The sequence below is a fragment of the Chrysemys picta genome, chromosome 2, assembly GCF_011386835.1.
Source record: "Chrysemys picta bellii isolate R12L10 chromosome 2, ASM1138683v2, whole genome shotgun sequence".
Classification (NCBI taxonomy): Eukaryota; Metazoa; Chordata; order Testudines; family Emydidae; genus Chrysemys; species Chrysemys picta.
The window spans coordinates 209,316,617-209,530,159 of NC_088792.1; the positions used below are offsets into that span (position 1 = coordinate 209,316,617).

At 41.8% G+C, this 213,543-nt stretch overlaps 1 protein-coding gene and 1 long non-coding RNA gene across 4 annotated transcripts; one reads left to right on the forward strand and one right to left on the reverse strand.

Annotated features, from left to right (window-relative positions):
• Positions 1-10,729: 10,729 nt before the first annotated feature.
• ROCK1 (Rho associated coiled-coil containing protein kinase 1) lies at positions 10,730-195,775 on the reverse strand. 3 transcript variants are annotated; one of them, XM_005309498.5, is made up of 34 exons: positions 194,764-195,775; positions 124,391-124,472; positions 113,288-113,388; positions 112,298-112,435; positions 110,535-110,710; positions 107,642-107,726; positions 105,565-105,709; positions 97,737-97,875; positions 95,117-95,208; positions 86,899-87,058; positions 82,136-82,202; positions 76,563-76,651; positions 73,059-73,107; positions 71,337-71,472; positions 70,885-70,976; positions 70,505-70,751; positions 68,563-68,669; positions 62,325-62,475; positions 60,566-60,726; positions 59,675-59,859; positions 58,906-58,975; positions 52,791-52,885; positions 50,065-50,230; positions 48,022-48,115; positions 44,106-44,194; positions 41,679-41,867; positions 40,755-40,920; positions 36,468-36,538; positions 28,414-28,502; positions 26,783-26,861; positions 26,412-26,673; positions 25,419-25,626; positions 15,123-15,179; positions 10,730-12,255 (listed from the first exon to the last, which is right to left on the reverse strand). In XM_005309498.5, the coding sequence occupies exons 1-34, from the start codon at positions 194,854-194,856 to the stop codon at positions 12,252-12,254; spliced, it is 4,134 nt and encodes a 1,377-aa protein (XP_005309555.2). In that variant the 5' UTR covers positions 194,857-195,775; the 3' UTR covers positions 10,730-12,251. The 3 variants fall into 3 exon arrangements, with proteins under 3 accessions (XP_005309555.2, XP_005309556.2, XP_065438135.1); XM_005309499.5 differs by lacking the exon at positions 15,123-15,179; XM_065582063.1 differs by lacking the exons at positions 107,642-107,726; positions 194,764-195,775 and having other exon boundaries at positions 124,391-124,412.
• An 82-nt stretch (positions 195,776-195,857) lies between these two features.
• Positions 195,858-212,445, forward strand: LOC135981038 (uncharacterized). Its single transcript, XR_010597994.1, has 2 exons — positions 195,858-196,114; positions 211,878-212,445. It is a non-coding gene; the product is annotated as an uncharacterized LOC135981038 (long non-coding RNA).
• Positions 212,446-213,543: the final 1,098 nt, after the last annotated feature.

The window sequence follows — 213,543 nt, forward strand, 5'->3', positions numbered from 1 at the left end:
ACAATTACAGAGAAAAGCTTGAAAATTTAAAGCATCAGAAAGCAGAGAAAAAGAACCCCCCCCTTTATTATTTTAAGGAAGCCTCGTGAGTTTGAGGTAACTCTATCTCATGATAGGGGGGCTGAACTCACATTGAAGGGTAGATTCGGCAGTATTGGTACAATTGTCATTTTGTGATATGAATACTTGGCAGCACGGAACTGTATTGAAAACACCAAGTCACCCAATAACCATTAGTATAGTGACAATTTTTACTCATTAGTAATTGGGTTTATTGCAAATTAACATGCTAGCTTTTGAGGTTCCATAGCCAATGAGAAAGCCAGCCATCCCCATCAAAGCACCTGCTTAATCTTTTCTCTATCTTTTGTGCCAAAGTTCGTATAAAACTGGTTTGCTGAAGTCTGAAGAGACTTAATAGTAAATGGGAATAAAAAAATACACAGAACTGACTATTCTCCATGGTTTTGTGCAGTTTCTCTGATTGGTGAAAGTAAATTAGCTTTTTCAGTATCTGTCAATCGTTTTTACCAGTAATTCTGGAATATAGATTAGAGCACAGCTACATCTTGCTGTCTGACTGGACATGTCATCTTTCAACTGTAATCATTATAAAAGTACAATGAAGCTGCTTATGTGTTTTTCTGAGAGTATAGCCCAGGGATAGGCAACCTGCAACACGTGAGCTGATTTTCAGTGGCCCTCACAGTGCCCGGGGCCTGGCCACCGGACCGGGGGGCTCTGCATTTTAATTAATTTTAAATGAAGCTTCTTAAACATTTTAAAAACCTTATTTACTTTACATACAACAATAGTTTAGTTATATATTATAGACTTATAGAAAGAGACCGTATAAAAACATTAAAATGTATTACTGGCACACGAAAACTTAAATCAGAGTGAATAAATGAAGACTTGATACAGCACTTCTGAAAGGTTGCCGACCCCTGGCATAGCCTAAAGCTTTTTTACTTTCAGTAATTTAACAATCGCAGAAGAGCTGGAAGAAAAAAAGTGTGAAAATAAAATTTCAATAACTCCTCTTTGTTCCCCCCACCCCATTTTTTTCTATTGTCCAAGCAGCTCTGCAACTCAGCCATCAGTAAATCCATGCAACATTGTCTCTAAAGCAGAGGTGGGCAAACTATGGCCCGCGGGCCACATCCGGCTCGCGGGACCGTCCTGCCCAGCCCCCAACCTCCTGCCCTGGGAGGCTCCCCCTCACCCGCAGCCTCAACTCGCTTGCTATGCTGCTCTGGGCGGTGGGGCTGTGAGCTCCTGGGGCAGCACAGCTGCAGAGCCCTGCCTGACCCAGTGCTCTGTGCTGTGTGGTGGCATGGCCCGGCTCCAGCTGGGCAACGCGGCTGTAGCGCTGCCAGCCACCGGTGCTTCAGGGAACACGGTAAGGGGTCAGGGAGGGATTGGACAGAGGGCAGGGGAGTTCGGAGTGGTGGTGTGGATGGTGGTCGGGGGGAACGGGGTTGAATGGGGGCAGGGGTCCCGGGGGGCAGTCAGGAAGGGAGGGGGTTGGATGGGGCGGCAGGGGGAAGTCAGGGGACAGGGAGAAGGGGTGGTTGGATGGGGCAGGAGTCCCAGGGGGGCCATCAGGAATGAGAGGAGGGATTGGATGGGGCGGTAGGGGCCGGGGGCAGTCAGGGGACAGGGAGCAGGGTGTGTGTGGATGGGGCAGGAGTCCCAGAGGGGCAGATAAGAGGTGGGGGCCGGGCCACGACCCCCTCCCCTAACCAGCCTTCCATACAATTTACGAAATCCAATGTGGCCCTCAGGCCAAAAGTTTGCCCGCCCCTGCTCCAAATAATGTGTGCTTGCAGGTCTCCATTCCACTCATCTTGCCCATTCCATCCGGTCTGGAGGATAATGTTACTACTGTTTTCTCCCGTGTGGATCATTCTGAACTCTTGTCAGTTTTATAATTTAGCGTTTCTAACAACTCATGGATAGCATCATTGATAGTGGCATATGAATGGGAAGCACAAAGAGCAGGATGGTGTGTGTCAGTGTAAAATGGTTGTTTGAGATAAGACATTTTAGTAGTGATCTTATTTTCAGGATCCAATTTTATGACTATAAAGAAAAAGTTACTATGAGCAAAGCTAGCATAACACCTCATGTTTCTCTCCTGCAAATAAACCACTAAACAAATCAATCACTTCTCTATTCTAGGGTTCAATCCAATCCTTACAATTTGGATATGGAGCCTTGCCTTCCAGCCACACTCATGCTTCTGGCTTCCAGCTGCCTTCCTTTTAGCTCCTCTCTTAAGAGCATAACATAAGAACGGCCGTACCGGGTCAGACCAAAGGTCCATCTAGCCCAGTATCCTATCTACAGACAGTGGCGAATGCCAGGTGCCCCAGAGGGAGTGGACCAACAGGCAATGATCAAGTGATCTCTCTCCTGCCATCCATCTCCCTCCTCTGACAGAGGCTAGGGACACCATTCCTTACCCATCCTGGCTAATAGCCATTAATGGACTAACCCCCATGAATTTATCCAGTTCTCTTTTAAACGCTGTTATAGTCCTAGCCTTCACAACCACCTCAGGTAAGGAGTTCCACAAGTTGACTGTGCGCTGCGTGAAGAAGAACTTCCTTGTATTTGTTTTAAACCTGCTGCCTATTAATTTCATTTGGTGACCCCTACTTCTTGTATTATGGGAATAAGTAAATAACTTTTCCTTAACCACTTTCTCCACATCACTCATGATTTTATATACTCTATCGTATCCCCCCTTAGTCTCCTCTTTTCCAAGCTGAAAAGTCCTAGCCTCTTTAATCTCTCCTCATATGGGACCCGTTCCAAACCCCTAATCATTTTAGTTTCCCTTTTCTGAACCTTTTCTAGTGCCAGTATATTGTTTTTTAAGATGATACTAAACTGCTCAAGATAGTTAAGACCAAAGCAGACTGTGACGAACTTCGAAAAATCTCACAAAACTAAGTGATTGGGCAACAAAATGGCAAATGAAATTTAATGTGGATAAATGTAAAGTAATGCACATTGGAAAAAATAACCCCAACTATACATACAATATGATGGGGGGTAATTTAGCTACAACAAGTCAGGAAAAAGATCTTGGAGTCATTGTGGATAGGTCTCTGAAGATGTCCATGCAGTGTGCAGAGGCGGTCAAAAAAGCAAACAGGATGTTGGGGATCATTAAAAAGGAGAATATATTATTGCCCTTATATATATATGGTTCTTTTACAGTGTTTCTTAATTTGGGTTATATATTGAAGTTGGGCCTCTATTATGGTGTCTTTAAAAAGTGCCCATGCAGCTTTCAGGGATTTCACTTTAGTCACTGTACTTTTTAACTTCTGTTTAACTAAACCCCTCATTTTTGCATAGTTCCCCTTTTTGAAATTAAATGCCACAGTGTTGGGCTGTTGAGATGTTCTTCCCACCACAGGGATGTTGAACGCTATGATATTATGGTCACTATTTCCAAGCGGTCCTGTTATAGTTACCTCTTGGACCAGCTCCTGCGCTCCACTCAGGACTAAATCTAGAGTTACCTCTCCCCTTGTGGGTTCCCGTACCAGCTGGTCCATGAAGCAATCATTTAAAGTATTGAGAAATTTTATCTCTGCATTTCGTCCTGAAGTGAAATGTTCCCAGTCAATATGGGGATAATTGAAATCCCCCACTATTATTGGGTTCTTAATTTTGATAGCCTCTCCCATTTCCCTTAGCATTTCATCATCACTATCACTGTCCTGGTCAAGTGGTCTATAATAGATCCCTAATGTTGTATTCTTATTAGAGCATGAAATTTCTATCTATAGAGATTCTATGGAACATGTGGATTCACTTAAGATTTTTTACTTCATTTGATTCTACATTTTCTTTCACATATAGGGCTACTCTCCCCCCTCCCCCCGCACGACCTGTTCTGTCCTTCCGATATATTTTGTACCCCGGAATGATTGTGTCCCATTGATTGCTCTCAGTCCACCAGGTTTCTGTGATGCCTATTATATCAATATCCTTCTTTATCATGAGGCACTCTAGTTCACCCATCTTATTATTTAGACTTCTAGCATTTGTGTACAATCACTTTAAAAACTTGTCACTGTTTATTTGTCTGCCCTTTTCTGATGGGTTAAACATTCACATAAAAAAGAATCTATTATCTGATCTGGCCCTTACATTATCCTCCTCCATCCTCTGACTATAACCTGGAGATTCTCTATCATTAGATATCAGAGGGGTAGCCGTGTTAGTCTGAATCTGTAAAAAGCAACAGAGGGTCCTGTGGCACCTTTGAGACTAACAGAAGTATTGGGAGCATAAGCTTTCGTGGGTAAGAACCTCACTTCTTCAGATGCAAGTAATGGATCCTCTGTTGCTTTCTATCATTAGACTCTCCCCTAAGAGAAGTCTCTGTCTGATCCACATGTTCCTCTGCAGCAGTTGGCTTTCCCCCATCTCCTAGTTTAAAAAGTGCTCTACAGCCTTTTTAATGTTTAGTGCCAGCAGTCTGGTTCCACTTTGGTTTAGGTGGAGCCTCTCTCTCCTGTATAGGCTCCCCCCATCCCAAAAGTTTCCCCAGTTCCTAATGAAAGTAAACCCCTCCTCTCTACACCATCGTCTCATCCACGCATTGAGACTCTGAAGCTCTGCCTGCCTACCTGGCCCTGCGCGTGGAACTGGGAGCATTTCTGAGAATGCCACCATAGAGGTCCTGGATTTCAGTCTCTTCCCTAGCAGCCTAAATTTGGCCTCTAGGACATCTCTCCTACCCTTCCCTATGTCATTGGTACCTACATGTACCACGACCACCGGCTCCTCCCCAGCACTACAGATGAGTCTGTCTAGATGCCTCGAGAGATCTGCAACCTTTGCAGCAGGCAGGCAAGTCACCATGCGGTTCTCCCGATCATCACAAACCCAGCTATCTACGTTTCTAATGATCAAATCTCCCATTACTAACACCTGCCTTTTCCTAGCAACTGGAGTTCCCTCCCCCGGAGAGGCAACCTCAGTGCGAGAGGTAACCCCAGCACTGTCTGGAAGGAGGGTCCCAACTATGGGAAGGTTTCCCTCTGCTCCCGTTGACTGCTCTGCTTCCCTGGGCCTTTCATCCTCCTCAACAGCACAGGGGCTGTCTGACCGGAGGTGGGACAATTCTACAGTGTCCCGGAAAGCCTCATCAATATACCTCTCTGCCTCCCTTGGCTCCTCCAGTTCCGCTACCCTGGCCTCCAAAGTCTGTACGTGGTCTCTGAGGGCCAGGAGCTCCTTGCACCGAATGCACACATACGCCACCCGCCCACAGGGCAGGTAATCATACATGCTGCACTCCGTGCAATAAACTGGATAGCCCCCACTCTGCAGCTGGGCTTCTGCTTGCATTGTCTCCTAGTTAATGAAAGGGTTGTTTAAGCAAAAGGTTTTGAATCTAGTTTGGTTTATAGGTTTTAAGGGGAATAAAGGGACACTTGAACACTTCTGCACAGGGAGAAAAGAGTTAATCCCTTGCTTACTGGGGATATGGCATTGAACCTGCACTTAGTCACAATCAGTGTTCTCTCTGAGAGTCACTTTCCTCTAACCACTGAAATAACATGTATCTGAATATTTCCTGAGTGTTGAGGGAACCAAATGGCCTTTTTCCTTGCCATGGAGGGATGCTGAAGACCATAGATTCCACTGGTCTACAATTTTTGAGAAGTCGTCTGCTTCAGAGATAAAATGTGCTATTTATTACGTATTTTGATGTGCTGAATTCAAATATGACAATTAAAACAACTGATTGGCTACTGTTCTAAGATATTTAAGTTTTTACATTTTATGTCTATGTATATTGTGTAGATAGTAGAGTTTTAATCAAATTGTAAACCTAGGTCTTTTCATGTGTTAATGGTTGCGTTACATGATAATATTTCACCTGTCCTGTTTATGTAACACTTTAAAAATCAGCAAAAGGGTTATATAAAAATTTATTATGAAACAAAAGGCAAAAAACTATTATGTACATAGTTTAGTCCTATTCAGTGTCTACTCAGCGCTTCTTGGCCTGTCTCTTGTATTCATTAAATGGAGCATCTCTTGTCACTGTCCAGCAATAGTCTGCAAGCATTGATGGGCTCCATTTGCCCTGATAGCGTTTCTCCATTGTTGCAATGTCCTGGTGAAATCGCTCGCCATGCTCGTCGCTCACTGCTCTGCAGTTCGGTGGAAAAAAATCTAGATGAGTGCGCAAAAACTGTATCTTTAGTGACATGTTGCAACCAAGGCTTTTGTATGACTTGAGGAGGTTTTCCACCAACAACCTGTAGTTGTCTGCCTTGTTGTTTCTGAGAAAATGTATTGCCACTAACTGGAAGGCTTTCCATGCCATCTTTTCCTTGCCACGCAGTGCATGGTCAAATGCATCATCTCGAAGAAGTTCACGAATCTGAGGACCAACAAAGACACCTTCCTTTATCTTAGCTTCACTTAACCTTGGAAATTTTCCACGGAGGTACTTGAAAGCTGCTTGTGTTTTGTCAATGGCCTTGACAAAGTTCTTCATCAGACCCAGCTTGATGTGTAAGGGTGGTAACAAAATCTTCCTTGATTCAACAAGTGGTGGATGCTGAACACTTTTCCTCCCAGGCTCCAATGACTGTCGGAGTGGCCAATCTTTCTTGATGTAGTGGGAATCTCTTGCACGACTATCCCATTCGCAAAGAAAACAGCAGTACTTTGTGTATCCAGTCTGCAGACCAAGCAAGAGAGCAACAACCTTCAAATCGCCACAAAGCTGCCACTGATGTTGGTCATAGTTTATGCACCTCAAAAGTTGTTTCATGTTGTCATAGGGTTCCTTCATATGGACTGCATGACCAACTGGAATTGATGGCAAAACATTGCCATTATGCAGTAAAACAGCTTTAAGACTCGTCTTCGATGAATCAATGAACAGTCTCCACTCATCTGGATCGTGAACGATGTTGAGGGCTGCCATCACACCATTGATGTTGTTGCAGGCTACAAGATCACCTTCCATGAAGAAGAATGGGACAAGATCCTTTTGACGGTCACAGAACATGGAAAGCCTAACATCACCTGCCAGGAGATTCCACTGCTGTAGTCTGGAGCCCAACAGCTCTGCCTTACTCTTGGGTAGTTCCAAATCCCTGACAAGGTCATTCAGTTCACCTTGTGTTATGAGGTGTGGTTCAGAGGAGGAGGATGGGAGAAAATGTGGGTCCTGTGACATTAATGCTTCAGGACCAGAAGTTTCATCCTCTTCCTCATCTGACTCAAGTGAGAATGATTCTGGTGCATCAGGAACCGGCAGTCCTTCTCCGTGGGGTACTGGGCGTATAGCTGAGGGAATGTTTGGATAATGCACAGTCTACTTTTTCTTCTTTGACACACCTTTCCCAACTGGAGGCACCATGCAGAAGTAACAATTGCTGGTATGATCTGTTGGCTCTCTCCAAATCATTGGCACTGCAAAAGGCATAGATTTCCTTTTCCTGTTCAACCACTGGCGAAGATTTGTTGCACAAGTGTTGCAGTATATGTGTGGGGCCCACCTCTTGTCCTGATCTCCAATTTTGCAGCCAAAATAAAGGTGATAGGCTCTCTTAACCATAGTGGTTATACTGCGCTTTTGTGATGCAGAAGTCACTTCACCACAAACATAGCAGAAGTTATCTGCACTGTTCACACAAGTACGAGGCATCTCTGCTCACTTTGGCTACACAGAAATGTGTCCCTTTTCAAAATCAAACACTGACAAATAAGAGAGCACGACACTGTATGATTTCTAGAGCTGATATAGAGCAATTTGTTCAGCAGAGTGATGTAAGCTTCGTTATGATTGCATCATCCATAACTTCTAGGAATAACATGATGCAATTCATATCATGTATGATGCAATACCAGCTTCAGATTGCATCATTCATTGTTTTGCCTAAAAAGCAAGTACTGTCCAAACCTAGTCATAGATTTATTCATAGATCCAGTCAAAGATGTATTTTAGTCATTTCTGGTTTAAATTGAGATCCCTTCCCTTTATAACTCACTTATCCTCCGCCATTCCCAAGTCAAGGGTCGTATATACTGACCCAATAACATATCTTGAAAACTAGAGCCAATCAACAATTTTAAGCATAATTTTCATTCTCAGTGACCCAGAATTAGTAAAGTTTGACTACATTTATTTCAGAAGCATTTTGGCTGTAGAGCAGTGTTCTTCGACGGGGATTCTTGTAAAAACTTCTCTTCTGCCATTCACTTATCCTTCTGGATGGCAGAGACCACCAGGGCCAAGTGGTTTTTTGAGGCACTTGCTTCTACATCTTAGTTTGTTGCCGTTAGGTCCATAGGAATTTCTTTAACGTTCCTCGGAGATATCTGTCCTTCCATTTAGGTGGTTTTGCTCCAGTTTACCCATAAATGAGGTTTCTTTTTCTGCTTCCTTCATTAGGGACCAGGATGACTTGAAGAGGGAGAGGTTCATGAAGACAGAGAACTGGTCTTGGCATGCTACTCCTGCTAAGCCAACACATGCTGCCTCCTGCAGCAAGAGGACATACGATGAAGGGAGAAAGGAGATGGAGGCTGCAACAAAAACTGGACCATTATTGGTCAGAATGAGTATGGTAACTGGTCTCTTCAGACTCTCAACAAGTATCAACAGCTGATTTATACCATCCCCTAACTGTAGTTCTGGAATGTTCAGATCTCATATTTACTCCTTGCACTGTATTAAAATTCATATGGATAAAATATCCCTATGAGATAATGGAACTTGAACGGTATAGAAAATATTTGAGCTGCCTTAAGATGGTATGAGCAGGTAAAAAGATACAGCAATAATAAAGAGTTCATGCCTTCTTCCAGAATGGTACAGTTGATGTTTAGTAAAATATTTAATGATAGTTTTTCCACCCCAAGAGGGCTGTTCACACATTGTAGAGTCAAAGTCAAGATTTTCTGAGTGTGAAAGTATTTGTCTGGGTACGTCATTCAAAATACTTCTGCCCCTGCATATATACAGCACACTCACAGTAAACAATTATCAGTGTCTACATACCAGCACACAAATTGTCATTTGCATGTCTAGACTTTATTATATTTGGTTGCAACATACCCCAGACATACAAATCAATGTAAATTTACACTTCATTAGATCTTTTTCTTCTTCTCCAAGTAAAACCAGAATTTAAAAAGAAATGTAGAATTTTAGTGCAGGCATATATTAACATTTTTATAGTGGTTAAGCATTCTGTGAAGCCTATCCGTTGCTTCATAATCATACCCTATTTTACAAGTCATTGTCTACCTTTAATATTTTGTATGCATCTTTTTCAGGCCTTCAACACTTGTACTCTGAGTGAGGTATGACATCGTTCTTGCAATGAGGTACGATTCAGCTGCAGGGTTCTAACTCTCAACTACAAAAATTCAGTTCTACACAATGGAATTGGGAAACCAACACAAAAAATAACCCAGCTCTTGAGAATTATCTGACCCCATAGACCCCAAAGAGGGAGGAAACACCTGTCCTGTCAAATCTTTTATCAAGTACCTTTTATAATGTGCATTTCTGAAGCAAGATAATCTAAATTTGATCAGTTTACTTTACTTTGTGAAGGTGGGGGTTGAGTGGGAGAAAAGGAGTAGGTTTGAATTTTGTTTGTGCGTATGTGCATGCAAGCTCTAACCAAATAAACCCCTTATTTAAAAAAAGTTTCAAGTGTATTTTTCTGATTTAAGCCAATTATAGACATGGATAAATCTATTTCAGGGGAGAATTGAATGACAGTGTCTTGTGTTAGACAGGGTGAGTGATGTAATATCTACATTTCCATCTGTTTGATCTTTTTCCAATTTTCTTCCCACTGCTCCCTTAGTCTCATCTCATTCTCAGCTTCAATATCATCCCCTCTTTACTCTTGAAGCATTATCTCACTTCTCATCTGTTAATCACAGATCACTAGTTAAAACACATTCTTTTTGTGAAATTTCCCAGTGCTAAGCTTCCACACCAACTTCTTACCACCACCTTCTAAATTGTTTCTCATGCCTTGTATCTAGGAGGTTGAATTAGACGGTAAACTACTTGGGGTAGGGATGCTGTGTCGTTAATTATTGTATGGCACTTCAAAATAAAAAAGGCATCAGAGGTATGTAAGATTAATTATAGAGTCCAGTCCACCCACTGAGTTGCCATAACCTCATCTGTAGCTCTTTAAGGCAGGGACTAGCTTTTTCTGAATGTCTGTATAGTGGCTAGCACAATGGTGACCTTGATTGGTGACCTAGATGCTACTGCAATACATACACACTAATAATAAAGTTTAGCAGAATTTTACTATTAGTCATGCTGCAATTATAACCGAAAACTTAAAGATTTTTTTTTTTTTAACAACAAAGTATTAAGTAATTCTATTAGGTTACCAATAACAGTTCCTGAAATCTATTTACCACTGTTACAACTCAGATTTCTTCAGCTGAAAATCAAGCATGTTTCACTATGGTATTTACTGGTTCATTTAGCAGAACAATAAATTCTTCAGTCCCATAAACACTGTTACAAATATATACTGTACCAACTTCTTGCATCAAATTAAACAGGTGCAACCATTTTTAAACTAAGAGAAACTGAAATCATGTTTTGACATACTTGTCATACTTCACAGCAAATTTTCTGGGCGCTCAAGGAAACGTACATTTTAGTCAGGCAAAAACACCATACCAGTCATTTTCAAAAGGGTCCTTCCATAAATTACTTTTATTTCTCATTGAATGAGCACAGAGTCATTACCATATTAATAACAGATATGTTTATTATTACATATCCATCAGTGCGACTTTCAATACCACTTGAAACATGCAAATCGTCCTGAGGACGAATCAGTTTTCCAGTGCTTCTTATTTAATACACAACTGCAAAGCCATTATAAATTACTGAGGAGGTATTTGGTTAAAAAAAAATAAAATAAAATAAAACCATACTGTCCCATACCATGAATGTATCCCTGCTACAAAGCAAGAGTTTAACAACATTTATACTTTAAAAACTCCAGATAATTCAGGAATTAAAGTTTCACAGGCATACTGTTTGTTGTTTCTCTATTACATGCGTTTTGCATTTTCTGGAAATCTCTTGTCTTATGAATAAGAATTCTTTCTTTGTAACAGGAGTTTTCATTCAAAGATTGTATTCAATTTAGGAAATGCATCTAGCATCTACAATACTTTAAACCAATTAAAGTTCAGTAAAAACTACTGATGCAGAATAGGTTTTTGAGATTTCTACGCTTATTGACATGGCAATAATACAATTATCTCAAAATAAGGCACTAAAAGGGCAATGCAACACCCATTAAAAGTGTTCTAAGAATAATTTATATTTCAAACAGTGCATACATTTCTTAAATGTCTATTAACTTAATGTACGTTATCACTTAAAACGGTAAGGCAATATGTTATACAATTACAGAAATCATGTACCCCCGAAATATGCTTCCAAACTTGGTTCTTTTGTAGTTAGTTTCTAATGCCTCTAACAGTAAAATAATTCAGTATGGCTTGGCAAATATGCATAGATTAAATGCTTGTTGTCCTTATCCCTTTACACACTTTCTGAATCAGTATTTTTTAAAGCATAATGCAAAGTATTTAACACTTCGATCCACTCTATTATGGGTGATTAGCATTAACGCTGTTAAGAGCTCTGCAGTGAAGGCACTGAAGTTCAAGTGAGTATACGGCTTCATTTTTAAGCTAGTTCTGCAGTGTTCAAGAGCGCAACTCAGAGTCTTCAAAGAAATTTCTGTTCTTCTCATTTTGAGATATCTTCCTTCTCTGCTCAAGTTTGCGTACTGATTTGGATATAAATATCCTCTCCAAAGGACAAACAGTCCTTTTCTCTCATTGATATGAGGAAAGTTGACTGCATTTCATCATGATTGACAGGCATTTTCTTATAAATCCAAAAAGGCAGCACCTTTTTCATACACCTAGCTAAGCGTTATTTGCTTTAACTTGCATTACATAGTAATAATTAATCTAATCTACCTTTAGGCAAACCCGCAATAAAACACCCTCAGTGCGCTTTTTGTGCCAAAGCAAGAAGGAGAGAATACAGCAATCTTAACCCTGAAGCCTGTGATAGTTGTGTTGAAAGGAACAACAGCCTGTCTGCACTGCTCTGTGTGGTTGAAGAAGCCCAGTTTCTCAGACTGCATCCCATGAGATTCCATAAAGTATTGTACATGTGGTTAGCTGGAAGAAAAATAAATACTGCAATTAATGAAGAAATCACAGGGACACTCTTAGTTCATGTTAACCAAGAGATTAAATGAAAAAATAAATGTGTTCTACATAGCAACATTTTATAACTTTTTTTTTTTCAATTTATAACACAGCAGGACACTAAAGGCACACTTACATAATTGTAAATTTAAACACAAAGCTCACATAAAATTCAAAGTAAATATATTTTCTGAGCCATTCAATGAAAATTCATTCACAGTATCATTTTATTTAAGAACAACGTAATGCTTAGTATAAAATTTTAAAAATCACAGTTAGATGATACATAAGATTAATGTATGCAATATTGTTGTAGCCATGTTGGTCCCAGGACATTTGAGAGAGAAGCTGCAAGAGGTAACAAACATAAGTTGGTCCAATAAAAGATATTACCTCACCCACCTTGTCTCTCATAAGGTTAATAACATATTAAATCAATGGGACTAAGTTATAGAAAATGAGAAAATCACAAAGCTTATATAAAGTTTTGAAGTGTAAATGACCAAAACAATGGACTATCCCTGACATAATCAAGCCTATTCTGTTTCAGTGTAAATGTTAATATTGCAAATACAATAATAATCTTACACACACTCCTTGTAATTTTAAACTATAGTGAAATAAATGCCAAAAATATTAAGAGCAAAAAATGACAACACCCCTGAAGATAAAAAGTTCCATAAAAATTAGTGTGGTAGAAGCCTAACATATCCTTTTGGATCTTCAGATAGCATTGCTATTGGTAGTAAACTCAATGAATTTTTGGTTTATATCTGTACCTGATGAATAGTTAAAATGAGGAAAACTCTCTACAAGAACTTAAGTATAATGAAGTGGGTATGATAAAAGACTCAGACTTCATGGACTTTCACTCAGTTTATTGGCACTGATTCAGGAAAGCACTTAAGCTTAACTTTAAAGCACATACCTATTCAGCAACACATCTGAATGAATGCTTAAATGCTTTGGGGCCTGACCCAAAGTTCATAGAAGTCAATAAAAGAACTCCAGATAGACTTACATGCTTGAAGTAAAGACTTAGGTGCTTTGCTGAATTGCGAATTACATAATTGTAAATTAAACAACACAAACACATAAAGCTCACATAAAATTCAAAATAAATTGCTAATTCCCCTTTGATCAGGTTCCGACATCCAAGAATGTAGCAATGGTCAAATACCAAGTAAATGCTAAATGTTATATTCCAAGGGGATTATCATCTGTCCCCATCTCCTCCTCCTCAGTTCTGGGAGAATACAGAATTATTATTACTACTACTCTTTTTTGGTAGTCGGGAGCTGTGAGAGGGAGGCCGGAAGAAGGGACAATAAGTCTTCAGTAAGTGGCTTGCATTGTATAATTTATGACAATTAAGCAACCAATCTTTTTCTTTCTAGTATGTAAAAGTGAATTTTTCAGCTGGCTTTGGTTATAAACCTGTGTTCATTAATTGCCGAAAATAAAATCCCCTTCCCCCACCTATCCCCTAAAAGATGAACCAAAGCCCATATAGAGAATATTTAGTGATGTTAGGAACATAGGAATGGCTGTATCATGTCAAAGTAGTAATCCATCTAATTTCCAACGACTAGTACCAAATGCTTCAAAGGAAGATACAAGAAAGTCCATACTAGAATAACTTGTCCATGGAGAAAAGTTCTTTCCAACCATTATCAGTTAGTTTCTATCTTATGCCCTGGCACATAAGCATTTATAGCCCCCATTTTTTCCTAATATAACTGGATCTTTTTATTATCCATTTAAATATCTAATCATTTTTGGAATCTTACTAAGCTCTTAGCCTTAATATCCTGTGTCAACTAGTTCCACAGGCTAACTATACTTCATGTAAAAAAGTATTCAGGGGGGCTGGGATAGCTCAGTGGTTTGAGCATTGGCCTGCTAAACCCAGGGTTGTGAGTTCAATCCTTGAGGGTGCCATTTAGGGATTTGAGAATTTAGTTGGGGATTGGTCCTGCTTTGAGCAGGGGGTTGGACTAGATGACCTCCTGAGGTCCCTTCCAACCCTGATATTCTATGATTTCCTTTTATAAAGTTTTAAGTGTGTTGACTTTAAATTTCATTGAATATCCTCTTGTTCTTGTATTATGCAAAAAGGTAAATAGGAGCACCAATTTACTTTCTGATATTTATTATTTTGCATTCTTTTATCATAGCTGCTCTTATTTGACATCTCTAAAATACATAGTTTCGCTCTTTTCAATCTCTTGCAATAAAGAAGCCTATGTATGCATGCCTCCAATAATTTGTCACCTGTCTCTGGACCCCTTCTATTTCTGCTAGAAATAGAGCAACACAAGTAATGCTCTTGCCCTACAGTATGTGACCGTTAAAATGCAGAATATGCTGGAAGTTATGTTCTGCAAATAAAATATGTCTGTATTAATCCTGAGTCACAATGAAATGAGATTGCTCAGGGCAGATTTCTTTGCTGATATTAAGTACACCTCCACCAAAAGATTCAGAGTAGGTCTGAGAAGAATATATATTGCCATTAAGGGTTTAACTCCCATCATCCTGGCACATATTGTATTAGTAAAATTCAGATCCTAAATTGTGAGAGCATGTATCTGATTACTGTTTCTTTACAACCGTAGTAGAGGGGCCAGAGAAGGTTTGGGCAAAAGATCTTCAATGAAGTAGAGAGAGAGAAAAACAGATACTTTAGAAAATTAGCTTGAGGGACAATTCTGTTTTCCTTTTTTTCTAATGAAATTCCTTGTTCAGTGTTGGAACACGACGACTCTTTATCAGATTTTTTACTACTGTTACATGACACAAAGGTGTCAATGGGATTAAAAGGGAAGGTTACTCACCAGTAACTTGAGTTTTCTGAAAGGGTACTTTCCCCCATAGATCCACAATCTTTTGACCTATTGAAATGTAGAAATGAACATTTCAAGAAAAATTTCAGATGCGCCGAGTGCTGTGTACACACTCTATATAAGCATCTAAAAAAGTATGCCTGTGCTGGTTAAAAAAAAAAAGACAAGACACAAGCCAAAATCTCTATTAAAAGAGAGTGAAAAGGATTCAGTGAGCTGGTCTTCCACTTCTCAGAAAATTTCGTCCCATTATTTTTAAAGAGTTTGAATGGAAAGTTTCTGTCTTCCCTAAATAATCTGTAAGAATGCCTGGGCAAAGTTCAGATCTTGAAATGAAAAACTCAGAAGCCAAGTAGCTAGATTCAAGGAGGCATGATCTGAGTGAAGAATCTGACAGTTCTTCCAATACAAGAGAATCCAACAAGGGGGCTGACCACTATAATAGAGCTGAGTAGTGGAACTGTTTTGTCTAATGTGACACTGTGGCAAAAAATGAAGCTCTTGTCTTAAGTGAGCCTTGAACTAAGTAGAACCAGAAATAGAGACAGAAGATTTTTTTTGTTGCATGAAGAGCCATATCTGTAGAGCCCATCTGCAGATTTCCATTGCTGTAATTTGAAGAATATACAATTTATAAGCTAATTGAATTAATATGCCATAAATTGAAGATGTGTTACTGGATTGTTCAAAATAATCACATAGTAACAGCTATCAGAAGCCTCTGCAGAGGGGAAAAGGAGAGCAGAGCGTAGTTAGGATAGAATTCCAGTAGCCCCCCAATAAGAGAAAATAAAGGATACAATTCTGTAAAAATACAATACAAAGGTAAAATAAGCAATTTTACAGACGCAAATGTGACAGTATGCAGGGAACACTGCATAATAGACAGGCAGATATGGGTTGGGGTACCCCAAAAATGTAGTTTTTAAATCAAGCAGTCAGAACGGTGACATTCCAATGGTTATTTTTGTTTTGTATATTTCAAATGATCAACAACAATACATTTTGTTATAAGATACATACATGCAGTATGTTAAATTATTCCCCTTTTTCCTTAATTCATCCTTTAGAAGAAATCTGGGATATGTTCCAGAGATGTATCGGACAATGCTCCTTCCTTTTTAGCGGTACCTTTCCTTATGTTTAGGTAATGCAAAAGCTCCCTTACAAATGTCTACAACCACAAGTGTGAATTCTCCAGAATTCACTATATGAAGATCATTTCAAAGATGGACATACAAAAGCTCTGAAAGCAACACACCAATTTAAAATAGAATCCCCACATTCTAAGGCAAAGTGAGTGGGAAAGCAAGAATCCTGTGTGAAGATATCTTAAAAGAAGCAGAATTACAAAGTAATGTTCAGAATCAGTTGAACAATCTTAAATCAGCAGTGGGTTCTTTTTTTGATGAGGAGAATTACAGGTTACCAGAAGTGGAATGTTCTATAGCAGACTGAAGGACACTTAAGGCCTAATCCAAACCTATTCAAGTCAATGGGAGTCTTTCCACTGACTTGTATGGGCTTTGGATCATGACTTTTGTTAGAATGGGTCCAAGGCAGGGTGTCTGGGTTGTCCTGGGAAAAAAGTAGTTGTTTCAGCAATTGGAGTGCTATTTAGGACCTATCAAGTGCTAGAGCCTTAATAGTTGAAGCACCTAGGGCTTGTTAAGGCATGCACTTTGCACGCTACTGAGTGAAGGGCAGCTCTCCAGACCTCATGAGGAGGCAATGATTATCCAAATGGTACAGGTAGGATCCCATTACATTCCCAGTGGTATGAGGAAGAGCTCGAATGGTTAATTTGGCAGGCAGGAGTTAGGAAGGTGTCAGATGGCTACTTGGCACTTGAAGTGAATAACCCTGACAATTCAAGTCTTTGATAGACTTGAGAAGAAAAACAGACATGATAGTCGAGGTGTAGAACCAACACAGCTCATATTCATGGTTGGAGTGTACAACGGGGATGGCAGAAGCCTGGCCAATCATATCAATCACTTTGAGTGGACTGCAAGAATAAATAGATGGAATGAGGCCACCGAGCTGGATTTTCTGGGTCTGCTATTCCAACATAAAATCAATAAGGTGTTTCAAGGGCTGGCGTCTGACAGGCAATGGGGATAAGCATCTACTAAGAATGACCTACACAGAGTAGTCCCTGGACCAAACCACAGATTCAAAGTATAAGCAAGCGGACTTCAATAACTGGAGACAAGAAAAGGGGAATTGGACAGTGATTTTGGCTATGTCCTCTAACATTCTGCCACCATGCATTCCCACATTTTAAGGAACAAATGCAGGGTTCATTGTACCAAGGCCAGTTTGTGACCTACATATATGAAAGGAAGACTGGGATAGCTCTTTGAAAGAGGAAGCCTGAAGTACTGGAAGGCACAATCACTGTTGCAAAATTGGAGCTAGCCATAGAGGCTGCAGAAGAAGTGGCTCAGCTCCTTGGGAAGAGGTGGCTAAGATCAAGTGCTTACGTAGGAGTGGTACACCTGGCATAAGCAGTGAACCACAGCACCCCTGGAACTTATGAGCAAGCCATGATTACAGTACAGTATTTCCAATCTTGACAATATGCCATATACATAGGATTCCTAGTAAAAGAGAACGATGTCAAGGAATGACTCATAATAAACAATTAAAAAGGTACTGCTAAGTAAGCTGAGGTTCAACAGAGCGCTTCTGCCTTGACAAAGCAGGAGCTGGATGATATTGCCACACTTAGTGGGGAAACACCTGCTCCACAGAGCCCTTGCTTCACAAACTGTATATCAGTAGGGATGGAGAAATCCCGCTGCTATGTTGTTTTTCAATGGAAGCTCAGTAGGCTGGCACTTCAGAGAAATGTCCATGCCCCATAACCTGGCAGGTGTGTTTGCTCCAAGGCAAATCTAATATGGATCCCACAACATCAATGAATCAGAACATGGGAAAAGGTAAGGCATTTTGCACTAGGAAGAAATTCAAACCATGAGTGCTTCAAAATAAATAAATTAAATTAAAAAACCCTCTAGAGTGAAACTGCCCTAAAATTTGGAGAGTAGAAAGAACACAGCCAACTTGGCTTGCTATATGGAACTGCTGAGGTCCACCTGGGAAAGAATTCTTGAGCTCCTCCTGCAAGTGAGTGCGCCTATGGTGTTCACTCCCCAAAGAAGTTCCTTCTGGGACAGCTCAACTGCTGTCAGAAAAGCAGAACAAAGCAATCTGAGACTCACAAAGGGAACTAAATGTCTTTGTTCAGGTGGTCAAATCCTAGACTACCAAGATCGTCAGTGAATTGTACTTGTATATGTTAACATAGTCAACAGTGATCCTCAAGACTACCTTATCTGGGGAAATGACTTTCAACACGAGCTAGCACTAATTCCAGGAATGTTGCACTAAAGCTCACAGCCACTGCCATGGCAGGAGGAGGAGGATACAAGCAGAAATCTGGGGCCAGTGAGTTAAGAACAATAAGGGTTTTTAAAGTATATGTGGGGGGAATATGTCTAACAATGGTATTGGTCCATTACTAGATGGTAGAATTGTCAATAGTGAAGAAAATGCAGAAGTTTTCAATAAGTATTTCTGTTCTATATTTGGGAAAAAGCCAGATGATCCATTCATATATGATGATGATGATAAAATACTTTCCATTCCAACGGTAACTAAGGAGAAGTAAAATAGCAGCTATGAAAGCTTAACATTTTAAAATCAGCAGGTCCAGATAACTTGCATTCAAAAAAGTTTTAAGAGGAGCTGTCTCTACCATTAATCTTGATTTTCAACAAGTCTTAGAACACTGGAGAAGTTCCAGAGATCTGGAAGAAAACTAAAATTGTGCTATTTTAAAAGGGTAAATGGTATGACATGGGTAATTATAGGCCTGTCCCAGCCTGACATCAGTCTTGAGCAATACAACAAAATGGGTGACACGGGATTCAATAAAGAATTAAAGGTGGGCAATTTATGCCAATCAACACTAGTTTATGGAAATTAAATCCTGTCAATCTAACTTGATATCTTTTTTAGATGAGATTACATATTTTATAGTTAAAGGTAATAGTGTTGATATAATATACTTAAGACTTCTATAAGGCATTTGACTTGGTATCATACAATATTTTGATTCAGAACTAGAATGATATGAAATCAACATGACATTAAATGGATTAAAAATTATCTAACTGATAGGTCTCAAAATGTGAATGGGCAGTCATTAAGTGGGTGTGTTTCTAGTGGGGTACTGCAGCGATTGGTTGTTGGCACTATGCTATATAACAATTTTTTTTTTTTTTTTTATAAATGTCCTTGAAGGAAACATACAACATAATCTGGATTGCTTGGTAAACTGAGTGCAAGCAAATAACGTGTATTTCAATATGGCTAAATGTAAGGTCATACATCTCAGAACACAGAACATAGGCCATGCTTACAAGATGAGACACTATTTTGGAAAGCAGCAAAGCTGAAAGAAAAAAAAAAAAGACTAGAGAGTCATGATGGATAGTCAGCTGAACATGCAATGCCTTGGCCAAAATGTTTAATGCAATACTTGGCCTCTTCTGGCCTTATACTCTATGAATAACCTAGCTGATGAAGTCCAGCGGCAGATCCTAAGCCACACACTGATGTGTTGAGCTGCTCAGCTCATGTTCCAACACAGGCCATTAGAGAAGGTACTGTCAGTGAGATTATTCAAGCCTCTCCTCCCAGGTGTTATGCCCGAGTGCTGATCAGTTCTTGATGTTGAATGGTAGAAAAGTTCTTTGTTCTGGATAGTGAGCTAACAGAAACATGATGCAGAATCAAAATTGGCCTGACAAGCATCATCATAACACTCTGCCTTATGAAGAGTTTGTACCTCAGGAGGCACAGGAAAAGTGAGAACAAAGTATAAATACTCCGAAGTGTCTCCCCACATCAGAACATTAAAGGACCCCAGTTACTGCTGATGCAACAAAGCAACTTCCCTTCTCTGAGTACCATGAGAACCTAGTCAGAAACTTGGCATCTAGAGATAAGAGGCATCAAACCTTTCATGCAGTGATGCCCAGCACTGCAGCACCTCCCTTTCATGGTGCTTGAATGCCAATGGCTAGGCACCAGGTCACCTCACTTCAAGGTGCTATGGCTATAGTGCTACAACTCCAGCATATCTCAACTCTACAGCACTGGTTCAACGAGACACTCCATCTCTGTGACAGCGGTACACATAGGCAACTCCATGTCCCCTAGGCAGCAAGGCACATCAGATTCATGGTGCCAACACAGAGGTCAAAGCACTAGTGTATCAAAATAGTTATGCAATGAGGTGGAGACAGATTCATCAAAATGCCTCATCATATCAGTGTGATTATTCTGAGGCAAATGCACCTCTTCATCTGAAACCAGTGAGCCAGGATGCCTCTCTTGTATGCCACCAGTATGAGGCAGAGATGACAAAGCACTGGAGTGCCTCTTCTGTGTGGTGCCAATGTGTTGAGGCAGATACGTCAATGTGCCCCTCCTGCCTGTTGCTGGGGTTTTGAGGCAGAGGTGGTATACTTAAGATTACTACCACTACATGGTGTTACTGAGTCTAGGCAGAGGTAGTTACTCACCAGAGTTCCTCTTTCCCCCCGGCGCTAATATATTTAGGCCAAGGCATTGATGCCTCTTCTGCTTTATGATGAGGTGCCAAGGTAGAAGTTCCAATTACCAGAGTGTCTCAGATACATTGAGACACTGGTGTTCTGGTGCACCTCTACTGTTTGGCACCAATGCATCAAAGCAGTGGTCCTAGAGTGCACTTACTGTAAGGCAACCTTCTGTCCCTCTCTGCTTCTGGGCTCAAGTGCTCTTCCACCTTAACATCCTGATAAAGTGGTCAAATACATAAAGCATCTAAACCCTACAGCAATCCTTGGCCCTTAAGTGGAAGAAATGCCTTAACTCTGGCTAGAGATAGATTTATAGACTTTAGGAATCTGGTGACAGAAGGTCCCTGGACCAAGCATATGCCATCCAGAAAATATTGCCAGATACACCTCAAGTGCTATGTGGTGAGGGAATGGTGGAAGTAGTCTTCACAGATAAACCCCTGAAAGAGAGCAATACAAAAGGAGAAACATGATCAACAAACTACCCATACTAACAAATTAATTGAGCTAAGGAGATGTCCTCATTCCTCATCAAGAGGTGAATATAGCTGGACCACTTGGTAATAGTGACCATAATATAATTACATTTCTCCAATGGAGAAAACTCCACAGCAGCCCAACACTGTAGCATTTCATTTCAGAAAGGGGAACTACACAAAAATGAGGAGGTTAGTGAAACAGAAATTAAAAGGTACAGTACCGAAAGTAAAATCCCTGCAAGCTGCGCGGAAACTTTTTAAAGACACCATAGTAGAGACTCAACTTAAATGTATACCCAAATTTAAAAAACATAGTAAAAGAATAAAAAAAGAGCCACCGTGGTTAAACAACAAAGTAAAAGAAGCAGTGAGAGGCAAAAAGGCATCCTTTAAAAAGTGGAAGATAAATCCTAATGAGGAAAATAGAAAAGAGCATAAACCCTGGCAAGTGAAGTGTAAAAATATAATTAGAAAGACCAAAAAAGAATTTGAAGAACAGCTAGCCAAAGACTCCAAAAGTAATAGCAAAAATTTTTTTAAACATATCAGAAGCAGCATGCCTGCTAAACAACCAGTGGGGCCACTGGACGATAGAGATGCTAAAGGAGCACTCAAAGATGATAAGGCCGTTGCGGAGAAACTAAATGAATTCTTTGCATCGGTCTTCACAGCTGAGGATGTGAGGGAGATTCCCAAACCTGAACCATTCTTTTTGGGTCACAGATCTGAGGAAATGTCCCAAATTGAGGTGTCAGAGGAGGTTTTGGAACAAATTGATAAACTATATAGTAATAAGTCTCCAGGACCTGATGGTATTCGCCCAAGAGTTCTGAATGAACTCAAATGTGAAATTGCAGAACTATTAACTGTCATCTGTAACCATTTAAATCAGCTTCTGTACCAAATGACTGGAGGATAGCTAATGTGATGCCAATTTTTAATAAGGGCTCCAGAGGTGACCCTGGCAAATACAGGCCAGTAAGCCTCACTTCAGTACCAGGCAAATTGCTTGAAACTATCGTAAAGAACAAAATTGTCACACATAGATGAATATAATTTGTTGAGAAATAGTTAACATGGTTTTTGTAAAGGGAAATCATGCCTCACCAATCTACTAGAATTCTTTGAGGGGGTCAACAAGCATGTGGACAAAGGAAATCCAGTGGATATAGTGTATTTAGATTTTCAGAAAGCCTTTCAGAAAGGTCCCTCACCAAAGGCTCTTAGGCAAAATAAGAAGTCATGGGATAAGAGGGAAGGCTCTCTCATGTATTGGTAACTGGTGAAAAGATAGGAAACAAAGGGTAGGAATAAATGGTCAGTTTTCAGAATGGAGAGAGGTAAATAGTGGTGTCCCCCAGGGATCTGTACTGGGCCCAGTCCTATTTAACATATTCATAAACGATCTGGAGAAAGGGGTAAACAGTGAGGTGGCAAAATTTGCAGATGATACAAAACTACTCAAGATAGTTAAGTCCCAGGCAGACTGCGAAGAGCTACAAAATGACTCTCAAAACTGGGTGACTGAGCAACAAAATGGCAGATTAAATTTAATGTTGATAAATGCAAAGTAATGCACATTGGAAAACATAATCCTAACTATACATATACAATGATGGGGTCTAAATTAGCTGTTACCACTCAAGAAAGAGATCTTGCAATCATTGTGGATAGTTCTCTGAAATCATCCACTCTGTGTGCAGCAGAAGTCAAAAAAGCAAACAGAGTGTTGGGAATCATCAAGAAAGGGATAGATAATAAGACAGAAAATATCATATTGCCTCTATATAAATCCATGGTACGCCCACATCTTGAATACTGCGTGAAGATGTGGTCGCCCCAACTCAAAAAAGATATATTGGAATTGGAAAAGATTCAGAAAAGGGCAACAAAAATTATTAGGGGGTATAGAACGGCTTCTGTAAGAGGAGAGATTAATAAGACTGGGACTTTTCAGCGTGGAAAAGAGGCAACTAAGGGGGGATATGATAGAGGTCTATAAAATCATGAGTGGTAATAGAGAAAGTAAATAAGGAAGTGTTATTTACTCCTTCTCGTAATACAAGAACAAGGGACCACCAAATGAAACGAATAGGTAGCAGGTTTAAAACAAACACAGGAAAGTATTTTTTCACGCAACGCACTGTCAACCTCTGGAACTCCTTGCCAGAGGGTGTTGTGAAGGCCAATATTAAGCGGGGTTCAAAAGGGAGCTAGATAGATTCCATGGAAGATAGCCATTGATGGACCTATTAGCCAGGATGGGCAGGAATGGTGTCCCTAGCCTCTGTTTGCCAGAAGCTGGGATTGGGTGACAGGCCATGGATCACTTGATGATAACCTGTCTGTTCATTCCCTTTGGGGCACCTGCCATTGGCCAATGCCAGAGGACAGGATACTGGGCTTGATGGACCTTTGGTCTGACCCACTATGGCCGTTCTTATGTTCTGACAGACAGATGTGCCAAAGATAAAGCTACTGTTCTAACGTGGCACAGGCAAATTAAGAATTCTTAGAAGACAATTGCTTTAAGCTTCGACAGACAGAAAGATGAAGTAGCAGCCTCAAACCCCAGATGTAAGTTATCTTGGAAACAACCAATGTTTCCAAGGAAGCTGCTATTCAAATTTGAGTCTAAAAGCTCAGCACCAACTAAAACTAATTAATTAGAATGAAAAGGGAAAGAACAATGAAGGATCCAGTGGAGTGTCTAAAATAAAGAATGTTCTAAAAAAGAGCTGGAGTAACAGTGGGTGAGGTCTGGCATGCAGCTTACACGAAGAGATCAATTGCTGACTGCATTCAGAAAGGAGCTGACTAAGAAGGTTCTGGAGGAAGCTGATCAATTGGAATTGTGCATGGGGAAGAGTTTGTGCTAACTGTGACTGCCTCAATGGGTAAAGAATCTAAGAGCTAAGGAAATCACAAAGAGCTCTCTTGTGCAGGGGCTTGAGATGCAAGCATAGGAATCGTGTATGTATGGTATCTTTAAAGAAGGTTCTTTTTAATTAAGTTTTGATACTGCATACAAAGGTGTTAATGAAGAATATATATACTACCGTCAATTAAAAAAAAATCCACACTTGCCAATACCAACATCTGTGATTAACTTGGCTAGAAAATAAGCTAAGGAACACAGGATGCAACTAGTGTTCCGCCAAAGTAGAAGAATGTAAATATACAGTCATATTACAAATGTGGTAAACTGTAGCTTTTTAAGGCAATAAATCAAGGATTGGTGGCATCCCTTGTTCGTGGGGATCTTGGCAGTGCCGACCGGAGAGATTCTTCAGGATTGAGACTCTTTGAGCTTCTACAGTTGCCATGTGCAGCTATGAAACTTGAGATAAAATTGTGCAGGGGAGGAGAGCTCCTCTTTGCACAACTCTTAGAGAGGGATCTGCCAGAGTTTCCTGTGCTCTGATTTTTTTCTTTGGCGGGCCTCTTTTCCATTTTTGTCGACTTATGGGTCATGGAGTATGACCATTTGAGGGGTAAGAAGCCCGCATGTGCACTCTTCGGAGCGGAGTGTACTGGGGGGTTGGTCAACCTGGATTTGATGTCAGCTCTATGGCTCTAGAACAGAAAAATCTGAAATATTGCCTCCCCGTTCTTACAGGCCTGGGATGTGAATAATTTGCAATTTTTATATTTTCCAGGACTGTGTGATTCCCTGAGACAGTAGAGGTCATACGAACACACTATTAAACTGGAATACAGAGGGATGGACAACAATTGCTCTGTCTTGATACCAAGAGGTGACAGAGAAACTGATGGCAGATGGTGTTCTCCACCTCTTATCCCCTCACTGAGGAACAGGAGGAGCTGCAGGGTGCATGTGCATGGTGCAGATATGCTGGCCAAAAGGCTCTCAACTCAAGTGCAGGTGGTACATGCACACCATTAGTGGAATATGCATATGGACCATCACTCAAAATAGAAAGATGAGATTCTCAGAGCTAAATTTCAAAATGGAATGATTTGAACCTGTTTTTCCTGAAGACTATTTTCAATCATGAAACTGTGAAACAAAGTCATTTTAATTCTGCTGTAAGTGAAAAGTTCAGCACAACTTTAATTGCAGAATTAGTAACAATGCTCCCATGTCTGATACACACAGACAGACATTTTTGCATTAAAAAGAACTAGAAATTTTACAGTTAATTTCTCACCTAGTTTTTCCAGAAGCATTTTTAACAACTTTTCGGAAAGACTGATTTGCAGAAGATCTTGCAGACAGGGTTCTAGGGGAAGCACGAATGAAACCGGATGGGGGTGTCTTGGGGATCTTCTTTACTAAATGCGTGACCCATTTCTTCTGTTCATCCTGACAGGATGCCAACAACAACATATCTCTTGCTGAAGTTACATCATAACTCACTATAAATAAGAGAAGAAAGAAGACTGTTCAGTGAAAAAACTAGGAATCATCCTCAATATAATCCTTATAGTGTTATGATAATCATGCTGCTAGGATAATGCTGGAATCTCCATGCATAACAAATTTTTACTGAAATGCATCAGATATTTGTAAAACACATAATAAATATCAGGGGAAATTACAGAAATTAAACATAAAACTTTGCAAGTCTGTCTATGTTAATATAATTAATATAATGGAGATTGACTAGTCTACTTTAATTTTAGTCTTAATAAAGCTGTGTTGGTGCTCCGTGGCCCAAATTCTGGAGAGAAAAACACACCCATAGTACAGGGATGTGTACTGCTCTGTGGGAGCACAAAGGAGGAATGCTCCCCTTCAGCGCAGGGGATAGATGAAGAGCCACTCCAAGGCTACTGCTCTAGTCTTAAGGCTGCAGTATCCTCTCTGGCCCCCATGTGTCCCTCTATGAAGGTCTGGAGAATGGTCGGAGGATCCATGTGGCAATGGGTGCTCCTTAGTATTCCCCTCCTAGGGCCTCTCTGCATATAATCCTCTAGAATCATGCTCTAACCTCCTGCAGCAGGTGGAGGCAGGGCACAGTTTGCCTCTTTAATGGCAATGTGTTAGCTGTCCCTTTATTTTAACACTATCCTTACCAGTAAAGATTTTTCTAAACCTACCATTAATTTATTTTTGTTTTCATCTGGTAATTTGAAGTATTTAGCTAGAAATGCAAAGAATGTTTCAAGCTACAAAAAACATAATAGGTACAGCTCCTTACCTTTACATGGAGCAATTAATTCCTCCTTTTTATCTAGGTGATCTTTATGGCACTTAACATGGCACTTTCGACACTCCAAGGCAGGGGGCGGCTTAAAGACATGCCAGAGGGGTTTGGCACAGGCCTCACAGTTGGCTGGAAAGTGGTATAATGTAGGAATAAATTCATGACCTTTGTGATTTAGAAAATTTGTTTTCTCCATTGTCTGTGCTGGTTCTCCTTCCAAATCTTTCCTGCATTCACCCTCATTAGCATACAGAATCTGAGCAAAAAAAATATATATATATATCTATATCTATATATATATATCGGAAAAACTTTTATAACAGACAAATTGTATTTATTTTTAAAATTATTTAGGTTCCTGTTACCTGGAATATTTTAGGGATTTCCTCAGTTTCTGCTCTATATACATCTCCTTGGGTTACAGGTCGGACATGGAATAGTTTACTGAAATTAGAGAAACAAGATTTGGAAAGTGTTAACAGAGTATACATCAAATCTCTTTATTAAACTGTTCTGGATATAGATTGGAGGTTCAATCTTATCACTCTAACTTCATGGGAAGAGTCCTTACTCATGCAAGTTGTCCCATTGATGTCAGAGCTGTAACATGGATTTAGTAATGTGTTTATACACGCTATTTGATCCTTCCTACACAAGGAATACCAAAATATGTTGTAACATGGGAAGAGGACCACCTTATTAGGCATGCATTATCCTGCATAGCAAATTTACTTGTGAAAACAGGAAGGGAGTTTTAGAGCCTCAAAGTAATATTATGAGGCCTAATTCATTAATGTTTGTAAAGCATTTTGATAACCTTGGATGGAAGGCTATCAGAAATGCAAAGCATTTATTGATATTGGGCTAGACCAGTGTTTCTCAATCGGTCAGCTGTGAATGCCAACATGGTCACGTAGAAAATCAAAACAGTTATGAGACACTGAAAATTTTATAACTATCCAAAGCAAAGAAAATCTCACTTGCCCCACTCCTCACGCCTCCTTACCCTTCAAGGCAGAGTATATTCTGTCAATATCTCAAAACACACACACACACACACACACACACACACACAATCACAGACTTATCTTATGTCTTTTATACATTTTTTACTCTTTTATATTAAATGTAAGGTGGCTGTGAAAATTTTTGACTTCAGATAAAGAGTGGACAACCTAAAAAGTTTGAGAAACACTGGGCTAGCTCAAACCTGATCCTTGCTCAGATATATACGAAAGGGGAAGTGGTGTGGTGACGATGGAACACAAGGCTCTGGAATCAAGGAGCCTTTCCCTCACCTGTGTGTCCCAGACAAGGGCCATGTACAATTGCAGTTCTTCTGTTTAGGGAACACAAGGACTGTTCCCTCAGTGCAGCTCAAGGAGCACAAGTCATCCCAAAAGGGTCATGGAGTCAGTGCCATGGCTTAATGTTCCCCTCCCCTACAGACATGGCTGGCCACAGAAAGGAGAGAATACTGCCATTATACAAACATGTGTGTAGTGCATGTGATCCCCTGTCCCTGTGCTCTTCATGGGATGATGTGGCTCTGCACCACCCTGAATACAGCCAATGGTTAAATCCCATTCTCATCATATTATCATGTAGTTAATTTGTTTCCTTTGTATTTTATCAAAATAAGACACTGGGATGGGGTAGTCTATTTTTTGTCAAGGTCCAAATTTCTTGGTCAAGGTATAGTCAAGGTCCATTCAAAAGCATCTGGCAGTCCAGATTTGGCCCGCAGTCCATCTATGGACTACCCCTGCACTAGAAATTGTCACTGAAGTCTAAATGTTGAAGATACTAGAAACAAAATACTTCTGTATATCTTGAAATAGGACAGATAAACATGCATCTCAAAAGGCCAAAGCAGACTCAAGGTTGTTTACTGTATCTTGATTCTGAGTTTTCAAATTTGTTGGTCACACTGTACATAAAATGCTTTTCAACTTTTTTTTTTTTTAAACTTCAAATTAACAGTAGCATCACTTACTCGATATCTAGTACCATGGATGGATTGGACAGGTCCTTGTCCTTTTCATCATTATAGAACAAAATCTTTTTACTGCTTACCACAACATACTGAAAGAAAAGGAATGGGAAAAAGGTTACACACACTCTCTCTCTCACCCACACACAGTTATGTATCAATAACTGGAGTTTTTCCAAGATGAACCTCTACACTACCTCACTACTGGGAGACGTGCTAGTAGTTCAACTGGGCAGGCTGAAACCTCTAGAAGCAGTGACCATTGGAAGCTCCAAGGCACTCCCCTCCTTGCAAACATTTTGAAGGTGAGGCAATAGAAAGGAGTAAGATGCTTTCAACTCTAACTGTCTGTACTGAGCTAGCTTGATTATCACTTCAAAAGTTTGTTTTCTCTTAATTAATTGGCCTCTCAGAGGTGGTAAGACAACTCCCACCTGTTTATGCTCTCTGTCTGTGTGTATATATATCTCCTCAATATATGTTCCATTCTATATGCATCCGAAGAAGTGGGCTGTAGTCCACGAAAGCTTATGCTCTAATAAATTTGTTAGTCTCTAAGGTGCCACAAGTCCTCCTGTTCTTTTTTTTGCGGATACAGACTAACACGGCTGCTACTCTGAAACTTTTCAACTACTTCTGTTACTTCCACATTTAATTCTACAGCCTAGTAGTAACAGGGCTCTGAGGAAGTGGGGAAGGTAGGAAGTAGCATGAATGTGCAAAGACTCATCTTTAAGAACTCCAGTTACTGGTAAGTATTTTCATGTCTTCTTGGAGTGGGAATCTGCATATTCCCACTACTGGGAGCCTAGTAAGCGGTGCTTACCCTCCCCAGAATGGTCAGGTGAGGAGTCCTATTTAAATGGGGACTGTAACATAACTCTCCCAAATTGAGCATCAGATCTCGATGCCACATCCACCAAATAATGTTTTGGGAATGTGCTGACCGACCTTTACACAGCAGCTTTGCAGATCTCAATTACTGGGATATACTTCAGACAAAGCATAGAAGTTGCCTTGGCCTTGGTTGAATAGACCCCGAGCTCCTCTGATAGGCACTCTAGGCAGTTTACAGCAATCCTTAATACAGAGTCTGGTCAACTTGGACACGTGCCAAATTGCTATGACCTGACCCTTGTGATTATCCTCATTGGAGAAAACCTAGGTGAATGCTTATATTCTTTTGACCTATTTAAATAAAATGCTAATACCCTCTTTGCCTCTAACAGATGCAATTTCACCTATCCTGGGTAAGAGTGAGGCTTTGGGAAGAATACTCACAGATTCAAGTTCTGATTGAGATGGAAAAGAGCTACCAGCTTATGAAGAAATTTTGGAAAGACGCGAAGGACCACTTTATTCTTATGGAAGACCATAAAAGGAAGGATTGTCTATAAGTAAGATTATGATTTTGACGTGGAAATTTTTAGCAAACGTCATGGCAGGAGTGCGGGGAAAAAAAACATTAAGTCACAGACAGTAAGGTGATTCCTTCCCACATTCACCCCGCACTGGAGGCTCCTGTCCCGCAGTGCTAGGTCCAGCTCCAGGCGTGGTGACCCGGTGCATGGGGTTGCAGCGCAATTCAGGTTTGGTCCATATGCCCCTTCATCTCCATCAGGATGGATGGGCCGTACATGAGTGATGCTGCTACCCAGTGTGCCAGGCCACAAACTCCTGGGGGCCATCTCAAATGTGTTTTTACTGCCATTTCCAAGATTCACTGACTTTATTCAAATTCACAATTTTTGTGACCACTATGACAAAATCGTATCCCTATCTACAAGAATATGGAGCTCATTAACTCTCCTATTATGGCTATAATGAAAGCTGTTTTAACAGAGAGAAAAAACAGGGAACATTCTTCCATGGGTTTGGAAAGACACTTCATAGGCCTTACAAGAAATAAATTGAGATTCTAGGTAGAGACAGGGTCTTTCTCTGGAAAGAAGATGTTTACTTGAATTCTGAGAAACCTCTTCACCAAAAGCAACTGAACAGAGACTTAGCTGATAAGAAGAAATGACTTCCAGATGTTCCTTGACTGAAGAAAGTGACAATCCCAGCAACTTGAGGTACAGTAAATATTCCAGAAAAAAAAGGAACAAGTGCCAAGGATGGAGCTACATTACTTGTCACAGCCCACAAAGAGACTCTTTCCCACTTGTGGGTAATAGAAGGAAAGGGCTGACAGCTTTCTGGAGATCCAGCACCTCACATGCTCTGGTTGAACAACAAAGCTTTGAAACAATTGGCATCAAACATCCAGGCTGCTAGATGGAGTACCTTTGAATCCAGATGGAGTGTCTTTGATGGATCTGCCCTTTCTATTGTGTCAAAAGATCTGGTGTAAATGGTAAAAAGAGGTGTGTAACCTGCAGTGTCTGAAGATCCAAATACCACTGGAGTCTGGCCTACACTGGGGCAATGAGAATAATCTTGGCCTTGTCCTCCCAGATGTCTTGTAGTTCTCCTGGTAGGTAAATAGAGTGAAAGGCATGGAGGAGACTCATCCCCTTAAATTTATTGGAAAAACATTCATAATGGACCAAGGGTCCATACCTGTGCTGGAGCAGAACCTCTGACATCTGGTGGCAAACAAATCTATTTCTGGATACCTCTACTGAAGGGATATTCATTGTGTCACTGGCTTCTTTGGGGTCCTACTGACTTCAGCTATGTTAATCTGCAAGGATACTGTCCTTCCCTGCCAGATGGAGAGCCACATTCCCAGAGGGTCACTATCTCCCTGCAAAGTTGTCAGGAGTCGATCTTTCCTTGCTCGTTGACACAGCACATGGCCATGAAGTTGTCAGTGGCTACTGTACTACATGTCCTTGAACCCACGGAAGAAACTACTTGAGAGTTCAGTAAGTCACCCACAGCTCCAGAGTTGAGCTCCTTCCCAGATTTCAGTAGCCATGGACTCTGAAGCACTGGCAGCGAGTGCCCCACGACTGTCAGTATCTGAAACATTCCCTATTGACGGAGCTAAAGGGTGAACAAATTGTTCATTGTCTCTGACTCCACTAATGGAGTAAGAAGCATGTCTTTGGGTAATGTCAGCAACAGGAACTCGTCTAGCATGTGGGATATTGTATCTTGCCAACTAATGTTAGAAAGGTGTCTCATTCTCAGCCATGCAAATTGAGCTCGGTAAATTGCTGAGACCATTAAGCCCATTAGCCCGAGGAAGAATATTACTGGTTGGGATGAGTTATCCTTCAGGTTCTCTATGTCATGTAGACCTTGAGGTACCTGTTGTAGGGAGCATAGGCCACATTGGGACTTAGACCTGAGTAACTTCAGTTGGCCAAATGTTAAATGAAAGTTAGCATTACTAAGAAATGCTCAAAGCAGCTTTCTGGCTTCTAGACAAAAAGTTGTTAGGGAAATGGATGACCTTACCCTAAATTCTGCACCCACTTTCCCAGTATCATAATTAACTTACTGTCATGAGGATGTATGGGAAAGAATGGATATGTGAATGCTGACAAGTCATAAATTATATTTAAATAATTAAGACATTTATGTCTTGGGCGTAAGTGGAAGTTTGCCTACCAGCTCCTTAGCACACGGCACCTTCTTGCAGCCATTTGCTATTATCAACTAATTGTTGCAAGATACATCCACACTAACCTGAAATCTTCAATGTGACTTCAAGATCAAGATACCAGGCCACTGACTCACATCAAATTATGGCTACCAGGCTGTAACACCTAATTGGCCTTAGAAAATATTTGGGTATCCCCTGAGGTGGCGTAAAGGGACACTGATCCCTAGAACAGATCCAAGCTATGCAGAAGGAAGGGGTTGGAGGTTCTCTCTCACAACAACGACCATATCCAAACTTGCATCCTGCTCTTTTCCTTGGACTGACCATCCAAAGAAGAGGTGAAAGACTCTGACCATCAGCTAAGCCAAATCTGAAGTCTACAACTGAGAGAGATAAAAGAGATCAAGTTTTCCTGCCTATATGTAACAAGCTTTAAGGTCTCCCCTAATATTGATGATAATACTGTCAAATATTAGCTTAGATCTGAATTAAGACCAATCCTGTGAGCTAAAAACTTTAAGATGGTGTGATAATCTTTCTGTAGAGCAATTTGAGGATGGTGGAATCACTCTAACACTCATTAGTGTGAGTGGCTGTATGTTGTATATCCCCCTCCCCCCCGTGTCATTAACTGTTCCCCAAAGGAGTCACTACACTCCTAAGTCTTATCTAAACAGTAAGATCTCTAAGTTAAACCAGTGTCATTTTAAAATTGCTATAAGCATGGGATTCTAGAAACCATTTTATATCTGTGCAAGATTGCCAGAAAGATGGAGACATTGCTACTTATTGTAGTAACTGGTGAGCCAGATAATTGAACCATTGATGTATTGATTATATTTCAATTATAACATAAATGTGATAATGGAAATCAAAGTAAATATACTATATTTGAATTTTCAGATGAAGGAATTCAACTTCTTGAGACCCAGAATAGGTCAAAGACCTCAGTCTTTCTTTGGGATCAGGAAATATCTGGAGTAAAACCCTTTCCCTTTGGACTCTGCCGGAACACATCACATTGAACTTCAGGAAGGCCACATTGCCAGGTCAACAGGAGCCTGTGTGAAGGATCCCTGAAGAAGGATGAGGATGGGGCTTGGGGAGGTAGCATGGAGTGAAACTGGTTTGCATAATTTGATCGCATGACTTCCAAAATCCAAATATCCATGGTGATTTTGCAGTTTGTTATGTGAAAGAATGCTAAGTGGTCTTCAAATGGGGAAGGGAATCAAAAAACATGGTTAAGATTGGTTCTAGGCTTTTGGGCACCCCATCAAATTTGAGGTCTCAGGGATGATGATGGAGAAAAGTAAATGGCAGAACACCTTTTCATCATTTTAAAGCTATAATTTTCTTCTGCTTCTCCTGTCCTACTGATATGATATCTCTTCAGAAGATAGATAATTTTGCCTCCCTTTGAATAGGAGAATTTCCAGCTGGGCTCAAACTCGGAGGATAAATCAGACTCTCTCAGCAATGTGTGCTGTTTGTACTAGCCATGGGGACTTCCCTGGAAGCACAGCTGACAAATCAAAGAACTCCCTCAGAGCATATCTGTAATTGATTAACCTTTGTGATTTGGGCCTTGGCTAAATTTCTCCAATCTTTGGGTGAAGACAGTCATCTTGTCCCACAAGAAGTATTGGTAGCAGGACATGACAGATTAGTAGTTTGCTACTGACTGCTTAATGTGGCCAATGAAAAGACCTTTCCAAACAATGCTGTCTAGCTTCTTGTCCTCTGTGTCTGATGGGGTGGAATGAACTCGGCTACCCATAGGTCGTTCCATAACTGTGGACACAAAGAGAATTTGGAGTGAGGTGGGTACTGGAGAACATGAAACATTCAAGAGTGGCTTGTTAAGTTATATCAGCCTTTTCAGAAACAGGCCCAGATGCTGGATTAATCCAAATACCCATGTCTGTTTGCAATTAACCATCCAACAGGGAAAAGGTCACTTTGGCACTTTCTCCAGATGTGCGATTTTCTGAAATGCCACTGCAGATATGTTGAGAGTGATAGCCATTCTCTCCACCAACTCCTGAAACTGACAAAGGTTCTCTGGAGAAGATGTGAAAGAGGCCCCAACATTCTTGTACAGGGAGGTTAAAGAAGTCTGAGCACTGCGATCCAAAGCTGGATTCATAGTGGTGATATCTATGGCTGCATCCAGCTCATATTAAGACAGCTATTTGTGATCCACATGAGAGACTGATCTAGTGGGTCCAGAAGTGGCAATGGGTATAAAGCTTTCAGCACTAATGCCCAGGAAGAGCTTTTTTAATACCTCCCCAAGAAGAAGGATCCTTGTAAAACACTAGAAAATTGTTACCTCCCCTGCCTCACCCCATATACAGATAGGTTGGAGGCTAGGGGAAGGGGGCCATCATCACAGGCCCCATTATTCACACTGGTACCTTGAAAACACGCCAGTATCCTCGATAAAAGGAGGGGACTGGGGAACCTGATCTGCGCAATCCTCTATCCTGATGGACCCAAGATATTGTTTCAGGCTCCAGCCCAAGCCCCACATCTCCCGGACACTTTTGAGGTCTCCCAAGGTGGGTGAAAGAGGAGAGCAGTAAACCCATAGATAAAGATCAGAGGGTGGAGTCAAAGGCAGATCCAAGAGTGCTTCCTTGGGGGAAGCTGCCCCCAGAGGTCAATTCCTGAATAGTGGTCTGGCTAGGCCTTTTTGCTCCTGGAGAAGGACTAGTAGCTGAAGGCCTCTGGGAGACCTGTAAAGAACACAGAGTTCCAGAAATCTTGAGTGTGCAAGACTTAGTTGTCACAACCGCTTGAATACGGATCACCTTGAGCAGTTCTAGTGCTCCTTTTTCGCCAAAAGGGTGAAGAGCTTGCGGATGGAGCATCTAGTGGGCTCATGACCTTCCCTCAAGCAAGCCAAATACCAAGTATGGGCCTCTGAAACCAGCTGGGCAAGCAGTACATCTCTTAAACCCCATTCTTTTTATGACAGGATCCATCATTACGTATCTGCAAATTTATGGCAGGCACGAAGAGCCATATAGGGTTTGAGAATTACCTAACATTTCTAACACAAAACTAAAACTACATTACCTTCTAACACTAAAAACTACTAACTTATGGCATTAAGAAATAAAATTTCTGTAATGCTGTTTAAAGACCCAGCTGAGGTTCCTGGTCTGCACACTACCGTGGCTGGAAGGAAATGATGTGGTTCAAGCACCCCACAGACCCCATTATAGACTTCACTCCAGAACGTTTGGACTGGGGGATGCAAAGGAGGCACAAACTCCTCTAAGAGATTTCCATTGGTCCAGCTGCACTATCAGCACATTTCCCAATAGTGGGAAATATATAGAGATTCACTCAAACAAGAAATGAGATTTTTGTGCACAGGATCTAGGACAGTTTTATTGAAGAACCCCCACTCAAGCTTGACAACTTAATATAGAATAGTCCCTGCATTAGTCTTAAATAGACTTGGCAGAATTAGATTTTTTTTAAATTATTTTGACAGATTATTTTTAAATTCTTAAAAATAAACTGATATCTTTATTTATTTTATCAATTTCATTTTTTGTTGCAGGAAATTATGGGGAGGTTAGACAATGTGGGGAGGAGTGAGACAATTATTTAATGACAGCAGACACTCAGACTGAAAAAGTTAAAGCATGATAACTGTTAAAAAAAAACAAACTGTAAACATCACGTGTCAAAATATACAAAGTAAATATCCTTAAATCAAACTTGAAAGTTCTCAATCAGAATTTTTAAATTTTTTTGCCTAAAGTATACATTTCTGTTATTATCGATGGAAATATTTTCTCGTGTTTGTGTGCGCACAGTGAAATCCATATTTATTGATATTTACCAATAAAAATATAATCCTTCCAAGCCCCCTTAAATAAAAAGTTTAGGCCTGGGTATCTGTATAATTTTGGATCAACTTGCTACTCTCCTAACCCTCTTTAATACTGCTATGGAGAGATGCAATGAGCAGTTAGACAATAATCAAAAGCCTACTTAAGTAAATGGAAAATTTCTAAGAGTATTAGATTAGGCTCTTAGTATGGACCCCTATGTAGCTTCTTTCACCTGTAAAGTGTCTTCTGTGAACTCAGAAAGGAGATGGGGAGCATTTAGTCCTTAATTTGTTTTATTGCCAATTATATAATCATACTTAGACCAAATATGTTATAAATATAAGTTATTCCTCTGCAGAATGCATTGTAAAACATCTTCACATTATAAAACATCTTCACACACACAGAAAATCCACAAACCAGACTTAGTCCTACTTGAAAAATCTTTTATTGCATAACTCTAGACATCAGATGGAACCCTGAATTTTGAAGTTGTCTGTGGTCTTCCTGCAATCATGTAATACGTATATACGAAATTACTCAATTTTTTCCTAATGTAAACTGCACAGTTAATATTAATATTGACATATGCTTAAAGAACTCTATTCGGGGATGGTGGGGTGGGGATGAGGGGAATCCTTTCATACCTGCTTTTTCCAGCCATGTCGTTTTATATTTCCTTTGTTTGGTATTGAAAGCCAACCCTCAATTCTTGACTCTGTTTTAAAACACATGGAAATTAAACAGTCTTAATATATTATAATAGAATAAAATAATATAACAAAGCGCACTTGACTTCATGCGGCAATAGGAGATTACCCAATAGATCAGCAAAGCAGGAATTAAAAGAATAGCTAAACAAAACAAGGATATAAGCATTTATATTTCATGCTTCATCACAAACTAACATTTTATGTCCACACAGCTATTGCAGAAAAAATATCAAGCTGTTTTCCATAAGGCTAATATCTAACACTGTATTTAAAAAAAGCCAGACAGGATGCTTTGGTTTGAAAAATGTGTTGCAGCTTAAATGGAAGATAATTAAAAGATTCTCAATGTAAATATCATTTAACTTTCAGAGTGGCTATATGAAAATATTTAGCAGAAAGATGCTGCAAGTGAAACAAACCAGAGCCACAATTTACAAAACACAGAGAAAGAGCGCACAAGAAAACAAGCAAAGGTACGCAAGTGTCCCATTACTCACAGAAGATAAGAATAGAAGAGAAATAAATAAGGAATGCAGGAAGAATCAACTAGATACAAAGAATAAGAGACAAGCATTTTATTTGTTTTTCAAAAGAACAATTTTCTGATGAGTATTTTGATAATGTATTTTCCTACAATATAGTTACTGAAATAACAAATCATTATTTTGAACACTGATAAAAAAACCTGAGCTTTCCCACACTGGCACTTAACATTTTGGCTATCACTACAGAAAACTCTAGCTATCTGATGTTCTAAATTTATTTGTATTGTTTGGGATGCATTTTTAAAAATATGTATGAAACTGATAGTAGTGAAACACTGTTTTGCTTTAAACTGAGTTAAAATGAAGATGGATATTCAACATGGAAAATCTATTTTATAGTCACTTAAGTATAGTTTTATAAAAGGAAAACAAGTAGCATAAAAAGTAGTTTGTTTTAAAAAAAGTTACCAGAGAACAGGAACATATATGTATAAATCAATCATTCAGCCATACCAATTAATTTGATTAAAATAAGGTTAACAGCATTTCAATATCCCAAGAACATCAACTAAACAAATTAGCTACAACTTTTTGTCTGTATATTTCTCCAACAAACACTACTGCTGTAGGGATAATTCTGGAAAGCAGTCGGTGAGATTTAGCCATGCAAGTATTAATGCACTGCTGTGAAAATACACCCAAATACTTTTCCAAACAAACAATGTCCATATATTTTGTTGACTAAAATCAGGAAGAGTTTTGCCACCCTAATCTTCCAAAAAGAAAAATTATACTGCATGCTTTATTCCAGTGAAATGGTAACATTTCTTGCATTAATGCCTACAATAAAGACAATGTTATACAATCACTTAAAACTGGGTTACTTATTAATCATTGGAATTCTCTTTGATTCTCTTCTCCACACTCTACAAACCACCTGGAAGAATGCAGAGTCACTAAAATCTTGAAATTCAGATAGGCAAAGTTCACGCCAGCATTACCCTTTTACAATCAGAAATTTATTTGCATGTAAAAGCCAAGGAAATGCCCAAATCTCTGCTTCTCACATCTTCAAATATATACACATATATTTTAAAAAACCTCCAAAAAAACCTCTTTGCTCTCTGACTCAACATTCAATAACTTCCTAGCAGGGAATATATTTTCCTCAATCTCTACAGCAGTCACACTTAAGAAGTTTCTTCTGTTTTGAAATATATTGTTCCTGTGGTATTCCCAATTAAGCAAGAATGAATATCACTAAAATTGGTGTAATTTCTGAAAATGTAAAAAAAGTTAGAGGTTCAATCCTCAGCTGCAAAATAGAGTAATAGCTGTCATGAAGATGAATTATAGTGACTGAAGTAGTTCAAAGAAAGGACTAGTAAAGTGCCTGAGGAAGTAAGCTAAGGCTCTTTAAGGGGAATTTGAAAAGTCTGAAAGATCTGTTATTTCCAACTAATTTGAAGAAGAGTGACACTGAGGTTGTTCCCATAAGGACACTGATTGTGAGCAAATTACACAGGCTTCTGTTTCAGCATGCGGCCTGAGTTCCTTGTCAAAGTAACTAGAGAAAGACTGGGATATTTACAACGTTGCTTTGAATTGGTTGATGTTCTTTTCTGTGCACCCTCTGACAGATCTGTTCCAGTGTGCAAAGTACATTTGTATAGGGAATGGTTTTCAAGCTACAAAGAAGCACCTTGCAATGAAGATATTTGCTCCTCAGTTCCAGCTTTTCTAGGAGGCTCAAGATTCCTCACTTTCTAATAGGCTCTTGAAGGAGTACACATTTCCTCTCAGTTAGAGACACTGATGGTGTTACATGGGTTTCTTTAGACTTTCATTTATTGTCCTGTTTTAATTTGATTTAACTGATTGCCAGTTAACTTAGCCAACACAATTGTTAAAGCAGGTCTAGTCACTCCACAAATATTTGATCCAGGACAGAAATATCTGGTGTTATCCTGAAGGAGTAGCTCAGAAAATATGGGATGGCTGGGTCAATGTGGAATAGTCATCTCATAGTTCTGCTAGACAGTCTGCCTTCATATTAAGGATACCCTACAGGTGGCTGGCTCTGAATGATAGAACATGTTTCTGCCAATCTGAACAGAAGCCTTCCTGGTGCAACCATGTCCCTAGTATGCATTAAGAAGTGCCATGAAGGAATAAGGCTCCTTGAAAAAGGCCTGGATATTACTGACAGTTTTGAAACAACAGGAGAGTTCCTAGAATCTGACACAAGGGGAGACATATTTCTACATGGATATGATGACTGTAGGAGTCACCACAAGTAGATTTGGGAAGGGTTTAACATCAAATATACCAATATCCTGAAGATGTTCCTGGAACAAATACAGCAGACATATACCCTTTAGGTTTCAAAAAGTCTGACTGTTTTACAGTCTGAATTGTGCTAGAAGCCAGAAGACTTATTACGCAGTGCAGCAGTTGTGACAATTTTGACACACCCTTATCTGACTAAAAACACATTCTAGAAAAGATATATAATTTAAAATCAACATTAAAATAAAAAACAAAAATTAACTAAGGGAAGACATGACACCAGTGCAGACAAAGGGGAAGGAGGCTACTCCCTAGAAGCATTCACTAATGATTGTTACATACCTGAAATTCAAGATTTCAACCATTTAAAGATGTTTGGAAAAACTGCAGTGTGAAGATCTAGGCAGCGGAAAGTGCATCAATAGGAAAAGAGACATGCCTAAAATGTTTCTTTTACATTACTCATCCATTGAAGTTGTATGGTCATGTGTAAACCAATATCCCTTGTCTAAAATGCTCTTGATGACATAGGTCCTAGTCTTATTTACAGATATTTGGATTTATTTTGCTGCTGTGTAGTCAGATTTTAAAGTCACATGACAAGCATATTTATTACTAATCTCATAAGGAAAATTATATCACTGTATATAGAAAATAAGCCTTATACCTTATAGGTATTTTGCAGCACAGCATATTATTTTTGAATGTTGTTCTGTAGCAAAATAAATCTTGTGTGCTCGCATAACAGAGATCAGATCTTGCAGCACCACAAAAAGTAATCAGTATCTGCAACAGCAGTTCTCAAACTGCAGTCCATGAACTACATGCTCATGGTCTGCAAAGAGATGATTAATAACATGATGTTATCTCTCTTTGTTTTCATCTACTGAATCACAACATATAGTTAAAAATGCATTAAATATTTTCCTAACATTAACTTTCCAGGAAGGCAATTTTTGTCATTGCCACAGTGATGCTATGTGAACTATAGGGGAGGTGGTCCATAAGGCAATTTTGCATCACAATATGGTCTACACTATGAAAAGTTTTGAGATTCCTCATTTACAACACATATCACATCCATTATATTCACACAGTGCAGCAACAATAATGACAGCTGTAAAGATGGTCTCTTCCACTAAATGGAAGTGATGGCTCTAACCTGGGAAGACTGATTTCAGATGAAATGAAGACAGTCCTCTATACAAAGCTAGCCAAGCTATGAAATCCCTACTTGGCCTCCAACATAAAAAGCTAACACTATTATCCTGCATTCAGGACTTTTAAAAAAAAAATTACTTATTCTTTTGTTGAACAATAGTTAAAATAATGGCGAGGGGATGCAGAAAGGGTAAGGAAGAAGCCATTTTAAAAGGTGATGGCCAACAATTTCTAAGACTAAGTGTATATACAAAAGACAAGTTGTCCAAATGAATAATTCTCTTACCTGTAAGGTTTCCATCAGTTTCGTCTGGCTGGAGGCTGGCAACACTGGTAGAGTCCATTCCTTGCTGAAGGTCCAAAAGTTTACTACGCAATTGTTCTATATCACTCTCTTTACTATCCAGCTGCATCTGAAGCTCATTCCTGTATGTTAACTCTTCTACTAGTTGCTGTATTTACATATATACAGTAAGCATATGATCCAAAGAGAACATGGAAACAAAATAATAAGGTATTTAAAAAAGGAAGAATGAATTATGATGGATTACAAGCTTTCAGTAAATCTATGGATTAATTTGGTAACATTACTATTCATTTGGAATCTTAATATTGTATTACAATAATAGAATTATCTGAATTGGTTTGGGCTTTTGTTTGAAATTAAAATATGCTAATTAAGAAATCAGCCCAGTTATCAAGGACTTGTGGGAATACATTAAATTAGGAAATAGTCTGATTAATTTCATTAATCAATGTTTTTCTTAAAAAGAATATCACCAAATATCAAATCAAGCCATTTAAAAACTAAATTAGAGCAATAATAATTCCTTTAATTTGTAATAAAGCAAGCTAAAGACCACATAAGGGGAATTTTATACTAGAAAATACCAATTTACATCTGTAAACTATTTCCAATTGTTTTGCAAAAAAACAAACTATATTATTTATATCATTTTTTCCCCATTGTTCAGTCAGTCAAATGCATGGCATCGGATTTGTTCCCTGGAAACTGTCACAATGAAATGGGTCTATAAAGTAAATTCTGCTGTATAAGAAAATGTAATCACAGTGTTTTGGACAGGAAAAAAATGTGTCTTCTAGTACATATATCTGGTTCATATCTGTTACTTTTAAGGAAGATAATGTCTGCACTATCTTTCCCTTTGGACTGGATCACAGACTACCACGAAAAAGGAAAAGGTTTTACCGCTTGCATTTCATTGAGCTCCTTCTGGTATTTCACTACCATCTGATTGTATTTCTCTTTTTCTTGATTAAGCTCCAGTTGTAGCTTTCGGTTTTCCTTTTCTTTTTTCCTCAAATCTTGTATATTAGCTTTCTTTCTGTCTATTTTAAAATCTTTCCGATTCATTATCTCAGCCAATTTGTTCACAGCCTGTACAAAAAAAGGACACGAATTAAGAGAGATGCTATATCAGGGGTCGGCAACCTTTCAGAAGTGGTGTGCCGAGTCTTCATTTATTCACTTTAATTTAAGGTTTTGCGTGCCGGTAATACATTTTAATACGTTTTTTTAGAAGGTCTCTCTCTACAAGTCTATATATTATATAACTAAACTAGTGTTGTATTGTAAAATAAACAAGGTTTTCAAAATGTTTAAGAAGCTTCATTTAAAATTAAATTAAAATGTTGATCTTACGCCACCGGCCTGCTCAGCCCGCTGCTGGTCTGGCGTTCTGTTCACCTAGGCCAGCAGCGGGCTGTGCGGGGCCGGTGGCCAGGATCCCAGACCGGCAGTGGGCTGAGCCACTCAGCCCACTGCCCCTCAGGGGTTCCATCCTTCAGTGGGTACCTACCTTCTCCCTGGTTCTGGCCCATTCTTTTCCTCTCCCTGCACTGAGCTGAGGGTGGAAGTGCACTGAGCACAGGGCTGGGGGTGAAGGGTCTGGCCAGGACCTAGAATGAGGGAGGAGGCTCAGGGTTGGGACAGGAGGTTTGGGTGTGGGGCACTTACCTGGGCAGCTCCCATTTGGTGCAAGGGGTGCAGGTGGGAATGTGTGTGTGTGGGTGCGGGTGAGCGCGTGCACGCAGGAACTCCCATTTGGTACTCAGAGTGGGGGTGGGGATGTGGGGGGTGCAAGAGTCAGGATGTGGGGGGGTACATGGGGTGTGGGGGGGCTGGGCATGTGGAGGGTGCAAGAGTCAGGGCAGAGGGCTGGGGGCATGTCAGGGGAAGTGCAGGTGTCAGGGTGGGGGGCGCTGGGTATGTGTGGGGGTGCCAGAGTCAGGGCTGGCGTCGTGGGGGGGTGAAGGAATCCAGCAGAGGACTGGGTGTGTATGGGGGGGGTACAGGGCTGAGGGCAGGGGCCTGGGATGTGTGCGGGGCTGAGGGCAGAGTGTATGTGAAAGGGGGTCAGGGCTCAGGGCAGAAGGCTGGGGTGTGTGCGGGGGGGTCAGGGCAGAAGGCTGGAGGGTGTGTGCCCCTATTCCATGCCCTTCCTTCCCCAAGGCCCTGCCCCCGCTTCTTCTCTTCAGACCCCGGGACTCCCATGCCCCATCCAACCCCTGCTACTCCCTGACTGCCCCCTCCAGAGACCCCCCCACCCAGGATCCCACCCCCTATCCAACCCACCCCGCTCCCTGTCCCCTGACTACCCCCCCATCCAACCCCCCCGGCCCTCTTACCATGAGGTTCCTAGCAGCATGTTCTGTTCCGCGCAAAGTCAGACATGCTGCCCCACGGGAGCAGACAGCCCTGCCCCTCAAAGCGCTGCGCACGCAGCAGCATGGCTCCAGGGGAGGGGGAAAGGCGGGGGAGGGGCCGGCGGCTTGCTGCGCTCGACCAAGTGCTCTTGCCCAGGAGCGCACACCCTGCAGCTTGCCGCGCCGGGAGAGTGGGGCCATTTGGCAGAGTGTGCCTGGGCACACCCCGTGCGCACGCCTATGATTCTGTCCCCCTGCCCCCGCAGGGGAGGGGGCGGCAGAGAAGAGCAGGCCAGGCCGGGCCGGATTTTTAATGGCACGCTGCTCCGGCAGGCATGCGTGTCATAGGTTGTTGATCCCTGTGCTATATACATAAGCTTTTGTAAAGAACATAGAAGTTTCTCTTAGGTTACAGAAGTCCACATTATTTTTCAGCACGACATCATACTGAAGACATGCATATAGAACTCCCTGCCTTTCTATCCCCTTGTTACTGCAGCTGTCAAACTGACTGCTAAAATACATACATTTCAGTAAGAAAAAGTAGAAATAAGAGAGCAGTAAAATGTAACATTTCCAATTTTGGAATAGATTTTTTTTAAATGAGCTGAGACCATGTTTAAAAAAGTGTAGATTTCCCAGAACATAATTAATTATAGAAGTGAATGCACTGGCTACAAAAAAGCTCCTATTAACATGTTGTTGTCTGTGGGTCTGATCCTGCAAACCCTTACTCTCTTGAACATTCCTTAATCAAGTGAAAAGTTTACAGGATCAGAACCTATGCTTTTAGCTATAAATTACACTAATACAAATTTAAGATTTATAGATCATCACTAATACAAATTTCATCTAGCTATAGTACTGAGAAGTAATCACACAAAGTAATTCATTAAAATTTGAAAGCTATTTTTCTGGTATGCCACAATGAAGTCAACATGCTCATATTAAAATGTCTAAAAATTAATACCTGTGTTTTAAGAGTTCTTTCAGTGTGAAGATTCTTCTCATAATGCATTCTAATACTGTTGATTTCATCTTCTTTCTTCAATTTAAATTCTGTTAAAAAATACCATTAAACTTTCTGAGATATATATTTTATGGCAAGAAAATTTTTAAAGGTCATTCATTTCTCCATAATATGTGGGTTTTTTCCATCTTACTGTTCTTTGACTTTGCATACAAATACAGACATTTTGTAACCATAAAGACCATTTATTTAAATGATACTGGAATATCATAAATATCTCACCACAGAATATTTTAGATAGATAGTGCAATGGTAAAAAGCATATATATATATCTAGCTCCTAACATACTGTTATAGCATTTTTGACAACTGCTGTACACTGAGCAGAAGTTTTCAGAGAACTGTCCACAGTGACTCCAAGAACTCTTTCTTGGGTGGTAACAATAAATTTAGAACCCATCAATGTATATGTATAGTTGGAATTATTTTTTCCAATATGCATTACTTTTCATTTATCAATGTTGAATTTCATCTGCCATTTTGTTGCCTAGTGATACCGTTTTGTGATATCCTTCCAAAGTCTGCTTTGGACTTAACTATCTTGAATAACTCTCCATCATTTGCAAACTTTGCCACTTCACTGTTCATCCCCTTTTCCAGATCATTTATGAATATGCTGAACAGCACAGATCCCAGTACATATACTTGTGGGGACACTGCTTTTCACCTCTCCCCATTGGGAAAACTGACCATTTAGCCATACCCTTTGTTTCCTATCTTTCAACCAGTTACTGATCCATGAAAGGACCTTCCAGCTGATCCCATGACTACTTAGTTTCCTTAAGAGCCTTTGGTGAGGAATCTTAAAGGCTATCTGAAAAGTCCAAATATACTATATCAACTGGATCACAATTCTCCACATGCTTGTTGATTCCCCTCAAAGAATTCGAATAGATTGGTGAGGCATGACTTCCTTACAAAAGCTGTGTTGACTCTTCCCCAGCAAATCATGTTTATCTACATGTCTGATACTTCTGTTCTTTACTATAGTTTGTACCAATGTGCCTGGTACTGAAGTTATGCTCACTGTCCTTTAAATGCCAGGATCTCCTCTGAAGCCCTTTTTAAAAATTGGTGTTACATTAGCTACCTTCCAGTCCTCTCATTCAAAGGCTGATTTCAGTGATAGCTTACGTACTACAGTTGTTAGTTCTGCAATTTCATACCTGAGTTCCTTCAGAACTCTTGGATGAATACCATCTGGTCCTGGTGACTTATTACTGTTTAGTTTTTCAATTTGGTCTAAAACCTCTTCTATTAACACCTCAATTTGAGACACTATTTCAGATCTGTCACCCAAAAAGAATAGCTCTGATGTGGATATCTCCCCCACATTCTCTGCAGTGAAGACGGATGCAAATAATTCATTAAGCATTTCTACAATGGCTCAGTCTTAGTTGAGTGCTTCTTTAACACCTTTAGTAAAATCCAATATACACCTCTACCCTGATATAATGCTGTCCTCAGGAGCCAAAAAATCTTACCGCGTTATACGGGAAACCATGTTATATTGAACTTGCTTTAATCCGCCGGAGCACACAGCTCTGCCCCCCTGGAGCACTGCTTTACCGCATTATATCCAAATTTGTGTTATATCGGGGTAGAGGTGTAGCTCCAATTAATTTTATCTTCTGCATAAGGATCAGTACTGGGATTTTTTTCCTAACAGTCCCAGAAAAGAGAACAACCAAAGGATCTAATGAATATTGTTCCTCTACTTCTGCCATAATCTCCCACAAACTAATCAATAGTCCAAGTATGGGCATACTTGGATCCCCATTTTTCTGAGGTAAGCTGCTACAACAACTAGACACTTTGCGAATTGTCTGGCAGTGGCTGATTGGCTGAATGGTAATTGCCAACCACAAACGTCAAATATCATCTGTGGAATGCGTGGATTGTGATAAGGGAATGTGTCCTGAAGATCAAGAGCAGTGTACCAGTCAGTCTAGGGATGCAATGATAGTGGCTAGGGATACCATTCTGAACTTGATCTTCCTGAGGTAAGTGTTTACTCTTCTAGTTCTAGAGCAGGCCAAAATCCTCCATGTATTCTGGGAGATGAGGAAGTACCTTAAGTAAAACACCCTCCCTTTGAGGTGAAGCAGGACCTCTATTGTGCCAAGAGCTAGAAGTGATTGAACATCTTGGTCTAACAAGCTCTTGTGAGGGGGTCCCTGAATAGGAACAGGGAAGTTGAGTATAGACTGAAATTAAATCTCATATCCCACTCCTATGATTTCCAATACCCATCCATCCCTTGTTATATTAGTCCAGAAATAGTGGAAATGAGACAGGTGATCCCCAAAGGGAGGAGATGGGATAGCTAGATCCATAATAACTTGTAAAATATTCCTGGGTGAGCCTCAATAATGAAGACCGGTGAGATGAAGTCCCTACTGATTATAAGAATTTTCTTCCACAAACTGCAGTTGTTTCCTCTGAGCATCCGTTTGTCAGTACTGATAGTGAGCAGGCTGCCTGTGGTAAACTTGTGGTCTCAAATGCTTATGTTTGGGAACTGGCGTGTATACTCTCAAAGACCTGAGGGTTGTTCTGAAATGGAAATATACATGACCTTGGATCAGAAGCAGAAAATGCACTGCTGAGGCTGCTGTTGGCGGTCAAACCACCTAAAGGACACAAGAGGCTCTGATGCATCTCCCTGCCAGTGTGAAGCTCACCTCTCAACCTTCAAATCTGCTAGTATGTGACACCAGCAAACAAAATGTGGGACAAATGACTGAAATACGAAACATTATTTTGGTGATTCAAAGTATAATGTACAGATTCTTGTGCTCTTGTCTGTGCCTGCAGTGACCCTGCATACCTCTCTGCTACTGTATTTTAAAAATGAGAGGGAGAGATGTGTGCGCAGCAACTCATACTTGATTGTATTCTAGGTTTAGAACCTTAGCCAACAATAAGTGTAGCGAAGAGCATGGGAATATAAACAACATACTAGAGGTATGATTTAAAGTCAAGGTATACTTTCCAGCTCAGGGAATTTGCAAACCTGCCAAAAGTAATGGTTTTGGAATGCTTATTATTCTCTCTGTAATAAATCTATTTTTCATCCAACCACCATGAAAAATTCAAACACTCAAAAGAGCTTACGTTTTAGGTTTTGATTTTTGCCATTTTTACAAAACAAAGGTTTAAAAGTCTTGTCAAAACAAAAATTCAAATGCAGCCTTCACTATGGTGTCATGACCAGCTCTGGCAAAACAAAACAAAAAATTCATACTATACTTTTCAAAGCTCCATGGAAATTTAAGTGCCATCATGAAGATTAGTAGACATGGAATATGAAGAAGAATGTGTGTTTATTTCTGGTCTGTGATTGATTGATTGATATTCTTTCCTCAGATCATGTTTAACAACAAATTCTGATATAATATTAAGCTAAATGCACTAAGCTTATTATTATTATGTATACTTTGTAATCATAAATTATTCTTTACATGAGAGGGTGGGATTTGCAATCTCTCTCTGCACAAATGAAATGGGCTGGGGATTTGGCCCACAAAACCAGCATATTCAGGCAAGCGTGATAACTTTTCACTAGCTCCAGGCTCCCCACAGTCTTCTCTCATCCTCATGGCAGTACAGGCTCCCTCAACAGCTGCACCCACCTAAAATCTCTAGGAGCAGAAAAGGGATCACATGTCCCCCATCACATGGGAGGGAGGAAGTAATTAATTTCATGCTGATAGCATGCAAAAGATTATAAGATCCTTAATACTGAAGGAAAAAATTGCCAAAACTGGTTTTCAAGTCTGCAACAGCAAACACATTTCTCTGTAATCAATTCTGCATCATCATAACATAATTTAAAACTCAAAACATGCCATACCTTCCTCCTGTTTCTTATTTTTTTCCATGAGCTCTGCATTTTCTTTTGTTAGAGACTCAACATCAGTGGTTAATGTTTTATTTGTTTCTTCCAGCTAAATGAAAACAAACAAATTTTAAAACAAAGCATTTGCTATACATCCTACTCATATTCAAAACTGCATTTAATCTTATATCAATACTAGTATTCCACACAGAATTACCATTCTTAGATTACATACTTACTCATCTGTTCATACTTCAAAACTGTACATAAAATTCTAGATATTTTACTTCTGATCCCTCTTTCTTTCACAAAGACACTGAGTATAAAACTATCTCTAAGAAAAGGACTAGATCTATTTTTATGATCCACGCAGTGTTGAGCACATTTTCAGTGAGCAATAAATAATAACCAACTGAATTTAAGGAATTAAGCAGAACTTCAGTGTTACTTAGTACAGCAGCTTTCAGTAAATTTTAAGAAACTTCTGTGTAAACGATAACATGTAGCTACCTACAATTGAATCCAGAGAATCAGTTGCTAGTTACGAAATTCCAAGATTTCAGGCTTTCCATAATTATTTAATATCACTCTCCATCAATGGAATTTACATTTGAGTAGTGTTATATATCATGGAAAAGAGACAGGCACATATGGGTAAAAAGAAAAGATTTGCTTTTTGTCAAATGGTGCTCACAGGATTTGTGAAATGAACTGTAGGGGGAAATTAATATCATTTGCCTATATTAGCTCCCTATCAGGATCATTTTGCTGGATGCTACACAAACATATTAAAAGACAAAAAGAATACAATTGCATTCAGTAAGCAAGTTTTGTTTGAAACCTACAGAAATACACTGAATGATTGTGTGTTGAGTTATGTAAACAACAATATCTGAAGTTGACAATTTATGGGTAGGAAGTCCCTACCCATAAATTAGATTCCACATCGATGCAGTTATTTAAAATAGTCTCAAATGAAAATAGGGCATTCTGGAAAGTGAAAGGTTATTTCATGGGGCTATTGCACATGTAACATTACTGCAACAAATGTTACTTATTACTAAAATAAATAATTTAATGTGGGGATGTAAAACGCATAATAGCATGCAAGAAAAACAATGCATTTTGGTCGTCATGCGCAAAGTTTTACTGCGGGCTTATGTTAGGCAGTATCTGAGTGCCTCTGCATGCAGGAGGCCAAAGTGGAAGAACACAGTTTAAAAGTATTATAAAATAGAAATATTACACTGCAAATTAATAGGGTTTGTGAGTAAAAACTCTTGGTTAACACATTACTGTAAATGTAATGCAAAAATTAAATGGTTGCTCTCTGAAGTTGAGACTTCCCAGCTTGTATATTTTGATTTAAAAATATTTGCCTGGGAAAAAACCCAGCATCTTTCAAATGCTTTCTGAATGAGGAAAGTGATTATGTAGTCAGATCCCTGAGTACACTATTAAAGAAATTGATGATTTTTAAAAAAAGATAGTGAGGGATGGTGGACAGATTGAAAGATATTGTGCTTGATTTTCAACTTGGCCTCAAACCAGACTCTTTTTGTGTCCACATTTATTTGGGAGCTCAAATAATGTAATCTATCAAATAAATGTCTAAGTACCTGAATGTGCCCTCAGATCAGATACTCAGATATCTAAGTGGCAGCAATTAAGTGCACAAATAACTGCAGATGCAAAATTGCCTCAATTTGCACGCACAAAGATGCTGGACTTTAAAGACCTGTCTCTAAACTTATATCAACACCTCTACCCCAATATAATGCTGTCCTCGGGAGCTAAAAAAAAAAATCTTACCGCGTTATAGGTGAAACCACGTTATATCGAACTTGCTTTGATCCGCTAGAACGTGCAGCCCCCCCACCCCGGAGCGCTGCTTTACCGCGTTATATCCAAATTCGTGTTATTTCGGGTCGCATTATATCGGGGTAGAGGTGTATATATATATACACACACACACACACTTTTAGTTATAGTTTTAATGTTTGTTGGTTTTTTTTACAATAAAGCCATTTTTTATACGTTTAAACAACAACAACTTACCCGGCGTACAATGTTGTCCTTATCAGTAATTTCTTGTCTATTTCTTGACGCTGCTTTCTTGCTCTCCTGAGTCAATTCAAAATACTGTTCTTCCAGGAGACCTCGGGCCAACTGCTCTGATTCAGCTTTGGTTTCAGCCAGATCCAACTGTGCAGCAAGAGTTTCTCTAGAACAGAACGTTAAGATCTTATGTTTCCTATGGAAAATACTTAACATTTGCAGGGAGAACAAACGAGCCCAGACTGTACTTTTCAGTGCATCATTTTTTAAAAATATTGCCTTTAAAGGATCGAGGGAAGCAACTAGTTCTACATTAAAAAGGTAGATGACTCCTATGTAATGCACTACAAAAAAGACATAGGTCCTGTCCATACTAGCACTTGATATGTTTGAAATCTTTTTCAGCCACGGTTATCACATAACAGTTGTTACATGTCTAGCATTCACAGTTAATGAAGTTAAAGCCTGCTTAGATATCATGCTCTATACTGTTTGTGTAGCACAATTTTTTGCAACAGTGTTGTGTCTAAGATCCACCTGCACTACAAATGCAGCCATACTGGGAGGTTAAAACACAGTTGGCCCCTGTAAGCTAGGGTCCCTTTGGTGCCAACTGGTAGAGGGCACAGTGGGTGCATATGATTTTACAGGGATCCCCTGAATCAGATATATGCATAATAGCTCACCGAAGAGTGGCATGCAAAATCTCTCCCAAGAGCTAGAAGCCCATTGGTTGCCATAATCACTGCGAAATGTATGTACACGTAGTACACTAAAAATTATGTTGTTAAGGTCTTGGAGTTATGGCAGGTCACCAGGAGATGACACACCATGAAGATGTTCCTTTCCGGTAGGAGGTAACTGACACCAATCTCCATGCCTGGCCATTTGTTTATTATATGCCTACTATACACATGGACCAAGTATGAATGGAAATGAAATCTACAGGAAGCAATGAACAGGATGGGGGGTGTCCTCTTTATGAATAAAGACAAAATATTTGTCTAATATACCTTGGGGTGCAAATGAATACATTGAATCCTTCATCTAGACGGCAAATTGACAGCGTGCGTGTCTCATGAAAGGTGCATCACAGCCAGGCTGGCTGTAAAGCACTGCTAGGATTTTGGGTGAGCAATACTCTAAAATTAAGGCGATACTCTAATGTCTTAAGTCTAGGCTCTTGAATGTGTGATGAATTTATTTTATATGTAACTATTTTGTTTCCAATACTTCTAATTGCTACTACTTGAATCTCTAGGCTTTGTTAAATAAACTTATTCTTGATTTCACTGTAAATATATCTAAGTGCTGAGCAGTGATCCAAGATGGAACTTGTAAGCTAGGGTGTACTACTTCTTTGGAAACAGTGAATCTGTGGAAACTGTGAGAGTGCCCAGCAGACAAGGGGCTGGATACTTCAGGGAGACATTTGGAGAGTTCAAGGGCTGAGGGTGTGCCAATCGGTAACCTAGAGAGTGATAGTGGGGCCTGCAGGGGCTAGAGAGCAGTTTTTGTGTTGCCAATGGCCAGTGGAGTTAGGGAGCTGACCCACAGCTGGCACAGTACAAGGATTTCTCATGTTAAGGGAAGGTAGGACAGAGAGCCCCTAGCGTAGACAGGCAACAATTAGACAGAATCAGTTTGGAATAGCTCACATATAGATCTAATTAAAAATGTATACAACATATATTATGCTGAAGGGGTGTGGGAATAAAAAGCCCCGTAAGACAACAAAAAAATAAATGGGAATGGGAAAGGGAGAGAGGAAACACCAAAAGAGCTAAAGGGAGTGTCTCTTCCCTTCTCCCCAACTTGGGGAATTGAGACTCGCCTACATTTTCTTGCTCAGGGCTGTGATTGGCTGATATTCTTTCCTTATATCATATTTAACAACATGGTGACTTCTCTCTCCTTCCATTCCTTCTTCCCAAATCCACAGTGAACATTGTTTTTAACATGCTCTCATTTACTCTTAAGACTTGTCTGCAATACTGATGCAGACCAATGACCATGCTTGTCAAGTACCACAAGTTCTGTACTATAGACAGGGGCAAAACCACCACTTTTTGAATAAAAATTATGAAATGGACAGGCCTAATTCTGCATACCTAGAAGAACAAATTACTGAATGGGAAACAGTTTTAAGTAATAGTCTTTCATAAGTTTTGAAATACTGTAAACTGTATATTCTTTAATTATTTGAAACGGTCCACAAAATTGGACAAACTTAATTGGTTTGGTTGTAGTTAGATCTACACATTTAAAATGAACTTTCAAATGAGTATTATCTTCATTAAAATTCTTTGTCTGAAAACCGTTTATTGGCTCAAAAACTACATGCAATTACCAGGCTAACAACATTTTTTGAGGCGGGGCGTGAGTCTTACAAATAAAATTATGGATACAACAAAATAAACAATTTTTCAAAATGTCAGACATTTCTAAACTCTCAGGATGGATAATCTCTCTCTCCAAAAACCCCAAACCTAGTCCAAGAAAATAAACATAAACCCTGACTCCATTCTTAATCATCCATCAATATAAGTAACATCCTATGTATTCACCATATTACAAGACCTGTTATACTTTTTATAAGTAGTCATTTCTCAGCATTACTGCAAGGAAAAAAAGTTTTTTTATCCTGGATTCAGGGCTTCAAGATTGATACCACACTACTGTATACAGTAAACATATTTCTGCTTGAAAATATAAAATGGACATACTTTTCATTTTGCAATTCCTGTATTTTTCTTTGAGTTTCTTTATTCTTCTCCTCAATTTCTTCTTTAAGCTCCTTAACCTGAGTTTTGTAAAGTGTCTGTAAGGGAAGTATTAGAAAGAAATCATAATTCAAATCCTTCCTTAAAACTCTCCTTTGCTGTGATTCCTATAAAAAAATTTCACAACCGTTAGACAGCTGGTACACTGATATCACTTCTGATCATGCTGACTGATAATATTGTCTCATTGTTTCCTTGTACTCCCCCGTCTGTCTGTATCCATCTGTTGTTTCTTGTTTTATACTTAGATGGCAAGCTCTTGGGAGCAGAGACTATAGTTTTGTTCTGTTTGTACATGGCATAATACAATGGAGTCCTGGTCCATGACTGGGACTCCTAGGTACCAGGGTAATAAAAATATTAAAAACAGTAATAATCCTCTAAGCTTAAAAGAAACATTTTACCCTGAAAAAATATGGCTACGAATTCAGATCATACTGATTAATATTCCTTCGTTTAATTACATGAGTTCATGAAACTGAGGAAAGAATCAGGGTAAAAACACTGTACTCTTGGTCTTCCCATTAGTAAAATGTTACACAACTCATGATATGTATGATAAAATTACAGTGAAGTTTAGTTAAACAAATGATTACAAAGTAATGGGTATTATGATAGATACTGCATTATCTTTGGGGACCACATTGTATTAATTGTATTGTATGGATGGTTTATGCATCGCTTTCTATGCAACTCCAGGGGGAGAGTTACTGCAACTCCTGGAATCAAAAACAGTGGGGGTTATTAAGTGAGTCACTCAGGTTGTAAACACCTCCAGAGGTACCACACCCTGGGGAGGCTTGCATATACCCGTCCAGAGACTTTCAGACAAAGAAAGGTCTGAGTTTAAACACAGGGCTTTTTTTCAGATCCAGTAAACAGACAGGACCCTCTGTCTAAGGGACAGGGTGGACACCAATCCTTGTGGAGAGGTTGAAAGACTTTGATCTACTAGGACCCAAAAAGACTGACAAGCAGCATCCTCGCTGGATGGTGAGAGTGAGGCGCGTCAACTGTATCAGACAAACAGAGATTACAGTACTACTACTCTTCCAAACTTGGCATCTGCCCTGGCATGCCAAGTGCCTAATATATAACAAGAGTTAGTGAACTGATCCACGTGGTTGCCTTACAGGTCTCAGAGATTAGTATATTTCTGAAGCAGGCCAAAGACATTGCCAGCACCTGGGTGGAGTATGCTTTGATGTTCAAAGGGAGAGGCTCACCAACTGATAGTAGTTGGAAATACATTGTGTGAAACACTGAGGTTCTCTGGGATGTGATGGTTTGGCCTTTCTGATGCAGCAGATAAGGCCACAAAGAGGCAGGAAGAAAAAGTCGGAAGGGCTTGGTCCCATCCCAGTAATAAAGCAGGACCTTGAAAGCATCCAGCGTATGCAGCTTCTTTTCTCCAGGCGATGAGGATGGCTTCAGGCAAAAGACTCATATGGTAACAGACAGGTTCAGATGGAATTCTGAAACCCCATTTAGGGTGCCATTTCATCATCACCATGTCCCTATGGAAGGCTATAAACAGCAGTTCAGCCATCAGGGCCTGAAGTTCACTGACTCACCAAGCTGACTTGATGGCTATGAGAAAAGCCATGTTGGTGAGGTGGCATACCAAGCATTGCAATAATGGCTCAGATACAGGCTCTATGAGCTGTAAGAGGAGGATGTTTCTAGTCCGAGGGCAGTTCTCTAACCTGATGGCAAATATGAAGAAAGCCTTGAAGAATCTGAACACCACAGGGTGTAAAAAGACTGAATGTGACTGTATTGGTGCATGGCACCCTGATATCACTGCCAGGTGGACTTTAAAAGAGTTAAAGGCTAATCCTGCTTGTAGGCCAGAATCTTTCTAACAGGGCTTTGTTTATGGGGAGATCAATCCTGGCAGGGCCAGCGGCTGACAAAATGTCAAATAGCTTGTGGAATTTTTCAGGGATGACTGAAGTCTCAATCTTCAAGGTGTCTGCAGTCTGCACCAAGAGCTCCTTAATTGCCTTGAAATTATCTAGCACCCAGGGACAGTGAGGAGAATTTCTTAAGAGGTGAGGGGGACTGCTGGCCCTCTGGATCTCGCTCCTCTCTGTATTCTAGTGACTGAGGTCTTATTAGGAAAGCTGCTAGAGAGAGAGAGACCTCCATATCTTCTACCACTGTAGGGACAAGCTTCTAAAGGCTGGGGGAAGGTAGGCTCCAATAGCCACAGTGGCATCCCATACACATATGGGTGACTGTCGGATTGCTGGCTGGACCAATGACAATCCTGGTGGACCAGTAGTTGAGGTCTGTACAGGTCCTTGGATCTACTAGTGGCACAACTTGTGGACTTTAGTGGAGACAGATCTCTGCTGGCTACCAGCAGAAAGATGTGCTTGGGAATGGTGGAAGAGGGGTACACCTCTTCCACAGGTGGTGCTGACTGGTAAGGTGATGTTGGTGTCAAGGTCTGTATCAGTGTCAATACATATCTTGGTGCCAATTGTGACTCCAGTGCACTCCTAGTCTGCCCTGCTGGTGCTGGAGTCAACATAGATGGGGACACTTCCACACAGATAGTCTGCTGCATCACAATCTGCTCCTTTCCATTGATCCTCAAAGCAATGCTGGACTTGACTGAACTATCTTCCGATGTCTTTCTGTCCCTTTCTTTACAAGAAGACACAGATATCCTTCTTGAGCTCCTGCCCCAATGTTCAGAGTGACCCCCTTTCAGCACTTTGCTTCAACCTCTGAGATGCTGACTTAAACATTGGGGCTGTTGGTGTATTCAGCACCAAGGGTAATACCAGTGCTGACATCAGATCTGGCTTCAATGCTGTTTTCTCTGAGGTGGTCTTTGGAGTCATCAGTCCACCTGATACGATGTAGAGACCACTAGAAGGGTCTTCAAACTCCATACATCTGGATCCAATGCCACTTTCATGAAAATGGCGCATCAATCTTGCTTCTCATGACTTCCCAGTCCTCACAAAGAAGGAGGCTGAGACCAAGAACCTGCTTCAGTTACAGAACTCTCCAAAGTAGAATAGGTATCTGTCGAGCCAGTCTTTCTGTAGAATTAGTCCACTGCAGGATGGACAGACTTTGAAGCCTACAGATTGAGAGTCTGACATTTCTAAAGTCAGTCTGCTCTAGTACAAGGCAACTAAATGAAAATGAATGAAATGAAAAGAACTAAATGAAAAGAACAGAGGTTGCTCAGAAGAGTTTCAGAATAACATTGAGAAGTTTAGTTCAAATTAAGGTCTAGTGGGTCAGACATCAGCTAGGTTCTGTATCACTGGCATGAGCAGTGAGACGGACGTGAGGGAGGATTAAGGCTGCCCCATCCACCCCACTCCTTACCTCATGTAGGAGCAGGAGGAGGCACAGGGCACATGCAGAGCCCCAACAAACACGACTAATCAAAAAAATCCAGTCTTGCAGGCTTGAGAGACATAAGCATCTAGAGAGGGATCCACCATGACAAACACTTAAAGAATTCATGGTTTTGAAAAGCTGTCTCTACTTAGGTTAGACTTGGGCTGCAGCAACATAAAGTTATAGTAGGACAGTGCCAAAACACACCCAGTGAATAATATAATTGTATGTTAAAAGGTTATTTTCTTTCTAGCCAAAATCCAAGGATTGTAAATCAAGTGCAATAAATACACTCAATGAAAGAAAAGTTACTGATTAATAGTAAAAAAAAAAAAAAAAAGATGGGGAAGGTGGAATCTGGGGCTCCAGTGCAGTTCTTTACTGTTTGGCTATTCAGTTTCTGTGACATATGGGTAGACCGGTATTAACCTACACCACAGAGTGCAACACTCTGAAAATTATCGGATAAAGAGTATTTAACTTAAAGATGGTTTGGTTAGATTGGCCCGATTGTGAATCAAGCAACCCACATATTAAAGGATGAGGTTTTGTGGGCATTAAGAGTCACTTGAGCAAACTGGGTATAATATTATATACTAAAAGGTATATTAAAAATTATTTAAGTTCCAAAGTCAAGTACTCAATAGTTAAGAAATGCCACATTTACAGTTGTCTATGCAACCTTAATTCAACCCCCGGGCATCCAGCTTGTACAGTGAAAGAAGCAGGTGTCCTACAGGAAAAAAAACACTGTATGTGATCACGTAATTAAAGACTGTCATAATGCACATACACAAATAGGCAGAAATAAGGTTGCAGAGAATAACTATAAATCTGGCTTCTTCCTGATTTTTGAGTGCTTGATTTTGCAACCTAAATAACATTTTAATGTAATGTAGTTTTTAATGTAATTTCTTTTTTTTTTTTTAAATAAAAACAAATTCTACTATGTACAACTGGAACAACCCCCCTCTTATGCATCATCATCAGCGTCTGAACCTTTACCTTCTGCAATGTAGCACAGATTTCTACCACGTGAGCTATAGAACTAACTACATTATTGCTGGCAGCAGCAAGCTATTATCTCAGAGGAACATATAAGACACTGGGGCCATAAATTGGGTTTTGGAGGTGATGCAGAAGCCCTGCCTGGCTCTCCACCCGTGGGTATGAATTTTTTAAATGTTCCTGTTTAGTTATTATTTTATCATGGTGCCAAAATTGTCCTGAGAAAATGCAAGTGAGATATAAACTGTTAAAAATCACTGTTTCATATATCTCAGCTAAACCTCAATGGAATCTCATGGAACAAAGGGCTTGCCCAAGGGCTTGCTCCCTGACAAATTTAAAAGGCATATGGCAAAGAATGGAAGTGTTAGAGCTTAAAAAGGTCACAAAATTATTTTTATCAAAAAGTATTAGACAACCAAAATATAGGGATCACTATCTGTCCCATCTGTAATATCCTACAAGGTTATAGCCTGGACTGAGTCTTCAGATGCCTAGACTAAGCCAAAATTTCCTCAAATGCTAAGGCTTTGCAAACAAAAAAGTTTATAAACCTTACTGACTTGGATAAATTGGATATTAAGTATTATTTAACATTGCCTTAGTAGATGGTGAGGCTGATATTGGACTACTGTATATATCTCTGTTGTCCACATTATAAAAAGAATGTTGAAAAATTGGAGAGGGTGCAAAAAAACACCCTCTAAAATTATTTGAGGCCAGATAAAATGCCTTACACTGAGAGATTTAAAAAGTTCAATATGTTTACCTGACTTAAAAAAAAAAAAAAAAAAAAAAGAGAGAGAGAGACACTGAAAGGTGACTTGAATACAGTGTATAAGTACCTTTATGAGGAGAAAATACTGGGCACTACAGGACTCTTTAACCTTGAGGAGAACGGCATAAGAAGAAACAATTTGTAGAAGCAGAAGCCAGATAAATTCAAATTAGAAATAAGGAATACATTTTGAAAAGTGAGAGTGATTAACCACTGAAAAAACTAGCAAGGGAAGGGGTTCCTTCTCCATCTCTCCATGTCTTAAAATCAAGATAAGATGCCTTTCTGGAAGACCTTTTTTAGCCAAACACAGGTTATTGGGCACCATCACACGGGTAACTGGGTAAAATTTAATGGCCTGTGATATACAGGAAGAGTGAGGCTAGAAGATCTAATGGGCTCTTCTGGCCTTAAACTGTATGAATCTATGAATTTTCTCTCTCTCTCAATTCATCCTAAAGTTCAATGCCAAATGCATTAGCTGAATCTTGTATAAATCTACCCAAATTAGGAGGGCTCTATAATCAAGTCTGCTAGATCATGAGCAAACTAATTTGGAACTAGTTTACACCTGAGGCACTTTTAGGAAGTTTTTGGGGGCAGTTAACTGCTATATGAATGTTTGCATATAAAGTGTTGTTACTTATGCAACATAAATGGAACACAGTACTTTGATGCCCACAAAATCATATAAACAAAATGGCAATAGGCCAAGTACAGTATTTATGATTGTTATGATACACATCACAATCTTTTCATGTTAGCTTGATTTTTGTGCATTATTTGTATATTTTTAGTAGTATTTTGTGTGTTACTCATTTATGTCTGAGCATTGGGGTACATAGTCATGAAGTTATTAAACAAAACAATCCTTTATTTTTGTAAGATTCTTCATGAACCTACCGAAAAATACTGTTCAGCTTCAAGCTGATCCTGAAGTTCCCGCATCTGACCTTCATTTCCTCTATACTGCCTTAAGGAGAGAAAACAAAACCTCATATAAAAGCCATCCATTACACTTGCACCTTTAAACTCAGCATTTTTCTTTCATATGCACCCACCTTCTCCTTCACACATTACCTGTAAACATGGTAATCATAAGCACCTATTCTAAGATTCTGGTTTAACAATATAATATACGCTACCATAATGGTAGCCCCCCACAGATAATTTAGATGGGAAGCAGTGCTCCGAAAGTGCTTGGTTTCTTTCTTCAACCTGCAGTCTATTGTGGCACAGATCCAATAAAGGAAGGATATTCTTGTTGGAAAAGTAATGCTGTCTGTCAAGCTAAAAAAATCGTAAGTGAGAGGAGGAGTGTTTTAAGGAGAAAAAATGTACCCAGTCATGAAGCTCAGTGGTCCTCCAACAGACGCTCCAAAGTTTAAATCTCAAATGGTGGTTCTTGGATAGGCACTTCAATTGCTCCAGAAAGGCCAGACAAGCCTGAGCATAGAAGTATCAGCCAAACAAGATTTTTATATTTCAAAATAAAAATATTCTAATACAATAAATACAGACATTTTCAGAAAAAAAAAACACCAAGTATTTTTGGTTTCTGGAAAAAGGTGACAGACAAAGTACATGAACATGCGCGCGGGGGGGGGGGGGGGGGGGGAAGGGGGGAGGGGAGGGGAAAGGATTTTCCATTTTATGTCAGGCCTCTACTTACTTAGTGAGTTGAGCCAACTCAAATTCCAATAATCTCTTCGCTTCCAACAATGTATTGATCTCCTGTTTCAGCTGCTTCTCAGAACCCTTCAAGTTGTCTGCCTCAAAAGCTTGTGTTTTCAGTTCATTCTGTGTCATTTGTCGCTTATTTATTTCTTGTTCCAGTTGAAATGTTAGACTCTTAACCTAATTATTTAATAAATCACTTTAATTTAGAATTTTTACCAAATATTTTCCTGTATTTTGTTAAAAGTAATAATGTTTCACATATGCATTATTTTATGTCAAACATCACTATTTCCTACATTTTACTCATGAAATAATGCATACAAATATTCAAAACAGCCTCCAATATTACTTGGGTGCAATATCATAGGAAATAGTTTCTCATATAGATTTTAGTCTATATTTCGGCCTCAGGAACCGCCCTGCTCCCAGCCATTAATTTTTTCTTTTGTAACAGACTCCGGGGGTAAATTCCTCTGGAATAGATAGTATATTCTTCAGTAATAAACTGATGGCTTTGATAATGCAGAAGAAAATATGCTAGCCACTTTGAAACCCATCATCTCTGCAAAACGTACTTCCTGCATAACTATATTGCATAGGACCCACGGACTTCATACCTGGAATCAGTTCACTATTAATCCATAGCTCTTATAAAGGAATACATCTTATCCAGGGTCTAAAAAAAGATATGGCATTTGACCTACTCAGACAAACCTTCACAGCATTTAGGTGAAACCTCTTAGTACAGTTATATTCAGTAACGTTATGCTACATAAACATCTTAACTTAAATAGATTCAGTTTTCTATTTCTTAATGCAACTCATTCTTTAATTTGTCTTTTACATAGAAAAAATGATAGGTAACAACGCAGGTTTTGCTTACTTCATCCTCAAACCTCTCCTTTTGCTCAGTGAGGTGCTCAAGCTTCTGCTGAGACTGCTTCAGGTCAAAGTCCAGCATGGAACATTGTTTTTCAATCTGAACTATTTGATTTTCTGCCCTGTCTCTTGCTGCCCTCTCCTCCTTCACTTTTTTTTCCATTTCTAAACAGGAAACAAAAGTAATTGACAGCACAATAAAAAGGTATATATGCAAAAATACAAATATGGCACTTCTAAGAATGTGTTTGCTTGACCATGCCTTTCTTAAATACACCTAATATTCCATCTTTGAGAGTTAAGCATAGGGTTTCTCTCCCCCACACACCATGGTTCGGGTGTTTGAAATTCTTTACAGTCAGATGAGTATGCATCTCTAGTCTACTATTGAACAAAATCATTATAGTATTGTTGCAACAGAGACACAGTGATAGTGATTTCCAGAGCATTAGGACCCTACTACAGGCAGCTACTTGTCACTCCACTAACTGTCATTATACCAGTGCTCAAAATGTTCCAGCCAGTTCATGTGTTGCTCAAAAACAGAGAGCTGCCAACAATAGCCATTTAGAAACGGAATTAAATACAATTTTTGATAGAACAAATAGCAAAAAACATCCTAAGGTGTGTGTGAACACACTAGGGTTGCCAACTTTCTAATCGCACAAAACCAAACACCCTTGCCACGCTCCTGCCCCAAGGCCCCACCCCTTCTCTGAGGCCCCGTCCCCCCGCTCACTACATCCCTCCTCCCTTCGTTGCTCTCTCTCTCCCACCCTGACTCACTTTCACCGGGCTGGGGGTTGGTTTATAAGAGGGGGTGAGGGCTCTGACTGAGGGTGTGGGCTCCGGGGTAGGGCCAGAAACAAGGGGTTCAGGGTGCAGGAGGGAGCTCTGGGCTGGGGCAGGGGTGCACGAGAGGGTGAAGGCTCCAGTTCGGGGAGGGGGGGGGCGGCGGGGATGAAGGGTTTGGGGTGCAGGAGAGGGTTCCAGGCTGGGGCCGAGAGGTTTGGGGTCTGGGCTCCGGCCAGGCAGAGCTTACCTCCGGTGACTCCCAGAAGCAGCCAACATGTCCAGCTCCTCGGCAGAGGGCCCAGGGGGTTCTGCGTGCTGCCTGCATCCGCAGGCGCCACCCCCGCAGCTCCCATTGACTGTGGTTCCCGGCCAATGGGTGCTATGGAGCTAGCACTTGGAACTCCCATGCCTCCTCCCCCATGCGCCTAGGAGCCAGACATGCCAGCCACTTCAGCGAGCTGCATCGAGCCAGGGCAGACAGGGAGCCTGCCTTAGCCCTGCTGCACCACCGACCAGACTTTTAGTGGCTCAGTCAGCAGTCGAAAACCGGACGCCTGGCAACCTTAGAACACACTAAAAAAACATGGGCCTCTAAATTATGAAGGGAAGTGGCTGAATGAGTACAAGTCATGTATGATACCTATAATTTTGCTGCTTTGAAGTTAACTAATTTTCCCTTAACTTGAAGATATAAACAGTACAGGATTTTCATATTTGTAGTACAGTGATGTTAACAGATCTATGCTGATTTATACCAGCTAAGGAAATAGCCTAGGATCTTTAAATTATATTTTACATTATGTATGTTTTCAAATTTTGATATGCATATACATTTTCTCTACACCAAGGATTAAAAACTAGTTTTATGAACACCGCATTAAAAAAATTCATTGCCATTGTAATGGAATTAGGAAAACGGACCTTATTAGTGCTCAATATTCTATTTGAAACTAAAAGGAAATACATACCACACATTGCAACTGATTTTGCCTCTTCAATTGATTGATGTTTGTCAGTTAACCGAGCTTTAGTCACTTTATGCTCATTTACCTCCTGTTCCAGCCGCTGTTGTAATGTTTTGAGTTTATAGTTTAAATCTATTTCTAAGTTATTCTTTTCCTGCAAATCAGGACCAAAAAAAAAAAGCACACTTTATTAAAGCAGAACTGTAAAAAAAAAAAAATCTGGAGTATTTTACCAAGCCATCGAATACATCCACATTTCCTTTTTTTTTTTTAAATAAAAGAAGGGTTACATTTCTGCTTATTCACAAGTCACAATACTAACAGAGTGCACTATACTATGCTTTCTTAGGTGTTTAAAAATGAGGCTTGAAAGAGAGGAAGGGGGTAATAAGACTTTGAAGAAAAACACTTGTTTTAGTCAGCAATCTATGAATTCATAAGGTAACAATCATTTCTCATGCTGTTTTTATGGATAGGTGTATGTAGGAGCAGGCTGCAATGGACTCAAACGGGGGACCGGTGAGACAGCGCAAAACTAGACTGGGATACCAAGGTGGCGTAGGGTCTTGTATTTGACGGTACACATTTTGAAGGCTCTTAAAGAATCTTTTTGTTAGTGCATAGGTAAATACGGAATGACCTATCTTGAGGTGGAATGCAGTGATGGCAGCCAGGCGTACACAAACCGAGCTTGTGGACACTCCTGCTCTTTTAAGTTATTCTAGAATGTAGTCTAGAATGAGTGACAAAGGAACATTCATTTCGAGGACGTTTGGTGTCGGACCAAGTTTGGAATCTTTTCAATTTATTGAGATAAGATAAGTAGCAGGCATGATAAAAAACTTAAAAGAATCTTTTTTACCTCTTTTGAACAGGTCATCTCCAAATCCCGGAACCAAATTGAGTTGGAGGATTTGGCCTGTGTCTTGAGAGAGGTGTGGAGTGAACTGTAGGATGATTAGTGGACAGACTGCCATTAACACAAGGTAAGGGTACCAAATCTGTTGTGGCCACGTCGGGGCTATGAGAATGACTGTGGCTCGTTCCACCTGTGTCTTGTGAAGCACTGTGAACAACAGGGGAAAGGGTGGGAAAGTGTAATGAGGAAGGCCTCCCACAGGGACATTTGGCAGTTTTGGGCATAGTGAGGATATCTACACTTAGGAATTCCCAGAAGCTGAATATATGCTGCAGGTCTCTTGTGTCTAACTCCCACACATGGTATTGTGAGAATCTCTTGCTCAGTGAGTCCGCCATTGTGCTCTGGTGTCCAGGTAAGTATGAGGCCAAGATGTTGATGTTGTGCTGGATACAATAGTTTGACAATTTTACTGCTTCCGAGCACAGGGATTGTGACTTTGCTCCCCCTTGTCTGTTGATATAGAACATGCAAGCGATCTTGTCCATCATTACTCTTACGGTCCTGTGTCTGACTAATGGTAGAATGTGTCAGCACATGTTGCGGACTGCACATAATTCTAGGAGGTTGATGTGCAACACAGATTCTGAAGACGACCACCTGCCTTGTACCGTCTTAGATGTGCTTGCCAAACGAGTCGGAAGGCCTCAGTTGTGAATATGGCTGGTTACCACAATGTTTCTGAAGCCAGCAGAAGACACTGCCTGTCCCCGATGGAGCATACCTTGACTTTTGGAAGGAAAGGCTCGCCAGCCAGCTGATAGCAGGTAGATACACATTCTGAGCCACTTCAGGATTTCCTGTGACAAGATAGCTTGGCTTTTTACTGTGCCATATATGGCCACAAAGAGGCAGGGAGAGAGTCTAAAGGACTCATTCCTTTTGGGACAATTGAACACAACTCTGGAGATGCCAGAGGATGGAGCATCTCTCCTCCCTGTGAGGATTGCGACTTTCTGAAGAAGACTGGCAGGAAAATTGATTGATTCAGGTGAAATTCCAAGACTACCTTAGTTATGAATTTGGGGTATAGTTTCATCACCTTCCTGTGGAAGGATATGCAAGGTGGTCTGCCCATAAGACCTGGGAGCTTGCTAACTCTCTCTGCTGATGTAATGGCCACAAGAAGAAACATCCTGATGGTAAGACAATATACTGAGCACTCCAACAGCAGTTCAAAAGAAGGCTTTATAAGCTTTGAAAGGAGGACACTGAGGTCCCGTGTGGAAGTCGGTACTCTTACTGGAAAGAAAGTATGAAGGACCTTGAGGAAATTAAACAGTAGGGGTGTGAGAAGACAGAGTGCAACTGTACTAAAGTGTGACACGCCAATGTTGCAGTGAGATTAACTTCAAGGGAGTTAAATATCAGTCCCACATGTGCAAGAGCAGGATACTGTACAACATCTTTGGTATCGGTAGCTCCATTGGGTCAGTATTATTCTGAGTTGCCCAAATGGAGAATTTTTCCCATTTGGAGAAGTCAGTCAACCTTACGGATTGTTTCCTGCTCTGCGTAAGGATTTTCTGAACCTGTAGGGAACACCGTCTGTCAGTGTTGTTCAGCAAGTCAACATCCAGGCTGTCAGGTGCAAAGACTGCGTCTGAATGCATTGTCTGACTGAGGTTTGGGATATCACATTAGGGTAGGAAGGAAGCTGTATGGGAAGCTGCTGGGACATCCAAAATGGTCTCAACCAATATAGGACTAGCACAATGATTGAGGCCCTATATTGTTGATCTTTGATATCCTGGGGACCAGGGGATACATTATGATACCATACAGGAGTCCTCAAGAAGACTGAAACAGCAAGGCAATCGGCAGTTGGTCTGGACTCCCACCTTCCCTGAAGCGGAAGTTCTAGCACTTGTGGCAAACAAATGTGTGGCTGGAGTCTCCTACTGACAGAATATTGAGTCTAGTATGGATTTTTACACACACCACTCATGGTTACCACATTTCTGCACTAAAAGTCTGCTAGGTCATTGCTGATCCCTGGAAAGTGTAGAGCTAGTGGAGTCAGACCCATGTTGATAAATACCATTTCCACCATTGGATGGCTCCAGCAGGAATGCTATACAGATAAGTCAGATGGCTTAGTTCCAAGGCACTCATGTGTAGGTTAAAATCATCATGAGACCAGGTATCTTACATTTGAACGTGGTTCAGGTGGGCACACCAACCCAGTTCCTATAGTGTCTGAGATAAGCATCACTGTCCCCTTTTCTCATGTTCATCAGGACAAGCCACCAACAAAACTGTTGCTTGGCTTGAGGCAGGACCCATTGCTCACATGAGGTTTGGATGGGAAGTTCATGGACCTCAGTTATCATTGTAAAGGTGACAGGTAAAGTTTGGCAAGCAGCATCACGTACATGTATGTGGACATATCATCAAAGAGTCCCAGACATATATGTCCTGTCATTGCTGGTGTTGACTGTAGTCCATGCACTATGACTGATGGGAATAGAAACTGTCCTCTGGCAGGAAAGACTTTGCCAAATTGAAGTCAACTAGACCTCCTAAGAACTCTATCGTCTGTGATGGTACACAAGATGACTTCTTCTAGTTCACCAGGTGTCCTAAGTGAGCGAACAGGAAGAGGACACAATCCAGGGACATTCTGGTCTCCTGCTGGGACCTGCTTCTGATCAGCCAGTCATCTTGATATAAACAGGTGTAAATTCCATGTTTTCTTAGGGTATGTCTACACTATTAGGTCAATTTAATAGAAGTCGATTTTTTAGAAATCAATTTGATGCAGTCGATTGTGTGTGACCCCACTAAGCGCATTAAGTTGGTGGTGTGCGTCCACAGTACCCGAGGCTAGCGTCGACTTTCGGAGCATTCCACTGTGGTAGCTATCCCACAGTTCCCACAGACTCCGTTGCCCACTGGAATTCTGGGTTGAGCTCCCAATGCCTGATGGGGCAAAAACATTGTTGTGGGTGGTTCTGGGTACATGTCGTCAGGCCCCCCATTCCTCCCTCCCTCCATGAAAGCAACAACAAAAAATCATTCCTCACCTTTTTTCTTGGGTTACCCGTGCAGATGACATACCACGGCAAGCATGGAGCCCGCTCAGCTCACTGTCACCGTATGTCTCCTGGGTGCTGCTGGCAGACGCGGTACTGCAGTGCTACACAGCAGCATCCCCTTGCCTTGCGGACGGCAGACGGTACAATACAACTGGTAGCCGGCATCATCATCCCATGGGTGCTCCTGGGCGACCTCTGTGAGGTCAGGCGGGAGCGCCTGGACAAAAATGGGAATGACTCCAGGTCATTCTCTTCTTTACGTTTCTTCTAATGGAGATTCAGTCCTGCCTGGAATATCATGCCAGCTGGAAGCTTCTGCCTCAGGCTGCTCTCCCAGTTGGCAGCACCGCGCAGTCGCACCTACCCCAGCCTACCCCGTGCTCCCATGGCGCATGAAGCCTGGACAGTAGTAAGGCGAAGTTCAACTACAGGCTGAGCAAATGCATAATGATGGTAGAATGTGCATTTGGAAGTTTAAAAGCTCGCTGGCGCAGTTTACTGACTCGGTTAGACCTCAGCGAAACCAATATTCCCATTGTTATTACTGCTTGCTGTGTGCTCCACAATATCTGTGAGAGTAAGGGGGAGACGTTTATGCCGGGGTGAGAGGTTCAGGCAAATCGCCTGGCTGCTGATTATGCGCAGCCAGACACCAGGGTGGTTAGAAGAGCACAGCAGGGTGCACTGTGCATCAGAGAAGCTTTGAAAACCAGTTTCATCACTGGCCAGGCTACGGTGTGAAAGTTCTGTTTGTTTCTCCTTGATGAAAACCCGCCCCCTTGGTTCACTCTACTTCCCTGTAAGCCAACCGCCCTCCCCTCCCACCTTTGATCTCCGCTTGCAGAGGCAATAAAGTCATTGTTGTTTCAAATTCATGCATTCTTTATTAATTCGTCCCACAAATGGGGGGATAACTGCCAAGGTAGCCCAGGAGGGGTGGGGGGCTGTAGGGGCACCCCCTAGAATGGTATGCAGCTCATCATAGAAGCGACATGTCTGGGGCTCTGACCTGGACCGGCCGTTTGCCTCTCTGGTTCTTTGGTAGGCTTCACGGGCCACTGCTCCAGTCCTTGTTATAACCTCTGTCCTTCATGCCCTTGGAGATTTTTTCAAATATTGCAGCATTTTGTCTTTTGGAATGGAGTTCAGATAGCACAGATTCGACTCCCCGTACAGTGATCAGATCCAGTTCCTCCCGTTGGGTCCATGCTGGAGCTCTTTTGCGATTCTGGGACTCCACGGTCACCTGTGCTGATGAGCTTTGCATGGACACCTGTGCTGATCAGCTCGCTATGCTGGCCAAACAGGAAATGAAATTTAAAAGTTTGCGGGACTTTTCCTGTCTACCTGGCCAGTGCATCCGAGTTGAGAGTGCTGTCCAGAGAGGTCACAATGGAGCACTCTGGGATAGCTCCTGGAGGCCAATACCGTCAAAATGCATCCACACTACCCCAAATTCGACCCAGCAGGGTCGATTTCAGCGATAATCCCCTCATCGGGGAGGAGTACAGAAATCGATTTTAAGAGCCTCGTAAGTCGACAAAAATGGTTCGTCGTGTGGACGGGTGCAGGGTTAAATCGATCTAACGCTGCTAAATCCGACCTAAACTCATAGCGTAGACCAGGGCTTAGACATGCTGCCATTACAGCTAGGAAGTTGGTGAAAACTCTCAGCGCCATGGTGAGTGTGAAGGCCAAAACCCTGAACTGGGAACAGTTGGCCCTCACTGCTAACCTTAGGCACTTCTGATGGGCCAGATGGATGGCAATACGTAAGTACATCATCCTGGAAGTTGAGAGCCACAAACCAATCTAGAGCTTGGAGCAATGCAGGCAGGCATTACCATCCTGAGACTGAGTATGTATTTGTTGAGTGTCCTCAGGTCTAGGATAAAAGTCCAGTCCCACCCAGGAGGCACATGCGTGCCTGCAGTGGGATCCACACTGACACATTTGAAGAAGCTGTGATTTATTTACACAATACAAAATAATTCAATACAGTGAAGTCACATTTAACTTAAGCGATTTTAACTATACGTGCTCGGCAAAACAAAACAAAAAGAGAGAAAAACAACCATCTAAATACTGTACCTATAGTGCGGGCGATTCCACCCGCCATTCCACTCAATGAGCGTTTGACAATACGCGATTTTCACCTTATGCGCTGACTTCAGAACCTAACCCCCGCGTAAGATGCGACTCCCCTGTACATGATCATATTCTGACCACAGCCAGCAAGCTAACATTAGCATTTTTTTGAATTATGTATTATTAATTACCTTACCTTTTCACAATGATTAAGTGAGTCTCGTGCCTGTTTTCTTTCCGCTTCCACTCTTTCAAGATTATTTTTAAGATTTTTTACTTCTTCTTGTAAAGATGTAATCCGAGCTAGCAAAAACAAGTTAAAAATAGTTCAATTTCAGCTACTATGCCTAGATGCAGAAACAGGACTTCGATTTTATTTTGTCCAACTGCTAATGTATAGATGTTTCCTTTCCATTAACATAAGTCCTGTTACAACATACAACAGCCACATTTTCTGATGACATTAACTCTGCTCAAGTCTTATCATGGGTAGATACAACATATAACACAATGGAGCCCCAATCTCAGTTGGGGCCTCGAGGTGCTATTGCAGTACATAAACAATTAAAATAACCTGCACAGGAGAGGTCCTCCATTGAAAGAGGAATTATTTTTACCCTACTGATCACTCCACAAAAGCAAAGGCTCTCCTCCAGCCTTGAGTTTGAAACAGCTTGCGCCACACCATATGCAGCTACTTTAGTGTACTATTAAACTGAAGACTTTGAAACAGAAATACTAAGACATTAAGTTAAGTTTCCAACTGCAACTGTAATTTGGTTTCTTGTATTACTCTAGGTGTTAAATGTTATACCTTATAAACAGAATGTATGCAACATAGCTCACAAGTATGTCAGACTATAACTCTGCACGCTTAACATAGTTTTTTTTTTAAAACCTAAAATGTCCTAGGAATTTCCAGATGATAAAATGATTTGAAAAAGAAAACACGTCTTCTTCCAGAATGCTTCCAAACACTTCAATGCTGTGCTTAGTTGTCAAACATTTTCTTATTAAAAATTGGCAATAGCGTGTGCAAATTTCACATGGAACTCTCTGGCTAGATACCAGCAGAGCATCCTGTTCTATACACTTTAGGAACTCTGAAGAAGATTATCCTTTCATGCACGCCTAAAGCGCTGTGTTGCTCTAACACTGCATCAGTTAGGTTTGCTCCATCACACCTTACAAACTGTAAGGGAGATCTTCCCTCTTGTCCCTTTGTACTCTGACTTCTTTAAATATATTTCTTTTTCTTCATATTGGATAAACTGCCCTCTCACACAGTTACCCCAGCGGCAATCTAGAGTAATTAATCTGAAATGGATTTATCCTATTAAGTTGTCTCAGTGGCTAAGCAAGTTGTCACTTGGCTGTCATGGTGGCTGTCACCTTGGGTTAGAGAATCTCATATTTCTCTTAAACACACAACTCTTTAAACTGCATGGAACTTTCTGATATTTTCACCTCTCAAACACCTGAAAAGAAAGGGTGGATTACAATGGAAACTATTCTGCATCTTAACTATAGTGGTTGTTACCACGCCTGCTAGAACATTGCTGCTGTAAAACCTTAATACATGCCAAAAAGAAAAACCTACTCCTTAACTCTAAGGATCAAGTAGAATACCCACGCTGCTTCAAAGTGAATGGTGCCTTTGGATAGGGTACAGTATTATCTCTGCTCTGTCAGTGTCCCAGAATCCATGAAAATTGCTCTAAAGGGGTTAATATCCACAGATGAAGAAAAATCATGTTGGAGGAGGGGCAGGGGAAATTGCTGTTATCCACAATACTGCTTTCCATCTCATCCCCAAAACTTAATCACACAGGAATTATGTACCTGAGTTAATACTGAATTGGTAAGACATTTGGTACCTTAAACTATATTTACTCCTGTTCTTCTTATATTTACAAATTTTCCCAAGTATTAGTCCTCTAGGGATACTCAATTAGTTTGTTGATTACTGCTCTACTACACTAAATGAATAGAATTAAACTCCTTGAAAACAGCTGGTACATCTTTTTCAAGCTTTACACATTGATACAGAGCAGCAAAGTGAAGTTATGAAAATAGATTTTTGTAAGAATAAATATTTACTGCAACATTAAAAAACTACATAAACATGGAATGGTTACCTTGTAAATCTCCAATCATTTCAGATCCATGACTTCTGTCCCTTCGTTCTGCTTCCAGTGCTGCTTGCAATTGATAATAGTCCTTTTCCACTTCCAATTTTGTGCTCTCTAGAACTCTGCATCTTTCCTGAAGTTCTCTATTTAGTGATTCTAACTGGCTTATGGACTTGCTCATTTCTGTATGACTCTTTCTCAATCTTGCTGCTGTATCTGATTCTGTCCTTAGTAAGTCATTGGCTTCTTCTAGCTGTTAGGGTAAGAAAAGTCGACTCCCATTCAACGTGCAATAATTAACAGATTCAGCTTTGTTACATTTATGTAATCAATACTATATGACAAATTTGAAGAAACAATGAAAACACTGAACAGCAATCACTTACTTGCTTTTGTAACTGTGTCATCTTCTCATTTGTAGTTTGTGAATGCTGGCTAATTTTTTTCAAGTCTTCTAACTGATCTTTTAAGGTGGACACTAGAGACAGAAATGAATATGGAATTCAATTTTCCTAGCAGATCAGAACAGAAAATCTGTGTGACATTACTAGATATTTCTACATGAGGCCAAATTTTGTTCTTGAATTATATACACCAGGCTCACTCAAATCACTAGGGGCTCCACATGCATACATCTAAGGGCAGAATTTGATACTTCAAATATCAAAAACAGAAATGGCTACTTTCCTGTGATAACTATGACAATCTTTTTGTTAATCAGTATTTCAAGAAAAAAATCTATTCTAAAACGCTTCAAATGCTAAAAAGGTAAATTATACATAAAACTGTATAGTAGCATACACGCCAACATTTCTAGCACATGGGTAACATTGCTTACCTTCATTTTCTACATTTCGTCTTCTTTCATTCTCCTGTTCAACTTTTCTTTGGTATTCATTTATTTTATGTTGCAGCAGCATCTTTTCCTTCTCAGTCTGAGATACTGTTGATTCTAAATGTTTTCTTTGATTTCCCTGAAATTATAATAAACACTGGTATTTTCCATTTACATTTTACAGAATGAGCCTACAAACTTTTTTTAATTCTCTTGTTCTGTAAGTAGTCTCATTGACTTCAACTGGTGAAATCTTGGCTCAACTGAAGCCAGTAGGGCCAGGATTTCACCCAGTGAGACTACCGATATGAACAGGAGGTTTGCAGAATAGAGCCTAATAATTCCCAACATCACTTTGAAGTTTGTCTCTAATTAAATCTTCCAAATCCCTGCAATAACTGTATTTAACACAAAAGCAAAAATTACCTGTTTACAGTAACTCCTCACTTAATGTTGTAGTTATGATCCTGAATTTTTTGTGTGTATATACATATACATACACACACACACACACACACATATATACACACACACACACACACATAAGTTTTAAACAAACAATTTAATACTGTACACAGCAATGATGATTGTGAAGCTTGGTTGAGGGGGTGAAGTTAGAGGGTGGAATATTTCCTGAGGAATGCCTTACTGCTAAATGATGAACTAGCATTCGGCTGAGCCCTCAAGGGTTAACAAGATGTTAATGTAGCCTCACACTCTACAAGGCAGCACAAATGGAGGGAGGGGAGACAGCATGGCAGATAGAGACACACACCCTGTGTGTGGGGGAGGGAGGGAGAGAGAGAGGAGCATTGCCCCTTTAAGTATGCTGACCCACTCTAAGTTCATTGCCTTAAAAAAAAAAATCAGGAAGTTAGCTCTCTCCATCCTGTCCCCATCCTGCTCTATATGGAGAAGGGGTAAGCAGGGGGGCAGGAGGACACTCTGACATTAGCCCCCCTCTTTCCCCCTCCCCTGCACAGCAAGCAGGAGGCTCCCGGGAGCAGCTCCAAGGCAGAGGACAGGAGCAGCACATGGCAGTGGGGGGAGGGACAACTGAACTGCTGACAACTGGTAACCTGCTGGGTGGCTGCAGCCCAGGGAACTTATGGGAGCGGGGAGCTGATAGGAGGGCTAACAATCCACCCTGGTTCCAAGCCCCCACCAGCTAGCTCCAACAGGCTGTTCTTCCTGAAAGCAGTGGACAAAGCAGGCGGCTGCCAAACAACGTTATAAGGCAGCATTGCACAACTTTAAACGAGCATGTTTCCTAACTGATCAGCAACGTAACAACAAAACAATGTTAACCAGGACGACGTTAAGTGAGGAGTTACTGTATTAGGTTTATGAATACTACAATATAATGATGTGCTAGAGGATTATCCGCACACAGATTTTTAGAAATCTAGCTAATTTTGAAAAATTATATTGAATATTCTGAAGAACAAGGCTAAATAGTGTTCAGCACAGGATTTGAAATGCAGGAAAGTAGTTTTGAATTGTAGAAGCAAAAAAAAGTATTTTAAAATGCTAAAATTACATTTTGCACTTTCATAACAAACATGGCCAAAATGATTTGTGTTTTGGAACGTGGAGATTTATTCTCAAATTTAAATTGGAGTGCAAATTTTTACAGGAAAATTATAAACCTCTAGCAGTATGAGGAGTACACTGATCGACTCAACGTAGTTAAAAATTCTGTGATTCAGAAAAGCACAAACTTACCTCTTCATCCAGTTCCTTCATTAGCTTGTCTAGTTTTATGTTTGAAGTCCTATAAATAATGAATTATTTTAATATGTAAATGATTAAGATCTTATTTTACATGCCTGGCATTTCAATATTTAAACTATTTAAGACCATTATTTAAAAAATGCTTACTATGTGCTTGCCACTTCATCCTAAAACCAACATTTTAAACTGAAGAATGCCACCAATCAACATAAAGTGGTTTATAATAACACAATCATCAAATGTATTGACTGGAGGCAATGTGTGTCAAAAATGGTAAGGGTCAAATTCTGTCCCTAAATCCACAAAAAGGTGCAGAGTAAGAGGTTTCTATAACTAGTAAATGTTGGTCAACACATATTCTGCCATTCTCTAGAAAGAATCTCCAGTTGTGCACATCCCACATCTCGAAGAATGTGGATCTCCAAAAGTGATCAATTACCCATACAAATATGTCCATATCATATATAAAGATATCTACATGCTATTACCACACAAAAAGTATCTCTAGAAGAAAACTGGGGAAAAAAAAAAAAAAAAAGTTACTGCAAAGAGAAGGTGAAATAAGTGCTGAGTAACACCCCACGGGGGAGAATAGCTCAGTGGTTTGAGCATTGGCCTGCTAAACCCAGGGTTGTGAGGTCAATCCGGGGGGGCACTTAGGGATCTGGGGAAAAATCAGTACTTGGTCTTGCTAGTGAAGGCAGGGGGCTGGACTCAATGACTTTTCAGGGTCCCTTCCAGCTCTATGAGATAAGTATATCGACAAAGGAAATATGAACTGGTCAGCCAGCAATACGGAACATCCATTGATCCGCAGCAAGATCTCTACCAGTTCTATACGTTTGGTATGGATGTCTGTCCCTAGTTTTGGCCTTTATAAAACAACAATAGGCCACATAAACGTTAATTTGTAGTTATTTACCTCTGTCCAAAAAAGTTATAGCATAAACAATTCAGACAGTATTAACTGACATGTAATAAATAGCAGTTTATACCAATATATGTAATCAATTAGGGCTGTTGATTAATCGCAGTTAACTCGTGATTAACTAAAAAATTAATCACGATTAATTGCAGTTTTAATTGCACTGTTAAACAATAAAATACCAATTGAAATGTATTAAATATTTTTGGATGTTTTCCTACTTTTTCAAATATATTGATTTCAATTCCAACACAGAATACAAAGTGTAGATTGCTCACTTTATATTATTTTTATTACAAATATTTGCACTGTAAAAATTATAAACAAAAGAAATAGTATTTTTCAATTCACCTCATAAGTACTGTAGTGCAATCTCTCAATCATGAAAGTGCAACTTACAAATGTCAATTTTTTTTTGTTACATAACTGCACTCAAAAACAAAACAATGTAAAACTTTAGAGCCTACAAGTCCACTCAGTCCTACTTCTTGTTCAGCCAATCACTAAGACAAACAAGTTTATTTGCATTTATGGGACATAGTGCTGCCTGCTTCTTACTTACAATATCACCAGAAAGTGAAAACAGGCATTTGCATGGCACTTTTGTAGCCAGCATATGCTAAACATTCGTATGCCCCTTCATGCTTTGGCCACCATTCCTGAGGACATGCTTGTTTAAATAAATAAATAAATAAATAAATAAATATTTAAATTCATTAAATTTGGGATAACTCCTTGGGGGAGAATTGTAGCTCTCCTGCTCTGTGTCTTACCTGCATTCTGCCATATATTTCATTTCATGTTATAGCAGTCTCAGATGATTATGTTCATTTTAAGAATAATTGCACTGCAGATATGACAAAACGCAAAGAAAGTACCAATGTGAGATTTCTAAAGATAGCTACAGCACTCAACACAAACGTTTAAGAATCTGAAGTGCCTTCAAAAATCTGAGAGGGATGAGGTGTGGAGAATGCTTTCAGAAATCCGAAAAGAGCAACACTCCAATGCAGAAACTAAAGAACCTGAACCACCAAAAAAGAAAATCAACCTTCTGCTGGTGGTATCTGACTCAGATGATGATAACAAACATGTGCGAGTCCGCACTGCTTTGGATCATTATCAAGCAGAATCCCTCATCGGCATGGACACATGTCCTCTGGAATGGTGGCTGAAGCATGAAGTGACATATGAATCTTTAGCGTATCTTGCAACACCGGCTACAACCGTGCCATGTGAACCCCTGTTATCACTTTCAGGTGACATTGTAAACAAGAAGCGGGCAGCATTATCTCCTGCAAACGTAAACAAACTTCTTTGTCTTAGTGATTGGCTCAACAAGAAGTAGAACTGAGTGGACTTTTAGGCTCTAAAGTTTTACATTGTTTTATTTTTGAATGCAGTTTTTTTTTTTTGGTTCCCAATTCTACATTTGTAAGCTCAACTTTCATGATAGAGATTACACTACCGTATTTGTATTAGGCGAAGAGAAAAATATTAATTTTGGATTTTACAGTGCAAATATTTGTAATAAATATAAAGTGAGCACTGTACACTTTGTATTCTGTGTTTTAATTGAAACCAATATATTTGAAAATGTAGAAAACATCCAAAAATATTTAAATAAATGGTATTCTGTTATTAACAGCGCGATTAATCACAATTAATTTTTTTTAATCGCTTGACAGCCCTAAATCAAATCTATTAACCCTGTGATAAAATGTGTTTAACTGTGAGACATCAGAAGACATGCTGATGTTACTGAATACATAGTCAGTGTGATTGTAGGGATACAATCGTTGAAAATATTTCTAGCATCCCACATGCTGCCATGTGGTAGGTAGTCAATATGTGGACAGTGAAACTCTGGATATGTGTAAAGAGCACACTATCTACTAAATACTACTATGTGGTCTGAATTCCCATATGACCATTTTTGGTAGCAATTCTTCTAAGATGACCAACAGCTATGTGTGCACATTAAGCTCCATGATTATCAGATTTTCCGCTATATGCCCATGTTGATGAAGGTGCAAGAATAGGCAGTAATTTGTCAGATATTTACTTTTTTCAAGAACATAACAGAAAACTGCTGCGTGTATCTGTCTTAATCGCAACAAAAGTCACAAGCTGGACCTTTCAATAGTACTGTGGCATTTAAGATACCAAGATGCTGGACAATCTTAAAACTCCAATATTCTAGTACATGTAGTGCCCATAGTATTTTACGTTCTTAAAAAAAAAAAAAAGTGTTCACTGTGTCCTGCAGGTATTTGAAACCTATCAGGGTAGTGGAAGGAAAAACAACATGGAGTTCAAATATTCAGGGGTAAGATATGTGTCTTTTTCACTGATGCGAACACAAACAATTCATCTTCCTCTTTAAATACAAAAGAAAAACATTCTGAGATATCATTTTAAAGTGATTTAATTTGTGGCTTAGAATCTCAGGCTACTGTATTACTATAGTAGCAATATTGATATCATGCTTGTAATCCTTAATATATTTTTTACAGAGCTGATTTTTATATTATTTAATTCTGAAAATGTATTTAAGTTCACAGTCTCACCTGCATTTTTGCTCCATTTCATCTTTCAATTGCATTTCATTTTGAAGCTGCTCTTCTAACTGATAGATAGTTTTCTGCATATTTTCCATCTTAAAGTATATAGACACACATTAAAAATGTATGCATTACATTCTATGAAACTTGTAAAAAAAATTCCAGCACTTGCCTGGACTAGCTAAATGTCATAATCAATCTATTTTATATCAAGCATTTAATGACAGAGGAATGGAAGAGACTAGTTTCCACTCTGTGCATGAGAAGAAAAATGTAAAGACTATGTTTTGTTGGTTATTAAAGTGTGATATTCTCTTTTTGAGTCTTTTAAAATAGATTAATTACAAAACAACAGCAATGCAATATAGCAGTTGAAAAATCAAGTGAAGTATTTCTCAAAGTTCAACTTATTCCTGCAGTGCTATCTCAGCTCACAGATTTCATTATACCAAATATGTAAAACTGAGTAAGGCCTGATCCTTCAAACATCTATAGTACTGCTGAAAACACATGAGTAAATTACTCATATGCTTAAGTGTTTACAGGATCAAGCCTAAGTTATTATTGCAAGGGATACAGGAAAAGTTATTTGTATTTACATTAAAATTTCCTTTTTTTCCCCTCTAGTAGGAAGATCCGCAGATCTTTTTCAGTCAATCTTCTGCCTGTCAACAGCTCTGGATCAGACCTGGAAGCCTCTGATAGGGAGGAAATGGCTCAGTCCCCAAAGACCTAGTCAATCTGAGAGAATTTCCACATCTTCTACTGTATGACCACTTTATAAACCTTTGAAACTACTAACAAGAACTTCAGATCCTCTTACAACAATAAAGTTACTACACAGGATCTCTTCTTTGCCATAAAAAGACCACCACCAAGATACATCCCAGATGTTCAATATTTTCAGTTTCTTCAGGAGCATGGCCTTAGCTGGTTCACCCAGTCTTCACTCAATATTTTAAGAGCTGCATAGAAAGGGATTTACAGTTCCAATTTATATCCTGAAAGGAAATGTATCCAAGTGGTCTTGCTATCTATGCCATCATCTTCCTCAAGTAACTCTTCCTAAGGTGTGTTGTCTAGAGGAAAGTGTAGGTGTGTTGCTACTCTGCTATACAACAGTATCTAAATATTCTGGGGCAAGAGCTTTGTTTTGATATCCCCCTTATTCTGAGGAGTCAGACAACTGTCAGTCATTTCAGGAAGAGGGATCAAAGGACTGCTCTTCCTAACTCTCTGAGATTCACCCCAACAATTCCCCTTCCTACCGAATTTGTGCTGAGAAATTAGGTTCTAAGGCTCCATAGTAGGATGATGGAAAAAGGAGGTTCCATGTGATGTGTGTCCCAGCTCCTTCTGAATACTTTCTACAGGAACTGTTCCGCTGCTCTGCTGGTATCTGATATTTGGGGAGAAACTCTAATGCTCTTTACCCGTCTTAAATGGGAGAGGTGTGAGAGATTTTTTTTTTCCTGCTTCTGAGCAGGATGTTTCCTCACTTCCTTCTTCTATTTTTTAGACTTTTCTTGCTACTCCAATGGAAAAAGGAAGACCGAGAATCCATACTCCTTAAGAGGCTGAGTTTGGCAAGTGACTGTCCCTGCTGGTTTTATCATTTTGCTTTCTTCCACACCATTGGGCTGCTCTGAGGTATCCAGAGGTAGAATGGAGAGGCTCTGTAACTGTCCTCCATCTAGACAAGACAGTATGCTTTATCAGTTTATTAGACTCTGCCACAAAGCTTTGAGATATGAAGGTGTTCCCCAATCTGTTCCAGAGGAAGTGGACTCCATCATGAGATCTTAGAGTAGCCCTGACAATGAAATCTAAAGGGAGAATCCCACCTACTGCTGTGCCATAGAAAGTGTGTAACCCTTGAAAGAGAATTCCTAAGTGGTACCCCTTTGACTTTATGGATGGTGTATAACCCCATAATTTGTAGGGACAAGGGGGGGACCAGGGGAAACCTGTACATGGAGCAGCCATTTTGCCTGAATGAGTCACACAGAAAATAAGGCTGGGTTATATAAGGACTCACCGACATTTTGATAAGAAAGGGCATGGGAGCTGGACAGAAGTAAATGAAGGGCTCCTACTTGCTTCTCGGTGTCTGGGTTGCTCTCCTTTTTTGTCTCTCCATGCTGACAACTCCAGGGTGGGTTTTTTTGTTTGTTTGTTTTTGTGGAGGGGAGAGGAATAGTTGTCTACACTGGCAGTTGGGGATGATAGCCCAGGAATTACTGTACTCAATCTTGCTGGCTTGTGTCTTTGGCTGCCTGTGTGGTGCAGTTCCCTAAGAAGCCTGCCCAGACATGCTGTGCTAGCAGCTGCTGCAGCCAATTACCTTAGTTATCAAAAGAAGTACTTTCAGAGAGGTTTCTGCTAAGTCTGAGGCTAAATAGCACCCCAGCGAAAGTCTGGAATTCAACAAACTGAGCAGTTAGAATAAAAACATTTCTTTGTGTTTGTTTCTTTTCAGTTTCTGTTCTGCATTCTGGGGTAGGGATAGGGTTACCATATTTGAACTTTCAAAAAAGAGGACACTCCATTTGGGGGGGGGGGGAAATAGCCCCGCCCCCATCCACTCCCTCCCACTTCCCACCCCCTGACTGCCCCCCACAGAACCCCCAACCCATCCAAATCCCCCTGCTCCTTGTCCCCGATCGCCCCCACCGGGACCCCTACCCCTAACTGCCCCCCTAGGACCTCAGCCCCTACCTATCACCTGACTGCCTCGACCCCTCTCCACACCTCAACCCACTGACAGCCCCCCCAGGTACCTCCGACCCATCCAACCCCCCCTGCTCCCTGTCCCCTGACTGCCCCGACCCCTCTCCACATCCCTGCCCCCCAGGAACTCCCGACCCATCCAACCCCCCCTGCTGCCTGTCCCCTGACTGCCCCGACCCCTCTCCACATCCCTGCCCCCCAGGAACTCCCGACCCATCCAACCCCCCCTGCTCCCTGTCCCCTGACTGCCCCGACCCCTCTCCACACCCCCCATCCCTTAACAGCCCCCCCGAACTCCTGACCCATCTAACCGCCCCCTGCTCCCTGACTGCCCCGACCCCTCTCCACACTCCCGCCCCCTGACAGGCCCCCCCCCGAACTCCCGACCCATCCAACAGCCCTTGCTCCCTATCCCCTGACTGCCCCCCTGGGACCCACTGCCCCTTCTCCAACCCCCAACCCCGTTACCGTGCCGCTCAGACTAGTGTGTCTGGCTCCACGTGGAGCCAGACACGTTGCTGCGCTCCCCCGCGGAGCACACAGCCCTGCCCCCCCAGAGCGCTGCCAGCACAGCGTGCTGAGGCTGCAGGGGAGGGGGGAGCAGGGATAGGGCTCTGGCTGCTGGAGGCCCCGATGCGAGCAGCTCAATCCTGCCCGGCCACTCTGTCAGCCGTGTCACGCTCTGCATTGAGAGGGAAATCTTGGACCTTTTTAGATTTTTACAAAGTCCTCCCAGACGACTGTTTAAAACCCAAAAATCCAGACATGTCCGGGATAATCCGGACGTATGGTAACCCTAGATAGGGAGAGTCTGGAGAAATTTGCCTACAGTAGAGAAGGCAAGAACAAAAAACTCTTGTTTTTTAAAGATCCTGGGATCTTTAGGGGCTGGCCACACCCTCCCTGACAATGACTTAACATGTCCGGTTCTACCTCCTGAGTTGTGAGAAGGCTGAAGACCCACTGCAAAAGAATTTGTGAATCTTTTTGAACTTAACTTTTAGACTCTGATGGGCATTGAATTTCAAGTGTTAAATCAAAATAAACGAGTAAAGTTAATTCATACTTCCAAATAGATTCAGAATTTCAATTAAAGGACTATGGATTTCTTCTCTCTCTAGAATCTTAGGTCCAATCCTATGAGGTCCTGAAGATCCTCTAAACCCAATGTGTTCCCTGGAAATTGCAGGCACTCAATTCCTCCCACAAGGCACTCAACACCTTGCAGAACTGTATACCTAGGCAGTATCTTGTGTTACATTTACTTAACTTTGTTTGCAGTGTTGTTATAGCGGTGTTTCTCCCAGGATATTAGCGAGACAAGGTGGGTAAGTTAAGATCTTTTATTGGACCAACTTCAGTTGGTGGAAGAGACAAGTTTTCAAGCTACAAAGAGCTCTTCTAGGGAATTTTCACAATGACTAAGCAACTCAGGTGCCTGCTCAGGCGCCTGCTCAGGCACTTTTGAAAATCTCTCTAGGTGCCTGTCTGCACCTTTCGGCACCTAAATACCTGAAAATCTGGCCTAAAATTCTTATTTTCTCACATCACCAACCAAAGGCAGGTGAAGTAACATACAAGAAAGAAGACACCAGTCAAAATGGGCACAAAGAATCAGCATCCTCCAAATCAAACACTTACTGAATTATGTTAAGCCAATACAAGATATACACTTGGTTCTTCTGCCCTTTAAAATATTTCTGTAGGTAATACAGTATTTAAGAACAAACTATATAGAGTCATCAAAAATAGGCATAAAACAGAGCAATTTCTGCAGTTGCACTTTTTTCCCCTTTCATTCAACTGTATAGCCTTCCTTTTCTTCCTCTGTTTAGAAAACACCTTGTATTACAAACTAATTAATAATAAATAGTAACAGAACAGTCATTGATATCTGCTTAATGGAATGGACAATAGAATCAAGTCATGGATACTGCTAGTTGCATCCAAGCCTAGCACAATAGCTATTAGAGCCAGCCAGAAAATTTTCAGATAAAACATTTTCCATCAGAAAACGCCAATTTTAAATCTTCAAATCTTTAAAATGGGTTGATTTTGCCAAAAAATTCAATGGGAACCTGCCTGATTTCCTTCTCCCACCAAACCATCTCTCTGGAACCTGGGGCTTCCGAGGTTCCTCAACAGGTCACCTGGCAGGGAGCTTGGGATCTGAGGATCCCTGTTCCTCAGCATCCTGTCTCATGGGGAGCTTGAGAACTGCAGCTCTCAGGCAAGCTGTCCTGGAGCTGGGGCTCCCAATGGTGTCCAGAGCATCCAGGCTCCCTGATTCTTCCAGTGCTGCCAGAAGTTTCAGGGTTTCTAAGCTCTCAGCTCCTCAGCAGGCTGTTGGGCTCCCAGAGATCCCTAGACCCCGCACTTGCTGGCTCTCTGGGGAGCTGAGCAGCCTCCTGTTCCCTGGCTGGCCTAGTCACAGGCTGCCTGTCTTCCTAGCTCTGTGGCGGTCTGCCTGGCATGCTACTGCAGATCTGGCTTTTAGGGAGCATATTTTATTTTGGAAAACCAAAACTTTTCTATTATGGAAATATTTTGGTGTTTCTTAAAACTAAATATTGTGGAATTTCAATTCAGTGAAAATACTGAGATTTCAGCATTTTTCATTCCTATTCAGGATAATTTTCTTCTAAAAATATCGATTTATTTTTCAGAATTGAAATTCTGTTTTCCTGCCAGATCTTATAGCTATGTCAGTCTAAACAATTAAAAAAATGTACTGATTTTCCATATTTCAAAGCACTAAAGCAGTTTCATGTCATTTAAAATTACTTCAGTATTTCAATGTGCAGTGTACCCACTGTCAGTTTACACAAAACTAATATTGAAATACATACCAGGCTTTTATCTATACTGGAACTTGTTCTGTTGTCATTTGAATTTTCTGCGGAGGCAGATAAATACCTATAACAAAATATTTAATTAAAAATGTTTAAAAAGCAAGGTTCTGAGAAAGAGAAAACAGAGTAAGCTAGTTTAAAAGGATCTCCAAAGATTCCAATCTCTGTGAGATCCAGCTAGCCAAGGCAGCTATCAGGACAGATTTTTAGTGCTTGCGTTTATTATATTATAAGATGTAAACACATTTAATAAAAAAACATACAGTTCATTGTATAATTTGTCTTACATTAAGTAGAAATCTGCAGTTTTTACCATTCTTCTTCTAGGAAAAAAGTACTTCCTTTTTTAATAATTTAAAAGTTTTGCTTTCCATGGTTCAACACTCTCTTGGGCCCTGATCTTGCACACATTTACTCATGTGCTTAATTTTTCTCACAGGAGTAGTACCATAGAAGTCAACTCTGCAGAGGTTATGGAAATGGAACCCCCCGTGAAGTCAACAGGAGTTCCATAGATGGAGGGACTTGCAGCACAGGGCTCTTTAACCGTACTCCTGTTTTATGTAATGGTATCTATTCGGCGTACCAAGTAGATACATATGTTTATTTGCCATGACTGCGTATGCGTATTTGTCATGGATTATGAAAGTCAGATAAATAAATGCAAATAATTTGCTGATTATCTTAAAAGCTTGGGATAAGATTCTGCTCCCAACTCCTACATTTTTATGCTTGAGTAAAGGAGACAGAATGGCATAAAGGGGTTCCACAAGCCCTGGATCCATTTAAGGAAGAAGCAGCTTAACATGCGAAAGACAGCCACAGACTCTCTTCGGAGGACTCCTTCCCACATCCTGATGTAAGGAGAGTGTCTGGGGCAGGACTAGGGGTGGGATGGATGTGCTGGAAGCAAGGCTGCAGCACAGAGTACTGAGGAGATTTTAGGGAACATTATTACTCATAGGCAGAAAATAACAGGCTCCCATAAGTCAGACAGCTCCCATAAATTAAGCTGCCTAACTTACACCTGGGGCCACTTTGGCCCCTCGAGGTAGTCCAGAATCAGGAGGGTGCAAAGGTGGCTTAAAGTAACCTTAGCCCTTCCTTCCACTGGACTTTGAGGTCTGTGAAACAACCCAAAATCTCATCCTTGAAGATTAAAAATATATTTATTGCCCTACTTTTTCCATTTGACAAATAATGATTTTTCCTGCAACTTCAAAGGTACAGGAGTTAATGTGGCTTTTTGGGTACATTGGATTCCAGTGTGATAACTACAGCCAAAGCCATGATAGGAAAGGGAGTACAGAGAAAGTAGCAGCTAAGCAATGGTGTCTATAAGTGCTATATACCTGTAAAAGGCAGAATGATTCCAGAAACTTTGGGGAAGCATGTTCAGAAGTCACACTTATTACATACTTAAGAGGTATAGTATGTGCTTTCCCCAATGCCAACATCTGGAGTACTATCAAGTATGTAAGATATAGGGCTATGACCCTGCCTAATCACACTCCCCTTGGGATGGTCAGTGCTAGCCATCTCAACCTCCCTGCACTTAGAGTGCTGCATGCAACACTGAGGCTGCGTCCTTCATAGGTGTGATGACAGGCTTTTGAGCACCTTCTCCCCCTTATACAAATGTGTGCAGAGACGGCCAAAATTTGTCCTTTTGTTTGTAATACTGTATTAGAAAACAAATGTAAGACATTCTTATTTTACAACAATATCATTGGTGCTTCTAGCAACAACGCAAAACAATGAACAGGGTATATATATGGTTTGTGTTCCCTTGGATGACTGGATGGCAATACTTCAATAGCAAAGCAGTGCTTCTTGTGTGTGTGTTTTTTATTCCACAGGAAGGGAGTTGTTGAATTAAAAACAGAACATTTAGAACCTGAAGGAATAGCTACAAGATTATTTTTAAAAGGAGTATAAAGTAGATTGTAGGGTACTATCCCTTAAAACTTACTGGATCAGACCAATGGTCCATTTAGTTGTCTATCCTACCGAAACAATGGCCAGAAACAGATGAGTCAAAGGAAGGTGTAAAATACCTATAATGAAATAACTTATTTGTGGCAGTGGGAGGTGCCCGCCATCAGTCAGTCAATGGTTGGCTTATACTCTGAAGCAAGTGGGTTTATACACCTGATACATTTTTATTCTATCTAGTATATCTAGGGATAGCATTATAATAAGAAATTATTAGCTTTTTCTGAATCCTATTTTTCTGACTCCTACACTAAGGATCTGATCCAAAGCCCACTACAGACAATGAAAAGATTCCCACGGACTTCAAAGGGCACTTGATCAAACCGAAGCTCTTGGCCTCAATAACATCTTGTAGCACTGAGTTATACAGGTTAATTGTGCGTTACGTAAAGTATTTCCTTTCTTCAGTTTTGAATTTGTTGCTTTTTAATTTCAGTTAATATTGTTTAGCGCTCAGCTCTTCTGAAATGTTAAACGAGAATGTCTGAAAACCACATTAAGGAGTTGCTGCAACTCAGGAATCCTGGGTTCTATTCCAGGTTCTCAACAAGTATGTGCTCTAGTGTTTACACATTATTCTGATCCCGTCCACCCTGTATTCCTCCACTCGGGCTTCCATCTTCTGTTCTCTTCGGTTGCTACCCACTCTACCCCATCCCCTCCTCTTCTCCCTATTACTCCCCATCTCGACTCCGATCCCTATTCCCATCTTCTACCATCCCCAGAACCTGTCTCAGTATTATCCTATCAACCCCAGCCTACTCCTGCCCCCACTTTACTCCTCACCCCTTTAAATTCAAGTCAGACAGTTTCCTCCAGAATGCTTGGGCACCAGCAAAGGGGCAGTGGGAGGACAGGAGAGACAGCCTCCCTATTTTTAATTTTTGTGCCTCACACTACAGTGGTCCCTGTCTGCCAGGAAGAACAACTGCAGGGAAAGTTGTTCTCAGCTCCTGCAGCCCCAGGAGTAAGCATGCTCAGTCACTGTGCAGATGACACATGAATAGCTTGGTTGGTACATACCCACGAGCGCTTTGTGGGGATAGAGCATGCTCAGCACAGATGGAATCTTTAGAGAATTTAGCTGCCAGCCTCTAACAAACCACTAGCGAGTATGTCCAAATTGTTATTTTCAGAGGCTTATAACTTATCCAAAATTTGGGCAGATTTCCACAGGGATAGCTAAAAGCACATATCTGACACATAGGCGAGTCACCTGCCAAATTTCAAGTCCCGGCTCCAAAGCACAGAAGCACTATAGCTTCTCCGTAATATAATTTAACAAGGGCAAAACAATTTATTTTTCCCTACCGTCATTCTCAAACAGCTAACCTGATTTTTTTTTTACTGAACCTGTCAAAAAAAAAAAAAAAAAAAAAGACAGATACCCAGCATGGAAAATATCAGTCTCAACAGCTAAGTTCAGCAAAGTTATAAGTAAGGTTACAATTTAATCATGGGTATTTTTAGTAAAAGTCACGGATAGGTCATGTGCAACAAACAAATATCACAGCCCGTGACCTGTTCATTACTTATACCATAATACCCCTGATTTAATCTGGGGGGGAAGGCTCTTGGGGAAGGGAGCCCTGGGATGCCAGCGGCTGCTCCAGCTACCACCAGAGGGGGGAGCCCCGGTGCCAGCCACCCCAGAACTGCTGCCAAGGGCTGCCAGAGCAGCAGCCGATGCAGCTGGCACCGGGGCCAGGGCTGCTCCAGCAGCGGCTGGTGTGGCTGTCCCCAGGGCTGCCTGAGCAGCTGGTCCCAGGGACAGCTGCTTGGGTGGCTCTGGGGTCAGTCACACTGGCCGCTAGAGAAGTCACAGAGATCACAGGAAGTCACGGAATCCGTGACTTCCACGACCTCCATGACAGACATGGAGCCCTAGTTATAAGCAACTGAAAACAGGAACTTATAACAGAAGGTGTTGGGCAACCTTTAACCATTGTTGCTACCAACACAATCTATGCTAATGAATAGTATTGACCATACAAATAGCAATACATGCTGTTTGAACTGATGTTATTTAAAACCTCATGGGCAGTAGTGCAAATTATAAAAATCATGTCAATTTCATGCTGCTGCTTGGAAGAACTTTAAAAGAAAAAAAAGAAAAAAAGAGACTAAGAGGCAGAATGGAGTAGTGGAGCCACTATCTTCACAACAGCCAAGTGAGATCGAGAAACTTCCTTATCCTTTCTAGAAGCCATGAGGAGACACTAAATTTATCAGATATCTATTAGCTAGAAACTGATCTAAAAGAAAGTCCCCAAGCAAAGTCAAGGAACATCATCCTGGGGATAAAGTGAGTTTCGGCTGCATTTGGCTTTTCATTGCCTTGGGATCACTGGTTTTGCCCTCATCCTTCTGGCCTTGCACAGACACTCAAACTACTCTTTAACTCTTTGTATGAGATTCCATTTAGTAGGTGCCTAGTACACTTTCTAAGACGAATTACTGTAATGTCATTATACATATGGTTAATTCGGAATCAGTAACGCTGACCCGACTACAAAATTCCTGTAACATTTTAAAACTCTAACGTCTAGCGGTGGAACCATTTTCATGTAGATGCCACAAATGATGACACTAGAATTTTTCACTTTTAAACAGCCTATTAGGTAAATATACAATGAGAGTGTGAGTGTCTGTGAGAGAGAGCGAGCGCACGCGCATGTGTACACACACAAAAATATGTAAATAAGAATCAAAAATACAAAACTTGGTGATAGTACATAACATTAGTTTGTTTTCTGCATACTTACCGATGGTTGCTGTAGTATGTAAATCCTACAAAAGGTAGCTGGTTGCCAACAAATGCTTTTGGTATAGGGAATGTTTCTTCCTCTCCCTTGTCTTCTTCCAAATCATCGAAGTTACTAGTGTCAATATCACTACTTAAATCAGGAACAACTGGTGCTACAGCTAAAATAAAATAAAATTATCATTCCACTCAAATGACAACCAGCCAAATGACAAATAAATGTAAATGTTATGATCAATATTAGAATTGTCCCTTCTGTTACAGTCAATTTTTGTGTTATTTTAAATAGTCATGACTTGACATTTAAGGATTTGTGTGTGTCAGTAGCTGGACAGATGTGACAGCGATCATCTGAACAAATTTAGGTCCTGATCCTATGTATATGGGGCAATGCAGATTCAGTAGAACACTGTGCAGGTACAGCAGTTCACTTTTGTGCTATGTAATACATAGATCTACATTGAGGCCATGATCCTATCAAGTTAACCATGCACTTCATGAAAAGTCAATAGAGGAGTTCAGAAACAAAAACTGAAGTGAAGACCAGTGTGTGTTCTGGCTCCTTTGTGCCACTCTGGCAGTGAAAGAGGCAGAAAGAAGCCAGATTTGACCAGCTGAGAATTCTGTTGGTGTTGATGAGTTCTCAGTTGGAACAGAGCAAGCATACTTGGTTCCTGCACTACCCATCCTTCGCTACTCAGCCATGGCTCAGAGGGCATACAGAGACAGAAGGGGGCTTGATCAGAGCACATCCTGCCCAATCCCCAACTGACAAAGTCTGGAGACTACAAGCAAGGAAAGTTTAGAGCATTCCCCACTGTCTGACTGGATCTAAATTCTGGGGCAGCAGAGAATCTGGCCCTCAATTCTCCAAGAGGTTAAGGTACAAACAAAAGCCCCATATTTTCAATAACTCTGAAGAACTTTTGTGCTGGCTTTCATCAGGCAATTTTTGCATTCAAATCTATTCATTTATCACATGCACTTACACTGTTCTTGTTCTTTCAAGAAAAAAAGTTTATTTTGGGTTCAAATCAAAGTTATAGGGTTTTTTTATTTGTTTTTAAAACTATTTGTACAACAAGGAGATATAGTTACTCTCATACCTTATAATCACGCATCCTTTGGTCTTGCCACAAGCCCCTCTGTGGGCAACTATTTGCACCAGCAGCAAAGAAAAGAATGGTTACTTATCCTTCAGTAACTCTGATTCTTCAAGAAGTTGTAAGTCATTGCAGATCCCACTGTAGGTGCGCATACGTGAGCAATTGGATTCTTCTGAATAGCAAAGTGGGGGAGGGGGTGTCTGTACTTATACCCCCATATGAGGGCATAAAGAGTGGGCCAGCCAACACCCTCCCTCAGTTCCCCCACAATTCAAAACCTGTGATAACTGAAGGCTCAAAAAAGCAGAAATGGGAAGGGAGCTCCCGCAGGTCATTGGATCCACGCTGCCAACAACATCTCAAAGAATCACAATTACTGGAGAGTAAATAACCTTGCTTTCTTTTTTGAGTACGTGTCAGCGTGGATTCTAGGTAAGCAACTGGCAAGCAGTATCCCCCTGGGAAGGTGGTAATGAGGAGTTCCAGCTAAATCACTTGAATAATGATTTTACTACTGCTCTACCACCTAAGTCCAAGCAAAAAATGTCTAACAGAAGTCAGTGGGTTACTCTACATCATTGCTTTGCAGATTTCTGATACTGGTAATTTTCTGATACAGGCAATGATGCAGCCTGACCTTTGGTGGAGTGAGTCTCATCTACGATGGAAGAGGTACACCACCAACTGGCAACATGATGAGATTCTTTGTGTATCCATTTTGAAAGTCATCTTGATGAGATGGCCTGACTTTTAGAGTGCCTGGCTATAATGCGAAATAGACTGGGTGACAGTCTGAACAGTTTGGTCCTGTCAACATAATAAAGCGAAATCCTGGACACAACTAGTACAGTAGAACCTCAGAGTTACGAACACCAGAGTTACAAACTAACCCATCAACCATACATCTCATTTGGAACTGGAAGTATACAATCAGGCAGCAGCAGAGAGAAAGGGAAATAAATAAATAAACAAAAAAGGCAAATACTGTGTTAAACCTAAACTACTAAAATAAAAAGGAAAGCAGTATTTTTCTTGTGCATGGTCAAGTTTCAAAGCTATATTAAGTCAATGTTCAGTTGTAAACTTTTGGAAAAAAACACACAATATTTTGTTCAAAGTTACGAACATTTTAGAGTTACGAATAACCTCCATTCCCGAGGAGTTTGTAACTCTGATGTTCTACTGTATAGGCAATTGCTTTTCTCCCAGTGCCTAGTATGGTTTCAGGAAGAAGAAAAGTAGGTTAATTGATTGGTTTAGATGAAAATCTGAGTCCACCTCGGGAATGAATTTCAGATGAGGTCTTGTATCATCTTGTCTCTGTGGGGTGTTGTATAGTGAAGCTCAGCATAAGTGCCAGAAGCTCACACACTCTTCTGGCCAAAGTAATAGCCACGAGGAAGATTAACTTAAGCGTATGTTGTTGTCAGGAGCATTCTGAGAGCTTCCATTAGGATGGGGAAAATGTGGTTGAGCTCCCAGGCAGGAATAAGTTCTTCAGCCGGTTGGTAAGTATTTATTAGCCCATGGAGGAACTCTGATACGGTCAGATGAGAAAAGAGAGAACTGTAGCAGTGAATGAAAAGTAAAATTGTTGCAAAGTGGATCTTAACAGAACTGAATGAAAGGCCAGCCTCCTTCAGAACAACAGATAGTCAAGGATCTCCAGTATCAAGACCTGAACTGAATCCAGACCATGTTGATGTGCCCATATTGAAAATGTTTTCCATTTAGAAGAGTAAGTCTTTCTGGTTGACATTTACCTGTTTTGTATCAGGATTTTCTGGACCTGCACAGAGCAGCCCTTGTCTGGGGGTATTCAACCAGCCAATAACCCACACAATCAGGTGCAGTGACTTTGGGTCTGGATAGAGTAGCTGTCACAACCAGGTCGTGGGCAGCCAGACCTAATGGTCAGAGACAGAGTCCACAGTCATGAGACAGCTGTCAAAAGTGAGGATACGGAGATCAAAAGCCAGAGACAAATTTGAGATCAGAACCATGAGTCAGGAACCAAAGTCAAGCCAGCTCAGGATACTAGGAGGTTAGAGGCTGGAGAAAAAATTGGAGATCAGGAACCACAAGTCAGATGCCAGGAGTCAAGCCGGGTCAGGATGCCAAAAAAAAAAAAAAAAAAAAAAAAAAATCAAGCCAAGGGAGCAGGAAGCACAAGGCAAACAGTCTGGGACAGGGTGGAGCTCAGTTGTTTAAACAGCTTCCTGTTCCTACTGTTGGCTTAAGTATGGCCAGCAGTTCTTGGACTCCGCCAATAGGACCTCGGGGCAGAGCCTCAAATTGGGGCTGGGTTTCATGGATCCTAGGTAAGCAGTTGTCAGTAGGCTACCAGGTGGAGGTTTGGAGCGTGACCATTCCTAGGAATCCTGCAGACCCAAGTTTGAGACAGTGGGTCAGGACAGTAGCTGTCCATAGTGTTGGAAGTTCAGGTGCAGGCAGTCCAGCAACTAAATGTATATCTGCAACAGATCTGTCATCCAAAACTGCCTCTGCCAGTGTGGAGCTTACATTAATAGATTCTAAGTACAGCAATTTTCACTCGCCTACCACAGCCAGATGGGGATTTGAACCCATGGCCTCTATCATTGGCAGCAGAATCCATGTTCTTACCCCACCAGGCCATCTATGAGAACAATAGTGACTTTTTCTCCTCATTTTGGAACTCACCCAGAAGATCAGAAAAAAAAAAATCAGTGGAAAGGCATATAGGAGGCCTTGGGACTACTGAAGGAGGAAGGCATCTGGTATCAAGACCAGACTAAGGCATGGTCTGGAATAGTTCTAATCATTGGTGGGGAAACAGATACTGTAACAAAGGAATATTAGATCTCTGATGTACATCTGCAGTGACCACTCAAGAGAAATTACAGATGGTCTAGTCAGGAAGTCTGCAAAGTTAACTCCTGGGAAGTGAAAAGCCATGGGGGTTAACTTGTGTGGGTGGAACCATTGATTGGGTTTCATATCTTCCAGACAGAGGAGAGAGAAACTTATGCTTCCTGGCTTGTTTATCCAGCGCATGGCAGAGGTGTCATCTGCCAGGATGTGCACTGTGGAATTGTGAAGAACAGATAAGACTGTCATGGAGCGTGACCATACCTAGGAATCCTGCAGACCCAAGTTTGAGACAGTGGGTCATGACAGTAGCTGTCCATAGTGTTGGAAGTTCAGGTGCAGGCAGTCCAGAAATATATGTGCTACCCTGATGGCTCTGAGCTTCAGAACGTTGATGTGGAGCTCCATGTTTTCTGGAGACTAGGACCTTTGCATTTGTAAGTGACCCAGGTTGGCTCCCCAACCTGTCCCTGAAGCATCCATGATTAAAGTCCTTGTCAGAGAGATGGCAGAAGAACAGTACCCTTCCACACGTTTGTGGATTCCTTCCACCACCCCAGTTCAGCAACCATGGGAGGTGGAACCATGACCTTCTTGCTCATTTGGTGCTCCCCAGGGAAACAGACCAATATGAGGCAAAGTCAGAGCAGTCACAGGTGAAATCTGGCAAGTGGCATCATATATGTGCACACCGACATATGACCTAGCAGTCCCAGACACATGTGGTCAGGTTTCATTCTTTCTTGAGCCCTAGCGATTGCACTGACAGGAAAGTACACTATCTTCAAGAAGGTACACCTTCATCAACCTGGAGTCAAAGGCTCCTATGAACTCGATCATCTACAGTGGCAAGAGAAATGATTTTTTGTAGTTCACCAGGATGCTCAATTGAGATAACAGGGAGATGGCAGCAAGCCTGGAATTATGCCATCTCCTGCTGGGATGTTCCCTTGATCAGCCAACTGTCCAGGTAAGGGAAAGAGTATATGCCCCTTTTTCTGAGACATGTCGCTATTACTGATAGGCACTTTGTGAAGACTTTCAGATTGTGGAGAGTCCAAATAGTAGTACCTTGTGCTGGTTATGTCTGGGACCCCAATGTGAACCGTAACTACTACATGTGGACCAGATGGAGGCTACACGGAAATCTGCATCTTGCCAGTCAAGAGTTGCACACCGTTCTTGAGCATGAAGTGATGGAATCAAAAAATGTTACCATCCTGAATCTGAGGCAGCCTTTGTATTTGTTCATTCTCCTCAGGTCTATGACAGAACATAAAAACCCTGTCTTCAGGATAAGAACATATCAGGAGTAGAAGCTTCTTCCCCTGTACTCTTGCAGTATGTCTCCTACAGCTCCTAGACACACCCTTTAACAGGCTCTCATGAGAAGAGTCCCTGAAGAGGAATGGGGAAAGGGGGTGGATAGGAGGCATGCATTGGAAATGTATAGGCTAGCCTTAGGCAATGTCTAATGTCCATTTATCAGCTGTGATGGCCGCCCTGGCATGGTGGAAAGGGGCAAGGCAGTTCCCAAAGTTGGGGACAAGTCCCAGATTGGCTCCAGTGTGACTCATGATGCTCCTGGGCTTGCTTCTTTGTTGGTAATTTGGTTGTCAACTGCAGGAACAGGGTGGGGCCTTCTGCTTTTGTTGTGGCTGGTATTTGTATGGCTTTCTATATGAAGCCAGTGCATAGATCCCCAGGAATCACATCACGGCCCTTGAGGAAATAGAGTGCTTCATCTGTTCTCGGGATGATGAGCTAACTTCCCTTGTAGGGCACATTCTCCATAGTAGCCTATACCGCATGTAATATGCCTGAAGCCATAAGGGCTGCTTCATGGAGAGACATACAGAGTATGTGGATGGATGGATGGCCTAACATGTAAGTAAATCAGGCTTACCCTCAAAGAGTTCTTCAACCATCCAAGGAAGACCGATTCTTGTTGGAGACTTAATACTCAGAAGAACTGAAAAAACATTCTGCAAGGGACAGGTGGACAACAGGATAGTGCACTGGGAAAGTCAAGTAGACAGGAAAGGATCCGTTAGTAATGGTTCATATCAGCATTAATTACACTACATTGCCAGGATATCTTGCAGACAGTAGATGACTTCAGGGAACTCAGAAGCATGCTGAAGAAGAATCCCCAAGCGATATTCTCCGAGACCACTCGTAGGAAAGGAACTAAGGAAGACCGAAGATCGTGGAAGTGAATCACTGATTAGGTAAGTGGTATAGGGTTGAGGGCTTTGGTTTTGTGTAACATTAGCCCACCTTCTGTGGCAGAGATTCCTGGCCGCGGCCCCACTGCCAGCCCAAGCCCACCTCCAACTGTGGCCCCAGCCTCGGCTCCCTTACCTCTGTCCGTGTTGTCGTTGTCTCCCCAAGCCGCGGCCCCACTCCTGGCCTCGGCAGGGAGGTGCGGATTGGTGGGGGGGGCCGCAACCCTCAAAAGTTTGGGGGTAAAAAGGGAGAAGATACGAGCACTTTGTTAGCACAAAATCAAGATGCTGAGAACAGATTTAATCAAGAGCCCAAAGGACATGAAGAGAAGAAATTCTTGAATTGCCTACACACTAACACTAGGCGCCTGGTAGCAAACAAGAGGAATTGTTTATGAGCATACATTTGATCTAGTTGGTATTACTTAAATCTGGTGTGATGATTCACATGACTGGATGTTAAAAATCAAAGGTTGTAATCTATTTAGGAAGTATAGAGTGGGCAAAGGGAGGTGCGGGGTGTCTCTCTACATCAAAAATGGCATTACTTGTTTCCAAGTCACTAACAACTTAGAAGAAAATGATCTTGAATGCTTATGGATCAATGTCCTAACAGATAAAGCATAAGATGAGCTATTAGTTTGTGTCTGCTACAGACCACCAAATCACACTAGGGAACAGTATATGACCACTTCCTTGAGCACCTGTCTATAATGTGGAAAGGGAAAAAAACCCTGGGTGATCACGTGGGTCCTTCAATTTGAGTGATATGTGCCAATACTAAAACATTATTGGAATTTCTAAACATTATAGATGACAATTTCCTAACTCAGAAAGCGTTGCACCCAACTTGGGGAAAACTGTGTTAGACCTTGTTCTAACAGAAGAACTGATCACAGAAGTAAAAGTTAATGGTAGTTTAGATACAAGCCAGAGATAGTAAGGCTCAAAACCGCTCCACCCTTTATGCCCTCACACCAGAGCATAAAGAGGCTCAGGCGCATGCACCGTTCCAATGGACATTGCTATTCAAAAGAATCCAATCTTGGGCACGAGATGCATGCACACCTACAATGGGATCCACACAGACATATACTCGAAGAACACCAACTACATCATTACCAGCCATTACCCTCTCTGTAAAAATCTGCCTCCTTAGGCTTGATGAGTATGACCAGATACCATCCACTCTGAAAAAGTGTGACTGCACAGTTCTTACCTTATACAAAAAGCTTTATCCTTGTTGAGTTCGGTTTATGAAAAAATTTAAATAGTCTTTATTTTTAATAAAGATGAAGAGATTCAACCCTGAATCAAGCTATAAAAATAAATAAGCCACAGCACTATCCTCCCAGGCATAAAACTGAATAAACAGGCTTTATACTGTGTTCTAAAAGTTAAACTGACGTGGTTTTATCAGACCAGTGGGAGAAAGAATGCCAGAGTTGAGTGACCCTATACTGAAAACTTTGCCTCCAGCTCCCAGACTTTCAAACTGAGACATGGTTAGCAAGAAGTTACCAGTTGATCTCCACTGTGTGATGACCCAGAGGAGAATTTTTCAGATAACTCAGACAAACATTGTTCTTAAAAAAAAATACAGTTCCTGAAGCACAGTGATAATATGCTTTCTATGACTCAAACCAATAAGCAAGCAGGCAGATACATTCTGTACCACAAACTTCTAAGACACTTTAATTCCATATCAAAACTTTCTATTGTCACTTACCTTCCAAAAGCTTATATCATCATCATCAATTAAGGCATAATAAATACAGAAGACAATATTGCTAAGAAACTGATCTGGTCTCAGCATTTGCTAAAAGAAAAAAAATAGACTGAAGAAAATCCTGAACTGTGTGGGAAATCTAAACAGACTTGCCTCTTAGCAAAGTATAGAACAAAATGTTAATTACATTAATTCAATATTTAAAGAGAGAAAAGCCTTCCATTAGAACAGAGTGGTGACATCACTTTTGCTGATGCACATTGTAAATAAGAGAATATTACTGCTTCAGTACAAAGAACTACTTACTGTCTCGAAGAGTTTCCCAAGCCCACTGATCATTTTTGAAGAAGAGGTGTCGCTTGATTTCTTCTACACCATTTCGTCCTAACCTCACTTCCCTATAAACAAATGTTTAAAAAAAATAAAATACTGTGTAAGATTTTTTCCTTTCTGTTAACAAGATTGATTCAAATATCCTAGAGTTAGAGGTGAGAGTTTACATCTGCCAACTAAGGGCAATATAAAAGCTCTAGTTTCTCTGAAGTTGTGACATAGAATGCCCTATACCAGTACAAGTAGGTTCATGAGGTTTCTTCCCTTCATCCCATAATGCAATCTGGTCTTAGGTCTTGTCTACCACAGGGAAGTTTTATCAGTTATACTGATATATTCATCTGCTCCCTCTCCCTCTCTCATTCAGCTATAACTGTGGCATTTTTGGTTTAGCTTAAACCAAAAATGCCACAGTTATAAGTGACATAAGCTAAGTGACATAAGCTAAACAAACAAATCAACTAACTAACCAACTCCACTCTTATTCTACAACTAGAGTACCTAAAAGGAGATGTTATACTGATATAATTATATTCATTTAAATTCACACCTTTGGTCATACAAAATAAATTTTTAAGTGTAGACAAGGCCTTGCGCTATCAAATTCACAGCTAAAGAAATGTCCCTCTAATTTAAGAAACTGGGTCCAATTATCCTCTGACTTCCACTGTTGTAAATCAGTAACTCCATAAAAGTCAGTTTAATTTGCTGTACGAGAGAGGAAAATTAGACCCATTATCTCTTGTCTAAGTTCTTTACGATATAAATAGTATAGTATTCACTGACAGCATTCACACACTTTCAGAAAGAGCAGAACCAATCAATCAATAATACTGCTCCATATGACTCAGTCAATTTTCCTATGTAGCATTTCCACGTGCAGACCACTGCTACTTGGCTACAATGCAAAAGAAAATGAAAGCGACAGGTAAAAAAATAAAGCAATAAAAAGAGGGGAGAGGGAAAAGGAAAAGGCAAGACAAGGAAAAAACAGACTGAGAAAGATGAAATGGGAGGAAGAGAAAGAGACAATAATATTAGGGTAGAGGTAAAGGCCAGAATAAAAACTAATACACCTCTACACCGATTTAACGCGACCCGATATAACACGAATTCGGATATAACGCGGTAAAGCAGTGTTCCGGGGGGAGCGGGGCTGCACACTCTGGCGGATCAAAGCAAGTTCAATATAACGTGGTTTCACCTATAATGCGATAAGATTTTTTGGCTCCCGAGAACAGCGTTATATCGGGGTAGAGGTGTACTGGTAACTCCACATAAAATGTTCACTCTAAAATTGAAATTAATTATTACAATTAGATTTTTGGTAGTCCACCGGACTACCATAAAATAAAAAATGTTACCTTTATAATAATCTAAAAAGTACTGAAGAAGAGAAAACTGTATTTAAAAATTAGGATTCTCTCTTCTCTTGCCACATACTCACCTAGATATTTGCTTACACTGTTGGAGCCTGGATAACATTTAACCCCATGCTCTCAAAATCCCACGAGAAAAACTGAATTTGAAATGTCCAGAATTAACTTTTCCATATTGTCTTTTTATGGAATTTAAGAGATTGAGTTCCCATCAACATTTTCAATTACCAGGTAGTTCCCAGGTAAGCATGTAATTCTGTTTTAAGGGTTATTAATTTATTCTAAAATCAAGCAACTTCCATTTAACAATGTAGCAAGTGCTACATCAAATTAGCAATTCAAAAGTTCCCATGATGAAAAACACTTCTCATGTGTAAAAACTGTGAATTAAATGTGAAGTTAAGATATGAATGCCAAATTGATATTTCAAGTCTATTCTTATTTGCAGGCCCTATTGATGAGAGTGGAATATCATTTGAGATGCTAGCAACTGAACCAACAAAGTTCTCTGGTTCCACTGCCCTTATTACCTGGGGAATCAGAATGAGACACACAGAGGATCCTTACTTTTTAAGAGAATGTGTGTTGTGTTCTTGTAACTTAAAGGAAAAGTCTATCTAAGCTTGTAGTAAAGCATAAGATTAGATGAGACTAAATATGCAAGCTGTCTGTTTTAAAATCTTTTTTTCTGTAATGTTTTGTTCCAAGTAATAAATAAAAAAAGTTTGTTTTAAGGCTTTGGTCAATATGACTATCACTGGTTCCCAAACAGAGGAAATGCAGATGCCTGAAACCTCGTCAGACCTATAGGGTGATATGCAGCTAGAATACTCTCAGTAGTTTACAGGTGTCTGGGTCAAATAAGGGGAAAAATTGTGAGATTCCAGCCCAAGAAAGGTAAAGAGGAGCGGGGGATGGGAGAAGGGAAGAAAAAAATGGAAATAAGTAAACCTGATGGAGGTGCACGCAAAGACAAGAAAAAGGACAGAAAGTACAGCTGACCCCACAACTGTGACAGTGTCTATATGGTAGCAGAAATATATTACATAAAAGGTCAAAACAATGGGTGTTTCTGTTACTGTTCAACTGTTTAGAATACCACTAGAAAATCATGCATACACAAAATGCTTTTTGTTTGTTCTGGTCACAAGAGGAGAAAATGTCATTAACAAAAACTTATTTAAAATTCTGAATAAAACTTTGGGCTATTTTACCTGTCAGTTAGGAAGGCACACATAAGGTTTTTTGCATCTTTAGAGATATCATTATCATCAGGGAAGGTAAGAGAATTCTTATGGTTCATAATCTTACTATATGTTCCAACCAAGGAATCCGCATAAAAAGGTGTATCACCTGAAGAAACAGCAGTACAAAAATTAAATATCTTAATATAATATAAATATCAAAAGTACTGGAAGTTTTAATTTAGAACATTTATTTCTTTATTATACGCTGTGCCTTTGAAGACTCTCAGTGCCAATACACAATTAAAAGTGCATACAGTCTTCTTTTTAAAACTTTAATAAAAATATCTACTAATAGTCCCCATATTTGAGTTCTATAGTATACCACTTTCTTAAAAACTTGATGTATGACATACAACATGCAAGTTTCTATTTTTTGTGCACATTCATTTTAAATCTTAATAGGTATAAAATAAGTATTTCTAGGCTTTATGGTAAAACAAATGCCTAAGGAAGCCTAAAACGTTTGATTATAGCATCTTTCTAAAACATCTAAGGTTTTCAGATAATGCGTCAAAAGGAAACACAATGAAGATGCCATTATCAGTCTTTCGTATTACTCAAATTACAAGAAACAAATTTGTCACAAGATGTCTTGATATATGTTGGTATGCAGCTGAACTTCATTGAATGGCTTGACTTTTTAATGTTTCTAATTCAACTTTGACATTCCTGCTGTTATCTGGATTATTGTTGAACACGAGCCAGAGTTCGCCTTGCTTCCATTTTTACAAAACGGAAACCAAGAAAAATACAACATTTTGAATAGCTCTTGGAGAAAATTGTGGGGAGGGAGACCTAAAAGGGAAGGTAGACAAGTGGGGGGAAATCTTGGCTGGAGAAAAAAAAAAAAAAAAGTTACTAACCTTTCGTAACTGTTGTTCTTTGAGATGTGTTGCTCATGTCCATTCCATGCTAGGTGTGTGCATCCCCACATGCACAGTTGCCAGAGATTTTTTCCCCTTAGTAGTATCCATGGGACCAGCCCTAGGGCCCCCTATAGCCCTGCAAACATACCGGGGCTCTGCAATCTCTCAGTTCCTTCTTGCCGGTAACTCCAATAGAGGGATAAGAGGGCAGGTCATGGAATGGACATGAGAAACACATCTTGAAGAACAACAGTTATGAAAGGTTAACAACCATTTTTTCTTCTTCTGAGTGCTTCCTCATGTCCATTCCACACTAGGTTACTCACAAGCAATATCCCCGGGCTCAGAGTTCATGGACATGCTGATTGCAACATTGCTCTCCCAAAACTGGCATCGTCACGGGCCTGTTGGGTGAAGATGTAGTGGTATGTGAAGGTATGAACAGACAACCATGTTGCAGCTCTGCAGATGTCCTGGATTGGTATCTGCGTGAGGAATACTACTGACAAAGCCTGGGCTCTCATGAAATGAGTGATCACGATGGTCGGAGGCGGAACTTTCACCTGCTCATAGCAAGCTCGGATGCAGGCAGTTATCCAGGATGAGATTCTTTGGGATGACACCGGTAGTCCTTTCATCCTTTTCACTGCTGCTACACAAAGTTCTGTAGACTTGCGAAAGGGCTTAGTCCTCTCAATATAGAAGACCAGACCCACCTAACATCTAAAATGTATACAGCAGATGTTCCTCATCAGGTCTGTAGGGCTTTGGAAAGAAGACTGGCAGAAAAATGTTCTGGTTGTTATGGAATTGTGACATCACCTTTGGAAGGAAAGCCAGGTGGGGGTGCACCTGGACCTTGTCCTTGAAGAGCATCGTATAAGGGGATTCTGATGTCAGGGCTTTGATCTCTGAGACCTTTCTGGCTGAAGTGATCAACACTAGGAAGGCAACCTTCTCCCGACAGGAACAGTAAGGAATAAGATGCCAACAGTTTGAAGGGGGCCCTGTGAGCTTTAATAGGACCAGGTTTAAGTCCCATAGGAAAATCAGGTTGCGAGCCTGCGTGCAGAGCCTTCCAAGTCCTTGAGGAACCTAACCATCAGCTTGTGGGAGAAGACTGATCTTCCCTGTACTGAAGGTTGGAAGGCTGAGATGGCTGCGATGTGAACATTAACAGATGATAGAACCAGACTTTGATGTTTCAGGTGGACCAGATACTCCAAGATGGACGGCAGGGAAGACCGAGATGGAGAACGATTCCATTTGGAGGTCCAACAAGAGAAATGTTTCCACTGGACCTTCCACCAGGACTACCTACTTGGCTTTCTGCTACCTAGCAAGACTTGCGGAACCTGATTCGAGCAGTCCTGCTCCTCAGGGTTCAGCAACACAGCAGCCATGGGCCATCAGGTACAGGGAAGCAAGGTTTGGGTGAAACAATCAGCCGTGGTCTTCCAAAATCAAGTCCGGACAGGGTGGGAGTGCTAGTGGAGCTGCCACTGAGTGGTCCAGAAGGATGCCGAACCAATGCTGGTGGAGATATCATGATAACCTTTGCCTTGTCCCTCTTGATCTTTAGAGGACCTTGTGAATCCAGGGGATCGGTGGGAAGGTGTACAGCAGGCCATCTGCCCACGAGAGCAGGAAGGCATCAGAAAGGGAGCCCTTGCTGAGCCTGTGCACAGAACAGAACCAGTGGCATTTCCTGTTCTGTCTGGTGACAAACAGGTCCACCTGAAGAGTCCCCCACTTCTGGAAGATAACACTGGCAACCTCTGGGTGAAAAGACTACTCGTGGAGAGAAGAAAAGGACCTGCTAAGGTGATCTGCCAACGCATTCCAGTCTCCCGGGAGGTGCGATGCCTCGAGATGAATAGCGTGCTTCATGCAGAAGGCCCACAGTTGGAGGGCCTCCTGACACATATCTGAGGATCAAGATCCCCCTTGCTTGTTGATGTAAAACATTGAGGCCATGTTGTTTGTCAAGACCTGAACAACCTTGCCTGGAACATGTGTGGAAATAAGTGTCCTTTAAATCGAGGGTGACGTACCATTTTCCTGGATTCAGGGAGGGAATGATGGAGGCCAGGGAGACCATGCCAAACTTCAATTTCTTGAGATATTTGTTGAGACAATGCAGGTCCAGGATGGGTCGTAGGCCCCCTTTGGCATTCGGGATTAGGAAAAATCAGGAGTAAAACCCCTTCCTGCTCAAGTCTCGAGGAAGTTCCTCTACAGCCCCTAGACACAGGAGGGCTTGTACCTCCTGGATGAGATGCTTCTCGTAAGAAGGGTCCCTGAAGAGGGACAGGGTTGGAAGGATGGGGTGGAGGGGTGGATGAAAACTGCAGTATGTAACCAACTGTTGCAGTACTGGGCACCCAACAGTCCAATGTTATGTAGGACCACACAGGGCGGAAGGCAGTCCAAAAACAAAATGGGGGGTGGATCCTGAATCAAGTCTGGTATGTCGTCCTCAGGCGTGCCTTCAAAAGGCCTGCCTGGTCCCATTGGGGTATCTACTTGAGCCTGACTGGGAAGCTGAGGTAGAAGGCAGGGACTGACTATGTTTATAAACCTTTCCTTTTATAGGATTCCCACCTGGGTGGCCCTGAAAACTTCGGAGGCTGTTGAGGCCTGAAATGCTTCCTGGAGGCCTCAGGAGTAAAGCATGGCCCTTCAGTCTTTGAGGCCGCAAAGCTTGGAGTCTGTCTGTTCGGAGAACAAGGAGGTACCCTCAAAGAGGGAGGTACCCTAGGCAGACTGCTGCACGTCATGCAAGAGGCCCAATGACTGGAGCCATAAACAGCGCCTCATGATGACCACTGATGCAATCGTTGTGGCCGCTGAGTCAGCTGCATCCAGAGCTGCCTAGAGGGAGACCCTAGGCACCATCTTGTCTTCCTCCAGAATGACCATGAACTCCTGCCTTGACTCCAGCTGCACGGAGTCCCTAAACTTGACCACTGAGTCCCACAGGTTAAAATCGTACCTCCCCAACAATGCCTGCTGGTTAGAGATATGAAGCTAGAGGCTACCCGTGGAATAAACCTTTTGCCTGAACAGATCCAGCCTCTTAGCCTCTTTATTCTTTGAGGGTGGGGCTCTTGGGGTCCCATTCATTTGAGGCTGACACCACCAGTGACCCCGGGGGAGGGGGAATGTGAGTACACATATTCAAACCCATTGGCCAGTACGTAGTACTTCGTCTCTGCCCTTTTTGGAGGTAGGGGGCAGAGTAAGGGGTCTGCCATAGCGTCCTTACCGGCCCCAACACTACCTCATTGACTGGCAGGGCCATTCTGGAGGGATCCCCTGCAGCCAGGATATCGATCAGGCTGTGCGTGGACTCTTTTAGCTCCTCAGCTTCCAGCTCCAAGTTTGTGGCGTCCTGTTTCAGGAGCTCTTGATGGGCCCTGCAGTCATCTGGCAGAAACTGGTTACTAGGACCTGCGACCGCCTCATCCGGAGATGACAAGTAAGAGGCTAGCACTATAGGAGGGGCTGGTCCTTCCTCCTCCACTTGCACCACCTCCATTTGGGCTACTTCAGTGACCTAGGTGCTGGGGTCCGGTGCCGGTTGGAATGAAACAGTGGCTCATCTCTTGGACACCACAAAGTGTGACCACAGGTTCCAATATTGTCAGTGCACTGGCCAATGGCTCAGGGGCCAAGCACCAGCTGCGGTGCCTTTACTGAAGTCCAGTGCATAAGTCGGGTACCGATACTTTTACGGCAAGGTGAAGGATTCCCGCTCAGATTCTGAAGAGGACTCTTCTCTTGGAGACCATGACAGAGCCATACCCACTTCTGCCTCCAGGTGGTGCCAGGAAATTAGTGACTGGCGCCGGGTTGGGGACCACTGTGGCAAGACAATGGAGGGCTTTCTTCTGGGAGGTGCCGCGTTGGTTGCTGTCGCAATGGAACTCCCCACCTCTTAAACCCACTATCCCTGGTAGCCCTGGCTGGCAAGGGGCTTTGGGGGGTGGGCGGTATCAGGAGGGACATCAAATCCTTTGCAGCCTGGAAGTCCTCTAGAGTCGAGGGGGCTCTCAGGCACAAAGTGCCACAATCAATCCCAGGAGTCGGAGATGAGTCCCAGACTGGGCTTGGTGCCCTAGCCAGAGTCGCCAGAGCCGACCGTGGCTCTAGGGAAGACAAGTGGCCCGGCACGGGTCTCACTGCATCAGCTGCTCTCTGCTTGTCCCTCTTTGGCACAAGAGAGTGCCCTCTCTCAGTGCACTGTTTCTTATGCTTCTTCCTCAGCACCAGCAATGGAGAACGGCACCAGGAAAAGCCCAGTGCCAGTGGAGTGCCAGGAAAAGCACTAGAGGCTGAAGTGCTTGGCAGCGATTCCGAGCGGCACGACTCCAAGGACAGTCTGAGGGCTGCCTCCATGAGCAAAGCCTTCAGACCAAATGTCCCTATCTTTGTGAATGCAGTCTGAAACCTCTGCAGATCTCCTTAATGTGAGCTTCCCCCAAGGCACTTTAGACAGCTCGAATGCAGATCACTCATTGGCATGGGCTCGCCGCAGGAGGTACATGGCTTGAAGCCTGAGGACCGGGGCATGCCCAGTCCCTGGGCCAACATCCCTTGTTGACTGGGACTGCTATTTACACTACATACACTAATATTAGCTTATAACTAAAAACACTAACTACAAAAACTATATAGAATAGACTACAGAGTCCAAACCACTGGGAAAGCCTTGCAAGAGCAAAGTCATTCCAAGCAACTGTCACGGGTGGTAAGAAGGAACTGGAAGGGTGCGGATCCAGCAGCGCCCCTTATCCTGGCACGTGTGTGTGGCTACAGGGGGGCATTAGTGCTGGTCCTACGGATACCACTAAGGGAAAAATAATCTCTGGCAACTGTGCATGTGGCACACGCACACCTACCATGGAACGGACATGAGCAAGTACTCAAAGAAGAATGGGAGCTTTATTTGAGAGCCATGCAGGTTCAGCTCCAGGAGGTCTCTTCTCCTCAGCAGCATCCCCACCCCCGCCGCCAGCAGTGCCCCTGGATACCTGCAATGCTGAACAAATTACATAATAGTCTCCCCTCGTGGGAGGAGGCTCAAATTTGCAGCCAGCCAGCTGTTCTGCTTCTGAAGAACCAGGCAACTCACCTCAGTTCTATATAGATAGGCTTTTATCCACAGACCCAACTAACCACCCTCACCTCCCAACTTCCCTGCAGAGAGATGAGGGAATTTTTCATGTGTCTCCTGCCTTGCAGTTTTGCAAGGGCTAGGCTGCAGTGTCTGAAGGCCAGGGAGTACAGTGGGAGCTCCTGCTCTACAGCAAATTCCTGCGTGACAGCCTTTTGGTCTCAGGGCTCCCTGTGGCTGCAGGTTTTGCAGCCACTCTGAACCTGTCATGTATGCAACCATCTTTTGAAATAAGAGGTGCTCTAGTTGGACTGATATGGAACTTCACAAGTTTACCTTAGTAACTCAACCTATGAGGCCCAATGCAAGCAGGAGGTTAGTCTTAAAACAAACCCAGCCAACTGTGCACCAGATTAGAGTACAACACCTACCTGCACAGCCACAGCGTACAACATACCACTAAATAAAACCACCATGCTTGCATGGTGAGTGAATGTTATTCACCTTTATGGCTGAAAACAGACAGGAGAGTACATTTTGCTTCTAGGATGTTTTCTGACACACTGCAGTGCATGTGGCAACTGTGCATTGAAACAAAATTTTGTTGTTGTTCAGGTACCACTGTCAACAAGCTCACATACCACAGTTTACGAACTGCTCTAAAGAAGGTTCAAGTATGGTCAATTCTTGCTGTTGGAACCTCGACTATGGAATTCCTTCTTTCTCTCAGTCCACCAGTGACTGAGTTAGTTGACCTTGCAATGACTTAAGGTTAATTTATTTGCTCAATTATTTGCTCGATTTGGGTGTAAGTAGTAGTTTTGGTGGGTGGCTACTGCTACAATCTATTACAGGAAAAATGACTGATATATAATTATAGTTGCATATATATGCTCAGATGTTGTTGAGTTGGGTGCATCATTAACCACAATAATGTAAGTCTTATTAATATAGGCATCCCATTTAGTGAAAAGGACATTTTGTGCCAATTCATTTTATTCAAATCAAACAGGATTGTTAGGGTGCTTCATGTTCAATAAGACTTCAGGAGAGAAGTCTTAAATGTTTCTACAGTGTCCACCACTGAAGTGCTGACAATATTTTAACAAGGGGGGCTCTCCTTTTTTCCTTAGTCTGTGATGAACAGCACATAGATGGGTATATGCTTGCAAAGAGAAAGAGAAAGTGAATTTAATTTGTTTGCCCAGTTTAAAAAAAATGGTCTCTCATAACCATAACCAAAGGACAGAGTCAGCAACACTGGGCCAAGTTACAGTAAGTGCCATATGGTGGAATTTTTATATTCTGTTTTTGAATAATATACCGGTGTATTAATACAGCAAATAATTCAACTTGTTTCATCTGAAATGGGAGGCAAGGTGAATTGAGATCTTATAGGATCATCCGAACCAGACTTCCTCGCAAAACATCTTTCAAAATACCTGACACTTGATGCATTTTTGTACATTTCACAAGCGGGAAAAAAAAAAGAAAACCTTTTGATCAATTGTATCTGGCAGGGAAGTTTTAGCAGTATCTAGTGAGGGGAATAAAGCAATAAATCAGAAGCAAGTTCCTTTAACTTAAAAACAAAATTAACACTAACCCACAAAAGCCCACTGATATAATATTGCTGATGCCTCTGTACAGCACAAACTTTTTTTTGTAAATACTACAATTACTGTCAACCAGTAAAGCAAGATAATTATGAATTAAAGTACATGAGAAACATCATAATGTGATTTTAACAAAGTCAAGTAGTAAGTGCAATTAATTTTACTCATAAAACATTAATGATCTTGTTACTCACCAACAAGCATTTCATACAAAAAGACCCCAACTGACCACCAGTCACATTCTTGTCCATAGTAACCATCACCACCCTGGGATTTTAATACTTCAGGAGAAATATAATCCGGTGTTCCAACAGCTGTATCACATCGTACCATACCTTCCTACAAAGAAAACAAAACAGTAAGGCTGAAATATTTAGAATGGGAATTACACAACATTTGAAGGGAATATTTATCATCTAGATGAACACTCCTTTCCTAAACAATGGAGATTCTGAAAATGTTGGTCTGAGGTGGGCATTTTATCATTCTAAAAATATCTTTAAAATGCAGCACATAACTCCAGATCTGCCGAAGATATATTTTAATGCTATTAAATAACTATTAAACGGCTCTGAAAAAATCCACAGTAACACAAAAAACTAAATGATACTAAAACTTGAAATCCTAAATAGACAAACTGCATAAGGGATAAGGGTTGGAAGGAATGTCCTAAGGCCGCTTGTGCCACTGGAGAAAGAACTGACAAATTAGGGGCATACAAGGATAACACCTTTCTTCATCAAAATTCATCATTACTTAACTGTTCCAGGTCTAATCATAATTAAGCTTAACATATAGGTCCAAATTCATGCCTAGGATACTCCTTCTAAAGCCATTTGAGGCAGTTACGAGGAACTGCCCACACATACTGCCCAAGTCTGGCTTTATTTGAAGGAGCTCTTAGTGACTTTTATTTATTTATTATAAAGCAGCTAGACAAAGTTCTTCATTCAAGCATTCCTGAAAAGATTTAACAGATGTGCTTATCAGTTACATGTGATCTATCAAGGATCACCTATTTCAAGATTTTTCCCCCAGTATATGTTCATGTATGCAGTATTGTCTGACAGAAACCAATCACAACACTGTGTGGGGACCAGCAAATTTTTTGTTATAGTGCTTGCCAACTTGCTTCGGAAATCATTTATTATTTTATGGCCTCACAAGGACATATTCCAATAGAATAATTCTGAGATGTCTTTCACCTGGTTGCTCTACATAAACATTTTTGCTGAGTGAAGTTATGGCAAATAAGCACATAAAGGGCACAGCAACTTTGGATACTGATTGTTTCATCACAGAGAAATGAGACAAACTGCTTCAGCTCTTTTTTTTTTTTTTTTACTTCAGTAACACGATAACCGAAGACATGAAGGAGATAGTTAGTCTGCAACCACTGAGACACTGGCATGACCTCAGATTTTTCTAAGGAACAATATGGATTTGATTCTTCAGAGCTTTGAGTAGCACATTAGCAGATATAAATGCATCCATCAAATTAAAAAGAGCTCCTTTTCACGTTTCTCATTGCACTGGTTTTCTACCAACAAGTCCTTCAATAACCTGATTCTTTACACTGAAAAGGTTGCAGCAAAATCAACCTTTTCTTCTCAATTTGGGATCAGGCTGCTAGATGGCAATCATAAGTAACTTTTTTTAAATGATCAATAGGAATACTGCCACTCTGGGCCTGATCCATATTCCATTAAAGTCCATGTAAAGGCTACCGTGGACACTGAATCAGCTCCATAGTGTAAAATGAAATGCGTCACTAAATACATGTATCAGAGGGGTAGCCGTGTTAGTCTGGATCTGTAAAAAGCAACAAAGAGTCCTATGGCACCTTAAAGACTAACAGATGTATTGGAGCATAAGCTTCCGTGGGTGAATGCCCACTTCGTCAGACGCATGTAATGGAAATTTCCAGAGGCAGGTATAAATATGCAGGCAAGAATCAGTCTGGAGATAATGAGGTTAGTACCAGGACACTTAGGTTCCTTTTATGTCTCTGCCACAGAATTCCTATGTGACTGAAAGGCACTTAATCTCTTAATGCTTCAATATCCCATCTGTAAAACTGATATAACAACATCTCCCTAATTCATAGGGATGCTGTGAGGCTAAATCTGTTAACAGATGTGATGTGCTCAAACACAACAGTGCTAAGCACTTGAGAAAGTCAATCAATAGCAGATGGCATCCCAAAGAACAATATCCACTGGATGCTCTCCTCAAATATCAGTGCTAGATTCAAGGTTTAAATATACCAACCTTATTCATCTTCATACAAGTACCAAAATCTGCTAGTTTTAAATGACCAGCTTTATCCAGCAGCATATTATCAGGCTTCACATCTCTGAAAAATATTGCATTATACATAATTTGACAAATTAGTTTCACTTAACAAAACAAGAAAAGAACTATTTTTCTGATGTGACATGACAAGAAGAGACTAAGACACTTAAGCTGGCAAGACACTTCAAAAAAATGCAAGTGTTCCTTTTACCCCATTCCAATGTTTCAAACTCTCAGTCAAATTACCCCCCAAATTTCCAATATCAGTAAGTATGGTCTTCTCATTAAGGCACTGAACTGAGACTCAGTAGATGTAGGTTCAGTTCAAGAACCCGGGTATTACTCTTCAAACTCAAGTTCCTCATATCCCTTCCTAATGAAAATGTCCTTCTGCACTGGATTAATCTCAGTACAATTATTTACATAACAAAGAATATGCCATTCTGTGCATGAAGAAGCTTGGATGCTGCAATTCCAACTTGCAGTCACAGGTGGTGAGAAGGAACCAAGAGAGCTGGGGATGCCCCAGCCTTTGCATCTTCAGTTGGAGGCATGAGACACTCATGACACAGGTGTGGCCCCCAAAATGCACTGCTGGCCAAAAGATTTTAAATTTAAGTGCATGGGGAAGATGCACACCACTAGTGGAATATATATGGACAAGCATTTGAAGAACTTTGAAATTCATTACACACACTAGGTTTTCTAGAACAGAGAATCTTCAGCTGCTGTCTGTTTTTTTGTTCATTGTTTGGAACGGAAAAGTAATCTTCCTCACTTTCTCTCTTCTCTATTCACTTCTTAAATTTAAATAAACTAATCCAAAAGAAAAAAAAAGAGTCTACTCTAATCAAAAACAAATCTGTAACTTCAACAACCTACCTATGAATACTGTTAGCAGCTTCCTCTGTGGTTTAACTTTCTAACTTTGGCAACACACATGCACTTTTATATAATGGGAACTGATTTTGATTGTTTGATATGGCTAATTATTAATTATGTATAATATTCATCCTACCAACATCTGACTCTTGCAGTAGTCCTTTTTGCAGAATATAAAAGTGTTAATCCTGACCTCCTGGCCAAATTGCAATTTGGCTATTTACATTGTCCCAACCTAAAATTACCCTTATATTTTCAGCTGGAGCAATTATTCTTCAGTTCCCAATTAAATAAAAATCCAAAAACTTTACACAAATGCTAACCACAGAATAGCTATTATAATCTACCCCAGATCTGATTATATTTCAGATATGGCTAAGTGATTCTTAAATGTATACAGTACGCAAAGTATTTTGGGATCCTTCACAATGAAATTCACTATACATATTTAATTAAAAATAATTCGATTAAATTTATGCTGTTTTTATTATACAGCAGAAAAATTGTATTTAAGATTGCTTTAGTTGAAAAGAAAGTTAATATGCTAATGTTCCTTTGTTTAGTGGTTTTGGGGTTTTATTTCAACTCTATTTTGATTAATAGTCTAGTAAAATAGAACTATAACATTCTGCTGTTTTTAATCATAACAAAAATGAGAAATAAAGATATATATATGTATCCACATCCACGGATATAAAGCGGATATCTGCAGATTTGCAGGGCTTTAGAGATATGTAATTTACTAAGACAAGCCTCTCACTGATTATGTAGCCATTTTTGATTTCTGTATCAACCAATGATGATTGAGTTCTCTTTAGGGGGAAAAAAGGGCAATTAAAATTGGTGTATTATATCTAGCCACTCTGATATTCCAAATCAGAAGGGATGGATAAAAATCAGAGATGAGGACTATGAACAGAAGTGTGGTATATGTTAGTTTTTTGTTCCCGTGGCACAACTAACAAACGTAGGCAGAAATACATGTCTAGGGAGTTGAAAAATAATTGCAATAGTTGCAGATAGTATTCTTCCTTTCCATGACTTGCTCTTTCAATGTTACCTCATTAGTAAGAGGCTGAAAGAGCTACTTCATTTACCAATCTATCTATATTCTCTCTGTATCGCTCTCATATTTGTATCCTTTTCTCACATCTCTCTTTGGAGACAAAACTAAATTAAATCTACTGGAGTGGATCACTCATGAAGTAGAACAAATATAGAAAGCTTGTACCTAATCTTCAGATTCATTCAATCCTATCAGTCCCTTACCGTGAGAATTGATTAGATAGCAAGCCTGATTAGATGTCATTAGAGATATATTCTAATGCAAATATTGTGGCGTGGTCCAGTGGATTAGGGCATTGAGTCTCCTGAGTCCCAATCTAAATTCTATTCCTGTCAGAGACCTGCTCTGCAACCTGAAGTAAAATCACTCTGTGACTCTGTTTCCCCTCTTACCCTTTGTCTTCTTGTTCCTTTAAATTGTAAACAAATTGTCACAGGGACTATCCCTTACTAGGTGTTTGTACAGTGCTTAGCCCTGATCTCTAGGCACTACTACAACACATCTAATAAATAATAGCACCTAGTAGTGGACACTATCAAATACTATTATTATCCATATGCTTTCGCTACTCAGGAAAGAAACCAAACTAAAAATTTTAGTACAAAGGCTTGGGATAGATTATTAGATCCATCTTGGTTTCATTTCTATCATCTGTAGAGTGGGCAAATCCCAGAAATCCCAAACTCAGGCAGAGAACAGAATACTCAAGTACTGTCAATTTGCTGAAAATATCTTATCTTGAAAATTATCATCTCAGGTTGGCATTTTCTCACGCTAAGAAATTTTGAAGGTATCTAGGGGAATAACCATGTAGTAATAATACCAGCAACAATTTAAAAACAGATTAAGTAATTCTTATAAAGACATTCTGACAAAGTAAAGATTAATATAGTTCTAGTTTAACTATAATTATATATGCACCTGTGAATAAAGCCCATTGAGTGAATTGCATCCAACGCAAGAACAACTTCTGCAGTATAAAATCTTGCCCATTTCTCAGGAACATCATAGTTGCTCATTAAATTCACAAGGTCCCCACCAGGCATATATTCCATCACCATGTAAAGGTAACGGTCATCTTGGAATGCATAAAATAACTATAAAACAAACAAAAATAAGTAACTAAATATTCAGTAGATCTTAATATAAAAGCTTGAAAATTTTGCATATTGTATTAATCCAATGAATTTCACTGCAAATGTTTTAACACGAAGCTTTGTAGAATTACTAGAGCCATTCTAGCAGCTTTTGTCAACCAGAATTCCCCTTATGAAGAGGGGGCACCATTTCTGCTGTCTTCTGCCTCTTTATGCTGCCAAAGAGCAGTTTAAAGGAGTGATAGACACTCTGGCTCAATGAATATTAAGATCACCCTCAGACTATATACACCTACGTAACTGGGCAACAAGCTTCCATCAATTAAATGAGACAGCTGATTAGTTTACAAATACATAAAAAAAGGAAATACTTTATCAAAGATATCTGCCTGCATTTTTTCTGAAGTGCGTGTATATTTTCTTTAGACAGAGGTTTTATTTAGGATCTTATTAAAATAAAGTATTGTACAGAACTGCAAACTGGTCATCGTCTAACAAATGCATCAAGTAATCCAGGAGAGTGTATTTGCCTACCAAAAATGCACAAGTTATGAATGAAAACTCTTCAATTTTTCTGAATTTTCTGCAGTGTTCTTATAGTCCTAGTTACTGTATTTGATTTACTATTGCAAATTTATCATTCTTCTATCAAATCATACAGTCTGAAAAGCGAGTTACAATTTAAAAAAAAAAAAAAAAAGTAAAAATCCACCTTTAGCTGTTGGCATAGGTCTGCTCAAAATAAACAGTACCAGTGAATTAATGGCTCTTGAATTTATACACTGTTTGGAAACAATGCAAACATCTTTCTAGATAATCATGGTCTAGAAAAATACTAGCATGATTTTTCCCCAAGTCAGTGTAAATAAGGCTTACACGAGCTTGATCCTGAAAGTTAGGTCATTTAACCATAACCCAACAAAGATGTAGGCACCATTCTTAAAATTAAGAGTAGTGCCACTGAGCAAGTTAGCACATGTGTAAGTCTTTGCAAGACCCAGTCCTTATATTTTGAAGTAGAAAGTGAGGCTTGGGGGAAAAAAAAGTTCATACTGTAAATTATATAGGCTAAACTGCCTTTATCACCACAAATCTACGATACCACATTGCCCAATTATGGCTTCTCTCATCTCAATTCAAAGTTTGCATTTAACCTCATTTACCAAAGACACAGAAAATATAAATATATATTTGTCCAACTACTTGTTTTTAGAAAGATATGTTTTACATGAATAATTGTCACATACATTGGGGTGACACAAAGAATTCTTGTCAAGCAGGCACAACAATTTTAACAAAATTATTTTACCATATATCAATTCAGAACATAACGACTTAATTTAATATAATTTTAAAAAGAATTACGACAACTACAATTTTTTTTTTTTTTTTGCAGCTTTCAAATTTTCAATGGCTTTACCTAACAAAACATTTCAACTAGCTGAAAAAGGCAGGGTTGTAAGTTGCTTAGGAAACAATGCTAGAAATGATAATTTATATAATTCTTCAGTTACTATGTGATTTATCCAGTGATATAACAAAACCACGCTGCCATAATCAAAAATATTAACAGTGGTATCACTATACCTGAACAACCCAGGGGCTATTAGCAAAAGCCATAATGTCCCTTTCTTCCCAAAAGAATGCAGAATCTGATCTTTTTATCATCTCAAACTTGCTCAGCAGTTTCATAGCGTACACCTTCCTTGAAGATTTATGCCTTACCTTTGAAGATAAAATTAAGATATAGAAAAATAGATTAACTTTCCATATTGATGATCTTTTAAAATATTTAATTCAGTATTTTTTTCTGCTTTGAGCATTTTACCTTAGTTCACTGATTTTATCCAATTCTTCACGGTTCTTTGGTAAAAATAATTATTCTATTGATCTACATGGTATAAAATTGCATTTTTTAACTACAACACAACTACCAAAATAGAACATTTGCTAAGAATATTAAAAATAAAAGCCCATGTACACAGTAATTGATCTGTAATTTGCATTTATTTGTTTTTAATAAAAGTGTAAATATTTTTGTTAACTAACGTAAAAAGAAAAAAATATTTTGAAGAGCACATTTGTCTTATTTTACATTTCTTCCAGCAGCTACCCAACTCAGTAATTCAACATGACCAGGCCTGGTTGTTAACTCACCACCCACAAAAAATGCTATATGTGGAAAATCTGTGTTCAGGTTTTGGAGGCAGCTCCTCAGGTGATGTAATTTGTCAGAGCCTACTGACATCAATGGGCCTATGACAATTTACATCAGCTGAAGAGCTGTCTAACAAATTCCTAGAGTTGCAGTGGCCAGGACTAGTATATAGAGAGGGTACTCAGCCTCTGGGTAGGGAAAATGCACATTGAACTCAGATGTTGTGCATGTGAGTATTAAAAGTTAGGATCCTAGAAAACTTTCTTTCCCAGAATAAAATTCTCACTAGGTTTATGGTCCCTATATTACAAGATTAGCTTAATTTAAAAAAATACCTTATTAAAAATAAAAAAGGTAAGTAGCACTGAGTTATCATAAAACAAAATCCAACTCTATTTACACATGGAAATTTAACCTACCAACTGAACTTCCCCAAATGCACCTCTGCCAATCACCTTCACCACTTCATAATCTTCAGCTTTCATGCGCAAATCTCTGATTTTATTAATTGTGTCTTTATCTGTATAAAGAGAAAAAATATAAAAGCATTAAAACAGTACAGTAATTCATTAATAAAACCTTCACCATCTTTCTATACAGGTTATTACAGTGCTACACATTATATACCTGGGGGAATACTGCAAGCACAGAATTAATGTCCCCTGCAGATTATTCCCCTCCCAACTCCTGCAGAATAATTGATTCTGATGGGGAAGAGAAGGGAAGCCGCAAGAGAGGTCACGCTACAATTACAGCCTTTCTGTATTGTAGTTCAAATGAACTATTACACAAAGTTCTATATTAATATTCCTAGTAAGGAATCTATTTTTCAAAATATATTTCCTCAATCTTTTCTGTTGTCTGTATTGTTACAGTATTCTGAAATAATTGAAACTGGTGTGATTATATTGTGTTATTTTGACAAAACATGCAGAATTTTACAGAATTTAAAAAGCGACTGTGCACAGAATTCACCCAGGAGTAACATTAGAAACATAAGAAAAGGAACTTTCATATTAAGAAAATCTTTCAAGTATACTGGATTTAACACAAAAATCAATTTACATTTCAATTACTGATAACTGTTCTTACGACATCTGATGCTTATTAAAAGATATGTTTAAGACAAGGTCTTGCTCATCTTATGGAAGTCTGTATTCTGAATGAGCTCACTTTCATTACCATGGTAACAGAAAAATGTCACAGTACAACAATTTCATTGCAGGATCAAGCTAAGAAGGAAACAGTTTAAATGGCGAAAGCTCACATTTAAAACAAGTATCTGAAAAAGCTACTGGAATGCAGAAATTCTGCATCTAAGGTGACCTGCTTGTACACAGAACAATATAAAAAGACCATCATTAAAAGGGCATGTATGTAAAAGATTTGAGAAACGATTTGAGAAACTATCATACTACAAGTATAAAACACACTTAAACAAGCTCCTTAGAGAACAAACTGCTGGTACTTTTATTACTTTTCTGTAGTTGAAAAAGTGAATTTTAATTTAAAACATGCAATGAGAATCATTGTAATTATTTATATAAACCTGTCATTCTTTAAACTACAAAAATTTACAAACTCCCAGTGGGCAGATATTCTAATTCCAAATTTGGTCATAGATTAAAAACAGGCTATTTTAATCCATATGGGTCAGCACTGGCATGAGACTACATGGAAAAGCTTCACGTTTTGGTACAAGCACAGAACAGCTTTTAAACAGCTCCATTTCTAACATTCACAGCAATAATCCTGTTTTATTTCCAAAATAGAATTTTAGACCAAAAAGGAAAGTTTTGAAAGAATTGTGAGGGGAGGAACTGATATTGCGGTAATCAAGATTATTTTTAAATAAGTATTTGGCATGCTACTAAAAATTACTTGGTTGTCCTATATACAGAGGATGTTTAAAAATAAAAGATGCATGCAGAAATTAATTTTCATATTAAAAAGGACCAATTTAAAATAAAGCAGCAGGAATGCAGCTGAATTCCAGTAACAAGGAGTTTTCATAAAACTCCATACCTTGGTTTGAATATTCTTTTCCCTTGCTTTCTAATGTAAACCCCTGGTTTACAGAGCAGTATATACCACACACAGAATTTAATAAACTATGCTACAGAAATAAAGAGTTACAAGTGTGATTCAGATTCTGTAAAATGGTTAGAATCTTTAGTAAACTGCATAAGATCTAATTTAAATTCTTTAACTATTCAAGCAAGGTTGGCTTGGTCTAAGGCTAGAGGATCAGTAGGACGGGATAGGGTTGAAACATAACAAATCACCATGGCAAACCTTTTCTGTTTGTCAATAATTGGTTGCCTAACAATCCCATTACAAGAAGACTGTCAACACTGTAGGAAAAGTCTTCACACTATTGCAGATAAAAGCAAGACATGACGTGAAAGTTTGCCTCAAATGGTTTCAAACATAATCTTAGCCTATGAGCAGGTTAACATCACTCATTTCTGAAGGATCAAAGGACAGAAAGGTTAAAACAATGTGAAACTTTTATTCTGTTATCAAACAGATGTTTAATACTATACACTCAGCTATTGTTTTTCACAGGGTTCATATTTCAGTCACTTTAATTAACATAAGGCTAAAACTGGCATTTGACCAACATCAGATGCAATTTTTTCTTTAAGTTACTATAATAGATACTTATTTTGTTTTTAAAGATGTAAATCAAAATGAAGTTTGGGGTGGTTTGTGAGGACTTTTTTTTTTTTTTTTTTTTTTAACTAAAGACCACTGACTTATTTTGAAAGGCAAAAATTTTGCAATAATTTATTCTAGAGTGATTGAAGTACCACTTGGTATCTTAACAGAGTAAATGAAAATGCATTGTTAATAGCAATTTAGGTCCAAATATTTTTAAATGGCTAGTTGGGCTTTGGGGGCACTTGCAAATTGCAACTTAAATGTCTAAAAGACAGCCACTATATGTACATTAAATTCTTAAACAACTCCCTTAGACAATATCATGTTATAGTAACATCATAAGTCATACAGAATCTGCTGCTTGTAATAGGAAAACTATCTTATGGAAAATTTCCTCTTTTTGATTTACAAGGTCCACAGACCAATTAATCAATGGGCTCTTAGCCTGCATGCAGCAACAAAGGCTGAAGCAGACCTGTCTGTCACTGATAGAGAGCACAGCCAGCTACACCTAAAACCCTGCCAGTTGAGACTGCTTCCATAGAAATGTATATCTCCCTTGTTGTCTCAAATTTGATAATGAGCTTACATGCTCTGAACGATAAACTCTGAATTCCTACTGCAGATTAAGTTTGTGAACCATTTTGAAGGAACTAAACATGGATTTGTAGATCCTCTCTGGACAATCTTCAGAAATCACTTGCTGGAAGCAATTCAAGGCCAACAATCTACAAACTGAAGGAGATGATCACCATTGCAATGGTCTATCCCATTTTGATGTGGCAGTGAGACATGAGTTGTTCAGGAAGACCTGAAGCGCCACTAGACGGTGGATGGGTCAAACCTGGACTTGCCATCTCTGGATCTAACCACTTTCCCCAGGAGTAACAAATTATTTTGTCCGCCAAACCTGCTGGTCTGGAAGCCTGTAAAGGATTGCCTGGGTTTGGAATAGGATTTCTATTCCCTCCTGTGGGGAATGTCAGGAGACAGAGTTGACTTTTCTTTGACTGAGGAAAGTGTCACCACTTTATCCGTCAGTTCTACAAATCATTTTCCTTTTAATATTCTGATAATGCTAAAGTTACCTTAGCTTGGACATGTCTTCCAACTGCGCAATCACACATGTCAATGGGTAACCACATTGTAGCCCATCACGCTTGCTGAATACTGGTGGGCATCCAGAGAGTTTTCATAAATACAGCCTGATGCCAGGGAGATCTTTCCAGGAGAGAGAGACAAACTGTGGCACTTCCTTTATTTGAGATGATAGATTCAGACAGATCTTCTATCCGTGCCAATACTGTTCAGGCAAACATTTGGAGGCAAGGAAAGTTTTCAGTAGTGCAAGAACTCAGAACTTCTTCTGAGTGCTGTATCCATCCTCCTGAAAAATGTATCACCCACCTACTAGCCAAGGTCAACAATAAAGAGGAGGAACACTAGAGGGATCCCAGGACAGTTTGCTCGTGTCACCATAACCACTAGAAGTTACTACTCTAAGCACTGTTTGGAGCTATATTTTTGATATCAGCTTTGGCTTCTAGGTGTGCAGTAAACTTGGATAATCACATAGACCTAACAGAAACTATGGGGAAGTATCACTGTGAAGAGGAATTAACACCACTTTTCTCCTCCTCCAATGGTATGTCCCCTTCTCTCCCCTTCCCCAATCATGGGGCTTGTTCTTCAGTGTCCGGGTGTTCCAGGATCTGTTAGATACAGGTGTATCAGGCAGAAGAAGTTAATGATATGTACTTTATTCACTGGTTCCACTTCCCAGTTTGGCTGGAGCATACCAAACAGAGTAAGAAGTGGAATGCCTAATCTATGGGTTGGGTTGCCCTCACCTAATTGCTAATTTGAATCTCCTTTGTGATCTTTTCTCATTTTATCTTATGGTATAATTATTCCGTTTGTTCAAAATACAGAAGAATTGGAGTTGAAATTTTAAAAATGACAAAAGAAAATGTAGTTAAAAGACACTAAGTTATTATAATTGACAATTTTTAAAATTTAATTTTTTTTTGCACTTCTTTCAACTTGGACTGTGAAAACAAAGTGGCAAGTTCAGTTCTGTTTATAGTCAACTTCACTTTAGGGTTTTAGGACAATGCTACAACCTTTAGATTGCAAACACTGCAAGGGAGTATTTCTTGTTTTATTTTTAAACTGTTTTCCACTGGAACGAAAAAAAAAAATCAGATTCGTTTCAATGGGTCTTAGGTTATGTAAACGCTTTAAAAAATAATAATAATAATAATCATATGGACCAAATAAGACTTGACTGTGTCTCTTTATGGCAACCACTCACTCAGACTCACCCCACTATGTTTCGGTACACCTCTACCCTGATATAACGCTGTCCTCGGGAGCCAAAAAATCTTACCGCATTATAGGTGAAACCGCATTGTATCGAACTTGCTTTGATCCACTGGAGTGCACAGCCCCCCCTCGGAGAGCTGCTTTACCGCATTATATCTGAATTCGTGTTATATCGGGTCACGCTATATTGGGGGTAGAGGTGTATTTATCCACACAGAACACTGTCACCTTACCTTTTATAAAACCCTATATTTTTTGCTTTTTGTTGTATATATCTCCACCTTGATATTATTTCAGGCTATATTTTTATGCTTATATGTGATATGTAATTTTTACTTAGAGAAATAGCTTTTAATGAAGATGCAATTGTGTGAGTTTCATTTTCTTACTACTAATGCACAAGTCGGAGTTTTTCTGAGCCTAATAGTTTTTTTAATAATCAAAATTACATTAATTGTAACTGCTGCATTGAGTATTCTATTTGCCCAGTTCTAGCTTCTCCTTTCTCCAATAGTTTCACCACACCTTCTTTGAAAACAACTGAGTACACAATATGTTCACGATAACAAGATTATGCTAGCTCAGGTGTAACTTCAACTGTGGGAAGTTAAACAAAACACTTGTTCTTAGGCATCTGAGCAATCAGCCCACAGCAAAAAAGCCCTTAACTAAAGTAGGCTCTATTCATTTCAGCTTTCATTATACACTATATTAGGGCTAGTAGTTTGTAACGTCATGGTGTGATCATGGAAAAAAGGCACAAACTCAAATTTAAAGTAAAAATGTTATGTCATAAATTGCATTATTTTAATCAAATTATCCCCTATTATGCAATAAATGCAATTAAAACTATTTAATAACATTATTTAACAGTGTTAAAAATTTAATACATTACAAAACACTATCAGAATGCCTGTCAGTTCATCCGCAATAACACCCAGACCAGTATCTGCAACCTCTCTATCATCAAGTGACATGGTGGACTGATTTAAAATCAGAGCAATTAAAAATCAGTGATTTTAATCATGATTTAAAATCAAGCAAGCAGGAAACCATGATTTAAATAATCCATTTTAATCTTGTTTTGCATTTGTACTTTTTAATTATTTTCCTAAAGACTGATTCTCCATGGCTGGCAACCATTAAAACATGTTAAATTTGCAACTGAATTTGGAACTTTTTGCTAATTGGACACACTATATCTACACACATTGATTTAAGCCACGGTTTCTCAAACAGGGGTCGCCACTTGTGTAGGGAAAGCCCCTGGCAAGCCGGGCTGGTTTGTTTACCTGTCCCGTCCGCAGGTCCAGCCGATCGCGGCTGCCACTGGCCGCGGATCGCTGCTCCGGGCCAATGGGAGCTGCTGGAAGCAGCGCGGGCCAAAGGATTTACTGGCCACCCTTCCTACAGCCCCCATTGGCTCAGAGCAGCGATCCGCGGCCCTGCGGACGGGGCAGGTAAACAAAACGGCCCGGCCCACCTGGGGCTTTCCCTACACAAGCGGCGACCCCTGTTTGAAAAACCCTGATTTAAGCAATTATATAGCTTAACACATGTTTGCAATCATCATTTTTACTTTTTTTTATGATGATAGAAAATGGTAAATGAAACATTTCTTATTAACTAGAGGATGATTCATTTTTACTCATAATTTGTGTCAGGCTCTATTTGGCTAGAAATTGGAATTACATTAAAATGCACAAAACCAACATTTAAATGTTTTCTTGATTTTTTTAATGTTAACCTTAAATGAGCTGGACATGTAAGGCAAAGTTAATTAAAACAAGTTTTGCATTTAAAACTAACTGATTTATTCAATAAAAGTAGTATTATTTATAGCTAGTGATTTAAACAGAGTTTTTCTAGTCAACATATCCTTCAACATTTTAGAACTAATAGATCTCATTCTCTCATATCTAGTTTTTATTTGCAGATTGAAAGAGAAAAATGCACCAATGCTTGTTTTCAACTCCATATCCATTTCTTAACTTTGAATGAACTAGTCATTGAACTGAACCAGCTGAATAAATTAAAAAGAAGAAAATATCCTCTGTGTTCCTGCAAAAAAAGCTACTGATGTCAAAAGTTAGTTTAGTACTTCAGCAAACTCTGGTTTTAGGTGTTTAGCTACTGACTTCCAACAGTCTAATAGCATGACTTGCTTTAAAACTTTGGCAGCAAACTTACTGCTTATTTATTTAATTTAAATTATTTTAATAAATTATAGTAAATTTTAGGCCTTAATACACGTTGTCATAATTTCAAATTTCAACAGGATTATTTTTAAAAAGAAAAATGTATTTACATTTTTAAAATCTGATTTTTTTTAAATCATTGATTTTTATGTACTTTGCCATGTAGCACCATTAGCCCTCATTTATTGATTCCTAATCCCTCAAACTATTACACAGCCGAGGGGCAGGAGGTTGTTGACCTTCTGAACGAGGAGTTGCTCGTGAGAAGGGTCCCTAAAGAGGGACGGGGAAGAGGGGTGAGAGGAGTGGTTGGTGGTAAACTGTAGGGTATAGCCCGACAAAACTGTATCAAGCAGCCAACAATCCAAGGTGATATGAGCCCAGACCGACCAGAAAGGGAGGTGGTGGTTGAGGAAGGGGAGGGACGGATCCACCAGATTGGCCATCCTCAGGCACGCTCTCAAAACAACTGCTTTTGGCCTCCCTGGATCCGGGGAGGGTCAGGTTATGTAGCCAGGCGGGAAGAAGACAGGTATCACTGCTTATGACCCTTGTCTTTATCCTTCCTCCTGTAGGAGCCCGCTCTGGGAGTTCCCCAGGACCTAGACTGCTGAGGGGGAGGAGGCGGCAAAGGACAGAAAGGCTTCCTGGACTGTTGCGGGGGATGAAGGCCAAGGGAGCAGAGGGTGGCTCAGGAGTCTTTAAGGCAATGTAGCCATGAGTCCATAAGCTCAGAGAAGAGCCCAGTGCCATCAAAAGGGAAGTCTTGGATCGTGGCCTGCATCTCTTGGGACAATCCAGAGGACTGCAGCCAAGAGCTGCGTCTCATGGCCACCACAGATACGACCACCCAGGCCGCCGAGGCAGTGGCGACCCAGGCCATTTGGAGGACCCCCCCCGGCGACCAATGTGCCTTCATCCACCAGCGTGGCAAACTTCTGGGCATGATCTTGTGGGAGGGCCTCTTTGAATTTATTCAGGGAGTCCCAGAGATTGAAATTATAGCGTCCCAGCAGACCTGGTGATTAGAGACCCTGAATTGTAGGCTAGCCGTCAAATAAACTTTTCTGCCAAACAAATCAAGTCTTTTGGCCTCTTTGTTCTTCGGCATGCTGCTAACTTGACATTCACTGTCCCTTTCATTACTGCGGACACAACCAGTGGTGCCGCAGGGGGATGCATAGAGATATTCAAATCCCTTTGCAGGGATGTAGTGTATTTCTTTTCCACCTTCTTAGAAGTCGGCGGAATAGAGGAGGGGGTTTGCCACAATGACTTGGCAATTTTAAGGACCCCCAGGTATACAGGCAATGCGACCCGAGCAGGGGCCGAAATGAAACTGAAGAGATCGTTGGCCTCCTCAGCCAGGAGGTTTAAGTTCTCAGCCACCCATTGAAGGAGGGCATGGTGCTCCTTAAAGTCATCAGGGCACAATGATGAGGACTGTTCCAGAGGAGCGCATTCCCCCTCCTTGTCTGGGGAAGGCTCCTTTGGTGCTGGGGTCCGGTGCCCTGGTGCCGCGTCTGGCTCAGTACCATGCTCTGGCTGCGGTGGCACCATTACTGGCTTATCCAAGGCAGCCAGGGAGGGCTGAGAATATGTGACTGGCATCACCGGCACCCCCCCATGGGTTCCAGTACTGCCACTGGGTAAGCTACTGTCCCTGCTGCGACGACACTGTGGTTGGTGTCGTAGGAGAAGAAATCCCTTGTTGGGGTGCCGGGCTAAATTCTTGTTCTGATCCGGATCACTGTCCCTCCAGCAACCACGGTGGCAACCAGGGTTTGCCTGCTGAGGCAAAGGCAAGTAGCGATGTCTGCCAGAGGAGTGGTACCAGGGAGACCGGGACTGGTGCCGTGATTCCGAGCAGCCCCTCCAGGACAGTGACTGACGACTAGGAGACCACCTGGGAGAGAGTGACTGGAGACTAGGTGACCTGTGGCCGGAAGTTCGCCAATACTTGCAGTATGGGGAATGGTGTTGCGGCTCTGGCGTCCCGCGCCTAGTAGGTGGGGAGCGCGTTGGAGACCTGGGTGGTCTAGCTGGAGAGCTAGGATACGGTGCTAGGGTCCAAGGTCACGGAGATAGGGATGTGCACCTGCAGTCCGGTGATCGGGGGTGCTCTGCCCTCCTATGAGGCTGCACTCCCATAGGCTTCCCCTTCGGTGGTGGAATCGTAGCCAGGACAGTCACTTGGTGCGGCGCCTGCAGAGCCAGTCTGCTTTCCTCTTTGGCCGCCGGTACAGCTTCGGGTCCTAACGGCCCTGGGAGAGGCTGGGGACCTTCGCTCCTTCCCGGGGTTGGATCCCTGGCCAGGCTCGGGGGTCCAACCTCAGCGCTATCCCCATGAAGCCTCTCGGTGGAGTATGGCCTAACAAAGGTCATTTGCCCACAGACCCCTTGTCCTTTGGTGCCAAGGGGCTCCTCTTCTTCTGGCGCTTCTTCGGCACCAGCAAGGGGGAACAGTGCAGGGTGAAGCGCTTCGCACCGAAGCCAAAGTACTCAGTGTAGGTTCTGCGGTGGAGGGCTCCGACATGGGTCAGAGCGCAGCCTCCAGGAAGAGGGCCCTTAAGCGGATATCCCACTGTATACAGGGACAAAAGTTCTTACAAATTTGGCACTTGTTCTTTCTTTAGGCTTCCCACAAACACTTCAGGCAGCTGTCTTGGGAGCCACTGATAGTCATCGGCCTCCTGCATGACGCACATGGCTTGAAGCTGGGTGAGCATGGGATGCCCCGCTCGGAGGCGAAGTCCCAGCCAGGACTCTACGTACCCTAACTTACTAACTACTAACTATGTATAGAATACATAGAACAAAGGACTATGAATAACCGCTAACGCTCTTGCTAAAGACACGACAAGGCACTCCAACCAACCGTCGCGGGCAGTAAGAAGGAACTGAGTGGACATAAGGTCGGTGGCGTCTAATATACCGACACATGAGCGCAGCACTCAAGGGGTGCCACAGCCGACCTTAGGGATACCACTAAGGCAAAAGTCTCCAACAACTGTGCACATGGGCACGCACACACCTAGAATGGAATAGACATGAGCAAGCACTTGAAGAAGAACCATGACTCCTGTGAAAAAATGGCTGCATTCATAATTATGAAAAATCTTATGGTTACTTTAAAAGCCATTCCATTTAAAGGGTCAAGATGAGTTAAGAGTTTACAATTCTGAAGTTCTTTTCAAAGCGTAGCAAATGCCAATATTAACCATAACGACAATGCAGTAATACACAGTGGTGCCCTTCAGCTGCAAAAGATAATACATAATTTTATGTAGATTTTTTTCACTGCTCCCTTAAAGGACTAAAAAATATTTCCTTGTTCATTTCGTTCTTTTGCACTAGACAAACACTGGGGTTTTTAATGAAGCTTAAACAACATAGCTAAATTTCATTTGCTTCTTTCTTGTGCACTAAAAATTATTTAAATCAGCAAAAAAAGAGCAGAATTCTGCACAGCTAGCACTAAGCATACCAAAAAAAGAAGAAGTACATCAACTACAGGGTTTAGGCTGCTCATGTAGTTTAAGGCAAGAAACCTTATACAACAATAACCACCTAAACATATCATGTACCAATAGCCTGCTAATCTACAGTCTTTGTGGCTTACTGAAATCATATTGTCTGTGATGGTTTTAGTAATGTTGTGCTGTGACAATTATTTATGATTTATTATTTTAGGAATGATACAAAATATTAAGAATGTGATGACTGTACATTTGATTTTGAATAAAGAGTTTTATTTATCACACAAGTGATCTTTTTTTAAACTCAGTACAGCGTCAGAGCACTGAACAAATCTTATGTAAATAGTTAATGTTATCATTACTTAAAATTCTAAGTGCTAGACCAGAATACAGTCCCTCACTTCTGGGAATCTAGTATGCTGGGTGTGGGAAGAAGGGGGAGCAAAAGGATTGTTTAAATAGCTAGTAGTACCCCTGCTAGCTGCAAAGTGGCAAGGATGGCTCCCCACTTCTGCCCCAAGGATTGCCCTGGCACAACTTTTGATAGGGAAAGTGAATCTTCAGGACTGAGAAGAATATAGAAAAAAGTAAGATGTAGGTCTACATTTTTGAATGTGACTAATGAGTTTGAGTGCTCAACTTGAAACACCTTGAAGGGGCTTGATTTTCAGGGCTGGGTGTTCAGTCTTTTCTGAAAGTCAGGCTCCTTTAAAATTTCAAGATTGGCCCCCAAAAAAATGAAGCACCAAAAATAACTTGTAACTTTTGAAAATCTAGATCCTAGTGATTAATAACCATTTATATTTAGTTATAACTTGTTATTTAATATTATAATAAAAAAATTAAAAATACTTACATCTGTTTAAAAAGTTGTCTATATTTTTGTTTTTTCTTAAGGCAGGAAAATCCAAATCATACACCAAAGCATCTAATCCATCCTGAACAAAGAGAAGCACAAACAAAATTATATATCCTTTTGAAACACAATTATGTTAATCATAGAGACAAGACAAACAATTGCCCTTGCCAAATTTCCACATTAATGGGATGAAGATTATTATGCAATTAGCAAATTTAAATATATTTAAAGGCAATATACTGTGATTCAGCTTTTATTCCACCTCTTTCACCAGAAAGCCTGTCTACAACACAGTCTCCATGCATCCCATAAAGGAAAGAAACAGAAAAAGATGGACAAACATAATTAACTCATATGTTTGAAAAGAAAAAAAGCATGCCATTTCTTAAGTACTCTTCTTGTACTTTATTACTGTGTTTCATTCTAGAAAGTGAAAAAAATATAATTTTGACGTGGACTAATGCGCACTGCTGACAAAGAGTAAAAAGTACATCAGATAGCAAGAAGTAGAGGCCCTGTAAATGTCAGAGGCTAATTGTGAGAGAGAAAAACACGATGTTAATTTAAAGCCAAGCTTCAACCAAGTTGAGTTCCAGCATTAGATTTTTTTTATATTAAGATCATTTTTCAAATTTACAAATTTCAAATTTACACAGCAGGGACTTCATCCCGCAAACACATATGTCACTTCATGCATGTGTATGCTCTCATGGAACTCAATGGGACTACTCATAAGCATGTGAGTTACTTTATGTACAAGTGTTTTGCTGCAACAAAGCCTAGCACAGGATCAGAAACAGCCAGCCATGGGTTCTCTAGCTACTACAAAACTGCAAATTATTAGGGCTTGTCTTGATAAACAGTGAGTGACAAGTTGGGGTGTGAATGTACAGCACACAAGCCGCATACTAACTGTCCATATGGGCCCTGTTATTGCACACTAAAAGTTCCCTAGTGCATATGAAAATTATTTCCAAGTGGAATAGATCAAAGCATATTAGGGAACTTGCAGTGCACAGTAATAGTGGCCACATGCAATGTTAATGCTCTGCATGCTAGTGCACTGTATATTTACACTGTATATATTACACTCTAACTTGCCGCTCACTAACTGTTCATCTAGACAAACCTTAAGATACTCAAGAACAAGCATAAATGCATACAACCAGATACTTTGCAGGCCCTATGAAGTGCCTTTTCCAATAGGAGCGGAGTGTGCTCTTAACTTCACAGGAAGCATACAGCACCTCACATGGTTATGCCCAACATCTCTGATAATAAAACAAACTCTCTACCTCCCAACAACAAATGGCACCTCAGCTAATAAAGGCCCATCAAGTGTCCTGGATGACTAAACCTCAGAAAATTCAGTTAAAACTGTGTTGAAAAACCGTCTTTTGCAGTCAGATAATGTTTAAATGGCAATTACAAAAATAAATTAGAGAGTGAATTGTGCTAGTGCAAGGTCTGAGACTTTCTAGATTAAGTCTTTGACTAATACCTTAAAATAAACCCACACTACCGATCTAAGGGATCAATATCCCACAAACCTGCATGGCTGAAAATAAATGCTATGGCATACACCATTTGAAAGTCTAGTTTTTCAAAAAGCATTCCATTACACAGCACAAACAAAAATCAAATCTTTCTGATTAAAAAAACTAAAAGACAAAAACAAAAAACTTCCCCTGCACTTTCAATTTCAACCTGATTTTACTGTCCCCCATCTCAAAAAATTTCTGAGCTAGAATCAATGCCATCTGAATGAAAGCTTGGAATCCATACGTTCGAATGACGAAGTATGAATCTTTAACTTCAGAGGTTTGAGTGACGAGTGTTAAAAATTATACCAGAATTAAATTTAGTGATGGTAATGGGAATAAAGATAAGAGGGTAATTAGAATAACCTGACTTTCAAGCATGGATGCTATCACACTTATTAAATTCATTACTTTTTTTTTTTAAGTTGCTGCTGAATGTTAATCATTTGTACAATACCTAACACAATGCAGTCTCAGTACTGTTTGGAGCTCTTAGGCACTACTGCAATATAAATAACAAACAACTAAGTAGAATGTCTCAATATTTTCAAAAACAACAAGGAGTTTGGTGGCACCTTAAAGACCAACAGATTTATTTGGGCACAAGCATTCATGGGTAAAAAACACTTCTTCAGATGCACGGAGCGAAAATTACAGATGCAGGAATTATACAATGACACATGAAGAGAAGGGAGTTGCCTCACAAGTGAAGAACCAGTGTTGGCAGGGCCAATTCGATCAGGGTGGATATAGTCCACTCCCAATAATAGATGAGGAGGTGTCAATTCCAGGAGAGGCAGAGCTGCTTTTGTAATGAGCCAGCCACTCCCAGTCCCTATTCAAGTCCAAATTAATAGTGTTAAATTTGCAGATGAATTTAATGTTTTTGTGGATACAGATTAACATGGCTACCCCGATACTCAATATTTTCACAAAACTTAAAGAAAAGTTAATATTTATACTTCTCCTGTAATTCTCTTTTACAGTAAAGAGGGAGAGGCTTTCAGGACCTGTACTCCTTTTGGTCCTGGAGTAGTGATCAGAAAGATAAATGATCAATAACTGAATAATACAGTATACTAACTATTTTTATGTATCAATAGTTTGGAGGAAAAGACAAGAAGTCTGAAACAATTTACACCCCAAAGAGAAATGGTAATGAAGATACACAACATGAAAACTAACAAAAAAAATTGTTTACTAAACTAATGAAAGTTACATTTTCCAGATTTTGCCTGGAAAATCTAACAAAAGGAAAACAATCCTTTAAACCTGATGGTGTTAACAAAAGAAGAGGATAATAATCCCGGGCCATACTGTGATCTAGCTAATGTGCCTAAGCAAGGGAGTAATTTGCTTTAGGCATACCAGCAAAAATACTTCTCCCAAAAGCAAGGGTGGGGGGAAAGAGGGGAATGAAGAACCAGATTCCTTGTCTGCTCCTGGGGTAATGCAACTACCTGCTTGCTGCCTCTAGCTCAGGGCTTGCAGAAAAGCCACAATTTAGCCCTTTCTTTGAAAAACAAACCTAAAATATTGCATATGATCACGTGTGCCAAATTAAAATATCTGCAGGATTGTACATTTTCCTCACTTTCTTTTCAAAATATTAAGATGTACAGTAAGTCTAATTCAATAAGAATCTAAAAATGTACATATACCTCTACCTCGCTATAACGCGACCCGATATAACACAAATTCAGATGTAACGCGGTAAAGCAGTGCTCCGCGGGGGGCGGGGCCGCGCACTCTGATGGATCAAAGCAAGTTCAATATAACGTGGTTTCACCTATAATGTGGTAAGATTTTTTGGCTCCCAAGGACAGCGTTATATCGAGGTAGAGGTGTATATTTGAGGTTTGTTTCAAAAATAAGGGTGAGACACAATCCATAAGAAGTCCACAACTATGGCAGGTGAGAATGGATTTTAAATACAGATTAGTCATACACAGTACATGTGAACAGAGTCATATACAGAATTAATCCAAAAACACAACTGTGTTCATAGTAGGCCACAAACACTTCTCAGATCATCACTGTTTTACTTGGAGGCACCCATCTCTATCAAAGATCAACTATAAAGGATGGCTAAATTGATAGTGAACCATGTCAAGCTATTCAACAATCTGAAGTTCTTGGACAGGGTAACTTATTTGGTGGATTGGGGGAAATGTGGTGGACATAATATACCCAGACTTCAGCCAGGCTTGAGACACTGTCTCACATAACATCCTGATAAGTAAGATGGGGAAATACGGGCTCAGCAGAACTACCATTAGAGGATACATAATTGGTTAAAAAACCACAATCAAAGAGTAACTATTAATAGAATGATGTCAGATTGGTGGGAAGTCTCAAGGGGGGTTCCACAGGGATCTGTCCTGTGTCCACTTTTGAGGATAGAGCTAAAATTCAAAGAGATCTTGATAAATTGGAGAACTGAGCTATAAACAAAATGAAATTCAACAAAGACAAATGAAAGGTGCTACACTGAGGGAAGAAAATCCAAATGCACAAATACAGACTAGGGCAGGGGTTCTCAAACTGGCAATTGGGACCTCTCAGGGGGTTGCAAGGTTATTACATGGGGGGGGTGTGAGCTGTCAGCCTCCACCCCAAGCCCTGCTTCGCCTCCAGCATTTATAATGGTGTTAAATATATTTTAAAAAGTGTTTTTAATTTATAGGGGGAGAGCTCACACTCAGAGGCTTGCTATGTGAAAGGGTCACCAGTAAAAAAAAGTTTGAGAGCCACTGGATTAGGGTATAACTAGCTTTGCATCAACACTGAGAAGGATTTGGGATTCGTGGTGGATCATAACCTCAACATGAGTCAACAATGCAATACGATTGCAAAAAAAGCAAATGCAATTTTAGGTTGCATTAACATAGGCATAGAGTCCTGTGGCACCTTACAGACTAACAGACGTATAGGAGCATGAGCTTTCGTGGGTGAATGCTCACTTCTTTGGATGCATCCGAAGAAGTGGGCATTCACCCACGAAAGCTCATGCTCCTATACGCCTGTTAGTCTGTAAGGTGCCACAGGACTCTTTGCTGCTTTTACAGATCCAGACTAACACGGCTACCCCTTTGATACTTAACATAGGCATGGCATGCAAATCACGGGAGGCGATAGTACCACTCTACTTGGTGCTGGTTAGGTCTCAGCTGGAATTCTGAATCCAATTTTGGCCACCAATGTATAGAAAGGATGTAGAGAAACTTGGAAATAATCCAGATGCGAGCAACAAAGATAATCAAAGGGATAGAATGCAAGCCATATGACCAAAGGCTGAAGGGACTGGGTATGTTTAGTTTGGAAAAGACGAGATTAAGGGGGGACATGACAGCAGTCTTCAAATACTTGAAAGGCTGCCATTAAAAAAGATGGAGAAAAGTTATTCTCTCTTTCCATAGAAGGCAGCACAAGAGGCAATGGGTTCAAACTACAGTATGTCAGAAAAACTTCCTAACTGTAAGAACAGTAGGAGAATGAAACAGACTACCTAGGGAGGTTGTGGAAGCACCTTCATGAGAGGTTTTCAAAAGGAGGCTGGATAGCCATCTATCTTGGATGATTTAGATACAACAAATCCTGCATCTTGACGGAGGGTTAGACTAGATGACCCTTGCAGTCTCGTCTAACTCTATGATTCTATAAAAAGCAACAGAGGGTCCTGTGGCACCTTTGAGACTAACAGAAGTACTGGGAGCATAAGCTTTCGTGGGTCAGAACCTCACTTCTTCAGATGCAAGTAATGGAAATCTCCAGAGGCAGGTATATATCAGTGTGGAGATAACGAGGTTAGTTCAATCAGGGAGGGTGAGGTGCTCTGCTAGCAGTTGAGGTGTGAACACCAAGGGAGGAGAAACTGTTTCTGTAGTTGGATAGCCATTCACAGTCTTTGTTTAATCCTGATCTGATGGTGTCAAATTTGCAGATGAACTGAAGCTCAGCAGTTTCTCTTTGGAGTCTGGTCCTGAAGTTTTTTTGCTGTAAGATGGCTACCTTAACATCTGCTATTGTGTGGCCAGGGAGGTTGAAGTGTTCTCCTACAGGTTTTTGTATATTGCCATTCCTGATATCTGACTTGTGTCCATTTATCCTCTTGCGTAGTGACTGTCCAGTTTGGCCAATGTACATAGCAGAGGGGCATTGCTGGCATATGATGGCATATATAACATTGGTGGACGTGCAGGTGAATGAGCCGGTGATGTTGTAACTGATCTGGTTAGGTCCAGTGATGGTGTTGCTGGTGTAGATATGTGGGCAGAGTTGGCATCGAGGTTTGTTGCATGGGTTGGTTCCTGAGTTAGAGTTATGGTGCGATGCGTGGTTGCTGGTGAGAATATGCTTAAGGTTGGCAGGTTGTCTGTGGGCGAGGACTGGCCTGCCTCCCAAGGTCTGTGAAAGTGAGGGATCATTGTCCAGGATGGGTTGTAGATCACTGATGATGCGTTGGAGAGGTTTAAGCTGAGGACTGTAGGTGATGGCCAGTGGAGTTCTGTTGGTTTCTCTTCTGGGCCTGTCTTGTAGCAGGAGGCTTCTGGGTACACGTCTGGCTCTGTTGATTTGTTTCTTTATTTCCTTGTGTGGGTATCGTAGTTTTGAGAATGCTTGGTGAAGATCTTCTAGGTGTTGGTCTCTGTCTGAGGGGTTGGAGCAGATGCGATTGTACCTCAGTGCTTGGCTGTAGACGATGGATCGTGTGGTGTGACCGGGGTGGAAGCTGGAGGCATGAAGGTAGGCGTAGCGGTCGGTGGGTTTTCGGTATAGGGTGGTGTTAATGTGGCCATCACTTATTTGTACGGTGGTGTCCAGGAAGTGGACCTCCCGTGTAGATTGGTCCAGGCTGAGGTTGATGGTGGGGTGGAAGCTGTTGAAAGCATGGTGGAATTCTTCCAGGGCCTCCTTCCCATGGGTCCAGATGATGAAGATGTCATCAATATAGCGTAGGTAGAGAAGGGGCATGAGTGGACGGGAGCTGAGGAAGCGTTGTTCCAGGTCAGCCATAAAAATGTTGGCATATTGTGGGGCCATGAGGGTGCCCATAGCGGTGCCACTGGTCTGGAGGTATATATTGTCACCAAATTTGAAATAATTGTGCGTGAGGATAAAGTCACAGAGCTCAGCAATAAGTTGTGCTGTGTCATCATCAGGGATACTGTTCCTGACAGCTTGTATTCCATCTGTATGTGGGATGTTTGTGTAGAGAGCCTCTACATCCATGGTGGCTAGGATGGTGTTTTCTGGGAGGTCACCAATGCATTGTAGTTTTCTCAGGAAATCTGTGGTGTCACGGAGATAGCTGGGAGTGCTGGTGGCGTAGGGTCTGAGTAGGGAGTCCACATATCCAGACAGTCCTTCAGTGAGAGTGCCAATGCCCGAGATGATGGGGCGTCCAGGATTTCCAGGTTTGTGGATCTTAGGTAGTAGATAGAATAACCCCGGTCGGGGCTCTAAGGGTATGTTGATTTGTTCCTGTGTTAGTGTAGGGAATGTCCTGAGTAGATGGTGCAGTTTCTTAGTGTATTCCTCAGTGGGATCTGAGGAAAGCGGCCTGTAGAATTCGGTATTGGAGAGTTGTCTGGCAGCCTCCTTCTGGTAGTCAGACCTGTTCATGATGACAACAGCACCTCCTTTATCAGCCTCTTTGATGATAATGTCAGGGTGGTTTCTGAGGCTGTGGATGGCATTGCGTTCTGCACGACTTAGGTTATGAGGCAAGCGATGATGTTTTTCCACAATTTCTGCCTGTGCACGTCGGCGGAAGCATTCTATGTATAGGTCCAGACGGTCATTTCGACCCTCAGGAGGAGTCCATGTGGAGTTCTTCTTCCTGTGTTGTTGGTGGGAGGGTATCTGTGTATCAGTGTGCTGTTCAGTGTTATCATGAAAGTATTCTTTGATTCGGAGGCGGCGAAAGTAGGCTTCCAGATCACCACAGAACTGTATCATGTTCGTGGGGGTGCTGGAGCAAAAGGAGAGTCCCCGAGATAGGACAGACTCTTCTGCTGGGTTGAGTGTGTAGCTGGATAAATTGACGATATTGCTGGGTGAGTTCGGGGTACCCCTGTTGTGGCCCCATGTGGCAGGTAGGATTTTAGACAGCTTACGGTCCTTTTTCCTTTGTAGAGAGGTGGGGTGTGTAATGTAGATCTCCTGTCTTATTTTAGTAAAGTCCATTTGTGTGGAGGATTGGTTATTTATGAAAGTCTCCAGGTTGGAGAGCTCTTTCTTGATGTTTTTCTGTTTGCTGTATAGGATGCTGATCAGGTGGTTCCTCAGTTTCTTTGATAATGTATGGCATAATCTCTCACTGTGGTCTGTGCAGTATGTAGATAGCAATGGATTTTTCACCTTCAGTCCATTTGGTATGATGTCCATCCGTTTGCATTTGGAAAGGAAGATGATATCTGTCTGTATTTGTGCAAGTTTCTTCATGAGGTTGATAGATTTCCATTCCATACGGCTAAATGCAGTGCCTTGCATGGTGTCAAGTATCAGAGGGGTAGCCGTGTTAGTCTGAATCTGTAAAAAGCAACAGAGGGTCCTGTGGCACCTTTGAAACTAACAGAAGTACTGGGAGCATAAGCTTTCGTGGGTCAGAACCTCACTTCTTCAGATGCAAGTAATGGAAATCTCCAGAGGCAGGTATATATCAGTGTGGAGATAACGAGGTTAGTTCAATCAGGGAGGGTGAGGTGCTCTGCTAGCAGTTGATTCTAAGTATTTAATATATGAGGTATTGGTATGTAAAAACGAGGTAAATTTGTTTTTGTTTTTTCTATTTTGATAAAGCTTGTTTAAAACCTATTAGCTCAGATGGCAGAGCTTGCAAACTCCGCAGGCTGTGCACGAATGGAATGAGATGATACTCTAACTCTGGTAATTACACAGTTACACCAACAGGGGAGTGAACAGGAAAGAAATATGAGCACCAAAAGTGAAAAATGCCTTTTAGCGAATCAATGGAAACAATGAATATGGAGATTGGGGAGAGTGGAGCAGCTATGGTATATTAGTAGTTATACCTGCAAGAAAGTGAATGGAAAGTAGAAAGTGGTGCATGAACTCTGCCACTCTTTATTCCCAGCCTGGGCCAGGATTGGCTGCAGAGAGATACACACCTCTCTCCGCATTCTAGTTTCCCTCTTTTTTTTCCTCTAATCTTTCCAGTCATTTTGGCTATCTAACTTCCCTCTAAGTTAAACAAGTAGATACCCCTTTTTCTAAAGGCATCAAGTGCTCATGTACTCTTCCACAAAAGAAAGCAGTGATGCACCATTACCAGTAGTCACACAGCCCCTAGCCCACCTTTCAACTTTAACCTAGCTTTGCATGACTAGTAGGGAAGACAGTGTGTCACAGGTCTAATGGAAATCATGTATTTCATTTACATTTTTGAAACTTTGAAAGGGTCAAAAAGTGCTTCCCCAAGAGTGATGTGTGTGGTGGTGGAAGAAGCTAAATACAGCCTCAATTTTGGAGTCACTGTGATGACTCCATACCACTACTATGTTGACTGGCCTGAGGATCTCACAGGCAATTCACTCAGCTACTACCTTTATGCTCTGATCCATCCCTAATGTAATCTGATCATGGTTTGTCCAGTCTCAAAGTCCTTTTCTCCCACTGTTTGATCCTTTTTGTAAATCTAACTTAGGTTCCTGTGCCCCATAGCCTGCACCCCCAGCCGGAGCCCTCACCCCCTGCCCCAGCCTGGTGCCCCCTCTCTCACCCTGAACTCATTTATGGCCCAACCTCAGAGCCCCATCCCCCCAGCTGGAGCTCACCCCCCCACTCTCAATTCTGTGAGCATTCATGGCCCACCATACAATTTCCATACCGAGAGGTGGTCCTCAGGCCAAAAAGTTTGCCCACCCATTATAAATTCTTTCCTCCTGCTAAGTTTATTTCTTAATGCTTGTTTTAGTATCACACATTACAAATCTTTACATTTTGTAAAATAAAATTAAACTTTCAGGAAGATATGAGAGTTGTGTTTCTCTTTAGTTACCTGAAATACCTTACCCTAATTATTCTATACCTTCTGCCAATTTCTAATATAGTTCAACTATATTAACTCGATCATCTACTCCCCCCATCCAAATAAGACAATTTCTGCAAAACAATCTCAACAACACTGATTGGTATTATTTTCATTCATCCAAATTATATTCATATCTTGTGTAACAGATTCTTCTGTCATTGGACTAAATATTCTAGAAAAAAGGTTTCTAGACCTAGGGCTGCAAAGATATACGTGGTACAAATTTGGAAGGTTAACTGATAAAGCACTGTCTTCCTAACTCTTATATAGTGCTTTACAGCATATTCCTTTTCTTTATAGAACATATGTTTGGAGATGATAAAATATTTTAAAATCTCTATAAATTAAGAATAAATTACTGGCTTTATCAAACTAATAACTAGTATAATTTTTATCAGAATTCCATCAATACAATATTCTATGTAGGTTTTCAGAACCTTCCCCCCCCCCCCAGAAAAAAACACTTAATATTTTTGAAAAATATGTATCGTGGCCTTGGGGGATTTTCAGCTACAATTGTATCTTTTGCATTATTTTGATAGGATAATGATTTTTTCCAATTTTTTGATATGGCAAACAATCATGCTTACATAAAAGAATTTTCTACTAAGCTAACTATCAAAATTGTTTAGCAGCATTTGAAAGTCTGCTAAGAATTAATCTTGATTTAACAGACTACTTTTCCCTTAAGATTTTGAGCCAGGCAGGATTTTCAGATGTGAAAGTATACTCATCACTGCTATTACTGCTTTAAATTTTGCAAAATTTTCAACTTGGAAAAAAGTAACATTCAAAATGTACAAGTTATGTTCATTGCAGTGAAGAGCTCTCTTCATTTTTCCACCTGCAGGAAAAAAATTTCTTCAAACTGTCTAAAGACCAAGAACCACAACCTCTTCCCTCCCCCATTATTTTACATTCACACCTTCTTGACTCCAAATTTGATTTATACCATGGAGCATGAAAATTCTATTTGCTTTAATCTCATCTAATGTAAATGTGGATATTTTCATTACATAAAATGTCTAATCCTTTTCCTGATTCCCACTATCCCTCAATGTGAAGATGTCTGCCAAGGAGGTTCATTGATGATTTTTTAAGTTTTAAATCTTGCCCTGCAGATTTTCCACAGAAGTGACAGGTGTAATCTTGGAGGAGACATAGTTGTTGGCTGGACTGTTGTGCCCTCTTTCCTCCTTTGTCGCTTCTGTGTCTCATAAGCACATCTGTTCTCCTGAAAGCGAGCTGTGGTGTGGCACCACTGTGTTCTGTTCCGTGCCAAGTCCTTCCAGTTTGTTGGGTTGATGCCTTCCTTTTTAAGATGTACTTTCAGTAGGTCTTTGAAATGCTTCCGCTGCCTTCCCCAAGTCCTTCTTCCCTGACTTAACTGAAAAAAGAGTACTTGCTTCAGAAGGCAAGCATCAAGCATACGTATACAGTGGCCAGCCCAGTGGAGTTGGTATTTCATGACTTGCACTTCTATACTGCTGATGTTGGCTGCAGAGAGAACCCTGATGTAGTGAGTCGATCTTCCCAGCTGATCCTGAGAATCCTCCTGAGGTAGCACTGCTGGAACCACTCCAACCACTTTTGATGCCATCTGTAGGGTACCCAGGTCTCACACCCATAGAGAAGGGTGGGGATGACAACTGCCTTGTAAACCAAGATCTTGGTACCTTTTTGTAGACCCTATCATTGAAGATTCATTTGAGTGGTCTTCCAAAAGATGTGCTGGCACAGCAGATCCTGTATTCAATTTTGGTGTCAATGCTGGCTGTTTGGGAGAGCTGGCTGCCAAAGTATAGAAAATGATCCACATTTTCCAGGGGTTCTCTGCTGATGGTGATTTGTGGAATACGAAGAGTAGTTTGTGCAAGTGAGGGCTGGTAGAGTACCTTGGTTTTCCCAATGTTGAGAGAGGCATCTGCAAAAAGATTTAGGGTGCTTTGCAGGTTGGCCTTTGTGTGTGCAAGATTGACACTTATCTGCATACTGAAGGTGAGTTTGCCAGTTTTCGTGATCTTGGATTTTGTTTGGAGACGTCAAAGATTGAGGAGGTGGCCATCCATACGATACTCAATCCCGATTCCATCAGGAAGGCCATCATGAATGAGAATCAGGATCACGACAAAGTAAATGGAGAAAAGTGTTGCAGCAATAACACAGCCCTGCTTGATACAGGTGCGAACGGTGAATGATTCTGTCGCTGAGCCATTGCACTAAATGGTGGCAGTCATCCCATCATAGAGTAGTCTGATGATGGAAATGAATTTCTGTGGACAGTTCCTCGTGTTCCTCTCTGCACTCCTCCTGAATCTGTCGTGCCACGAAAATCATGTCAGTTGTGCCTTGGGATGGCCTGAAGCCACACTATGATTCGGGAAGGAGTTCCTCGGCAAGGGAGAAGAGGCAGTTTAGTAGGATCTGGGCAAGAATCTTCCCTGTGATGGAGAGAACAATACCTCTGTAGTTCCCACACAAAGATTTGTCTCCTTTCTTTAATATTGTAACAATGTTGGAGTTCTTAAAGTCAGGTGGAATTTCTTCACAGGTCCATATTTTGTCGAGGAGTTGGCAAAGTCTGTGCTGGAACATTGTTCCACCAGCTTTAAAAACCTCAGCTGGGATGCCGTCTGGGTCTGGTGCCTTGCAATTTTTTGTCTGAGTGATGGCATCCCGGACTTCCTTAAAAGATGGGGGATCAGCAAGATGTTCCATCGCTGAGCATTGTGGAATAGCCATATCCAGTGTGATCACTGAACTCCGTGACGGATAGCTCAGTGGTTTGAGTACTGGCCTGCTAAACCCAGGGTTGTGAGTTCAATCCTTGAGGGGGCCACTTGGGGCTCTGGGGCAAAATCAGTACTTGGTCCTGCTAGTGAAGGCAGGGGGCTGGACTCGATGACCTTTCAAGGTCCCTTCCAGTTCTAGGAGATGGGATATCTCCATTAATTAAAAATAATAATAATAATAATTAAAACAAGAGATACAAGACAATGAATTTCACCACCTGGAATGTCCACACCCTTATGGACTCTCAGCATAGTGAATGCCCAGAAAGAACTGCCATAATTGCCAGAGAACTGGCAAGACTACATTGAAATTGCAGCTCTTAGTGAGACCCGCCGGGCTGATGAGGGCCAATTAAAAGAGGACGGAGGTGGCTACACCTTCTTTTGGCAAGGAAAGCCACCTGAAGAGAGACATTCCTGGGACTGGCTTTGCCATCAAAAATAAGACCACCAGTCAGCTTTTGGAGCTTCCTGTGGTGATCAACAAGCATCTCATAACTCTTCGGCCCAAGCTTAGCAACAACCAATATGCCACAGTCATCAGCGCATACACCCCAACACTCAAAGATGAGGAAGATAATAAGGAGTAGTTTTATAGAACTCTTGATGCAGTCCTCACAGCCACACCTAAGGCAGACAAACTCATCCTCGTGAGAGATTTCAATGCCAGAGTTAGATGCAATTCCCAACTCCGGAGAGGCACAACAGGCAAAGAAGGGGTGGGAAATGCAAACCCCAATGGTATTCTCCTCCTCAGCAAATGTGTGGAGCTACTCATGACCAACTCATCACAAATACCATCTTTAGGCAGTGTAACAAATTTAAGACCACCTGGAAACATCCTAGGTCCAAACACTGGCACTTCCTTAACTATGTTATAGTCAGACCTTGAGACCATACCGATGCCCATACAACACGAGCTATGAGAGGTACCGATCACTGTTGGACAGATGATCGATTAGTAAGATCAGTCGTGTATCTGCAGCTCGCTCCACCACAAACACCCAAAGACTAAGCGAAAGCGGTACAATGTCAAAGCACTTCAAGACTAAGCCAGTTGCAAGACATTCCAACAACATCTGTCTGAGAAACTCTCTAACCTGCCTGACAACATCATTGACATTCAAGAGCACTGGGATCAACTTAAAAACACCATTCTTTGCTGTGTAGCTGTGCCCCAATCTAGTGGAATAAACTCAACAGTGCTGAAACCATAGGATATTCCACTCATTGGCACCAAGACTGGTTTGACTAAAACGAGGAATTCCAAGCATTAATTCAACAGAAAAGAAATGCATTTTGTAACTGGCAAAATGATTCCTCTAACAAATGAAAACATGAGGCCTATCACCTGCTTAAAGCCAAAGGCCAAAGGAGGCTACAGGATATCAAAAACAAGTGGTGGCAAGAGAAGGACTCTGCGATCCAGAGTGACATGAGAAACGTCTTTCAAGCAACAAAACCTATATATGGGCCAAGCTCCAAAGGCCCAACCCCGTTACATTCTCAGAATGGGTTTACCCTCCTCAAATACAATGCAGCTATTAAACAACACTGGAAGGAGCACTTTGAGAGCCTACTAAACAGCAAATCCATGGTCTCTGAAGACACCATCGAGTTTATTCCACTAGATTGGGGCACATCTACACAACAAAGAACACACATGTGTCAGAGAGTTTCAGAGCCCAGGTCAACCAACTTGGGCACATGCTACAGGACTGAAAATAGCAATGTAGATGTTTGGTCTTGTGCTGGACACCAGCCTCCAAGACCCTCCCCACCTCACCAGGTTGCATAGCCTGGGCTCCAGCCCCAGCCCAAAATCTATACTGCTAATTTTAGCCTTTCAGCATGCGCCCTTGTCAGTTGACCCAGGCTCTGAGACTCACTGCAGTGATATTTTGTTTCGGATTTTTGTTTGTTTGTATTTACTGTGGAAAAGTACTCTTGGTTTCAACAATACCTAGTAGCAATCAATTCCATAGTCTAATTATGTGTTGTGTAAATGAAATGTATTACCTTTATCCAGTAATGAACTGAATGCTTTTCAGTTTCATTTAATGTCCCCTTGTTCTTATACTATGAAAACAGACTCCAACGAGAAACTGCTGAACTCTAATTGATATACAAATTAGACACAATCAATTTAGGTTTGAATAAAGACTGGGAATGGCTGAGCCATTACAAACATTGAATCTATCTCCCCATGTAAGTACTCTCACACTTCTTATCAACCTGTCTGTACTGAGCTATCTTGATTATCACTTCAAAACTTTTTTTTCCTCTTACTTAATTGGCTTCTCAGAGTTGGTAAGACAACTCCCACCTGTTCATGCTCTGTGTGTATACATATACACATATATTTATCTCCTCAATATATGTTCCATTCTATGCAGCTGAAAAAGTGGGATGTAGCCCACAAAAGCTTATGCTCAAATAAAATTTGTTAGTCTCTAAGGTGCCACAAGTACTCCTGTTCTTTTTGCGGATACAGACTAACACGGCTGCTACTCTGAAACCTATGAAAAAAAGGGTAAACAGGAGTAAATTTACCTTCTCTATATCATTATTTATTTTGTGTATCTGTATAAGATCCTCCTATTATTCCCCTCTCTAAACTAAATAGTCCTAGTGTTTTCAGTCTCTCTGCATATGGAAGTGTCTCTCCACATTTCTAATTATTTGTGTCCCCTCTTTTTGAGATAGGATGACAAGAGAAGAACTGAATACAGTATTCCAGTTGATGGTATACTATGGATTTAACTAAAGACATTCAAATATGTCCTGTATTTTCCATCCTATGCCTATGCTTCCTACTATTTGGTTTGCTTTTTTGACAACTGCACCACATTCAGAAGATGTTTCATTGAGATGTCTCCGACACTCAGTTTTTTCCCCGCTTAGTAATTACAATGAATTTAGACTGGTATGAGTATTTCAAATTGTTCTTTCCAATGTGCATTATATTGTAGTTGTCAGCCATTAATTTCATATGCCATCAGGCTATCTATTCACTTAACTTCGCTAGGTTCCTTTGAAATTCTTAAGTCTTTTCTAGCCTAACTTCAGTAATTTTGCATCATATAGAAACGTTACTATCTCTTGATACTATGGAGCCCTGGGACTTCCATCCTATTAAGGTACTTGACTTTGTCCCCTACCTGTGTCACATCAGTAAAGCAGTCAAGACTGTACCTTATAAGAGCAAAGTTACTGAACCACTTTTCCCGAACCCTGTACCCACCACATTTTTCTATTAACATGCAGTGTAAGTTTCAAAGGTAATGCTGTATTTATTCCAATGTACACTTTAACATATTATAGTTGAGTTTAAATGCATACACGTTAGGATATTTAAAGATATAGTCCCACAACAACACTGATTTAGCTAAACCACAATTATTAGAGGATAAGCTCAAGAGACATACAACACAACATGCAGACAATATATTAAGGAGCCAGGGTACAGATATAGGAACTTTACTATTTGAACATATTACTTGCATGAACTTCATTCTAATGTACAACATTGCTTTATCGCCTTGAAACTCACAGGCCTCCCTGACAAGCTCTATAGAACAGCGGTTCTCAAACTATGGGGTGGGCCTCACAAGCGAGACATGGGAATGTGTCATGGGAGGTGTGAGCTATATGGGTTTTTTGAGCTCCGGCTGTCAAACCCTGGTGGCTGAGGCTCGTGCAGAACGGCTATGCACACCCAGGAGGAAGGGGATAAAGGGGACAGCTGGAAACCCCCTCCCCGCCCAAGGCTGACTGCCAGACACACACACACACACACACACACCCCTGGGGCTGATGGCCTGAGCTGAGGCTCTCCTCTCCCCAACCCCCAGCCCGGATTCAGGCTCTCTTTCCCTCCCCCTCCCCACTCCCCAGCTCAATCTCAATCTCTCACCAGGAGGCAGCTCAGGCTCTCCTGCCCCCTGCACCTCAATCCCTCACCAAGAGACGGGGGCAGGGCTCTGGCTGTCAGCCCTGGGGCAGCAGCAGTAGTGCAGAAATAAGGGTGGCAATAAGCATTAAGTCTGCTGTGAAAAAGGATATTGACAAATATCACTTTTCACATTGCCACCCTCACTTCTGTGCAGCTGCTGGTGCACTGCTGCCTTCAGAGCTAACTGCAGTATATGAGGCCTCTAGTATCTTAGCGGGCAACCACCCAGTCAAGACTGTCATTGATTTCACTACCTCCTCTTTGTTGTCGATAACATTGGCAGCATTGAGAAAGAATTTGAAGCCTGTACTGCAAAAGCAGCTACAGGAATGGGGTGCCTCATCAACGTCTCTTGCAAACCAAACACCCTGATAACTAGGGAGGTGACGCCGAGTATATATAAAACACTTCAATGGATAGTATTCTGACCTATCAGGCTGAAACATAGCCCCTCATTGTCAAAATTGTAAACAAGTCTGACACTGTCAGATGAAGCATCTCTGAATGATCAAAACATAAAATGGTACAAATTAAGGTTAAACAAAAGAGATCCCTTTTCTACCTAAGCTCTCGCCCAGCTCTCTAAGGCTGTACGGTCATCTGCTCCGAATGCCTACCAACTTTCGCGCATGAATCATTTTCTACTTTGACCCAATGAAAACAGGATGGAAAAGCTCCCCCGGAAGACCTAAAACACGATGGGGCCAATAGGATCTGCACAGGCATCCTACATCATAATGCACCAGGCTCTGGCTCAGAACAAACCATCATGGAGGTGCATAATGTGTTCAGTGGCCTCTACACTGTCCAAGCAACAGCATGAAACTTTTCTGTTGAGTGTTTTGTTTATTTTACTATTTTTTACTCTATCATTCAAAGAAATAAGAAAAAAATTTAATGGGAATTAGCAGCATAGAACAGTTGCATTCCTTAGGCTGACTGGCTGTATCCCAAGTTTAAACGTCCTTGCAGCTTTTCCTTTTTTGGACAGAGGGCACAGTAAGTCTTGAAATCTACAACTGTAACTTTCTAAGTTATAATTCCCTCAACCGTAGCTATTATTTTATTTAATATGATTATATATACATACATATATATAAACAAACCAGCCTGGTGATGGATTTGTTGGAGTGTTAATTGTTCACATGCATCCGAAGAAGTGGGTATTCACCCACGAAAGCTCATGCTCCAATACGTCTGTTAGTCTATAAGGTGCCACAGGACTCTGCTGCTTTTACACAATTTAATCTCATTACTCTAATGCACAAATTGTACACACACTAACCTTTAAACTTGAACTATCATTAAAACAGCCTATTTACTCAGTAGTAGAGAAGAGGAGAGAAATCTTTCTGGAGCCTACTGCCAGTGCATGTTTAAGTGAAGTGTCTACCCAGTCCCCCCAAAAATAATGACTTGTGAAACTAACATACAACATTGACCCTAGGTCAAAATGTCTAGTTCTCTCTTGTAGGAAGATGAGAAACCAAGCAATCTGCAGATGGGAAGGAGAAGAAATAATGAAAAAGTGAGTACCTTGTTGAGTTGGAAGACCTATAACCGCAAGCGAATGGACAGCATGCATGGGGGGAGGGGGTGTTGCAGTCAGGCAGGAAGAGATTGTGAGTTGGGAGGATACCTGTACTGGTGAGATGGACTGTGATGACGGGATGGAGCTGCCATATTGATTGACTATGCCTGGTCAATGGTCACTTTATAGAAGCCAAGATGATGAAACAATGCTGCTATGTAATAAGTCTATGGTGGCCTGGCAGAAGGCATGTGGTATTTGCTTTGGAGCACTTGCGTGATTGTAGGCAAGAGAAGACAAAGGAGGAAAAAATTGGGCATAAGGAATAAGTAATAATCCATACAATAAATCTTTATTTTGTTGGCTTCACCTTCAATTACCTTTCAGAAGGTTGTGATGTCAGCAGACAAAATTCATGGATTTCAGTTCATGCTAATTTATCCAAGAAGAGCAGTTAAAGTGTCGAGAATCCATGATCAGAGCAGGTTTAAGGGCCCCACCCCATCTCTTTTTGCAATATATTGCCAAACCTGCTTGGATATTTGTTGGCCAGTTTTGTCACAGTTGGCTCTAGCCAGGTATTCAATAGAGTATAAATCTCCAGGGAATTTACATCTGTGTGGCTGTGCTGTTTGCACCAAATCTGCATTGTAAGTGGTTTTCTACCCCAACAGTATATGAGAGTCTTGGGCTGGAGATAAGACTGGACTGAAGTTAGTGTACAAATCACCCCACTGCACTATTAAATCCCTTAATGAACTGTTAAAGTCAGTTACTTGGGGAATGTCTACACTACGAAATTAGATCGAATTTATAGAAGCCAGTTTTATAGATATTGGTTTTATACAGTCGATTGTGTGTGTCCCCACATAAAATACACTAAGTGCATTAAGTCAGTGGACCGCATCCACAGTACCGAGGCTAGCGTCGACTTCCAGAGCGTTGCAGTGTGGGTAGCTATCCCACAGTTCCCGCAGTCTCCACCGCCCATTGGAATTCTGGGTTGAGATCCCAATGCCTGATCATGCAAAAACAGTGTCGCGGGGGGTTCTGGGTACATGTCATCAGGCCCCTCCCCCTCCGTCAGAGCAACGGCAGACAATCGATTCGCACCTTTTTACCTGGGTTACCTGTGCAGACAACATACCACAGCAAGCATGGAGCCCGCTCAGCTCAGCGTCACCATATATTATCTGGGTGCCGGCAGACGTGGTACTGCATTGCTACACAGCAGCAGCTAATTGCCTTTTGGCAGTGGATGGTGTATTACGATTGATATCCGTCATTGTCATATTCCTCAGTGAGTTCAATCAGAGGCACCTGGGAAACTTCTTCAGCAGATTCCTCTAAGGCCTGGTCTACACTACGGGTTTAGGTCGACTTTAGCGGCGTTAAACCGAATTAAGCCTGGACACGTCCACACAACGAAGCCCTTTCTTTCGACTTAAAGGGTCCTTTAAACCGGTTTCTTTACACCACCTCTGACGAGGGGATTAGCGATAAAACCGGTCTTTGCGGGTCGGAATTGGGGTAGTGTGGACGGAATTCGACGTTATTGGCCTCCGGGAGCTATCCCACAGTGCTTCATTGTGACCGCTCTGGACAGCACTCTCAACTCAGATGCACTGACCAGGTAGACAGGAAAAGACCCGCGAAGGTTTGAATTTCATTTCCTGTTTGCCCAGCGTGGAGAGCACAGGTGACCCCGCAGAGCTCATCAGCACAGGTAACCGTGATGGAGTCCTCCCAGGATCGCAAAAGAGCTCCAGCATGGACCGAACGGGAGGTACGAGATCTGCTCGCCATATGGGGAGATGAAGCAGTGATAGCTGAACTCCGTAGCAGTAAAAGAAATGGAAAAGTATTAGAAAAGATCTCCAAGGCCATGAAGGACCGAGGCCATAACAGGGACACACAGCAGTGCCGCGTGAAAATTAAGGAGCTACGGCAAGCTTACCACAAAGCCAGAGAAGCAAACGGAAGGTCCGGGGCAGAGCCGCAAACTTGCCGCTACTACGCGGAGCTGCATGCGATCCTAGGGGGTGCAGCCACCACTACCCCAACCGTGTGCTATGACTCTCTCACTGGAGAAACACACAGGGAAGACGGTTCGGGGAACGAGGAGGATGATGACGATGGAGGTACTGTAGGTAGCTCACAGCAGCAAGGAAGCGGAGAAACCGGTTTCCCCAACAGCCAGGATATGTTTGTGACCCTGGACCTGGAACCAGTAACCCCCGAACTCACCCAAGACCCTCAGGGCACACAGGAGACCTCTGGTGAGTGTAACTTTGTAACTATTTGTAAACATTACAAAAAAAAAGCAAGCGTGTTTAATGATTACTTTGCCCTGGCAATCGCGGCCAGTACATCTACTGGAAAAGTCTGTTAACGTGTATGGGGATGGAGCGGAAATCCTCCAGGGACATCTCCAGAAAGCTCTCCTGGTTGAAATGGGGTGATTTTATTAAGGGGACATTCAGAGGCGCCCGTTCCTGCTCTTCTGACCAGAAATGTTCCCCGCTGTTAACCACGCGGTGGGGGGAGGGGTGAAGTGATCATCCCAGAGAATCGTGTGTGTGTGTGGGGCGGGGGGGTTTACTTGTGTTTGTGCCGCATGTTAACCGGGAAACCGCAGCCACTCCTTTTACATTGAAACCCCATTTTAAATGGACAACCCAATTCATCCTTGATATGGGAAATGCGCTGCTGTTTGCAACCTTTCCCGCATGTTAAGAAGGTTAAAAAAGCCAAAACACTGTGGCCTACGATGGCTGCCTGCAAGCCGAAATATGCGACCTTGTAATGAAAGAGTGTACCCATTGTTCTCTAAAATGTGTCTTTTTTAACCACCTCTCCCTTCTCCTCCGCCAGCTGCAAATGTTTCTCCTTCGCAGAGGCTCGTGAACATTAGAAAGAGAAAACGTAGGACGAGGGACGAGATGTTCACGGAGCTGCAGATGTCCGCCCAGGCTGATAGAGCACAGCAGAATGCGTGGAGGCAGTCAATGACGGAGATGAGAAAAGCCCAATATGAACGAGAGGAGAGGTGGCGGGCTGAATCGCGGGAAGAACAGAGCAAGTGGCGGGCTGAAGACGATAGGTGGCGTCAGCTTGCAGACAGACGGCAAGAGGCAATACTCCGTCTGCTGGAGCATCAAACTGATATGCTCGAGCGTATGGTTGAGTTGCAGGAAAGGCAGCAGGAGCAGAGACCGCCGCTACAGCCCCTGTGTAACCAACAGCCCTCCTCCCCAAGTTCCATAGCCTCCTCACCCAGACGCCCAAGAACACGGTGGGGGGGCCTCCGTCCACCCAGTCACTCCACCCCAGATGATCGCCCAAGCATCAGAAGGCTGGCCTTCAATAAGAGTTAAAGTTTTAAAATGCAGTGTGTCCTTTTCCATCCCTCCTCCCCCACCCATCCCAGGCTACCTTGGCAATTATCCCCCTACCTCTGTAAGGAACTAATAAAGAATGCATGAATGTTAAAAAAAAATGACTTTATTGCCTCTGCAAGCGGGAGGGGAGGGTGGGGTGGGGTGGTTGGTTTACAGGGAAGTAGAGTGAACCGGGTCGGTGGGGGGGGTTTGGAGGGTTCATCAAGGAGAAACAAACAGAAGTTTCACACAGTAGCCTGGCCAGTCACAAAACTCGTTTTCAAAGCTTCTCTGATGCGCACCGCGCCCTGCTGTGCTCCTCTAACCGCCCTGGTGTCTGGCTGCGCGTAATCAGCGGCCAGGCGAGTTGCCTCAACCTCCCACCCCGCCATAAAGGTCTCCCCCTTACTCTCACAGATATTGTGGAGCGCACAGCAAGTAGCAATAACAATGGGGATATTCTTTTCGCTGAGGTCTGAGCGAGTCAGTAAGCTGCGCCAGCGCGCTTTTAAACGTCCAAATGCACATTCCACCACCATTCGGCACTTGCTCAGCCTGTAGTTGAACAGGTCCTGACTCCTGTCCAGGCTGCCTGTGTACGGCTTCATGAGCCATGGCATTAAGGGGTAGGCTGGGTCCCCAAGGATCACGATAGGCATTTCAACATCCCCAATGGTCACTTTCTGGTCCGGGAAGAAAGTCCCTTCCTCCAGCTTTCGAAACAGAGCAGAGTTCCTGAAGACGCGAGCATCATGTACCTTTCCCGGCCATCCCACGTTGATGTTGGTGAAACGTCCCTTGTGATCCACCAGGGCTTGCAGCAGCATTGAAAAGTACCCCTTGCGGTTTATGTAGTCGGTGGCTTGGTGCTCCGGTGACAAGATAGGGATATGGGTTCCGTCTATGGCCCCGCCACAGTTTGGGAATCCCATTTCAGCAAAACCATCCACTATTGACTGCACGTTGCCCAGAGTCACTACCCTTGCTATCACCAGGTCTTTCATTGCCCTGGCAAATTGGATCACAGCAGCCCCCACTGTAGATTTGCCCACTCCAAATTGATTCCCGACTGACCGGTAGCTGTCTGGCGTTGCAAGCTTCCACAGGGCTATCGCCACTCGCTTCTCAACTGTGAGGGCTGCTCTCATCTTGGTATCCTGGCGTTTCAGGGCAGGGGACAGCAAGTCACAAAGTTCCATGAAAGTGCCCTTACGCATGCGAAAGTTTCGCAGCCACTGGGAATCGTCCCATACCTGCAGCACGATGCGGTCCCACCAGTCTGTGCTTGTTTCCCGGGCCCAGAATCGGCGTTCCACGGCATCAACCTGCCCCAGTGACACCATGATTTCCACATTGCTGGTGCCTGTGCCTTGTGAGAGGTCTATGTCCATGTCAATTTCCTCATCACTCTCGTCGCCGCGCTGCAATCGCCTCCTCGCCTGGTCCGGGTTTCGCCTTGGCATGTCCTGGCTCTGCATATACTCCAGGACAATGCGCGTGGTGTTCATAGTGCTCATAATTGCCGCGGTGATCTGAGCGGGCTCCATGATCCCAGTGCTAGCTATGGCGCCTGGTCAGAAAAAAGGCGCGAAAGTAGTATCTGATGGACCAGGAGAAGGAGGGAGGGCGGGAGGGAGGGAGGGCCGAGTGACGACATGGCGTACAGGTACAGGAACAGGGAGAAACACAAACAACTGTCACACAGAATGGTCCCCCCAAAGATTAAAATGAAAACCCTGGGCTTAGCAGGCCATTGATTTCACGGAGGAAGGGGAAGCATATGAATACAGAACAAATCTATTTTTTACATCTTAAGGTGGCAGCCGACGGTGCAGCATGAGTGACAGCCATACCAGTACGACGATGACGGATACCAATCATAAAATACCATCATCTGCCAAAAGGCAAGGGGCTGCTGCTGTGTAGCAATGCAGCCCCACGTCTGCCAGCCCCACGTCCGCCAGCACCCAGCATCGCCCTCGGCCTCTTCTGGGTGCTTAGCAGACAATACTGGGCAATTGGCAGAAAATAGTATATTACGACTGGTAGCCATCATCATCGAAACAGTAGCATGTCTGCCCAGGTGGCCATGATTGACAGCCACACCAATACGATGACGACGGATACCAGTCATAATATACCATCTCCTGGCAAGGGGCTGGTGCAATGCAGCCCTACGGCTGCCAGCCCCATGGCTATCACTCATGCTACACCGTCTACCGCCAAAAGGCAGTTAGCAGCTGCTGCTGTGTAGCAATGCAGTCCCACGTCTGCCAGCACCCAGAGGACATATGGTGACGGTGAGCTCAGCTGAGCTGAGCGGGCTCCATGCTTGCCGTGATATGTTGTCTGCACAGGTAACCCAGGTAAAAAGGCGCGAATCTATTGTCTGCGTTGCTGTGACGAGGGGGGAGGGGCCTGACGACATGTACCCAGAACCGCCCGCGACACTGTTTTGCATCATCCGGGCATTGGGATCTCAACCCAGAATTCAAAGAAAAGGCGCGAACCGCTTCTCGGCTCTCTGAGCTGTGGCGCAAACGTAGTATCTGACGGACTAGGGGAAGGAGGGAGGGGGGCCGAGTGACGACATGGCGTACAGGCACAGGGAATTAAAATCAAGAACGGTGGCTGTGCATCAGGGAGAAACACAAACAACTGTCACACAGAATGTTCCCCCCAAAGATTAAACTGAAAACCCTGGGCTTAGCAGGCCGTTGATTTGACGGAGGGAGGGGGAAGCAAATGAATACAGAGCAAATCTATTTTTTACATCTTAAGACGACGGTGCAGCGTGACTGATAGCCCTCGGCATCTTTCTGGGTGCTTGGCAGCAAATACGGGGCGGCGTATGACGATGGTCTTCAGGCCTATTGCACAATCGGCTGCTCGGGGAAGACTCTGCTAATGTGCGATGACCCGACTTGTAATAGGACGGCTAATAGTCGTAATACACCATTTACTGCCAAAAGGCAAGCCCCACGGCTGCCAGCACCCAGATCGCCGATGAAGGCTACCAGTCTACTGCACCGTCTACCGCCAAAAGGCAGTTAGCAGCTGCTGCTGTGCAGCAATGCAGTCCCACGTCTGCCGACACCCAGAGGACATATGGTGACGGTGAGCTCAGCTGAGCGGGCTCCATGTTGTCTGCACAGGTAACTCAGGTAACCCAGGTAAAGAGGCGCGAATCTATTGTCTGCCGTTGCTGTGACGGGGGAGGGAGGGGCCTGACGACATGTACCCAGAACCGCCCGCGACACTGTTTTGCATCATCCGGGCATTGGGATCTCAACCCAGAATTCAAAGGGGCGGCGGAGACTGCGGGAACTGTGGGATAGCTGTGGGATAGCTACCCATAGTGCAATGCTCTGGAAGTCGACGCTAGCCTTGTACTGTGGACGCGGTCCGCCGACTAGAGCACCTAGAGCATTTTATTGTGTGGACACACACAATCGGCTGTATACAACCGATTTCAATAAAACCGGCTTCTATAAATTCGAACTAATTTCGTAGTGTAGACGTACCCTAAGAAATACTGAACCAAACTTTCCACTCTGGGCATCTGATTCTCCATTTTGTCTCCTGGAGACCCAGCAGTCCTATTGAACCGTCTTGACGACGATGGCTAGCAGTCGTAATTCAGCATTTTCTGCCAAGCACCCAGAAGATGCAGAGGGCTATCAGTCATGCTGCACCGTCTGCTGCCAGCTTAAGATGTAAAAAATAGATGTATTCATTTGCTTCCCCCTCCGTCTGTGAAATCAACAGCCTGCTAAACCCAGGGTTTGGAGTTCAATCTTTCGGGGGGCCATTCTGTGTGACAGTTGTTTGTGTTTCTCCCTGATGCATAGCCACCTTTGTTGATTTTAATTCCCTGTACCTGTACGCCATGTCGTCACTCGCACACACCCCCGCCCTCCATCAGACACTAGTTTTGCGCCTTTTTTCAGCCCAGACGCCATAGCACTGGGATCATGGAGCCCGCTCAGATCACCGCGGCAATTATGAGCACTATGAACACCACGCGCATTGTCCTGGAGTATATGCAGAGCCAGAACATGCCAAAGCAAAACCAGGACCAGGCGAGGAACAAATTGCAGCATGGCGACAAGAGTGATGAGGAAATTGACATGGACATAGACCTCTCTCAAAGTACGGGCCCCAGCAATGTGCAAATCATGTTGTTACTGGGACAGGTTCAAGGCGTGGAACGCCAATTCTGGGCCCGGGAAACAAGCACAGACTGGTGGGACCGCATCATGTTGCAGGTGTGGGATGATTCCCAGTGGCTGCAAAACTTTCGCATGCGTAAGGGCACTTTTAGGGAACTTTGTGACTTTCTTTCCCCTGCCCAGAAGCGCCAGAATACCAGGATGAGAGCAGCCCTCACAGTTGAGAAGCGAGTGGCGATAGCCCTGTGGAAGCCTGCAACGCCAGACAGCTACCGGTCAGTCAGGAATCAATTTGGAGTGGGCAAATCTACTGTGGGGGCTGCTGTGATCCAAGTTGCCAGGGCAATCAAAGACCTGCTGAAATCAAGGGTAGTGATTCTGGGAAACGTGCAGGTCATAGTGGATGGCTTTGCTGCAATGGGATTCCCAAACTGTGGTGGGGCGATAGATGGAACCCAGATCCCTATCTTGTCACCGGAGCACCAAGCCACCGAGTACATAAACCGCAAGGGGTACTTTTCAATGCTGCTGCAAGCCCTGGTGGATCACAAGGGATGCTTCACCAACATCAACATGGGATGGCCGGGAAAGGTGCATGATGCTCGCGTCTTCAGGCACTCTGGTCTGTTTCGAAAGCTGGAGGAAGGGACTTTCTTCCCGGACCAGAAACTAACCATTGGGGATGTTGAAATGCCTATCGTGATCCTTGGGGACCCAGCCTACCCCTTAATGCCATGGCTCATGAAGCCGTACACAGGCCGCCTGGACAGTAGTCAGGACCTGTTCAACTACAGGCTGAGCAAGTGCCAAATGGTGGTGGAATGTGCATTTGGACGTTTAAAAGCGCGCTGGCGCAGCTTACTGACTCGGATAAACTTCAGCGAAACCAATATCCCCATTATTATTGCTGCTTGCTGTGCGCTCCATAATATCTGTCAGAGTAAGGGGGAGACATTTATGGTGGGGTGGGAGGTTGAGGCAAATCGCCTGGCCGCTGATTACGCGCAGCCAGACACCAGGGCGGTTAGAAGAATACAGCAGGGTGCGGTGCGCATCAGAGAAGCTTTGAAAACCAGTTTTGTGACTGGCCAGGCTACGGTGTGAAACGTCTGTTTGTTTCTCCTTGATGAACCCTCCGCCGCCTCCCCCCCGCCCGGTTCACTCTACTTCCCTGTAAACTAACCACCCCACCCCTCCCCTCCTTCCTTCGAGCACCGCTCGCAGAGGCAATAAAGTCATTGTTACTTCACATTCATGTATTCTTTATTAATTCATCACACAACTAGGGGGATAATTGCCAAGGTAGCCCAGGAGGAGTGGGGGAGGAGGGAAGGAAAAGGACACACTGCAGTTTAAAACTTTAACACTTCTTGAAGGCCAGCCTTCTGATGCTCGGGCAATCATCTGGGGTGGAGTGACTGGGTGGCCGGAGGCCCCCCCACCGTGTTCTTGGGCGTCTGGGTGAGGAGCCAATGGGACTTGGGGAGGAGGGCTGTTGGTTACACAGGGGTTGTAGCGGGCAGTCTCTGCTCCTGCTGCCTTTCCTGCAGCTCAACCATACGCTGGAGCATATCAGTTTGATGCTCCAGCAGCCAGAGCATCAACTCTTGCCTTCTGTCTGCAAGCTGAACGCCACCTATCCTCTTCAGCCCGCCACTTGCTCTCTTCAGCCCATGATTCAGCCCGCCACCTCTCCTCTTGTTCATATGGTGCTTTTTTGCACTCTGACGTTGACTGCCTCCACGCATTCTGCTGTGCTCTTTCAGCGTGGGAGGACATCTGGAGCTACGAAAACATATCATCCCGAGTCCGCCGTTTTTGCCTTCTAATCTTCACTAGTCTCTGTGAAGGAGAAACATTTGCAGCTGGTGGAGGAGAAGGGAGAAGTGGTTAAAAAAAGACACATTTTAGAGAACAATGGGTACACTCTTTCACGTTAAATTTTGCTGTTCACATTAACACAGCACATGTGCTTTCGTTACAAGGTCGCATTTTTCCTCTTATATTGAGGGCCTGCCGGTTTGGTGTGAGAGATCACTCACGCAGTGCCAGGCAACAGATTTCGGCTTGCAGGCAGCCCTGGTAAGCCACAGTCTTTTGGCTTTTTTAACCTTCTGAACATGTGGGAATGGTTTCAAACAGTAGCACCCTCATTTCCCATACCAAGGACCCATTGGGTTGGCCATTTAAAATGGGTTTGCAATGTAAAAGGAGTGGCTGCGGTTTCCAGGTTAACATGCAGTACAAACCCAACCCCCCTTTCTCCCCTCCCCCCCCCCCACCCCAATTCTCTGGGATGATCACTTCACCCCTCCCCCCTACCCCGTGGCTAACAGCGGGGAACATTTCTGTTCAGCCGAGCAGGAACGGGCACCTCTGAATGTCCCCTTAATAAAATCACCCCATTTCAACCAGGTGACCGTGAATGATATCACTCTCCTGAGGATAACAAAGAGATTAGGAATGGATGTTGTCTGCATGCCAGCAAACACCGGGACCATACGCTGCCATGCTTTGTTATGCAATGATTCCAGACTACGTGCTACTGGCCTGGCGTGGTAAAGTGTCTTACCATGGCAGACGGGATAAGGCAGCCCTCCCCAGAAACCTTTTGCAAAGGCTTTGGGAGTACATGAAGGAGAGCTTTCTGGAGATGTCCCTGGAGGATTTCTGCTCCATCCCCATACACGTTAACAGACTTTTCCAGTAGCTGTACTGGCCACGATTGCCAGGGCAAATTAAACATTAATCATTAAACACACTTGCTTTTAAACCATGTGTGGTATTTACAAAGGTACACTCACCAGAGGTCCCTTGTGTGCCCTCGGGTCTAGGAGCACGCCTTGGGTGAGTTCGGGGGTTACTGGTTCCAGGTCCAGGGTGATAAACATATCCTGGCTGTTGGGGAAACTGGTTTCTTTGCTTCCTTGCTGTGAGCTATCTTCATTGTCTTCATCATCATCATCATCATCTTCAGTGTACCCCGAACCCGCTTCCCTGTTGCGTCTTTCTCCATTGACGGAGTCAAAGCACACAGTTGGGGTAGTGGTGGCTGCACCCCCTAGAATGGCATGCAGCTCCGCGTAGAAGCGGCATGTTTGCGGCTCGGCCCCGGACCTTCCGTTTGCCTCTCTGGCTTCGTGGTAGGCTTGCCTTAGCTCCTTAATTTTCACGCGGCACTGCTGTGCGTCCCTGTTATGGCCTCTGTCCTTCATGGCCTTGGAGACTTTTTCTAATATTTTGCCATTTTGTTTACTGCTACGGAGTTCAGCTAGCACTGATTCGTCTCCCCATATGGCGAGCAGATTCCGTACCTCCCGTTCGGTCCATGATGGAGCTCTTTTGCGATCCTGGGACTACATCATGGTTACCTGGGCTGATGAGCTCTGCGTGGTCACCTGTGCTCTCCACGCTGGGCAAACAGGAAATGAAATTCAAAAGTTCGCGGGGCTTTTCCTGTCTACCTGGTCAGTGCATCTGAGTTGAGAGTGCTGTCCACAGCGGTCACAATGAAGCACTGTGGGATAGCTCCCAGAGGCCAATAACGTCGAATTCCGTCCACATGACCCCAAATCCGACCTGCAAAGGCCGATTTTAGCGCTAATCCCGTCGTCGGAGGTGGAGTAAAGAAACTGGTTTAAAGGGCCCTTTAAGTCGAAAAAAAGGGCTTCGTCGTGTGGACGTGTCCAGGCTTAATTTTTATTTAATGCTGCTAAAGTTGACCTAAACTCGTAGTGTAGACCAGACCTTGGACATCAAAAGCCAAAAGGTTAACAGGATTCAGTGACTACCATCCACATGATACTGACTTTTCTGGAGATGACCATGAAATTCTGAGCTATCATGACAACCGAGACACTCTCTCAGACACTTGCTTATTGAACTCAAAACACGTGGCTACACCCATGATATAATGTTTGAATGAGGAAATTGTTACTCAGTCTGTGATTGACCAGTTACTACCACCTATAAACTGAGTTTGGAGTGTCTCTCTAACATGCAGATTGTTTGACAGTCCACCCTCTGAAACTAATGGAACCCAGTTGTTTTAAAAAAGATGCTGAAGGATACTGTTACTACAGTGACAAAGAGCACAAACAGAAATACAGTCCAATATACTAGTAGTAGAACTATATAATTTTTTTTGTCATCAACTATTGAAATAGGCCCTTATCTGTCCTTTACCCAAGCTTTATCCACAGACATCCACAATTTACAGATGATCCACCATAGCTGAAACAAGAGAGAAGACAGCTAGCGTATGACTCGGAGAGAGTTTATGTCAAACCTGACCAACTAAGCAAAGCATTTTTTGAAGTCTTAACTCATAGTTGTATGGGAGGCAAAGAAAAAGGACTGTTGCCTCCAAAAGGGTCCCCTACATTTCCCTCAGCAAAACGTATTACAAGGTAGTGGATGACCAAGTTAGTCCAGGCTGTCTCCACACAGTGAATGATATGGGCCCTCTCCACCATGAATACATTTCATGTTGTACTGGGAAAATATCAAATGGATTTGAACTGAACTGTCTGCTCTAGGTCTGCAGAGTGAGATCTCAAGAGTACAAACACTAAGGCCCAGAGTCACAAAGGCATTTAGGCACCTAACTCAGACTGATTTCAATGGGAATTAGGCACATAAGCATCTTTGTTAAACTGGGTCTACATCTTCTGTGGTTGAATTTAGGTCAGCAATTCACTTAAGGCACCAGAGAGGTTAGAAATACTTTGTCTCAGACTGAGCTTTAGATTCATGACCTTCCAGATGGTTAAAGCCAGCAAGGAAGAATTAGATCAATAGCTTTGTACCTCACTCCCAGAGAAGTCCTAAAGGGTAATTTTGGACAACTGCACTCCTTGCCCTCCTCCCCGTTTAGCCCAATGTGCACTTGGGCTATTAAGAGAGTTAGTAGATGCACACACTATGGAGTTTTCAGTACTTTACATCCATTTGGAAATTGAAGTTACTGGCGAATGTGGAGTTTGCCCAGGTATGTCCTGGCTGCTCATCGAAGAATATAAGGTGGTCATCTGACCCACAAAGTATTACATGGCTTAGGACTAGCGTATTTGAGGCATCATCTCTCTATGCCTGGGATACTGCTGCAGTTATGATTAGTGGATACTATCAAACTGCACCTCGTTCATTTTAAAATAAAATGAGACAGTGGCCATGTGCTCTTCACAAGTGTCCCTGAACTCTGGAATTCACTCCCAGATAGTTCAAAAGAGATGAAGTCAGCCATATTTCTCACAATTCTGTGAGAGATCCACTTCTTTTTCCAGGTGCTCAAGGCTGGATTTGTGGACATAGTTCTCCGCCTTCTCTGGAGAGGCTGCTGTACTTATTTGTTTCTGCAAGTATTGACTGCATTTTTATTAGTACTACCATAGCACAAACGTGACCTAATCATGGACATCCCCACCCCCGACTGTGCCAGAGGCTCTACAAACACAGAACATTAAGATTGTTCATGTCCAAAAAAAATTAAAATTTAAGTACAAGACAAAAGACCACAGATATTTACCAACAAATAAGGGAGTATAAGGCAACAATGAAAAGTATGGATCAACATAATAGGCAATGTTTTAATATACAATTAAGGGAGACTTCCAGCAATGAAATTGTTTACCTACATAAATACCTCTAAATGCTCCCTTTCAAGTACTAATCTCTTCTCACTTTGGTGCCGGCACATAAGATTTAGATAAATAGGTAAAAACATAACTGATCAAACACTTTTTCCCTTATCAAAATTATGATCTGCACACAATCTGCTAATCATCCGAGGGGTAGCCGTGTTAGTCTGAAGCTGTAAAAAGCAACAGAGGGTCCTGTGGCACCTTTAAGACTAACAGAAGTATTGGGAGCATAAGCTTTCGTAGGTAAGAACCTCACTTCTTCAGATGCAAGTAATTACACGAAAGCTTATGCTCCCAATATTTCTGTTAGTCTTAAAGGTGCGATAGGACCCTCTGTTGCTTTCAATCTGCTAATCAAAAGCAGTATTGTGTATTTATATTGTACCCTTCCTGACAATGGAGACCTAACCACAAAACAGGTACTCTCATACTACTCAGTGACAAAAATGGCTATACCCAGTGGCCACAGTATGCAAGATACTGCATAATTAAATAAAAAATTGCTTGAGTGCACAATTAGGGCAAGCAGTGGTAGAGAGAATAGAATCCATGGTATTATTTAGGAAGAAAGCATGTTAGAGTGAGGAGACAGAAGATCAGACTGCTTTTTATTGCCTTCTAAAATACCAATAAAGTTATCATATAATGAAGAAATGATGTACAAGTCTGCTTTATGGAGTCTAAAAGCACAGTTTTTGAATCATTCCTTTCCTCATTTTGGTAGGCCTACAAGCGCTCTGTATGTCTAATATTTTAAATTATATTTTGACATGTGCATATAGAAATATTCAGATATTAGCTAAACTTCCAAAGTGAGCCCTTAAGTCAGAATGTGTCCAAGATTCCAGTTCTTCTGTGTTTTCGATTCATGCCACAAGCCATTCAGAATCAGGATATACTTGAAATAGAGCAAATCTGGGGGCGCAGGGGAGGAGCTGAGTCTGCTTTAGTTCGCTATTCTCCGAAACACTCTCTCTTAAAAAATAAAAGATGAACATAGAAAAGGCTCAGTTACAGCACATTAGTCCTTGCCCAACAGGGGGCCTAATTTACTAACACATTCAGAAACTTTCCATTAATAACTAACATAATATTTATTAAAACGATCTATAGGACATCGATTTCCTTCCAATTTACGAAGGCCAATATACCTGCAGATTACATGGTAAATTAATCCATCTCCTTAATCTTCCCTGCTACCCAGAGATAAATAAAATTGTAGTTGAATTGCTTTTATTTTTTTAAATCAGGCATTTTATATACTGAATAAATATCAGTATGGATGTTGACAACTAAAACTCTGACAAAGGTGGGAGTTATTTTGCTCTAAACTAACTGACTTTTTAGAATGGATAATTCTCATTTTGGAAGGGTGAACAGTATATTCTCTGACACAGACAATAAACGGAAAGCTAGAATTTTTTTTGGAGTGAGTCGGAGGAGAGTAGATGGAGTACAGACACACAGTGAACAAATCTGATGTTTCCACAGCACATTTTTCATTGTAATAAGTTAGATAAGATCAACAAGTGATTACAGAGAAATGAGACAAAAACAATATAAGACAAGTTAAGAGCCATATTTTGATGTGACTAAATAAGACAGATAGAAAGGCAATTCCTAGGCTTGAATGACTTAGAAAGAGTGTTGTGTGAATTTTCAGGAATTTTTTCAGTTAAGTAAAATTGTCCTGAAAAATTTAATTTATTTATATAATTGTGAATACTAGTTTCTCCGAATGAAAAATTAGCTTTTTTGTATTCTTGATGTAAGATATTTATCACATTTTCACAATAAAAATGTGGAAAAGTAGTAGTATTAAAGTCCCAGTTAGGGAGCAAATCCATGCTAGAATTTATTGTATGTATCATCCTTTATTAAATAAAGTACCTGAACTTAAAAAAAAAAAAAAAAAAAAAAAAGGTAAATTACAGTGGTCAGTAAAGTCTTGTTTATACTAAATATTTCAGATGGTTAAAAGTTTTTAAAAATTCAAATTCTCTTGTAAGGTTTCATGAGGGTAAAAAAGCGTATCATACTACTTTTAAAGTTGTAATCACCCCTCTTTGAACAAATTTTGAGTCCATTATTACTTCTTTAAGGATCTGTGAAGTCTGAAGCCTTGTCTACACTAAAAGGAAATGTCAAGCTAAGCTACGCAATTTGAGTTACATGAATAGCGTAACTCAAATCAACGTAGCTTAGATCTACTTACTGCAGGGTCCACACTACGTGACGTCAATGGGGGATGCTCTCCTGTCGACTCCCCTTACTCTTCTTGATCAGGTGGAGCACAGGAGTCGACGGGAAAGCGATGAGCGGTCAATTTAGCAGGTCTTCACTAGACTCTCTAAATCAACCACCGATGCATCGATCACCACAGCGTCAATCTTCTAGTAAGTTAGACAAGCCCTTAGGTACATAGTTTTCCTTACTTCTCTACTACAGTGACAGACAACAAAAACTACCATAAATAAGTTTGAAAGAGTCCTTATAGTCACTACTGGCCAACTGATAGCTCACAGGAAACAATGCATACTTTAATCACTTCTATTATTCTATGAATAGAGGACATGTGTGGGTAGGCAAGCTCAGCAAGGCAGGATCCAAGTGTGGAGGGGCTTAGTGTAAGTGTGATCTTAGTGTAGGTGGAGGATCCAGGTATGGGTTGAGAGGGTTCTGTATGAGGCAATCTGGGTGCGGGCACTTGAGTGGGTGATCTGGGTGCGGGGGGGAATCTGGATGCACAGGGGTTTGTTGGGGGGGCTCTTGGTGCAATGGTAATGGGACTCTGCAGGGGGTCCAAGTGAAGGTGTTTGGGACTCAGCGGGGGGGGACGGGACGCGGAGAGGCCTGCATAGAGTTTGGCAGGGGGTCTGGGAGCAGGGAGCTCAGTGAGGGGTCCAGATGCTAGGGGAGTGGAGCTCAGTGGGGTGGGGATCCAGGTGTAGCTAGCTGGGGCTCAATACGGTAGGGATCCGGATGTGGGTGGTTCGTTGGGGTGGTCCATGTTCGGAGGACTGGGGCTTGTCGGGGTGGGGTTCTGGGTGTGGGGGAGGAGGGAAGGCTCGACGAGAAGGTCTAGGTATGAGGGGGTCTGGATGCACGGGGGTTGGGCGGCTGGAGGATCACTGTACAGCTGAGGTGCGATGGGTCCCTTCCACAGACACACAAATTCAGAGATCAATACCACCCCCTTTCAATCCAGGAAGAGCAGCATCCCTGCACCTAGCACAAGTAGTTGCACCATTTTAAGCAGCATTTTTCTACTGCTTATAATGAATCTTTCATTGTGAACCTTGTTTTGAACTGATGCTCATTTATGAAGATATGAATAATGCTAGAAAGGAGGGTTTTTTAAATTTAGAATTAAAGTATCCATACAAAAGAGCAATGAACACCAATTATTCAAAATCACCAAGTCAAATACAAAATTTCAGTCCCTTCACACAGTGAATGAGCAGCAGCTCTAAACAGAAATAATGATACCCCAACATATTAGTTAGCACTTCCTCATTCTCTAACTCTTCAAAGGCCAGCTCTCTCTCCAAACAAACAAACACACACAAAAAAAGTGGCCCTTGAGGTGTACCATTGAAATTAGACTTGAAATTTCTCAGATTTGCCTAAGCCGGAAAGTATTTGAGAGTCCCACCAGCAATCCCCAATCTAGCATTAGCGCCTCTACAGACCACACCTTTAGCAATGTATCTCGGGGAGGAATTTTTTCTTTTGGCTGCAAGTGGAAGAACAATAATAGACAAAGAAGGCAAGTTATTAATAGCACTATGAGAAGAAAAACAGTTATACTCACACACAGAGAAGTGGGAGGAGATGCAACTGAGCATTATCATCAACTTCACTGCTCTGGCCTGCCCTGAATTCTGCAGTTTGCGCAACAATCCTGGAAAGCTAGATGCCTTATCTCTAGTGTTATTCCGTGTCATTGTTCTGACGCATCAGAGCACATAATGGCACTCTGCTTGTCCGTTCACTATATACTCTGCACAATCTTTCTTATTAATATTTCAATACAGTGAAAGTGCCCTATCTTACATGCACACACACACAGCTAATTTGTCCTTTTCCATGAGAGTTTCTCCTTGTGCTTCTTATGGCACAGAAGTCATTTGTATTTCACTTACTTCTTTGTTTATTGCTATATTGATACTTGATAATGAAGTTGAATTACTTGACAGAGATCAATAGTATTCTTTCATCAACAGAAAGCTTTTCCTAGATCAGTAGTTCTCAAACTTTTGTACTGGTGACCCCTTTCACATAGCAAGCCTCTGAGTGCGGCACCCTTAAAATTAAAAACACTTTTTTATATATTTAATACCATTATAAATGCTGGATGCAAAGTGGGATTTGGGGTGGAGGCTGACAGCTTGCGACCCCCCCATGTAATAATCTCACAACCCCCTGAGGGGTCCTGACCCCCAGTTTGAGAACCCCTCTCCTAGATGTTTCTAAAAGATGGATAAGAGATCTTGAAACTGAAGCCAACGTTAGCTTCCACTGCTCTCCCAGTTTGTTTTGGTTTGTTTTTTTAAACACACATTATGTGATGGCAAACTCTGATCTTGTTAAACTTAAACATATAATTATTTATTTGAATATATGAATATAAAATATATCAACAAAAAAATTAAAATTTTGTTCACAGAGCCAGCTGGCTTTTATTAGAGTACATTACTACATAGCTGAGGATAGTTTAAATAGTATTCAAGTGCCACAATACATCTTCATACGTACCAAAACCTGCTCTCTGATCTATGTCATTAGGCCTCCTTTCAACAAAATTTATTCATGAAATTCTTCTCATAAAAAAAGAGTCCTAAGTTCTATCTCAGAATACCAAGGGAGCTGCTGGAGAGGATAAAGTTTTATCCTTCATTATTTTAGTCTACCATCAGGAGTCCGGTTTGACTCTTCCATTTCATGATACATCCTTTGCCAACTCCTGGCAGTGTTTACTAGGTTTTAGGAAGTTATTCTCTTCTCCATGCACACTTAGACAACAATATCAGAAACAAGACACACCAATAAAATTAGAAAAAAAGATACAAAATTTTAGATATAGACACATGCACAAGATGAAGTTATCTCAGAGCCATGGACTGTTATATTAAAAACAAACAATACGGGAAAAGGTTAATAGGCTTTCTGAAAGCAAAATTAGAAAATCACAAAGAAGGGGTTAGAATGAAAAGATGGATATTTGACACATCAAAAGAAGGAGAAGCTTGCAGACTATAAACAGAATTCAAAAGGATCAAGATTAAACAGAAAAGATTTGTGTAAAGGAAAGAGGAGGCAGTGAGGGCAAAGATATATGCAAGAGCAGAACTGGCCACAGTGTTGATGGTAAGGACAAGAAACTTGAAATGTACATGGAAGTCAATGAAAAGCATCAAAAACGGACGCATCCCAAAGTTCAAGGAACAAAAGAAGATTTGCCAAATGTAGCGAGGAGGCATGGCCTCCCTCAGAGTTAGACCAGGAGGGATCATAACCCAGCTAGTGGGCTGCAGAGCTAGGAAAGCTGTGCCCGTCCCGCCAGAAGCTATGGGGCAGGACAGGAAGCGAAAGTACAAAAGGCGGGCCCTACAGCTCAGTTGGGCTGGAGCTGCTGAGGGAGACAGACGCTCCTCCCCTGCTGCCGGAGCGAGACGCCAAGGAGGAGCTAACAGGGCTGCTGCTTGAGGACTGGCCCGACCTCCCAGGGCCACCACCAGACCGAGGCACCAAGGAGCTGCTGGGGCTGCCTCCTGAGGACTGGCCAGAGCTCCCAGTGCCACCAGCCAACTAAGACACCGAGAAGCTGCTGCGGCCGCCGCTGGCCACCTAGCCAAGAGAGACGGAGGACACCCCAATAATAAAGGTAATAAACCAAGGGGATGTAGGAAGTAGCCTAGGGAAACTAAACTACAGTCTGGTTGAGTGTTGGCCTGACACTAGGTCAGTGTGTTGCGGGCAGATCCCCGCTGACCCAGTGGCGGACTACTCCACCACTGTTAGGGCCCTGGGCTGGGACCCGGTGGAGTTAGGTGGGCCCAGGTCCCCCTGCCACCTTACCCCTGGGATGGTAGCCTCCTCACTTTAGGCCAGGAGACCTGCGGTAGTCTACCGTCCATCAAGCTAGGACGCTAGACTGTTTGGTGCTCACCCCTGCCTGAACCCCTAGACTGTTTTATTGCTCTGCCCTGACTGTAGACCAGAAACCCCTGACTGAGGCAGCAAACTGAGGGTCGGGGCTCAGAGACTCAGTATTGCTCAGCCTGGATCAAGTGATCTGAACTTTGAAGATTGCTAATTCCCTCCTAATTGATTGCAGTGCTAAAGGCATGACAGCAAGGAGACGTGAGCTCCCTCAGAGTTAGACCAGGAGGGACGGTAGCGTATGCTTATCCCAAAGTTTCAGAGATTGAAGGGGACTGAGGTGGGAGAAAGGATACAGCAGGTAAAGTGAAAGAGTTAATTATGGTACGGACAACACTTTTAGCTACAGGTGTAAGGACAATTAGAGATGCTGTAGAGATAGAAGAGGATTTGGAAGAAGGGACTGTTAAATATGACTGAACACTGAGGAGGGCAGAAATGAAGACAGGAATTACCGATTATGTTGGAGAAAAGATGTGAATAATTCAGGTTTTTGCAATACTGAGTTTAAGCTGGCAACAGAACATGTAGGATGTCAAACAGTTGGAGAGTTTAAAAAATTAATGATGGGATAGACAGGAGTGAGGGAAGTCAGGACTGGTGAACAGAACATATTCAAGATTTAAAAGCTGAAAGAAAAGTCTTGGTGAAAAAGGAAGAGGAGGTTTTATGAAAGATCAGAGGAGGAGGAGCAGCAAGAAGTCAAAGTTCTCACACTTCAGTTAAAGAGATTTCTGATCTTGGACAGAGTCTGAGGAAGAAACAACATTAACTCTCTTCCCTGATGAAATCATGTAATGATGCAATAATTTGCCTGCTCTTTCTTCAGCTATTTTGCAAAGGGAAAAAACAAATCTGCAGTGTAGGAAAATACAAATGGGGGGGGGGGGAGGGCTGGGGATTAGTAGGATAAAATGTTGAGAAAGGAGAGCAAGAGTAATGTGACCCCTGCAATCGGAGTTGCATGCCACATGATCCATGGAATTATGCTTTACAGGTATAAAAACTGAGTTCCTAGTTTCAGAGTAGCAGCCGTGTTAGTCTGTATCCGCAAAAAGAACAGGAATACTTGTGGCACCTTAGAGACTAACAAATTTATTAGAGCATAAGCTTTCGTGGACTACAGCCCACTTCTTCGGATGCATATAGAGTGGAATAAATATTGAGGAGATATATATATACACACACATACAGAGAGCATGAACAGGTGGGAGTTGTCTTACAAACTCTGAGAGGCCAATTAAGTAAGAGAAAAAAAAAACCTTTTGAAGGGATAATCAAAATAGCCCAGTACAGACAGTTTGATAAGAAGTGTGAGAATACTTACAAGGGGAGATAGATTCAATGTTTGTAATGGCTCAGCCATTCCCAGTCCTTATTCAATCCTGAGTTGATTGTATCTAGTTTGCATATCAATTCCAGCTCAGCAGTCTCTCGTTGGCGTCTGTTTTTGAAGTTTTTCTGTTGTAAAATAGCCACCCGCAGGTCTGTCATTGAATGGCCAGACAGGTTAAAGTGTTCTCCCACTGGTTTGAGAGTATTAGGATTCCTGATTCAGATTTGTGTCCATTAATTCTTTTGCGTAGAGACTGTCCGGTCTGGCCAATGTACATGGCAGAGGGGCATTGCTGGCACATGATGGCATATAGCACATTGGTAGATGTGCAGATGAACAAGCCCCTGATGGTATGGCTGATGTGATTAGCTCCTATGATGTCACTTGAATAGATATGTGGACAGAGTTGGCATTGGGCTTTGTTACAAGGATAGGTTCCTGGGTCAGTGGTTTTGTTCAGTGATGTGTGGTTGCTGGTGAGTATTTGCTTTAGGTTGGGGGGTTGTCTGTAAGCGAGGACAGGTCTGTCTCCCAAGATCTGTGAGAGTAAAGGATCATCTTTCAGGATAGGTTGTAGATCTCTGATGATGGCTGGAGAGGTTTTAGTTGGGGGCTGAAGGTGACAGCTAGTGGTGTTCTGTTATTTTCTTTGTTGGGCCTGTCTTGAAGGAGGTGACTTCTGGGTACTTGTCTGGCTCTGTCAATCTGTTTTTTCACTTCAGCAGGTGGGTATTGTAGTTTTAAGAATGTTTGATAGAGATCTTGTAGGTGCTTGTCTCTATCTGAGGGATTGGAGCAAATGCAGTTATATCTTAGAGCTTGGCTGTAGACAATGGATCGTGTGGTGTGTCCTGGATGGAAGCTGGAGGCATATAGGTAAGTGTAGCGGTCAGTAGGTTTCCGGTATAGAGTGGTATTTATGTGACCATCGCTTATTAGCACAGTAGTGTCCAGGAAATGGACCGCTTGTGTGGACTGATCTAGGCTGAGGTTGATGGTGGGATGGAAATTATTGAAATCATGGTGGAATTCCTCAAGGGCTTCTTTTCCATGGGTCCAGATGATGAAGATGTCATCAATGTAGCGCAAGTAGAGTGGGGGCATTAGGGGACAAGAGCTAAGGAAGCGTTGTTCTAAGTCAGCCATAAAAATGTTGGCATACTGTGGGGCCATGCAGGTACCCATAGCAGTGCCGCTGATTTGAAGGTATATATTGTCCCCAAATGTGAAATAGTTGTGGGTGAGGACAAAGTCACAAAGTTCAGCCACCAGGTTAGCTGTGACATTATCGGGGATACTGTTCCTGATAGCTTGTAGTCCATCTTTGTGTGGAGTATTGGTGTAGAGGGCTTCTACATCCATAGTGGCCAGGATGGTGTTTTCTGGAAGATCACCGATGGATTGTAGTTTCCTCAGGAAGTCAGTGGTGTCTCGAAGATAGCTGGGAGTGCTGGAGTTCCTAGTAGCAGTTCAGAAGTCTAAACTACAGCTACTTGGAGAACAATCATTACAGAGACTGTTACCAACTATGTTAGGCTCCAAATCATTTTTGTAATATCATCTACCATCTTTTATCAACAGATGTCAAAACACTTTACATAGGTCAATATCATTATCCCATTTTACAGATGGAGAAACTGAGGCAGAGGAGGGAAGTGATTTACCGAAGGTCTCCCAGCAAGTCAGTGGCAGAGCCAGGGTATTCAAACCAGATCTACTAAATCCCAGTCCAGTGCTCTAGCCAAGATGATAGAATTAGATAATAGAAAGATGACCGTCTCAGAGGTTGAGTCATAGTTATGAATCTGGTAGCCTTCAATTTCTCCAAGGTTTCAAGAGTCTGAAAAAAAAATCTGCTCCTCAAACAGCAGGTCTATCATTTTTATTAGATTCTCAATAAGAAGGTCAGAATCTCAGAGCAAAGAGTGCCTACAAACAGTGATGTCTGAAACCTAGATGCTGACTAAAATGAGATGCCCACTGCGAATCTTGCCACCTCCTGACCTAATTACCTTGAACTCCAACCTCTTCTCAAGAATGTGATCAGCGAGAACATCTAGAACAGCTCAACTACTTCATTGTTAACTATATTAATTTAGGTCCAACATGCCATACAAGATATCAGACTTGAACCATAAACTAGCAACAGAATACAGACACCTTTGTTACAGCTTTCTGGTGAAGCAAGCAGTAAACTGAATCTGGAGAGAGAAGATCACCTAATATTCTAGGCTCCCACAAGATACCATTTACCTTGTAGAAAATCAGAAAAAGGAACTATACCATCTCCAGAGGCTACAATCAAACAATTAAACACTGAATTCTTCCTGTGATGCAATGAAACAGGATATAATTGTTGTAAGCTACCCTATTATTATATTATTTATTGTTTCTGGCAGAGCCCAACATATAAACACCACCAGTACAGGCTTTCTCCTGAAGAGTTTACAAAGCTTTTCTTTTAAAAAATGAAACAGATACAGAGAGCCAAGGAAAGGAAAACAAAAAAAAAGGAAAAAGTTGGCCAAGTGAAAGTATCAATAGGTTACATCCTATTAATGAGATTTTGGTGATTTTTTTTTTTTTTTAAGATGTATAGCTAATTTCAAACTACAGTACAACCAACCAATAATTATTGGTTGGTGTCACAATAAGAGAGAGACTTCAGAAGGAATTTGAATGAGCAAAGAATAATGGCCTGACAGACCAGCTCATTAAGAGCATTTCAAATACAAGCATAAAAAAAAGCTGCAGCATACTAATGATTTAAAATACAAGCAGCCTGGATTTCTAATAGTTACTACAATCCTAACAAGGTTAATATGAACAGGCTTTATTTTATTTGTCTGTTCGGGTGGAGGAAATCTAAAGAAGCTACTCCAAAGTGGGTCACAGAAGGCATGAATATCTTGATAAAATTAACATATTGATAGCTGTAGGAAACAAATCTACACTAGCACTCAATTCTTTTCTCTTATCTCTTCATTTTGCTCTCCTACACATTGGGATGGTTTGGTGTATGCATCTCTTTTGCAAATCAGATTCATAGATTAAGACCAGAAGGGGCCATTGTGATTATCTAGTCCAGTAGTTCTCAAACTTTTGTACTGGTGACCCCTTTCACATAGCAAGCCTCTGAGTATGATCCCCATTATAAATTAAAAACACTTTTTAATATATTTAACACCATTGTAAATGCTAGAAGCAAAGCGGGGTTAGGGGTGGGGGCTGTCAGCTTGTGACACCTCCCCCCCCCCCGCATATAATAACCTCACGACCCTGAGGGGTCCCAAACCCCAGTTTGAGAACCCCTGATCTAGTCTGACCTCCTGCATAACACAGGCCCTAGGATTTTATGAATTAATCATCTACCTTTTGGGGGGAGGGGGGAAATTCAATCTTTATTTTAAAGTTTTCAAGTGCTAGAAAATCCACCACAATCCTTAAGTTGTTCCAATGGTTAATTACTGTCACTATTAAAAATCTGCAAAAAGAAGAACAGGAGTACTTGTGGCACTACTAAAAATCTGTGCCCTATTTCTAGTTTAAATTTGTCTAGTTTCAACTTCCAGGCACTAGGTCTTGTTAAACCTCTGTCTGCTAGATAGAATAACCCCTTATCAAATTATCAAACCTCTTAATATCAAATTTGATCCCCATGAAGATACTGATAGACTGTGATCAAGTTCTTAACCTTCTCTTTGATAAGCTAAATCAGGGGTCAACAACCTTTCAGAAGTGGTGTGCCGGGTCTTCATTTAGTCACTCTAATTTAAGGTTTCGCGTGCCAGTAATACATTTTAACGTTTTTATAAGGTCTCTTTCTATAAGACTATAATATATAACTAAACTATAGTTGTATGTAAAGTAAATAAGGTTTTTAAAATGTTTAAGAACCTTCATTTAAAATTAAATTAAAATGCAGAGCCCCCCCCCCCCAGACTGGTGGCCAGGACCCAGGCAGTGTGAGTGCCACTGAAAATCAGCTCGCGTGCCTTGGCACACATGCTGCCTTTGGCACACATGCCATAGGTTGCCTACTCCTGAGCTAAATAGACTGAGCTTCTTGAGTCTCTCATCAAAAGGCAAGTTTCCTAATCCTTTTATCATTCTCATGGCTCTTTTCTGAACCCTCTCCAATTTATCAACAACTTTTCTGAACTACTGAAACCAGAACTGGACACAGTATTCCAGCAGCAGTCATACTAGTACCAAATACAAAGGTAATATAAACTCCCTACTCCATATTCTTCTGTTTACACATCCAACAATTGCAGTAGCCCTTTTGGCCACAGTGTCACTCTGGACACTGAGCTGATATTTAGCTGATTATCCACCATGACCCTCAGGTCTATTCCATGCTTCCCAGGATAGAGTCTTCCTTATTGTAAATAGGGACTGCATGCTTTGTTCCTAGATATATGATGTTACATTTGGCTATGTTGAGTCACAGACTGCTTGTGCCCAGTTTACCTAGAAATCCAAATGAGACTGTACCAATGGCTTGTCTTCTTCATTATTACCACTCCTCCAGTCTGGGTCATCTGCATACTTTATTTGTAATAATTTTATTTTTTCTTCTAGGTCATTGATAAAAAAGTGTTAAATAGCACAGGGTCAACCTCCAATCCCTGCAAGACCCCAGTGGAGAAAACACTCTCTCATTAAGATTCCCTGTATACAATTACATTTTCAAACATCAGTTAGCCAGTTTTTAATCCATTTAATGTGCCATGTTGATGTTGTGCTGTTCAAGTTTCTTAATCAAAATGTCATGCAGTACCAAGTCAAATGCCTTACAGAAATTCTTTGTCCCCTTCTCCACTGAGAACTCTGAACTACACAACTTCCCTTCTCTACCAGGTAGGATGTCTATGTGACTCCTCCACATAGTTTTCCTTTTGAGACATTAAAACAGTGACAGGACAGAAATTGTCTCCCTAGCCACTAGCTTCTAATTGAAGAGCAAAAAAGGAGACAATCAAGGCTGTCACTCTACAGGTTCAGATTAACCTTCCCCATCCCTCCAAGTCATTTCAAGAAAAAGCAATAAAAAGAATCTGAAGTTTCAAGACTTCCTACCCCATTACCCTGGGATCTCTGATCAGCAAGTGGCTGAAGAGATGAGCATGTGGCAGAACTGTCCTGATCTGTACAGAGAGCATCCAACCCTTGCTCTCAAGTGAGAATGACTGTCTATATTGGATGGGGATGGTTTGGATGTTAATAGAGAATCATCATCCAGTGGGGGCATTCTAGTGGAGTCCCACAACAATCTGTCCTTGCGAAATGTTATTCATTATCAATTAGTTATTTGGAAGAAAACAAAATCATTGCTGGTAAACTCGCCAAGTGACACAAAAGTTGGTTGACAGCTAAACAACAAGGGCAGGTCAGTTCTACAGAGTTATCTGGATGACATGGCAAGTTGTGATTAATTGGACATATGTTTAATATAACAAAATTTAAGATTATAGGTTTAAGAGTCAAGATTGCAGGTCACACTTACAAGATGGGGAACTGTATCCTGGAAGCAGTAACTCAAAAAGAGGACTAAAGATCGTGGTGGATAGCCAGCCCAACACAACCATGCAGTGGCTAAAAGAGCAAATGCAATCCTTGAATGGATCATGAGAATAGCAAATAGAAGTAGGGAGGTGTTATCACTGTACATGGCATTAGTGAGACAATTACTAGAATACTGTATCCTGTTCTGGTGTTCACACTTCAAAAGGAATGTTGAAAACTGAAGAGAGTTCAAAACAGAGTTACAAGAATGATTCAAGGTCTGAAAACTCTGCCTTAAAATTAAGAAACTAAAAGGTTGATCCATTTAGTTTAACAGAAAGTGATCAAGCAACCTGTAACAATCTATAAAAAAAACTATACAGGGAAAAAATATTTTGATTGTATAGAGTTCTGTAATCTAGCAGACAAGGATAACTAGATCCAGTAGATGGATGCAGAAGCTAGACAGATTCAGAGTAGAAGTAAAAGCGCAGATTTTTAAGAAGATTGGATTGGATTTTTATTGGTAAACTATGTCACCATACACAGTTGCAAAAAACATTTCCATCAATAATCAATTTTTTTCAGATCAGCAAAGTAAAAAAATGCTGCTTGAAAAATTAAATTAAACTCTAAGGATATTTACTTTGGTGTATTTTGACATGTGATGTTGACTATTTGTATTATAACAGTTAGAACCTTTATAACTTTTTGAATCTCAATGTCTGCTACCATTAAATAATTGTCTGACCTTCCTCAAATAATTCCGTGTAACTGAAAATCTCACAATTGATAAAAATGAAAAAATGCTAAAAGATATTATCCATCAAAATTATTTAAAAAAAAAAGTCAAATTTGCAAGCCTACTAATTAACTAATGGAATAATTTAGGGAATAAGGCAATAATTTAGGAATAAGGAACATGGTGGAACCTCCATCACAAAGTCTTTTAAACATGATTGGATGTCTTTCTAAAAGAGATGCTCTAGCTCAGACAGAAGTTATGGGTCTGAAACAGGAATCATTTGGCAAAATTCTATGGCATTTTACACAGGTGGTATGACTAGATCAGGGGTCGGCAACGTAAGCAACTGGCGGGCCGGGCCAGTTTTATTTACCTGGCCGTCCCAGGCCAATGGGGGCGGCGAGAAGCCGGGCCAGCACATCGCTCGCCCGCGCCGCTTCTCGCCGCCCCCATTGGCCCGGGACGGCGAACCGCAGCCAGTGGGGGCCGCAATCGGCCGAACCTGCCGCGTCAGCAGGTAAATAAAACTGGCCCGGCCCGCCAGGGTGCTTTCCCTGGCGAGCCGCGTGCCGAACGTTGCTGACCCCTGGACTAGATGCTCAGAGTCCATGCTGGCCTTAATCTCTGAATCTAATATTTTTGGAAGTCTCCCACCATTGCATTACTACCTTTTCAGGCCTTCTTTTACATATCACAAAGTAGCTAAAAAAAGGATAGCCCCAGTTTCTCTCTTCCCTTTAAGTCACCATTAAAATTGTGTGTTCCCCACAAATGTGCAGTACACGACTCAAAATTTACAAGCGTTCATCAGTTTCATACTTTTACTGAACATTCCTAACAGAAATTAAAGAATTCTAGTTGGCTCCAGATCTAACAGTAGCAAGTTCTCAGCCTACCCCCACAAAATCCACCTTCAATATGGAGATCAAAAATAATCATGACGACATACAAATTAAGATCATAATAAATAAAGAACCATTACATCACAAAGTATCTGTGAACTACTATTTATATTTCTTTCAAGTTTGGATAAAATTTTCTTTGTTCGTCACGTATAGCCCAAACGTATAAGATGTACAACAGAAATTGACTGAATTTTTGCAGTCAAAGAGTACTCAACTTGACATGCTCATGATTGCACAACTTCCTGTCGTGATTCTAGCTACATTTCTGCAGCATTCCATTGCAAGCAATCACACATCAAGCAGATATTTAAAATATGTAACTGAACAAGAACTTAGCACTGTTAAACTGTAAAATCAATACATTATGTAGTTCTATACAGCAGACACCAGCAAAGTGTATGGGCTTGTTTTGTATGTGCTTATAAAAAGGCTGTATTGTGCCTTTTGATGAATACAACTGTTTCCTCAATAGGTAAAATCATTTCGTTTTCTTACACTTCATTATTTCGTCTTTATCAAAAGTATAGTCTCAACAGGCCTGATTTTCAAAATCAAATTGATTTAAGATTTTTAAACATGTGATTTCACCTTATTAAAAATTCCATATGAAGTACTCCCAAAGGCTAGAAATACTTCCACACAACATTTATGGAATTTCGTCACCACAAGAACCAATATGCATACTTGTAGATTTTCAAGTGTATTTTCAAGCTGTAAACACAGCTTTTAGCAGCATTATGCACTTACTGCAAAAGGAGTTTCAAAATCTAATACAGTGGTTTTCAATTTTTTTCATTTGTGGAATCCTAAAAATTTTCAAATGAAGGTGCGGACCCCTTGGAAATCGTAGACAGCCTACAGATGCCCAGGGGTCCGAGGACAACAGGTTGACAACCATTGAGGGAATATAAGGCTATGTCCACACTGCGTACCTTAAAACAGCACGGCTGTGCTGCTGCAACCACACAGTTGTAAGGTGCACTGTGCTCTCCCGGCTACAAAATAAAACCACTTCCACCTTGACACCCCTGAGTGACAGAAGTTTTAATGATGAAAGTGCCAGTGTAGACAAAGCCTAAGTCTAACTATCACAGCATGCCTTTGACCACAAAAATAAGGCAACAGATTTGACAATTTTTTTTTGACAAACACACACAAAAGAAAAAAACATATGTAACAGACTTAAAATTTCTAGTTTTTCTGCATCCACTTGAACAAGAAAGAAATACTGGCTAGCTCTGCCAACAGTAATAAAAAACAATTTTTAAAAACACTGAAAATTTTGAAGTACGTTTCTAAGTCATTGTCAATCACTATCTTCCAAGTGATGTGTCAGCTCTTTTCACTTAAGATATTAAACAATCACAGCAAAATTGTGTGGAATTTGATACACAAAGCAGCACTTCATCTCTGCTGTTTTAAAGAAACAAAAAAACAGAAAACAAAAAAAAAGAAACTCTCTTCCAGGGTGCCCTCTCCTTCCACAACTAAGATAGGACTAAAATACATAGTGCCATAAACAGCGCACACAGGTGTAATTATAAATAAAAACACTTACATTAAAAAAAAATGAAGGTTACAATGTCAAGCACCCAAACGCTAGTAAGCATCAGAAATAAGGTTGCCTATGCCAATTTAATTTGGCTCCTTTCTCAAACGCATTATGAAAGTCTTGCCCAACATCAGGAAATTTGTAGTAGAGCCAGAAACAGAATCCAGCATCTTAAAACATTAGCACTAGGGCTGTCAATTGATCACAGTTAACTCACGCAATTAACTAAAAAAAAAAAAAAAAAAATCGCGATTAATTGCAGTTTTAATTGCACTGTTAAACAATAGAATACTAACTGAAATTTATTAAATATTTTTGGATGTTTTTCTGCATTTGAAATATATTGATTTCAGTTACAACACAGAATACAAGTGCACAGTGCTCACTTTATATTATTTTGATTATCATTTGTATAGTGCAAATATTTGTAAACAAAAGAAATAGTATTTTTCAGTTCACCTCATACAAGTACTGTAGTGCAATCTCTTTATCATGACAGTGAGACTGACAGATGTAGATTATTTTTCTTACATAACTGCATTCAGAAACAAAACAATATAAAACTTTAGAGCCTACAAGTCCACTCAAGTCCTACATCTTGTTCAGCCAATCGCTCAGACAAACAAGTTTGTTTACATTTACAGGCAATAATGCTGCCTGCTTCTTATTTACAATGTCAACTGAAAGCAAGAACAGGTGTGCGGATGGCACTTTTGTAGCCGGCATTGCAAGGTATTTACATGCCAGATATGCTAAACATTCGTATGCCTCTTCATGCTTTGGCCACCATTCCAAAGGACATGTTAATGACGCTCCTTAAAAAAAACAATGTGTTAATTAAATTTGTGACTGAACTCCTTAGGGGAGAATTGTATGTCTCCTGCTTTGTGTCTTACCCGCATTCTGCCATTATTTCATGTTATAGCTGTCACAGATGATGACCCAGCACATGTTGTTCATTTTAAGAACACTTTCACTGCAGATTTGACAAAGCTCAAAGAAGGTACCAATGTGAGATTTCTAAAGACAGCTACAGCACTCAACCCAAAGTTTAAGAATCTGAAGTGCCTTCCAAAATCTGAGAGGGACGAGGTGCGGAGCATGCTTTCAGAAGTCTTAAAAGAGCAACACTCCAATGCAGAAACTACAGAACCCGAACCACCAAAAAGAAAATCAGCTTTCTGCTGGTGGCATCTGAACCAGATGATGAAAATGAACAAGCGTCAGTCTACACTGCTTTGGATCATTATCGAGCGGAACCCATCATCAGCATGGATGCATGTCCTCTGGAATGGTGGTTGAAATATGAAGGGACATATGAATCTTTAGCGCATCTGGCACGTAAATATCTTGCGACACCGGCTACAACAGTGCCACATGAACCGATTTTCACTTTCAGGTGACATCATAAACAAGAAGCGGGCAGCATTATCTCCTGCAAATGTAAACAAACTTGTTTGTCTGCGCGATTGGCTGAACAAGATGTAGGGCTGAGTGCACTTGTAGCCTCTAAAGTTTTACATTAATTTGTTTTGGAATGCAGTTGTTTTTTTAACAATTCTACACTTGCAAGTTCAACTTTCATGATAAAGATATTGCAGTACAGTACTTGTATTAGGTTAATTGAAAAATACTATTGCTTTTGTTTTTTACAGTGCAAATATTTGTAATAAAAAACAAAATGAGCACTGTACACTTTGAAAATGTAGAAAACATCCCAAAATATTTAAATAAATAAATGAAAATTATCTTTAAATAAATGGTATTCTATTATGGTTTAACTGTGTGATTAATCACGATTAATTTTTTTAATTGCTTGACAGCCCTAATAAGCACATATTCTCTTCTTGCAACCTTGTGTTAGTCACTGGGCCATACGAAGCAGTGGTTCTTTAGATCAATATAATACAGTATAATTAAAATTACCATAAGGCATATGGACAAGGAGGACAAATTAAGGTTGAATACACAACTTCAATTCTGGTATTTCCTAAGGCCTTGGCTACACTTGGTGATTCACAGCTTTGCCGCGGCAGCTCTCTCGCAGCGCTGCAAGTACTCCACCTCTCCGAGGGGAATAGCTTGCAGGCGCTGATTACACTGGCACTTTACAGCGCTGCACTCGCTGCGCTTGGGGGTGTGTGTGTGTGCATTTTCACACCCCTGAGCTCAGCAAGTTGCAGCGCTGTACAGCGCCAGTGTAGCCAAGGCCTAAGAGGTTGGGACTTTGCAACTTTAAGTGTTCTTTGAACATAGTTGTATGTACTTTACTAGTTTGTTTAAACTAAACTAAAACAAATTCCATTATGTGGAACTTTGTCTCCAATGGGTCATTAGTAGGCTTTAAATCCAGGACTCTAAGGTCTGCAGCACAGATCTCCATCAATTATACTAAAGCAGTGGTTCTCAAACTTATCTGATCTGGCCCCTCTTCTTTGTATCTGTAGTTCTTTATGTCCCGGCACTCTCACAAGTACATATACCACCACCTTGTTCTGATAGCAGAGCGAAGATCAGCAGCTGCTAGCTTGGAGCCAAACTGCTAGCTTAGAGCCAAGCTCTGAAGGCAGTGCACAGCAGCAGCACAGAAGTAAGGTTGGCATTGTAAAAAATATTTGTCGCCAATATCACTTTTCTCAGCAGACTTAGCACCCCATTGCCACCCTTAGTTCTGCACTGCTGCAGCCACTCCAGGGCTGACAGCCAGAGCCTGGGCTGCCTCCCAGTGAAGTATTGGGGGGGGAGGGGAGATGAGCCCAAGCGGCAGGGCTCCCGCTGTCAGCACAGAGGCAGCAGGGCTCCTCCAGCTGTCCCCTTTCTCCCCGCCTCTCAGATGTGCATAGCCCTTCTGCACGAGCGCCAGCCAGCCAGGACTGACAGCCAGAGCTTTTAAAAAACAAAAAACAGACAAACAAAAAGAAACAGCTTGCATCTTCCTTGACACATTCCCATGCCTGCCCCATAGAGTGAGAACCGCTGTGCTAAAGGGGTAACGTAGTAGTAGTAAGTTATTACTCTCTGTGGATCAGCCACAAAAGATGTAACCACTGTCTGCCAGAAGCTTACACAACTATTTGTTAGACAGAAGGGGAAAGCTGGAAGTCCCATATTCCATTCCTGTCTCTGGATAGAAGTGTGGTCTAGTAATTACAGACAGCATTGAGATCTTGCACATTCATTCTGAAAAGCAGCATGACTATGTGACTGAGACCTGGGTTCTATTCTCAGCTCTGCCTGAAGTTACCTTGTGCTACTATTCACTCTCACAACTACTTGTAAGCGGCCTTCGCTCTCGCACTGCTTCCCACCACTTCTCCCAGAGCTCCAGGAGTGGGCGGATGCTGACCTTTTCCGATTGCAGCTACCTCGCTGGCCATCTAATGCTTTGCAGGGGAGGAAGACTAGCAGCTCCTGTGCCACCATGTCCCTTAAAAAGCTATAGCCATCCTCCCTCCCTTGATTATACATACTAAGTCACCTTCCCCCACAGCCCCAATTGTCCAATAATCCATTTACCCAGGACTTACCATTCTAAACTGCAAGGCAACTTCCAAATAGCTGGGTTGTTTAATCATTATTGAAAAGTAAAGGGAAATTTTCCTTGTTATTCCTCATATGGCGTTATTCCACCAAAATTATTCCAGTTTGAGGTCCAGAACAAGCAAGATTCAGTCCTGGGCCAGAACAGCTTTCCTATTCTTAAATGCAATAAGTTTAAGGTCCAATATTTGTAAGGCTACCAGTTTACCATTGGGATCCAGCAATCTCTTCTAATCTTGGAAGAACCTTGGTGTGTCGCTACTTGTAGATCACGCTTTTTAGGTACAGTAAAAGCTATTTGAGATCATTTTAAATATTTTTATGGCTCCCTATCAGTCCTGTACAGTTGACTGAAGGAAACTAGAGTCCTTCAGCCTTACAGGCAGAGAGATATGAAGAAAGAGAGTTGGGACTAAGACACTCCTAAAGCAGCTGTTCAAACATATGCAGCACATGTAAGATACATGATAGTGTAAAGCAGGGGTAGCCAAACTTACTGACCCTCCAAGCCCCATATGATAATCTTCAGAAGTTCAATAGCCAGGGTTGGCCTATCTGAACTCGGGGCTTCAGCCCAGATCCTGCTGAAGCCCTGAGCCCCGGCAGGTTTGCAATCCCTCAGACCCCCCATCTCCACTGGGCAGAAGCCGCAACTCCACCAACTTGCTCCAACGCAGAGATCCTGAGCTTTCCACACCCACGCCAAAGTCTAGTACGTGGAGAACGAGGCAGGATAGAGGGAGGAAGAGGGCTCTGCAAGCCTCACTTTAACAATAAAGGAGCCGCATGTGGCTCGCAACCCAGTTTGGCCACCCCAGTGTAAAGTGTAAGAGAGAAAGTGTGTGTGCGCGTGTAAGTAAAAATCAATCATAATATCGGGGGGGGAACCAACAACTTTGTTTGAAGTCAATTAAGATTAAAGTTCAGAATAAATTTTCCTCAAACACTGAAAAGCCATGAAATAATTACAACCAACCACACTTTGGGTTACCTACACCAACATAAAAACAAAACAAAAACCACACCCCTTAACTCTTACTAGCCTCCTTTCAGAACACCCTGGGCTTCATAAACTACCAGACAGCTTTTAATATCAACATATACGTTAAAGTATATATCTTCCTTTCAAGATAAAAAAAAATTCTCTTTTTGGATTTAATAAAAGAAACAAAGGGCAATTTAAGCCCAAGAAAAATGGTCAGAACTTAAAACTTCCTGGCCTGCTGCAAGTGTCAAGGGTTTTACTGAAAGATTCTACCACCAGTGCTTAGAACCAAACAAGACTGAGGCTGCTCAAGTCAGTCTCTGAGGTTATGTCTCCACTGCAATTAAGACACCAGCGGCTGGCCCATGCTAGCTGACTTGGGCTCATGGGGATCGGGTTGCAGGACTGTTTCACTTCAGTGTAGATTTCCAGGCTGTAACTGGAGCTCATACTATAGGACCTTGCGAGGTGGGAGGGTCCCAGAGCCCAGGCTGGAGCCTGAACCCAAAAGTCTACACTGCAATTAAACAGTCCCACAACCCGAGCCCTTAGTGCCTGAGTCAGCTGGCACCGGCCTTATTTGTAATGTAGACATACCCCTAAGGGTACTGAGAGTTAGCAGCACAACAATGGAACCATGAACCAGCCATGAAACAAATCTGGTCACAACCACATCTAAAGTATTTTCTGTCCCTCCAGCTGATTAACTGCTCTGTGAGAAACTGAAGGCAGCTCCCTGGAACAAAGAAAGTCAAACTGAGGAAAGGTTTCAGAGTAGCAGCCGTGTTAGTCTGTATCCGCAAAAAGAAGAACAGGAGTACTTGTGGCACCTTAGAGACTAACAAATTTATTAGAGCATAAGCTTTCGTGGGCTGTAGTCCACGAAAGCTTATGCTCTAATAAATTTGTTAGTCTCTAAACTGAGGAAAGTGCAGGAGTCAGCCAGAAAGAAGAGGGCAGATGGGGGGGGGAGGGGGGAATATTATTGGAAACAGTGACTGGCTATTCATTCTACATGCCTTATCTGAATAGCAGAAAGATACCCACTGGATTGTTGAATGAGAAGGAGCAGAAACATCCCTGAATGAGAGTACCAGCTGAGAAATGAGAGCTGGGGACAAAACATTCTCAGTTGAGAGGATTCAGTTATGCAAAAAACAAAAACAACAACAAACAACTTACAAAGACTAGATTAATCTGAAGTCCAATAGCCTTTAGGAAAAGTGCAAAACCTCCCTCGCTAATAAGCTTTTCCCTCAGAACCCGAATGGCATTAACAACCCCTCCCTCTAATCCATCCCCACACAAATTCCTTCCTCACATACAACCCTCTCCAAGCAGAACCTTCTATACTCTGCTTGTCATAGGGCTTATCTGCCATGTAGGACCCCCCGGCTGAGTTAGTATGGCACTACACTTACTCACTTCCTCAGTTTCCTTCTCAGGAAGCCAATAAAATCAATTTGGGCACTTTTGATGCTTGACTTAATACAAGGGCTATCGATTAATCACAGTTAATTCGCACAATTAACTCAAAAAAATTAATTGCAATTAACAGCAGTTTTAATCGCACTGTTTAATACATTTCAATTGGTATTCTATTGTTTAATATTTTGGATGTTTTTATACATTTTCAAATATATTGATTGTATTCTGTATTGTAATTGAAAAATGTACAGTATTCACTTTATATTATTTGTATTACAAATATTTGCACTGTAAAATAAAAATAGTATTTTTTCAATTCACCTCATACAAGTACTGTAGTGCAATCTCTTTATCGTGAAAATGCAACTTACAGATGTAAGGGTTTTTTTGTTACATAACTACACAAAAACAAAAAACAATGTAAAACTTTAGAGCCTACAAGTCTACTCAGTCCTACTTCTTGTTCAGCCAATCACTAAGGCAAACAAGTTTGTTTACATTTATGGGCTTGTAGACTCTAAAAAGTTTGAGATTGCTTTATTTTTGAATGCTGGGTTTTTTTGTGCATAATTCTTCATTACATTTAACTTTCATGATAAAGAGATTGCACCACAGTACTTGTATTAAGTGAATTGAAAAATATTATATTTTTACAGTGCAAATATTTATATTTTTAATATAAAGTGAGCACTGTACACTTTGTATTCTGTATCGAAATATATTTGAAAATATAGAAAAAACATCCAAAAATATTTAAATAAATTGTATTCTATTATTAACAGCGCGATTAATTGAGATTTTTTTAATCGCTTGACAGCCCTAAATAATACCCTTCTTAGGATTGGTTATTACAAAACCACATACAAAAGGGGGCCATAACAGAGTCCCACATAAACAAAGCATGCATTTGGCTTTCAAGGTTCCTTTGAAGCCTGTCCTCCAAGCTCTTTTCCCATTTCTCTCAGGGCTTGTATACACTACCCACCAGATCGGTGGGTAGTGATCGATCCAGTGGGGGTCGATTTATTGCATCTAGTATACACACAATAAATCGACCAGTGAGCGCTCTCCCGTCGACTTCAGTACTCCACCAGAGCGAGGAGCGCAAGCTGAGTCGACAGGAGAGCATCAGCTGTCGACTTACTGCTGTGAAGATGCCATGGCAAGTAGATCTAAGTACATCGACTTGAGCTACGCTATTCATGTAGCTGAAGTTGCGCATCTTAGATCGACCCCATGTAGTGTAGACAAGCCCTCAGTGTTCTCTCAGCCTTTATGTCTCTCTTTACGGCAGGGTTCCCAGCAGACCTCCTGAAGCTTGGGTAGTTCAAGCAATTATTGTTTTTTTCCTAACCAGGAGTCACCAGCTCTTTTGCTATTTGTCTCCGTCAGCTGGCCCCACTTAGTCTTGAGGCTCAGAGTTTGCCAACCTTTTGCTAGTGTCTAGTCCCTGTTAATTCAAGGTCCTACAGAAGCCTTTTTACTCCCTTCAGTGTCTACTAGGAGGGAGGAGGCAGCATTTGTGCTCGTCACACTGAGTTAGGAGAAAGGGGAGACTTGCCCCCACTCTCTGCAAGGCTCCTGGCCCTGAATGATTAAAGAAACAGTAGCATTTGGGAAGAGACCCTGGTACGTACTCCCAGGAACACTCTCTCTCTTCTACTACCTTCCAAGTCCTTGTCCTGTAATTGGACCTTTCAACTCTTTAAGAGCCTGGGAGCAAGCAGGGTGGACTGACCAGCAGGAAGTACCACCCTTAAGGGGAAGACTACCCCATCACACTAATACATGAGATGAGCTAGAAACCCCAAGTTCACTATGGACTATTTATTACTGCCCATCACTGCAGTATCACTTCCCATGTAAAATGAACTGGCAGTAACAAAGCCCAAATGCAAATAGACAGAAGTCATGGCCTCCAGATCACTTGCTAGGTATTTTTTTTTCTTCTTAAACAAAAACAAAAAAAAACAAAAAACCCACAATCTAAAAGGTACAAAATTATACTTTACTCTATCACAGGCTGAATAATCATTTCTAAGGGTGGTTATCTTGTGGTCAAGGCACTGGACTGGGACTTGGGAACTGAATCCAGATCTCCCAGCTATGCACAGACTTCCTATGCACCCTTGGCCAAGTCACTTACTTTCTCAGTACCTCAGTTTCCCCATCCATAAAAGTGGGGATAAAGAAAGGTTAGGATAGCCTTTTTTTTTTTTTTTTTTTTTTTTTTTTAAGAGCCACCTTTATACACTCAAACTTATGGGTCTGACATCTCCTGGAATAAAAGTGATAGAACCTTTACCAAAGCCACCTCTATTGGGGCTGCACAAGCACCCCTACTGATGTTGATGTTCAGTGTCAGAGCCTCCCATCCATCTTGGTGCCACCTACTCTGTAGCAAAGAGTATGAGGAACACTGCCATACTAAGACTGCTTAGCAGGGCAGCGTAGTCCCCTGAATTTTACTTTAGTCTATTTCCTTTATTAAAAAAATGGAAATAGTTTTTGCCTCAGCACAGTCCTAATGCAGTACTGATCAATACCACGCACACCATGGACCAGAGATCTATCTAGAACTGTACACACATTTGATGCCTGTGTGCTTAAGCAAGGCTCACATCTCATTGCAATGTTCAGTTTATTTCGATAATAAATACTGTGGCTGTCCAACAGATGCTAAAAACTGATTTAGACTGATGTCTATTTCCAGATAGAAGAGGCCCGTATTCTCATATGCTGTGGTTATGGAAGGTTCTAGGATTAACAGAAAATCCACCTCTTCTCTGAACTATCCACAACAGCTCACTCAGGTTCCAGGCTAAAATCAAACCTGTGAAGGTCAGGATGAGTGTGGGGACCCTCATGAAGCAAACTGTTTAAAATCTAGGTGGCGTCCAAAGTTTGCAGGTTGCCATCTGTACAAGCGTATGGAACTATTGTCGGAGGTACCGGATATGATGATATCACAGGATTATAGATACCTGTCTAGTTCTATTTTCTGAACCATTTTGGTGATGTGAAGAAACAGGAGAAAGACATAACCAAATACACAGGTCAATGGGAAAGAAGGCATTCCTCTTCCATGCTGAGGGACACTTTTGCAAGAACAAAATACTAGATCAGAAGTGTGGGACTTGACCTCTTGAGGATTCTTCATCTAGTCCAGTCCCTTGCACTCAAGGCACGACTATGTAATAACCAAACCATTTCTGACAAGTGTTTAAGCTTTTCTTTAAAATCTCCAGTGATGGAGATTCCACAACCTCCCTAGGCAATTTGTTCCAGAGTTTATCTACCCTGACAGGAAGTTTTTCCTAATGTCCAACCTAAGCCCTCCCTTGCTTCAATGTAAATAATCCCACTGCTTCTTGTCCTATACTCAGAAGTTAACAAGCACAATTTTTCTGCCTCCTCCTTGTAACAACCTTTTGTACTTGTCCCCCCTCAGTCTTCCCTTCTATGCAAACACGGTTTTTTCAATCTTCCCTCATGGTCTAGAAAACATGACCTTTAATCATTTTTGTTGCTCTCCTCTGGACTTTCTGCAATTTATCCACAACTTTCCTAGCTTTTAACATCCAGAATTGGACACAATACTCCAGTTGAGGCCTTCTCAGTGGAGCAGAGCAGAAGAATTACTTCTCGTCTCTTGCTTGCAACACTCCTGCTAGTTCATCCCAGAACAATGTTTGCTTTTTATGCAAATGTTACACTGTTGACTCATACTTAGCTTGTGATCCATTATAACCCCCAGATCCCTTTCCCTTTCCACAGTACTCCTTCCCAGGAAGTCATTTCCCATTTTGTATGTATGCAACTGATTGTTCCTTCCTCAATTTACCCTTTGCTCTTCCCATTAAAGGGTAAATTCCCTGGGACAGGAAGCCTGCAGAAGGGGCTTCTAATTTAGACTTTTAACAACAATAGACTAATATAAAAGACTAAGCACCTAAGTAGGGGTTAGGGGCTAGCTCTAAGGAATCCCATCATACAACCCCCTTCCTGGTGCCTGTAGTGTGTTGCGCTTCACACCACAAAATTACTCAACTTTAGTAATAGAGTCCCCAAACTACCGTAGCAATCTCTGGCTCACATCTTTAGTACTCTGGGTAGCAAATATGTTATATTTGTCAGCAGCCCCGGCTTCAATTCAATTTTAATATTTCCATTTGGATATATTAAACATATGGCATCACATTCTCGGTATTTAAACTAACTGTAGGCCTCTGCCACCATCTCCATACTTTCTTCAATAAACAATGTTCAATGCTTTTGTACAACACACAACACACACAACCTTGCTTGAAAGAAAGTTGGAAAATACAAACTGCTGGCTTGACTTTTGTCAGGTATTTAAAAAAGGTATAGAAAACTCAAACTCAACTATGTATTGTAGTTTTAATAAATACAGAGACTATTGCTACTTTCTGTTTAACCCTGATAAAATAATTCTAGTCTCACGCTAATACATTCAGAGGACAAGTGAACAATGCATGTGTGGGAATACTAACACAGAAGAATTTGACACTTAGCACGAAGCTCACATGCTGCATAGCAATATACATATTTTACTGCATTACCCTTCAAACTTGTATCTGATGTTTTCAAGGTTTAAAAAACATCTGTTTTGAAAGTTATTTTCAAAAAGGAACAGACTTCAAATTAATAACCTGGAATAACTAGACCAGTAGACAAATATAGTAACATATTTGTGCCAGTTACAGGCACAGGGGAATGTTCCATCCCCTGAAATTCCCTCCAGTTGAGAAAGGTTCCACTACCAGGCTAACTTGATCCTACTTTCCCTCAGGGCTTAACTACACTACAAAATTAAGTCGACTTCATCTAATTCGACCTCGAGCCTCCGAAGTAAGTCAATTGTGTGTGGCCACACCATGCTCATAGTCTCGATGGAGTGTGCCCTCACTAGCAGTGCCGGCATTGATGCACAAAGCAGTTCATCGGGGGAAGCTATTCCAAACTGCAACTTGCCACAGTGTGTTTTGGGAAGTTTGTGCAATGCCTCATAGGACCAAAACATTGTCGCAGGGGAGAATGGGAACACTGCGACGGCATCTCATGATGCAGTCCTCCCTACCTCATATCAACGGCAAACAACCCAGTGGTTTTCACGCTTAAAACTGCCATGCGTATGCCATAACTCCAGAAGCATGCAGCCTGCTCAGTTGTGCACTCTTGCTATGAGCACCTTAAACACCTCGCGCCTTCTCCTGCAGTATTTCCAGAGCCAAAGTAGGGCCCGCCACGTGGGACATAGCGATGTCCTGCAAGCAACCCTGCTGCAAGCCACCGAAAAAAAATTCAGTTGCTTCTGGCAGTCACAGAGCAGCTGCACTCTGTTGAGTGTCGTTTCTGGTCCCGTGAAAAAAGCACTGACTGGTGGGACCGCATCGTTTTGCGGGTATGGGATGACGAGCAGTGGCTGCAGAACTTTCGAATGCGGAAGACCACCTTCCAGGAACTTTATGCAGAGCTTTCCTCTGCCCTGCAGTTCAGCAACACAAAAATGAAAGCTGCTCAAACAGTGGAGAAGCGAGTGGCAATCGCTATTTGGAAGGTTGCTATGCCAGACAGTTACCGGTCAGTGGGGAATTAATTTGGAGTAGGCAAATCAACCGTGGGAGCTGCTGTGCTCCAAGTGTGCAAGGCCAGGACTTCTGCTATAAAGGGTAGAGTCTGGGAAATGTGCAAGACATAATGGATGGTTTTGCCGCAATGGGGTTCCCTAATTCTGGTGAGGCGATAGATGGCATGAATATCCCCATCTTGGCACCAGACCACCTTGCCAAAGAGTACATAAACAAAAGGGATACTTTTCAATGGTGTTGCAAGCACTGGTGGATCACAGGGGGCGTTTCACTGACATCAACGTAGGATGGTCGGGAAAGGTTCATAACGCGTGCATCTTTAGGAACTCGGGTCTGTTCAAAAGCTGCAATCCGGGACTTGCTTTCCAGACCACAAAATGAACATTGACAATGTTGAGATGCCTATAGTTATCCTGGGGGACCCAGCCTACCTCTTGCTTCCATGGCTCATGAAGCCACACACCGGCCGTCTGGACAGCAGTAAGGAACGGTTCAACTATAGGCTCAGCAAGTGCAGAGCGGTGATTGAATGTGCCTTTGGTCATTTAAAAGGGCGCTGGAGAAGTTTACTAACAAGGCTGGACCTTAATGAAGAGAACATCCCCATGGTTATAGCTGCCTGCTGTGTGCTCCATAATATATGTGAACAAAAGGGGGGAAATTTTCTGCAGGGGTAGGCAGTTGATGCAGATCGCATGGCAGCCATTTTTGATCAGCCAGACACCAGGGCAATAAGAAGAGCACAGCAAGGGGCAGTGCGTATCCGCGAGGCTTTGAAAAGCCATTTAAAAAATGAGTCACAGTAACGTGAGCGGCTCATCTGCATTGTGCTTTCCCAAACCTTCACCGGGCTTGTATCACTGCCCCTGTAAAGTCAACCCCCTACCCAAGCCCACTGCTTCTACTCATTAAAGAACATTTATTTCTGAAATCCATTTACTTTATTTAAGAAACGTAAGAGGAAGAACAAGGGGAAAAAAGTTAGCCTTGGGGAAAAGAGGTTGTAAAGTTGGAATGGGAGAAACATTTTTAGCTCTATAACATGACACCGCATTCTAGACCATCAAAGGTCTGGGAATGGGTGCCTTCTGTTCCTTGTACCCTCCCCCTGAGTTAAATGAAAGGGATAATGGACTTCTCCTACACCTCATGGAACACTTGGGGGAGGGTAATTCTGCGCCAGGCAATGCTGGCTGGCTGTCCACCAGGGTCTGCAGAGGGACTCTACTCTCCTGCTTCTATTCCTACAGTTCAACCAGACACCTTAACATGTCTGATTGGTCCCTCAGAATCCGAAGCATCTGATCCTGAGCCACACATTCATGTTCATGGGAAGTTTTCCTGCTCTCCATGTCCATGTCTAACTTCCCAGACAGTGAAATCTTCCATGCTCTCAGCTCTGTCTCAGCTGTCCCCAAGGCATTCATTATCTTGGTGAACATGTCCTCGCGCCTTCTCTTGCGCCTCCTTCTAATCACCGAAAGTCTGCTTTCAGGTGTTGATGACACGCCGAAGGACACATTTCCAGCTGTCAGTCAGGGGTGGGGGGGAGAAAGGAGCTATTGTACATGCATAAAATATTTCCATAGCAAGGCTGTTTTCATAAAAATAAATAAGTAAATAAATAAAAAAAACCTCATTACACTAGGTGCAAGCCATAATAATCAGAATCCGTAATTGTTCACTGCACCGTTTTGCTGTTCCAGCCATGGTGAGTAACCCCTCCCCTCCGAGTCATGGGTGACCACACTTTTAATGAAGTTTATGGCAGGCTCATGTCGGGAGCACAGGAAGCTAGTCAAACAATGGCCCTTCCCCATAGCACCACAGGAAGCTGTTTACAAACGGGGGGAGGGGAGTTTCACTCCCAAATAGCGGAATCTCACACATGGGGCCCCAGTCCCCCATCAGTCACTTAAACTACTTGCCAACCCATGCCGAGCACAATAAAGGCACTTTAGCGGCTGTGTGGTTTGGCGATCCGGAATGTGGGGTGGAGGGGTCTACATGCTCTTTTTTCCTCCTTGTAAGAGCACTTTTCATGAGAACTTTCCCCGTTTCCCCTAGGCAATCCTATGTGATATCAGTCTCCTGAGTGTAACAGAGGCGGAAAAGAAGGAGATGTTTCAAACATCTGGGTATAGACCCGGTCCCCTTATGCTGCTATGCTGTGTACCGCAATGATGCCAGCAGAATTAATTCAAGAGTTGCATGGGAAAGTGTCCTATCATGGTGGAAGAAATAAGACTGCCCTGCCCAGAAACCTTCTGCAAAAGACTGAAGAGTACCTCCATGAAAGTTTTCTAGAGATATCCATGGAGGATCCAGGGCTATCCCAGTCCACATAAACAGTCTTTTCCGGGGGCCGTCTACGTAGCTGGAGTGCTCTCTTGTAATCAGAGAGCCATAGCACCTCGCTTTTTCTTCACAGTAAATGTGCAATACCACCAAATGTGTGTGCCCGCTAAAGTTTAACTGGACTTTCATTGTAATTGTATACCCACAAGAGGTGCCTTCCCCGGCATCATGGTCGGCCATCGTGATGTCTTGCGACCCACAGGTCTTAAAAATATTTCCTGACTCTCAGGGAGAATGGATCCACCACTTGCCTGTCTCCCATTGTCCTCCTCCTCATCCACCATATCATCCTCCTTGTTGTCTCTAGACTCTCACACCTCTGAGGTGTCCATGTTGCTTGTGGGGGTACTGGTAGGGTCACTCCCGAGAATCACATGCAGCTCATTGTAGAACCAGCATGTGTGGGGTTCAGCACCAGAATGACTGTTCGCCTTCCTTGCCTTCTGGTATGCTTGGCAAAGTTTTTCTTTTCACATGGTATGCTATGTGTCCCTCATGTAGCCCTTCTTCCCCATTCCACAAGCAATCTTTGCAAAGATGTCAGCGTTTCTTCTGCTGGATCGGAGTTTTGCCTGCACAGACTCTTCTCCCCACACAGTGATGAGATTCACTACCTCCTGTGCAGACCAGGCTGGAGAGCGTTTGGGGTGTGTAGTCTCCATGATCAGCTGTACTCAAGCTGGCATGCTCCCAATGCTGAACAAACTGGAAATGGGAAATCAAAAATTTCTGGGGCTTTAGCAGAGGAGGGGCTGTTTCCTGTGTACCTGGCTGCAGTGCAGCAGAGTTGAGAATGATTTCCAGAACTGTCACGGATGAGCATTGTGGGACACCACCTGGAGGCCAATTAAGTCAAATTACACAACGCTGTGTCTGCACTACCTCACAGTCCACCCATAAAAATCGAATTAAGCGCTATGCCTCTCAGATAGGTGGATTACAGATGTCGACATTAGAGGCAACTTAGGTCGGTGTAAAGGACCTGGTAGTGTAGACACATACATTAACAAGTCGACTTAAGGCAGCTTCCTTCGACCTACCTCTGTAGTATAGACCACACCTCAGTTACAGATTGTGTTAACTATACTTTGAGGAACAAACAACAATTTCTCATCTCTCTCCTGTCCCCACCCCTTTTAATCAAACCCAAGTTCCCCCTTACAACAACAAATCCAAGTCTTCGGCTGTCAATTTTCATCTCTATCATGGATGATCCACTTGTCTCCAGGCTGGGCTGGATCTGCGTATCTTATTACGCCGGGGGGGGGGAAAGGGGGGAGTTCTCAGGTAAGCACTGATACCCCTTTTTCTATTTTTCCTTGTGCTAAGGTCCATAGAGCCATTACAACAGGATTTTCACAGCAGGTGCCTCCTAGGTGGGAAACAGGCTCATCCTTGAAATGAGAATATCCAAGACAAGGTCTATTATGTATATCCTCCAGCCTTCCCCAGGCAATAAGAGATGGAAAAGACTTCTACCAGAAAATAGTCACAGGATAACCAATATGCTGAATTTGGTTAACTTATATGATCATGGCCATGAAGCTGCCAAGCATCTCTCAGAACAGAAGATAAGACTACCTTGCCATGAGAGAAACTGCCAGTGTTCCTAACGACTGGACTTTAATGCTTGACCAAAAGAAGACTATTTCTTCAATGTACTTAAGAGAATGAATGCTATGATAGTAGTGAGGACTGCCTGTCTGAATTATAGGTTACAGTACTGGGTCTTGCTCAAGAAAGCTCCCAATTTAAAAAAAATTTTGGAGGGAACTTCAGGGACAAGATGCTCCTCCACTATCAGTGATTGAGAGGTCTGGCTCTGTCCCCAAGCTGCAAGCAGGCATAAGTACCCATGGTAATGATTCTGTGAACCATAGCATACTGAAGATACAAATCCTACAAGAACTTTGTTGTTGACCTCTGCCCCCACTTTTAGGGCCAAAAGCCACTTACATGGTACAGCTAATAGGATACAGCAACCTTAATCCATGACAAATGTTCCAAGCACAAAAGACCTCATGTAATTCTTATCATTAAATTAATCCCAATCCATAGTCCATGAAACCATAATCTGCTGATTGCATTTTCTACTGAGGTATTTATATGATTATTATCCTTGAATTATCATAGTACCACCCAACTATTCAGAAACAATTTAATAGACATCCCTGTCTTTCCAGCCTGAAGAAATAGACTGATTAGTTTATATTTATTTGTGCACGCACACAAAAATTTTAGAGGGAAATCTGAATTGAAGAAGTGAGTTTTGAGTGATATTCATAGTAATTCACGTCTTGTGGAGTAAATTCCATAGTTTAGGTCCAGCTCCTTTGAAAGTTGTGTGTACTTATAGTCTCCCATTACTGATTAACAGTTTCATAATTCCTGTAGCCTATATCAGTCATGGGAGGCCATGACAGTAGAGGAAGGAGCAATCTCTCAAGTAGGTAGAGCCAATCCCATGAAGGATTTTTAATATCAGGACAGACTTTGAACTGTACTCTGTATTCAGTTAGGAGCAAGCACAAAGTGTAGGATGATGTTCACAGCAGGCAGGCAGGTGCATTTTGTATCAGTTGAAATCTCTCCAGACAAGTGTTTTCATTCTTAAATATGAACCGCAGTAATCAAGCCCAGAGGTCCAAAATGCATATATCAATTTGGCAGGTCTGTGCCTCAGAGGATAGCATCTTTTGGCCAACTACAAACAGACATGGGTGTTTTCCGATGCCAAGGCTCTGGGCTCTTCATGGCTTACAGATGCCCAAATAGCCCCCAAAATTACAGATCAACAATGAAAGCACATGTGCACAATAACAGGGAATGCTATAGAGAACACAAGTTCTTCTAAATACACCTCTACCCCGATATAACGCTGTCCTCGGGAGCCAAAAAAATCTTACCGCGTTATAAGTGAAACCGCGTTATATAGAACTTGATTTGATCTGCCGGAGTGCGCAGCCTCCCCCCCGCCCCCAGCACTGCTTTACCATGTTATATCAGAATTCGTGTTATATTGGGTCGCATTATATCGGGGTAGAGGTGTACTTCCTTCAGCTTCAGTAAAGTCAAGTTTCAGCTTTAGTTCAACTGCTCTTTATCAGGGTGCTGATTTCTGAAAAGCATTGAGAGCACTGGAGGTCAATGATATTTCCATTTGATTAAATGAGTGTTGGCTGCATTCTGCTGTCATTTCTGCCCAGATTGCCTCACCAGCTCTACTGCTTTATGTAGAATGCTTATCATAACGGAGATGACTGAGCTTGTGTGACTCTGCAGGTGAAAAAAGGAAGAACAGTTGCCCATAAGAACCCTCTGGGTTTGAAAAAAGGAACTGATCCATCTCAGTATGTTTCCATTCACACCTGCAGTTTCTGGGATACAGGACAAGAGAACCTGATGATCAATGGTGTCAAGTGTCTAGCAGAGAATTTAAAAAAAAAAAAAAAAAAAAAAAATTATTAAATGCACTCTCTTTAGAATATTTCCCACAAATATCATGGGAATGAAAGGTAAGGTTCTACACACTGCTCTCTCCTTAGCTTCTTACCATATCCTGCAGCAAGACTTGGATATGCAAAAAACTGTTTGCACTTTTAATATGGGACTGAAATGTACCCCAAGTAATCCTCAGGGGGTGGGGATGGGGGTGGGGGTGTTTTAAGAATTGCTGCTCTGTACTGATTGAATCCAGAGAGGCAAGTTTAATGAGGTATATGTTGAAAATTAAACTAACACACACGTAACTATTTTGAGGGGGGAAAAACATGAAGTTGTGTTTATATTTTGAGATTACTGAGAAGACGTTGTTACTGTTCTAATGAAATATGCATTATTTGATAATTGATAATGTCCTTAACTATTTGCTTGCTTCAAAGTGCTTCCGTTTTATTGTTTTCCTTTTGTTGCTAAACAAAGTTTAAACTTTTAGAACAAACAGTATGAGCTATATCACCAGATTATTAAATTGAAGGGTGTAATCAGCAGCAAGCAACCTAATAACTGCTCCTGCACTGCTTTACAACATATGCTGTACATTTGAAAAGGCTTGCAATTTTGACTACACAGCTAAATTAGCCAACCATACAGCCTACATTCACCTCAAACTTTTGCAATGTGCTAAAAACTCTTAGCAAGTAAAGGTCAAACCTAGAAGAAGAACCCACTTAGCCAAGTTCCACAGCCAGTGCCTCCACTCACTAAGGAAGAGAGTGCCTCCAAGCCAAGTTACTGAATCATTTGGTTAAAGTTAAACCATCTAAAGTTGTGATTAAAATAACATTTTGTACTTCATTCCCTTCTGCACCTGTAGATTTTCAAGCATTTGGGTAAGCATTATTAGCCCAATATTACAGGTACCTAGTAGGGCTGTCAATTAATCGCAGTTAACTCACCCAACTAACTCAAAACAATTAATTGTGATTAATCACACTGTTAAACAAGAGAAAACCAATTGAAATGTATAAAGTATTTTCGGATGTTTTTCTACATTTTCAAACATATCAATTTCAGTTACATCACAGAAAAGTGTACAATGCTCATTTTATATTATTTTTATTACAAATATTTGCACTGTAAAAATGATAAAAGATAGTATTTTTCAATTCACCTCATACAAGCACTGTACTGCAATCTCTAACATGAAAGTGAACTTACAAATGTAGACTTTGTTACATAACTGCACTCAAAAACAAAACAATGTAAAACTTTAGAGCCTACAAGTCCACTCAGTCCTACTTTTTGTTCAGCCAATCACTAAGACAAGTATGACTTTGGATGTCCCATTAACATGGAGAGTCAGTAATCTCATTATACCCAAGAAAGACCATAATGTCTAAAATCACATCACCACCAAACTGCTAGGAAAAGTATTGCATAATCCAAAAGCTGCACTTAGATTCTGTTGCTTGAAAATATGTCTGATACCTCTCTGAGGCTAGATAAAATTAGCAGGGATAATGCAGTACACACTACTATCAAACAGTTATTTTTAAGCCAACTTTCTGAACAAGTCAAGAGGCACTTGTCTTCTGAGGATTAAGACTACGCTGAGTTTGAAGTTTTAAAATTAAGCTGTTTGAATTAGTCAAATGTCTGAACAATATTTAAGGCGTGAAACAAATTAGAACTTTTTGTACTCAGAATTCAAAAACAGCCAAGTGGAATTTTACCAAACTACCATTTAAAGTTACTTTTGAATAAGAAACAAGCATGAGACATTTCAGACCAAAAGGTTTTCCTCCATAAAGTTTTAAATTACTAAAACACAAAGATTTGGGCTATTTTCTGATTATCGATTTTTGTGTTATTAAAGTAAATTCAGTGAACAAAAGTTTTAACTGTTTAATGTTATTAGTGAAACAGACAGCTTGCATTAATAGCTAATTTCTTATTTTGCCTCTGGCCCTGTTTAATACACTAGGTGTGCACCAATATCTCATTAGTGCACACCCTACAGTGTCTGACTACTTGTTTAACACACCCTCTGCTGTTTTATTTGATCTTTTCAACATTACATATTAGACTCCTAGGGCTTGATATTTTGAGAAGTTACCTGATGCTGTAACATGTACTTTTTAAAAGAAAGAAACTAAAGCTGTAGAACTACCACACCAACACATAATAAAATTAACTGAAGACAGTTATAAATTAAGTAGTTAATAAAAAGCTGTGTGAATTTCTTTTGTTCTTCCTCTTTGTATCATTATATTTTTTCTCCCCAAGTTCACTTTGTTCTTCTTACTGGCCAGTGCAGCTTTTCTTTCCTAGGATATGTTTTTCCCTTCCCTTGGTACATGTTTCCTTGGCTCTGTTATATGTCCCTCACCTACGCCTACCTCAGTTCATACTACCCCTTCATTTCTTTGGCACTTCCCATTCCCTTTGCATTTGTTTTCCTTATCTTATGCTCTCACGATATTTCAATTTCGGGAGGATTACAGAGAAACTAGTCCATGATGTGTCCATTCAGACTTGTGCACAACTACATAACAAGGAAACACAGACATGAAATAACCAAGTTGGAAGGGGCAAGAGAAGTTCAAGAAAAGGAATAATGGGGAAGGGGAGGGGGAAACTAAGTACACCTGACAACTACAAAAAAAAAGTGTGTCCTGCACCTAAAAAAAAAAAGTTTGATGCATTTAAACCTACATACATAGACAATGAGTTTGAGAATTTAAGATCTTCATACAATAGATATATTACAGTCGTAGCATACTGATACACTTTAGTCTAAGAAGAGTAGAAAAATATTTAGTACTACAAACAGCATTAATTCTTTCACTCAAATGAAAAGCTTTTTTTTTAATTAAAAGCATTGTGATGAGTAGCAAAAACAGCCCACAAAAGTTGACCAAAGCCTATGCAAATGAGACAGGGAGCACGTAAAGCAGACATTGTTTGTGCTAGCTCTATGAACTAGCTTTTGTTAAGCAGAAGTCTAATCCTTAAACTTTTTCCAAAAGAGAAATGTAGGTATGGTTTAGCCAGCTTCAAATGCTATTTAAAAAATAGTAAAATGTTTCTCTACAGAATGCATTCCTAACTTCTTAAAAAAAAAAAAAAAAAAAAAAGCATTAAAGCCGCAGAAAAGGTTATGCCACACAGAGTAAACCATTCAGGCCAGAAATCATGTATTTTGTTTCTGTGAAATAGCATATTAAGTTGTGGTGCTAGATGGACAAGAAACAAAACATACCCAACCTCTTATGACAACTTAATTTAGTGTAGAGATTTTAAATGCTCTGGCAGTAAGCTTTTACTAAAATGTGTCTAAAAAGCAGGGACATGAGCGTCAACATCCAGTCACTACTGATTTTATATGTAAGACACCAAGGACTTACAACATTAGTCCACCAGGTTATATTGACACTATTAGAAAGAAAAAAAAAAAAAGCATTTCCTGTCAATCAGCAAAAATAAGTTTTGGACTGTATTTTTTTGTTCTCTTCAAAGGAGTGCCCACTAAGAAAAGATAAGAAACAGGTGAAAGTAAATCTCATTCTGAAATTTGTATCAGAAGAAAGTATGTTTAAAACCATGACCTATGAATCTACAAGAGTTCAATCCAACTTATCTGTCCAGTAAGACCCCAATATTAAAGAGAGTTAAGCCCTGGGATGGAGCTATGTATAGGCCCTATCAACACCACAATTAGGTCAGGGAACCTGGTTCCAACACAACTGTCCCCACTTGTGGCTCCAGACTGTAGAGTAGATGAACCAAAAGAAGACTACAAAATATGGATAAGGTCCAGTTTACACTATAAACTAGAGCAATATTTGTTACCAAGTATCCTGACACACTTGCTGTCTAGACACATTGGGGTAAGCTCTTCCAATACACCTCAACTGTGCTAGTTGCAATATCCTTGCAATTCCTAGGTCACAGCTTCCATGTTGTGGCTGTAGTCAGATTTATGAGGTGGACAAGCAGATGTGCTAGTAATTTGCTCTCAAAGCTACCATAAAAACTGATAATGTTGTATACATAACGTGAGGAAAACATTTGACTTTCAGTGGTGAAAATAGGATCTAGATCACAGGTGCAGCTACCCAAGGACTTGGCTTACAGTGTACATCATTATCAGGTCCCTATGTTAGCCATGAGTATAAAATTTGTTAAAAATAAGAAATTTCTGAATAGCAAGAGTATTCTGCATGTATGGAACTACTATTACTCATTAGGACTTCAAATATGTTAGAATGTACAGCCATCACCCAAATATTCAAATTGCCCCAACTTGCAAGCAATAAATTGACCCTTGCATCTTTTAGAGCATGAATTTCTCAGCAATTACATGAAACAGTATCAGCTCTCATACCCTACTCCCCACTGTTCATTAAGAGATGTTTATCTGGTAGGCTAAAATACAAGATGCTAGAACTTCAGAATTCCATAACTAAGTAGAAGTTTCTGCTTAGCTTACAAATTATTAATGCACTGTATTCCACCACCCACATTCTATGTACAGGTGCACATTCTGTTCGGAACCACATAGCCCAAGTTTTAAAAGGGGGTATTTTCCCCTTCATTTGAAGCTGAATCTTTCCACAACACGAAAAGATAACTCAATAGTTTATTATGAAAACAAGCACAATCGTGTGTATGCGTAACACAACTTTTCAAAAGTTTATCAGATACAAAACCTACTTCAATTGCCCTTCACCATAACAATGTTGAAAAACTAAAAATCTATTTTATTCAGTGGGCATTTCACCCCAGCAAGAAGAAATTTTGCATAACTGGCTTACTAGCTTATGTAATTTATTGTTCCTACTTTTGACAACTGTAAAATTAAGGCATCCAGCCATTCCTAAGTCTATTTCAGCTTTATATTACAAAGCAATCAGAAACTGACAGTACACAAGCATTAGTTTCATATGAATGTCAGCCATTAGCATTTTAGAAAATCATCTCAAGAGCTAGATATCTTTCATTTTAGCACATGCTACTCATTAAGACTCTGAAATGTGTCAAGACACTAAAGAATTGAGGAAGCAGCATGGGCTACAGGATCAAGTACGGGAACAGAAAACAGTGTCCCCAGTTCTCCTTCCATCACTTCAATAGGCTTACTAGGAAGTTTTGAGCAAGCCATTTAGCCCCATGTCTATTTTCCCATATGTAAGATTGTTGTAGTAAAGGTGGGAAAAACATTGTGAAAATTAGTTAGCAGTTGCACAACACTATGTATATGAGAAGTATTAATAGTATTGAGATTATCTAATGAAAGTGGTCATAAGTTGCATATAAGCCTCACAGTTCTCAAGAATACACTCATTTTAAACAGAAAATGTATACACCACGACACATGACTATCTGCAGGATAGTGTCTGCGTTTAGAAGTGGCAATAACTTGTCATCCCTTTGAACAACAAAGTTAACACTGCCCCCTATAAAAAGTAGTGAAAGCAAAGTACTAGCACAAGACATGTGTAGGAAACCTATGGTGAAGATGTGAAGAATAGGCAGATACTTCAATGGTACTGAAGTCTCTCATAGTTCACAGATTCACGCACACTACAGCACTCATTACTGGTCAACAAACATAGGTAGGAGTTAAGTAACGCGACTAAGCAAGGCGTGTAGAATTTGGTCCTACAGGGTAGTAGATTCACAGAAACAGGGCGCAGGCGGATCTCCACGCACAGGCTACTTACCAGTAAGCAGTCACCGTTCACTTCAGATTTGGGGTCCCTTAACATCACATCGATTTTTTCAAACCGAGCCTCAAAGTTTTCTCCTGTCGACATGTTTCCGAGAATAGAGTTCTCCTTATTCCAGAGCAAAGCAGGGTAAGCTACCAGGCTACGATGCTTCCTGAGTAGCCTCTAGATCAGAGAAGTCAGGGGCGAGGGGGGAGGAAAGTCTCAGACGCTCCCCCAAAAGATTTAGAGCCGAGAGTGGGGCAGGAAGAGCTGTTCCCTCTATCCGCACACACGAGTTTCTAGGCTGCGACCGCAACCCCGCAGGTTCCCTCGCTCCACCTCGGTCTCGCCAGCCGCATTCCCCCAGCCAGGCGGCCGCCCTCACAACCAGCGGAGCGGTTCCTCCTCTTGCTGCTGCTCGGCGCCAGCTCCCGAAGAGCAATTTCTTTTGAAGCAAAAACCACCATGAAAACAGGAAACTCCTCAGCGCCTCGGGGCTACTCCCTCCATGGAGCCCCGGGGCGGGGTACGGGGACAGGCGCTGCCCCCGCCCTGTGCCCAAGCTGCTCCGGGCAGCGGGGTGCCAGCTGCGCAGGCCGCCCTGGTCCCCACTTCCGGGGGAGAGGCCCCCCTCGAGCGCGGCGACACCCCTCGGGCACGAGCGGCTTCAGCGGAGTGACGGCAGCATCTTCCTTCCTCGCTACCTGCCCCGGCGGCTCCTCCTCGGCTCCCCCGCGCCCCTCCTGACCGGCCCCGCAGGGACTCGCCGCCCTACTTCAGCCCCCGGCCGGGAGCTGCGCTTCAACTCGCCGCAACTTCCAGCCCCGGCTCCTCACCCATCTCCCTCCCCCACAGACCAGTCGGAGGAAGCCGCTTCTCCCGGGAAAGGGATCAAGCGCGGCTACGGAAAGGAAAGGGCAAAAAAAAAAAAAAAGCGAAGCAAGGTCCGGCCGCGGCTGCCTCCGGGAATGAGGGGAAGACTCGCACAAATATGTCCGCCTTCCTGTTTAAACAGACCGAAAGGGCCGGAACCAAACGCGCATGCGCTACGGAAGAGCGCGCGCGAGAGAGGGGGGGGGAGGAAGCTTGCTTTACCCAAGCCCACCGCTCAACGGCTGCCGAGCGCGCGCGAGCGGGGGGGGGCGGGGAGGAGGGAGCTCGCTCGCTTTCCCCAAGCCCACCACTCAATGGCTGCCGAGGACGCGCGAGCGAATCTCCTGCCCGCGCGTGAATGAACTGACGGGTGGAAGCGCGCCCGCTACCCGGATGCCCACGCGCCTCCGGCTTCTTTCACCACTGGAGGGTACGCGAGCCATCTCTTGTGGGCCAATCACCGCTTGCGGAACGTTGAGGTGGCAGGAGGGTAAGATGCAGAGAGTCGGAGACTTGTGACGCGTCTTGCTCCCTTCCCTGCCCACCCCTCGAAAGTGCTGTGGAAGTTAGAGCCCGGGCTGAGCGAGGGCTTCAGGATAGGGCCCTTCTGCGGGGGGTTGTCTATTGCACAAGGCAGTTAAGTGCAGTTACAAAAAAGGAGTCGCGGCACTAGTTTAATGGGAAACTGCAGCTGACGCAGTCTGCATTTTCAAGAGCGTAGCCTGCTGCAGAGTTGTTCCCTATAAAAACTGCTCATGTCGCCTTAAAAAGGATGTTGCTGTTATGCCAGTGTGCTCTCACCCACTATGCACTTCGAGCGCGTCTCCCATTTATTATTAGAGAGGTACGTTTCTTGATTTATCTTTACACCGTCCGGAGTCTACAAACGGTGACTTTCCACTCCTATCTCCCCGATTTCAAATTTAGCGTGCAAGCAGAATTAGCAGTTGCATAAAAGCTTAGCAAAATGTCCAGGGCACGTAGACTGGGAGTGGACATTTGGCCGGGAAGGAGTGTCCCTAGGGCAAAGTCTGCTTCCCTGAACGCAATCCACACTAGTCTGCAGTTTACAATCAGCCAAGACCCACATGTAGAACAGACTGAGAAAGAAAAATTAATACATTAGGAAGTTTAGAAAGACATGGTATTGATCACCTCACCTGTACAGTATTTCTTGTGTTGCTACTTCATTTTGACAAAGTGGAATATCTATGAACAAATATTAATTTGGAACATAATTAAAAGGGATGTTCCTTATTAATCAATCAAGTAGTATAGCCTCATTACTGGGGCCCTACCAAATTCACAGCCATCAAAAACATGTCATGGACTGTGAAATCTGGTCTTGTGTGTGCTTTTACCCTAAACTATACAAATTTAATGGGGGGAGACCAGTATTTCTCAAACTGGGGGTCCTGACCCGAAAGGGAGTTGCAGGGGGGTCACAAGGTTATTTTAGGGGGTCACGGTATTGCCACCCTTACTTCTGTGCTGCTGGCAGCAGCTCAATATTCAGAGCTGGGCTCCGAGCAGCCGCCACTCTCCAGCTGCTCAGCTCTGAAGGCAGCATCACCAGCAGCAGCGCAGAAGTAAGAGTAGCAGTACCACAGCCCCTCCTATAATAATGTTGCGACCATCCCACAACTCCTTTTTGGGCAGGACCTACGTTCCCTCTAAGGTGCACGCATCCACGGCCGTGCAGGAGGCCGCCAAGGGCCGCAAAGGCATGCACACTGCTGCACTCGGGCGTGGCTGAGGTGGGGAGTGGTGACGGGGAAGCTTGGGGAGTGCGACAACTCTTCCGGCCCTGGGGCTGCGGAGCGGCAAGGAGAGATTCCTCTCCCTCCTCCCCCCGCAGCTGTGGCGAGGCCAGACGCCTCTCCCCCCACACACACAGAGCTCCGGGACCTGCAGTGGGGCCAGACGCCTCTCCCCCTCCAGACCTCCGGGGGCTGTGGCAGGGCCAGATACCTCTTCTCTAGCCCCCCTACAGCACCAGGGCTGCGGTGGGGCCAGACGCCTCTCCCCTACCCCTCTCCAGTCCCAGGGCCAGACGCCTCTCCCACACACACACACAGCCCCAGGGCTGCGGCAGGACCAGACACCTCTCCCCCACACACACAGCCCCGGCAGGGTCAGACACCTCTCCCCCAGCCCCGGGGCTGTGGTGGGTAGAGGGCCGGGGTGAGTCCTCTCTCCCCACCACAGCCCCAGCCAGCCTGCGTCCCAAACCCTCCACACCCAAACCCTCTGCCCCAGCCTTGAGCCCACTCCTGCACTCCAAACCCCTTGGCCCCACATCACATCCATATTGCTGCACATAACAAAATTCATTCCACACCTGGATGGGAAAAATTGGAGGGAACATTGGTCAGGACGCCTACAGTTACACAAAACCTTGAAATTTCAAATTTAAATAGCTGAAATCATGAAATTTACCATTTTAAAAATCCTATGACCATGTAATTGACCAAAATGGACCATGAATTTGGTAGGGCCATACTCATTGCATATCTTCATGTAGAGGTCTCTGTGCAGATTCAGTTGACTTCTTGACTCCTGTTGCAGTTATAAAAACTGTTTTATATAAAAACTTGTTTTATGAAGACTACTAGTCATTAGATAAGAAAAAGTTTAACGATGTGATATTCTCTATCAAGTGTGGAACCAATGCATTATATTTGTTTTTTTCTTAGCCATAACTGTGTACCTTCAATGATATAAATAAATTATATAAAGTTATTGTTGAAGTACACTGACTGCAGAATACTTGTATGGAGATTTGATTTAACTCATTTCCTGCTGGCTGCTACCACAAAACCTTGAGTGCAGGGTTGGTTATTCTTTGAAATAGCAGTATTCTGTTTGAACAACCACAGTCCAGAGAGAACATACCATGACCATGTATAAGAGGGTTCATTGTATGTACATATTTGTGCAAGGGTTTTGTATGTGATGCAGCAAGTATTCTGTTACAAATACAGCAAAAATAATCTTTATAGCCATAATAGTTAAAGAAAATGGCAGTTAAAGTGTACATTTTTAAAAAATCTGAAAGGGACAGATTCAGCTACAAAGACCTCAGAAAGTAGAGAAATTGAATTTAAAGAGCAGACACTGATGGCATAGAGCAGTGGTTTTCTAACTTTTTTTCTGGGGACCCAGTTGAAGAAAATTGTTGATGCCCACAACCCAACAGAGCTGGGGGATGAGGGGTTTGGGGTATGGGAGGGGCTCAAGGCTGGAGCAGAGGGTTGGGGTGTGGGGGTGAGGGCTGCAGGGTGGGGCCAGGAATGAGGGATTCAGGGTGCGGGAGGGGACTCTGGGCTGGGGCAGGGGGTTGTGGTGTGGTAGGTCAGGGCTCTGGGCTGGGGGTGCACCTCTGGGGTGGGGCCAGTGATGAGGGGTGGTGGAGGAGGGACTCTGGGTTTGGGGGGGGCTCAGGACTGGGGCAGGGGTGTGGAAGGGGGTCAGGGATCTGGGCTGGGGGTGCAGGCTCTGGGGTAGGGCCAGGAAGAGGGGTTTGGGGTGCAGGAAGGGGTTCCGGGTTTGGGGGGGCTCAGGGATGGGGCAGGGGATTGGGGCACGGACTTACTTCCAGCATCTCCTGGTCAGCAGTGCAACTGAGGTGCAGAGGCAGGCCTGTCCTGCGCCCCAGAACCAGCCAGCAGCAAGTCCTGCTCCTAGGCGAAGGTACACAAGCAACTCCGCGCAGCTCTCGCCCGCAGGCACCGACCCTCTCCCCCCCACACAGTGCTTGGGGCAGGGGCAGGGCACAGAGCCCCGTGGCCCCCCTGCCTAGAAACCGGACCAGCTGCTGGCTGCTTCCGGGGCGCAGTGCTGAGTCAGAACAGAGAGGCACTAGCCTGCCTTAGCTGGGCAGTACTGCTGATGGGACTTTTAACGTCCTGGTCCCTGGGTGCTGAACAAGGCGACCCAGTGCCTTACATGCCATGACCCAGTACTGGGTCAGGACCCGAACTTTGAAAAACACTGGCATAGAACCATCAGGTCTACACGCAGGAGATTCATTAGTAACCTAAATAGTGTATTAGGTCCCACCCTGCAAAAAGACACTCATACATACATGTGTAACTTCATTGGAGCTATTTACATGTATAGAATTAAGTGCATGCATGTTTGCAGCATTGGAACCTTAGCTATTACGTCAAGTCTGAAACAGGGTCAGCCATCTTCTGAGCACCCCATCCATGGCCACAGGTAGCGCTACAGCATCCTGCCTCTTGTTTTCTGTCTTCAGGGCCCCTTAAAAACGTCACACTCTTTCTCATGGCTAATATCACCCTTGCCTGGGGCTGGTTTAATAACAGAAACAGTTCAAAATTATCTCCAGGGTCCCCAAATAAAGTCCAATATTGCAAGACAAAAGTTCATACTCAGCTCTGGCATCTTCTACCACACCCAGAGCTCTTCTTCTGTCCCAGTCTGCTCTTCATGAATCTGTCACTTCCAGCCTTTCCTAGCTGGGGTTCAACCTTCTGCTCTGACTTATAGTCCCAGACTCTTCTCCCAGTCAGGGACTCCTTTGCCACACCTTTCTTTTCGATGCTGAAGTAGACTTGGCTGAGTAGTCTATGATACCAACTATAACTCCTCACTACATAGCAGTTTATATCCTCTCACTCTGCCCTATGTCTTTCAGGTAATGTAACAGCATCTTTTTAATAATGCTCCATTTCACCAATGTTGTTACTAAATCACATAATGTATTTTTTTTACCTTAAGATATTTTAATTCCTCGAAAAACTTTTACCTCTCTTTATCAAAGCCCTTACATATCCATAAAAGGTGATCAATTGCTTTTTTTCCCCATCTTATAGAGGGCACATAGTCCATCTTTGTGTCTTTTTATTGGAAAAAGATTTATTTAAGTCACAGTGGGCAGTTAGTACTCTAAACTAGTGGTCCTCAAACTTTTCTTTTCGTGGACCACTTGAAAATTGCTCAGGGTCTCAGCAGACCACTTAATGAACTTTCCAAATGTTGTTTGTACCATTAGCTAACTATTGTAAAGCGCTTTGGATAAAAGTGCTATATATATAAAAAACAATAATGACATTTTTAGCACACAACTCATATTTTAATATCAGTAGTCTTACCTTTCTAATGCGATGGATGTGCCCTTTCTCCTCCGCTGCAGCAGCCCCCAAGCTGGGGCTGAGAAGGAGGGGGTCTCTCCCCTGCCACAGCAGTCACAGAGCTGAGGCTGGTAGGGAGGTCCATCTCTCCCCAGAAGCCGCAGCCCTGGAGCTGGGGAAAGTCACCTCTTTCTGTTGCCGCCGCAGCCCTGCACATCCCAAATTCCCTCCACCCCCTCTTCTCACCCCACTACTCCCTCCCACCTACCCCCTATCCCCCCCAAGGCCACCACATCACCTTACATGTGCATCTGCTCCAGGGTCCAGGCACCTAATTAGCAGAGCCACGCCTGCGCAGCTCCACTAATTAGGTGGGTGACCCTTCATTTTTTCATGTGCAGCCGCCCAGGCACGCACCTTAGAGGAAACTATCCACAGACCACGTGAATGGAGCTCACGGACCACAGTTTGAGAACCTTTGCTTTAAACAAAAGTACTTAATTAGTCCTATCCAGGCCCTGAATTATGTTGTAATCCTCAACTCTAGGGCACAATTCAAACAAATCTTCTTCCACTTTTCTCATTAATCCACATTTTTTTGCCATTCCTCTTTTAATTTTTTCTGTACTAGGCTTTTGAATTCTTGTTTACTCGAGGGTCCTTCTATGTCAATCCTTCCATTTCTTACAGCATTTTTAGCTGCTTTGTCCACCATTTTGTTTCCTGTAATCCCAAAATGTTCTGGGATCCAAGCTAATGCTATGTGTATCCCTATCTGTACTCACTCTGTTATTAGAAATATAACTTTACTGATTAAATCACTTCTACAAACTGAGACACCCTTTCTTTAAAATTGCCATAAGGCCTGAGATTGAATTAAAAAAAAAAAAAAAAAGATGACTGCTGCTGCTGGGCAAACATCCCAGATTCAATTTAATACTAACATTACTACTAGTAGTTCAGGTGTCATGACAGCTATATAGTCAAACAGTCTTTTAGATGTACTAATTCCCAATTTTGGTATACAATAATGCCATCCCCACTCTTCCTGTTTTTCTTTTCTGGACCCATCTGCATATATTTGACAAAACTGACTCCACATTTCATCTCTGAACCGGTACACTTTATTTATAATACCTACTGTCTCTTTTTTACCCTTAAGTTTATAAAATAAATCTAAATCCATGTTTGGACATGCCACTTTCCATCCATAACTAATTTTCCTTCATTTACTTCCTTCAGCTTTTTCTTCTCTTTCAACTCTTGCATCCACCGTATTCAAACAGCATGTGGAGTTCTAACGTTGTGTGCTATAGTTTGCCTATCGAATTCCCAACAATCCTCATCAATTTGTCTGGTACTTTCATCATTGTAGTTCCTATTAACTTTGGCCCATAAAGTTAGGTCCAGTAGTTTCATTTGTAGCATAACTGGTGTTTCACTAGAGGCTATCTGTAATGCACCATACCCAATTCATAATGTATTAATCCAATTTTTTAAGTACTGATTTTGATGCTGACCCAAAAGCTTGGCAACCATAGTCAATAATTAGTCTTATTAAGGCTTTGTATACTATCAGCAGGGTTTTCTTACCTGCACCCCAACTGGTCCCAACAGAACTTTGAAGCAGGTTAATCCTTCCTGTACATTTGTCTTTAACATAGTTCATATGATCTTTCTGAAGTAATTTAGTATCAAATATTACCCCTAAGAATTTGAGCCTTTTTACTACATCTAATTGTTTTCATATACGGTTTGCCTCCCCTTGTAACTTTACTTTTTGTAAAGAGCAATCCTTCGGTTTTAGAAATAGAGAACCTGAAACTCCATGCATTTCCCTAGTCAGCGGTGTCTCAGTAACATTTTGTTGATTCTCTTTTCTACCATCTCAGTATTCCTGCTCCTAACCCACAGAGCACAATCATCTGCAAATAGTGTGACACATACCCCAGCACTTGTGTGTTTTGGGAGATCATCTATCATGATATTAATGAAGGCTGGGTTGGCTAACACTTCCCTATGTACCATTTTTAATATTATATATATATTCAACATAAAACTTTCCCAACTCTGACCTACATGGTGCTTTTTCTGAAAAATGTTCTCATCTGTTTTTAGTGGTCCTTGATAGGGTCTTTCAGGAGGTCTCTACTGCTCCCTGGCTGATTTTCTTTGGTTGGCCCCTGGCCTCTAATTAGGCTTAGTGGTCTGCTGTGGTCTCTTTGGGTTATGTTTCGGGAACTTGGAAACAGCCTAATGCAAAGCTATTACCCCTTCACTGTTCTAGACCTTCCTGCCTCCCCACCTTTGCTGAGCTCTCCTTTTATAGCAGGTCTTGTTTCCCTTATTGGTTGCAGCTGAAGGTGCTTGCCTCCATGATTGGCAATTGTGGCAACTGCATAGGGGTGTGATCAGGCTGCTTACGTGTAGGCAAGAGAGGATCCCCTCTCTCTTCTGCCTCTGCACAGTGTGGGGTTTGTAGACCCCATTACATCCACCCATACATTTTTCCTTTATCTCTAGTGCACCTACTTTGTACAGCAAGCCTTCCCTCCATAGCATGTCATATGCCTTGTCAGTATCTAGAAAGACAGCAATCATGAAACCCTTGTGAATCAAACTTTTTTGTATTTCAGTTTATAACTTAGTAATGTGATCAATGGTGCATCTTCCTCTCCTAAAATCACTCTGCACCATATCTGTAATACCATTATTTTCCAAATAGGCAACCAATCTTTAATTCACTATTCTCTCTGTAATTTTACCCAGACTAGACATAAGGGCAATTGGTCTATGGGCATCCACTTCTGTGGATAGTTTGCCTCATTTTTGTATTGGAATTACTACCATAGGTGCTGAGTTTTTCTTTTCTCCCCGGTGGTGCTCCACCCCCCACTCTGCCGAGAGCCCTCGCCCCCACTCCACCTCTCCCCCAAGGCCCTGTCCTCACTCTGCCTTCCCCCAACCTTGCTCCGCCCCCCTCCACAAGACCCCATCCTTGCTCTGCCCCCTCCCCCAAATCCCCACCCTCCCTTCTGCTTCTTCCCACCCCTGCTCTGCCCCCTCCCCGAGGTACCCATCCGCTCGCTGCTCTCTGCCCTCCCCAAACCCTTTCCCCAGCCACCAAACTGCTAATTGGGGGTGCTGCCAAACCACTCTGGCTGCTGGGTGCTCAGCACCCACCATTTTTTTCGATGGGTGCTCTAGCCCCAGAGCACCCACAGAGCCAGCGCCTATGATTACTACTGCATGTTTCCATCCTACTCTAGTATCACTCCTTTTCTCCCATATAGTATTAAATAATTGCAATAACCCTCAAACTGCTTTTGAAGAGATATTGAAACCTTATGTTACATATATTATCTTTACCTGGGGATGAGTTCTTGCTGATATCAATAGCTTTTTCAAGTTCTTGCATACAAAACCATTCATTCAGTATAGTATCTTCATGTTTACCCCAACTGCATAATAGATCATGATTCTCTTCGATGAATTGTCTTTTAATTTGGTGGAAAATTTCACTTTGGTTTTCAACATTACACACCCCTCAAAGTTTCTGCTAAAACTTCTGCTCTCTAATAATCAGAATTTGTAACTATGTTATGAGTCCCAATAAGACCTGGGATGTGGCTACTTAGTTGGAATTCTATTCATTTTCCAATTTGCTTGTATATTTCTGATGTCGTAATATCTTTGTTTTTCTGCCTACAGTACTTCCTCCAACTGATTTTTTAAAATAATTTTTTGTGTTGTAGCCTTACTTGTTTTATACTTCATTAGATCTTCACTATTCATTGCATTTTTTGCTTTTTTGTAGACTTGGTTTCTTTCTTTAACTGCTATTTTGCACTACTCATTCCACCATGAAAGTGAGTTTTCAGTTTTGGGGTACTTCAGTATCCTAAGTATGGCTACAGTAGCTGCTGCTACTAATCCCTTTGATATATTATACTTGAAATTCTCTATAACATCATTCACACAATGATTATTCACAAATTCAGTACATTTACTTGTACAATTGCTTTCTTAAAATTCCAGGTGAGAAATTTTCCCTTACCTTCAACCTGACCTTGCCCTTGAAAAGTATAGAGAACTGATCACTTCCCATTCCTTGTTCCTTATATATTTCCCAGTTACATTTACTTTCAATACTGCTGTTATAATTCTCAGGTCTAAGCAGGAAAAGCTACCATCTAGGGCAGGGGTGGGCAAACTTTTTGGCCTGAGGGCCACATCTGGGTATGGAAATTGTATGGCGGGCCATGAATGCTCACGAAATTGGGGGTTGTGGGAGGGGGTGAGGGCTCTGGCTGAGGGTGCAGGCTCTGGGGTGGGGCCAGAAATGAGGAGTTATGGGTACAGGAGGGGGCTCCGGACTGGGGCAGGGAGTTGGGGTACAGGCGGGGGGTGAGGGCTCCGGCTGGGGGTGCAGGCTCTGGGGTTGGGCTGGGGATGAGGGGTTGCGGATGCTGGAGGGTGCTCTGGGCTGGGACTGAGGGGTTCAGAAGGTGAGAGGGGGATCAGGGCTGGGGCAGGGGATTGGGGCGCGGGAGGGAGTCAGGGGTGCAGGCTCCGGGCGACACTTACCTCAAGCAGCTCCCAGAAGCAGTGGTATGTCTCCGTTCCAGCTCCTACAGGGAGCTGCGGCCAGGAGGCTCTGCGCGCTGCCCTGTCCACAAGTGCCACCCCACAGCATCCATTGGACGCAGTTCCTGGCCAGTGGGAGCTATGGAGGCAGCGCCTGGGGCAGGGGCAGTGTGTGGAGCCCCCCTGGCTGCCCCTATGTGTAGGAGCCAGAGCAGGAACATGCTGCTGTTTCTGGGAGCTGCGCAGAGTGGGGCAAGCCCCTGATTCCGCTCCCTGGCTGGAGCTCCGGAACGGGGCGAGCCCTGGACCCTGCTCCCCCGGCGGGAGCTCAAGGGCTGGATTAAAATGTCTGGAGGGCCGGATGTGGCCCCTAGGCCGTAGTTTGCCCACCCATGATCTAGGGTATTAAATCAAGATGTGATGCCATCGTTTAAAGCCAGTAGATTTCATTGATGAAAATATTTTTCTAAGCATGCATCATTTTCATGATGTCTTACTTCCCCACAATTTATTATGACTATTTAGGTCACTGTACACAATATGTGCTCTTTTAGCATTCTTTTCTATTTCTTGTAGCTCCAAACCTTCTAATTTCCCACATGGTTTTAGATATTATAAATCCTTAAAGTAGTATTACTCTTCTGCATTGGGATCTCAACAGCATATTTTAGACCTCTTCATTCTTTACTGCTATGTAGTTTAATCTTTCCCTTATGAAAGTACAAATGCTTCCTCCTATTCTTAGTTTTCGGTCTTGCCCAAAGGCAATGTACCCTGGAATTTTAAAAGCAATTTTAAATGTTTTCTGGATATATATGACAGCTGGTTTAGTTTTCATTTCCAGGATATTTTCTTTTAGTTCTTGGCCATGTGCTATCAGACTGTGCTCATTCCAACAAAAGACTGAGATCCCCATACTAATTATATTTTCCCCTTAACTTTATTCAAAATTACATGAATTCAGTCCATTGACAAGCTGCTAATGTACAAGTATTTTTCCACTGCCCTTGCTATAATTTCTGATTTTTTCACAGTCTGTGATGTACAGTGTATCACTTCTATCATTAATGCAATAAACCTTTCTTTTTTCATTAATAGTAGATAGTCTATTCATTCCACAGTGTTTTATCATATTCTTTATAGAATGTGGCTGTTTCTGCAGTTCCCCTTTTCTTGTTCTGGTTGTTTCTTCCTTCTCCACCTGATGCTTTGAGAGTCTTCTTACAGTTTCTGCATAAGGTATGTTATTAACAATTTTTGTCTTTTGTAACTCTTTAGCTTGCCTTAAGACACCCTCTATATGCCAGAATCTGGATACCACTGCAGTTACTACATTTGACCTCTGTCCCCTCTATACAATTTTCATAATTTCTCTTCCACGCACTGACTGCATCTTCTTTTGCCTTTACAAACACTGCTACATGCCCATACCTATTGATACTTATAACAGCTTAAGGGAGGGGGATATATGACTTGGTTCTGAATATCTGAAACCCTAGTGACAGGTTTCAGAGTGGTAGCTGTGTTAGTCTCTAACCCTAGTGTTAATTTCTCAGGTAGAGTTTCTTCCTTAAATGTAATCCGTACAGCTGTTGATGGCTTGCTTTCCTCTCTTTCACTAATTAATCACTTATTTACTAACACTTTATCTTCTTCTATGCTTTTGATTATCTCATCATTGGTCAGTTTTAATGGCACTCCAAATATTAACCCTTTATTTCAGTCATCTTTGGTAGCTGGCAATTTATTTTAACTTTGTCTAGTATTTTAGTTTTTAGCAGTTTATTAGCTTGCTCTTTGTTTTACATTCAACTAAAAGATTACCATACCACACCCTTCTATTTCTTATAATATCCACTATGCTTTTTTAAATCCAGTCAGCTACTTTCACACAGTTAACATCACCTAATCTTATTTCTTTGGCTAGGAATCTTATAAATATAATGTTTGGTTTATTTCCTTCCCGCGCTTTGCTTTTTTGCTGATATCATCAGATTCTGCTTCTACTCTTTTCTCCCCCACTCCCTTTGTATTTATTCTCCCTCTCTAATAAACTCTTCAGTTTCCACAGTGACTTTATTTGAGGTCAGAAAATCCTCCATCTTCCACTAGCCCACCGTAACCACACCAGCCCACCTTTCTTTTCCTGTTACCCTCTAGTTTTTTAGAGGGGAGACCTGGTCCTCTAACAGGCTTCATAGGGACTTGTTGTGCTGGAGTAGTTCTCTCATAAAGGGCCCAGTCCACCCTGTGACAAAATCCCATAAAGTATAGTCAGTTATAATAAAATTGAATATAATTGTTTTTACCTAGTCTGATGTAAGCTGAAAATTGGTCATTTCCTCTTCCTGCTTTTGTTGCTTCACTTACTTTAGAATTTAGCTAACTTTTGTTGAGTGAAATGGAAGTTACTCAACATACATATGCCCTGATAACACTGAAGAGATGAAGCAAGCCAATGTGAGAGATAAACCTTCCTGTGTCTGAAAGCACATATTTTCTACTGATAAAAACACATCTTGTATGTAACCAAATAGCCATGCCTCTTAGTCAAAGAAGTTAATATTCTTAGGAAAGCAGAAATCACTGCTTTTACATTCATTTAGTCATGCCTATATTTTCTGTAGTATGTTTTAGGTGTTGTGGTTTTAATGTGGTACAAAGTATAAAATTAATGTAGCTATGAGTGCTAATTGTAAGATGGAGAGTGCCTTTTCCACTGCATGTAGTTTTCCTTGACTGATATAGAAAAATCAGTGAAATATAAAAACATTCCCTTGGCTTCCCCTACAAAGATGATAAAGTATCCTGTAATAAATTACTTGTATATAGTACTTATCATACAAATGATGCTCCTGCATACTGTACAATAATCAGACTAACGAAAACAATAACACAGTTTTAGATAAATGAAATTTCAGGGAAGAGTTAGCATAAAAGAAACAAAGCTGAGGTACATTAAAGACTAAATTGGCAAATGCTGCCTGGGCCCTCACTGACTTGGGTTCTACTGTGGCCACCATCTCATGAAAGGACAGTAAGGATTAAGTCAAAGACCTTGTCTTTAACTGGCCTACTAGATTTTTTAGAGGCTGGCCTTTCATCCCTTAATTGTGTGTTTACACTCACAGAAAGAGAACAGATTGGGGTCTACATTTCTAAGATTAAGTTAATAATGTAACTACTGACTTAAGTGTAGTTATTTGAGGACAAATCAGGCCACATATTAGACCAAGTCACTAATGTGTCGTCTACCTTCAGCTTCAGCTCCCTGTTTAGTCATCATGAAATCAAAAATAATAAATTCACATGAAACCAGTTCTCTGTTTTTCGCTTTCCACCCTGGGTTCCCACAGAATACTGAGTTAAGTTCCAGATCTTGGTCCTTACTTTCAAGGCACTCCATAGCCTGGACCAGCCAGCATAAGAACATAAGAACGGACATACTGGGTCAGACCAATGGTCCATCTAGCCCAGTATTGTGTCTTCCGATAGCAGCCAACGCCAGATGCTTCAGAGGGAATGAACAGAACAGAAAATCATCACGTGATCCATCCTCTATCCATCATATCTAAGAGACTGCCAAAAGCTCTGGGTTGAAGACCATGGCTGACCAATCCACTCCTCAATCCCAGTGGAACTTTCTGCCATAAGGATAAAGCTTGTCTGTACCAGAAAACAAAGCTTTCTTAGAAGCTGGTCCAAGATTGCAGAATGAATTCCCACAGTAACTAAGGACCAATAGAACTTCCCAACCTTCTGCTCCAAGTCCAAGATTCACTTCTTCAAACTTGCCTTCTCTCACAGACACATAGCAGCATGTGCATTTTAAAAAAACGCAAACAAAAAAACAAAGAACACACAGCTTACCAAAACACTCCACTATTCATACAATCCTCCCTCCGGGGAGCGGATGAGAAAGAAAACAAGCTACACGTAAGAGATGTTAGTCACATCATTTAATGTACTACTGGAAGGCCCTCAGCTACTGTAATGCTGAGGGTGGTAAAAGAATCTATGTAGAATAGAACAGCACTGACCTAAATAGTAAATGAGCCAGAAAGAAGATAAACTTTAATAATTAAATTAAACGTTTAAAAAAACCCTGCTGGTGCAGTATGTAAGTGTACACATACTTTCTGTTCCCATATGGTGTTTTGGAACTCAGACTGAGTAAGGGCTTGAGCGAAGTGTTTCCCTTGACTCAAACGGACATCGGACCAGGACCTGAATAAGTAAGAAACATATTGTAGCTATGTTTATTTGTAGAATTGACTATAAATATCTCTGTTTTTGTGAAGTCCTTTTAAAAGTGTGTACACATATATGTACTTTATATATGCAATATGAATTATCATCTTGCAGCTAATCCTGTTCCCAGTGAAGTCAATGGGAGCAGAACTGGGAGCCTACTGTATGGAGGTTACGTTTTTAACAGTACACAAAGAAAATACTAATAAACAGATAGGAACTGCAATATACTACATTAGACCCATGGTCTCTTTAGTCCAGTGTCCCATCTCCAAGAATGGTCATTGCCAGATACTTCAGAGGAAGGTGCAAGAAGCCCCACAATGGACAATTATAGAATAACCTGTCTATAGGGCTAGTTCAGTCTATGCTAGAAAGGTGTACTGCTTTAACTATTCTGATATAAAAGTGTTTATTACAAGAAGGGGAATAAACTATACCAATATAAGGCACCTTTATACCAATTTAACTGCATCCACACTAAGGCCTGGTCTACACTAGGAGTTTATCTCGAATTTAGCAGTGTTAAACGGAATTAACCCTGCACTCGTCCACACAACAAAGCCCTTTACTTTGATATAAAGGGCTCTTAATATCGATATCTGTACTCCTCCCCGACGAGGGGAGTAGCGCTGAAATCGGTATTGCCATTTCGGATTAGGGTTAGTGTGGCTGCAATTCGACGGTATTGGCCTCCGGGAGCTATCCCACAGTGCACCATTGTGACCTCTCTGGACAGCAATCTGAACTCGGATGGCACTGGCCAGGTAGACAGGAAGAGCCCCGTGAACTTCTGAATTACATTTCCTGTTTGCCCAGCGTGCAGAGCACAGGTGACCATGCAGAGCTCATCAGCACAGGTAACCATGCAGTCCGAGAATCGAAAAAGAGCACCAGCATGGACCGTATGGGAGGTACTGGATCTGATCGCTATATGGGGAAAGGGTTCAGTGCTAGCAGAACTACGTTCCAAAAGACGACATGTCAAAACATTTGAAAAAATCTCCAAGGGCATGATGGAGAGAGGCCACAATAGGGACTCACTACCGTGCCGCGTGAAAGTTAAGGAGCTCAGACAAACCTATCAAAAAACAAAGGAGGCAAACGGTCGCTCCGGGTCAGAGCCACAGACATGAGCTGCATGCAATTCTAGGGGGGGCCACCACCACTACCCCCTCTCTGACCGTGAATTCCGAGGCGGGGGTAATCTCAGCCATGCCTGAGGTTTCTGCAGATGGGGAAGAGGAGGAGGATGACGAGCTTGCGGAGAGCACACAGCACTCCGTTCTCCCCAACAGCCAGGATCTTTTTCTCAGCCTGACTGAAGCACCCTCCCAACCCCCAGACAATGAGGCCATGGAAGGGACCTCCAGTGAGTGTACCTTTGTAAATATAAAACATGGTTTAAAAGCAAGCGTTTTTTAATGATTAATTTGCCCTGAGGACTTGGGATGCATTCGCGCCCAGTGCAGCTACTGGAAAAGTCTGTTAACGTGTCTAAGGATGGAGCGGAAATCCTCCAGGGACATCTCCATGAAGCTCTCCTGGAGGTACTCCAAAAGACTTTCTACAAGGTTTCTTTGCAGTGCAGCCTTATTCCGTCCTCCATGGTAGGACACTTGACCATGCCATGCTAGTAGCAAGTAATCTGGTATCATTGCATGACAAAGCCTGGCAGCGTATGGTCCCGGTGTTTGCTGGCATTCAAGCAACATCCGTTCTTTATCTCGCTGTGTTATCCTCAGGAGAGTGATATTGTTCATGGTAATCTGGTTGAAATACGGGAATTTAATTAAGGGGACAGAGGTGGCCATTCCTACTGGGCTGTTTGCCTGTGGCTGAAAAGAAATCCTTCCCTGTAGTTAGCCAAGCAGAGGGTGAGGGGGGTGGATCTTCCCTGATACCAGCCACGCAGTGTGGGGGAGGGATAAAGCGATCATCCCAGAGAATTGGATGGGGGGGGGGGTTAGTTTGGTTTCTGCTGCTGCACGTTAACAGAAAAACCGCAGCACTCAACGGGCTTTGCTTGGTATGTGGGAAAGGAGGGCGCTGCTTGTAGGAAAGCTGCAGAAACCGAAAGACAATGGCTTACCATGGCCACATGCAAGCCGAATTCTGTTGCCCGGACCTGTGTCTGTGCTCTCTAACACCAAAGCCGCAGGCAGTCAATATTAAGATGCAAAATGCGACCTTGTACCGAAATCACATGTGCTATGTAATGTGAATAGTGTTGTTCACCGTGAAAGAGTATAAGCATTGTTCTGTAAAATGTATCTTTTTAAATACTTCTCTCCCTTTTTTCCCTCCCTCCTGCAGCTGCAAATTTTTCAAGCCTCCCTCCTCCGTCCCGAAGGCTATCTCAGATAAGGCATCGAAAAAAGAGGATGCGAGACGAAATGTTCTTGGAAATCATGGAATCCACCCGCAATGAAAGAGCTCATCTGAATGAGTGGAAGGACACGATATCAAAGTACAGGAAAGATGCCAGTGAACGTGAGGCCATGAGGGACGCTCGAGGTGAGAGGTGGCAGGCTGCAACGCTGGGGCTGCTGCGTGATCAACCGGACATGCTCCGGCGTCTGGTGGAGCTTCAGGAACGGCAGCAGGAGCACAGAGTGCCGCTGCAGCCGCTGTATAACCTCCCTCCCCCCTCACCATGTTCCATAGCCTCCTCACCCAGACATGTAAGAACGCAGGGGGGAGGCTCCCTGCACCCTCCCACTCCACCCCAGTGGACAGCCCAACCAAAAGGCTGTCATTACATTATACTTTTTTAGTGGACTTTTCCTTCCCTTCAATCCTTCTCCCAAACCCCACCTGGGCTACCTTGTCAGTTCTCTCCCTCTTTTTATAATCAATTAATAAAGAATGCATGATTTTTAAATGATAGTGACCTTATTTCCTTTGAAAGCAAGCTGGGATCGAAGAGGGAGGGTGGGTTGCTTACAGAGAACGAGTCAATCAACGGGGCAGGTTTTCATCAAGGAGAAACAAACAGAACTTTCACACGGTAGCCTGGCCAGTCATGAAACTGGTTTTCAAAGCTTCCCTGATGCGCAGCGCTTCCTGGTGTGCTCTTCTAATCGCCCTGGTGTCTGGCTGCACGTAATCAGCGGTCAGGCGATTTGCCTCAGCCTCCCACCCCGCCATAAAAGTCTCCCCCTTACTCTCACAGAGATTGTGGAGCACACAGCAAGCAGCAATAACAATGGGAATATTGGTTTGGCTGAGGTCTGAGCGAGTCAGTAAAGTGCGCCAGCGACCTTTTAAACGTCCAAATGCACATTCTACCACTATTCTGCACTTGCTCAGCCTGTAGTTGAACAGGTCCTGACTAGTGTCCAGGCTGCCTGTGTATGGCTTCATGAGCCATGGCATTAAGGGGTAGGCTGGGTCCCCAAGGATAACTATAGGCATTTCAACATCCCCAACTGTTATTTTCTGGTCTGAGAAGTAAGTCCCTTGCTGCAGCCATTTAAACAGAATAATGTTCCTGAAGACGCAAGCGTCATGAACCCTTCACGGCCATCCCACGTTGATGTTGGTGAAATGTCCCTTGTGATCCACCAGTGCTTGCAGCACCATTGAAAAGTACCCCTTGTGGTTTACATACTGGCTGCCCTGGTGCTCCGGTGCCAAGATAGGGATATGGGTTCCATCTATCGCCCCACCACAGTTAGGGAATCCCATTGCAGCAAAGCCATCCACTATGACCTGCACGTTTCCCAGAGTCACTACCTTTGGTAGCAGCAGCTCAGTGATTGCTTTGGCTACTTGCATCACAGCAGCCCCCCACAGTAGATTTGCCCACTCCAAATTGATTCCCGACTGACTGGTAGCTGTCTGGCGTTGCAAGCTTCCTCAGGGCTATCGCCACTCGCTTCTCAACTGTGAGGGCTGCTCTCATCTTGGTATTCTGGCGCTTCAGGGCAGGGGAAAGCAAGTCACAGAGTTCCATGAAAGTGCCCTTACGCATGCGAAA

Coding starts and splice junctions, on each gene's coding strand:
- ROCK1 (XM_005309498.5), bottom strand. CDS start 194,856: ATGTCGACAGGAGAAAACTTTGAGGCTCGGTTTGAAAAAATCGATGTG. Junction 105,710..107,641: donor CTTGTATGAAGATGAATAAG/GTTGGTATATTT, acceptor TTTTCTTTGTAG/GAAGGTATGGTACGATGTGA. Junction 36,539..40,754: donor AACTGATGGAAACCTTACAG/GTAAGAGAATTA, acceptor GTTTTAAAACAG/AGTCAAGAATTGAGGGTTGG.